General features: G+C 40.6%; 1 pseudogene; it reads right to left on the reverse strand.

Moving 5' to 3' along the window:
• Positions 1 to 131319: 131319 nt before the first annotated feature.
• On the reverse strand, positions 131320 to 132252 carry LOC101699402 (ribosome production factor 2 homolog; annotated as a pseudogene).
• Positions 132253 to 288358: the final 156106 nt, after the last annotated feature.

Consider the following 288358-nt stretch of genomic DNA (forward strand, 5'->3'; position numbering starts at 1 on the left):
TGCTTCCCAGTTTTGAGATACAGAAAATACAACTTTTAAAAATGTGTGGGAATAGCCCCTTTAGAATAATTACATTTGAGCAGCATTAGCTAAGTGCTTTAATAATTGCAATTTCATCACTTTTAGTTTATCTTGGAAAATCTGTCTTGAGTTTACTAGATCATAGTCCGTGGAACAGCATGAGAGATACCATGTTGTATGACTACTACTACTTTCTTTCGGGAACTGGTCTTAAAATAGAGAATTATAGTTGCAAAACTGTTGAAAGAGGGTTCAGTGAAGTAAATACTTACAAATTAAAGGCAGGGAAACTCATGAAGAGTGAGGGATTTGAATTCTGTTGAGGTCCCGACCAAGTAGAGCACGCTCTCATTTCGCCGTTCAGAGGAGCGCATCCCGTGTGCGCTCACCGCCGGGCTGCAGGTGCACGCACTTAGGGTGCATCTGCCCCTGGGCCATGGCCTCAGACTGCCAGCAGCACGCTTCTCTCCTCTGAATCTCGCCTCGGGGAGCTTCCCTTCAGCGCTCCTTCACAATGCGAAAGCACATTTTCTTGGGACTGAAGGTAATGCTGCCGCCTTTCAGCTCCTGGAAACACGGGTCCTGAGTGCAGCCTCTGGGTCGGGGGAGGGGTCGTTCATGGAGCCCAGTAAGGCGGGCACCCCAGTCTCGCTCCCCAGAGGAAAAGCAAAAGAGCATTTTAGGCAATTTCCCTGCCACAGAACAAGAATTCTAATCAGCTCGTTTTCTATGGAAACTTGCTTCCATTTTACTTCTGCCTGTTTTTATTGTCAGGACACTTTATGTACGTGACAGCAGCAGCATATTTTCTGAATACACTGGCCAGTTCAGGCTTCATTCGCTTGAGATTAGTTTACTTTTTTATCCACCAGACGAGAACCAGCAGCGGGGATTACTGAGAACAGCCAGGCTGGGATGGCTGCAGGCTCCTTGAGCGCTGGCCACGGCTGCTAGAATTTTTCCCAAGAAAGAGATAACCAAGAGGGGCATAGTATATGGTTATTATCTGAGGAAAAAGCCACCCTTCTTTAATGAAATACGGCAGAGGACATGTTCTATGGAGACCTCTGAAATATGGCTTAAAATTATCTACTGGGAAGCCCATGAGCAGCCAGGATGACTGAGGGTGAAGCAGTCATTCCTTTCAAAGTCCTCATTCAGATCGCACACCTATTTTGATGTGGGTGGGATGGCAGTGAAATAAAGATAAACCTTCCATGAGTTCACCCTTGGCAGGACCACATCAGGTTCTGAGGATGAGAAGCTGCAGTACAGACAGCAGTCAAGCGACAACTGTCACCAGCAAAGTCCATGACCGGTAAAACTCCATGAGTGCATGGGAATGCCAATCAAAGAAAAAGGAACCTTTGATAGCAAAGTCCTTGGATGTTTTCTTACCTTATTCTTCATATGAATCTCCTACAAAGTACCAGTGTGATTCATGATGTAAATGTAAATTTTAAATATTATAATTTCAACAGATGTGCACTTAGAAATACAAGCAAAATAAACAAATAAAGGCAAAAAGAATACTCATGCTCCATTCCTGCAGCTGGCGATTTTTCAGTACCTCTTACCAGAAAACTTTCCACATATTATGCTCCTACAGAAACCGGAAGCAAATGACTGCAGAACTTCCATTTTGTGCATACACAGATAGTTTGCAGTGCTCTCTACCTTTAGACCCCAGGGACCAGTTTCATGATGACAAGTTTTCCACAGATTCTGGGCGTGGTGGGCCTTCTCCAGCTTGAGTCAAAGGTGCGTGTAGCCTAGGTCCCTTGCATGCATGGGTCATGGGAGCCGTTACGCTCCTGAGTCTATAATGCCACAGGGTCTGACACAGTGGAGCTGAGGCGATGATTGCAGCAATGGGTAGCAGCTGACAGTACAGTGGAGCTCATTTGTCAACCCCTCTTTTACCTCTTGCTTGTGATCTGCTTCCTAATGGCCCACCAGGACCTGGTTCCATGGAAAATGGTATTGGTTGACAGCCTGGAGTGTGGGGACCCCAGATTTACAGCAGTACTATGTGTGGACAGCAGTATTCATGAGGATATTTCCTGTCCATAAGCAGAGCTAACTCAAGTTGTGGTAAAAGCATGCTGTCTGGGGTTTCTGTCAATGCTGTAGTATAGAACCAACATCAGCGAAACTTTTAACACTGGTGGAAAGGTAAGAGTTAGAAATTCCTGTGTAAGTGCTGGCTTTGTGTTATCTCACAAGGGTTGCCACAAAAAAACGGACTGGGTGTTTACACCATAGAAATGTACTTCTCAATCTTCTGAAGGCTCAGAGGTCAGGGTTGTGGGGTGTACAGGGTGGATTTCTCCTAATCCTCTCCTGATCCCTTGTAAATGCTTGTCTTCCTGCCTTCTCACCTAACCTTTGTCTGTGTAGATCCGTGGTCTCTTTTCCTCTTCTTCCACGGAAACAAGTCAGATTGGGTTAGGGGCCCACCCTTCTGACCTCCTCTAATCTCCTCTAACATTGATTACCTCTGTGAGGGCTTCCTCGCAGTACATGCAGGATGCTAGGATAAGAAAAAATTGGATCATTTTGAGCACCTTGAGCGCATACCCAGCACTGACTTTGTACTTGATGCTATCTTGAGACATTTCTTGGAAAGCTTTTATTGCCTAGTTTGTGGAAGTGTGATAGTTGCCACCATGGGGTGAGCACCCCGAGAAGGAGGGAGGCCGTCCGCAGCTCTGAGGCTCTGAAGGCATCTACTGACGTGCTGTTCAGGGAGGATGCTTACACTGAGTGAGGAGGAATAAGATGCCATGTCTGCGGCATTTTAGGGCAGGATTAAGTGGGCTCCATATGTGAAATTCCCTCATTAATGTTTTAGTTTTTATTCAATGATTAAAGTGTGTAGATACTTCAAAGGCTGTGGTTAGTAAGTGATATACAGAGATAAAAAATAGAATAAGGATAAACAACTAGTGAAGTTATTACTTTTAATGCACTTTATTTAAGAAAATGTTTACTTTTACAGAAAAATTGTGAAGAATGTAGAGAGTATTCCCATAGAAAATTTCTCCCACTAGTGTGGTACATTTGTTGCCACTGATTCGTCAACATTAATATATTATTATCAAGTAAGTCACAGGTGGCATGCGTTTGAGCTCCCTCTCGATGACCTATAATTCTCTGAATTTTGAAAGAGGAGATATCAGACAGACATCCGTATCTTATTCCCAATCTTAGCAGGAAAATATCCAATTTCTTGTTACTAATTATCAAATTGATAAAGTCCACCCTTCTTAGTTTTTTGACATTGTATCACGAATGAATATTACATTTCATTAAAGCTTTTTTCTGTGTGTGGCCATATGATCTTTCTTCCCCCTGCTGATGTTCTGGATTACATCCATTGCATTTTGTACACTGAAGCAATTTTGTATGTCTGAAGTAAGTCTTACATGTTCATCTGAAGCGAAAATGACTGGATTCTCTCCAATGAGCGCCTGACACATGGCAGGTGGCCTGAAAGCTGACCTCAGGGGTGATGCGCCACTCCGCTCCTGGGAGGCGTCCCTGGGGAGCCAGGATTCTCGGTGTCCACCAAACCCGGCCCTGCCTGGAGGGCAGTGAGCCTGGGCCCATTCTTAGTGGGCGTGCTGAGATGATTGCTCAGTCTGAGCTCTTTCTTCTCAGATCTCCATTGTTCTTCGTTATCATCATGTTTTATCCCATTGTCAAGCACTAGGACATCTTGCTCCATCTTTTCTTTCTTTGCCCCTTTCATTTCTCTCTTTAACTTCTCTTTTGATGCCTTCTTCACTCCATTGCACTCTACCCATGAGAAAACATTTGCTGTGAACGTATGTTTTTGCATAATAAGCATTTGTGTTACTTAAATACATTTTACACTTTTATTAGCACGTGCCTGCAGTTCACGATGTTTGCAACGCTTGTGTGGAGTTGATGCGCATGCACAACACACGTTATTTGCATTCCTTCCCCTTCCCATTTGAGAGAAACCTGTTACCCTACTTCTTATTATTTACCTTTTAGTTTGCTCTTTATCTATCATTTGGGTTTCTCATATGAGATAAACCAGGCAATATTTAAGCTTGTGTGTCTCATTTATTTCATTTAGTATTATGGTCTCAAGATGCATCTGTTTTCCTACAAAACACTCAAGTTTATCTTTTTATGTAAATGCAATTTTAATTCAATGAATAATATTACATCCATATACCTTGTTCTGTATCTTTTCTTTTTTTTCTCCACTAAGTACTGTGTTTTTAACACTCATCTATGTACGTGTGTGGACAGAGAGAGGATCCATGGCTCCCAGTTTGAAGAACTAAACATGCATGTGCATGTCTTAACTATCTGCTCTCTCAGAAACTAGCGGGTTCCCCAAGTCCTTACCACAGGTAGAGCTGAAATGTGACCCAGGCACATCTTTCCTGATGCTCTCAGGTCAAAATTGCCATAGGATCACCATCTAGAAGAACCACATGCACTTGGCAGAGTTTACACACATTCTGTTTGACTTGAAAGTGCAGTTCACTTTCCAGCGTCACTGCCACTGTTCACAATCCACCAGCATTTCCATTTTCCCCACCACCTGGACATCGCTACTGCATTGCTTCTATTTAGCCCAGGTGTATGCAGAACACTACACCATTTTAGCATATTTAGCACCAACCTCTTTTCTGCAGTTTTTTAAACATTTCCTCATTGTTTTTTAGTTTTTCTTTAAATTGTTATTTCACACCCTTTGTAGGAATGAGTGCACACACACAGGCCCATACATCTTTCTATATTTATAAAAATGTATATTTTACAATTGTAAGTTTCTGTCCTTTTCATGTTGAGTTATAGAAATTGCTCTCCAATATTTGAATCTAGGTATTATTTTCCATTGGCTTGATCAATAGAAATGTATTCTCTAAATTTCTTGACAGTGTTCTTCACTTTGAGAAATTAAATATATTACATTTTTGCCTTTTCACATTGTTTTGTTAGTTTGCGTTTCGCTTTTGTTTGTAAAGTAGTCTTTCCTCCTAAATCACATGGCAGTCTGCCACATTTTCTCTGTTTTTCATGGCATTATAGTTAATTTCTTATCATCTGCCCTCTAGTTCACTAGTGTCCTGAGTTTTGTTACAATGTGATGACAAATCTGTTTTCTGAGTTTTTAATTTCAATTATCGATACTTTATATCTGAAGGTACAATTTAGTCTTTTTTTGGAAAATCTACTTGATCATATTTATGTCATTTATTGTCCATCTCTGTGAATTAAACCTAGTGAAAATACTTATTCTAGCTCTTTATTTGCATATAAAATCTTTGGTAGTCAGTTTCTGCTTTTTGTTGTTGTTTTTTGGCCTCTCTCTGCTTATATGCTGAACCTCTTTCCTTCTGTGATAAGTGACCGTGCCTGTCCACGTCTTCGAGGACCCTGAGGGCCACGTTTCCCGAGGCCCGGGCCAGCCTTGACCCAGGGGCCGACCACCAGGGCGCCTGCCGCGGCCTCAGGGCAGCAGGCTACACACTGCAAGTCTCCTTGGGGAGCAGCCTACCAGATGGAGTTTCCGGGGGAAATTATGCTTCTTCCTCCATGGGAACCAAGTTTTCTTGACTTCCTAGGTTTGGGGAGAATTTATGAACCGTTGTCCTGACTTCAGCGCCAAGGTGGCCTAGGAGCCCTGCTTCTGGGAGCTGTTACCCCGTAGGCTCACAGAGCTGCAGGGCCCCAGATGGCGCCCATTCTGCCTCTGCCTCTGACTTGAAATCCTGCTCGGCCTGGGTTGGGTCTTGCTAACTTTGAATCATTTTTGGCGAATTTTAAAAGATATTTTAAAACATATTATGCAGACTTTTATTTATGTTTAACAGCAAGGTTGTTTAGGAACCTAATCTATGTTCACTTTCATAATCTACTTACCTATGGAAAAATTAAAAGTCCTTTGTTTTTAAATCTAAAAGTCAGCTGGGCATGGTGGAGCACACCTGTCATCCCAGCACTCTGGGAAGCTGGGGCAGGAGGGTCCTGAGTTGGAGATCAGCCTGGGCACTTTGTGGCTTTGGGAGACCCTGTCTCAAAAAAAGAAAAGAAAGAAATACAAGGCTATACATGTAGCTCAGTGTCAAATTTCTGAGTTCAATCCCTAGAACTGCAAATAAATAAATGCATAAATATATAAATTTAAAAAACAAAAGAGTCTTAAGGCATGGTCACACCTTCAGGCTCCAAACTTGTGTCTTCTTTCTAGCACTCCACACAAACTGTCATGTAAAACTACTTGCCTTCACATTTCCTTTTTTTAAACTTTAAATTTATCATTCTCCTTATGATTTCTTCCTTATTTGTGTATTGGTCAGCTCTCCGATACTGGGACAAAATACTTGAGACCCACAATTTAAGTGAGGAGAAGTTTATCTTTGTCCATGGTTTCGGGGGTTCAGTCCATGGTTAGCTGGCTCCAGAGGAGAAATGTGGTAAGGTGGAGGTAGGCAAAGCTGTTCCATCCATGGCAGCTGGGAAAGAGGAAGGTGTTTGGTCAGACTCATTCCCCACAGCACACCCAAAAGTGTGCTTACTAATGTAGGTGTCCTTCATACTTGTCAAGTTCACAGTCAAGCTCACCTGTCACACGCTGTCATTCAGATTGGATTTCTCCCCACTCAGTAGACATGTGTGTGCATCAGGCAGCTTACCATTTTCCCTTTCAACTTGGTACCAGTTATCTTCCTGATTCTATGAGAATCAGGTCAAGCCCTCTTTTTTCCCACAAAACCTGCTCTGCAAACTTGCAATCACACTGCACCTACAGATATGAAATCCTCTTGAGTTGATTAGTGATACCAATGACGGACATCATTAAACTGGTTACCCAGGTTTTCCAGCAAATTGTAAGCTGCCAGGGGGCAGCGCTCATCATTTGCTCTATTTGTGGAGTCTCTGCAGATAGCTGGTCTACTAGCATCCTTACTCCACAGTGGTTGGATATTTCTAAGGTTAAGTGATCCTGTCTTTCACTCGAGATATCGCCTTCTTTTGCATTTCACTTCATGACAAGATTGCATATTTCCTTAAGGGCTTTAAATGGAATCTGAGGGTCCCATTCAACTTGGATTTCAATCTCCATTTTGTAAATCACCCCCTGGGTTCTAGACTTATTACTGTGTTCAATAACTATAAAAGATCAAGTCTCTTAACTCTCAAAAGGGTTAACTAGAAAATCAGTCCTTAATATGAAGCTTCATTATATAGACAAAGTCTGTTACCCTCCTAATTAAGCACTTCAGTTAGCTGAAACTAGACTTCAATGTAATAATTTTATTAGTATTCTAAAATTATAGCAGGAAAGATTAATTGTACTAATAATTAGAGAATTGAGCATTAACTTTTTTCAACAGAGTTGCCTTCATATTATTATATTCCACTTCACTGAAGCAAAAGAGTATGTGTGCAAACAAAATAATTCATTTCCAGGCTAAATTTTGATTTAAAAAAAATGTTTTTTGTGAAAACATTGAACTTACTGTTTTTTTTTAAACCAATCTTAAAGTAATACCAGCCTTATGGGAAAATCACAGCTTTCCTATAACACCTACCAAACCTCAGATTTTCCTTGAGTCAACCTGAAACATAGCACATAAAGCCACCGAAATGGAAGACAAGCAAGTACAGGCATGGGGACTGTGTCTTTCCAGTTTTGTGTGCTGCATAGGCAACACCTGTGCCCTCTAATCCATGTCTTGTATTTCTATCTTTGGCTGGTTCTATACTTCCCTGCTTTCCACTCTCTAGCCACCCCAGCTGTTTCTTCTGAGCTGGTTTATAGCCAGGGTCCTCGGGGGACACTCTATCTTGCTCCAGCGTCTTTGAGCAGAGTATGATTCCTTCCTCATGGGAGTCTTCTGAGCTTATTTGCTCACTCTTCTTGTATTGAGTAACAAATATGAGGTCACTAAAGTGCTGGAATATGCTGAAGGTTGGATTTTATGTACACTATTGAATTTGGTCTTGCCCAATTCACATGGTCAGTGTGAGTCAATATTTAAGTACATATGCTTCAAAGCTGAAGGGAGTTTGAACTCCAGGTTGAACTGTACACATGGGTGTACTATCATTTAGGCTTTATCATGAGTGAGTTACCGGAGGAGGCAACAAAATAAAAAGAGAGAGTTTAAAGGTCCAAGGCCACTTCCAATGCCAACAAACACTGAGTAGCATAAATACAGTGGACACAGAGCTGTTGTCAGGTGCTGTCAGGAATCCTTTGTCTGTGATTGGATCAGTCCCTGCAGGAAAGAGAACCAGCATTTGGAAGGTCAGAGGGTGCAAGGAAAAACAGAGGGACAGGTGGGCAGTGCAAAGTGGTGAAGGTCCTCCCCCTTGTCTGCTGCGTGCTCTCCGCTGCTTGAAGAGATGCTCTAGACAACACAGTCCCACAGGACTCCAGTGCAGAAGCGCCTGTATCTGGCCTCCTAGAAAAACCCAAATTCAATCTGTCTTTTTGTATGTTTTATTGGAAATACAGAAACATTAAATTCACACTTAATTAGCTCATTTGGAAAATACTGATCAGAACATCCCATTTTCTAAAAAGTACTTTCCAATTAGTACTTCAATCACTGTATTATTAACATCATCTTCATGAAATTAGTTGGCCTCCTTTAGGGTGTACATTAGGAGAGATGTCAGTGTGATTACTTAAAAAAAACAATTAAAATGAGCTGCGATTTTGTATCAGACTTTGAGCCATATATGGATTGATGAATGTTCTCAAGTCATCACACTTTAAAATGCAACCAAATGGGTAATTATCATATACCATCAAATGTAATTATACATGCTAATCTCCATAAAAATCCTACAAGCTAATACCATATATTAGCTGTTAATCATATAGTTTAAATAAGTCCAGGATCCATTTTTATGAACACTCTAATCTGCATCTGTATGGAATGTATAGAGTGGGAGAGAGGGAGGGATGCAAATGAATGCTCAAGCAAAAGAGGATTTAAAAAATATTTCTTGCTTCGGAAAGACAGCATGCCTTAGTTCTGGAGCAAACAAGCTCTCTCTAGGAGGTAGGATCAGGAGAGGCCACTGCCTTCTCTCCCGTGTATTGCACTTGGGAGGCTCCCAGGAGCATCAGTTCACAGACAGTCTTGCTCCAAAGGGCTCTCCCCGCATGCCCTTCCCACCTGTGAACAACTCCACAAACAGCAAATACTCCAGAAGATTCTGCTGAGGTGGTTTCCTTTGCTGCAGCTCTGACAGTACGTTAACTCTACCAGTGCAAGCTCTACCACGAAACTCAGCTTTGACCCCAGCAGTTAGCAGCCACTCCACCTGCGAGTGGACTGGACTGAGCCCTACTCGCCCACTGTAGCTCTGATTATTTGTGTTGCCTCCATTGAGGCTGGAGATGCTTAGGAAGTCAACACGTTTCTCCTTCTATTCTTAAATCCAATCTGAATACTATGCCTGTGCTAGCATTCTTAATTGCTCGAAAGAAGTTTCTTGCTTAAAAATCAAGAAAAGGAGCAGCTTTGGAAAGTAGGGAAACCCAGGGTAAAGTCACACGTTACACACCATGAGGTTCATCATCAAAACCCCAGGGTGGGAGAGCAGTGGAAGAAACAGCTGCTCCCGAAAGGCATGGATATTAAGCTCTCGTTCCACCGCGAGAAGCTGGCCGTGAGGCATCGCCGTGAGGCATCTTCGGAGCAGCGGGCACAGTGTCCTCCACTATGCTTCTGTTTATGCCAGAAGCAGCAGGCACTCCACAAATGACTGGAAGATGTGAGCGCTGGATCTCACTGTGCACTGAGGAGCCAAGGAAAGAACGCTCTCAAGAGGAGCGGACAGCAGGGGAGGCGGGGCCACCCAGCTTTCCAGAGCTCCGAAAATCAAAAGGCTTCCAGGCTGTCTCCTGCACAGCCACGGGGGTTAAAGGAAGCATTTTGGATCCCAGACTCCTGGAGGAGGATAACAGGGCAGCAACTGCCCTTCCACAGACTGCAGCCTCAGAAAAGAAGTGGAAATCTCTTCAGCAGATGCCAAGCTGGCAGGCAAGTGGAGGCCTAGTTGGAAGACCGTGTGCGCCTGTGGCCGGCAGAGGCTTCGTCTTAGGGAGAAAGATTGCTCCGGGGTAAATGTCCCTTCTGGCAAATATTAAAATTGGTCCTGATTACTCATTTTAGTTATATGATCACATTTTTAAAGTAAAAGATTTAATTTACTATTGCTTCTGTGATGGCAGATCTTGCTCAGTTTTCCAAAGGGCTGTTGCATGGTCTCTAATTCTCAGTCTGCCATCTAGAACTAATTCAAAAAACCCTGAGCAGCTGAAGTGACCCTATGGGTAGCTTGACTGAAATGATGGACAACTGAGGCATGAAAAGAAGAAGCAAGGAAGGAGTTGTCACCCAGCGAAGAAGCAGGCAAAAAAGAGGCCAGCACACAGCTGTGCCGAGGATGTACCAAAAGCCTACTTCACCAATTTTTTAGCACAAAGGAAACAGAGCTGTCTGTGGATGGTTAGCACATGAGAGTGTTGGGCCTGAATATGCTTTCCTAAACTTAATGGGTTTTGTTGTGAGTTATTGTGCATGTAAGATTCCAAAGTCCACTCTAATTACCTAGAAAAGAGATAGCATCTGATTGCTAGGTGTGTGTGAGGGTTTCAGTTTTATGGTGCTGATTAAATGTGAGGTTTGTGTTTGAGTAGGTGGGGGCATGGTGGAATCAAGGGTGGAGTACGAAGGAGGTCCGAGTTAGAAGGCTTATGGGAGAGGAGGTGACTGACCTTCTACTTTGGCCTTGCAGAAAGAGTAGAATTTTAATAGACGGAAGCACTGCTAGTCGGGGGAAAGAGTGTGTGGGTGAGTAACTAGGCCTTTAGGCACCATCACCCTCATAGGTCCCTAAACTCACGACTGTATTTGAGAAATGAAGGTCCGCTGTCAGACGCTTGGAGCACTGCACATGCCCCCTTTGGAGCGGCCTCATTTGAGATCACACAGGAAGGTTCGGTGAGGTGCAGGAAGGAGCTCTCCCCACTGCTGCTGGCTTGCTCGGTTTGTTCCCGTGGGACGGTTATGCGCACCCTACTTCCTGTACTCTGCCAAGAACATGTCATCTTCTGGACAATAAGAAACATCTCGGGATATTCGCCAACTCATAGCCCCTTTCATGGAAAATGACTGCTCAGCTAAGGGCCGAGCTTGAGCCTTCATCTGCTCAGCTGTCCTCTCAAGGGCTTGGCCATGGTTCACTGGGCCAGGGACGATGCCATGGGCTAGACTTGTAAGACGTAAACAAGCTGGGGACTGTGAGGCAGCCAGGTCCTGGTTTATGGAGCAGCAAAATAGGATAGTGGAGGGAGAGAGAACAAGGAAAAGAGATGAGAGAGAGAAAGAAGCAGTTGAGAAAGACAACAGAGAAGAGGTGAGAGAGAGGCAATTGGGTAGAGAAATGCATGGAAGTGACAGTCGACTTGTTCAAGTTTCTTCCTCCAGTTTGTCTGCACTCAGATAGACTGGCTCCACAAGACAGCCCTACATTTTTATAACAAATGCTACCCTAAGCTAAAGGTTTGTCATCGCTGCTCCTAATAGCAATAAAGCAGTGTAAAAATCTGACGATAATTTTTAGGATAGATCAGAATGTGACAACATGAAAAGCAAAAGTGTGTGCAGTAAAGCCTTCTGAATAACCTAACTTGGATCCATGGGGATTGGACGTGGCCTGCAGCAGTGCGCTGACCCTGTCAGCTGTGCGTGCACCTGAGGGCTGCAGAGGATGCGCTGGGTCTTGGGGCTCACTTACCACTTTTTACCCTGATTGGACCCTCAGAAATCATCCCTATCTCTTTAGCCTTGCTAGCTGCTGCTTGTTGCATCATTCTTGCATGGCTTTGAGACTGGCATTCTTCTCTCATTTAGGGTTCTAATTAGTTCAGCTGACCTTGCTTTTTGCATGCCTTTCTCTGTTCTACGCCTGTAAGAAGCTGCATCTCTCTGTCCCAGATGCATTTCAGGATGCCAAAGGAACCTCGTGGGCCCGAAAAGAGGAAATGAATGAGCTAGCATCTGGCTCAAAGTAAGCAAATAAGTGAACACTGATTCACCGACCATAGAATTTCTGTGTACTTCCCTATCTTTTCCAGGCCCCTTAGTTTTAGGTGGGGACCTATGAAAACTTCTTGCCATTGGACCAGGAATGAAAAAGGCAGCTATGACTTGTGGACATGTGGACTGAAGCCAAGAGGAAGCTGTTGGATTTGCTGTGCAGTTCCTCTCCTGCTTGACCACGGCATTTTTAGGGCTACAGAACAAGACTGAGAGCCCAGCCCATGCAGGGTACTTGTGTCCCAGGCATAACTGAGCCCTCCCATGGGCTGTGTTGCACAGGTGATGTGCTTCAGGAATACACCTCTGTTCGGCTAAGTTGCAAGATTTGGGGATCACTGGGAAGCCCAGAAGCACCTCTATCATCGGGGAATAACAGCCTCACTGTCCGCCACAGGCAAGGCAAGCATGCTACTGAGAAAGGGGCCTGCACAGCACTGTCTGCAGATTGCAGCCATGTGCCAATTCTCCTAAACAGGGGTTGTCTGTGTTCCTCCCCTCTCGGTGTCCCTCAGAGCAGGAGAAACAGGACAGGGACAGAGGACTGTCCTGAATGTGTTCATGAGGAGAGCATAGAGTTTCAGCAGATCTGGGTCTCCTCCAGGCTTGCCATGAACTGTTTGACCTGGAAGACTTTAAAAGAGCAAGGCTCCAGGATCCTTACCTGTACATAGAGACAGTGAAAGTACCTGACTCACAGAGTTGTCAAATTGAGAGAAGGGACTTGGACAACACCAAGGTGTCCGAGGTGTTCAAAAGACATGAGCTACTGTGATTGACTGCCTAGAAGCAGACTGAGTGGTGGCATTTAGGCAGGGGTGATCCCTGATACAGCAGCTCAGACAGGGAGTCTCATGTGGCCCTTGCTCAGGAATAGAGCTGGGTGCATAGGTTCTCCAAACAGTGCAACATGGTCATGAGTGATGGTGGCAGAACTTCTCATGTACCGGCAGATGCACATGCTGTGAGTTCTATTAGAGGGAACTTCCATAGAAACAAGGGATAACTTATCTCCTTGAAAACTCACTAGAGACCAGCAGGCTCCTACTTGAAGAAGGCTTTAAGTTTTCTTCAGGTAACCAAAGCAGAAGTAGTTCATATATAATTTTTTTTAAATTTCAGTTGTTTCTGATTATCTTTCACCACTTGATCTGAACTTCCTCTTTCCCCTTAGTGAGGGCGAGGCAGCAGGGCAGGCAGGTCTAGCTTGCTTTGCCTGCCTCTGAATGCATACCACTCCAGACTGTGTGTGGACAGATTTTTCAACTTGCACGGATGTGCTGAGAAAGAACAGCAGGAATCTGTCTACAGGGCAGTAAGAACTCAGCAAAGTGACAAATGTCCTCCAGCGGTAGTGAAGTCGAAGGTCCTACACGGGCCCGGAAGAGTTACTAGCTCTTCGTGTTTAGACGGTGAGGTTTCCTCATTTGCAAGAAGAAAGTGAATGGACTCCTTACTAAAATCAAAGCTTTAACTGTTCAATGAAACCTTTTAGTTTTTCCCCTGAAACTAGTGATGGGCTTGGCCCAGCTAGTCACGGAGTTAGTGGCTTAATCATAGACTGAAAGGCCACACCCAGTGAGCCTCGACACGCAGGGCGGCAGACCCGGAGGCCCTCCTCGCAGGAAGTTTACATTGCAGAATGACTTGACAGTGCATTTCTCAAATTCCAAAAGAAGCACGTCAGAGGTGAAAATGGGCTTCTATTCCTGTGAGAGCGGCAGAGAACCTCGGCAAAGCAGAACCAGGCTAGGAGCTGTCTCTTCACTTCTCTTCTACCGCCCAGACACAAAACTAGATGATGCATGCTTGGTTCTGCGTGTTGAGAATGCCAATGCTCCATATCTAGATTATTCTATAGGTCTATTATTTTATTTATTTGACTTATTTATCATTATTATTGGCAAAGATATAATACGCTTTTCTTTTGTACTTTGCATATTAACTCAAAACTTGGCATTTAGAAATATGCTCTTCTCTTATCTTGCCAGGAAGTCTGAAACACCTTTCCACGGCCATGAACCTCCTGAGGTTCGTGCAGCCTCCGCCTCAGAGTAGCTTCTTTGACCACTGTTCTCCGGACAGCTGGCTCCGAGCCCTTCCTTCAGGAAGGTCCGAGGAACCATAAACCCCCGGTCGGCCTCTCCGGAAACAGCTCCACAATCGCCAGGGCTTTCTCGGGCTTTACATCGCTTAGAGTTTTTTTTCATGCGCCTCCTCAGTGAAAGCAAACTTCTTAATATTCATGCCTCATTTCCAACCCAGAAATTGCCAGGCTGGGAGTGTGGCGCAGGACGTCAAGCGCATCGCTGCGCCTGCTCTGAGCTCCGCCAGGCCTTTTCACTCGATTCTGAGCAGAGTGAGGACGGAGCTGGCGGTCACTCGGGCAGAATGAATTCAGCGGACAGCAGCAGGGTTTGCAAGGGACCTCGACAATCCAGGCCAGGGCTGGAACTCACTGTGCCGGAAGTGGCCTGTGCTCCTCTCCTTCCTGCGCTGCTGTGGGAAGCACAGGAAATCGAGAGGCCGCTTCCGATGAGCCTTCCTGGGCTAGGGGTCGAGCCCGACACTCATTTCCGGCTGTGACCTTAGAAAAGTCACAGGACTTGTATGCGCTTCGTTTTCCCACTGACTGAAGTGGGTCCGTGGCAGTCCTGGCTCTTGGGTGGCTGGAAAGGTGCAGCGACGCGGCGTGGCGTGGGGTGGAAGGAACCCACCGCGCCTCCCGGCAGCTCGCAGATGGAGCGGAAGTCGCCCGGCCTCGCTCCAGGGCCGCCGACCAGCCGGCCTGCAGGCGGCGGGAGTGGGGTCTCCTCCCCCAAATGCCCGCCTCGGCCGCCCACGGGGTCTCCCCAGGCCCGGAACCAGGCGGCCACCGCTTGGGAACACAGGGACTCCGGACTCCAGGCCCTTCTGGAACCGCACCTCCAACTCTGTCTCCTTTCTCTGCTCCCTTCCCAGAAGGACTCTGAAACCCCTGCCGCGTGCATCTCCCCAGCTCCCTCACTTCCTGGAATCCCCCGTTTAGGTAAGAACCGCGATGCGATTTGGGCCCTGCTGTGGCTCCGTTTTCAGAGCTCTCTTTGCTCACTGTTTCTCGCTTCGCCCCAGACCTCCTTCTCTCTCGGGCCTCGGGGGACACGGCAGGGCAGCACAGGCCAGGCCGGCGCCTCTCTGTGTCCCAGCCCAGAAGCCCCTGTGCTGCCGGAACCCCGAGGCCTGCGTCTTCACCCTGCACTGCGCCCTGCTCCTCCTTTCTTAGCTCTCCCTTCTTACTGAGGACCTCTCAAAGCACCACCCAAAGACAGATGGCTGGAAAAACTGTTTTAGACCCGTTAGCCTTCACCACGAACAGTTGAGCATTAGAAATCATTTTTATTTTAGGATTTGAAATGTTTTCTTGCTTTTTGATTTGCTTTTAGAAACTCCTGAGCCACTCTGGTCGTTGCTGTACAGGACTTAGGGTTAGTTTTAATTTTCTCTCTGCAAGTTTGTTGGACCTTCCCTTTGTACACAGTATGCTGAAACTGCACAAGAGAATGTCTTAGCTGTGGGTCTGGCGGTCCTTTTCCTTGACTAAAATCCATTGGTTTTAAGGATTTAGTCCTTTTCTAAATGTTACTACAGATTTTCTTGGATATTTTTTACCGTCCACTTTTTCCCTTCCTTTTTGTCCAGTATTTTGTGAGCTAGAAGTTGGAGATTCTAGACTGCTTCTTGAGCTTTCATGTCTTAGTTTTAATCATTTTTTCTCCTATTATCCCTCTTCTTTGTTTAGCTGTTTTTTCTAGTGGATTTCTTTAATTAATTTCCAGTCTTCTAGTTGTCTGTTTTATATCCTGCTTATAATTTTTAAGTACTATTTTTAACTCTGGATATTTCAAATGTTCATATGTATCACACATTCTTACTTCAAAGATACAAAATTTTCTTTAATCTCTGAGGACATTAATAGTAATTTGTTTTTGTTTATATGTTTAGGAATTTTCTTCCCTTTGCATAGTCATCTCTGTTTCTTTCAAGTGGTTTCCTTGGGAGAGTGTTTGTATTTTTGTTTTTGTTTTGGTCTCAATTATTTTCATGTTAGAAGCTCTTCTCAGCTGTTTGGTGCTTGCCAGTTTTCCAGTCTTAATTCTATAATAGTTAGCTAAGTAGTTTTCCCCCAGCCAGGCTTAGAGTTGCTTTTCCTGGGTCAAGGATGAGCCTCAGCCATTCGCTCTGAGGCCCTTGAAAATGTGAGGATGTTTGCCTGTACGCATTCTTGGCCCTTTACTTTGGGGTGTGTGCTGTGAACAGAATCCCACTGGAATCGCCCACTCTGGTTTGGGTGGGTAGACTCTGGCTTCCTTCTACCATTGTTATCTGCAAATCTCCCACTCCCAGCCCGCGTGGCACAGGGCCAGCTGCCGCCGGACTCCTCTGGAAAGGGTGTAGCTGAGTTGATCGCTCATTCTCCTACAGCCACCTCTGGGGGGCTTTGCCTTTCACCAGCTTCCTGGGTTCTGGCCACTCCCCCCTTTGAGAAGCACTTTATCCGGACAGTGCCCAGCACGACGATGGCCTGGCCTCCTCCATCCGGCCACCTCTGCCCCGCCCTGCACCCACTGAGGCTCGGTGACGCGGTGGGAACCCACAGAGGCGGCTTAGGTCAGGATAGGCTGGACGCCAGGGCCTTGTCCTCCCTCTCAGTGGTCAGCGCAGTTGACAGGTTCCGTGGCCTCGGAGTCGCTGATCCAAGTAAAGGCTGTGGTGACATTGGGGACAACAGCTGACAAGACCACGCTCCGCATTTCTGGGTCACTATCTGAAAAGAATGATGGCTTTCATTAGAAACCGCTACTGTTTTCATGAACTCCAAGAAACCGGTCCTTGTGCCTGTAAGAACCTATGGAATTTGTCCAGGATTGGCACCATGATTTCTCTCGAGAGTCAGGAAAGGCTGGTGTGCGGCGCCTTCCATCCACCGGGCTGCCTGGGACATGGGTGTGGCAGGCGCTCCTCATGGGACTCTGTGTATTTGCTTGTGTGCGGAAAGACAATCTTGGCTGCAGCGCATCCTAGCAGGTGAACTTCATCACTTCCAATGGCGAAACCATTCTCTCTGGAACACAGTACCTTTAAAAAACAAGAAAATAACCACTTTGCTTTCTGTCCGTCCCCTGTCAAATTCATGCTTTGCCCCAAATGATTTTTTCATAAACCAAATGAAAACACAAATAAAATCTATAGCTTTGTTTATTGATTGGTTGATTGATTTTAAGTCAGGCCTACAGCGTTCTGCATTTCAGACTTTCAGATAATATTCTTAGGGTTGTGCTCCTCCCTTGCTCATGTCTGCAGCTCCATTAAATTTATCAGAAAGCCTCTGCTTACATATATAGGTTTTTACAGATATAACATCTCATCCATTCTCCCTCATTTGGAGTTGAGATTTTATCTATTTTGGATGTTTGGATGTTCTTTACAGTTTCACGAGGCTATTATTCCCAGGTTTGCAGGGAAAGAGCCATTCTCACAGGAGGGTTGGCTTATTATGCCACGGGCCAACTCCTGCACAGAACTGGCAGAGCTGAGAGCCATATCGGACTGCAGAGCTGGGCTGCAAGTGCAGACTGAGGAGAAGATGCAGCCACGCTGCTGGTGCTCATGCCGGGTGTGGCCTCAGACCTCAGGGATGCGATACTGCCAGGCTTTTAAAGCATTGCTATGTCTGTCGGTACGTGTTTGGAGTGCATGACGATTGTTTCCCTTGCGGGTACATAAACATCTCAGGTTTTTCACCTTTCCCTTCCTTTCCTCCCACTTCCCTCCTCCCTTGGTCCCCTTCCCCTTTGCAAGAAATCTATCCCCCTATTTGCTATTATCTATCTTTTATTTTGCTTTTTATTTGTATTTGGGGTTTCTTAGAGACACTATGCAATATTTAAGTTTTTACGTCTGATATATTTCGCTAAACGCTGTGGAATCAAGGTGCATCCACTTTTCCTACAGGAGACTCAAGTTCATCGCTCTTTATGGCCAAGCAGTGCTGCACTGAGAATAAACGCACGCTTTCTTTGTCCACTCACCTGCTGATGGGCCTACGCCTCGACTCTGCTCAGGCCGTCTGAGAGCTGAGGGTTACTTTAGGAGGAGGACCCTGGTTACTCCCCAGAACACAGTGCAGGCTTGAGTTGTAACCTGCAGCCTCTGGAGGGAAGAACAGGACGGGGAGAGCCCCGGCCTTGCAGGGAACCCTTCTGCCTCTCCAGCCAGCCGAGCTCAGCGTCTCCTGTGGCTGGAAGTGCGACGGAAAATCAGAACCAAGTGTCCACTTGGGCCGTGCTGTTCAGCAACACTGAGATGTATGGCGCCAGAAAACCCAGGGAGCACTGAGAGCATCAGGTTGCTGGCAGTCTCTGGCCACAAAGTGCTGTTTGCATCTGCGTGATTCTGGAGCAGACCCTTCCAAGGAAAGGAACGTAAAACTGAAGTTCAGCCAAGCTGGACACTGAGCCTCGCAGTTGGAGGACAGCTGCCTGACAGTGCTGTTGTGTACACCTCATTGTCCGTCCCACTGTTTGGCAACGGCTGTAAGACCATGCCAAGGCTGGGTGTGCACAGACTCCCATTCTCAAGGGAGAGAGAACATGTACGTGTTGCCAACATTCTAGCGCACAGATCACAGATTCCCAGAACAGTTGGCAAGAGCAGAGATGCGCTGTGCCTGTTCTTTCTTTTCTTCTGAGGAACTACCAGATTAGAGTGAAAGGGAACTGAAATTTAAAAATACAACTTAAAAAGATGAATCATGAAACTTTGGTTAAATTTTTGATGAAGAAACCAACAGAGGTGGGGAAAAACATAGATAAAATTTTTCCTTTTCTAGAAGGAAATGGAAGGAAACAGCTTGCCTGTTTTTGCCTATGTGTATTTGCATGTGCATGTGCACACATGTGTTTACACTTATGCACATGTATGAGCATTGCACACTTATATACATGAATCCATGGGTCCCTTGCACATGTGTGTGGTTGTGTGTGTGCCCATGTTTACATGAACTCATTCACACGCCCGTGACGATACATGTGCACATGTATGTGCGTGCATGCCCTGTGTGTGTTCTCCAGTTGAGCTTGCTGTGAGGGTGAGAAAGCGTCCCCCATAGCCATAGCCGTGTAGCCGGTCTCCAAAGGCATCTTGAGGGGTCCGCAGCAGAGCAAGGCAGACCCACCACCCTCCTCTGAGGAAGGAGCGACCCACAGCAGAGAGATACCAAGTCAGTGCCAAGTGGTCAGAAACACATTTCAGTACTGTTAGCCAATCACAGCCAGCCCCTTTTTAAACCTTTGTCTCTCTTTTATCAGTGCATGTTTGTACTACGTAGTGATTACATCCACTGTGGTGAGTAGATGCGTGTGCATACTGTACTACGATTCCTTCTATTCTCCTCTACCCCCTTTCCCCCCTTCCCCCATAGTATCTGCATGGTGATGCGTGTCTCAGGACATGCATCATCCCCTGGTGTGGGAGAACTGCTACAGATCTGTGGGAGATTATCCTACACTTTGACATTTAAAGCCAAGTGTCACCTGGTCCACCATGAAAACAGCTGTCCTGAGACGTGAAGCAGAGCTGGGTTTGAAATAAAGAGAGTGTTTAAAAACATCACAGTCACCATGGCATTTTCCCTTGAAGGCGCGGTCTCTGAAGCCAGTCTTTTTAATATTGTCTGGTGTCATTCATCTGTTTAATGTTTTAGAGTAGATGCAATATTTTATACATGACAAGCTCTCAAGAGGAATTCTATTATCATTCTCCCCAGTAATATGGTATAGCAGGAACAAATCTAAGGGGAGGGATATTCATGCATTTCATTTGGATGGCCAAGACATCCTTTGCCAAAATTCCATGCCTGCCATTATTACTGACATGGAGAACATTTTCTTACACAATCATAAAAGCACTTTCCCTCAAAACCACTGAAATCTATAAATTGCTTTCAAATATGTAACTCCTTTTAAAACAGAAAAATGGAGAATCTCTATGCACTGCCAATTTTGAAGATAAGATTTTCCTTTGGAATATAAAACAAATAATTTGATAATTTTAACTAATATAATGGATTTTTAAGGAGATGAACACAATTTTACTGATAAGTGATTTAAGAAATTATTCTTTGTGATTTAAGTTTAGGAAGGAACATAATATTCAGAAATGTCTCATGCAATTACAAAAATGACAGAAATCTGTACAGGTATCACCAGTCCAGCATTTATAATGAAAGATGAGATGACGTGACTTGTATTATACAAATAATGTTGTATCTCATGAAAGATAAAACTATGTACGTTACTCATGTTGTGTGTTTAACATATGTAGTGTGTGCTCTGTTACAAAATTAAAGTTGAAATGGGGCCAATTGATTTAAATGCATTTAATGTATAGTGTAGATTTCAAAATAATTTAGAAAAAAAGCAAAAATATTAATTTGATTTTACAAAAGGACAATATGAAAGTTACTGTCATTGCACAACATCAGTAAGGATATGGACATTAGAAACAATTGTACTCTCTTTTTTAATTAATTTTATTGGTACATTTAAGGTATCAATATAATGACATTCATCATTGGAAATTTGCACCTTTACATAATCTCTCTTGATTCTTATTTTTTCCCCTTCCCCTCCCTTCCCTTCAACCCCTCCATCCCTCCCTATTTACAAAGACTTTGTTTCCATTTTTTCATTTTCTCGTATTAATTCCATTCCCTTCTTTCCTTTCCCCTACCTCTCCCACTTCCCCTTCCCTTTTGCCCCTTTTCTTCCTATTTCACATTATCTATTATACCTTTTAGTCCTTATTTACACTTTCAGTTCCTCACACCAGAGAAACTACTCGGTATTTACACATGTGTGTCCTATTTATTTCACTTAACAGTATGGCCTCAATGTGCATCCATTTAGCCATGTCTCAAATTTCTCATTCCTCATGGATGAGTAGTACTCCATTTTTTAAAAAAACACATTTTCTTTATCCAGTATCCAGTTCATGGGCACTTGGGCTGTTTCCAAGTTTTAGCTATCACAAATTGTGCTGCTATGAACATGGGTGCACATAAATCACTGTGGTATGATTCTTTTAATTCTTTGGGGAAGATACCCAACAGGAGAATAGCTGGGTCAAATGGGACCTCTAGCCCTAGTTCTTTGAGGTATCTCCATACTGATTTCCACAGAGGTTGCACCAGTCTACACTCCCACCAGCAGTGGAGCAGGGTTCCTCTTTCCCCACAGCCCTGCCAGCATTTGTTATTGGTTGATTTCTTGATAGCAGCCATTCTTTCTGGGGTGAGGTAGAATCTCAGTGTTGTTTTCATCTGCATCTCTCGAATGATCAGTGATGTTGAACATAGTTTCCATGTGTTTCTTTGCTATTCTACTTCTTTGTCTGAGAAATGTCTGTTCACTTCAGATGCTCATTTTTGGATTTGGTCTTGAAATTTGGGAGGTCTGATTTTTTTAAGTTCTTTATAGATGCTAGATAGTAGACCTTTGTCTGAGGGACAGCTGGTGAAAATTTTTTCCCACATTGTGGGTTTTCTCTTCACACTGTTGGTGGTTTCTTTTACTGTGCAGAAGCTTTTTCATAAGAAGATATCCCAGTTGTTGATTGTTTGTGCCAGTTCATGGGCAACTGAGGTTTTGTTCATAAAAGCTTTTCCTACACCAATGTCTTCAAGAGTTCTATCTAAGCTTTTCCAACTGGTTCAGTGTTTCTGTTTTAATATCTAGATCTTTAATCCATTTTGATTTTAGTTTAGTGCATGGTGAGAGATATAGGTCTAGTTTTAATCATTGGCAAGTTGAAACTCATTTTTTTCCAGCACCATTTATTAAAGAGGCTATCTTTCCTCCAGTGAGGGTGTTTGGATCCTTTGTGGAAGATGAAGTGGCTGAGTGTGTCTGGAGTGGTTTCTGCATCTTCTAATCTATTCCACTGATCCTTGGGTCTGTTTCTTTGCCAGTACCATGCTGTTTTTATCACAGTAGCTTTATAGTATAGTTTCAAGTTGGGGATTGTGATACCCCCTGCCATATCTCTGTTGCCTAGAATTGCTTTTACTATTCTAGGTCTCTTCTTGCTCCAAATGAATTTTTGGATTGTTTTCTTAAGGTCTGTGAAGTATGCTGCTGGGATTGCAATTGGGATTGCATTGAATCTACATAGCAGTTTTGGAAGTATGGCCATTTTCACTATGTTGATTCTTCCAGGAGCAAGGGATATTTTTCCATTTTCTGATATGCTCTCCAATCTCTTTTTTGAGAGTGTTATGGTTTCAGAACACAGGTCTTTGATTTCTTTTATTAGGTTGATTCCCAGGTTTTTCAATTTTTTGAATGCTATTGTGAAAGGAATTGATTGCCCCATTTCTCTCTCAGTGAGTCTGTTTTCTTGTACAGAAAAGCTATTGATTTTTGTGTGTTGACCATATATCCAGCTAGTTTACTGAGTTTGGTTATTAAGTCTAGAAGACTTTTGGTGGAGTTCTTAGAAACTTCTATATAGAGTATCATGTCATCTTCAAATAATGACAATTTGACTTCTTCATTTCCTTTTATTTATATCTCTTGTCTAATGGCTGTGGCTAATGTTCCCAAAACTATATTGAACAGGAATCATGATAGTCGACATCCTTGTCTTGTTCCTGATTTTAGTGTGAAGGATTTCAGTTTTTGACCATTTAGTATCATATTGGCTGTTGGTTTTTCATAGATGGGTTTATCAGATTGAGGTAGAGACTGTCTATTCCAATATTTTGGGGAGTTTTTATCATAAATGCATGTTTGATTTTGTCAAATTTCTTTTATGCATTCATTGAGATGATCATATGGTTTTTGTCCTTTGCTCTATGATATAGTGTGTTACATTTATTGATTTGTGTATGTTGAGCCATCCCTGCATCCCTGGGATGAATCCCACTTGGTCAGGGTGTATGATCTACTTGATAATCTTCTGCATTCTGTTTGCCAGTATCTTGTTGACAATTTTTGCATCTATGTTCATTAGTGATATTGGCCTATAGTTCTCTTTTTTGGTTGGGTCTTTCTCTGCTTTGGGGATCAATGTTATGCTTGCTTCTAGGAATGAATTTGGGAGTATTGCTTCCCTTTCAATTTCATTGAAGATTTTAAACAGTAGTGGCAGTAGTTCCTCTCTAAATGTCTTGTAGAATTCAGCAGTGAAGCCATCAGGGCCTGGGCTTTTCTTAGTTGATAAGTTTTTAATTACATTTTCAATTTCATTGGTTGATATGGGGTTGTTTAGAATTTTTAGGTCTTCTTCACTCAACTTTGGTAATTCACATGTATCTAGGAATCTGTCCATTTCTTCTGTATTTTCCATTTTATTGGCATATAGGTTCTGGAAGTAGGTATTGATGATCCTCTGGATTTCTGCTGGATCTGTTGTAATTTCACTGTTTTCATTCCAAATTGCATGAATTTGGGCCTTTTCTTTCCTTTTTCTGATAAGTTTGGCTAAGGGCTTGTCAATTTTGTTTATTCTTTTGAAGAACCAAATCTTTGCTTCATTGATTTTTTTGTATCATTCTTTTAGACTCCATTGCATTGATTTCTGCCCTGATCTTTATAATTTCCTCCCTTCTATGAGCTTTGGGTTTGTCCTGCTTTTCTTTTTCTAGAAGCGTGAGGATGTATAATTGAGCTCTCTCTGTTTTCCTAATGTCTATGTTCATTGCTATGAATTTCCCTCATAAGACTGCTTTTATTGTGTCCCATAGATTCCAATGTGTTGTAATGTCATTGTCATTTAGTTGTAGGAACTGTCTGATTTCTTCTTTAATTTCCTCTGTGACCCATTGGCTATTCAGAAGTGTGTTGTTCAATTTCCAAGTTTCTATGAAATTCTTGCGGTTTCTTTTGCTATGGATCTCCAATTTCATTGCACTATGGTCTGATAATAAACAAGGGATAACCTCAATTCTTTTGGACTTACTTAAATATGTTATATGAGTGAGTATGTGGTCTATTTTGGAGAATGACCCATGTGCAGCTAAAAAGAATGAGTATTCTGATTTTGTGGGGTGGAACACTCTGTAAACATCTGTTAAATTCATGTATTCAAGAGTTTCATTGAGTTCTAGTAATTCATTTATTTTTTGTCTAGTTGATCTATCTATTTGTGGCACTGGGCTGTTGAGGTCCCCCGCTACTATTGTATTAGCAGTTATTTGATTTTTCATGTGTGTTAGTATTTGTTTTATATAGTTGGGCACACTAGTGTTTGGTGTATAAGTATATATGATTGTCATCTGTTCTTCTTGGGTTGTTCCTTTTACAAGGATGTAGTGTCCTTCTTTGTCTTTCTCTTTATTTCTTCCTCTTTTTTCTTCCTTAAAAAATTATTTTTTCCTTTAAAATTTTTTTTCCTTCTTTGTCTCTCTTAATCAGTATTGGCTTGAAATCTATTTGATCTGCAAAGAGGACAGCTACTCCTGGTTTTTTTCAAGTTCCTGTCACATGGAGTATTGTTTTCCACCCTTTAAATTTCAGTCTATGAGGTTTTTTTGAATTAAGTATGTTTCTTATATGTAGAATATTGTTGGATCTTGCTTCTTGACCCATTTTGTCAGTTTATTTCTTTGAATGGTGAATTGAGACCATTAACATTGATGGTTATAGTTCATATGTATTGAGTTATCATTGTCATGACTTTTTCTTTTTGTTGGATTCTCCACCCTTTGCATTTAATTTCTTGTTGTGCCTGATGGATTCATTCTGCTGGGCTTCCTGGGGTTGTGATCCTTATTATCTTTTACTAGGATATCATTTGAAAATTTTTGGAGTGCTGGTTTGGTATTCGTGAAGTTCCTAAGTTGCTCTTTGTCATGAAAGTATCTTATTTCTCCATCAATTTTGAAAGATAGTTATGCAGGGTACATCAGTCTAGGTTGGAGGTTGTTTTCCTTTAGGGCTTGAAATATGTCACTCCATGCTCTTCTTGCCCTGTGGGTTTGTATTGAGAAGTCTGCTGTGATTCTGATGGGCTTTCCTTTGTATGTGATTTGTTTCTTTTCTCTAACTACTTGTAGAATTTTGTTCTTCTGTTGGGTTTCTAGAATCCTAACTATTATATGCCTATGTGTAAATTGTTTTTGATCAAGGCTAGTTGGAGTCTTATATGCCTCACTTATCTATATATCAAGTTCTTTTCCCCTATTTGGGAAGTTTTCTGCCATTATTTCTGTGAACAGTTTTTTTAAAATCATCTGTACTTTCTCCTGCTTCTTCCTTGACTCCAATCACTCTGATGTTATTCTTCTATGCGTCATCTAGCAGCTGCTGGGTTGATTTCTCATGGTCCCTTACTGTTTTTAAGAAATTTTTCTTTTCCTGGTCACTAATTGTGATCCTATCTTCTATATCTGAAATTGTATCCTCACATTGGTTCATTCTGCTGCGTAGACTTTTGGTGACGTTTTTAATCTCCTGGAAATCTGTTTCCATCTGTTTTATGGATTTCATTTGTTTCCTATGTTGAGATTCCATCATGTTCCTCAGTTCCTCTATTTTTTTATCTGTGTCTGCTCTAGATTTATTAATCATGTCTTGTACTATGGGCACAATCTCTGCTGTTACCTGAGAAATTATTTCTGATTTCATTTTTTCCAGATTCTCTTTTGTTGCCAGTTTAGGGAGTCCAGGTGGTTGAGTACCAGACTGTTCCATCTTCTTGCCCTTTGGGGTTCCCTTAGGTGATCTAGAAGTCTGGTTTTTAAACTTATTTATGTGTCTTCTCATTTCTATAGATGCAGCCTGCTGTGTCTTTGTTGAGGCAACTTTTTGCTCACCCAGTTGTCTTGAATTTTCAGCAAGCCACTGAGTAGCCTTTACTCTGCTACTCACCACTACACCCATTCCTGGGTTCAGAATGGTGGCCTTTTGGATCCCTGAGCTGACCTGTCATCTGGGTGGGCTTCTGGCTGGGGCCTGAGCACACTTGGGATGGTATCTAGGTGTGCCTCTTGCTGGGGCCCCTATGTAGCTATTGTCTGGGAAGGCCTTTGGTTGGGGGCTGTGCACCCCAGTTCCTGTTGTCTGCTCAGGCTTTGGCTAGGGTCTCCTCGCACTTACCAATGGTATTAGCACAAGCCTCTGGGTATTGCTTGTGCTCCTGTACAGCTCTTCTCCAGGCGGGTCCCTGCCTGTGGCTGAATGGCAAGCTTCTGACTGTAGCCTATGTGCCTGTGCAGCCCCTTTCTGGGTGGGCCTTTGGCTTGGGCAAGTGTGCCCAAGCCTCTGGGGTTGGGGAAGAGCTTCAGCTAGGATCCACTTGCAGCTGTGCTGGTCCAGGCCACACAGCTGCTCCCCGGGATCTGCAAGCATTTAGGGATGGAATGGCTGGCCTGATGCGGAGCCCGCGTGCTGTGCAGCTCCTCCCTGGACAGGTTCCTGACCTTTTTCTTTTTAGTACCAGGGATCGAACTCAGGACCTTGTGCTTGTGAGGCAGGCAGAAGAACCACTGACCTAAATCCCTAGCCTGTACTCTTTTTTGAATGGATTTGGAATGTGTTTACATTTTATTTGATAAATTTTAAGAATGTCATTAATTTAAATAAGGTAACTGAAAAGGAAGATAAAAAAACCATTGTACTGATATTGTGAACCCTTGCTGTTTACTTTTGCACCTACAAGGAACTTCTAATCCCTCAGTTAATTTCCCAAACACTATCACTGGTATGTTGTGTTTTGCCATAAAGAAATCACTGAGACCCTGTGTCAATGCAGCCCTCACAGACAACTGATGGAACACAAATAACCCAACAGTAGGCACAGAGCAAAATCAGGCAATGAATTATTTCTTCTTTTAGATTTTTATTGTCAACTACTCATCACCTATTTTTCATCTATTATCTGTACTTTAAAACCATGCCTTTTCTGGATATGTGCCCATCATTCAAATTATATTACATTCATTATTATTTCTTTCTTAACTCTTTTCTGCCATTTTTTCTTTTGAATATTTGCACCAGTATAGCTATACCCATCTTTACATCTATTCCATTTTAAATATATTTATAATAAATATATTTAAATAAATAATAATATATATAATATATATTATATATACTAATATATAATAATATAATAATATATAATAAATAAATTAAATAAAAAATATTTATTGCAGTATAATTTATATTTGAAAAATTATTTAACTGTATATTTGTTAGGGAATTTACATTGGAATAAATAGGAGTTGTATTGGTCAGTTTTCTTCTTGCTGGGCAACAATACTCAAAACAAGGTTATGAATCTTGGCTCATGGTTTTAGAAGGTTCAGTCCATGGTCAGCTGGTTCCATTGCTGTGGGCCTTAGGTTAAAGAGAACATCATAGCCAAAGGGCATGGTGGAGCAGAGCTGGTCAGGTCATGGCTGAAAGGACGTCAAGCACAAAGGAAAAGCACCAAAGAAGAAGGGAAGCATGGACCAGATAGAGTCCTCAAAGTTATTTTCCCATGACCCACCCAGAAATACCCAGAAGTATGTTTTGCTAATCTCTAAGATTAATCAAGTTAAGATTAATCAGCACAATATTGTTTAATGTAGACACTGTTTTCAAAGAAAAATAACAGAAAGTAAAGGATAATATATTATTAAGTTTAAAAATAGACAATTGAATTTTGATACAGTATAAATGGAATTTTCTTGAAAATGATTATGAATATGACTTTTATATTTACAAATAGATATAAATATAAAAGGAATATATCTAAATACTAACATTAGTTACTTTGTAGTAAAATTATATTCACTTATTTTGTATTTATACTCTTTTATTTTTCTCAAAAATTTATTCAATTGTAATTTTTGGAATCAGAAAAAAATTAAAGAATTATTTAAAATTGTAGTAAAACTCAGCATACTGGCACTGGGTAAATCTTGATTAGTTTTAATCTTGCTTTGCTTTTTTAGGATCTTAACAGATACACTTATGTTTTGAAGATGACCCACACAGAGGCCCTTGTGTCTTTATCCAACCATGTTTTCAGTATTGTGTATGAAATAATATCAAATGGACCTAAGATCCCCTCAAAGGCAGTCAGTGTCATGTTTTATTCATGGATGACTTAACTTTTTCACATGCATATATGCTCTTCAAAAATCTAGTTTAAATATTTATTTTTTAATTATAAGTCAAAATATAGTTTAGTCTTCAATTTATTGAAGGACCTGAGGTCCATTATACCACTCAAATCTGTTTATATTGCCAATTTATATATCAGAATTTAAAGGAATTCACTACTGTGTATTACTGAAGCCTAAGGTTTTTTTTTTCTATTTGTCCAATATTAGCTTACTTACTTAAATCTTGACTCTTTTCTGTTTCTATAGAAATCAATCAGAGTTCACTGGGGGCTATATGCATCAAAGTCTATGACAGAGAGAGAGAGAGAGGGAGACAGAGAGAGAGAGAGAGAGAGGCTACATATCATCTTGGGAAGCCTTACCACCATGACAATCACAGCCATTTTGAAATTGCATGTCTCTTATATAAGACATAAGTGTTAGGTTAGATTCAAAAAATCACAATCCACATTGAAGAAATTCCATCTTTTCCTTCACGCTGTATCCATAGAGTATACCATGAAACAAGATACCCAAGGTAATAAGAGCTCAGCCCTGGGAATCAAGGATCCCATGATTTCCTTGGAAGTTTCAGAAGTAATGTTGTCTCCCCTCCATTTCCCCACCAAAGCAAAATTAGGAAGCAACCACGGGATAAGTGCAGTGCAGAGCTCACCTGTCAAGGAAGACATAGCTATCAAGCCTTGAACAGAGAGACAGGCCACAGGTCAGCAGATCTGTGAACAGAGCATCATTGAGTGGTTATCAGAAGGAGGCCATCAGCAGGTAATGAAAACAGTTAAGATATCAAAATAAAAATGTTTCCAACATTGAACCCTAATGAAGAAGTGCTTCATTCCAGATTAAATACAATTTTATCAAGATACTAGTATTATGTTTCTCAACAAATATGGAATGTTCAGCCTATGAAGCCTCCCTCTCCTGATCACACCATTAGATAGATAAGTACGTAGTGCCAAGATCTCCATTAACAGCAGGAAAGCAGAATTTTCAGTAAAAGGGTGACTTCACTTTTTTGTAGTGTCTTTCCATTGGCTCCTCAGAATAGTAGCGCTGTAATGCAGCTTTCTTTTTCTGGAGTTGATTCACAAGAGTTTATTGGGAATACTGAATTACGGTGACCAGCAAGACAGTGAGGACCCCTCGACATGCCCACCAGTGACCAGCTTAGCCCGGCAGGTACCCACCCCCCACCCCCGGTTCTGGCCTCCTGGCTGTGCCGCTACCTGTTTCCACACTACAGAGGCACAAGGGAGCGTGATGGCCATTGTCCTGAGCTGCAGAAATGAAAACAGAGAGAGCGCCCCTCTCAGACTCCCTGATGATAACTGAAGCTCACTAGAAAAGTGAAGAGAATCTCTGCAATAAAGGCACACCAGACCACTGTGCTTGGTAAATTGGAGGGATCATCACTGCCCATCACGATGTAGACTATCTTCAGGAGAAAGGCAGCTGGAATCTGCAGTAGAATCTTGCAGAGTTCAGCCCTGTAGGAGGAGAGGGAGCTCAAGTTGGGACTTACAGCTAGAAATCTGCCTGAATCTCATCGGTCTGCAACTGGCTTGCTGAGACTCATTGACTTATATCTGCACACTGCTACCCACGTTGTCTATTGTGACAGCAGAGACATACCCTGATGGAAGCCCTTCATTTTTATCTTTTATTGGTTATTTTCAAAATTATTATTTTTATTATTATTTTTGCTCTTACTTTTTAATTTTTTTCTTTTTCTACTCTTCAAATTTTTATTTTGGTCTTTTTTCTTTCTGTGCTCTTTTCTTTCTCTCGTTCTCTCTCTTGTTCTCTCCCTCTCTCTCTCTCTCTCTCTCTCTCTCTCTCTCTCTCTCTCTCTCTCTCATTCACTCCTGTTCCATATTGTTCTTCTTCATCTCCCTTTGTGTTCCTGTTCTGGTCCTAATTCATATTTCTTCTTTATTTTTCTTTTCTTCTCTTTCCTTCTCTTGCCTGTGACCTCTGGCCTCACTGCTAACCTTCCCCTATCCTTCTACCTACCTATCCCTCCCTCTCCAACTCCTTCTAACTCCCCATGCCAAAGGGTAAATTTGTTATAGTGAAGAGTTTATTCACTATAAACATATTTTAGGTTGGTCCTCAATTTTGATTTAATTCACACAGTTAAAGGTGATACATTAATAACCACCACAAATTGTCATTTTCTAAGATGTGCTTGATGCTATGGTATTGCTGATTGTATCACTTGGGCTAAGGTGTTGTGATTGATCTATTCAGTTGTCCTTTCTTGTATAATGAAAAGAAATATCCTCAGAGCCATTAGAGACTCAAAACCAAAAGACCATCTGTATCTGGAAGACACCTCTGAGAAGCAATCATCCCATAAGGGTGCTAAATACAAGCAACAAAGATACTTATAATAAGCAACTTCAAAGTATCAACCCGGGAATTAAACCATAGACAGTACCAAAAACAAAAAAGAGAAGACATTTAAGCAAGGCACAAACTCAGACTTCCACCCCACAAAAGGCAAATTCTGGGGGAAACGAGGTGGAAAAGTCTGATAATCAACCACCTGGACACCCTGAACTGATAGCACAGAAAGTAACAAAACAGATGAATGAGGCTCTAGAAAAATTCAAAGCAGAAATAATCTCCCAGATAACTACAGAGATGGTGAGCAGAGTGAAAGACATGATTAGAGGCTCTAGAACAGAAACAGATAAAAAAATAGATGAGCTCAGAAACTTACTGGAAAACATGAATGCCCAGCAAAGGAAAGAAATGGAAACCATGAAACAGATTCAAACAGATATCTGGGAGATTAAAAACTCCTTTGAAAGTATGCACAGCAGATTAAGGGAATGTGAAGATAGAATATCAGATGTAGAAGACAGGATTGAGGTTAATGACCATGAAAACAGATATTTCTTTAAAATAGTAAGGGACCATGAGAAATCAATCTAGCAGCTGCTAGAAGAATAACATAAGACTTATAGGAGTCCATGAAAAAGCAGGAGAAAGTACAAATGACATAAAAAAAGTTCAAAGAAGTAATAGAAAACTCAGACAGACATAGAGAATTGGACAAACAGATAAGTGAGGTATATAGAACTCCACCTAGCCATGATCAAAAAAAAAATCTACATCTAGAAATATAATTGTCAAGATCCCAGAAACCTAACAGAAGAACAAAATCCTAAAAGCAGTTAGAGAGAAGAAACAAATCACCTACAAAGGAAAGCCCATCAGAATCATAGAAGACTTCTCAACACAAACCCTCCAGTCAAGGAAAGCCTGGAGTGAAGTATTTCAAGCCCTAAAAGAAAATAATTTCCAACCTAGACTGTTGAATCTTGCAAAATTTTCTTTCAGAATAGATGGGGAAATTAAATACTTCCATGACAAAGAACACCTGAGAACATGAACACCAAACCAGCACTCCAAACATTTCTAAGCAATATCCTAGAAAAAGGCAACAAAGGTCACAACTCCATGAGGCCCAACAGAGGGAAGCCTCCAGGCAAGGTAAGAAACTAAAGGGAAAGGGGAAAAAAATAAGAAATAAAAGAGCCAACAATAATAAAACATCATGACAAGGATGAGACATTATCTATCAAGTATAACCATCAATGTTAATGGCCTCAATTCACCAATCAAAAGAAATAGACTAGCAGAGTGGATTAAGAAGCAAAATCCAACAATATGATGTATACAAGAAACACACCTAATTCAAAAGGAAATCCATAGACTGAAAGTAAAAGGATGGAAAACAGTTCTCCATGCAACAGGAACCCAGAAAAAAACAGGGGTAGCAATCTTATTTGCAGACAAAATAGATTTTCAAGCCAAAACTAATCAAGAGAGACAAAGATGGTCAGAACATCCTTGTGAAGGGAACAATCCAAGAGGAAGAGATGACAATCCTAAATATATATGCACCAAATATGAATAATCCCAGCTATACAAAACAAATATGAATGGACTTGAAAAGCCAACTAAGCACTAATACAGTTGTAGTGGGGGACTGCAATACCCCACTATCACAAATAGACAGATCATCTAGACAAAATTTAAAAAGGAAAAACTAGAACTGAGCCAAGCTAAACAAATGGATTTAATTGATGTTTACAGTGTTCCACGCCACAAAATCAGAATACACATTCTTTTTGACTGCACACAGGTCATTCTCCAAAATAGACCACATGCTAGCTCATAGGACATGTCTAAGTAAATGTAAAAGAATTGAAGTCAACCCCTGTAAATTATCAGACCATAGTGCAATAAAATTGGAGATCAATAACATAAAAAACTGCAAAATCCCCACAAACACATGGAAATTGAATAACACCTGCCTGAGCAACCAATGGGTCATACAGGAAATTAAAGAATTAGTTTCTACAAGTAAATGATAATGGCTGCACAACATACACGAATCTATGGGACACAATGAAAGCAGTTCTACTAGGGAAATTCATAGTGAATTCCCATATTAGGAAAACAGAGAGAACTCAGGTAAATAACCTAATGCAGAACCTCAAGCTCCTAGAAAAAGAAGAGCATTACAAATCCAAAGCTCACACAGAAAGGAAATTATAAAGATCAGAGCAGAAATCAATGCAATGGAGACTAAGAGAAGGACACAAAAAAAATCAATGAAGCAAAGAGTTGATTTTTTCAAAAGAATAAATAAAATCAATAAACCTTTAGCCAACCTTATCAAAAAAGGAAAGAAAAGGCTCAAATCCATGCAATTAAGAACAAAAAAGGTGAAGTCACAACAGACCCAGCAGAAATCCAGAGGATCATCAATACCTACTTTGAGAACCTGTACTCTAATAAAATGGAAAACATAGAAGAAATGGACAGATTCCTAGATACTTATGAATTGCCAAAATTAAATGAAAAAGATATAGAAATTCTAAACACCCCAATTACAATGAGTGAAATTGAGAATGTAATAAAAAATTTACCAACAAAAAAAGCCCAGGTCCTGATGGCTTCACTGCTGAATTCTACAAGACATTTAAAGAAGAACTATCAACATTACTCTTTAAACGCATCAAGGATATTGAAAGGGAAGCAATACTTACAAATTCATTCCTGGAAGCAAGTGTTACTTTGATTCCAAAACAAGGAAAGACCCAACCCAAAAAGAGAACTACAGGCCAATCTTCCTAATGAACATAGACGCAAAAATCCTCAACAAGATACGGGCAACCAGAATACAAAGGGTCATCAAGAAGATCATACACCCTTACTAAATTGGATTTATTCCAGGGATACAAGGATGGTTCAACATACATAAATAAATAAATGTATACACTGTATTAACAGAGCCAAAGAAAAAAACCATATGATCATCTCAATAGATGCAGAAAAAGCATTTGACAAAATCCAACAGCTATTCACAATAAAAACCCCACAGAAAATTGGAATAGAAGGTCTTTATCTCAACCTGATTAAGGCTATCTATGAAAAACCAACAGCCAACATCATACTAAATGGTCAAAAACTGAAAACTTTCATGTTAAAATTCAGGAAAAAGACAAGGATGCCCAGTATCACCACTCCTATTCAATATAGTTCTGGAAACATTAGCCACAGCAATTAGAAAAGAGAAAGAAATAAAAGCAATAAAGATAGGAAAGGAAGAAGTTAAACTGTCATTATTTGCTGATGATATGATACTTTACAAAGAAGACCCAAAAAACTCTGCCAAAAGACTTCTAGACTTAATTGACAGATCAGGTAGAGTAGCTGGCTACAAAGTCAACACTCAAAAAACAATAGCCTTCTTATACAAAAATAACAGACTCATGGAGAGAGAAATTAGGGAAACAATTACTTTTACAATAGCATCCAAAAAAAATGAAATATCTAGCAATCAATCTAACAAAGGAAGCAAAAGACCTCTACACTGAAAATTATTCCACTCTGAAGAAGGAGATTGAGGAGGATTTAAGAAAATGGAAAGACATCCCTGTTCCTTGGCAGAAAGAACCAATATAGTGAAAATGGCCATACTTCCAAAACTACTATATAGATTTAAAGCAATGCTGATTGAAAGTGCAACAATATATTTCACAGAACTTGAGAAAACAATCCAAAAATTCATTTGGAAGAGGTCTAGAATAGCAAAAGCAATTCTAGGCAACAGAGACATGGCGGGGGTATCACAATCCCCAACTTGAAACTATACTATAAAGCTACTGTGATAAAAACAGCATGGTACTGGCAAAGAAACAGACCCAAGGATCAGTGGAATAGATTAGAATATCCAGAAATAACTCCAGACATACTCAGCCACCTCATCTTAGACAATGGAACCAACCATCCTCATTGGAGGAAAGATAGCCTATTTAATAAGTGGTGTTGGAAAAACTGGATTTCAACCTACCAAAGATTAAAACTAGACCCATATCTATCACCATGCACTAAACTAAGATGGAAGTGGATTAAAGATCTAAATATTATGACAGAAACACTAACCTTGTTGGAAGATAAGTTAGGAAGGACTCTTGAGGACATTGGCATAGGAAAAGGCTTTATGAACAAAACCTTAGTAGTGTGGGAATCAACACAAAGAATCAACAATTGGGATCTTATCTTATTAAAAAGCTGCAAGAGAAACCACCAACAGAGCTAAGAGACAACCTATAACGTGGGAAAGAAATTTTAGGAGCTGGATCTCAGACAAAGGACTACTATCTAGAATATATAAAGAACTGAAAACAAATCAGAACCCCCCCCCCAAATTTAAAGACCCAATTCAAAAATAGGCATCTGAAATGAACAGAGATTTCTCAGTCAAAGAAGTAAAAGCAGCAAGTAAACATAAGAAAAAATGTTCAACATCACTGGTCATTCGGGAGATGAAGATGAAAACAACATTAAAATTCTACCTCACCCCAGAAAGAATGGCTGCTATCAAGAAATTAACAAAGAACAAATGCTCGTAGTGGTATGGGAAGAAAGGAACCATTCTCCATTGTTGGTGGGAGTGCAGACTGGTGCAACCACTGTGGAAATCAGTATGGAGATACCCCAAAGAACTTGGACTAGAGGTCCCTTTTGACCCAGCTATTTTCCTGCTGGGTATCTTCACAAAAGAATTAAAAGAATCATACCACAGTGATATATGTGCACCTATGTTTATAGCAGCACAGTTTGTAATAGCAAAAGCTTGGAAACAACACAAGTGCCCATCAACTGGAAACTGGATAAAGATGTGGCTTTTTTGTAAAATGGAGTACTACTCAGCCATAAAGAACGACTAACTAGTGACATTTATAGCTAAATGAATGCATACTGAGGCCATACTCTTAAGTGAAATAAATAGGTCACACATGTGTAAAAATCGAGTAGTTTTTCTAATGTGAGAAACTGAAAATGTAAATAAGGATTAAAATGATTAAAATGAATAAATGATAAGTTGAAATAGGAAAAAGGGTCCAAAAGGGTAGGGAAGGTGGGAGGGGAAGAGGAAAGGAAAGAAGGGAAAGGAGAAATTATGAGAAAAAAATGGAAACAAAGTGTATGTATATAGGGAAGGGTGGAGGGGGTGAAGGGCACACAGGTAATGGGGAGAAAATAAAAACCAAGATACACCATGTACAGGTACAAGCACTCAATGATAAAAGTAAACATATTGTATACCTAAAATGTACCAGTAAAAGAATTTAAGCAAAAAAAAAATATTGAATTAGAAACAAATTTTTTTGTTTTATTCTGAAAACAATTCCAAATCATAAGAGTGCCTAAGAGATGATTTCTATGCTCAGCTAATATTATATGATCAAATCTTTATGCAGGCAAAAAAATCACTAACAACAATATCTTAGTTACTTTTCTCTTTGCTGGGACTAAATACCCAACACCCACAAGTTGAAGGAGGAAATGTTTATTTCAGCTCACATTTTATATAGCTTTCAGTCTGTATTTGGATATCTCCAAGGCAGGGCAACATGGCAGAGGAGAAACAGTCCATGGCAGGCAGGCAGGCAGGAAGCAGCAAGACTGCCTTCCATCTTTCTCTTTATATTGCACCCAGGCTACAAACCTATTGGGTGGTGCTACCCACATCCAAGGTGGGGCTTCCCATTACCCATACCCAGAACAATGCTAAACCAATCAGTGGACTGATCCAATTATCTTACCCTGAATCCATATTCACACATCCTTAATCAACATTCACACACCCTCGATCCAACCACCTCTGAAAAGTGCCCCCTATGTGCATATGAGTGTTTGGGGGGCATTTAGATACAAGCCACAGCATATCCAATACTTTTTTGCCATTTTTTTTTTTTTTGTCTCAAATAAGGCCACCTAAAGACATCAGTTTTTTCTACTTTTTCTGTCAACTCTTGTTTTGAATTTGTCAGACTTAAAAATTCTACAATGTTATCTTCTGGATAGGTGATTAAGTCATTTCTTGGGCACAGAAAACATTAATCAAGCTAACAACTTTTGCAAGTTACTGCTTAATGAAAGTATTGCCAAATCGTGGTAGACATTTCTATAGTATTTTCACTAAGAGAAGTGTTACAATTTGAGACATTTGTATTTTGCTTTTTAGACTGTACTTGATCATTCACATTGATCCTTCTGTTCCTATTTCACTTCAATAATATTGTAATAATTCAAGTATTTTACTATTAAATTTTTTATTAAAAACAGATCAACACACTATTGAGATATTTGGTGGTCTTCATTTACTTACATATATAGATTTATTTTTAGGAATCAGTGCATTTGTTTGCTTCCTTTTGTATTAACTCTCTGTTATTAAATAAATGAATAATGGTATGCCATGTCTGCGTGCATAAATATGTAAGGACACAATACTGTCTTACCCAACCTAACTGGAGGTTACATGAAATGACCAGTATGCAGGATGCTCCTGCCACCTCCCACAATCACGTAGGTTAGTACCAAAATCACACAGTTAGTTAGGGGATGATAGAATGAGTGTGAGTCTCATAATTATGCTGTCACAACTCCCAAATCAGACTTCACTTAAAGCTTGTGACAATACTAACTATGGCCATAGAACTAAAGAACTGAGCCTGAATTGGAAAATTCAAGTGTTCCAAATAAAAGCATTGCTAATATAATATAATATAATATATACTATAGTATTTATAGTATAGTATATAGTATTTGTACTCCAGTAAATATCTAGTGGTTCAGTGAAGTTATCTACTGTCATCACTCAATGCAGGAAGTCTTTATTTTTGTTTTTATAAAATGGACCTCTAATAGCACATGTGTTGTGTTTCATGCTTGACAATGACACTATTCTATTCCACATGAATGCTGAAGCTCCTCGTACAAAATTCATGATGATGGAGGGGCTCATCTCTCCTTTGAAGGTGACCTTGTGGCCGAGAAATTTCTAAGTACTCTGTTCTTTCCACAGTGACATTTTGCTGCTCAGGGCAACTTGAGTATGCACACTCATGCCCACTTTCCCGTGTAAATCACTGTGATCATCTCCTGGATGCAGAGTGACGCTCTTGATAACAGGAATATGACATTTTCTTTGTTTTGTTTTTCAGGCCAATTACTTCATAAACAGCCACAACCATCAATTTTGTACCTTAAGCCACATTCAACAGATGATACTCAGACTGATCTCTTGAAAAAAGAAATGAAGGAGGGTATTTGTCTCTAGCCTAGCAAAGAAAAGGAATATTTTATTAGAGTTGGTCTGCATCCTCTGGCAAAAAAATTAAATTAAGATAAATAAAAAATAACACATTTATTGCTACTTATAAAGAGGCCAAAATAGCAGTGTAGGAAAATATCACCCAGACTAAGTCTTACTAAGACTTATTTATGTATCTTAATGGTTATTTACTTTTAAATCCAATACTTCTGAAAAGTACCAATTCTACCACCAAATCCCAATCTTTCAAGCTCTCCTACTTTGCCACTGATGGAAGACGGGCCCTCTCTTGCTGCCTCATTAGTCTAAAATGCATGCAAATGTGATGATTCTGATTATAGGTGTTTTTCAGCAGACAACCCAGGAGAAAGCATGGCTTCAAGCTCAGAGCGATGGACTGCAGGATTCTTGAGAAAAAGCAGGATTGGATTTCATTTCAGTTTTTCTTGCTTAATTTCTGATAAGACTTTGAGAGAAGGAATAAAATGAAAAAGAAAATCCAGAAATTGCTTTAGCTCCCAGTATCTGAATCTCACTAAACAAAAGCACCTTTGGTTATCGCTACACAATTTCCCCTCCTGATCTCTTCCAGTTCCTGACCTCCCTGTCTAGGCTTGCTGTCAATATTTCCTTTTAAAATAGATCTTACACTTTCATTCTTTTAGAATTCTTTATTATTACTTTAATGGAGAGAATAGAATTTCCTCTTTCATAGTGACGGCACAGTACTTCTAACTCTGGAGAGCTATGAAAATAAACCTCGAAGATCTTCCTGGAGACGACATGCTGCGTCTGCCCCTCTGCCCCCTTCTCCCTGGCCCTCCAGCCCTGCATGCATCTTTTATTTTACAGGCACAGCTTGTGGCTGGAGATGAAAACGCAGTTCCTCTAAGTGGGAGGAAGCTGAAAGGATCTGGTTACAAAGGCATGTTTTCAGCTTTCGTCTTTTGGAAGATTATGATTCCATTTAGCCAAAACCCATTATAGATGTGATCTGGCCCTGCCCTCCGAGCTACTGTGCTGGTTCAAGAACCGAGTAAAACATCAAAACAGAAGAGTCTGTAAGCTATCCTCTAGGATCTGAGAAGAGAGCAAGGCGTGTGGGCCTTACATTCAGCTAGATCTTCAACCGTTTGCTATTTAGAGCACTAACATATCACCAACCAGGCGCGAATCTGTTTAAGGGAACCATTGGTGTAACTTCAAGGTTACAATAGGATTCGAATCAACTTTTCACAGCTGATACCTCCAAGATGCAAACGAGAAGGCTGATGTTTAGCCAGGAATATTTCTCAATTCAACATCTCCCGCCACATCTTCTATATTATTTCAGAGACACCAGAATTGAAAATAGTGTTTTGATTCAACAAAAGTCCAGGAAGTTAAATTTCCTTACTTCCTTTCTCCTAGTGTTCCAAAAAAGTGTTTTCTCAGGCAAAATTTTGTCTTTCTTTGCCTCTAAAATTGTGTATTAATTAATATGCCGAGTGTGCACAATCACTGCTTTCGGCTTCCTGGTGGCTTCCTTGTTGATGGATTTCTCCTGTGTTCGGTATTTATGTTGTATTCTTTCACATCCTAGTGGACTCCTTGGTGAAATAATCTTGGCTTCTAGTTCTAAGAACAGTGCAAGTGCTGAGGATAAGAGCCACCTATGCAGGAAGAGGCAAGAAATCCTCAATTTGATCGGTATTGGTTAAAGAGTCCCTTTCCCCTGGGTACGAATGAGTGATGAGGGGAATGAGGGGGGGGGGTTCCCGCAGAGAACATTCGCACTGGAGTCTTGAGAGCACCTTCGAGCCCATGTATATTGTGATGACGTTTCAGAGTTGCTGTGCGTCTTGCTGACAAAGGGTCCTGTTTTCCTTTATAACATCATGAAAGGCTGCCTCAGAATTTGCTGAGATCTCAAGGTAGTAGCTGAGCATTTTCCGTTTCAGGCTTCCTCTACTAAGGCCAATTCTTTTGGATCTAATTTGGGAACTGTTTTGAGGAATAAGTAGGTACACAATAATGCAATGGGTTACAGGAAGTGATTAAAATGGCTCAGACTTTCCTGGAAGGTCATCATTTCGCCCTAATGGATTTGAACAATTATGAATCAAGTTCACTTTGGTAAGTGAAAACTTCATGCCATGGAAAGTGCTGGGGAGAGAAGGGGAAGGAAGGCATGTGTTATGAAAGGAGTGGTTGAGTGGAAGGGTGTCAGACCTGGCTTGCAAGGAAGGGTATGGCTGGGATAGAGGTGCATGGCCAGAAGACTTCGCTTATAGGAGGGAAGCACTCTGCAGAAGCACTGAAGCACAGAGATAGGGGCCTGTTTGCAAAAAGACAACAGTGATTGCACACAATGTGCTACAGATGGGAGCAAGCGACTGGAAAAGTAATTTCAAGTCAAATTAGGGGGCTTTATATCAAGCTGAGAAATGATATTTTCACCTTCAATCCATAGAAAGCTACCTAAATTTCTCCTGATATTTTTGGAAGTTCTGAGTCTCAGGTCCTTTCCCTCACTGAGAATTCTGAAGGTCTCCAATTACTTCATTCCAGCTCCTGTCATTTTCCGTCCACCTCCGCTGGACTGATGGATCCTGCTTTGGTGCCTGCCCTTTGTTGCCTGTTTCATCATACTTACCTGACCTGGCTTCTGCAGCCCCAAAAAGTGAGAACAGAATTCTGCTGCCAGATCTTGTTGTTTACGCTTTCGAGAGTATGTTTGGTGAGCTCTAGGCCAGGTGATGCGAAGACCACAGAGATCCCTCTGTAGAGCTTACTTTCTCAAATAATAAGTAACAGGATGTAAATGATTCAGTTACTGAAGACCTGAGGCAGGTTACTTACAAAGAAAGCAGATGATTTATCTCATGGTTTGGATACTGAAAGTTCTCAAAACATGGTGCAGATGCTTCTGAGGTCCGATGGCAGACGAAGGGACACAAGCGGAAGGTATGTTCACATCCTGGAAAAGGAAACCGGAGAGCAGCTCAGAGCTCAGGGCTAGGCATTTACAGCTCACTTGTGGAGACCAGTATCCCTTTCCCAGGGCAGCACTCCAAATGACCTCTAAATCCTACTCTTGAAGGTGCCATGCCTTCCCCCGACAGCACCCCGAAACCAAGCTTCTCCCACATTAGCCTTTGGGGGACCCACGCAAATGGTATCCAAATCATAGCACGAGGCAACACCTATTCCCTCAGTCCATCCACTCGGGGTGGTGACAGAGACAGGCATTGCCTATGCTTTCTTAGTTCATGACAGGGAAGAAAGGGCCTGGGTGTTCTGAACCTTTCCTCTCTGACTTTACTGTGCAGACTGGCCACCTGGACTCTTAAAGTGCACCCTGAGACACTGACTCTTGAGCCTGCACTTCTTACTTTTCAGGGAATGCTGAGGCTGCCTGACTGAACCATGAGGAACAAGGCTGTAGAACCCTGGGATCGGTATTTAGAAGAAAGAAGCTGCTACTCTGAAGGAGAGATAAGAAAAGATTCACATTGGATTCCACAGAAAGTCCACCAGACTGGAATCCACAGCCCTCTGGATCCTGAGACACTCCGAACCTCAAAACCATACACTCAGACAGAGCCCATGTTCTTTGATTATCTTTCGTCAGCTGTTTTTCCTCCTTCTTCTTGAACTTCCTTTTCTTTTCAAACTCAACTTGGAAAAAAAAAAGAATCTCTCAAATACCTAGCACCAAGAAGCATAGCTGATGGTTAATCCAGAGAAGGCCGCTCCAGCTGTGAGAGAGGCACCTGGTGTGCAGTGGAGCACGGAGGACAGAGGAGGTCGCATCTGTGACTCTAGGCTCCTCGGATGCAGGACACAGGCTCAGGCCCCCGCCTCCCCTCACCTGGCCACAGCCCCAGTCTGTACTGGAAGCCTGCAGGATCAAATTTCCTGCACTCATTGGAGCCTGGAGATTTTATTTAATCCCCTTCTATTTTATGGGGCTCTGAACTGCACACTTAGTACTTTGCATACCTGAGATGTCACGGTGCATGTTTCTGCAACTGATTAATCAGGTACTTATTTTCATTTCCTAAAGTGTATTATAGAACCCTTTGTGAACAATAAACATCTTTTAAATCTCTTTATTTTACATGTTGAAAGCCAGTAATAGATATGGAGAAATTAATTGATTTTTCCATGTCAACATGCTCGTTCCACTTAGTAAAATTCAGAAGGTAACTTTATTTAAAAAAAATAAATAATACAGCTTAATTGCTATAATATCAGCTTTGAGATAGGTAGAGACAAAACATAATAAAATTGTTATTTAATTCCTAATATATAGCCAAATATTATGGGAATTAAATACCTGAATCTAATTTTCACTTCTTGTAGACGCCATATACTGATCTTGAGCTTGTTGCCAGATACCTTTATTACCTCGTGTCTGATTGTGTAGCACTTTTAATTTTAGCAGTGGTGACAGGTTTTACAATGGCTGCACAGTTTCCAGATTAAACATTGAAAATTCATTTGTGGGAATGAGTTCAACCAAATGAGGTTTACTTTTGAACGTGTGTGAAATGTAGAAGCAGTTATTTGTCATCATTGCTTCTCTTCCTTGCCATATTTGGACTAGTTAAAATATACTTTAAATAAATGTCAAATTTAAACATGAGCATTTCAGGATAGAGAACAACCAGCTAGATGGCTCTATGATTTTCCTGGACTTGAATCAGAAAGCTTGTTAACTGATGGACTAAATGTGCTCAGTAAAGGTGCTACTACATTGAAACAAAGTCTCTAACTATTTTCCCCAAGGTACTGCTTTTTGAGCCATATATAAATGTAATTCAATTATTTACTTAACTTCCTGCAGTATACATGGCTTTTAAATACTTCTTATCATGTTAAGTGGTTCAATTTTTAAAAATTTACTTTTTACCTGCATCTACTTACTAATGCACGATTTGAAATTTAAGGATGTTCTGTTCTCATTTCCCAGTCAGAGAAGCTAGTATTTCTTTATTCACCTAGTCTACAAACAGGTGATGAGATTATTTGCAAAATCTACTCATGATGGTACAACACATATGTGCCTAGAACTGGTTCTGTTTTGACACGTGGTGGGCTCCTCTATGCCTGCCTTCCTCTTGGCTCAACCCTGTGGTCACTGCACAGAGGAAATGTGCTGTGCCCTTCCTCAGAGGCATCCTAGGGGTGGTCATGGCTGTCCAGTGGGCTGTCCATCGGGCTGCCCTTCCAGAGGAGAACAGAAGAGCCATGGATGTCTCCAGTCTTTGCTGTCTGAGCCCAGTCCGGGTGGCAGTACAGAAAGAGCCCGCAGCAGGAGACGTCTCCTTCCCCAACCCTTAGCAGCAGGCTGGGCAGTCACCCCTCTGGGAACGGATGTGGCCCTTCGCAGCCCGGGCTGTGCTGGAGCATAGACAACTCAATCACACATCACCGAGTGTTGCTCAACACAAACCATTAATAGGCCATAGTTTAAACCCGCCTAGGCACGGAATAGTCTCACCTTCTCTCTAGTATTAGAGAGCAGAGAAATAAGACAAATCCCTCTAATGCAAATGCTGGCATGTTTTTACATTAATTTCCATTGCCAAACTGAAACATTGCTCTTCATAACTGGAAAATGCTCCAGAAACATTCTAGTTTAGGGGTTAATTTTAATGTATTAATAAAAAAGCAATCAGTGAAAACCAATAAAAAGGACCTACACTCATAAAGCTGCCAGAATCATGGCCACACAGGGCTCGTTCAAATCTTCACAGAGGATTAGAATTAATGCTCAATTAATTATCATCACATCCACATGAGGTGTGTTTCATGAAGATGCAACGCAGAGAAATTGAACATCATGCCCTCAGCTACCCGGGGACTATTACCCAGGCCTCAGCCTTTCTGAATCCTGAGCATAGGTATGCGTGTTCTTTCCGAGCATGGGAGAAAACTAAAGCTCATAAAAGGTGATTACAACATGAATACCTGCTGTTTCAGATATTTGTCATAAACTCACAAATAAAATCTATCACCCGTAAAGAGGTTTTATTGGAGTCAGCATCTGACAATGATATATTTGCCTGGGGTGATGCTATAAAGCATGATTTTGATGCTCTGGGTTTTTAACTGCGTGTCAAATACAATAACCTTCCTCAAGTGAATGGACCAGAGTGTGGTTATTTACACACCAAAGCAGGCAGACAGCCAGCTAGGCCCATTTACTGAGGCTTTGGGGCACAGATGGGTCTGCTTCACAGCAACTCGTGAAATCCTTGCTGGGCAGGTATGTTAAGGGCATTGGAGGTAGCAATGCTGAGTAATCTTAAGAAATAGATTATGAGGTAGAATAAAAGCAGCATTTATTTATCAGCATTTGTCAATTTCATAGCTCAGTGAAGGTAGCGCTATTTTATGGCAACACAAAAAAGACAACCTGCTCGGATCAATGTACCACTTTAATCGGGAAATACTTCGGTAGAATCTGTAGGGATTATTAGGGAATGGCCCTATCCATATGTCTCCCTAGCACTTCCCCTCCAAGTTTGTGATGTGAAGGTGCAAAGTGCCTATTCTGGCCCATTGCTGAAACAAAATTTTATAGGATTGGAACATGCAGGGACCACAGTATTGATTATGCCCGAAGCAGGATGTAAGCAATGCAGGCTGTGAAGAGCTAACCCCACGACCGGCTTGTTTATAGAAGTAAGTCCGGCTGAAGCCTATCTGCTGAGGTCAGAGTGACTCCCACCCAAATTCCGTTCCCACAACTAAAACCTTTAGACTAGAAGGGCAATGTTCTAATTACAGCCACATGCTTTGCCTATTCTGTTCTTAATTTGAGAGTGCTTTGTCTTGTCCATTATGAGCCTTTCTTACATTAATTTCCATAGAAACTTCATGGACCATGAATCTTTACACGTGGTGCTATATTTGCACATAGCTCACCTTTACCCCAACTGATTACCAATAAAAGTCGGTGGCTTGGACTGGCCAGGGCCTTTGTCGATTGCACTGACATTGGTCATCATCCTGGCGCCCCGCTTTCTGTCTCTCTTACCTCTGTCTTTTAGTTTTTTTTCCTCAGGCCTGTGTTGTACACCGGGCAGGAGACTGGAGCCTACCGTGGAGGTTTCTGGTAACATTTCAGGGGTCCCCAGTAGGGACATTTCTCACAGGAGTCCCTGCCATTTTACTGTATGTGTTTCTAAAAGGAATACTTATAACAAACAGTTAAGTGAGTGCTCCATTCTCTCTTATTTTATATAAAGACAGCTAGAGAAGAAAAGAGGGAACATGGGTTTTAAGCAGTCACGATTCATTTTGCCTCAGTGCCTCAATTTTCCTGCCCCAAACCCCCTCATGCTCCCCACTGGCTGAGTCCCTAGACTTCCCCAGAGACTTCCTCTCCTGGGACGTGGGGAGCAGCGAAAAGGGCGGTGATAGCGTGGTTCATTTATAACCTTCGGCACCTCCGAGAGGGCAGAAGACTGCGCAAACCCGCAGGGCTGAAGGGTAGGGAAGGAAGGGGTCTTGAGGATGTCACAGAGTAGGCACTGACAGAACCTCCAAGCGGATACCAAACAAAGCCAACAGCAATGCGTTTTAAGCGTAACAGGGACTTTAATGCCTGCATATATCTCAGCTGCCACTCAGCCAAACTTGTAACTGACACCATTTGATTCACCCCGATTAAGGTTTTGAGCAGTGGCATATATTGTTCTCGGAACAACTTGGGGACCAAATCGCTGAGCAGCCCTTGAAAGCCAGGCACTGTGCTTGATGCTGGGATAGGAAGATGATGACCACATCTTCTCGATGCTCCGAGTGCAGAAAGCAGGCACGTACGGATCAGCAATCTACTCTCTTGCAGAAAGCAGTCACGACACATGGACCCCACTCTAGAGGCCCTTGTCCTACTACTCCTAAGTGTTCATCCCCAGCTCTGACTTTTCACTTGGACCCAGCCCTTAGGCAGTCAGTTCTGCTGTGACACAACACACGTGTCCTAAGAATCACTGTGTGGTATAAAATCAGGCTGCCAAGGGGGTCAGAGGGGAATTGGGTAAGTCTGAGGCACAAGTACTCATTGGAGACAGACGAAAATGGTAGAAAAGTAACAAAGACAGCACAGTTTTCCAAGGCTAAGTGGTTGACAGTTTAAAACAACTACAAGAAATCTGGCCCTTTATTTTGAAAAAGACCTGCCAGCGGCTTTTGAAAGTGGGTGGCCTGGGGACTGTGACAGAAGATTGAATGTTCCGCCACCAGGTGTGGAGCTCACGGTACCAGGGAGAGAGTGGGCTGCACGTGTGGGTGTGTTTGTGTGTTCCCACTTGACCTGGTCCATGTGGTGAGGGATTCTGTGTTCACACGCAGAGTCACATATAAGGAAACAAAACATCAAGTTCCTACCGTATTTAAATAATTCCCTACTGTGTCAATTGCGTTGGAATAACTCTGCTTTCCAAATACACAGGATTAGATGCCTTTCTGCCAGTTCAAAACTGCTTCTGGTCTTTCACAGAACTTTTAGATGTAAAAACGATGTTAACTGCAGCCCTTGGTCCTGACCCAGTGCCCTCATGAGCCGTCCAAGTGTGCTCCCTTTCCTGCCCGCTGTCATTTCTACTTCAGGCAGAGCTACATCCTCTCATTCAGTTGCTTGGCTCCGAGTCCATGATGCTTCTCTTTCTCACCCCAGACATCCTCTTGCTTCCCAGAGCTCGCGGGCCTCTGTGGACAGCGCATTTCCATTTGTTGCCATGCCGATCGGGAGCTCAGCAGCCACACCCTTCTCCTGCTTCCTGCTCCCCTGGCCACATTCTTCACACAGCAATCATTTTTTTAAAACATGACTCAGATGATTCTGTTCTGAGTAAAGTTTTCTCGCGTCTCACATGCCCTGAGAATAAAACCCACCTTCCTTGCTGTGACTCAGCGTCCCGATGGCGCTGGTCTCACACCTGGCCTTCGGACTTTGTCTTCTCATGTTTCTCTTTGTTCACTTCTTGGTGTTTTGAGAAGATATCACATTCACCCCCACCTCTCGGCCTTATTTTCTCTCTACATTCACGGCTATTTTCCTGTGTCTGGGAATTTTGTTATTTAGAATTTCCTTGGAGGTACTTTTTGGAGAAGTACCTCCCCTCTATAGAAGTCAGTCACCGAATGCCGCGCACACGACAAAGTCACAAAGTCGTCTGGTTGTGGGAACTCGGACAGAGAGGATTTTCAAAGAGAGCCTGTGAGCGAAGGGAGTGTTGCTTCAGCATCATTTGATATTCAGGCATTCAGCACCCCAAACCCCTGCAGGGACCCCTGGAATCTCAGCATCTCTGTCTCAAACCCTATGCTTGTTTACGAAATGCATCTGTTCCTCATCCGAAAGGGCTTTGTTAAATCCTCGCTCAAGTTCTGCAGGTGGAGGGAACGGACCGATGGCACTTTTGTGGGGCTGCAGGCCTGGTCACCAAATTCCGCGGGAGACCCTGAGCTTGCTCGTGGCTCTGAGGCTGCCTTCGGCAGACCGCTTCAGAGCGCGGACCTGAGCGGCTGGACGAGGCGCCGGGGTGTGGCCAGGGAGGGGCAGCTTGGTGGGCTCCATGGAATTCGGGTCGCTGCCTGAGTCCCGGAGCGGGGCCGCTTCGGAACCCTCCGGTCCGGCTGGACGTCGCGGGCCTCACATCCAGCGAATCCGCTGCCCGTGGAATCAATGAGCACAGAGCAAACCCCACGGCGACTTCAGGGAGACGTTTTCCCTCTGGAAATTTGTCGAAGCAGCTGTGCATAATGACTGTTATGAGTCACTCTGCTGGCTTTTCCTTTGGACACATTATTATTAATCCCCTGCACTTAAAAGGTGTTTGATGAACAGGCCTTGTCTTGCTGTTTCCATTCTCCCGCCTGCTTTCGCTGCTGTCCATACCCACGGCGGATCCTCCCTGCCGGGGAACCATCCACTGCGAGAGCACCCACGGGCACCGTCCTTTCCCATCCCAGTGCAACACTGAATAAGCCCCCTGGCCCTCCGGGCTGTCATCTCTTCCGACGTAAACGAGGCAGACAAAGTAAGACATAATTATTTTAAATTTTGCTCACATTTCTACATGTTATGGGGCTTAAGTCTGCCTGACTGCCTAGCGTTTTAATGCTTATTTTCTAATTGTAATCATGATCTTATCTCTCCTCTAACATCCTATTTTTCTCTTTCATCGTAAATCAGTTAAATCAGAAAAGGAATATAGTTTTGCTCTAGTCACTCAAAAGGGTCAGCCAAGCTGAGCACGACGGTGCTTATCTGTAATCCCAGCACTAACAAGGCTGAGGCAGGAAGGCTGCAAGTGGCAGTCCTGCCTGGGGCAATTTAGAAGGACACGGTCAAGAAAAAATAACAAAGAGTTGAGTGAGAGGTTCAGTGGTAAAGCACACCTGGGTTTTGTCCCAGTAATGAAGGAAGGAAAGAAAGGAAGGAAGGAAGGAAGGAAGGAAGGAAGGAAGGAAGGAAGGAAGGAAGGGAAGAGAGGGTTCACGGACACACACTGTTGCCCTGCGCTTCTGAGGCTGCTTCCCCTCCCCTGAGAACTCTACTTGAAGACTGTGTGTCCAGCCACACTGCTGTAACAGAGCTGCCATCCCAGAATTCACCTTGGCCTATCAGGACTATTTTATATTTCAGTCTATTATCCTTTGTTGAACTAAGCGCATACTAATCAGGACACATCGTATTCTGAACCCTCCTTTCCTTGAAACACACCAGGCCAGTTCATGGTGGTCTCCATCCCCCTGGTGAAATCATTTCTTCTGTTTTCAAAATGTTAGTGTTTTGGGGCTTGGTAATGATCTGTGTTTTTAGGCACAACATATGCTGATATGGTAAGTACTGTAAAGACAGTAAAGGTGATAGAATAGTTAATTAGGGGTTTCTAATTAATTAAGAACTTTAAAATAATGCAGACTGCACACAGTTTCTATTTTACTGTTACAAAAGTTATACTTTACCTGTTAGGAATGGCATTTGGAACGTTCTTACCGGAGTATGAAAGTGTTCCTCATTCACAAGGAGCCAGAGTTTTAATCCTTAAAGGGAAGTGTTTGATACACATCACGTTAGGTGGTGTGTACCCCATCCGTCGGATCCAGGGTGTGACTGATAGACGACATGCAATAGACTAAGTGCCATGCCATTATTAACAACCAATATCCATGTTTCTGTATTTCATTAATCTCACCAGCAGCCCTCCTTTAATAAAAAACAATGACTTATTTCTTCTGTCCATCTTGAATTTCCTTGTAAAACTTTCATTTAAAATTCTGAATTCCAGCTGGAGGACACTCAAGGAAATGAATCTTCAGGATGAACACAATTGAAACATGAAGAGACTGAATTATACTGTAAATTGCAGGATATTACCAGGCTCCCTGACTATGCAAAAAATTACGGCATGAAGAAATACAGCAGATCACCGAAAAACAAAATAAGCTTTCCTTTTTTGAATTTGCATTGTTCTTACTATTCCCACTTACACCTTGAGAACTTCATATTATCTTGATTTAAAGTGATGAGGTGTTGATCCTAATTTAAGATTGGTTTATACTGCAGTGAGAAAATATGATTTGATTTAGATGTGGTATAGCCGAAACGATGTAGTCCGGCATAATTTTAGTAAGAAAGGCTCTTGTGCTGAACAGGAGGCCTCCTTCCTCCTAGAAATGTACTGATTTTACTCTTAAAGAATATTAAGGAGGTCTTTAAATTTTGGGCTTAGAACACAAAACTAGTACTTCCTCCAAGGTAGAGAGGACTTGGGAAAGATATTTCCAGAGCAAGACATATCTACATATGACTGGAAGGTACATCTGTCAGGCAAACATGGGGCAGAAGTGTAGAACTGATGGCCACTGAGGAGTCACGGCTGTGTGAAACACATGATGACTCTGGAAACTAAAAGTAACTTGATATCATCAAAGCACAAAATAAGAGGGAATTTGGCAAGGGAGTTGTAGATCTATGAAGATACTCCACCAGACCATACTCCGAAGGAACTGATGCAGAGACATGGCAGATTGTATTACCCTAGTGAGAATCTCCAGCCATTTATTTCCTTAAGGACTCACTGTGCTTTGATATTATTGTGAATGTTGACAACTCGGTCACACTTTGAGGTAAAGAGAGTATCTCTCCTGGTCTCTCTCCTCATCTACCAGAAAGGCAGAGTACTTTGCATATGCTGGCTAGATGGTTGTGCTGATCTAGACCAGGACGAGAGTTCCTGGACTATTAGCTACGAAATCATACTCAGTATCAAGAGAAAAGGTTATGATTAAGTATTTTAACTGTATTTATCAAATTCAGTTTGGCTATATTTCCCAACATTTAATTGAACCAATTGAATTTAGCATCTCTATATAAGAACTCAGGGCCCTCCGTTCTTTTGACATATGTTTTGCAACCAACCGATCCTGGAAAGTATAAGCCACTGAAATAAAATGTTTATGATGCATTCCCATGGTCTCTATTGTTGCTTTTTGTTTACTTCTTCAAACAGGGTCATTCTCATTAAACTTATCACCATGTCTTAAAAAATCAATGCCACTGAACTTAACTTTGGACTCGAACTCTGTCTCTGTGCAGGTCCACTGATCTGTAAGCAAGAAGAGCTCCCAAGCTCGCTCTTGAGGAGAATTCATGCCCTCATTGGTTTGTCCTCTTTACGTCAGCCAGGCATCCAGCCATGAACACAGCACTATCTTCCTGTCAGCTTCCTTAGCATTCATAAGCGAGTGTAAATCCAGTTAAAGCACATTAAACTAGGAGCATAGAAGAGCGGTATTCTGGATATTTTCAGGGAACCTAACCTGTAACTACCTGGTGCCCACTATTTACTAAAGGTTCATTACAAGAAAGATAGATTGAATGAAATATGTGGACAATTGCCTGAGGACTGTGTCTTCTCTCCTAAGATCTAGGCTGCTCTAGGAAGGGCTAGCAAAAAGCTGCTTTGCTGGACAGCCCTCTTAGGCCTGCCGCCCTCCTGGGCCCGCCCCCAGCGAGGTCCTTCCTCAGAAGTGCATTTGGGCATCCTGCCACTGCTCTGCCTTGACGGCCACCTCAGAGGTCCCTGCTGAGTCCCAGGGGAGTGTGCTCTTCTGAACGATGTTTACTCCACTGCCCACTGTTCTTTTTAGGAAAGCCCATAAGGAAAGTGCTCCGGTGAACTGGAAATAAACCTGACTCTCCTAAGTGAGTATTTTCTTTTCTCTCATGCAATCTCTGAGTCATTTAGCTAATCGTGTTTCTTACTTGCCTTTATTAGAAATTTTAAGTCAGATTGGTGGCTTTCTGATATCCAGGGCCGTGACGTCATGGAATTGCATTTTGTGTGCTTCCTGCAGTTCTTTCCTCCAAACCTTCCCTTCCATTCCTAAATGTCACTACGGACCACAAGAGAAAACTCCTTCTGTGATGCACATCTTAGTTAAACTCTTTAGGAAATAGAGTAGCCAATTTAATGAATAAAATGTCAGTGGTTTAAATAAGATACAATAAATAAAGCACAGTCACTATATTAATTTAAAATTATTATAAATGTTAATATTACTTATTTTGCTAATTATTATATTGTTTTACTTAATGCTTATTTTGTTAAAGAAATGGACATTAACTAAAATAAATAATATACAATGTGTTCAATGGTATAATAAGCAAAACCCTAGTGATATTTGCTATGTAAAATGATCTTACTATTGAATTAATTGTGAGCCCATTTTTCTTTAGGTGAACTCGTACATGGCTGAGTTTGAGTAGAGTGGGGAAGTCATTTTTGAGACACTGTTCTGCTTAATTACTGTGGCACAGAAACTTTAGACTCCAGATCAGGTAGAAAAGGATAACCTTCAAGGAGGTAAATTCTCAGGCTTTTCCCGGAAGACCAGACATGGGCCATGGGGCCTTCCCAAGCCGACGTATGGCCGGCGGTGGGAGACTGTGGACTCCTCTTCGTGGGCTAAATCTCTCCTCCTGGCCCACCAGCGCTGCAGTGTCTCCAGCCTCGGCATTTACTTTCCATTCTCTCCGGGCTCCCAATTCCCTCCCTTCCTTCTTTCCCCAGTTCTTCCTCTACTTTCCTCTTTCTTTACGGACTGCACTTTGTGATAATTTATGGCCAAGGACACAGGAAGAGGAGTCAGTTTGGGGGAGGAAGGCTGTGCATTTTCCCGCACCCTGTGCCCGCCGCTCCCTGCGCCCTGACTGCTGACGGGAAGGTGGCAGGGACTTGCCTTTCTGCTCCGTGACCCAGGCATGCGGAAATCCCACTTCAGGGCTGGGCCGGCTTCCACTGGCCTCGTTCTGCACTGCAGGGACAGCCAGTCAGAAGGACAGGCAGGGCAGGATGCAGGCCACAGGCAGACAGCTTTCCATACACTTACTACATTACGCGCATGTTTACCCTTCACGCCATGCGCGTGCCGAAATAAAACAAACACACTCAGTTTTACATATCATCTCATCTGTTCCCATGTTATACTGTGATCTGCCGAAAGCCAAAACAAACAGTGTGAGGCTAATCCAAAACAAAAGGAAGGCGAAGACAATAAACCTCTCAGATTTTTCTTTAGAATCCTCCAAAGCACAGTGCACAGAAATCAGTATTTATTTTTATCTTAAAAATTATCTTAAATATCACCTGACAGAAATAAGAATTAAATCCTAATTTTAGAATATATACTTCATTTTGAAAAATTAATACATTTCCATTAAAAGTCTAACACAAATTGCTTAGGAATTACTGGGTAAAAAAAAGTTAAACCATTTTTCTTATAGCAAGATTTCTCAGAGTTCTTCACCTGTTTATTTATTTACATCATAACTATTTTAATGAGAGGGAAAAGAGTCATTGTTTCCTTAAGTTATTTGACCAAGCAATTCTATTTTTCAAATGGTATGAGTAAAATTTGAGAATAATAATTTCTATACATTCTGGTAAACAGTCCCTTAAAATTATGAATACAGCTCAAAGAATCAGGTACATTTCAAGCTACAGAAAACTGCAAAGGTGAGTAATCCAAGCCACTATTTTAAAGACAGAGAAAATAAATGTCATACCCAAGTTACCTAGCTTTTCCATGTAAATATAATTTTCGATCACTATTTTAACTTCCAGCAATCCAAGTTTTCTCCCAGAGACAATCACACGTGTGTGGTGGTGTGAAAATTAAAGACATGAACACAGCACTCAGGACAGCACCAAGTGGGTACCGTCTGCCATCCTGTGCTAGAGCCCTCTCCCTCCAGGGCTTCCACAGCCACAGGGCCAAGGAGCGAGTCCACTACCGCCCTTGCGTTTTCCTTCCCAGTGGATTTTAATTTGCTTTGGATAGTTAAAAACTTGGCCTTTTGTTTTTGCATTTGGAGATATTGCATCTGCTCTCGTAGAAGATGGCTAATGAAATATATTCTTGTGTCCCTCTGTTTTGTTTTTTGGGGGTTTTGGTTTTGTTGCTGTGCTAGGGATAGAACCAAGGGCCTTGTGCCTGCCGGAGAAGTGACCATCACTGAGCTGCACCTTAACCCTCCGGTGTTTTTTGAGAGCCAGGTTTTCGCAGGCCCAGGGCAGCCTTACACAGGGGCGGGCGCGGCACGCCACGCAGGCGCAGTGCTGTGGTCAGATGTGTCTCTTTTACTAACTGCCTATGCTTTCTTGCAGCTCCAAGATCAGCCTTTCTCTGGGCAACACGCTATGAGGCTTCTCTGAGTTTAGCACATTATAGGACAGGAGAAGGCTTCAGAGGACATGAGTTATTAACACCCATTATCAATGTATAGCTGCTCAAGGCCTGGGGATGAAAGCAGATATTCAAGGAAGTTTGGCTGCTTCAGAGCAGGAAGTGGCTTCAGGGTTGGGGTGCAGAGCTCTGGAACCCAGTGTGAGGGCTCGTAGAGAGTGCAGAGCTAGCCGAGTCCAGGAAACAGTGACACAGACATGGACAGACTACGCAGTGGAACACAAGCCCGGGTGTGTTTTAGGAATCTAGCATGTGAGACAGTTTTAGAAAGCATGGAGTACATTTGCCTTGATTTGGCAGGAGAATAATCCCATGATGAATGTCATACTAGGTAAAGAGAAAGTCCTAAAAGTGCTCCCAAAAGGCACATTTATTTTAATTTTTTAAATGATTTTGGTCAGATTGTATATAGCAGTGTCTTGAAAGAGCCACAGATGGGTCTAGAACGTAGCGAAAGCCAGATGAGCTCACGGTTTTGATGAGGGATTGTGTGGCCCACAGTCTGTGGGATGGCATCCATCCTGTAATCGTAGCCTAGAATCTGCTTGTAATCGATACAAATAAATAAAAATAACAAAAGCTTGCTGAAGGCAGACAAGACGGTCAGTGCTGAGGGTGAGGCACGAGGAGTTTGCTCAGGTCTTTAGGGGACCGAAGAGCGACTGTGGGAGGAGCCCTCTAGCCTGTCCGCAGCAGGACGATTCCTGGGAGCCAGCTGTGCCAGCCCGGGAAGGACCAGAAAGGTCGTTCTCCACGGGGAGGAGGGCCCAGAGCAGCCAAGCAGAGTCAGCGGAGCTCAGCCTGCGCGCAGGACGCAGCGTGGGACCAGCAGCACCCCCCGGTGGGTGTGGGCCCTCTCACTAACGTCGCTGGGCCTGGGCGGAGGAGTCGCCCCCAGGCTGCCGGTCCTGTCACTCCTGAGGGCTGTGCCGACGCACACCGCTTCTCTTCTGATTCCTAATCCTTTCCCTGACTTGGTCTTGAATGACTCCACACAGGCTCGTACACCCCTCCGCTGAGCCATTTTCCCAGGCCTCCTGCCACCTCCTCCCTCTCCTTCTGCCTGAATTAAGACCTTTGGCTCTTAGGTCCTTTATCTGACCAGAAAGTCCTGTCAACGTAAAAGGCCGTAACCTTTACAATGTCATTTCTGCTATTTCTTGCACCTTTTCTAATTTCTCATCTGCTTTCCCTGGAAATCTGATGCTTGATTTGAACACAATTCAACACTCTCTCCTTGCAGAAGCAGCAGCTGAATGGATACTGTAAATTTAAAATCTGCCCTTAGCTTAGAGTTCTCTGACTTTTTAAAATGACTTCTTAAGAAAGTGTTTCTGGAGATCATTTACAGTATATGCTGGTGTGGATGCATCTTTTTTTATTATTATTAACTTTAATTCTTTGACTTGTAGTAGAAAACTATTTCCAAGTAAGAAATTTCCCAAATAGCTACATTTAAAATAATAGCACACCAAATAGCTACATTAAAAATAATACCATTTTATACATTTTTTTGCAGGAAAACATTGAAAAATTTAAAATCTTGTGGAGAAAACCTTATTTTGGCTTAACCCTATCAGTGACTAAAGGGACTTATCTGAGAGAATTTTTTGAAGTAAATTTTATATAATGTGATGTCCCTTGATAAATCGTATTAGAAAGAAACCTCAGTGAGCTTTCTGCTTATTTTTCATCCTCGAGGTCCATGTGCCGAGTATTTGACACAGCAGACTAAATGGGATTTTCCTAACCACCACGATGTTCCTGTTTTCCTTGTTCATCATTCCTGTCCCTGGGACAAAATACCAGATGTCCAAAACTTCAAGGGGGAGAGGATTGTTTGGCTTAGGGTTTCGGATGCTAGCTTCCTGGGAGGAGCTGCAAGGGAGAAGAGCATGGCAAAGGAGATCAAGTGCACTCCCGGCGTCCTGAAAGCAGAGAGCAGGCAAGAGCAGAGAACAGGCTAGAGACCAGATGTGGTGCCAAAGCCATGGTGCCATGACTTGCTTCCTCAACCCCGCTGCCCTTCCTGGGGGCCTGCTCAGCCCTGAGCCAGACAGTGGGTGGCCACCGATGCAGTCACCCCAGGAGGCTCAGAATCCATTCAGACATTTGAGATACAGAGGGAGAGATGGAGGCTCGAGATGCGACCCAGTGTGCTCACGGTCGCTTAGCACTGGAAAGGAGACCCATCCTCTAGGGTAGACAGAGTGCTGACAGCCATAGGATTCTGGATCTCTGGAACTAAGAGGAAAGTTTCAGAAGCACCCTGATTTGTGTCATTAAAACTTTACCCCACAGCATGGTGCAGTGGCTTCCACAGCCAGGGTGTAAGAAGAGGACCCAAAGAACAAATCTGGGGCAATACCGACTTTTCTTTAAACTTGAACTTTCTAGAAGAAGTTCAGAAAGGCTATTCAAGTCAGGTCATGCAGCCAACCAGTTGTGGAGTATGACTTTTCATCCAATGCTCTTGCTGCACAGTAGCACCGGAAACTAGTGATATATACGTATCAATAGCTCTTAAACTCATTTGAGCTTCTAGGAAAGAAACAAACTTACAGCTTAATGTGCTAAGCATTTATCTAGTAACAAAATCACCTGATGGTGACCACTGATCCTTTGAGATAAAAAACCACCATAATTCTCACATCTATGCCACAGAAAGATATGATCACACCCTGTATGTAGGACAACTGGTTGACCTTGTGCTACTGCAGGAAGTGCTGAATACTATTATTTACTAGGTAATAGCAGCTGTCAACTGAAAATAAAAATCCAAAACTCAATAAAAAATTGGAATGAAATGTGATGTAAAATTATGCCCTGGCCTATTTAAAGAACAATAAAACGACTGAAAAGAATTTCAGTAAAAAAAAAGGAAGGCTTTTGGACAGGAAGCAGGGAAACTCCAAGATAATCAAAAAGTATATCTTGCATGAGGATTTTAGAATAAAATCAACAGTTTTAACTGGTCCCAGATGTTGATAGGTAGCTGAGGGCATATTATGGAGCACAGATAAAGAGAGCTCCGTGCTCTGAAATAGAAATATTTTGCCTCAAGTATGGAACTGCTGTTTGAGCAGCTGCAGATGTGTAATGGTCACATTTTCCTTTGCCTTCTTGAGCATCTCTGCTCCAGTTCTCCGTGTTATAAAATGGTTTTATTTTTCTTGGTATAATTTAAAATCTAAAAGTGATTAAATTCAATTGTTAAGATGTTTCTTTGGGTTGACTTTCAGAGACAAGTCAAAGAGCAAGGCTGGAGAATCCGAATGAGCTAGGTTCCCTTCCCACTTTGCAATTAGAGTGAGCAGGGGGTGGTACGAAAGTAAAGCCCTGCAAGCAAGCCTGGGGCCTGGGGCTGCCCCACCAGCAACCCAGCAGCCCTCTTTTACCCCTGGCAGTCTGCCCTGTGCCTTTGCCCCATTCCAAACTGACTTCCATTTATCCTGCCAGCCCATTTGGATCGAAAGGCTCATTGAGCAATGGTGAATGAATTACTCTCCCCGCAGTAATTTTCATAAGAAATTTCATAAGTAATTCCCCATAAGTGATTTCCCCAAACCATAAATCTTTTCCGATTCACAAAGGAGTAACCTACGAGGCTGGCATTTTGCTGAGACTGTCTCTGAGCAGAGGAGAGGGAGACGGTGGGGCAGCAGCGAGCTTCCATGAGCTCCTTCTCAGGGGAAGTCCCGCGTCCCAAGCAGCCCGCGCACTGTGGAACGAGGACACCTTTCCTTTGTGTCCGTCCTCAGAGACTCCGCGGAGACGCCCTTGCTGTTTGCTGCTGGGAACCACATGCGCCTGCAGTGTGAACGCATTTATAGCTCCTCCTACTCTTGGCAACTAAGGCCGAAGGGTGACTTCGGGGTGTGCCCTGGATGGCAAAGTGGTTCCCCCCCACGCGGGAAAGAGCTATGTCCCTAAATCCTCAAGAGCAGCAGCCCCCCGGCCCTCCTGAGCAGCACTGCACTTCGCAGTGACTCAGTTTCCTGCAGCGCCCAGGGGAGGCGCAGCCCTTCACCGGCTGCCGCCCATCGTGGTCAGGGCTGAACCTTTTCTCCCCACTCCGCCCGGAAGGACTCAGAGCTGCTTCTTTTCTTGATTTTGAGTCACCTGCAAATAAGTGGGAAGGAGTCTATTTGTGTTCCCAGGGGCAGGAACTGCCACAGTGAGCTCCTCTGGGAGGAGGAGCCTTCCCATCTGAGGGTCTCCCTGCCCATAGCCCTCCGTTTCCTCTCCGCTTTTCTGCACTGAACACTTACCTCCTGTTCCAGCCCTGCGGCCCATCCGACAGCACGTGCTGTAGCCTTCTTTGAGCGCTCTCTCTCTCTCTCTCTGTGTCTTTCTCTCTGTCTCTCTCTGTCTCTCTCCTCTCTCTCTCTGTGTCTCTCTCCTCTGTCTCTCTCTGTCTCTCTCTCTGTCTCTCTCCCTGTGTCTTTCTCTCTGTCTCTCTCTCTCTCTCTCTCCCCTCTCTGTCTCTCTCTCCTCTCTCTCTCTGTCTCTCTCCTCTCTGTCTCTCTGTCTCTCTCTCTCTCTGTCTCTCTCTCTGTCTCTGTCCTCTCTGTCTCTCTCCCCCCCTCTGTCTCTCTCCCCCCCCTCTCTGTGTCTCTCCCCCCCCCTCTCTCTCTCTCTCTCTCTCTCTCTCTCTCTCTCTGTGTCTCTCCCCCCCTCTCTCTCTCTCTCTCTCTCTCTCTCTCTCTCTCTCTCTCTCTCTCTCTCTCTCTCTCTCCATGTAATTCATAAGAAACCTTTATCTGCATAACTTTCAAATCATATGCACTCTCTGGTCAATGCTGCGCATCTCTCCTGTGTCTACTGTGACACCAGCCCCGGGGGCTTTCTTGACAAGCTGACTGCAGTGTCTTCCTCCCTGGTCCCTAGAAAGGCCCTTGCTCCACAGTCTCAGCAGTGTATTCAGATAGAGTCGGCTCTCTGCCCCCAAAGCTCCCTGGATCCCACCCCTCAGAGTCTGCGGAGCGCCTGAAGGGCGCGTGAGTGGCTGAGGCTGCATCTCCACACGTCCCCTCTGGCTCCTGCCCTCCGTGCTTCCGCTTCTCTTCTCTGCTGAAATGACTCCCCATGCTGATGACTTTCCTCAAACATTACCCTCTTCTCGAATCATTCTGCCTCAGCACCCTTATTTAAAACTAGCCCTCTGCCCAGGGGCAGCTAGGATCTCTTTCTGCTCTCCTCCTTCCCGCCACACTTACGTCCTGCCTAACACACTAAGCACTGTAGTCGTGGTTCCTGACTCTACCCGCTAGAATGTGGACTCCTAATAGCAAGAGTTTTCCAGTCCCCAACTCCAGTTGATCCTCACTGTCCAGGAGAGTACACGTACTAGGCCGCCACTGGATATTCTCCAGCCGAAAGGACAGAGGCGATCCCGCATCTGCCCACTGCGCGTGTGCAAGCTCCCCCGGCCCGCAACTGACCTCGTGCTCTGCGTGGGGCGTCCCCGCGTGACCACAGCCCGATCCTTTGCCCTCCACAGAAGCTGTCTGCTGCACGCGCCAGGCCGGGAGCAACTTCACACATTCCCATGGTCCTGCCAGTGATTGAAAGCGGTCATCAGGGCCACTTCGCCTTCCGAGGAAGAAATTTTATCCATGTAAATCTCCATCACTGTCAGAGAACGGCATGAAGAGGAAGACATGCTGTTTCCTGAATGACCCAGGATTAGATTAAAAAGTTCATGTATTATTGAACCAAGGTACTATGAGAACACACTGCCAGGCTGCAGGGGCCAGGCACGGAATGCTGAATAACTCGACACGACTCCTGACCCACGCATCTTTTAAAAATTCTGAATTTAAAATGTTATGAAAACGACCACAAATGAAGGGAAAGCATGATACCATGTACCTAAACATCTAAACCTAGTTTCATAACTCTTTAATGTAAATTTCAGGTATAAAAAGCATAAATTGGGGAAATGTCAGAAAGCTTTCAAAAGTGCACTGCCAAGGTACAGCTTTCATCTCTGCCTTCAATGAACCCGCGCTGCAGTCTTGCTCAGGAGGAAGGGACAGCTGACCACGCATCCCTCTCCTCCTGCAAGTTTACAGGTTGCATCTCAGTGCCTAGGTGCATTTTATAAGCTGTAGGGCCACTGTCTTTAACAAATAAAAATAGCACTGTGTTTAATAATGCTGTCCTCTCCAAGAAATAGGCCGTGGTACCCTTGTGTGACTAGAGAAGATTGGTTATTCTAAACGGGGAGACGGAGGCTGGATTCTGCGGGTCTGTAAATAGGAATGGCCTCTGAGCTGTGGCCCTTGATCGCGCACAACAGTGGACAGAGGGACACTCACGGTGCCGCACTTACCAGAGTCACGGGATCACACAGAAAGCCAAAGCGACTGTCTCTACCAGCACGGAGGGGACACACTGCACACGTAGCCAGCGCCTCCTTGGCATGAATGCTTAGGTGCAGACAGATGTGGCCACTCTGCCCGTCCTCCCTCCAGGTCTCGCCATCTGAACCCAGACCGGCATAAACCAAACCTGTGTGGACCGAACATGCACCAGGTGTCTCGGGTTCCAGGCCCCCGTTTGTGAAAGACTACATCTCAACAATTATCTTGCAACCTAAGTCAACCTCGACAGATCCTGGGACACTCAACTTGGTAACAAATGCACGCATTGAGCCACACCTTTAACTCGAGTGGAAATCGCCGTGCCGGCCCCAAGCTGCTGGGACACGTGGGGCCGAACGTACCTGCACACAATGATGTGTGCACTGGATGGCATGGATACAAAAGAAGTTGGACTGATCCTCAAACTGCTACTCTGTGGAACAATTTTAAATGATTTCTGTCATATTATTTATGATTTAAAAATTCAGAGAAAGGAGTGAGGGTCCTTATAAGGAAAAGTCACTTATTCTGTACACTGCTCTTCCTGGAAGCTGAGAAGTCAACTAATATCAAGCTGAAAGCCGAAAGCTTGAATCCTGGATATCGCACAAGACTTGGAAAAAAGGAAAGCAAAAAGAAAACTGGGTTTAGGTCTACTAAGGCTAGTGCAATTTGGAGGAACATCTTCTACATCAGGTATTTTCTTCAAGGCATTTTCTGATTTTTGCATGGGTTAAATGCTAAGAATCTGCACAGAGAGCAGCTGTGAAGCTAAACAGACATTTGACTTTACCATGGTTCCCAGGATGCAGGCTTAGAGTGTAGGAGCCACGAAGAAAGAGTAGCTATGATCATGCCCAGGGTCTCTACAGGGACCTGGGAGGGCACAGCCCTGCGAAGGGGGTCATTGTCTCATACAAACCGAAACTGGTCCCAACCCAGAGAACTCTGTCACTGAATTTAGATGCTAGGCTCTCCTCAGAAAGAAGGGGGCTTTTCTTCCAGATGGAGATGATGCCCCCATTCAGAACATCTACACTTTTTAGTACAAAAAAACCATTATTCAATTTTTAAAATTTACCAGGCTTCTCAGTAAATAAAGAAACCAACTGTAAAGATGAAGCACAAATGATCTGACATAAATGACCGTGGGAAAGAGGGCTACGGCTTCTGCAGAGAGGCCCATTTCCCACCAAAGTGGAAGGGCTGCCACAACTTAGGGATGCGACTCTGCCCTGCGCGGGGTGGAGCGTGATGAGGTCAGTGTGGCGCAGGCTCTAACTAGTCTCTCCAGCAATCTTTCAGTATTTACCAAACATTAGAAGTGTCTTCTTCTTATATCTGAGACACCGCGGGTAACCAGTACAGTCATTGGGATAAGGAAGGGTAGGAATCAGTGAATTACGCATCTTTCATTCTTTTTACTTTCTATGAATAAAGTCTGTATGTATCAGAGGAGCCAGAGTCGCTTCCTGTCCAAACTATCTGTGGAAGTCAGGTGCTGAGGGGAAGCACAATACTTGTTCATCTTGGTACCTGAAGGAGTCCACTCAGACTTGTGCCTGACAAATTCTTAGTGAAGCTGACACAAAGTATCAGAATCACAGCCAGCACCCCTAAACTTTATGTATGATGGGCCCTTTTTATTAAGTAATGAGTAAATAAAGCATGGAACAGAATATCCACCCACCAGAGATAGGAAAAGGTTAAAGACTCTCCTATGCTGTGACCATCCGCAAAAGAACACTTACCTTTCTTGTATAAGACATATAGATCTACAGGCCTGTGTTCGGTCACGGGCCTTCTCTTTCAAGGGACATCCCTCTACCAGTCCTGGACTTTCCACTTTATAGTCTCCTTACTTGTGAAGACAGCTCAAATGCTACCTTCTCTGGAAAGTCTTTCACTTCAACTGCAAGCAAAATTATTTATCTTTTTTTCTGATGTTTTAGTAGTCTGCAAGTTCCATATTTCTGTTTCAGTACTCATAGATTAAATTTTTACCTCTAAGAGATTTACATAACACAGCATAATATTAATTTATTATATATTATATGATGTATTTATAATAAACATGTAAATATATAAATAATAATCTGTTATTTATAACAGTTAAAATTCATGAATTGACCAGTTCATACACATTTTGTGTTTCACAGTATTTACCCTTTTTATATAACTTCCTTCATATATTAAATATAAATGTAATGAATAATTTCCAATTGCCTGTGCTTTAAATTCATTTGGTTACCATTCTGTAAAGAGTCATTTTTGATGCTAGTCTCCCTACATTTCTCCAAACTCCAGAATGACAGACTTTATAACTTCAAAACATATGGAAGAGAATCAGGCTCAGTGTTTTGTGTATAATCAAAATGCCTTAGAGATAAGAATAAATATGTGTATAATCAAAAGTTAAAGACCACTTGATGTCTGATAATTCACCTTGACCTACGTAACTCAGGTACACTTTGTTTGATATTGAAATGCTCTCCTTTGTTCAAATATACAACACAGTTTTCCACATCATTTGAAATACTATTTATAGTGTCCTAAAACTATTTATAAATAAAGGTGCCCATATATTTTAAACATGTCTTTATCTGTATATATGCATGCTGTCATCCATATCAATAGTAAAAAGATAAATTATGGCTCACTCTCCAAAACATACAATTGTAACACCCTTCCCCGAAGATGAGACGTTTTGGGAAGAGCTGAATAACATGGGTGTATCTGAGGGGATTCTATATGACTTTTCATCCTAAGTGCCTATCTGAAGTTTCTAGTAACAAATGCAAACAAAGACCAAAAGGCCTATGGTACCATAATGAAAAGGTGAAATACCCTAAAAGTCATCTTGTTATCTAGCTATCTAATTAAAACCACATAAAAATGGTCCAGCTGCAATTTGTCTAAAGATGGATTTACAGAGGAAAGCTCTTTGGGACATTTAAACCGAAGTGCGCAGGAGTGAGGGTAGGTAGACACCTGCCAGAAGACTGGCGTGTGCCCTCTGCCTCCCCACCCTCTGCAGGAATGCCTCTCCCGCGTCTGTTCCGGTGGGGGTGCTGGAGGGTGAGGGAGGAATTCCTCGCTGTGCAGTACTTCCACTGCACCCGCCAAAACTTAGCTTCCGCTCACTCACAAGGAAGATGCCGTCATGTCAGTTGCATGTGACAGAGATCATCCACCAGGTAAAATCTGGGAGAGGTGAGGGAAGTGCCAAAGACCGAAGAGGAAGGTCAGAGACCAGGAGAAGAGTGGCGAGTAGGAGATGCACAGCTGAATACTGGGAAGTTACTCGAAGGTAACGGGCTGTTCCCATGAAGGAAGCTCTGCACTGTTAATGGGGACAGGGAGCCAGAGAATATGCAGGGGCTAAGTGGGGTGTCTGGGCCTCTGACGCACAGCACCGAAGGGCCCCGCGGAAGCACTCTCTGTTCTTGGTGAGTTAGAAATAAGTGTAGTCAACAGTGGAAAGCACTGGGCCAGAGCCACTGTTTTAACCCTGCAGTCGCACGGCCCTGGTGTAGTGAGGCCAGTTCCATTTTTTCTACACTGTTTGATCGCACTCCATGCAGGACGAGAGCACATTGGCTGGCTTGATGTGTGGCAGACCAGCCGCTCGTGTGCAAGAGTTTGCATTTGTATGTGGAGGAAGTGTGTGTGCGGTGCCGTCCTGCATACCAAACAGCCAGGGAAAGCTTGAGAACGTGGCTCCTGGGCAAACCAGGACCACACATCAGCACAGAACTCTGTGCGTCTTTCACTCCAAATCCCCGGCCAGTTCTGTCAGTCTGTCAGTCAAACACATGTTCAGGAGCCTGTGATGGGCCGGTTAACCTAAGTTAAGCTGCCTTAATTTGAGGAAAGACACAGAATATTTATGATTAAAACATAGCATGAGCAGAAGCCTGGCATGAGTGGCATCAGTGATCCTGGCCGCTTTTACTGAGCTGTCACCTTGCCTCTGCCACACTGCTAAGTTTTTCACGCCTATCAGTCCATGCGCTCTGCCCTAACCTTGTATTAGTTTGTTACAGCTGCTGTAACAAAAGACCATGAACTGTGTGACAAACGATGAAAGCCTGTGGTCTCTGTGCTTCATCTTCACATGGCACCCTCTGTGTGTACCCACATTTCCTTCTTAGGAGGACAACACCAGTCATTTCAGGCTTAGGACTCACTCAAACGCAGTTTAACTCGTTCACTTCCGGAAAGGCCTTATTTGCAAATATAATCACAGTCTGAGGAATGCAAAATAGGAATATTTTGGAGAACACAGATCATCTTAGCTCATCATCCTTGCAGAGTCTAGAGAAGTGATGCCACTCACTCGAGTTAGCAGAGCAGAGCCTGATGGTCAACCAGGTAGACTGAGGTGCAGGCACACACTTAAAACCATGACCTTCCAACTCTTCATGCTGGGTAGAGACTGCAGTGGTGGGAAACTGGCCCAGAGGGGAAAGATGATTCTGGCTTGATTTCTAATTATTTTGGAGAGAAAAGTTAGAAAAAATAAGACTGAAGACTTTTGAGTTTAATGAAACATTGGTCTCATTCAGTAGAGTTTTTATTTTCTCCCCCAGTACTCTTTAATAACTGCTGTCACATGTTAAACTTGGACATATACTGCTACTCTTGATTTGTAGAGCACATGGGATTTCTTATCTAATTGCATATTGTCTGAATAATCATTTGCATGGTATCTCCTCTCCCTACTTCCCTTGTTCCTTCCTGTCTTTCTTTGTACAACATTTTAAAATGGAAGGGTCAAGGCCAATCTCATATATTCTAGATATACATATTTACAAAATATTTTAAGAATTTCTCTGTATCAACTTAGCATAAATAAAGACAAATCAATAAAGCAATACAAAACTAGGGATTTTTCTAAAAAGTTATGGTAGATGAGAAGTTTTAGCTTTGTGTTTATTTGTTTGTTTTTAGATAAACTATGTTTGTGATGCTCAGCAAAATTTTGCTATGTCTTATAGTTCCAAAACAGAACAAACAGCATGCTAATTCTTTCTGTTTTGTTTAAATGTTGTTCTAAGTATCATTCAATATCCATCATTGGTCCACAGGAGTAAAAAATGAACTGTCATTTTTTGCTAGTCCTGGACATGATTTCCAGTTTCTGCCGTTTTGTGTCTTCCTATCTATGTTAAGGGCATCTGACTCTGAACTATTCAGAAATGATGCAAAGCTTTTTCAGAGGAAGCAAGCAGGCTTTGTTTTGCAAATAAACTATGAGTACTTATTGCTTGCATAGATTTTTACTTTCCCAGATATCAGGGATCTTGTTTTACAACCATGCTCTAAAATCCATCTACGCAGTCTCTATTGGATGCCAGGGAAAAATGAAAGTTGTTCGGAGTGTGCTGGACCAGTTAGTTACAGAGGAGACCTGAGGATGTCCAAGCTCTGATCATGAAGGAAAGAAAGCCCTGGTCAGATCTGAACGGCAGCAGCCACTGCGCAGCTTGTAGCTCCTTCTGGTTTTCATCTGCGGACTCTTCCTGCGATAAACAGTTTCTCTCATTTGTAACTCTCAAATGCAGAGGCAGACACTTCAGGCATGAATGCAGTGAATCTATGTTCAGGCTGTGAGCTTCATCCTCCCAGTCCCACCCAGAGGACAGGTCTCACAAACCTGATCTCGATCTAAGAGGATAAACCAGCTCTCATGCTCCTTCGGTCTGTTATCCTTTGGGCTTTTTATCCTGCCCACCCCTGTATTCACATCATACATTCATCCTGGCCATTTCCTTATTTTCCCTGCCTTCTTTTCCTTAATCATTTCTGATCTGATTACATGCAATTGAATTACTCAATTGAACTCACCATGTTCATAAATGTCTTCATTGCTTAGACAAAGTAGAGCCAGGAGCAAAGTCTATCATGTACTTCTTACAAGCGTATAGGAGGAAGTTGATTCATTCTAATGTACAATCTCTTTCTAATGAGAACAACCATCTAATTCCAATTACCAACCTAATTGCAGTGACTCACCAAAATGGGAACTTCATATACATAGAGATTTGTATTATTTTAAGGCATTATCATAATACCGTATTTGGTAATAACAATATTAAAATGTTTAATATTGGTCCACTGGATGTATACAAATCTAATTTTATGTCCTTAAGTAATGATTTAAATACGGTTATTATAATGTTACCCACTAAAGTAACAAGCCCAATCTGGTGGTTAATAATCTAATGTATTTTTTGCTCTCAAATAAGATGTAGTCAGTGTCTATCCTTCACTGGCTGCTCCTGAATAGTATGGATTAGAATATGAAACAGAGTACTAATGACCTTGTTCATTAACATGCATTCTTTAATTGGTTTCGTTTTAGATGTGCAAATACACTGCTGAGCTGACCTGCTCTAGACAGTCAAGAACCCACACTGAGGAGGAGGCGGGCATGGTGGCTCATTCCCGTCATCCCAGCATTTAGAGGCTGACACAGGAGGATCGCTGAGAGTTCGAGGCCAGCCTGAGCTGTATAGTGAGACTGTCTCAAAACAACAATAGCAACAGAAACATAGAGGGATCTTTCCAGTAGAAAAAATTCCCTACAACTAATGCACCCTGCACTTGGAATTTGAGGAAATATTCACCTTGACCATTCCTCCAGTCTAAGTACACAGGAAATAGAGAACCCCTTGTCTGCATGGCTCCGGGCTCCCGAGTGACTGACAGAGGCTTGAGGTCTGCCTGAACATGCAACTCTTTTCTGGCCTATTAACGATGGACAACAGAGGAAGGGAGGAGCAAAGGAGACAGAGCTGCCTTTACTTCCTCAACTGATTAGTCTGACCTTTAAATTCCCATTTTGCTTTCTTTTCCATCCACAAATAGATAATATACACAAAAGAAAAAAATTAATTTCCATGTGACTTTTTCTCCCTAAATGAATCTTCCTGTGGCTTTGTATTTTGGTAGAGAGAAAGAGGGAAACCAGATAGGCTAAAAATATTTTGATTCTATATTACAGGGCGCCCTAATTCCTAGTTAGAGTCATCATCTTCCAAACATAAGCAATATTAATATTTCAAAAAGGTGCAATGACTGACTGCCAAATTTTAAAAATAGGAATTTCATTAAGATACAGTTTCCTAGTGTTTTCTTCTTCTCTTGTGAGTGTGGAATGGTTGCAGTTGGCAGAGGTGGTTTCTGTTTAATATGTGGGGATGTTCATAGGGGCAGGCAATTTGGCAATATTCTGTAGCAGTAAGTTAATGATTACTTTTTCTTTACTCATGTTTGAACAACTTTACTCATGTTTGAACAACTTTACTCATGTTTAAACGTGTTTTCAAGAGATATTAATGCTTAAATGCACGGGTTTCTTTCTGATACACGGACTACGGCAAAGCTTTTCATCAGACATAATATCACATTAGCATAATTGTCTTCCTGGATAAAGCGAAGGCTGAAGTTTGTAGATGTTCCAGCATGGCATCCTATAAGCCCCTAGCCTCGTGTAGGTTAAACACCTCTCACTGACTTCCATGCACCTTGGCCAGTGAAGATTGCTCCCTCGTGACTGTTTTCCATTGTCTCTAGTTCCCCTGTCATTATTTTCTGACCCTTGACCTGTGAATTTGTGTGACTCTGATTGATAGGAATTCTGGTGCCAACATCAAGGCATGTATTTGCATCGTCCTCTGGATCAAGAGGAAAAGTGGTGTTTTCCTCCTTAACCTTTAGGTTTTTAAGTATCCAGTTTGGCTGCTGGTCTTGCAGGTTCGTGCTGTCTGCATTTGTAAACCAGAAGCAGAGTCTGAGAGTCCAAGGCTCAGCCTCCAGAGGCTGGTGCTGGCTGTTCCCTGGACCCCTTACCGGGTCCGTAGTGGTTATCAGGACCCCCACCCACGGAAGGATGTAAGAGCTCACAGGTGTTTGGTGGATTTGGCTGCGCAGGGACCTGAGATCTTCTCTGGTGGCACTCCCTGTGCAGCCCCTGGATGTCAGGTGTTGGGGCAGAAGGAGGACTGTTGGTGGCCGGGGGGCCTCCCCTTCCCAGTTCCTCCTACAGGGTCCATTTTGCTGGCTGGAACTCCGCACCCACATGCTGCGGGCGAGCCAGGAGCCACCCATGGAGTCTGAGTGGTTGGCCTCAAAGAACAGCTGGATCTTGCCACAATTTGTAGGGAAAACTGTGGCTTCTAAAAGAGAGAGCTTGTGCGCCCTTTCGCAATGAGGGGCCTGTGTAGTAATCGTATTCTATGCAAGGCATAACTTCAAGCTAAAGGCTGCTGTCAATTTGGTTGCTTCTGAAAGGAGCTTTATTGCTTTGCATTTTGTGTAGAGATTGAAACTGAATTTTATCAGATACAAATAAACCAGCTTTGTTTTCATCTTGATAACCCCCAAAGGAACCGATGCAGTGGGTTAATATTTTTAAGCCCTCAAATATACCCTTGCTATGATTTTCTGTTTCAAGTTGTTCTCAAAAACTCCTTTTCTCCCTTCCTCTCTCTCTCCGTGAGAGTATTCATTCTTATATTGATCTGCTTTTCCCTGAAACATAGTAGAGAGGCAATTGATGTTTAACTACAGGACCAATATTCATAAGAATTAATTAGTTAATATTTGAAAGCTCTTTAGGGATATATTAATTCATTTAATCCTAAGTATACCTCAATTATTACTTATGATTATCTTAAAAATGTTTTCAGTTTAAAACGTACAGGTTTGTTGGTGGGAGTGCAGACTGGTGCAACCACTGTGGAAATCAGTATGGAGATACCTCAAAGAACTAGGGCTAGAGGTCCCATTGGACCCAGATATTCCCCTGCTGGGTATCATCCCCAAAGAATCAAAAGAATCATACCACAGTGATATATGTGCACCTATGTTTATAGCGGCACAATTTGTAATAGCTAAGGATTGGAAACAGCCCAAGTGCCCATCAACTGGAGACTGGATAAAGAAGATGTGGTTTTTTATAAAACGGAGTACTACTCAGCCATAAAGAACGAGAAACTAGAGTCATTTATAGCTAAATGGATGCATATTGAGGCCATACTCTTAAGTGAAATAAATAGGACACACATATATAAATACTGAATAGTTTCTCTAGTGTGAGAAACTGAAAGTGTAAATAAGGATGAAAATGATTAAAATGAATAATTGATAATTTGAAATAGGAAAAGGTCCAAAGGTGAAAGAGTGGCAGGAGGGGAAGGGGAAAGGGAAGAAAGGAAAGGAAAAATTGTGAGAAAGAAAGAAAAAATGGAAACAAAGTCTATGTAAATAGGGAAGGGTGGAGGGGTGATGGGCACACAGGTAACGGGGAAAAAATAAGAACCAAGATGCATCATGTTCAGGTACAAGCAGCCAGTGATAAATGTAAATGTATTGTATACCTAAAATGTACCAATTAATATATAAATAAAAAATAAAATAAAACAGGTGTCTCCTGGAGCTACATAAGCCTGAATTCTTAGATAATTCTCTTACAGCTTTTTGTAATCACAGTGCAATTAATAATCTTATGTATTTGTTTGTTGGGAGCACTATAAGTCACCCTCTCTTTCCACTTCTCTTTCAGGGAGGCAACTTTCTAAGCTTGTTGAAGAAGCGGAAAGCTTCTTGGTAGAACTTCAGAGTGGCCTTCCTTAATTTCTATAGCTGGGTCTGTCCTTCCACATTCTGTCCCCGTTGCGTATCGTAAAGTGTGCTGCTGGTGAATACGTGGGTGATACAGTGCCTGCCTAGGAGCTTAAGTTTTAATGGAACAGAATCTCTTGATCTTTTATTGCTCTGAGCTTTCTAGACACCAATCAGCACTGTTGGTGATAAAATATGGATGGGAAATTTCAGAAGGGACTGCAAAGTGTTGATTTTGGAAAAGAAGACCACAGAATGACATTGTCTGTGATTACTGAAACAGTGTTCAAGGGAGAGAAGGCTAAGTGAAAAGAAAATGTTTTGAAGAGAGGGCTGACAAAGTTGAATGACTGTGCATTTTATTTATTTCTTCTCTACTCATTAATTCATTTAAGCAACAATTATTGAGTTTCTATTTTTTATCTTGTACTAGGCAAGGTATTGAAAAGAAAAAAGGAGCTACATCTCCTAAATTAAGGAGTCCGCATTCTGGCCGCTGGAAAAGATGATCACAGTGACTGGTGGGGTTGATATTGTCCAGGATCCTAGACAGACCACGGCAGATAGGATGGCTGATCCTGTGTCATCGTCCCTGGGCCATCGCTACCCCGACAAGAGTTATTTTTAGATGTATTTAAAGGTGTTTTGGGTTGACCTTAGCATCTGAGCCAAGAGATCCAGAAACTTAAATGAAGCTCCTCAGTGTCAGTAAGTAGCATCCACATCAGTTTTCATCTGTGCTTGGACTAGAATTATACCACCAACTTGCAGACAGCACACTCTGGAGCTTTTAAGATTCCAGTTCCTCATAATAAGCATGTTACATTGATTTTGTTTCTCTGAAGAACCCTAATAGAGGAGGTAAGTGGGAAGGAAGGAAGGAAGGAGAAAAGGGAAATTTCCTAGAGTAGTACTGGAATAAAATGTGTTAGGAAGGGGAAAGGGTCTGTAGCTTGGTTAAGAAAATGGGAGTGTGTGGGGTGAAAGTCGGACATTCTCATCACAGAGCCGTCAGACTGATGCTAAAATGTTGGAATTCAGGCACGGGTGGGCGATCAGTTTCAAACACCGTACTCAAATGATAATGGACCCAAGGATCATGCGTATTTTCCCAAGTGAGAAATTTGTAAAGATAAGATCTGCAGGTAAAAGGTTACAGAGCATTGAACAATGGGAAAAGTCACTTTTGAGCATGCGCAGTAGAGCACTGGGTAGTGCAGCTGTAACTCGGGGCAGACCAATGGCCCAGCACACATGAGCACTGGGTCTCTGACCCCAACACCACACACACAAGCAGAAAAGCCCATGTTGATAGACTATTAGCAGCTATGCTTTGTCTCTCTTCCCTAAGCCTGAAAGTGACCAGAGAACATTTGATTCCAAACACACTCTCAATACAAATATTGCAGATATTTTCTTAAATGGATAACTGAAAAACTCTGGCTGATTAACGGGGTTAAAGCACCCTTTTCAAAGGTCCAACATGATAATTTTTGGTAACTTTCTGGGCCAGAAATCTATGTTGTGTCTTCATCGCACACCCTTCTTGTCAGCCCCCAGAAACATTCTATAACTTGTTAGAATCACATGAGGAGAGCCAGGGACAAATGCACCATGACAGCTGAAGGAAGTAAGTGAAACCCAGGCAATGGTGGAGCCAGTGTCAGAAGAATATCATATTTAGAACCTAAATAAAAGGGATGGCTTTTCCTATCTGGTTCAAATACAGATTTTTGTCAGCTAGCAAAAAAAAAGCACATTTATGCAAATATATTGGCTAAATATGATTTATCTGTAAAATTGAAAATTCAATTGTAGGTTTAAAACATACCACAAAAAGGATTTGGTACAGTTGAGAATCTCAGGAGAGAAATTTTTTCAACTTTTCTAAGAAAAGATTTTCTTTCTTCTAGAAAATGATAAGCTTGTTTGTTCTTACAAATAAAACTTAGTAGGACAGATATTATTCTTTTATTCTAGAATATTGAGTCTGTTTGCCATTGTATACAATTAGGTCTTTTTTTTTTTCAATTTTCAAAAAGTACTAATAGCATTTTATGTATTCATGTATGGATCTAACATCAATCAATCGACCACACACTTGAAGAAAATATACTTAACTTGGGCATCAAATGAAAAATATTCACTGTATTCCAAGCCATTTTCTTCTAGTAGATATATTATTTCCTGGAAAAATAAGGTACTGAGAGAAACACCAATATGGTAACTACTTATTCCAAGTACATAATTTGCTACATTCAATCACAAAAATAAATAGATAAATAAATGCTAATAATTTACAGCAGAGAAAGAAGCTTATCTGTTGATTCATTTATGCTCCGTGCATAGAACAGTGACTGTATAAAGTTGGTGCTCAAAAATTATTTTTGGAGGAAAATAAATGGGTGAATGAACAATATCATCGTGATGTTCAAATTGATACGTGCTTTCTGTTTGCATGTGTCTGTATTCCACACTCACGCTGCTGGCCAAAGCCTTGCAGTAAATGGGTAACGCTCTCCCTGGCCACAGAGGACAAAGCTCCGACAGGCACAGTGCTGCCCCAGCACCAGCACAGAGCACCTGACGAGCGGCGCTTCACGCTCTCCCCAGGTCCACTCCGCACGCGGGTCTTTGCCATGTGGAGTCATCATTGTTAAAACCGTGCATACTGACCACACACACGTGCTCACATAGGGTCGAGAGGCACACGTAATATTCGGCATGCTTCGTGCAACTGCAGGAGAAGCTCTGGACAGCCAGGACCCGTCCGTGACCCTGGATTGTTAATGCCAAGAGAACACTCACCAGCAACGCACAGGTTAGAGCCATCTGTAAGGAAGAAAATGTGGTTAAATTGATGTTAGTTTGAACTATTCTTAATAGTGTAAAAGTTCATTACTTGTGTTTCAGTCTCTCACACTCTTGATTACTTTTAAAAAGCAGCGCATCTCAATCATGGCCTAAGTTTCAAGCAGAAACAGTCTACCTTACTCCCGCATTTATCCTCGGCCAATATTCATGCCTCCCCGTTAGGGCTTACTAGAAGTTAAGTTAGTACCAGTGAAAAGGATCTTAGATATTCAGATATTGCTTGAAATCTCAGTACACAAAGATGTTTATAAGTCAATATTTAAATTATGCAGTCTAATTCCTCATTTTATTTATTTATTTTTTAATTTATTGGTACTGGAGTTTGAACTCAGGACCTTGTGCTTGCAAGGCAGGCAGCAGAACCACTGAGCTAAATCCCCTGCCCTAATTCCTCATTTTAAAGGAAAATTAAAATAACTATGAATATTTTCATAAATGTGGCAACACTTCACGTTACAAGGATGGCACGTGTGTTAGTCATCCTTCCCATCACTGGTACAAAATATCGAACCCTGATCTCCACACGGAGAGGTCTGTTCGGTTGATTCTTTCAGAGGTTTCTGGTCCTAAGGTCCAAGCAGCATGGTGAGGAGCCTGGCAGAGGACAGCTGCTCAGCCCTGGCAGCCAGAGAGCAGAGAGAAAGGTGGAGCTGGGGACAGAGATGCACCCTTCCGAGTGACACCCAGGGACCTCACACCAGCCCCTGCACTCTGAGAGGGTCTTCTGCTGGGAACTAACTCACGATGCACTGACCCACTGTAAGTTTAGCACCCCGAGACCCAGCCACATTCAAAAGACCTACTGCAGAGCACATGAGAGACATTTTAGATAGAAAGCATAACAGCATGCATGTCACATGAAAAGCCATGCCATTTTCATACCCCAAAATATTGGATATGAAAAATATTTTCACAGAAACTATATGTCTTAATCACTTTTCTCATGCTGACACCAAATACCCATCACCTAAAGCTAAAGGCGGAAAGATTTGCTTCAGCTCACAGTTTGTAGAGGCTTCAGCTCATAGTCATCTGGCTCCAAGGTATGGGGCATGGCAGAGTCACAGAGAAGAAACAGTCCATGTCAAGCAGGCAGGAAAGAGTGAAGCAGCAGCAGCAGCAGCAAGCCTAACTTCTTTTTGCCCCTTTAATGTTCCATCCAGGCTACAAGCCATTGATCAGTGCCAGTCATACCAGGGTGGGGCTTGCATTACCTACAGCCTTAATCCCAGCATCACAGCTTAATCCACATTCACACACCCTGAATCCAGTCACCTTTGAAACTCCCAACCAAAGATCACGTGGGGCTTTGGGGAGACAGCCAGACAAAAGCCATGACACTATCCAAAAAATAAAAAATAGTGGTTATGAGATTATATATATACATAGTCCTATATATTCTTTAATCATAATGTAAAACTGTTAAAAATTTCTTAAAAGACAGAAATTCTTAGAACGGATTGAGAAAAAAACTACAATGTTAATTTAATTTTATACATCAACCAGACTGAGCCATGGCATGCCCAGGTATTTGGTCAAACAATATTCTGTTTGAATGTTTCTGTGAGAGTGCTGTTGGATGAAATTAATATTTTAATTCATAGATTAATCACATTTCCCTCCACAATGTGTGTGAGGCTCTTTAAATCGGGCAAAGGCCTGGATAGAATAAAAAGACTGAATTTCCTAGATTGGGGGGAATTCTCCAGCAATGACCTCTGTGATGGAATGTTGTCTCTTTGTGGGTCTGAAGCCCTCTGGCCAACAATGTAGACTGGACTTGTCACCAGTCACCAAGATCTCATGATTCATTTCCTCATAATAAACTGCTCTCCATCTGCAGAATCCAAATTTAAACCATCACATATACTAGTTCAATCCAAATATTTAAGTTTGAAACTACACACACACACACAAAATATCAATGAGAGAAGACATATCAATAAGTGTACATTATGGCAGAAATTATTAGACTAAATAAAATAATCTTTGATTCATAAAAACACAATTTACCAGGTAGACATCAAATTCCTAAAAATGCATCGTGTAATTTTACATTTCAAGCACACATTTAAAGTCATAATGACAAATTGAAAATTTAAAATAATAGAGGATTTTAATAAACTTTTCTCAGAAAATCATAGCTAAAACAGCTAAGGTTATTTACTATAATATTTAATTTCACTTTGAATTTAACATCAATACTTTTCTCTTTTGCTCTTTCTCACTTTAAATTTTCTCTTAATGTTTTCCAAACTGCAATACTTTATTCTGGATAATAAATCATCACTTACTGTAATTCAGAAATAGCTCCAATATTGAAATGCAAAAGTCAGTATCTTTTACAATGACTCAGACTCCTGTTGTCCAAAGGCATCTTGTAAGAGTATCTGTAATTATGTTACAGAGGTGAGCCAAACACTAACTAGATTAGACAGTGATTTTCAAGTAAGGATTATAGAGAGTTATAATGAATTAGGGTGACTTACAGGAAGATGTTTGGAAATAAAATCATTAAAGAATTAGAAGGACTGCCTTGAGACCTATGTGATAGATTTGTAGGCTGCATATTAATTTTAAATGACCTGAAGAATTAATGACAATCATATTGGGTAACTTCCACTCAAAAGCTTAACTATCATGTGATATAGATACGTTTGTTTCTATTACATCAAAAATTAAAATCTGTTTCACTGAAAGCTAAGATTATTTGGTGGTCAATATATAAGCATATCATTCTTCCTAAATTAAACAAGGTTTAATTGTGGAATTACATCTATTTTTTTTCTAGTAAATGGCTCTCAATTATACTCTGCAGATAGCTAATCGAATCTATCAAACTAGATAGAGAAGAGTATTGGGTATTCCATTCATGCATTTGTCCTCAAACCCACCCATCCATGCATGCATCTGTCCATACTTTCATTTCTCAAGTCATCTGTTATGCATTTGTTCCTCATCCATTCTATATCTCATCCTCTCACTCCGCACTTGCTCCTTTCTGTCTCTCCTTCTCTCCCTCCACTGGTTCATTCTATAAATATGTACTGAAAAGCTATTATGTGCCCAGCACTGCTCAACTTCCTGGGCTTAAGTTAGTGAATGATGCAGCAACATGCCTGCTACCTTGCATTTTGTGTGCTAACAAGGAAAAATAATCAACAAACAAATACAAAAATGAATGCACATATGTCTGCTTTGGTTACAAAGATAGTGGGGCAGTGGCTTCTGGGTAACAAACTTCTTGGACATAGACATTGATTAGTTAGGTGAGCCTCACTTTCTTCTTCAAATAATCTTTTTTCAACTAAGAATCTTGTAAAAACATAAGGAGACATCAGGGAGTGCCATATAACGCAAACAATGGGCATATTTAGAAAAAACATGCTGATTTCTTCCTTAAGTAAAGAATACTGGTACACATAGTTGAAGCCTTTAGAGAACATGTTTACAACAGAATAAACTGAAATCTAAATTATTCAATTTGATTTTTTTTTGGTACCAGGGATTGAACTTGGGACCTTGTGCTTGTGAGGCAGGTGACAGAACCACTGAGCTAAGTCCCTGGCCCTCAATTTGATTTTTATTAATTGGCATAGTATATCTAGATTATTTACTCTTGTTGGCTTACTCAGCTAAAGGATGTGGGTGGAGTCCAGTTTTACTCAGCTGGTCTGGGGGGAAATATTCAAAGTGAGGAACCAACATGGAATGTATCAGGATAAAGTTAAATTGAGGAAGGGGCTCAAAAAAATACGATAGATAGCATTTAAAATATTTATTGAACCAAGGAGATATGCACTTTTACCTAGTTTGAAACTGATGAGTGCAAGATATATTTTTCAGATGGAATTACTTCTGAAGCATGGAGTAATTCTTCCTTCTCACCCTTTTTCAAATAACATCCAGCTCATTCCTGGGACATTTGATTTCTTTATTAAGTTTTTTTCAATAATTCCTGGAGAAAATTTAATATTTTTAAATATATGGAAACTTAATGACTTTAAATAATTTTAATTGTTTTAATTTTTGCCTACTAATTCTTCATTAAAAACATAAATAGCAAGACGTGGTGATGGATACCTATAATTCCAGGTACTCTGGAGGATGGAAGGATTACAAGTTTGAGGCCAGCCTGGGTAACTTAGTGAGACTTTGTCTCAAAAGAAAAAATTAAAATAAAAGGGATGTAGCTCAGTGGCAAAGATGCCCTGGGTTTGGTCCCTAGTACCACAAAAACAAAACAAAACAAAGCAAAATAAAACATAAGTAGAGGGGCTTGGGATGTGTCCCAGTGGTAGAGTCCTTGCTTAGCATGTATGAGGCCCTGGGTTCTACCCTCTGTGCTATCAAAGAAACAAACAAACAAACATAAACATAAGCAGAACAGGGATGGTTACATGTCGCGAAATAAAGCTCAGTAGATATCTACGGGAAACAAAAGCCATTCTAAATACTACTAACATAATGTACTATAAAATTTTATATAAACACTTTTAATAATATTGGTTAGTGTATATTTAAAAGCATGCCAGTTTTGTCCTGCCATACCTAACTATGGAATTACAGTTGGAAGAACCAAGGTTAATTGTTTAAAAAGCAGAAACAAAAGCTTTTGTGCGAGCAAAGAAATCTCACCCCTTCGTCCAGACAGTAGTTAGATGAAATATTAGGTAAAGTGGAAAAGGAGCCTCCAACCCTGTTCACTAGTTTAATAAAATGTAGGTATATTCAAGAGGCCACAGCTGTTTCACATTTCACAGAAGCACATGAAAGCTTTTTCCAAATAGTGCACCCTTAGAGTGAATGAGGAATGGAATCTTACTGATATTTTTGGCAAATTAAACAAATCCATATGAAAGACAACTTGAATTTCCAATGGTGTCTTTGAACTTGATTCTGTGAGGCTTCCAGGAATACTTTCAGAGTCAGAGGTCAGCAGTCTTCATTTTCAGCCCGAGCTGAACCCCAGGAGCACTTCTCTGTGACACCCCAGGAGGGCAGCAGGCTTTTCCCAGAGAAATCCAAGGCTTGGCCATATACAAGGGCCAGGTTACGGGCACGCTTCCTCAAAGGCCGTATCTATAGAATGCCATCTGGGCCACTTAAAACACCTGCTCTATGCCCCAGACCAGAACATCCAACAAAGGTAAAGCAATGTTGTCTTTTGCAGCAACAATTTGACCTGTAGCGATCAATAAACTTCTGCACATTTGTCAATCAGAGCTCCCCCTCCATCAGCCTGGGGTGAAGGAAACGGCAAAGAACAGCGCATTTTCTCTTGAGTCTCATTCATACACAGCCATATTTCTCAGTAAATCCAAGGAAAATGATATAATTAGATATCTAAGATAAATACATCCTGAATCACCCTTCACATTCTCAGATTTGCCAAAGTTCTCAGTTGCTCAGAGGGCTTACTGACCAACTGATGTGGTTTTCTTAGAAACCAAGAGGCTGAGTTAGAACCAGTTTTCGCTTGTAGTCAAACCTGTGATCTGAGAAGTATGAGCTGCATACGTGACCTAATACTGGGACTTGATCAGTATGTGCTTCAGTGGCATTGTTTTATGAAGACTGACAATCTCGTGCATCTGGAGCGGTTACTGACATCTACTCAAAAATGTTTGCCACGATTGGTATTTGGAGGATCAACTAAGCGCCCGAGAAAGCTACTCTCTAAGATAAATTATAAAACATCCATGTAAGTTTATTCTTCTGACAAAAACAAGTCTAATAAGGTATTAAACAAATACTAGACTATTCCTATAATACAGTATTTAAAGGAATATTCAGAATTTCCATGGGCTTTGCGATTAAACCAACACTACTTAGATATGTCCACAGGTGCACACATATTACACAGACGCAATTAAAAGGAAGTTAACCTGGAATTTATCTGAAGACATTTAATTAAGTGCTGCCTTTTATCATGGTATTTTATTTTTTAAGCCTGTGACTGCAAACCTGACATGACTACAATTCCATAGTTTGTGTTTCTGTGTCCTGAAGGCATGAGTAATTTAAAAATTCACTGGAGATTTGTAATCTAGCTTAGACAGATTTTGTTAATATTCCTTACAGACGATGCCCATTTATTAATATGTCATAAGGTCTCTTTAAGCAATATTTTTTCTCATCAATTTAATCTGACAAAACCTGTCGTTCCATAGTTTCATATTATGCCTAAATCTGATTATATCATCAATGTATAATGAACAAAGACTAATTATGCAATTAGCTGCTTTTCTGTTGCATTTGCCAAACTGCCCACATTACATTACCCCGAAAAGCTTCCCGTAGGTTCACGTGGATATTCTCCATGTTTAAAAGAGGAAATTATTTTTCTGAATGAGTATTTTTCTTTTTAAAACATTGAATAATAGTTCCTTCCATTATAGATGACTTTGCTGTACATTGCTTCAGTGCACTAATATCATCTCTTCTTTCTTAATAATGATGCTAATGTTGGGGCTCCAGGAGATTCTCCAATAAGATGCAGTTGCCTTCCATGTCGCAATGCATTGATTTATTAGGGACAAGACTGTGCATGAAAACTTCTCCTCTAGTTTTAACAAGAGAGCTTTTATTCTTTGTTCTTAGAATCAAATTATGCAATTATTCTCTTTTCTAAGACCATGGTCTTTCTATCAGGGTTATGACAATCATCTATCTTACTTCACAAAATGCGAAATTTTAAAATGACGTTTTCAATACTTAATTATCATGATCAAAGAATTTTTAAAGATATTTTAAAAAGCATTTCAGTAAATATTTTATATATTAAAAATGAAACTTAAAATTTTATTAAAGAAAAAGTCATTTTTATTGAAAAGAATTATTTTTTTAACTGTATATCCTTTTATTGGTACATTTTAGGTATACAATATAATGACATTCATCATTGGAAATTTGCACCTTTACATAATCTCTCTTGGTTCTTATTTTTTCCCCCTTCCCCTGCCCTCCCATCAACCCCTCCATCCCTCCCTATTTACAAAGGCTTTGTTTCCATTTTTCCATTTTCTCATATTAATTCCATTCCCTTCTTTCCTTCCCCTACCCCTCCCACTTCCCCTTCCCCTTTGCCCTTTTCTTCCTATTTCACTTTATCTATTATACCTTTTAGTCCTTATTTACACTCTTAGTTTCTCACACTAGAGAGACTATTTGGTATTTACACATATGTGTCCTATTTATTTCACTGAAGAGTATCATCTCAATCTGCATCCATTTAGCTATTAATGTCTCTAAATTCTCATTTTTTAAGTCTGAGTAGTACTCCATTTTATTTTTAAAAACCACATTTTCTTTATCCAGTTTCCAGTTGTTGGGCACTTGGGCTGCTTCCAAGCTTTAGCTATTACAAACTGTGCTGCTATGAACATGGGCACACATATATCACTGTGATATGATTCTTTTAATTCTTTTGGGAAGCTACCCAGCAGGGGAATAGCTGGGTCAAATGGGACCTACAGTCCTAGTTCTTTAAGGAAATTCCGTACTGATTTCCACAGTGGTTGCACCAGTCTGCACCCCCACCAACAATGAAGAAGGGTTCCTTTCTCCCCACAACCCTGCCAGCATTTGTTATTGGTTGATTTCAAGATAGCAGCCATTCTTTCTGGGGTGAAGTGGAATCTCAGTGTTGTTTTCATTTTCATCTCTTGAATGATCAGTGATGTGGAACATTTTGAAAATGATTATTTTTAAACAACAATAATTAGTTTTAAACAGTGAACCCCTTCAATTTTGTTTAATTTGTTATGAGAAGTAGAGAAGAAAAAGAACTTGAAGTTCAAGAGGCTAGGAACCACTAGCATTAAAAATGTTACCAAAAGAAATAAAAAGGGAATGCAGGTCTAAATGTTTTTATATTAAAATACTATATTTCTGCCAGCATGAGTTTTATATAAAATGAAATACATACATAGTGTAGCTAGAAATGAAAACCATTTTGAGTTTGCCTTTAATATTATTCCTTACATACACACACGTAAAATGCGTGGACAGAACATTTAGCATTGTCCTTTGTACAGTAAGCAGCTGATAATTCCTTTCCCAACCCCAAGTTGTCTTTTCTTTATGAATATATGAATCTTCAAGTTAAAAACAAAACTATTTCAGTTTCATCAATAATTATGAACTCTTTTTTGAAAATTTCAGCAATGCTGGGTACGGAACCAAGGGCCTCTGTCATTCAAGGACGTAAGGGGCTGCCACTGAACAGCCCTCCTTCCACGTTTTGACATTGTGCACGGACAGACACAACTTTGGAAGCCCTTTCTCAGGGGTGGGTGCTGCACGTGGAAGGGATGACAAGCCAGGCCTTCTGCTGGTGGAAACTGAGGACCCCAGGATCCTACCCAGCAGTACTGAAGGACTCTGCAGCGTTGACAGAGGAGAATGGAAGAGCCCCACATAAGTGAGGAGATGAATGGATGTGGAGAGGTCCGACAGCTGTGGCCCCACGTCCTGGATGCTCCAAATTCCACTGCTCAAGATGGAAAATCCTGTCAGGAGCACCGCAGAGTCTGGCCTTGCCCCTGCTTCAAAGCTGCAGGCAGTGGGGTCCTTGGCTCCCCAGAGAAGGCTACTGGGCCCTGACGAAGAGCTCTGTTGCCAGCTGAGTGGAAACAGTAATATGGAAAGGCTCTGCTGGCCACTTCCAATATTTTATTAAGCTATTTTCTGGCTTAAAGTTGTTCACTGAATCTATTATTTCTATCTGAAACACTGCAGCACCAGAAAAAGATATCATAGTTTTGAAAGAGAGTGTAAAGAAAAAATAACAATAGAAAGCTTTATGTTTCTTAGCTGAAAATGAGGCATTTAAATTTTGTACAAAGAAACATTCTAGACTAAAATATAAATATTATGTGAATTATTCCAAATAGAAAACCGTTGTCTTAGTGTAGCTTATATTTATGATGAGTCATATTAGGTATTGGAATTGTATTAGCAAGTGTGAAATATCATTTTATTTCTTGAAGGAATTTTTTAAATGATTGTTTTAAGATGTAGTAATCTGCAAAATGTTACCATTATTCTTTGTGGTAGTTCTATGGCATAAAAATTCAGTGTCGTGTTAGAAACTGAGCTCTGTTTACCCACATGCTCATGTGCATGGATTCCTGCCCAGCTCCTGCAGCCTAGTGAGTCAGCAGAGTCCATGCAAAGGAGAGGATGCATACAGGGCAACAGCTGTTACAGAGCTCCATAAATTCTTTCCTCTTGATTCCAACAACTGGACACCATTGTTGCCAGATGCGCAGCAGGGCAGTGAGTCCGGCGAGGGTGCCACCTGTGGCCCCTGCTGTCTGCTCTTCAATGCTGGGTTGTTTTGCACGCCGACGCCCTCTTCACCTGCATGATGGTTTCACACCAGTCTGAGACAGCTGTGTGCTGCGTTGTAACAATCTTGTGACGTGTGCAATGTTCTACCCTAAGACACAAAACATGTGTTCAAGGGAAGTGTTTTATGTGCAGGGATTTGACAATAGTCTTTTCTTTCTTTTTTTACTCTGTAGCTGTGAAATTTATTTATTTCTTTAAAAAGTAATTTTATTGGTACATTTTAGGTGTACAACATAATGACATTCATCATTGGAAATTTGTACCTTTACATAATCTCTCTCGGTTCTTATTTTTTCCCCATTCCCCTGCCCTCCCTTCAACCCCTCCATCCCTCCCTATTTACAAAGACTTTGTTTCGATTTTTTCATTTTCTCGTATTAATTCCATTCTCTTCTTTCCTTTCCCCTACCCCTCCCATTTCCCCTTCCCCTTTGCCCCTTTTCTTCCTATTTCACATTACCTATTATACCTTTTAATCCTTATTTACACTTTCAGTTTCTCACACTAGAGAAACTATTGGGTATTTACACATGTGTGTCCTATTTTTTTATTAAATTCTTTTATTGGTACATTGTAGGTATACAACACAATTACATTTCTCATTGGGAATTGTACCTTTACATAATGCATCTTGGTTCTTATTTTTTCCCCATTCCTAGCCCTCCCTTCACCCCCTCCACCCTTCCCTATTTACAAAGACTTTATTTCCATTTTTTCCATTTCTCACCATTTTTTCCTTTCCCTTCTTTCCTTTCCCCTCCCCCTCCCACTACCCCTACCCCTTTGGACCTTTTCTTCCTATTTTACATTTTCGATTATTCATTCTAATCATTGGTACATTTTAGGTATACAATATAATGACATTCATCATTGGAAATCTGCACCTTTACATAGTCTCTCTTGGTTCTTATTTTTCACCCTTGCCCAGCCCTCCCTTCAACCCCTCCATTCCTCCCTATTTACAAAGATTTTGTTCCTATTTTTCCATTTTCTCATATTAATCCCATTCCCTTCTATCTTTTCCTCTAGCCCTCCCACTTCCTTCCTCTTTGGCCCTTTTCTTCCTATTTCACATTACCTATTATGCATTTAGTCCTCATTTACACTTTCAGTTTCTCACACCAGGGAAACTATTTGGAATTTATTCATGTGTGTCCTATTTATTTCACTTAAGAGTATTGCCTCAATATGGATCCATTTAGCTATAAATATCTCTAATTTCTCATTTTTTATGGCTGAGTAGAACTCCATTTTAGTAAAAAACCACATTTTCTTTATCCAGTCTCCAGTTGATGGGCATTTGGGCTGTTTCCAAGTTTTAGCTATTACAAACTGTGCTGCTATGAACATGGGCACACATATATCACTGTGGTATGATTCTTTTAATTCTTTGGGGAAGATCTCCAGCAGTGGAATAGCAGGGTCAAATGGGACTTCCAGTCCTAGTTCTTTGAGGTATCTCCATACTGATTTCCACAGTGCTTGCACCAGTCTACACTCCCACCAGCAGTGGAGCAGGGTTCCTCTTTCCCTACATCCCTGCCAGCATTTGTTATTGGTTGATTTCATGATAGCAGCCATTCTTTCTGGAGTGAAGTGGAATCTCCGCTTTGTTTTCATTTGCATCTCTCGAATGACAAGTGATACTGAATATTTTTTCATGTATTTATTTGCTATTTCTACTTCTTTGTCTGAGAAATGTCTGTTCATTTCAGATGCTCATTTTTGGATTGGGTCTTTAAATTTGGGAGGTCTGATCTTTTTAAGTTCTTTATAGATTTGAGATAGTAGACCTTTGTCTGGGGAAGAGCAGGTGAAGATTTTTTCCCACATTGTGGGTTGTCTCTTCACACTGCTGGTAGTTTCTCTTGCTGTGCAGAAGCCTTTTAATAAGAAGAGATCCCACTTGTTGATTGTTTGTGGTAGTTCACAGGCAACTGAGGTTTTGTTCATAAAATCTTTTCCTACATCGATGTCTTCAAGGGTTCTACCTAACCTCTGTTCCAACTGGTTCAGAGTTTCTATTTTAATATTTAGATCTTTTATCCATTTCGATTTTAGTTTAGTGCATGGTGAGAGATACAGGCCTAGTTTTAATCTTTGGCAAGTTGAAGCCCAGTTTTTCTAGCACCATTTATTAAAGAGGCTATCTTTCCTCCAGTGAGGGTGTTTGGCTCCTTTATCAAACATGAGATGGCTGAGTGTGTCTGGCATTGTTTCTGCATCTTCTAATCTGTTCCACTGGTCCTCAGGTCTGTTTCTTTGCCAGTACCATGCTGTTTTTATCACAGTAGCTTTGTAGTAGAGTTGTAGGTTAGGGATTGTGATACCCCCTGCCATATCTCTGTTACCTAGAACTGCTTTTGCTATTCTGAGTCTCTTCTTGTTCCAAATGAATGTTTGGATTATTTTCTCAAGGTCTATGAAGTTTGCTGCTGGGATCTCAATTGGAATTGCATTAAATCTATATAGCAGTTTTGGAAGTATAGCCATTTTCACTATATTAATCCTTCCTACCCAGGAGCAGGGGATGTCTGTCCATTTTCTGATATCATCTTCAATCTCTCTTTTCAGAGTGCCATAGTTTTCAGAGAAGAGGTCTTTGATTTCTTTCGTTAGGATGATTCCTAGGTATTTCAGTTTTTTGGATGCTATTGTGAAAGGAACTATTTGCCCTATTTCGCTCTCAGTGAGTCTGTCATTGGTGTACAGGAAAGCTATTGATTTTTGTGTGTTGACCTTGTAACCAGCTACTTGACTGAATTTGGTTATTAAGTCTAGAAGACTTTTGGTGGAGTTCTTGGGGTCTTCTGTATAGAGTATCATGTCATCTGCAAATAATGACAATTTGACTTCATCATTTCCTATCTTTATTCCTTTTATTTCTTTCTCTTGTCTAATTGCAGTGGCTAATGTTTCCAGAACTATATTGAACAAGAGTGGTGATAGTGGACATCCTTGTCTTGTTCCTGATTTTAGTGTGAAGGATTTCAGTTTTTGACCATTTAGTATGATATTGGCTGTTGGTTTTTCATAGATGGCTTCTATCAGTTTGAGGTAGAGACCATCTATTCCAATTTTTTGTAGAGTTTTTATCATAAATGCATGTTGGATTTTGTCAAATGCTTTTTCTGTGTCTATGGAGATAATCATATGGTTTTTGTCCTTGGCTCTATTGATATAGTGTATTACATTGGTTGATTTTCGTATATTGAACCATCCCTGCATCCCAGGGATGAATCCCACTTGATCAGGGTGTATGATCTTCTTGATGATCTGCTGCATTCTGTTTGTCAATATCTTATTAAAGATTTTTGCATCTATGTTCATTAGTGAGATTGGCCTATAGTTCTCTTTTTCGGTTGGGTCTTTCTCTGCTTTGGGGATCAAGGTGATGCTTGCTTCCAGGAATGAATTTGGGAGTATTGCTTCCCTTTCAATTTCATTGAAGAGTTTAAACAGTAGTGGCAGCAGTTCCTCTCTAAATGTCTTGTAGAATTCAGCAGTGAAGCCATTGGGAACTGGGCTTTTCTTCATCAGTAAGTTTTTAATTATGTTTTCAATTTTATTCGTTGATATTGGGTTGTTTAGAATTTTTAGGTCATCTTTGTTCAACTTTGATAATTCACATGTATCTAGGAATCTGTCCATTTCTTCTGCATTTTCCATCTTATTGGTGTGTAGTTTCTCGAAGTAGGTATTGATGATCTTCTGGATATCTTCTGCTGGGTCTATTGTATTTCACCCTTTTTATTGCTAATTGCATGGATTTGGGCCTTTTCTTTCATTTTTCTGATAAGGTTGGGTATGGGTTTGTCAATTTTGTTTATTCTTTTGAAGAACCAACTCTTGGCTTCATTGATTTTTTGTATTGTTCTCTTAGTCTCCATTGCATTGATTTCTCCTCTGATCTTTATCATTTCCTCCCTTGTATGAGCTTTGGGTTTGTCCTGCTCTTCTTTTTCTAGGAACTTGAGGTTCAGCATCAGGTTGTGTAACTGAGCTTGCTCTGTTTTCCTAATATCAGTATTCACTGCTATGAATTTCCCTCATAAGACTGCTTCCATTGTGTTCCATAGATTCTGATATGTTGTATTGTCATTGACATTTAATTCTAGGAACTGTCTGATTTCTTCTTTAATTTCCTCTGTGACCCATTGGTTATTCAAAAGTGTGTTGTGCAGTTTCTATGTGTCTATGAAATTCTTGCAGTTTCTTATGCTATTGATCTCCAATTTCATGCACTATGGTCTGATAATATACAGGGGATAACTTGAATTCTTTTGCACTTACTTAAACATGATCTATGAGTCAGTATGCCATCTATTTTGGAGAACAACCCATGTGCAGCTAAAAAGAGTGTGTATTCTGTTTTTGTGGGGTGGTACACTCTGTAAACATCTGTTAAGTCCATTTGTTCAAGAGTTTGTTTGAGTTCTAGTATTTTGTTGTTTATTTTTTGTCTAGTTGATCTATCTATTTGTGAGAGTGGGGTATTAAGGTCCCCCACTACTATTGTATTAGTGCTTATTTGGTTTTTCATGTACATTAGTATTTGTTTTATATTGTTGGGTGCACTAGTGTTTGGTGCATATATATTAATGATTGTCATCTCTTCCTCTTGGATTTTTCCCTTCACAAGGATGTAGTGTCCTTCTTTGTCCCTCTTAATTAGTGTTGATTTGAAATCCACTTGATCTGCAAATAGGATAGCCACTCTTGGTTTTTTTTTTCTTTTCAGATTCCTGTCATATGGAATATTATTTCCCACCCTTTAACTTTTAGTCTATGAGTTTCTTTTTGTATTAAGTGTGTTTCTTGTATACAGCATATTGTTGGATGCTTCTTGACCCATTCTGCCAGTCTATTTCTTTTGATTTCTAAATTGAGACCATTCACATTGATGGTTATAACTGATACATATTGATTTCTCCTTGTCATGACTTTTCCTTTTTGTTGGATTCTTCCTCTTTGCCTTTAATTTCTTGTCATGCCTGATGGATTCATTCTGCTGGGCATCCTGGGGTTGTGATCCTCATTGTCTTTTCCTAGGATATTGTCTAAAATTTTTTGGAGTGCTGTTTTGTTATTCATGAAGTTCCTTAGGTACTCTTTGTCATGAAAGTATCTTATTTCTCCATCTATTTTGGAAGATAGTTTTGCAGGGTACATCAATCTAGATTGGAAGTTTTTTTCCTTTAGGGCTTGAAATACTTCACTCCAGGCTCTTCTTGCCTTGAGGGTTTGCTTTGAGAAGTCTGCTGTGATTCTGATGGGATTTTCTTGGTATGTGATTTGTTTCTTTTCTCTAACTGCTTGTAGAATTTTGTTCTTCTGTTGGGTTTCTGGAATCTTAACTATCATATGCCTAGGTGTAGATTTTTTGTATCATGGCTAGTTGGAGTCCTATATGCCTTACTTAACTGTTTGTCAAGTTCTTTTCCCCTGGTTGGGAAGTTTTCTGCCATTACTTCTGTGAACAATTTTTTTTTTAATGTCGTTTGCACTCTCTCCTGTTTCTTCATTGACTCTGATCAGCCTTTTGTTATTTTTCTTTGCATCATCTATCAGCTGCTGAATTGATTTCTCATGGTCCTTTGCTATTTTTCTTTTCCTGGTCACTAATCCCAACCCTGTCCTTTATATCTGATATTCTGTCCTCATATTGGCTCATTCTCCTGCATAAACTATCAATGGAATTTTTAATCTCCTGGAAATCTGTTTGTATCTATTTTATGGATTCCATTTGTCTCCTATGTTGGGATTCCATCATGTTCCTCAACTCCTCTATTTTTTTTTATCTGTGTCCTCTCTAGATTTATTAATCATGTCTTGCACTATGGACACAATCTCTGCTGTTATCTGAGCAATCATTTCTGATTTCATTTTTCCCAGATCCTCTTTTGTTGCCAGTTCAGGGAGTCCAGGTGGTTGGGTGTCAGATTGTCCTATCTCGTTTCCCTTTGGGGTTGCCTTAGGTGATCTGGAAGTCTGGTTTTGAGAGTTGTTTACATGTCTTCTCATTTCAATAGATGCAGCCTGCTGTGCCTTTGTTGGGGCAACTTTTTGCTCACCCAGTGGTCTTCAATTCTTAGCAAGCCACCAAGAAGCCCTTTTCTCTGCTGCTCACCAGTTTACCAATTCCTGGGTTCAGAGTGGTTACCTTCTGGATCCCTGCACTGCCTTGTTGTCCAGGTGGGGTTCTGGCTGGGGCCTGTGTACACTTGCGATGGTATCTGGGCTTGCTTCTGGCTGGGCCCTGCCCATCTGCATAGCTATTGTCTGGGAGGGCCTTTGGCTGGGGGCCTGTGTACCTGAGTCAATGGTGACTGAGTGGGCTTCTGGCTGGGGTCTGCATGCACTGACCAATGGTATCTTTGCGGGCCTCTGGCTGTTGCTTGCCCACCTTCGCAGCACTTTTTCAGGTGGGCAGGCCTTTGACTGGGGCCTCTGGTCCAAGCTCCTGGTCTCTTTGCAGGGCCTGGCTGGGACCCGTGCACACCATACAGCTCTGGTCCACACAGGCTTTTTGCTGGGATCTGTGGGAAAAATAAAGCATTTTTTAAAAGGATTTAGCATATTACTTAAACATATTTTATTTCTTTACTACATAAAATCTCAGACTTCTTTTCTAACAATCAGTCATTTTTGGAAGTACAGAAGTCCAACATTTGTTTTTCTAATTTTATTATTTTGAGATATTCTCTATTATTTTTTTCCAAACTTTTTAAAAAAATAACTCCTGTTAAAGAGACTGAAGGTTTCAAGTGGTATATTATGTCTTACATCTAAAATGTTCCACAGGGTTTCTCTTTTGGAGGTGGGGCCTGGTCGGAAATGGCATGTCAATGAGTGTGCTTTTGAAGAGCTGCCTGGGTTAATCCACTTTCCTCTGCCAGGCCCTTCCACCTTGCTGTTCCTCCTTTGGAGCCAGCTGGCCATGGTCTGAAAATGTGAGCTAAAATAATCCTCTCCTGCCTGTATGGAGCAAAGGTTTAGTGTATAGCTGGTTTTCAATAGTTACTATTTACAATTTTAAAAAATACCTTGTATGTGATGTTAATATTCATCCCTTGTACATGTATGCACATTTGCTGTGCTTTATAATGCACTTCTGAAACAGTGGTAGAGCCACTCAGATTGCATTAAGGGCAATTGTTTAGATTGTCTGAATGCCTGTTAGGTGGCAGCAATATCATGTCAGTCAATGCAAATTGTCCCCGCGTCAGGTATACCTGGTAGGATATACTTACCAAAGGAAGACATTGAAGCTGAGTGGTATCAAAAAAATTCCTAGTGACAGACTGTAGGTGATATGCTTTTCCCACTTCTACTCTGGAGTCTTTCTCAAGGAGAAGGGTTAAATGGAATTTTAAAACACTGTGATAGTATTAAAATCAACTTTCTCATGAAATTTAATGTAGCAGCCTTCTCTGGAGAATCCAAAACTTGAATATTCAGAAACTGGTACTGAGGATTCCTTTTTGGAATTAAATACCTGTGAATTAAAATCTGGAGCTGCAAGTGAAAAGAAACTAATGTATCAGGGAAATTCACCTGGGGACTTTATATTGATAGAGAATAGGTAAAATTCCAAGAACCACTGAGCAACTTATTTTTTTTTTTTAGAATTTTAAAAATGATTTTAATGAGAGACTTTTAATAGATAGAAGTCCTAAATCCAATCTCAGATCAACTAATTGAGAACTAACATTTAATTCCTTAGTTTATTCTAATATAGAGCCAGGTTTGAGTATCATTATCATATCCTTTCAAAGTGACACATTTCAAGCTGGTAACTATGGTCTCTGATAGAAAATACATTAAACACTATTCAAACAAAACTTCCCATATATATATATATGTATATATATATGTACAAACATATATGCATATGATATAGTAGATATTATTAGAAGTTGAAGATTGCTATTGTAACCCCAATGCTAAGGTAAGGAAAAGAGATAAATGCGGTGAAGTTGTATTTAACAGAGCTGAATATATCAGTTAAGACTCGAGCATTTTGATGAAATTTAGCTATTGAGCAAATCTATGGGACCAACAATATGTGGCATTATAAAATACACAAAAGTTTCAGTTTCTCACACCAGAGAAACTATTCAGTATTTACACATGTGTGTCCTATTTATTTCACCTAAGAGTATGGCCTCAATGTGCATCCATTTAGCAATAAATGTCTCTAGTTTCTCATTCTTTATGGCTGACTAGTACTCCATTTTATAAACAACATCTTAATCCAGTCATCAGTTGATGGGCATTTGGGCTGTTTCCAAGATTTAGGTATTATAAACTGTAATGCACTGAAGTCATTACTTCAAGAGAAATGGAAAAAATGGAAATAAAGTCTTTGTATATAGGGAAGGGTGGAGGGGGTGAAGGGAGGGCTAGGAATGGGGGAAAAAAAAGAACCAAGATGCATCATGTAAAGGTACAAGTTCCCGAAGAGAAATGTAAATGTGTTGTATACCTAAAATGTACCAAAGAAAGAATTTAAGAAAAAAAAATAAGAAAAATAATGCTCCCTTTTTATCCATAAGTCTGTCAGCAATGTCTCCAGTTAACTTTGGATTACCACTTATGGAAATTATTTTTCAGCCTTATATGTAGCTGTCAGTTAGAATTTAATTTTATAATGATTTTTTCCATGTTACTGCTCTTTGTCAAAGTATGTTATAACCTTCTTGAAGTACTGAGCAACTTATTTCAAAAAGCCTAGAACAAGAGATTTTTAAATGATCTCACAATTTTACTCATTAAACCCAGAGGTACTGGCAATTTGAAATATGACCTTTCACTGATAGTTATTCCATTTGAAGTTAGGATACAATGTATGAAAAGAGCTTGCTTTTATAATCTTATTCAAGTTGTTGGAAGGATATTACCCTTGAGAGATAATTACAAAAATGTGTTCTGTGTCTAAGCATCTTGTCTTAGCATCAGTTTAATATTGTTAGAAATGTGGATTTTTGTACTCTACCTCACTAATAAAAACCAGAACCTCTCCACTGAGGGTTTTAAATGCCCCATTGATATTTTTAAACAGTATAACTTCAAAGAACCAGTATCTTTACGTCTTTAATTCTAGATTTATTAGCTTCAAATTGTAACTATGGACTGCTCTCTATGAATAAATAGGAAATATATTTCAATTACACTACATTGTTCCTTTTTAAGTTGTTCTACTTTCAAATTTCTGCTAGTCTTATTTTAATATAAATATTATCAGTTATTATTACCTTATTGAATAATATACTCTAACATCTATTTCTTGAGTCATCAGTTTAAGTTAGAACTTCTCAGTTCTCTTTGTGAGAACATCATTGCCCTCCTATGTCCTGTTTCTGTAAAATTGCTCTGATCTCTTTCAATGTATTAGAAGTTTGTCAAAACTTCTCATATACTGATTTCCACCTCGGGATTCACATAATTTTAATGCTCATATCAAAGAGACATTTTAAGGGATAGAAGGTAAACCACTGTGAAAAGTTCTGCTTTCTATAAATTTTCATCAGAATGTTGTAATGTGTCCATTTTATGCAAAAAAATTATCATAGTCTGATTTTCTAGATGTATTAAAAATATCTCCTGTTCTGTGTATAGGCCTTCTAAAGTTTATCTTGAAATACTTTTAGAAAACCTTTAACCCTAGAGTCTGCATATAATTCTTTATTATGGCTAAGTCTGAATAGAAATTATATGAATTAGTTCTCATTTGTGCTATTCAAAAGCCATGAACTTTTACTATTTGATTTATACCCATGTCAATATATTATCTACATAAAAATGGATGATCAAAAAATGTATCCAGAGAAAATATTAAATAGTGGCTTCAGAAGTTCATTGAAGGAGAAAAGGCAATCGTATATTCCTCAAGTGAATTAACCAAATCCATAGGCCTCATGAGAATGGTGTATTTTGTTTGACTCTGAATTTTAAACCATTGCATATAGTAAGATTTATGGTACTATTAAGTTAAGAACAGAATATTTGATATACCAAAATACTTTTAGTGCCAATTTATATCCTTAAACAACACAGAAACAAAATATCCAAAGAATAAGACTGGTATAGTTACAGATAGTTTTTTAACCACATTTATAGTTGTCTTACCAATTTTTTAGTAAAAGGAGATAGAAGTTGATATTGGACATTTGTCATATATCATTGCATTCATAAAGAAAGCATGGATAAATTAAATATTTAGTACAGTATTTTTCTTGGTAATATGAGGTTAGGAAATTTGAGCAAATCTTTCAATGTCACTTTAGTATTCTGAAATAAAAATTCCCCTCCATAGTGTATTGGATCAGCCAGAACTGAAGTTGAAAATGATGGGTAAAATATAAATGTTCAGAGTAATCCAAAAAGGAAAGCTTTGCCCTTAAACCATATCTATTTTTTAAACATAACACTTCCTATTTTCTCATGCTTGACAGTGGGTTAGTTTAATAATTTGATATTCTGCACTTTGGACTTACATGAAATCCAAAAGATGTACGGATGATCCAGTTTCAAAGAGTTACAAACTGTATGTAATTAAAGTAGAATGTTCTTATTGTTATATTTTCATCCCCCCAAATTTCACTAGTCTGCAGTGAGTCTTATCTCAGAGAGATTTAAGAATAATAGTGGTAAAAATTCAGGAAAACCGGAGTGAAGAGATTTCTAAGTGTGGAAAAGGGATTTTCTTTTAATTCACAACAATTCTTAGGTACTCCAAGCTTTTGCTCACCTTTTTTCTGAAAATGGGAACAAAAGGCCTGCTTTGAGAGGTACACGAAAAGAGGACTCAGAAGTGCTACAGAAAGCAGCCTTCTCCTGTCATCTGTATGTGGACCAGGCCAACTCCCAGTTGGGAAAAGGACTCTTCTCTCACCAGCTCAGGACAGGCTGGACACAAGACAGTGGAGAATCAGAAGACGGAAAGCCAGAGCTGGGGTGCAGAGTGTGTGGGCAGAGAACAAAGGTGTGAAAACATTTTTACTACAGCGCTCAGTAAGAAGCAACTTTTAACAGTGCCCTACAGTACAGTACCATTCTACTGCGTGAAGTGACACAGCGATTATGTAATTAAGGGTCAGTGCTATTCTGTGTAAATGCAGATTTCTTGTTCTATTTTATTTCATTAAGGGAAAAAAATGTTGGTTCGACAATACACTACATGTGTCTTGACTTAGCATTTGGACCTGAGCCTACAGTTCGATAAATATTACCTCAGGAGACTTCACGAACTTAAAATTTTCTTATGAAACCAGCACAAAGTTATGTACACCTCTAGATGCAAATCAAACCCAAAAGGAAATAGCTTCGCTAGGGTGTCATGGGCGACCCTGCCTCAGAGATAATCGTGCCAGATCCAATCACAACAAAGAATCAATCGAAATAAGCAGGGCATTAGTTACTTCTCACTCGATATTATAATGAAACTCTAGTTGGCCCACTGTTACCTCTGGTTATTTTAACGTTTTACTTTTACATTATCTTGTTTCCTTCCATGTGCACCATGTCCTTGTGGCAGGATGACCAGTTTTGTTGTGTGGGGCAATAGACATGTTGGGATCTCATCAGCTGGGAGAGTGAAAGAACTCCAGCGTCTACGGAGGTAAGGTTTGGCCCAGAATCTCCTTCTTCTGTGGGCGTACACATACTCATGTCTCTCCCGGAGGGCCTGTGTTGATCAACCAGGCTACTTACCGATGGTTTAAGGTCACATTTCATTCCATTCAAGTTTACAAAGATTGTAAGGTGTCTCTCAGTGCCAAACATGCTGCCACATAAGAGCACGTGCAAAGTTGGATCGATGGAGAAACTCAATCCTGAGAAACTTAACTCAGCAAAAATACAGATTAGCTTGATGATCCATAAAAAATGCATAAACAGAATATCTTACTTTTATGACCTTTAGCTTAATTGTAGTATGCTATCTAAAAGCCATCTAAGGTAATTGGTAAAATAAACTGTGGTACAGCTGGATAATGGAAGGGTATGTAACCATTACATTTGAATAAAAACTATGTACACCGGCATATGTCATGAAGTGAAAAAGATTTCAAAATAATAAGTGTTATGGTCCCATATCTGTAATACATATGAACATAAATGTATTCACACCTAACTAGATCTAAGTTGGGAAACATAAATCAGATGGTCTGCAGCCATTATTTGTAGGAAGTGGCATGTTTTTGGGGTGCTGGCAGAGTTTGTACTTGCAGCGATAGATGTTGTCTGTGTGTGTGTGTGTGTGTGTGTGTGTGTGTGTGTACACACAGGATTTTTGTTTTTAACATCAAGTATGTGTTGCTCAAGAAAAAGCAGTGAAGGCATCCAATTGTGCAGAAATCTACCACCAAACTTGTTAGCTGATATTTACATTTATGTGAAGGCAGTGGTGAGCAAGTCAACAGTCTCCTTGTCTTCCTCATCCAGACTGAGACAGAAAACTAACTCTCAGAGACTCTTCCATGACAGGGGTGTTATTTTCCCTCGGGAGTTTAATATGCCATTGTTCTGAGAATCCAGATTGATGGTTGTTTGGAGCAGGAGATTGAAAAATGACTGTTTGGATAAATGGGTTGCATCTATTTAAAAAATGTTGAACAAAGATCAACAGCTATTGCTTTTTCCTGTTGCTAGTGCTCTTGCTTTGTGTAGGCCCTTCTGATCTCCCCTTCATTATTAGGTGCACAGAAATATGCCTGTACTATTGTGACAGGAAAACTTCAGCGTGTTATATGCCTGAAGTTCCTCTAGTCCGGCACTGCTGACGGACAAACTGGGCCCCAGTCTTCCGCAGCGCCCGCTGCGCAGGGGTGGAAAGCGCGGGACAGAATTCACAACCTGAGGTACAATCCGCTTTCATTCCACTTCTGAGCACCAACTAGAGCTGCTCCCGCATTGGAAGGATTTAGAGCCCTTTGTACCTCACCGGCTTCCCCTTCTCCCTTCAGCTGCCGGGGCTGTGGCCACTCCGAGCTCCGCATCCTTCCTGTCCTGCTCACTCGTACTGCAGGGGTCCGCGTGCTCTGCCGGGCGGTTCCCCGGCCTGGGCTGGGCTGGGCCGCTGACCAGGCGCGGTACTGGCCGAGCTGTGTGCGGTGCATGGAGGATCGGAGTAGTGCAGCCTCGCAGGGCTCCAGACCTCCCTGGAGGTGATTTATTTTTTGTTTTGCTGTATTTTTGTTAACTTTATCATCCCGCTATTTAGCAGAAGTAAACATATCCTGAACATGATGTACTACTAATCTTTCGTTCATGCATCTTTCACATTGTGAGGTATGCTTTATTTCCTACTGATGCTACGCTTGAAAAAAATACCTACTCAAGCGACTTTGAGAGATTTGCTCGGAAATCAAGTGAAGGGTTGGCTGCGCTAGGTTCTGACTACATGCGTCATGACCACGGTCCTCTTTCCTTAACTCGTATGCGTGGGGGACGCAGGCTGAAAGGATGTTGATTGTTTAAAGACCGATTGGGTGATAAATAAGGCTAAAGTTCAGCCCTTTCACGCCCGTGTGTCCTTGCTGTTGTTTTGTTTACTGATAGTTCATTACCTGTGCCATTGAAGTAGCTGAATAGATTTGATATTACTCTTGGGCATGTCGCCTGACCTTTAAGTTGGTCATCCAAATCCAGTGCAATTTAAATGAGAATTAAGGTCACGTGTTTTCTCCAATATGTATATCAGGATTGAGAGAAATGGTGGTAGAGTAGTTGTTATGATGATGATTTGATATATGAAGTGGGTGTATGAGTCTGATGTAGAAAATCTCGAGTTCTGTCTGTAAATTTGTCCATTGTACACAAATCAATTTTACACTTACAGTATATTAAATGTACCACAAGTCTGTTTTTATCTTTCCGATTAACCCCTCCCATCAGTCATCTATGTTCTTATCTTTCTATAAAACCCTAGATATGCATTTTTCTCATTCTCATGCTAGCTGACTTGAAAATGAATACCCAGAGTATAAATCCACTGCTCTGCAAGTTAGTAGAAAACTGTCATTATTGCCAATGTAAATTAGGTTGTAGACTTTTTACTGGGTAGAGGTGGCAGTTTTATAACATAAATTGCAAATGAACTCTTGTAAATTATATTACAGATCAGCATTGTTATTTTATAATAGGAATAAATGTTCATCAAAAGATTGCCCTATCCCAGATATGAGGATAGTTTTAAAATGTCCAAATTCTTCATGAGAGCTAGGAAGATTAGGGAAATAATGCTTATTTAATTCTGAGATTTCTGTGGAGAAAATTTATCTTAAGAGCTGATTTTTAAAATTAGAATTATAGAATCAATTTACGAAGTGTAAGAAAATGGTGCTTTTACTGGGCTCACTTTATTGTGTACTAATCAAGCAAAACATTTCATCAGGGTCCTAAGAACCTGGGCCTTGCATTTTCATGGAAGATATGGTTTCTATCAGTGGTATTTTTAAATGCTACGGTACGAATGTTATAAAAGTACAAAATTAATTTTTTCAGAATGGATAAAAATACAGGCATAATTTAGGATTTTATACATCAAACACTTTGGTACAAATAGAATATTCATGCTTGACATAAAATTTTATTATGCATAAATAGATGATTTTGACAGTAAAGTGCTCTGATATATATGATCTTTAATTTGAAGAATGCTATTTGAAATTCATTTGGACAATGATTATCGAGTACTATAAAGGCCCATTAAAAAGTGATTTACTATATGTTAAGATTTTCTCAAAGCCAGATCATATTTCTTATTTGTCTAGCAATATATGATATAAATCTCTTCCAATTATGTAACTGCCATTTTTATATTGCAATATGAATTTTGATTTAAAACAAAAATTGTCAATTTCTTATTTTCTGGAATGTATCTTCTGGCTAGATTAAGTTTAGATCCTTAACTACAGTGTCAGAACTATCTACTATAATTCTTATCACTAAGCAATACTCGTTTGTGTTTTTTTGTTAATTAGTATTGCAGGTTACAATGAAGATATTTAATAAAAAGTTTTAAAATAAATGAGTTAATTAAAGTTATTTGGTTAAAATTTGAAACGGTTTTCTTTTTTCTTTCTTAAAATTTTAATTTTTCTTCAAAGAGTAAAATTTTGGATCTTGGAATCCACAATTTGTCAGTGTTATTATCTACAAAATTCGTCTTATTGCTCTGTCCTACTTTTTTCCTTAAAAATTACTAATTTGTTCTCCATCCTTCACATGAAGTGGTTCCAATTAATTCAATATATATGCTGAAAAGCCTTTGAGAGAGTTTCTTTTGCATCTGTTCAACAAGTAATAATCATTCCTGTCACATAGATTAACTGCCTGGGTGTCATAACAACAGCCAAATATCCCTACTGTTCAGGCTTAGCCTAGGGTTCTGTACTCGTTTTTGAGCTCTAGGGCTAGTCTAGGATTTTCCTAGAACACACTTGTTTCAAGCAGTCATCTAAAAAGGAAAAATGAAATAAGTATAGATTCAATCTGTAAAGACAGGTCAATGTGTGTAAAAAGCACCATGATTCTCATCATTGGTTCAAGACACAAGGGAATACATTCACCACCACATTTAAAACACTCATTCTTCGATAGTGAAGTGTGCAAAGATCCTTGCTTATGTCTAAGACATTTGCCTAGAGATTAAAGAGCAAACAAGATGCTCTTCCACGTGGATAATTTGAAAAATAATTCCTGCCTTAGTGTTTCAGCAGGTTGACTTTTTAATCCCATGACCAAATCATAGCTGCAGGAGAGTCAGTGGTTATGAGGGCTGGAAGGGAAAAGTGAAGTCAACCCTGGGAGCAGGATGGAGGAAAACTGGCGGTCCTGGGAGCAGCGGTACCGCCCATGCCTCAGGGACAGGAGAAAAGTCACTGTGCAGGGCCCAGCTGCCACCCTCCCCACTTCAGTGCAGTGGGCAATGCGTTCAAAGACATTGCAGGCGGCGTCCTTTTGCCTAAATTACACAGATACAAATACGTTCCAACCGCTTTTCAGAAAGTGATGCCAGAGAGTATCGTTATAGTGCTAAACTCTGGCTGGCATTAAAATGGAACTGAGCTACTAAATAAAAGTCAACGTTCTGCACGTGCACTCACTTCAAGGCATATGCATGTTTTTTGAGAACAAGTGTTTAGAGAACAACACATACTTTCAAAATTCAGGGGTCAAATCGTGCTCTTAAAATTGTGTAGTAGATATTGAAACAAACTGTGTTTCACAAGTGTCAAAGCAGGAACCACCACCTTGACATTTGAAAGAAATTTATGACAAAAACTCAGAGTGGAAAAATTCAAATTATTTTATTTGAATCATTCTTTTCTTGGAAAAAAAACAGTCACAGACTTGAAAGGGGAAATAAGCAGCAGAAACATATCCTGCTGCTAAGAGGGCGGAAGCTTGTTCTTTTTCATACCTTGAAAACCCTTTCTCCTTTTTCCCTGTCCCGGGGGTGTCCCTGTTCACGCTCCGCGCAGTCATTCGGAGGCCGTCGCTGGCCCCAGGCCTCTGCTCTGTGGCAGAGGACAGTGTATCTGGGTTTCCCTAGTGATGCCCCAAACACATCTTCCCGTTCTCCCACACGGAGCACAGGCTTCCGGTGGAATTCCTGCCTGCGGTGTGGGAGGCCGGCTAAGCTCCCTTCACGCGCTCGCTCGCCCAGATGTGGTCCCGGGGCTTCTTCCGGTCTCCCTGCTCCAACAGCCCGGCATCTGTTGTTCGAATCTGTCCTGCAATGTTTAAAGTGGGGCCGCCACAGCAGGCCTGGGCCCCATTTATTGGTTGGTGTGCTTCGTTTGGGGGTTTTCTCTGAGCGTTTTTGTTTGCTCTTTTCTTTCTCTGAGTAATAAAATTGTGAAAAACTTTGCTTTCGGAAAACAGAAAACCCAAACTGGGCACTGGTCATTTATTTTAATTGCATAAACTGGAGGCAGCAGGGGTTCGAGGAGGCAGTGGGAGAGAAAAGAATGGAAACCAGTTTGCATCCAGGACTGTCAGATATTGGGCCCCCTATTGAAAAACCATGGGACGGAAACAGAAAGTTGGCCATCAGAAAGAGGACTGCTATTATTGCTGTTTATCAGTACATTTCACCACTACAGATTGATTCTTTATGAACCTACTGGTGAAGCAAAGTGCTGAAATCTAAAAAACAAAAAATAAAATCTAAAATAAAAACAGAGCCTTTTGGAGGAAACTAGGAGATGAGACACATAATAGTATTTCTGTTTCTTATCTAAGGAGGACCACGGCAGTGTCTGTGTCCGGCATGCACCTGCAGCATTTGCTCCTGTCAGCAGCACTTGGAATACGAACACAACACGCAGTCATTTCCCCAGGATGTGCCCTTCTGGGCCTGTGGAGAACATGGGCACACCTGGAAGGTGACCATTTCAGGCAAGAATTTTCCTCCACTCTGTGACTCAGTCAGTTCAGGGTCTGGGCAGGAGGCAGAGTCCGAGTCTCAAGTTGAAACTTGACTTTTTTTACTGTGTTGGGATTAAGCAGAAGGGAGGAGAGATTCAGCGAGCTAGAACACAGCCACAAAGCCATCCAGGCAGACTAATCAGATGTAGGAGGCTTGTGGCTCCCAGTGAAGTTGTTTAAAAATCAATATTGTAAATGTCACTCAGCACACAATGTCACCGACAGGAAGTGATCACAATTCTTTGTTATCCGGTCCCTGTCACTGAGGAAATACTTGGTGAGTCAAAGAAATCAGTCCTTTTGGCCTTCAGGCCATTCCATATTTGCTGTTTTCCCAACTGTCACACTTAAAAAGTGCACAAGACATAAAAAAGTCCATGTACTTCATCTTGTTTTAATCACATCTGAGGTAAATATTGTCCATTTATATTTCTCAAGTAAAGAAACTGAGAGCTACTGCCTAACAGGAAAAGAAAATAAAGAAAAAACTAGTCCTTTTGGGAGTTCAAGTTTAAGTTTTATTGTCTTTCTCTTATATTAGAACCATTTTTTTTTTTAGCAACACACAGGATTTCAAGGTTTCACCCAGAATCATGAAAACAACATCACAGCACCATAATATAAAGTGCAGGTAGACTAACATGTACATCAGAGCACTATGTACTTCCATTTTTCAATTTTCATTTTTTCAATCAATCAGAAGAAAAAAGGCCAAATTTTGTTTGACTTTTACCAAAAAGCTTTTTCCTGGTTTTGGAAGCAGAAATGTTTTTCTGGGCTGATTAACTCCGAATCAGAGGATACGATAATACTCAGAACCAACATCCCTGTAAGAGATCCAAATGTTGATGAATTTCACATACATTTATGAGCCACTTTGTTCTTCCTTTCAAATATCACCTCAGAAATCATTGCTCATTTTCCAAAAATGGGTGGCTTTTATTTACACTAGAAAACACAGTTTTTCCAGGGGTTGTTTTGCATGCTGGGCGAGGCAATCAGAAAAGAAACAAAACAAAGCTTGTTCACAGTGAGAGCAAAGGTATAATTGACTGAACGTTAGGCTAACTGTCCACACCAGAGCTTTCCCACGCTATCTTAGGAATGAAAACATGTCCTGATTAGCACTCCTCGAGTTTGGAAGGTTAGAGGTGACTCAGTCTCCATGAATGTGGTCTGGTCTTATTTTAAGAAGGGTTTCTGAGTCATGGGGAGCTGTGTCAAAATGTGTGTTATGTTATATTATTTTGAAAAGACAGCTTAGAGAGAAGAAATTGAACCATCTTTTTCAAAAGAACTCTGCCCTTTATAGAAGTCATTTCCCACGCATCTCACTTACACTATGTAAAGTAGGCTATAGTATGTTTTACCACGCATTTATTTTTAATAACTCTAGCTTTTAAGTTTATAATGAGGTTCTGTTGCTAAATATTTATCCTTAGATGCCATTATATCCATTGGCTTATAACTGAATAACTTTCTATTGATCTCTTATTATCTTGATTGTTTAGCTCTCTGAAGGAATGGTTATACAGATATATTTATTTTTATCAATACAAAAATGCATAATTTTAAGAAAATTTCAGTTTTCTCAACTTAGGAAAATGAGCAATATAATCAATTTTGTCCATGTTCCTGAATTATAATAATTATATAAGAATCATATAAGAAAGCCCTTGAAAGGGTAAATAAACAGTGTAGCTTGGAGGCTGAGACAAAGCTTATTTCAGGTTGGTTTCATAACTTCGTGGTCAAAAATCAATTATGAAGTCGTGAAGTGAAGACGGAGCCCCACTGCAGTGATGGAGGTATCCAGGGAGGTGAGCGCTCTGCTACGGAAAATTCACTCCTGCCTTCTAACCTCCCTGAGACCTTGAATGTATTTCTCTATGTACCAGAGTGTTCTGGGTTTTGTTTCCTTTCATATAGGCCACCTCTCGGGTCAGTGACTCAGCCAACAGTTATTCTTAACCTCCAAGCTAAAAGGACTTCGTCAATAAGCTGCATAAATACCTTCATCATGATCCAGCTTTCTGTTCTTTCCATCTTAATCCCATATACCCACATACATCAGTGTTCTTATTCCCTTGATTTTTGTTGATATTAATTAGCAGGTCATGCAGTCTAGGTGTGTACCTACTCCATTACAAATGTGGGGACTTGATGACAAGTTTAGATAGAAGGAGAGAAGTGGAAGGAAATCTTAACAAGGACTGGAAGGGTTCCTAGGCAAGGACAATTCAGGTGCTCATTTGAAGAGGGGGCTCAGCTTCGCAGACAGGAATGAGGGATGTGTCTAAGGGCAGAGAATTAGAAGAAGGGCTGTCAGACTGAACGGTTCTAGCTCTCTACCTTCATCAGAATTTGCTCATGTCCACATCCCGGATGTCAGGCTCCCCCTTTTTCCATATACATACTCTAATTTTAATAGAAGAAACTCTACTAAAATTTGGAATTCAGCGTGGGTGATAATTCACCCACCCCAAATGAAACTTTGGTTTCTCTTTCAGAAATCTTGGCCCTCTGGCTACAGGAGATAGGGTTTCTTTCAGAGTCAATCCGCAAACTTCCTGTATCCTTATACAGACCCTGAACTGAGAATGTAAAGCCCTAAGCTCATTATTTTTTCTTTTCTTTTTTTTTTTTTTGTACTGGGGATCGAACTCGGGTCTTTCCGCTTGCAAGGCAGGCGGCGGAACCGCTGAGCTAAATCCCCAGCCCCCTAAGCTCATTATTTTCATTCCTAAATTTTCTAGAATAGATAAATTTAAACAACTCAATTATACCCCTGGTTTTCACTAAAAAGCCCAAACTCAGTAAATACTTGGGCATCCCAAACCTTGTCCTAAACATGCACTAAAAGAAAGTATGTAAATATAGTAATTTTTTTTGTTCTTTCTTGAACAATGGCTCATTATGTTGCTCAGGCTGGCCTAGAACACCTATGCTCACGGGATTATCCAGCCTCTGCCTCCTCAGTAGCTAAATGTAATAATTTGAGCAATAATTTTGCCATTGCTTGTGAGGGACTACCAATGCTATACTAGGTCAGAAAACCAATTCCACAAAACCCAAGGAAAAGTCAGAGATCTGAGACTTAAGATTCTGTTCCTCTAAAACAACTCTTAGTGTATAAATCAGAGAAACATAACAACGTTACAGATCTGTGTTGGTGTCTTCAGTCTCACCCGGAGTGGGTCCTGGGCAAGTGGTCTCCAGGAGCCTGTCGTCTGTGTCTGAGTACGGAGCCGCATCCCTGCAGGAGGCAGCTGGACAGAGAGGATGATGCAGCATGCCGGGGAGCAAGCGCAAACTGCAGCCAGGCCATAAACTGAGGTCCGCACAAGCCCCAGCCTAAAGATTTACAGAAACTGAAGAAAATGCTAGGTTGGTGACCATATTGCAGCAGGCAAGCAAGAATATGTGTGAGCTGTAAAACAAACAAAGCCTGGCTGGTTCTGCATTTCCCTACTTGAAATCCCTTTTGTGGCCCAGGATCACTGGAAACATGCAGAAAGAGAAAATTACAGGCAATGCCATTCACTTTCCCCCATTCCCTTTTCCTTAGAAAACCATAAAACACTACTAATGTTCTGTTTTCCTTTGCAGCTACTGCATCCTCTGTGTATTTCAGACCCTCACACTGCAGGGCAAGTACATTCTTGTTTTTCTTTATATTTATTTTTAGGATCCAGCTATATAGAATGTTGATTAAATGTCAGAACTTTCTCCAAAAGTTTTCCAATTGCCTCAGCAGTACAATTTAATGGATATTTTAAAGTCATCTTTGAAGTACTCTTTAAAAAATACTACACTTAGTAACTTTCAGATGTTCTCCCACAAGGGATTCTCCACATAGCTCACCATCACATCATCACCATTGTCAACAACATAACACTTTTCAGACAATGTTAGTATGAAATGCGGCAGGCATGGGAGATGGGCTGTACCTGTAAGTGTCTCCTCTGATCTTCTGGGACAGGACAGGCTGCACTGTGCTAGGCATAGAGTGAGTGTCCTGTCTGTGTCCTGTTCTGATTTCAGAGGTATTCGTCATGCCATGCCTGAAAGGTTGAGATGAACCATACTGATGTAATCTGATAGTTTGGTTTTGATTGTCAGGTTTTTTTCTTTGAGGTACTGGGGATTGAACTCAGGGCTTTCACACTGAGCCATATCCCCGGGCCCTGTTTCATTCTTTTATTTTGAAACAGTGTCTCACTAAGTTGTTAGTGGCTGAGGTTGGGTTTAGACTTGCAGTCTTCCTGCCTCAGACTCCAGAGTGCTGGGACTGTGGTACACAACACCATGCCAACATTGATTGTGAGTTATTTACCGGCCTGGGGCTGTAAGGGCACTGACATGATGGGATTTGAGGATGAGGAAGCTGAGGCTTCTTCTCCCTGAGGCCACAGCTCAGAAAACAAGTTAGGATGGGGGAAGCTGAGCTCTATAATCTCTGGGTTTCACCTTGAGACTGAACACACAAAAGTTATGAGATAGGAAAGATCCTGGGTCGGCTGTCCAGGTGGTGGTAGAGGAAATTACAGAACTTGCTTACCCAAGATCCACAGGTAAATCCATGGGACTTTGATCACTTTCCACTGCATCCTTTTGATGTAAATAGGTCATTTAAAAATCTGCTTCCAAGATAGGGTTATTGCACAGATTTCTGTTACTAACTTGTACTTGACAGAAACTTTGCAAACAGTAGGGATACGAAGCACGACACCTACTGGAGGAGTAGATTATACCAGAACGACTTTATGATGTTCGTTTAGAGAAACGAAAACAGAATTGATATTGAAACAGAAAAGAGCCCAGCCAGAAAATCTCACATTGATTATTTAGTAGATGATTTGGAGGGGAGAGAACAGGGACCGTTTGAACAAAATATTAAACTTTCTGATAGCATGTTCCAGCATATGGTGGAAATTTCTCTCACTTATTGATGAGTTTCCCCTTAGTTAGATCATGCTCATTAGCTAAATGTTCCATTTAACCGAGAGACCAAAGATGAGCACATCACATTCAGACATGCAAAGAATAGAAACCTATTTATTAATTTAAGTCTAATCCAAACTTTCCCCTAATACCTACCATGGAAAGTTCAGAGTGATCTTGAATTTCTCAGTTTTTTTAAGGAATATTGTCTTATTCAGGAAATCGATTTCTCTGATTTTCTGTGGGATGTTGAGCGAAGAGGAAGAGTCTTGGATAGGACTCCACAGCTTCTCTTGCCAGTGGGTAGCTCCTTGGGTGTCTGTAAAAATGATTGCCATCTTTCTTGTTGTCTGATGCTCTAGTAGCATTTGATTCTGGATTTATAACTAGTACATTTAGTGTATTCTCCTAACTTCATGGTTTGCCTGGATCCTATTCCTCCCAGGATTGGCTGGTCCTCATGCTTAGCATGTACACCTCAGAGTCTGCCTCTGACCCTCACTCACTCCTCAGCAGGCAGCCTTCCCTGTAGACCTGGGTCATTTTGGAAAGTACCTTCAAGCAAGCACCGTGGCTCTATTCTCAGCTCTCTGCTTTTCCTTTGTTCAAAGAACATCTGAATTTCTATTATATTGCTGAGGATTCAAGGTTGTCTCAGGAAAGACCAGCCCGGGTCTCTCCATCTCACTGGGCTGCATGCTACTGCTCACAGGTACAGGAGGTGACTTTAAGTCTGGAAGAAGGTGAGCAGGAACTTGTGAGTCTTCTGCTTGGTCTCAGAGACATAGCCAAGTGAAGATCCCTTTCCTTTTAGCCTGGTTTCTACTACCCAAACTCCACTGACGCATCCTGTTCTAAGATCACCAGTGATTCCCCTGCCAGAAAGTCCCATGACAGGGGGTTTTTTCACCCTACTGACCACTCAGTAGCATTTATTACAACTGATCAGTCTCCACTTTGTGAAATAGTCACTTTTCTTGGTTTCAAGTAGACTGCTCGCTCTAATTATCTTTTTATATCATTGATCTAGCCTTCTCTTACTCCTTTCTGATCTCACTTTAAAGCATAATTCTGTGTGAGAATTATTGAAGTCAAAGTCATTTTCCTTCTTATCCTAGATTCTTTTTTTATTGATTCACATAGCTCCAATTTTCAGCTGAATATCAATGACTTTTCAACGTATCAAAATGGCCCAAACAACTCTTCTGAGGTTGAGAAACCCATATTTGACTGCATACTTGCAGTCTCTCCTGATGTTTCATCTTAGCCTATTTCAATCTTTGTTACCAGCTTGCCATCATATCTTGCCAGAGATGTTACCTGCTTTCTTTGGGCCATTGTAACAGTCCTTTAAGAATTTCTCCATGCTGCACTGTGAAGGTTTTTACCAAGCTTAAAAGTGCTACCTAACTCCTCTTCCCCATTCTAAACCACAGTGAGGTATTTATGCTTATTAGGATAGTCACTCTCAAAAGAAAAATAAAGAAAAGAGTAAGAGTTGACCAGATATGTTGATGACCAGTGGATTCTAGGTTGCTTCTTCCTTTGACTACCGTAAATAATGCTACCATGAATACAGGTGCACACACCTCTTTTATGCTCTGCTGTCCACTGGTTTCCTATATAGACTCAGGCATAGAATTGTTAATCATATGGTACTTATGCTCTCTGTAAATTTTTTGAAAAATCTTTTGTTTACCACAATGGCTCCAACATCTGACATTTTTAAGAACAGTGCACAAAGGCTAAAACTTCTCCACTTTTGTTCAACTCATGAGCCAAGGAGGAGGGTAATTTGATCACCAGGCTCACATAGAGCATTTTCAAGCTAATCAACGGAGGACAGCAGCCCTGGAGTCTAAAGTTTGGTTTATGAACACCATAGAATAATTCTGCATTCATAATGACACCTCTGAGGATCTATACACGCCTCTCATGAGGACACTCTTCTCCAGCTTCCTCTGCCAGCGTCTCCTTATGCCTTGGCTGGAATACCACTTGCACTGGGAGCTTTGCCTGGTCCTCATCCTTGGTCCTGTGTGGTCCCATAGGGCACCGTCTCTTAGGGGTCCCATAGGATCCCGTCTCGGTGAGGTGACAGCTCTCCCACAACATGGTAGCTTGTGTTCACCTCCATCATCCATCCTGCTCTAAGAATCACTCGGGAGTACTTAGCTAATTCTAGAAAAACAGGTTTTCAATGAAACTGTTTTAGGGAAATGAATAAATAAGTGTGAATGGGGACTAGGTCCAAAGTGGGATGAGACAGACTGAAATCTGGCCTGTGATACATGACACCGAAAGTCTTTTCCAAAGGGGGAAATTTTTAAAATTATTAATTCGTCTATCCGCAATATGTGGTCACATGGGAATTTGTTAAATTCTTTATTCCTTTTTAGGGGTTGAAAATTTGAAATGAGTTCACAGAGGTGGAATAGTTTCAAGCAATAGAAGACCAAGATTAAACTGCTTCTTATTTCCCCTCTGAGAAGGAATCATTTATCTCTAGTGTAACTATGAAAGCCCAGGATAAAAATAAAGATGTGAATTTGTAAAGTAGGGCTCACTTTGTGAAATACTCCTCCAAAATGAATCATGCGGTTTGGCCTTTTTATCTGAGCTATTCTCATGCATTTCCCCACATAGATGCAACACATGGATTTAGGAAGCTTGGAGGTTCCTTCCGAGGCCTCACTTGGTAAAGCCCGGCCTCCGCCGCTCAGGGCTGACTGGATGAATATCAGCCCTCATTTGCTTTGCAGATGCAGGAAGGATTTCCAGAATTAAAGATCTATTGATTATGTCTTTGGGATCTGCAAGGCAGCAACCAATTAAAAAGTGAAAAAACAAAGTGAGAAATATCCGGTCTAAAATCAGGTCAGTAGCGTTAGGGCCCTCTCCAGCACAGGTCATTATGAACTGGGGGTGACGGACATCGGCAATGACTGGTGATGTTTTTATTTATTCCAACTGGAGGACTGCTACCTGGAGCTAGTGGACAAAGGCTACTAGATGTGTTTAATATTCTACAAAGCCCAGGGAAGTCCCTAGGCCAAAAAATTATTGGGCCCAAAGGTCTCACTAGGACTGAGGCTGAGGAACCTGTTTTGCAACTGATGAGTTTCCTTTGTATCCTTACCAAGCAGAAGAATCTTTGATAATCTGCCTCCTCCTAGGCGTATCCTTGTGCCTGTGGTAGAGACTCCAGAACTGGTCCCTCCCTCTGGGGAGCAGGAACATGCTGACTCAGTGTGCTGAAAGTGTCAGTGAGCCGTGATTGTCATTTTTGGGGCTGATGATCCCAAGGGCACTAATCCACCTGGCACAGCTGAAGGTCACACTTGTTTGGGGAATATACTGCGAAGGGAAGCTGCGCCTCTGCGTACCTCTTTTTGCTGGCCATTCTTGTCCTTTGTTCAATCTGCCCAGCTCTACGGGTCAGCAGCAGTGATTTCAGAGGGGAAATGCGTGTTTGAAATTGGATCTAGTCCATGGTCTGGAGTTGTGCACACCCATGGCATGGTTGGGAACTGCTGCACTCAAGTGAGCTCCTGTGTCAGCAGCTACAGAAAACCAGAGGAGACAGGAACCGGAGGCTTGGTTTCTGAGGAATGCTGATGGTGCCTCCAGCCAGGACACAACAATCTCTGATCTGTGATTTCTTCTGCTTGGCCCGAGGCCTTAGCTTGAGCCCACCACAGGAGATGGCTCTGGAACTCAGCAGTGACTGCTGCCAGCTGCTTGTCACGGTTGGAGCATATCACAGTTCAGGCACTTGGAATTTCTTTTGTGTCAGTATGTACAAGAGAAAATAACTTTTAAAAAGTCAACTTGTAGTGAGGTTTTTTTTTTTACTCGACTTACATTGCTTAAAGGTGCAGTAATTGCACAAGCTTAAATACTGCATGGTTTCTCTAATATGAGAAAAACAAATCATAAAAAAATTAAAGAGCAGAATACAAATAGATAATAAGAAAGAGGGAGATGGATTTTTCGCAAATGGGAAGGGGACCAGGAGATAGAGGAGAGGGGGACATAAATGGAGTTAAGATTGTTATGCACTGTACCAGCTCCTTACAACGGATTAGTCATTGCTTACTCCACACGCGTACTAATAAAGATTAGAAAATAAAGCCCTGTGACTGAATGCTTAACTTCTGGGACCGCGAGGCTCACGATAACATGGGAAAGGAGGAACAGCAAAGGAGCACAGATCGCGCCCGCCCACTCGCCTCCTCTCTCAGACAGCAGCGCTGTGTTGGGGCGCACAGAGCAAACGCTGATCTCTGCAAATGACAGAAATCAGCCTGGAAATTTGTGAGCGCCGCTCAAACGTGACTGCTGATCCTAAGGTGTAGGTGTCCATTTCCTTGCTTTCATTAATAGATCGCGTTTATTAGACAGGTTTTAGATTTACAGCAAGCTTGAACTCACAGTCCTTGGAATTCACAAGCCCCTTCCTCTCTGCCCCGTCTGCCATTATTGTCATCCACTGATGTGGTGTCTCCCCCACTGGCCTGGACTGTAAGGGACTGGAGAATAATTCCATTGTTGCTATCTTTTAGTCCACATTATGTACTTGGTTATCATTTTTTATTTAAAAACAACTTTATCGTCAAACACACACACATACAAAAATTAAACCATTCAAAGAAGAACAATGCAAGGGGAAAAAACTACAATAATATTCAAATACAGTAGCACTCAGCCAAAACAAGCCTGAAAAGCACTTAAACATTTTTCTATATAACTTAAAAAAGCATCTCAAGCACCAACAAGACACCAGAGGTTGTGATTTGTTTCAGAAAGATCCCCAAAACCAACACTGAACAAATAGTGGTCTGGAAAAGAACTCCAGTTAGCTAGCAGACTCCACATGAGCCAAGCTTCTCCCTAATTTAAATTTCAATACAGTCATATGACACGCAATGGAAACACAATCCAAGAAATATGTTATTAGGCCATTTCATCCGTGCGTATCCTTATTTACACTCTCAGCTTCTCACACTAGAGAAACTATTCGGTATTTACACGTGAGTGTCCTATTTATTTCACTGAAGAGTATGGCCTCAATATGCATCCATTTAGCTATAAATGTCGCTAGTTTCTTGTTCTTTATGGCTCAGTAGTGCTCCATTTTATGAAAAAACCACATCTTCTTTATCCAGTCCCCAGTTGATGGGCATTTGGGCTGTTTCCAAGCTTTTGCTATTACAAACTGTGCTGCTATGAACATGGGTGCACATATATCACTGTGGTATGATTCTTTTAATTCTTTGGGGAAGATACCCAGCAGGGGAATAGCTGGGTCAAATGGGACCTCTAGCCCTTGTTCTTTGAGGTATCTCCATACTGATTTCCACAGTGGATGCACCAGTCTGCACTCCCACCAGCAGTGGAGCAGGGTTCCTCTTTCCCCACAGCCCCACCAGCATTTGTTATTGGTTGATTTCATGATAGCAGCCATTCTCTCTGGGATGAGGTGGAATCTCAGTGTTGTTTTCATCTGCATCTCTCAAATGACCAGGGATGTTGAACATATTTTCATATATTAATTTGCTGCTTTTACTTCTTTGTCTGAGAAAAGTCTGTTCATTTCAGATGCCCACTTTTGAATTGGGTCTTTGAATTTGAGGGGTCTAAATTTTTCAGTTCTTTATATTTTCTAGATAGTGGTCCTTTGTTTAAGGTACAGCTGTTGAAAATTTTTTTCTACATTGTAGGTTTTCTCTTAACTCTGTTGATGGTCTCTCTTGCAGTGCAGAAGCTTTTTAATAAGATGAGATCCCAATTGTTGATCCTTTGAGCTAGTTCCCATGCTACTGAGGTTTTGTTCATAAAGTCTTTTCCTATGCCAGTGTCTTCAAGAGTTCTACCTAACTTATCTTCCAGCAAGTTTACTGTTTCTGTTTTAATATTTAGATCTTTAATCCACTTCTATGTTAGTTTAGTGCATGGTGATAAGTATGGGTTTACTTTTAATCTTTGGCAGCTTGAAATCATTTTTCCAACACCATTTATTAAATAGGCTATCTTTCCTCCAATGAGGATGGTTGGCTTCTTTGTCAAAGATAAGGTGGCTGAGTATGTCTGGAGTTGTTTCTGCATCTTCCAATCTATTCCACTGATCCTCGGGTCTGTTTCTTTGCCAGTACCATGCTGTTTTTATCACAGTAGCTTTGTAGTATAGTTTCAGTTGGGGATTGTAATACCCCCAGCTATATCTCTGTTCTCTAAAATTTCTTTTGCTATTCTAGGTCTCTTCTGGTTCCAAATGAATTTTTGGATTGTTTTCACTACTTCTGTGAAACATATTGTTGGAATTTCAATCAACATTGCATTAAACCTATATAATAGTTTTGGAAGTATGGCCATTTTCACTATGTTAGTTCTTCCTATCCAGGAACAAGGGAAGTCATTTCATTTTCTTATATCCTCCTCAATCTCCTTTTTCAGAGTGCTATAATTTTTAGTGTAGAGGTCTTTTGCTTCCTTTGTTAGATTGACTCCTAGATATTTCATTTTTTTGGATGCTATTGCAAAAAGTGCTGTTTCCCTAATTTCTCTCTCAGTGAGTCTATTATTTGTAAATAAAAGTGCTACTGTTTTTTGAGTGTTGACCTTATATCCAGCTACTCTACTGAATCTATCAATTAAGTCTAGAAATCTTTTGACAGAGTATTTTGGGTCTTCTATGTAAAGTATCATATCATTAGCAAATAATGACAGTTTAACTTCTTCTTTTCCTATCTCTATTGCTTTTATTTCTTTCTCTTTTCTAATTGCTGTGGCTAATGTTTCGAGAACAATATTAAATAGGAGTGGTGATAGTGGGCATCCTTCTCTTGTTCCTATTTTTAGCATGAACATTTTCAGTTTTTGACCATTTGGTATGATGTTGGCTTTTGGTTTTTCATGGATAGCCTTAATCAAGTTGAGATAAAGAACTTCTATTCCAATTTTCTGTAGGGGTTTTATCATGAATGGGTGTTGGATTTTGTTGAATGCCTTTTCTGCATCTATTGAGATGATCATATGGTTTTTGTCCTTGACTCTGTTAATATACTGTATTACATTTATCAATTTACATATGTTGAACCATCCTTGTATCCCTGGGATAAATCCAACTTGGTCAGGGTGTATGATCTTCTTGATGACCCTTTGTATTCTCTTTGCCAGTATCTTGTTGAGAATTTTTTGCATCTATGTTCATTAGGGAGATTGGCCTGTAGTTCTCTTTTTGGATTGGGTCTTTCCCTGGTTTTGGAATCAGAGTAACATTTGCTTCCAGAAATGAATTTGGAAGCTTTGCTTCCCTTTCAATTTCCTTGATGAGTTTAAAGAATAATGGTGATAGTTATTCTTTAAATGTCTTATAGAATTCAGCAGTGAAGCCATCATGAACTGGGGTTTTCTTTGGTCTTAAATTTTTTATTATGTTTTCAATTTCACTCATTGAAATTGGGGTGTTCAGAATTTCTATTTCTTCTTCATTTAACTTAGATAATTCCTATTTATCTAGGAATCTGCCCATTTCTTTTGTGTTTTCCATTTTATTAGAGTACAGGTTCCCTAAGTAGGTATTGATGATGCTTTGGATTTCTGCTGGATCTGTTGTGACTTCACCTTTTTCATTCCTGATTCCATACATTTGAGCTTTTTCTTTCCTTTTTTTGATAAGGTTGGCTAAGGGTTTATTGATTTTATTTATTCTTTCAAAAAACCAACTCTTTGATTCATTAATTTTTTGTATCTTTCTCTTAGTCTTGATTGCATTAATTTCTGCTCTGATCTTTATTAATTTTCTTTCTTGTATGAGCTTTGGGTTTGTTATTCTACTTTTTCTAGGAGCTTGAGTTTCTGCATTAGGTTATTTATTGGAGTTCTCTCTGTTTTCCTAGTATGGGCATTGACTGCTATGAATTTCCCACATAGAACTCTTTCATTGTGTCCCATAGATTCCTGTATATTGTACTGGCATAATCATTTACTTGTAGAAACTGTTTAATTTCTTCTTTAATTTCCCCTGTGACCCATTGCTTGTTCAGGAGGGTATTATTTAATTTTCATGCTTTTGTGGGAGATTTTCAGTTTCTTATGTTATTGATCTCCAATTTTATTGCACTATGGTCTGATAATATACAGGGGAAAACTTCAATTCTTTTACATTTACATAGTCATGTCCTATGAGCTACCATGTGGTCTATTTTGGAGAATGAACTGTGTGCAGCCGAAAAGAATGTGTATTTTGATTTTGTGGGGTGGAACACTGTGAACATCTATTAAGTCCATTTATTCAATAGCTTGGTTCAGTTCTAGAACTTCATTGTTAATTTTTTGTCTAGATGATCTATTTGTGATAATGGGGTATTGAGATCCCCCACTACAATTGTATTAGTGTTTATTTGGTTTTTCATGTCCACTAATATTTGTTTTGTATAGTTGGGGGCATTCATATTTGGTGCATATATATTTAGGATAGTCATCTCTTCCTCTTGGATTGTTCCCTTCACAAGGATGTAGTGACCATGTTTGTCTCTCCTAATCAGTTTTGGTTTGAAATCTATTCTGGCTGCAAATAAAATTGCTACCCCTGCTTTTCTCTGGGTTCCTGTGGCACGTAGAACCATTTTCCATCCTTTTATTTTCAATCTATGTATTTCTTTTTGAGATAGGTGTGTTTCTTGTATGCAATATATTGTTGGATTTTGCTTCTTAATCCATTCTGTCAGTCTATTTCTTTTGATTGGTGAATTGAGACAATTAATATTGATAGTTATAATTCATAGTTATTGGCTTATCATTGTCATGATGTTTTACTATTGTTGGCTCTTTTATTTCTTGGGGTTTTTTTTGGTTTTTTCCCCCCTTTTCCCTTCAGTTTCTTACCTTGCCTGGTGGCTTCCCTCTGTTGGGCCTCATGGAGTTGTGATCTTGATTGTCTCTTTCTAGAATATTGCTTAGGGTTGTTTGGAGTGCTGGTTTGGTGTTCATGAAATTTCTCAGGTGTTCTTTGTCATAGAAGAATCTAATTTCCCCATCAATTTTGAAAGATAATTTTGCAGGATACAACAGTCTAGGTTGGAAGTTATTTTCGTTTTTTTCCCCCCATTAAGTTTATTGGTACATTTTAGGTATAAAATACAGTTACATTCATCATTGGGATCTTGTACCTTTACATGAGAATCTTGGTTCTTATTTTTTCCCCTTCCCTTGCCCTCCCTTCATCCCCTCCACCCTTCCCTATTTGCAAAGACTTTATTTCCATTTCTTTCCTTTTCTCATAGTTTTTCTTTTCCATTTTTTCCTTTCCCCCACCCCTCTCACTTCCCCTGCTCCTTTAGACCTTTTCTTCCTGTTACACAATATCAATTATATATTTTTTAAATTACAATATCAAGATCTAGGAGACATTACCACAGATTTTACCAAATTTAAAAGGATATAGAAAGCATATTACAAAAATCTTTTTTGAAATAAATTTGACAACTTCTAAGAAGTACCTTGGAAGACAAATTAATGAAACTGACTCTGGAGGAAATATAAAATTTGAATAGCAGCCATTGAATAAAGTATATTCCTAGCTTGAAAACCTACCTATATGACAACAACAGGCTCATATACATTTTAACTGATGAATTATATCAAACTTTTAAAGCAGAAAAAAGAAGGAACACTTCTCCCCTCATTTTAGGAAATAAATATTGTGCTAATCCTAAAACTGGATAAAGGTAATAGAAGAAAAAAGTATGAACATAGATAGAAATTTGTGTAACAAAGCAAACTATTAGAAGTCAGATCTGGCAGCATGTAGAAAGTGGTTTTGTTATAGGGATGCCAGTGTTGGTTCAGCACTGGAAGATCCACCAACAAAAGTCATCATTTTAACAGAGAAAAGGAAAAGCTATATGATCCTGTCACTAGTTGGAGAAAAAGTATTGGATTAAATTCTACAGCGGTTCATAGGAAAAGCTGTCAGGAGACTAGAAGTAGAACAGAACCTTCTCTATAGATTAAAGACATGTACTCCATACTTCCAGCAAAAACTCTTTCTATGAATGGAGACAATACAATGCTTTCTCCCTAAAGTGGGGAACAAGGGCATATATGCCTACTCTTCATCTGTCCATTAAACTTTGAAACCTAGGCCCCACGAAAATACTCTGGCAATAAAATGACACAATTAGGATAGGATTGGCAAGGCAGAGGCAAAATCTTTATATGTAGATGAAATGATCATCTACAGAGAAAATACTAAGAAATCTCTAGGAGCCCCTAGAACTTGTATTTGAATTTAGCAGGATTAGAAAACACAAGGTATATATAAAAATTCAGGTCTTTTTATACTTGCTATAAATGAAGAATTGGATATTGAAATTTAAAAGTTATGTAGGAGTATAAAAGACCTAGAAAGTTTAAAAAAAAACACCCAAAAAACTAAAAACAGTGTTGGAAGACGTTTAGTACCTAATTTTAAGACTTCTTCTAAAGCTACAGTAATCAAGGCAGTGTTGGTATAAGGAAAGACATATAGATCATTTGATTAAAACAGAGAATCTAGAAATAGAACCACACATATATGGTCCACTGAGTTTTGAAAGATTATTTAACATTAGCATTTTATAGAATATAAACTCAATTCAAGAACCAAGGAAAAGATAGTGTTTTCAGCAAACGACACTAGAACACTTGGTGTCTGTATATAAAAAATTAACCTCAACCCTTTTTTTCCATACATGAAAATAACTTGAAGGTATCTATGAACCTAAATATGAAAACCTAAAAGTATAAAACTTTAAGAAGAAATTTAAGGGAAAATGTTTATGAATTCAGGGTAGGCAAGAACTACCTGGGATACAAAAGACATGATGTATGAAAGATAAAAATCGATAAATGAGATTCCATCAAAATTTAGAACTTTAAGTGACATCATTAAAATGAAAAGTAGCCCTTAAACAGACCATATTTACAATACATATAACCTATGAGCAGAATATATAAAACACTCTTACAGCTTATTAATAGAAAACCCAATTAAAAAGTAGACATAAGATGATAAATAGCCAGTAGAGCACAAGGAAAGGTGTGCAACTCTAGAATCAGAACAATTCTAATCAGTACAATAACAAGATTGAATTATACACTCATTAGGGAGATGAAGTTAAAAGTTTTAAAAGCCTTGTCATGGCTTTTCCTTTTTTTCGGATTCTCCCACTCTGCGTTTAATTTGTCACACCCAATGGATTAATTCTGCTGGGTTTCCTGGGGCTATGATCCTCATTGCCTTTTCCTAGGATATTGTCTAAAATTTTTTGGAGTGCCGGTTTGATATTTATGAAGTTCCTGAGGTGCTCTTTATCATGAAAGTATCTTATTTCTTCATCAATTCTGAAAGATAGTTTTGTGGGGTGCATCAATCTGGGTTGGAGGCTGTTTTCCTCTAGGGCTTGAAATACATCACTCCAAGCTCTTCTTGCCTTGAGGGTTTTCATTGAGAAGTCTGCTGTGATTCTGATGGGCTTTCCTTTGTATGTGATTTGTTTCTTTTCTCTCACTGCTTGTAGAATTTTGTTCTTCTGTTGGATTTCTGGAATCCTAACTATTATATGCCTATGTATAGATTTTTTGTTTTTTATTAAGGCTAGCTGGAGTCCTATATGCCTCACTTATCTGTATGTCAAGTTCTTTTCCCCTCCTTGGGAAGTTTTCTGTCATCACTTCTGTGAAGAGTTTTTTTATGTCATCTGCACTCTCTCCTGTTTCTTCATTCACTCCAATCAGTCTTATGTTATCGTTCTTTGCATCGTCTAGCAGCTGCTGGATTGATTTCTCATGTTCCTTTACAATTTTAAAGCAATTTTCTTTTCCTGGTCACTAATTGCAATCTTTTCTTCTATATCTGAAATTCTACCCTCACATTGGTTCATTCTGCTGTGCAGACTTTTGATGGAGTTTTTAATCTCCTGGAAATCTGTTTGCATCTGTTTTATGGATTCCATTTGTTTCCTGTGTTGGGATTCCATTATGTTCCTCAGATCCTCTATTGTTTCATCTGTGTCCTCTCTAGATTTATTAATCATGTCTTGCACCATGAGCACAATCTTTAATATTATCTGAGTAATTATTTCTGATTTCATTTTTCCCAGATCCTCTTTTGTTGCCAGTTCAGGGAGTCCAGGTGGTTGAGTATCAGATTGTTCCATCTTGTTTCCCTTTGGGGTTGCTGTAGGTGATCTGGAAGTCTGTTTTTGAGGCTTGTTTATGTGTCTTCTCATTTCTAAGGGGGCGGGGTGCTTCTGGCACCTGCGCGGCTCACCTTCTCTGCCCTACGGGTGTGCAATGGCTGTGGGGGAGCTTCCTTCCGGGTGCTGGGACGGGCTCATCTTCCGGAAGTTATTTTCTTTTAGGGCTTAAAATACTTCACTCCAGGCTCTCCTTGATTTGAGGGTTTGTGTTGAAGAATCTGTCATCATTCTGATGGGCTTTCCTTTATAGGTGATTTGTTTCTCTTCTCTAACTGCCTGTAGGATTTTGTTCTTCTGTTGGGTTTCTGGGATCTTGATTAATATACGTCTAGGCATAGATTTTTTTTGATCATGGCTAGTTGGAGTTCTATATGCCTCACTTATCTGTATGTCCATTTCTCCACCTCTCTCTGGGAAGTTTTCTACTGTTACTTCTGTGAACAGTTTTTTTATGTCAATTGTATTTTCTCCTGCTTTTTCATGGATGCCTATCAGTCTTATGTTATTCTTCCTTGCATCATCTATCAACTGCTGGATTGATTTCTCATGGTCCCTTACTATTTTTAAGAAATCTCTGTTTTCATGGTCCTTAACCACAAATTCTGTCTTCTATATCTGATATTCTATCTTCACATTCCCTTAATCTGCTCTGCATGCTTTCAGTGGAGTTTTTAATCTCCTGAATATCTGTTTAAATCTTTTTCATGGATTCCATTTCTTTCTTATGTTGGGTGATCATGGTTTCCATTTCTTTCTTATGTTGGACATTCATGGCTTCCAGTATGTGCCTGATCTCATCTATTTTTTTTTATCTGTTTCTGTTCTAGATCCTCTAATCATGTCTTTCACTCTGCTCACCATCTCTGTAGTTATCTGGGAGATTATTTCTGCTTTGAATTTTTCTAGAGCCTCATTCATCTGCTTTGTTACTTCCTGTGCTATCAGTTCAGGGTGTCCAGGTGGTTGATTATCAGACTTTTCCACCTCGTTTTCCCCAGAAATTGCCTTTTGTGGGGTGGAGGTCTGAGTTTGTGACTTGCTTAAATGTCTTGTCATTTTTGTTTTTGGTACTGTCAGTTATAAGTCAAAGAGTCTCAGTAAGCCAGACATAGATCCTGAGATTCAGGCAGATTTCTGGCTGCAAATCCCAAGTTGAGCTCCCTGTCCTCCTACAGGGTTGAACTCTGCCAGGTTCTACTGCAGGTTCCAGCTGCCCTTCCCCTGAACATACTCCAGGTTCCAATGGGAGGTGATGATCCTTCCAACTTATCAAGTATGGTGGTCTGGTGTGCCTTTATTGTAGAGATTTTGTTCACTTTTCCAGGGGGCTTCAGTTTTCCTCAGGCAGGCTGAGAGAGGCTCACTCTGGTGCTCACTTCTGCAACTCAGGACAATGGCCTTTATGTCCCCCAGTGCCTCTGTAGTGTGGAACCAGGAAGCTGCATAGCCAATAAGCCAGAGGCGGGGGCGGGGGGGGAGGGCTGGCTGTTGTTACAGGCACCTGTGCAGCCAAGCTGGCGGCTGGTGGGCCTGGGGGGGGTGTCCTCACAGCCACCTGGATGCAAGTGGGCTGGTCAAGCTGGAAGGAGCAGGGCGCAGCCACCCGCATCTGACCACAAGGTCAAACTGGTCATCATTTCAGAAACAAAGATGGTATCATGTTTCTTTCCTTCTCATGTGTCATCACACTCTCACTCTTGCTGAAATAATGAGCTGAAGTCTTTAGGATGACAAAAGAAGCGGATGACGCTACATTTCTGTGAACTGCTGCAATCTGCAATTCCACACCCCAGAGCCTGTATCCTTCATCTCCTCACTCTGCTCCGGACAGTCAACATTTCAGTCATGCAAACAAATGAAGTCTCCTGGAAACAAGGCCCTTCGTTTTCTCCACAATGAACACATCTTGCTTGTGAGGTCAGCGGCTGGCCTGTGTGTGAGTAATGCTGGATGCTACAACACAGACACCAACACTTCAGCAGCTTAATGAAGAGTTTCGCTGCCTTACAGAAAGGTGCAAGCTGTCCCCTGGCTGTGGTGGAGCTTCTTCCACGTGGTGATTCAGAGATCTCTTTTCGCTCTCTGTCTTTGCTATCATCTGGATACTGCTGATACAATCAATGACAGACATAAAGACAAGCCCAGCTCTAATCTACGGCCAGAAGCCCCAGTCTGTGAAGCTGCAGTCGGATGACCTGCATCACTTGGGTTCCTGGTGCCATGGTGCGAACTCACTCACATGGCCCCCCATTTGCATGGTGGAGGGAGGTGGGCAGTTTGGTGTGGCTGTGTGTTCTGAAGAGAGAGGCTCGACAGGTGGCTGGTAGCCTCTTTCCTCAGTGGATATGAGACACTTTAAGGGCTTAATGCTAAAGCGAGGAGAGACTCGGCCATTCTGTGTCATCAGAAGTGCAGCAAGGAGCGTGGTATTTAAAGGCTGTGGGGAAGTGAAGAGTTTGAGGTGAATCTGACCTTCCACTGGCAAGGCAGACACTGGGAAAGTGGAAGGAGGAGACTGCATTGCAGTGGGGTCCTGATCTTCCCGAGGCCCTGGATATTGGGGTGGACAGACACTGGCAGGAGCTGGCCACGACCTTTCTGACCTGGTGGTAGGTTCAGAAGAATGACCATTCTGTTGTTTACGCTCTTAGGGTACAAAGCACATCTTCAGTCTAATCCTGGAGAATTTTACTGAGTCCATTTGACTCCAATTACTGCACAAGAAACTCCTTTGATGGTGAGGGTTAGGCTTAATCATCTTTCTATCCACACTTCCCAGGAAACCTAGTCAATACCTAATAATTCTTTATTGAGTGACTGCATAAGTGAGTAAATGAAAATACATGCAACTTGTAATTGTCTAATCAACTATGGCTTAGTGATTGTCATATTTTATGGTAAAAACATATAGATTTTAAATGTACAATTTAACAGCTTCAGTAGTTGACAAAAATAAATGTAGTTCCTAGGTCTCCAGTTAAAATTTTCAGTAAATTAAGCATAGAACTAAATACTCAAAGACTTGGTTTCTAAGTAATATTTTTCTGTCATCTAATGTTTATTTGCTCCTGTTTCTTATTTATGACGTAAATAGTATAAAAGCTATCTGCCATTTTACAAATAGGAAAACCAAATTTGTGACTCAGCTTTATATCATGCAGGTTATGTGACTTCGGACAATTATATTTATATAAACTTTACCTTATTTATCAATTAAAAAGAACATAATTTAACCATAATGATACTTGTGGAACTAAAATGAGGTCACTGCTACACACTAATTCACTTAACATATTCTCAATAATTTTTACTCATGCTCTTGCAAGTCCTAAATAAAAGTTTTTAAGCTTTTTGTAAATACTCATGTGCAAAACCCATGACCATTTCTGTTTATTTTATTCTTTGTTTCTCTTCACAGAAAACATACAACCTAAACTTTAATTTATGCTATAAATCTATTACAATAGCAAGGGCTATAGTAATGTACACAGTAATACTACTTTTCAATTTTTCTTTCCTCATTTTTTTCCAATTGTTGTTACACATCCCTGGAGGTAAATCTTCATTTGTGAGGTGCTATAAATACAAGCATGACTGATGCACAGTGTTTAATAGAAGATACTTAAAAAAAAATTCTATTAACATCACTGCTATATAAAGGAAAATACAGGACAGTGAATGTATTTATTTAATGAAAGAAGCAGAAGGTGACTGAATTGAGTTTAACTACAACAGCAGAGCTGGAATGGACCTGATTTGGGCCCTCTTTTGGCTTGGGTCAAAAGTGGCCTTTCTAAATTTTATGCATTCAGAGAAGGAGCTTTGAGAAAGCTAATGGATCATAGGGGCCAATGAGTGAGTCCATTGATGAGTTCATGGCTGTTAAAGTTTATATCTCTGGGCTCTCAGGGTGCAGCGGCTGGCTCAGTGTTGGGAGGGGGCACCTGCTTGGATGAGGCAGGTCAGCAGAGGCATGGCCTGGAAGGGTAGGCCTCCCCGCCCTCCACACTTTAGTCTCTGTTTCCTGGCAGCTTTGAAATAAGCAGCTTCTCCTCTGCTATGCCCCTTTGCCATGCTACTTCTTCTTTGGAGCCCACCACCATCCACACAAACAGGAGTCAAAGTAAATCTGTCCTTGAGTTACAGGCATCAGGTATTTTGGCCCAGGATAATGACTAAGATAATAGCCGATTGGGGTATTAGGAGGTCGTGTACAAGTGGAGGACGTGAGTCACAAGGGAGCAAACATTTGGAAAGGATCTCCATCTCTGACGTCTTCCCTGCCCTCTGCTTCCTGGCTGCCACGAGGTAAACAGCTTTCTTCTATTGTGGCCTTGGAGCCAGTGGAACGTGGACTGCACCTCTGAAACCATGAGCCAAGTAAACCTCTCCTCCTTACAGTTGTATAGGTCAGGCACAGTATTTTGTACCAGCAATGGAAAAGTGACAGCTTTCTTCAGTCCTTCTAAACAGCAATTTGTGCATTTCTCCCCCACTCTGCTCTGCTGCTAAAGACCATCTTCAGAAGATAGCTCTGGAAGAGACTGGAAGTCCTTATTTTCCATTTGTTTTTCCCACAGAAATAAGCAGTTGCAGAGCACCAAAGTCCCCCTCTGTCTCCTGGACGAATAAACTCTCCTCCATAACTTCACTCCAGCTCTCCCTGAAGGATCTGGCTGCATATGGTGGGGCTTTCCCTAAGCCTCCTCATGGTGAACCCCCTTACTCCCTTATCAACTGGCTTCCCTTGTAAAAAAAATGTTCACAAATCTTTACACCCAAAACCTGTTGCAAGGTTTGAAGAATTCGGGGTGAGCTCAACCCAAAATGGGAATGTATCAATAAAGTATAAGGAAAGAAGTGTAGGATTAATGCAATCGGTAAGAAGTAACATAGAAGACTCACGAAGAGAAGGCAGACGAAGGTCTATTGTTTAATAATGAAAACTTCGGAATTGTGCCAGCTCTGTCGATGGGGTGTGGGTGTGCGGTGGATGGAGATGTGGCTCTAATGCGCTGACTACCTGAACAGTGCCGCCCAGAGACCAAGGGAAGTGTCCTTGGGAGCAATCTTCAGAATCACAAGTGGGTCTGTGCAAATAGTGGTCTTCTTAGGGGAAATCTTATGAGAAAACAGGAAGAGAATGAAGGAAATTAAATGAAGCAAACGCAGTTATTCTCAAGAGCTCCTGGGTGGCAGGTGGTTATCTGGATATCTATATTTCTATAATAGACTTTTCTAAGGTGAGAAGATGTTTTATTATATAAATATTTATGGTCCTTTTTATGCAGCACACCTTGCACATTAAAAGCTCCACGAGAAAATCCCAATACATAACAGCTCAGTAAGAGTGGTCTCAGACCCTCTCTTTATCTTATATTAATTTCTTCATATTGTGCTGAGGAAATAATGGCTTTTTTATAGGCGGTGAGAAGGGGAAAGCTCATTATATTTCTTTTTCTGTACACTGTGCTTTCAAACAAAAGTCTCCTTCTGATTTATAAATACAACTATTTGCTAGTAGATATGTGTTTAGCAAAAATAAAATTTCTCATTTATGGTGTATAAAAGTACTTTCTCTCTCCCAGTTGAGGGTAAGGTAGGCCCAGGTAGGTGGATCTGAGGACATGTTTGGTGTAGCACATTCACCACCCAGTGAATATGGCTGTGGTCATAGTTATGTACAAAAAAGAACCCTTCAGAGCAGCAATCATGTGATCTTCCCTGCAAATAGCAAGATGCTTTGAAGATTCATAAAGAAAAGATCCACCCTAGATAGAATCGAGTGTTTATCCAATATGGTAGTTATTTAATTTATTATAAAGGTTAAGTAAATATTTTGCTAGGGGACATTGCTAACAAAAAGCTCTCCCAATGACAGGAAAATGATGCTTTCCAATCCCATTCCATGTTTCCGCAGAAGGGAAGGCTGTGACCACAGAACCTACCTCAGGCACCAGCTCTGGGCAGAGGGTGGATTGGGCAATAGTAGATGTCTCTCTACCGTGTGACGGATGCTGGTAGCCAAAGATGAAATATTCTTAGTTCCAGGCCAGCTGCCACTGGAGCCAAAGGCCCTAATTAATAATGCATCCACAATGTTCTGGCGAGAACAAGGACTGAATAGGAGAAAGGTGCTTCTCTTCTTGAAGGTGACTGTCCTTGACTATGGCAGATGGCAGAAGGGCAGGACTGTCTCTGCTGTCAAGTGCCTGGATACAGTTGAAGCACGGCTACCTGGTTGTTGACAGTCACTCACCATCATTACTGTTATTGTCTCCAAGCCCAGGAGGCTAATATCTAAATTAGTAGCTTCCTTTGAAAAGACTTAAATGCAGTTAATTTTGCTGAGCAGGGTGTTCTAGAAACAAGTGAGTTTCATCTTTGCCTGTTTAGCTGATGCTGAATGAACCTTGGCTCCGGGTTTTGCTAGGTTCTCCTGGCCCTCAGCATCACAGGAGATGCTGTCTCCCATTACCTTAACTGACAGGACAAACGTGCAGCAGTAAATATTAGGGTTTCACCCAGGGCTTCAACTGTGAAGACAAATGGCGGAAAATGTAGTTCACATAACAGATACTGGGGTCAAAAACCACCAGTAAGGATATTCCACACAGAAACCATTACAATACACTTTTCATAGAGAGCTTATTTATGGGAACATATTATGAGTCATGGGAATTCATAACGTGATGGTCTATGGAAAATTCCATTCCCTGCTCTGACTAAATAGTGGACACACAGCACTCAGTTTTGATTAACAAGAGCCATAAACTTACCCCACCAGGTATAATACAGCAGTTTACCGCTTTAACCTAAATTGAAAGATACAATTTTTTCTTCGTAAAATAAGAAAAATGAGACAGAGTGGAGTCATTGCCCTTCTCAGCAAGGAGGTTAACTGGCTGCCTCATCCCAGGGACAGTATCATTACCCACCTACCAGAATCTGGGCCGCTGCATTACTTATTCATTACCTGTACTGCAGCGTTCAGTCTATCCTATAAATATCTTTCTAATTTGAATTAAAATAATGTGCTGTGCTTGTTAGATTTGGCATAACGCAGTTTCACTCACTTTAAATCTCACTAAGTCAGAAAGCATTTTTGCATTCCAGATAGAGCTAAAAATATTCACCCATTAAAATAGTAATCATCATTAAAATTAGCTCACTGATTTTGCTGATTAATTTTTCAGTAACAAGGATGCTTTCTCAAAAGCTTCAATTAAGCATTTTCTGACAAATCTAGATTTTTTCAATGTAAAGTATAAGAAGATAGAAGAAAGGAAATAAAAATAGAAATTTTAAATCATCTATAATTTTAAAAGCACTTTTTTTGTTACTTGGGGACCAAACTAATGAAAGGGATTGGAATGGCTGCTTGACCTGGGGTGCAGGACAGAATTCCTTTCTCCTTCACATTCCGGCTCTGATTCCCATACCTGGGGAAGGCTATTTTTGTCTGCATAGGGAAAGAACGATCCAGCAGGCTTAAGTAGTCAAGTGATGAAAGCCATTTTTGTGAAATTTAAATTTTATTTGCATGTGTGCTGTTTTCATATACAACAGGCACGGTTCAAGTTCAGAACAAGGTTGAAATCAACAGTATCAAGAAGCAATTTTAAATGCACAAGATAAAATAAATGACTGTGGATTATATGATGGCTACAGGTACAATTATTTTGTCTTTGGTAACTTTATTTTTGGGGGGGTTAAAGACATAAGCATGCTAAAACGTGGTTATAATCAACCTTATTGAAAACTACAAGAGAGGAAATTACCTATTTTCATTTCAATACTTTAAGAAAATCAGTCATTACTGTAATCTTTAGGAAAATAAGCCTTCAATTTTTGTTTTGTTTTAGAAAATAAGCCTTCAGTTTTAAAATACATAAATGTTTGAAATGAAAAAATTAATTATGAGACAGAAACTTATTAAAAAGCAAGTATAGAGGAATAGAAAAGAAAGAGTAGCAGAAGTGTATAAGGTTCAATTTTTGTATTTAAAGTAATATTTGTATATAATGTAGTACTAATTAAAGCAACTAAATGGTCCTTAGCTGTGAATATTTGATATGACATTTTTTTTTTGCTTTTTTAGTACTGGGGATCGAACTTGGGACCTTGCACTTCTGAGGCAGGCGGTTGCACCACTGAGCTAAATTCCCGACTCTGATATGATGTTTTTAATGGGTATTTATCACAAAATAATAGTGACACCCTGTTTGTCACAGGCGGCCATTTTATAGCAATTGTCATGGAAATGCTTTCTGATCTTTCTCAAATAATGGGCAGTGACAAATCTAGAGACAGACAGAGGTTCATTTCAAAAGGACCTGGTACCTGGTGAGCAGAAATCATTGCTGTTAACCCAAAGTTATTCATATATTCATTAAAAAAATATGTACACACATTTCTTTTTAGAGAACACAGTTAATGTATGCTTGTTTTCTTTATTGCCTGATATTAAGCTGCAATGGAATTCAGCCTGCTTTAATAATATAACTTAACTTGATTTTTACAGAGCTTTAGTGAGCTACTTTCTATAATTTTTAGAGAAAATGTCATTTGAGTCTGATTACATAATCTGTTGGACATTTGTATTGCAAGCAGTATAAAAATAAAACATTCATGAAAGGTCATTTATATATTTTGTAACAGAATCCCCAACATGTTTAGCAACTAAGAAAAGAGAATTGTCCTATTTGTTTACTGTAACTTGAAATATAAAACTAGCTAGCTATAAGGTGAAATTCTTGAGTAATTGGTGTATTAAAATAATCTATTTTTGTGTGTGTGTTTATGTGGTAAATGTTAAAATTGATGCACATAGATATACATTTAACGTATCTCCATTGTCATATATTTTCAAATTTTGTTTTTTAACTAAATTAAGAACATATATTAAAAGTGATGTATTTTATATTGTGTGTGATTTTCTTTGCCTTTTGCTTCTTGAAAACTTTCTCTTTAGTAACCAAACTGATTTAAATATAAAATATAAATATCTCAGGGCCTCCAAAGGCCTGACCTCATGGTTAGAACTTAGCTTCAAATTACTACAAGGAAATACCTGAAGCAATTGACTTAGAAAGATAAAAGATCTATTTGGCTCACAGTTCTGGAGGTTCCAGTCCAGAGCATCAAAGCAGGCAACGTCAATACAGGCGCGGCCTCTGCTGGGTTCCCGGCCTAAGTCACAGCCTGCGAGGCGGGGGCACCCGCACGAGTAACCGTAAACCACTCACATGGCAGCCAGGAGGGCAAGGACAGGTGCGCACGGCGCCCGGTGGGAGCTTCCTCTCCTGAGTGCCACCTGCTGAAGGTCCACAGCACCTTCCAGCAACCCCACCCTGACACACGGGCCTCGGGAGGACGCTTCTGCATCTAGCCGTGCGGAGCCAGAGCTGCACGCCCCTCGCGGCCTTCCAGCGAAGCCCAACCTGGACAGCACCGGCCTCCTGCACCCTGGGGCCCGGCGCCCTCTGTTTCTTCTGCATGAGATCAGCCCCGTCTGGGGCTCTGCTGACCCGCTCCCTTCACACTGCCCGTGCTCCGCTCAGACCCCCGCAGGCCTCTCCGCAGGTTCCGTGGCCCTGGCCTGGAGTGTGGGGTTTCTTCTCCTGGCCAGCACCCCAGGTTGGCTTGGGGCGTGGTTCCCAGGCCGCTGGCCCCTGAGGCTCAGGCAGCAGCAAGTGCCTGGGGTAGAGGGCAGCGATGCCTGCACCGGGGCGCTTGGAACCGCTGTGCTTTCCTTCTCATCGGGCTGAACCTGGGCGAGGCCGCCTTCAGACCACCCTAAGAAAGGGCTCACGGTCCCTGGCCCCTAGCCCAGTGCCTGCTCCTTCCCTCTTCATTTCTGCGTGGCAAACCTTCTAGGCTTCTCCTGCAGGCAAGGCTTTAGTACTCTGTGCTCGATCCCTCACTTCGGGGCCCACCTCAGGCGACCCTAATGAAGAGAACGGCAACTCCAGCATCTTCTGTTTCTTCCTCGCCACGAAGATGCACATTCAGGAGCCTGGCATTCGCCTCAGGAGTCCAGGGTTAGCCAGGGCCCCGGGGGTGGGGTCCTTGGGATTGTGCTGAGCCTCCAACCTGAGCCGTGCATCCCTACCACCTTGTTTTGTTTATTTTATGACACGTATTGCTATCTAAAATTATGCAGGGCCACCTGAGCTTTGCTGCCTATGGCGCCTCACAATGGCAGCTTCTGATCCGCTGGTAGGTAAATGACATCTCCAAGAGGGGAGGGTGCGCCTCTCCCTGCCTGTGTTCCTGCAACATTGACCTCACTGAGTCTCGGTTTTACATCCTGTCACTGTCCTGGGGTCAGAACAGAGCAAGGGGCTGGTGGGGCTCCTAACAGGGTGGATCTGCCCAGATAGGTAGGGCCCTAAAAGCCTCTCCTGGATGCCCAGAAATAGTTGCCGTGCAAGAGCCGTGTATTACTAAGTGTGTACTCTTCCGCTCAGAGAGATTCACTGCCCAGGTGGGGCTGATGAAGGCGGAAGCACCTTCCGGGAGCTTCTGGAGGGCTCACATGTTTGCCTCAGGGAGGGCATGGGTTAGGGTATTTCCATCCCTGTTTCTCCTTCTAGTCGTTAGGCCCCAGAATGGTTATTTTCTATATTTATTCTGGAGAGCAGAACGGAAGTGAATGCAACAAATTTCTCTACTTTTCACCCACTGGAAAGAGGTTTGTGATACAATACGTAGAAGAATGAATGTCACATTTGATGCTTTAAAATGCTACAGCTGGAAACACATTGATCTTTTTGATTTAATAATTCAGTAAGTATTTATTGAGCTCCTTCCATTCACTAAACATGAGTCTGAGTATTAGGGACATAGAAGTGACTAAAATAGGCACTTTCTTTTTTTCTTTTTTTTTCATTCAGTTTATGTTTGACTTGGCTTGGCTGAGAGAAGCAGAAGTAGATTCTCTGGATGTTTGCAAGTTGCTGAAAAGGACGGCGAAGAGAAACTTTGTGTGGAGGCCCTGGTGGTGGTGGTGACAGAGACTTTTGAGCAGGGATACAAGCAGAGCGAAGGGAGAAATCACTGCAACCATCTTCCAAAATTGCCTTTCATACCCACGGAAGCAAATGCAAAGCTCCCAAGGCTACAGTGAAGGTGAAAAAAGAGTCAGAAACACTCCAGTGGTGTCAATCCAAGGTTAATTAGAACATTACAAGTATTTTCCCTTAGTCCCTACAAAATAAGAGCGCATCTCTCATCCTCTCCCCCCTCCCACCCTGCCCCGATCGCTTTTTAGGAGAGGAACTGTAAGATCTGCATTGAGGTCATATTCCACAGTAGAACTGATAATGGCAACCGAATAATCTAAGTCTTGCTAATCTCATAGGAGCTGTCAGTACATCACAGATTTATCTGGGGGATTCTACAGCGTTGTGTTTTAGAGAACAACATAAAGTAGAATCGAGGCATGATCCTATCCTTCTTCACAAAACCTAGTAGGGCAATAGAGACAAATTTATTCCCACCATATAGGAAAATTGGAACATAATTATTTATGTTCAAAAAGTATTTATCATATAACAATAAGATTCTATGCAAGAGTTCTATGGAAAATTATTCTCCTTGGAGCAGTTAAAATATGGCTTGCTCTTTTAAGGGGGAAGCTGGAATGTGTGCATGTGCCTTCTCTGTCATCCATCATGAATACCTTTAGATTTTAATTTATAAAGAATATGTAATATATTAGCATACAATAACCTACCTTTCTCCACTCAGAACTGAGGGTATTCCAGGTACCTGCAAATGATTTATTTAGTAATTATATTATGTGCTTGTTTTACTCATCTTTATATTGTCATATCAAAAATTTGGGATCATAAATGTATAGGGAGAAAAGTATTAGTTCAGCTCACACTTTGGAAGATTCCAGTCCATGTCCAGTTGACCCCATTGCTTCTGGGTCCAAAGCAGGGGAGCTCATCATGGCGGAGAGTGGCAGGGGCAGAGGATCGCGTTTCATCATGGCCAGGAAACAATGCAGAGAAAGAGGAAGAGGCTGGCGTTCCATAGTTCCCTTTGGAAACACACCCACAGTGACCCCAAAACGCCTGGGAGATTTCGTCTCTGAAACTTCAGGAGCTTTAGAGCTCGCTTTACCGAGGTGGAGACCAAATCTTAACACGTGGGCCTTTGGGAATGTTTCAGATCCAAGCCACACTTGCATGTGTGCATCAGGGTTGTAGGTGTAGGTGAGTTCATGTGTATAGTTATGCACACACTTGTGTGCCTGTGTGCATATGTGTTGCATCTGTGTGTGTCCATTCATACTGTTCCATCCCAACATCCTGTTCTGTACATCTCTATTCAAAGCTTAGGTCCTACAGGGATGGATCAGCTTTCTTTACCGTGTGTGGCTCGGGATCCTGCAGATGTGGCCACTCACTAATTGTGTGCTGAGAATGACAATTAGGCTGATGACAAATTTGTGTAGTGAGTAGAAAGAGATCACTGAATAGTTTCTGGAATTCTTGCCTAGTTTTAGACAAAGGGAGCTTTGCTTTTTCTTCCTTTTTTTGATTAGTGGGTTGTGTCGTGAAGGCTGCATTAAGATGAACACCCCGTCCTGTGGGGGCCCCTGCTGGACTTGAACCCTTGAGCTCCTGCTACATCTTCCACTGAGCCCTGGCTGCAGCTGGGCACAGAGCACCTAGGAGAGCTGGATGAGTGTGAACTGCAGCACCTGCTCACTTCCCTGCTAGTCTCTGTGCAGGAGTCTGGAAGCATCTCCAAGACTCCTGTCTGCACCATAGGCGCTGTGTTCATGACAGCAGCCCCGAGGTGATGAGGTATAGTTTTCACTCTGCTAAAGGAGGTAGTGGTTCCCTTCAGCTGCTTAAGGCAATTGATGGGAAAAAATGAGGCCGGAAGATCTTCACAGGTCTTCCTGCAAAGAGTAAGGTTAAAAATATTTTTAATACTGTGTAAAAACAGATTACAGGTCTTTGCTGAAATTTACCTATTCAGGAAACAAATTTGAATGTTCCATTAAACTTTCACTTTTGGAGAAAGTTGCTGTATCCACCAGCTTAGGCTTCATATGATTAAAAGTATTACGAGAAAATTGAAAAGAAAAGGAGAGAAAGTGAGTTAGAACAATATAGGTGGTAATGTGAGAGGTTGGGAAAATACAATGAAGAATAAACATGCAGGATCCACTGTTGTACTAGGTCTTCTTGTGGGAAAGCTTTTATTAGAATATATGAAAATTCTGTTTCTACCTATTGAAGTGATCAAGTTGTACGGACACTATGTAAAGATGATAAGTAAACTTTAAAGATTTCTGTTTATATCACTATTTTTTGGAGTTATGGGGCTCACACATGCTAGGAAGACACTGTACCACTGAGCTAGCCTCCAGCCGGGCTTAAAGATATGGACATTAGGTTTGTAAACTGCGGGAGGATCCAGTACTGCTTAGTGCATTAGGAATTGTAGAGCAATTCCAAATGGAGGGGAACCAAGCTTTAGATTTGTAATTTTGCACATATTCTGCATATGTTCCAACACAGGCTTGGGCAGAAGGGACGATAAGCACCCATCCTAGAGCTCAGTTTAAATTGCAAACTGATTTTCAATCTGACAGTAGCACCTGGCAACTCAACCTAATGGCATCTGCCGCTCCACCCACCCATGCCAGGAGCCTCCACTTTGATTCTACATTTCCACATTCATCATAGCCCTCACAGAGGGCATAGGAATTGAAAAAATGTTAAGGGGACAGGAAAATCAGAGCAGTGCAGGGCCAGCCACCCTCCCAAGGAAGAGAAGTGAGAATGCTCTCTGGGAGTCCACACACGCTGTATGAGGGAGGTCATTAACAGGAAATCGAGGAGCTGCATAATGAATATTTCTTCCATGCATAGAACAAAGTAGTAAATTCCAGGGGTATTTTTTTTTGGTACCAGGGATTGAACTCAGGACCTTGCCCTTGTGAAACAGACGTGGTGCCAGTGAGCTAAATCCCTGGCCCAGCAAATTCCACTTCTTAAGTTGAGTAAGAGTTTAATTTATGCTCAAACAAATAGACATGCAAGCTTTTATGAAACATAAATTATTGTGTATGGTTTGGCCTTAAAATAACTCATATCATTTGATACCATTAAAGTCCTACATCCAGAGGTAATGATCCCACGTCATTAGCTTTAAGCTCTCTCACAGGGAAGAGAGTGAGGAAGAAGATAATTCAAAGATAAGACCAAAGATGACCCACAATTTAGAGGTGGGATGATCAGATTGCATATGTGCTTACATCAAGAATATCAAACATGAGCCATACACCCGCCTCTCAGACTGCCAACGCCAGCACACTATTGTGGATATGATACTAACAGCTCAAAAACGTAACATGAACACATGCAACTATTTTTACATTAACTAGTTTAGACACACAGGACAGTGAATGCCTGTAATCTCAGCATTTTAGGAGATAGGAAGGGATCACAAATACAAGTCTGGGCCGGGCACTTTGGTGAGACCCTGTCTCAGAACAAGCTGAGGGCTGAGAATGTAGCTCAGTGCAAAGGTCTTGGGTTCAATCCCTACCACTGTCAAAAGAAGAATAATCAACTAGTTCAATATTTCCCTTCAAGTCAATAAAATATCTGAAAATTCACAAACAAATTTGACTCTGGAATCACTAAATGTAATGAAGCCTTAAGAATTGAATTGTACTGAAGCTTGATGATTCCCATAATAAATAGATTACAATGAAACTCTAGTTGTTGGCTAAGTCCCATTAATTGTTTTTAATTCTCTTTGACTTTTTCCCCTGGTCTTGTTATCCTCTCTGCAGGTCTCTTCTTCAATCCCCTCATTTTCCTGGTCTGCACTTTGCTTAGGTCTTGCTTCCACATATGAACCCTTCCCTAAGTTGTACCAAGAGTACCAAGGGACATATTTTTCTTCTTCTTCTTCAGCTTGAGAGCTTTGGGCATTTTTGTGGATAACTTATGAAGGTCACCGAGGCCAGGTGTGTCCTCCTCAGAGCCAGATCCAATGAAGGTCCTGTGTCTTCCAACTCAATCCGTGGTGTTCTGCAACCAGATTCCTTCAACAGCAGCTTATAGCTTGCGAGTAAACCTTCCCTTCCAGAGCAGTGAAGTGCAGAACATACTCTAGCCCAGCCAGGTGGAGAGTTGCCACCATGGGGCCTCTGAGGAAATCAATAAGAAGACTCTGTAGTCTGCTGTCGTCTTCTGTTACATCAGAATCATCACCAGCAAATACTTACATGGGCTTTGTTCCCTCGGGACACTTCCTGTTCTTAATATCTTTTAGAGACACAAATTTCCCAATGCCTAATTCAATCATATCCAGCGCATGGCAGTCATACGTGCCACCTATTACTAGATTATTGGGCCGGTTCTCATTATGGAATCCAAACATGAGTAGAGAATAATCTGAATCCTTTGAAAAGAACTGCAGTGACGTCTGATCCTCAATGGCCTTGTAATATTTTTCTTTTTATACAGAACTCCATATGGTTTCTCAGTGCATACTCGCCTTTCAGTACTGTGTCACTGTGTCAACTGTGTCACTGTTGCTCTTGCCTTCCCCCTTAGATCAGCATGGCATTTTTAATATTTTTACTAAGCTTCTGTTCTCTCTTGTCAAGGAATCTCTTGGCCCGTTTGGTTTGGGGCTTTATAACTCGGTCCAAGGCATCCATCCCTATGGTAACCTCAGTTTAGCCAATACACAGGCACTGCGTGGATGCATGAGATTCTTAGAAATATTTAAGAGAGAAATGGACAGAAAGAGGATAGAGACTACCTAATGTTTTCTGTTTATTTGCTTGCTTTTGTTTTATTTTTCCTCTGAGTGCTTTCTTGCATGTTTGCAGAATTCCTGTGAGTTTGACCTTAGTGATTTTGGGCCAGGGCAATTGCTCAGGAGGAACCTGCCCCTGCCCCACCGAGGACTGTCCCAGAAGGGGAACACCAGCAGCCACAAGATGTTGGCGAGGGGCTGCGTGTGGCTGTGTTCTTTCTGAGCAGGAACATTATTTGCAGAAGGGCAAGAAACACCCTGCAGAAGGTTTTATAAGGGAAATTTCCAGTTAGCAAGAGCCCATATATACATATCTAGGAGGAATGGCTTGTCAGTTTGGTACTAGGTGATGAAGTGAGTTTTGAGAACTAATGTTAATTTTAGTTTTCCGTTTTGCTGAAGTCAGGATCTCCATTCAATTAAAGCAACATTGATTGACTGTGTCTTGTGCCGATGGGTGAGGGAGGCAGTTAGCTCACCGTAGACACTCAGGACCTGGCCAGGGCAGCATCAAGGCCACTTCACATTATGTGAGAACCTTCAGTATTTATGTTGAACAATAAAAGTGCTTTGGAAAATAATATAATGAAATGCTTTCTCAAATCTCCACATTTCAACATACTTGTTTCATACTTTTTAAAGATGTTAAAGAAAGTTTGGTATCTCCTCTAGAGCCTCGAAATGCCATGTGCCTCCCTTAAGAGAGAACCGAGTCTTGAGTTGCTGGTGTAACCCCGTGTGTAGTTCATGCCACCTTTCTTCATGCGTAATTATAAATTTTTCATAGAGTCATTTTGCCTGTTTGAGCATTTAAGTGTATGGCACTGTACATTCCATTCTTCAAATAATTCTTCATAAACTTGTAGGAAATAGATTCTATGACACAAAAACCGTTTACACTTTTTGTGTGACTCGGGCAGTTGTTTCTCTATTCTTCTGCTGTGCTCAGTTGACCAGTTCTGATAACAGTGAATATAGTAGTGGATCCCTTCCGTGTCGGATGGATTTAAGACCCAGCTCACCCACTGGTCTTGGCAGTCATCTGTCCGGTTTGCACACCGAGACCAAGCTGCCAGCATCTACAGAGAGCCCACGCGTTTATCAGTCCTGGGGTGTCCAGTCCCCGTCCTGCCAGAACATGACAAACGGGGAGCCAAGCGAAGCTGCAGGCACTAGCACCCTTGCACATGGAGTCTGCCCAGAAATATGTACATGCGCTTTAGGACAAGAAAAGTAGCACAATGTTTCTTCAACAGATGGTGAGACCCTCGTCTAGGGTTCCTGGAGGACATTAAACATCGTGGGAAACCCACCACACTGCCACCCTTAGAGAAGAAACCAAACATGCAGTGTAGCAGTCTCAGTGACCCAGGCCACCCATGCAGCAGCTCTCTGTACTGATGAATGTCTGGAAGCCAGTGGCCACCACGTTGAGCACCTCTTGTAACCGTAGAGGCCAAGGTAATTTGCATTAATCTCCTAATTCTTAATACATTTTGTATTAAATATTTATACAACTTTTTCTTTTCCTGACACGTGTATACATTTTTTGGTGAACTCTGTAGGTAGCAGGGGTGAGCACATGTAACTCTCCTGCAGACTGCATTGTCTTCTGCAGGCTAGGAAGTCACCTACTTGCAAAATTCAGATCCTCTTAGTCCCAGCACTCTAGGAGACCTGGAAAAGAGGATCCCAAATTCAAGCCCAACCTGGGCAATCTAGCGGTTTAGCAACACCCTTTCTCAAAAAAAGAAAATTGAAAAAAACCTGGGGATGTAGGTAAGTATGAAGGCTGCAGGTTCAATCTCCAGTACCACAAAAACAAACAAACAAACACAACTCCCCTACTGCTCTTAGCTTAAAACTCCACTTCCTCTCTTCAGCTCTCTGAGTTGCGGGTTATTTCCTTCTAGCCAGTGCCTAACCCTTCAAGACTAAAAAGCCAGACAAAAAAATCCTACTTTCATATTTCACCTCAAGAATGTCTTTGTTGGCTCTCTGACTTTTCTTGTTTCCTTTCTTGTATTATTCTATCTCAAGAAGGCACCGTTTTATTATACATATTTTACAGGTATGAGAGATTTTTAAAACAAACATGATATCAGGGCCTGGGGATGTAGCTCAGTGGTTCCCCGCCTGCCTTGCAAACTCGAGGACCAGAGTTTCATCCCCGCTACCAAAAGAAACAAAAAAAATACGATGCCATCTGTCTTTTTTTCCTGTTTGCTTTCCTTTTTCTCTTTCACAGTTTGTGTACTTATTCTCATTCCCAGGTTAAATCTGGGGATTTCTCAAGTCTGCAAATGAGGTATCTACAAGTGAGGTTACTCGGTGCGACTGCACTCCCCACGTGGGTTTTACTGGACACTGCCAAACTGCTCTCTGAAGAATTCACTGTCACAAGCAGAAACCGAGTGTTGCTGTGACCATCATCGCCACACTTTTCTAATAGGCACTGACCAGGACACCAGCCATTGCTGCTCTCCATGTGCCCCAACTTCCTGAGGCCTCAAAGACAAGCCTTGGAAATTTAATGTCCTTTTTAATTATTTTGTGCTTCCTGGGGCTCTCGACTGATGTGTTTCAGCATTAAAAGTCTCTCAGCGGCTTCAACGTTAGGCCTTTAGGATTTGCATTAGATCTTTCTTGGATGGTTGCACAATCTATTTTATTGGTTTTTTGCATCAAAGTCATTTTTTAAAAGTCATTAAATATTTTTTAACCTAACAAGTTTGAGCAAGGAAGGTGTTGGGTGAATGTAGTTTCTTTTGCTTTTGTTCGTAGAATTCTTCATTTGTAGAATTTTTTGAAATGAAATCTTTGAGTGTGAGTCAGCAAAACATTTAGTATTCTTCTCTTGTTATACACTGGTGGATCTATGTATCGATTAGCATGAGTGGAAAATCACTCCACTACAATGGACTTATGTTGACCTACGGGCACTCATGGCTTTTTGTGCTTGTAAACTATGAGAACTACATTAAGGTATACTCTGATGGGGAAGTAGAAATATGTTTATTCGCTCTTACAAAGGGTAGCATTACATTTTTTGGGGGGTGTTTTTGGTACTGGGGATTGAACTCAGGACCTTGCGCTTGCAAGGCAGGAGGCAGAGCCACTGAACTAAATCCCCAGGCCAAGGGTAGCATTATGAATGAGTAACCTTTCAGGAAGAGCACATTCATGTGAGTGGTTACAATTAATAAATAAAATGAAAAAAATTTAAATTCCTTGAGAAAAGTCTTTATTGGCAATTTTGAAAGCGGGTGCTGAAGAATTTCTATTATTTTAAAGAAAGTGTGACTCATTTTTAATCTGGATTTTTCAGTTATGCCAGATCAGAAACTTTATCATATTCCCTTGCTCTGAGTTATAAGTACACACAGAGACCAGCTATATTCCAGCAACTGCTAACACTTAACTGCTCAACTGGAGTAGCATTGTCATCAAACAAGATTGATACTAAAAATTGCTTTCATTTCTGTTATCTATATTAATATCTACTAAACTTTAATTTAGAAGTAGAAATTATATTTGGTAATAATTATCATGGAAAATTACAGGAGGGAAAATGGCATTCTCTCAGTTGTGCTTTGTATTCGGAGCTTATTGGCAATGTGTTTTAACTAGATAAATACTGACATGTTGGTCTGGACTGGATCCTGCACCACAGTTCTCTGAGGTGCAGACCTTCAGCCTCGGAGTGGGATTTGCATCGCTGTCTCCCCTAGGTCTCCAGCCTGCAGACAGCAGACTGCAGTTCTTTGGCCTCCTTCGCCACGTATGCGATTTAGACAGACGCTTAAATAGACACAGAAAAAATCAACTACATGTTCTCACTCAATTGTTACAAGAAATAAGCTTAATAAGATGAGATTACTGAAAACAAATGGCTTTATATTCTATAAGTATGCTTTTAATAGATTCTTTTTTCATTAATGAGAACCACTGAAAGATTGTATGAAAAAACTAAAGAATGGAAAAGACCAGAAAAACAAAAATGCAAGACAGGAAATTTGCAATAAATTGCATTTTAATGAGACAATTCTGCAAATACTCTAATAATAACAATAATAGCAATAATAATAATTGAATTTTCAGTGTGCAGTGTCTTTTTTTCAAAGGAAGAAAACATTTCACCTTAATGGGATAATATTCATGGCAAGAGAATGGTCATAGCCATAAATGTCCGTGGCACTTAAGCGCAAATGAGCAGCTCTGACACTCCACGACTTGCAAAAGCATTTCCTCCGTACTTCTCCGAGGCAGGAGCATCATTAGGCACCTCAGGGGGATGAGGGTGCCAGGAAAGCTGAAATATATTATGAAAATAGGGTAGAATGTTTATTTGTTGGTGATCAGCAACTACACTACCTGTGATGCTGGAATGTCTTATAAGCAACTCGTTAGTGCAATAAATGCACACATTTACAGGCCACCAGTTCTGCGAGACAGGTCCAAGCTCTGTAATACCTGCCATGTCTCATGACTCCTGAGTATCGCGGCATCTGAAGAGGCTGACTGCCTTCCTTTGTCCCCAGCCACTCTGGGGCTGCCCTGAGGAGTTCAGACCTTCATCTTTGCTCTGAAAGAGGCAGTAACTAACTGACTCCCCAGTTTGAACACCTTCCAAAGTCTAATTTGTTTAAAGCAGCAGAGCGGATCTTCCAAGACTTAAAAGCACTGGCCACTCTCCTTTGTTTTCAAGGTGAAGCTCAATGTCGATCATGGTTCATTCCTTATCTAGATTTCTAGAGAGCGATATCAAGGATCCTGGCTGAAGCCAGTCAGGTTATAGTTCTGATGCAACAGTAAGTTGTGCTGGGAGCTTGAGAAGCACCGACATCCTTATGTGTCAGCTGTTACCACACATAAGATGGAGATGAAAGTAAATTCTGCTTTGTTAATTTGCTCTGAGAATTAAGAGAAATGATAGGCTGGAGAGGCTGACAGATTAATTCAGAATCTGTAATGTTACTTGGCCTCCAGCAGTGTTTCATGAGAAGCCTTTATAACTGGTGCTTAAGGCAGTCCATCAACACCAGTACTGCACTGAGGGATGAGACTGGAGGTTACTCATTTACTGGTCATACAGCTGAAAACGCAAGACTTGGCCCCTGGCCTCTGATCATACCAGGCAAGAACCTGTTAGGTGCCACAGGAGGCAGGCATCATTAAGGGTAAACTCCTACATGAACACTCCTCAGGGCAGTATTCTTTGTTTCTGCCTTCCTCAGGACCTGAACTGAGTGCTCACAAATGAGCCCTTTCCTAAAGTGTTTCCTATATAAATATGTGTAGGCTTTCCAAAAAATTCCCATTCTTACTTTGTCCCAGAAGGGCATTTTCCATCTGCATAAGATGCTGGTGTTCTCAGCAGTGGCGGCTGATAATGAAGCTTTCTCCATCTGTCACTTCCTGGTCACGTGCCTTGGCTTTCTGCTCACTAGAAAGGGAGCCTGGTGCCTTGGGTTACAAAGCCAGGCCCCCAGCTGAGGCACACTGAAGAACTGGGCAGGAGATGGTGGCTCCACCATGATGCACTGCTGTGGCTGCTCTTTGTGAGGATTTCGGGGGTTCAGCTGGACTTGCTCATCATTCAGCTTGAGTCCCCAGAACCGTAGACCTAGAGGTAATGTCCTATATTACAACACTTGATGTTGTGGTCTCTAAGAGCTGCCAAAGTCCCAAGAGTTTCGGCGTTGCTGAAAAGTCTAAGTCCCAAGTCTCCTCTGAGATGGAAGGCAAACTCTCAGCTGCAAGCCCCTGTGCAAGTCAAAAGAAAGTCAAACACTTCCAACATTCGGTGGCACAAGACAGACATTTCCATTCCCAAAGTTACAAACCAGGGAATGACAAGGAATGGGTACAAAGCAGCACCAAAATCCAGCAGGGCAAATGTTAAATCCCAGAGCTCCACTTCCAGCCTCCCTGGCAATCTATGGCAAGTTGTGAACTCCAAGGGGCTTTGGTGGCTGCACCCCTATGACACAGCTCCTGTGAATTTTTTCTGGAGCAAGTTCTGCTCCCTCCTTGCAGTTTTCCTTGGACGATCCATGTTTCTGGCTTCTCCACACTTCTGGGGTCTCCACTGCACCTCGGCTTCACACTCACAGCTGCACACACGGCCCTCTCAGGAGCACACTGCCCGGCCTCCCAGGAGTTCTTCTGAGATCTGGGTGAAGCCTTCCTGACCCCACACTTCTTGCATTCTGCATGGACCTAAAACCAGCGCCACGTGGATGACGCCAAGGTCTGCTGCCAGCTGGAGCTGTAGCCGGACTTCCTTCTCTCTTGGCTGTAGGGTCCAGTGACTATGAACCAAATGCCAAGGAACAACTTCCCTGGGCTGCCTCCATTCTGGAACGTGGTGCTCTGGGGCTCTCTCCTCAAAGTGAACTCTTTCACTTTTGCAACTGTGTGTCTGCAAAGGCTGGAGTCCTGCTCCTTCTTGTGATGCCCTCAGGCCATCTTTTCTAGTTTCCTGTTCCTTCTCAGCAACCAAGATCTGCTCTGCTCTATCTTTACAGTCCACAGCTTTCCTGGAGCTTCCTTTCTGGCCAAACTCAAAATGTTGTAAATCATTCTGCTGGGCTCTTTGCTTTTGCTTCTCAACATAGATCTGGCTAAAAGCCTCCAACAGCATCCATGCCACTGGCCCAACATTAGACTGCCTTGAAATTTCTTCTACAAGATTAATTAGTCCATTGCCCTTAATCTCAGTCTCAAGCAAAGTCTCTGGACACGAGCAAAATGCAGACACTCTTTCTGCCAGGCCATAAGACACATCCTCTGGAGTCCAGCAGTCCATGCAGTCCTTCTTCCCAGCAGAGAGCTCCCTAGCCTGGTCTTCACTGCCCTTCTGGTCTTCAGAGCTCTGACCAGAGTCTCCCATACAGAACAGCCTAAGGTGTTCCAGCTCGACTTCTTCAGCCGGCACCTCGAATCTTTCCTAAGTCTTCCCCTTCCCACAAGACAGGCTTTTTTGTGTGAGCTCCTTCATGTCAGGGTCAGCCTGGATCTCTTCAGGGGCTCCCGAACTCCTCAGTACATGGGGAATGTTCAGGAAAAGAATGCTCTTGGCAAGACTCACTGTCCTTTTGGCTTTGTTTGAGTCCTCTCCTGAGCTTTCTCCTACCCTCTGGCTTTGCCTCCTTTGTTGCCTTTGAAGTTGTCTCTTCTCTCCTCCCTGTAGTTTCAGATTTCCCTCAGGGCTCCTGCCCTCACTCACTCTCTTCTCTTTAAATCCTGCCAAGTGACCCCTTCCGCCCCACGATGTTAGCCCCACCAGGAGTCCATGTCTTCCTTGAACGTCACCCAGAGCTGCCCCTGGGTGAGTGGAGGCCACTCCCTCACCCACACCTGCGGCTGCGTCTTCTCTGCATTCCTCCTCTCTCAGCAAGGAAACCGCACAAGCCCTCGGCCCTCGCTGGTTAGCCTCAACCCCACACTCCCCTCTTTCCACTAATGTTTGTCTCTCTCTCAATTCAGACTCCGTAGGTTTCCTGTTGGTCTGTTCTCCTGCTTGCTGCTTTTAGTTCAGCTCTCATCAGAGATTTCCTAAATTTCCCGCAAAGGCTCAAGATGTTTCTTTTTTTCTAAAAGGTTGCCTTCTTTAGATCTATTGCTTCTAAATTTATTATTTCTGAAGCAGCGTGTTCTGTTTAAATTTAAACTTTATGCAGTCACTGCGTCCTTAGAGCCATGGGTGTTCCCCACAGTGCCGAGGAGGAGCCTCTGCTTGGTGTCCTGGCCTGCGGGTGTCTGATCTGATCCAGACAGCGTCGGCGGATGAGCCTTTGCTTGTCTTCCTGGAACTGTGCAACGGGTTAGAGGTGCTGAATGCATCTTCCTCACTTCCCTCCCTGAAAACGCAGTTTCATCTTTCAGGAATGGACGTCTTCGTCTGTCCTCACCCATTCTCGTATGAAATGTTGTTTCCAGGCACCATGGACTCTTCCAGCGCAGGTGTTACCTCTTCAGGAAGAGCTCAGGGTGTCAGCGTCAGGCCAGGGCTCCTGGACCCGGTGGCCCTCGGGAGGAGAGACCAGCTGAACTAACGGCCTGAGGGGAAACAGGCAGTGCTCCCATCTCAGAGGCTAGGAGAAGGCAGCCTTTAGGGGGCGCATCTTGCTTGAAGGCTCTGTTTCTAAGTCCGAACCACGGAGGGGCCAGATAGCCATTTCCCAGGATGAAGATCCGCTGGGCAGGGAGGGGCAGGCACAGATCTCGAAGGTATCATTAGCAAGACTCTCCAGATAGAAACTGCAGTGCCTTGAACCCCAAAGGCAGGATCCTTCTAATCACGAGGCCCTAAAGGCCCTCTAAACAGCGTTCATATGTTTGCAATAATAAAAGATGATATTTCGCCATATATCTCAATGATTTAACTTCAATGTCTTTTAGTTTTATCCTACAAATCTACAATCTGTTTGTATTTTTATTAGTTTCTAGAGAGGCAAGTGATTATTAAGTAGTATTTTACCATTATTAAACTCATTAAAACTCATCGATGGACCAAATATTTCAAGTTAGATATAGAATTTAGTATAATGAATAAGATTTCTCTTAAGTGCTATTCAAAAGTGTTTAATTAAATTTCAAAATATAAAACTTAAAAATGATTATCATCAGAAGTGCCAATGAAAATTCAAGTGGGGTTAGGGTATGTGTCCAGTGCGAATTTTGAAGAGCAGATAGTTTTAGTGATAGATTATACGGCACTGCTAATTGAACTAAATCTATCACTATATTAAAGGTATGCTTTGGATTTGACTATAGAATGGATTTTTACTGTACTGTGTTTTGGCTTAAATATTATTAATTCAGTATGCAGAATTAGAAGCAGAAAAAAATCTGTAAGGTCAAATGAAAAGACATGTAGATAGAAAGAACTCTTTCTTTAAAAGTCCAGATTAGGCAAAATTTCTTCCTGTGAAATTTAGGTTTTCACATTTTCAGTTTGGCTAATCATATGAGCTGCACAGGAATTGTAAATATTAATTAGAGTCAAGGTTTTTTTAACTTTAATGAAAGCCTTGTGTACTGAGATTTTCCAAAAATGTGAGTCTCCCTCCCATGCTCTCAGCCCCTCTCAACTCCTTTGGAGTATGTGTGAAACATTTCTAAGTACAGAATGTACTTTTCTTCCATGGAGTCAGTTTTTCCTAAGGACCATTTGTATAAACCTTGGTGATGTTGAGAACAGAGAATTCCTGCAGTAACAGAAATAGCTTGCAAGAGCTCTGCCCTCGACCGTATTGCACTGAGGGAATACATGTTTCTAATTATTATATTCCGCTAGGGACCCATAACCAACACACCCTAGCATGGGAATTCATGTTTCCTTCAGCTGCTCATCAACTGCAGTACCAAGCCACTGTCAGCATCTAGCCTTCATGTGACATTATGTGTGAATGAATTCTAGGGCTGCTTGCATTACATAGCAGGAAAACTGATGGTCACCAAAAAGCATATTAACAGGAGTAAGATTATCCACAAATAAAGCAGAACTTATCAGAAACCCAGATAAAGAAACTAGGAAGAACCTCTGTAAGGCTGTCTAAAGCTGCATTCCCACAAGTCCTGGTGTATCCTCATGGTGCCATCCGTTTCTTAACTCACTGGTATTGGACAAGGATGCAGAAATGTACCCAGGGGTAACAAAATATGTTCAACTTTTTAAATAACAGGGTCAAAGTGGACATAAATTTCCTGAAAATCTAGATAACACTTTCTGTTCTATTTTTTTTCTCTTTCCAATTAGAATTACATCCACTGCAAAAAAAAAAAAAAAAAAAGAAAAAGAAAAAGAAAAAGTCAGCCTTTACCACTCACATTGGATTTTCTACTTTTTCTTTTCCCCAGACCTTCTTGATAAAGGCATGTAACAACTTTTAGCAAATATTTGACATCTAAACAATTCCTACTGCTTTGATGTAAATAGCTAAACATAAAATAATCATCTTTCTATTAACATAATAAAGATGAAGTTACTTGAGATCCTTTAATAATTTTGCCAGAGGACTTTAGTCTTTTTTTCATGATGAACCTGTTACTGTGGTTCTATTGTATACAGTCGGTCATATTCAAAAGTCTCCTAGTTAAAATATCTGTTAATGCAAACTTAGTTCTATATGATATCATTGCCACTAATGTATTACGACACTTTCGCTTTGAATACCTGTTAAAAACATCACTCTCTCTTAGGTGCTGCGTTTATGACTACAAAAGAAGGATGGGCTTTGAGATGCTAATGTCACCCATTCATTACATGTTTTCTTTTGTAAACATGGAACTAGGGAAGATGTTCAATGTTGAGCATAACTGAGTCCGTCAGCTCTAGCTGGGCCACCTTTGTCCACTAAAGCACAGTGACAATAATCGTTAATCCATGATGTGATTACTTATAGGACCTCAACTTACTTATAGGACAGGACAAGAATCTGCAAATGACTGTGATGTTTTCTCTTGGTAGAAAAGAAAACTTGTAGAACACAAAATCACTTTTTCTTCTCAGCTGCCAGAAATCTTGGAACCAAATTGGAGACGTAATCGTAGTTTCTGATATTCACACAGTAAAGGAAGAATAACCCTCATGGGTTCTTGGTTGGGAAACAAACCCTGTATCCATGGACACATGAGTGAGGGAGACCAGCAGAAGCTTGTTACCATGTAGCTTCATGTACACAGGAGAGGCCCAGAGAAGGGGTACTTCCAGCGAGCTGATTTTCAATTCCCGTTCATTTGTCTATATAGATAATCTACATCTGTATCCCCTCTTCAAGGAAGGGTGGAAGGGCAGGGTTAGAGAAGTTGTCCAGATTACAGAGCAGGAAGGGCTTTTGAGTCTTCGGGGCAGTACTCGAAGGAGGCAAATGGTTTGTCACTATAGACTCCCTTCAAGGTTTAGACCCTAATTAAATGTCCCCGAAGCCAGCTGTGCTCAGAGGTGGGGCCTCAAAGAAGTGATGGGTTGATGGGGGCTGCTGCTCTATCAGGGGATCATCTGTGATGAGCTCATGGCTGCACAGGAGGCGGGCCTGGGAGGAGGTGAGCCTTGGGGACCCGGGAGGGCGCGGCTCCTGGTCCTCTTCCTGCTGTCTCCCACCATGGCCTGAGCAGCTTCCCTCTGCCCGGCCCCTTCCACCATGGCATTTCTGCCCTGGAGCCAGCTGGCCATGGGCAAAGACCTCCAAAAGCACAATCCAAACAGACCTCTCCTCCTGTAGGTCGGGTGTGTCAGGTATTCTGTCACAGCAATGCCAAAACCACCAGAATGACTCCCCTGGTTCCATTTGCAAGCTCACAGAGCACAAAGTTATGGTCACTGGTTAATCTTTGCTCTTCCTGGTAGAGAGAGGATGAGGCACCATAATGTTTGCCCTGTGATCCCGTGTCCTTCTGCAGGTCAAATAGGGGCAGAGAGCGTTCCTGCACCTGCTTCTCACTTGTCTTCCACCCAGCAGCTTCTCCTATGTGGGGCTGTAGGTTCTGTTCCCTCACGCTCACCACATGTAGGAATTCTTCAGTTGCTTGTGGATAGTTCTTAAGCCCTGAAAAGTTCTCCCCTGAGATACTTTGTTATTTTTCATCATATTTTAACTTGCCAACTAAATCCCTCTTAAAATTGGATGGAGCCAAAACCTTTCAGTAACAGATGAGACGATAGTTTATTTAGTTGTGACTAGACGCGGAGTCCCGTGAACGTAAGCACAGGGCAGTGCAGTGGTTAGACACCTCCCCGGTTGGGTGATGGTGGGCAAAGCCTGGGATGAGGCAACAGCTTCAGAGCAGTCAGAATCCTACAGCACGGCAGCACGGCACGTGTCAACAGACCTGTTAGGCGAGCCGGTAAAACCTCAGGATCAGAATGTTTGTATAAAATGAGAAAACAATACCAGGAGAGAATTCCAAGAAGCCCTCTCCTCGCTCTCTCTCAGTCTCCTTGAAATCACTGATTCGGAGGTCACCGGGCCTGCACCGCCCTGCAGCTTCCTCCTCGCTCTGCTATCGGCGGCCCCTCTGACCAGAGTGTTATGAGTCCAGCAGGAAATTATGTTATGTTCCACAGGGAACCCTGGAAACACTGCTTTTTCTTTGGGGTCTTAGCTGTCCATGGTGACTTAAATCAGGTCTTGGCGTCTTGTCTGCCCATCAATTGTGATCCCTTAGCTTGGCTGGATTAAGAAATGCCTAGCAGAGTGGTCATGCGCACTTCCAGGAGGATCTGTGGGTGTTTCCGGAGATGACTGGCACAGAGGTCAGCAAACCAAGGGGGAAACCCACCCATGACCCGTGGTTCTCAGATTCCAAGTTCTTCAGCCCTTCAGCCCTTCAGGCTTAGGCTGGCTCCTGATCTCTTTTTCCATGGCTTCCAGCTGCTTGGCTCAGCAACTACTGGCTCTTTAGCACTCAGAGGTCACGGTGACCTCTCCAGCCTCTAAGCCCATGAGCTTACCTAACCAATTCTCTTGGATAATTATATTTTTTTCTATTGATCCTGTTTCTCTAGTTAACCCTACCCAATGCAGGACCCTTCGCTCTATTAACCCTTGAGTCAGACCCTGCTCAGCCCTGCATGCAGGTGTGCTGACCAGTTAGGAGCTATTTTGCCTAAGACTGTGACCCAGGAGAAGGTGGGGCCATCACCCCTCAGAGCTGGTATATTTCTTCTGCCACAGCCTTGTGCTTTCTCAGCAGCTCCAGCACTGAAGGCCATTTAGCTCTATCACAAGGCCGGGACATTGATGGGAGACGGTAACGCTGCTATAAGAGTCACTCAGCAGGTCCTGAGCAAAGCTGACCATCAAGTACAAGGCCAAGATGTTTTGTGCAGGGTAATGGCTCCAGATTCAGGAAACTCAACAGCTTCTAGGCCCAGTTGACCATGACCACCCAATAGTCCAAGTTCGCCTGTGAACAAGTGAAGATCTCTTGGAACCATGCCCCTGGCCAGTGGAAGTTACTGCTTTGTCCCACTCCAAGAAATCAATAATATGTGCTGCTCTCTGCACTCAGTGAGTAGCAGCTTTGCCACGCTCCTGACCCAGGACTCACTCTCTTTAACCAAAGCCACGGTTTGGCTAAAGCTGCCATCCCCAGTAAAGTTGCTCCTGTGTAGAGTGTGTGCTTGCGGTCTTCGCCTGGGTCTCATTTCTGGGGTCTCGGTGTCAAAAGACCACTTGTCTGGTGTCAGACAGGATTTCCTCCAGCCCAGCCCAGTGGTCAATTTCACACCCACAGAAACTCTTACACACTAAAACACTGACCATTTGCAAAGGGCCAGGAGGAGAAGTCACTGGTGGTAAAGACATACTCACCACGGGAAGCGCAGAAAAAGAGAGGAAAAGAGGAATCTAGCACCCTGATATGGGCTTCCCTCAGGCACCTGCCTGTCCAGTGAGCCTGAGAACAGCCCGTTTCGCACTTGATTGAGAGCCTACGCCTGCTCTCTGGTGTTCAGTGAGTTTGGCTCCAGGACAGCTCTTTGGCCTCAAATGCCGGGATTCCATGGAAAGGTCCCTTTTAGTCACTTGCTCTATTTCAGGGATTTGTGAGGCGGAGGGGGGATGAATCTGAAGGAAAGGATCTCCAGAGCGCTCATGGGAAGGTGCCCACTCACCTTCTCCCTGCACAGCCCACGGTGTGACCCCTCGCTGGTCTTCAGCAGTCCCTGCTTCAAACTTTGCCCAAAGTTAAGTAGGAAAAACCTCTCCCCATCTTCCTCTCTGGCAGGAGGGAATCTGAGAGACTACCACATTCTCTTTGTTTCAGCCACGACAAAGAGGGAGAAAATGATCATGCTTTTCGCGGCTCGTACTAACATTTCCTTGTACAGTATTCTGGCTTCATAGAATTCTTTTTCCAATGACAGTACAGCTACTCCGTTATAATTAGGCCACGTGTAAATCTAATAATAAAGTATAATTATTTTCTTTCCATGTATACAAATGCTCTCTCTTTGCACATTTCCCTCCTAAATTTATTGAAACAATTGTTTTTCCTTATTGTAGTCCAGAGAGCACGAAACGCCATGCTGAGGTGACTGGGGGCAGCACACGTAGCAGGCGAAATACGCTTTTGAAGCTCTTCCTTCCATAGGTCTCCCATCCTCGCTGTCACACCTAGATGACAGCACCTCGCATTTCCAGGGAATTTAGCTTATACTCTGCACGAACACAGTGAATAGGAATCTATATTCTTCCCCAGACATTTAGGTATTGAGTGAATCTTTTAAGATAGTCTTCAAAAAACAAACAGAAGCTTGAATTCTCCTGTCCTGGATGTGTCAATCCAGGTACCTGCTCAGCACTCGTGTTTGCTGTATGCAGCCAGGTGATCTGGGCTTGGCACAGGCATCTGACCCACAGCCAGCAAACCCTGGGGTAACCTCTAATCTTCAACTTTTAAATCCAGGGGGAGGCCATTGGATTTTTTTGTTTCAGAAATTGGATGTGAGGCCATAGAGAAGAGAGGTGGTTAGCAATGGAAACTGAAATGCTAACAAACATGATTCAGTTAACTTTTGAAAGTACCACTAATTATCCTTGTTTTAAGAGGTATTAATTTCCTCAATGATCCCTTTTTGCTGATAGGAAATTACTAAATTACAATATTAACTCAATTCTAAAATATGAGTTTCTCTTTGAAGTGTTTGGAACAGTTATCTTTGCAAAAATTGACAAGGGAAACATAGGGTCTGAAAGGAACTGAAGGCTGCTTTCCCTGGAGATGCATCTAAAGAACAATTGGCGAACGAAATAATTTTCCTGTGGCATTTAATGACTACCTTGAACAAAGCATTTCCAAGCTGTTCCACAGCTGGATTCTGAATGAGCTCGGCAATTAGTTTATCTGAGGAAAAGAGCTTCCAGTTTAGTGTGTCCTCCCTGAACAAAGAAATTGATTCTTCAGTATCATTGTTTTCACATTTTAAGTGGTATCACAAATAATTCATTCACAATTCCTTGGGCATAGACATTTATATTATGGCAGGTTATTGAAATACCTCAGGCTATTTATCATGTTCTTATCAGGATTACCCAAACAAAGAACTAGTCTTATAAATTCTGAAGGTGGAATTAAGTATAAACCAAACAAGGTGACTTTGGTTTGTTAACTTGCTGCACAAAGCTTTGTCTTTGAATGAGTGAAAATCATTCAGTATGGCTCAAGTGCTTGATAGAGTATCTTCCATGCTGTTTACCACCTCCACTGTCATGGCCGACCAGTGGCTACTTCTGATCTTGGCTGGTTTGCCTGCTGTGCTCTACTCTTAGTTAACCTATCTCTGTTTCAGTGGATGCTTGTATCCAATAATGCACACTTTCAAATCTTATGTGACGTGAAGTCATTGTAGTGATGTACTGGGTTGAATTGTGTCCCTGAAAAGATATATTGACACCCTAATTCCCAGGACATTTGGAAGTGTGTCACTGTAGATACAATCAAGTTAAAATGAGGTCATTCTGGAGTAGCATGGGTCCCTAATCCAATAGGACTGCTATCCTTACAAGAAAATCAAAAGAAACAGAAATAGAGAGCAGAGTATATAAATACTGATGCGAAGTTGGAACGATGCATCCATAAGCCAAGTGATGGTAAGGGTTGCCACAAAGCACCAAACCCTAGGACAGAGACCCAATAGATTTTCTTTTAGAGTCCACTGCCAGAAACCAACCCTTTTGGCACTTGGATTGCCGACTTCTGGCATATAGAACAATGAGAGAATATGCTTCTATTATTCTAAGCCATTCATTTGTGACCATTTTTGGTGGCAATCTTAGGAAATAAACACACATGGGAATGATTTTTCTATATGAAGTCAATATATGAAGCAATCAGCATTTCAAGAGAAACCATTCTTGGAGTCCAAGTAAGGTCATTGTGTGTCTTGGTCTGTATTTAAGTGGCATACTTATTATTTTGAGGGTGTGCAAACTCCTTATAGAAGTCCACAGTTAGATTTTGATACCTCCAAACTGGTAAAATAGAACAGGATCTAACATAAGGCAGACAAAACAAAGAAAAAACAATCTAAAGGTAGACTAAAAGATGCTTTTATGTCTTCTTTGCCTCCTTCTCTCTTTCTCTTTCTTTCTATCTGTCTTTCTTTCCTTCCTTCTTTCTTCTTTTTGTCATTTTTCTTTCAAAGAACCATGGAATAAGCTGTTCCAATTTTGAGTCATTTTACACAATGAGTTAAAAATCAGGTGTAAAAATATGTTTTATTTTTATAGTAAACTCTTATGTCTATGGCTGCCAACAAAACTTTTATTTGCATTTTAAAAATCCAGATAGCAATTTGCATTTTTTGTATGTGTATACATATGAATATGCTGGGATTCTATTTGAAGGTTGAACTGATCAATATGGGTATCAGGCTATCAAAACAGCATGTACCAATCCCCACAAGGAATGTAATCATTATGTACACAATGTGAACTAATAAAAGACAAAAACTGATAAAAAGCCACTAACATAGCACTACATGGGAACCATTTTGTACATCAGGAGCACTGTGTGTATGTTAGCCTTCCATGCATGTATGTATATATACATAAAGTAGGCATTCTTCAAAGTCAACTATAAGTAAAGTGTAGAATAATGAAATGCTCAAGTAATGGTTTATTTTTTTAAAAGGATTTCCTTGCTGTCCTGAAAGATCCTTGTAGAGAACTGGGCTTTGAGAGCGCACACTGTCCAGACTGAATGCTGTATGTGTCCTGTAATAGGTGAATAAGCACTGATTCTATGAAAAAATAAATCATTACAGATGATCATTAATGATATCCTTACAAAATCATCCTGCTCAGGCTGCAAGGCAGTTTAATGTTGGTAGAAGTCTGAAGGTAAGCACAGGCCACGTTCAGTGTTTAGCATGTTTCAAGGTGAGTTGGAATTGAGCCTCTGTGTGTTGTTGCAAATGTGGGATGTGTGGCAGCAGGAGCAGCCGTGCAGTTGCCAGGACCGGAGAATTACAGTGCTTGCTCACACTATAGTGCGAGTTTATGTTCTCTTTTTTTGATTCAGACTCTAAAAATGTAAAAGAAGAAACCTATAAAGTTGATACAGTGAAACCTGGGAAGATTGTCTGGCAAGAAGATCCTCGGTTCCGAGACAGCAGCTCAGAAGAGGAAGATGTTACTGAAGAAGCAGATCCCAAAAAGCCCAGCCCTGAAGGAGCATCATTTTCTGAAAAAGAGACCCCTAGATTTTTCTTTTTCTCTAAGAATGATGAAAGACTTCATGGTTCTGACTTATTCTGGAGAGGTGTGGGAAATAATATTAGCAAGAATTCTTGGGAGGCATGAACAAACAGTTTGCTTATGGATTGTTGGAAGAAACATAAAGAAGCAAGAAGGAAAGTTAAACCAAAATAATAAATAGCAGCATTGTTTTTGAAACTGAATGTGAACAAGGCTTACCAGGAAATTGATCTAAAAATAATTTTAGCCGACAAAGAGGACATTTCAGAACAGAGAATATTCAAAATCTGGCTGGTGGAATACCATTCTGGTCATCTTTTTCTGTGGAATTCCTTTGTATTTTATCCTAGGTAATTAATTCAAAACATTAAGCTGAGCCTGGCACAGTGACACACATCTGTAATCTTAGCATTCAAGAGGCTCATATGGACAGATCATTGGATCCCAGGAGTCTGAGGCCAGTCTGGGCAATATACTAAGACCCTAGCTCAGGAAAGAAAAAAAAGCACAACATAGCTCCCAAAGCGTTTCTTGTACATAATCTGTTTGCCCCCATCTTTAATAACTCATGGGCGTTTTCTGATGCAAGTTTTACACAAAGCCGTTTTCAATGAATAGTTCAGTGCCCTTGTGTTGTTCAAATTCGGCTTTGTGTGAGTTAGACTATTTGGAATATTTATTTCTGGTTGTACCAAATATGCCTTACCTCCATGTTATCCTTTTTTAAATTTTTAAAATTTTATTTTTTTAAAATATATTTAATTTTTCTTTTGGTACCAGGGATCGAACTCAGGACCTTGCACTTGCGAGGCAGGCGGTGGCACCACTGAGCCGAATCCCTGGCCCTTATCCTTTTTTTTAAAGGGATGAATTATAAAGCAGCTTTGAGTTCCGTACTTGTGTCTTGATGAAGAGCTGACTGAAATGCAGGGTATTTCAGACCAGCAACGTGTAAGAGTTCTCCAAGGACAAGAAAAAGAAGCCAAATATAGGGTTTTCCTGTTGGTGGCCTCAGGGATTTAGGAAGCAGCATAGCCTGGTCATCAATCCTAAAGTTCTAGTTAGACGAGAAAGCTTATGAAAAATATCAGGTTTCTGAAAAATATGTGGTCAATAGTTAGGAATCAGGCCCCATTTCCAGATAGGGAAGCAGATCGAACATTTCCCTAAATACACACATCTGATATTCAGGACAAGTATGCCTCCTATCAAAATCAGCTCTGTATGAAATGCATGTGACACCGGTTGTCCCAAGGAATTACCATCAACCCAGAAAGTATGTATCTGAAATTGTCTTAGTACATATTGATTTACATCTTGCTTGACTACAACTGTATAAGGGCTCATGTCTCTTCTGGCTTGTTAACCATTACATCTCCACTGCCTAGATCTGTGTCTGGTACATAGTAGATGCTCAATATATAGGTATATATTTTTAATAAATAGGGTAGAAGGAGAACAAAAAAGCCTGGGCAGAGGACAGCTGCTGTGCCAGGAAGCAGAAAATGGGGTACAAACTTATAATGAGATGGCCATGGTAATTAGTGGGGTGATACAGCTTTGAGCTCACACCCCTCTGTGGGGATGGTCAACTCCACTTTATCACTGTGCCATTCGGCAAGTCTTACTTTGCTCAGGCTTGTTTGATAAAATGCCAAGGGTTGGGTGATTTAGACTGTGAACATTCATTCCCCGTGGTTCTCGGGGCTAAGGGGACCTGGATCAGGCGCAGTCAGACGTGCTTCCTGCGGGGGACTTGTTTGGATTTGCAGATGGCTACTTGCTTACTGCATTCTCACACAAAGAATATTTATTTTAGGCCTCTGTTGTATTCACTGTGTTTATTGGGACATTTTAGGTATAGAATAAGATGACATTCATCATTGGGAACTTGCACCTTTACGTGATGTACCTTGGTTCTTATTTTTTTCCCCATTCCCCTGCCCTCCCTTCACCCCCTACACCCCTCCCTAAACTGAAAGTGTAAATAAGGATCCAAACGTATAACAGATAATGTGAAATAGGAAGAAAAGGGGCAAAGGGGAGGGGAACTGGGAGGGGTGGGGGAAAGGAAAGAAGGGAATGGGATAAATAGGAGAAAAGGAAAAACAGAAACAAAACCTTTGTCTCTTTTTTAAAATGGCTTCCTTTTCATCATATTTTTATTAGCACGTGTTTGCAAAACATAGTGTGGCAGGGGCCAGGATGTAGCTCGGTGGTTCCGCCCCCTGCCTCGCAAGCGCAAGGTCCCGAGTTCGATCCCGGTACCCAAAAACCCAAAAGCCATAATGGGAGATTTGCAGGTGCACACAACGCACCTTCACTCCTCTGTTTCCTTCCCCGCCCTTCCCTTCAAGCTCCCTTTCACACTTGCTGAAGCTCAGTTTCCTTTCAGTTTCGTCTTTAAGACATTCCTCCCCATCCCCCATCCCCTATTCCCTTCCGTCGGAGAGAGTTCTTCCTACTTCCTCACATCTGTGTCCAGGAGAAACACCGTCCTACTTAAACTCACGTGGCTGAGGCTGTCAGGTACCATGGGGCACCACTCCACCCCAAGGGAGGATAAACTCGAGGCATTTTAGGGCCAAAGCAGCCACCTCCAGAGCGTAACCCTAAGTGGAACGGATCAGACACGCTAGCTGGGGCCTGGGCCTCGCGGGTGAGGGCTCACTCTCAGGCCTCTGCACCTCCCAAATCCCCTTCTCCTCGGGCCATCAGATCAGTTTAGGGACTGGAGGTGACGTAAACATCCAGTCCACAGCATACTGAGGGCCAAACATGCATTTCATTTGCATTTATTAGAAAGGCCAGGTCAGAATCTGATTTCAGGGTCTTGTAATACAACACTTCACACTCTCAACTCTTCCTCTTGTCCAAATTTGGAGCAAGAAAATAATTCTTAGTAAAATTTTATTTTATCATTTAAGTTTTCCCCGCCTTAGGAAGACTTTGCACTAGTATGAAGAAATTACAGGGTAGTAATTAATTTAACACAAGAAAAGTATCCTCTAAATTTCAGTTCTGTTTCAAAGTGAGGCTTGATTTTCCAAATTAGTTTGCTATTTGCCTGTTTACATTGTGTGACTTCTGGTAGAAGATATTGCAGAGGGGACTGACAATTAGATAGCAAATTGAACTGGGAAGTATAAAATTCCCCTTCAAATCTAGGACTAAAATTACAGTTTTTACTTCACAATTGGATTTGCTTCTGCAGTGAACCACTCACCACTATCAATTGTTCTTTAATTAAATTAATCAGATGCTGAGGGCTTAGCTCTGTTTCTCACACTGGAAAGGTGAGCTTGTATACTGGCTGCAGTTTTTGTTTGTGACACATAGCACACATTCGAATGTGCGCAACCCAGATACTGTAAAATCTCAATGCAACTACTGTGTAACCAGCTGAAGACAGAGAGCTTGGTCTGAGCTCCACCGCACCCCCCCGTGCCCCCATCCTGGCTACCTTGTGATCATCTAGCCTCAGCTTCACCACGGTTTTCCTGCCTATGGGAGCATTCCTTACTTTTGCTTTTTGGCCTTATTGGGTTTTGTTGCATATACCCTTTCATGTCTCCATTTTCTCACTCAGCAGCATGATTGCTGGACTCAGGCCCACTGCTGCCTGGCCAACCATCACCATTATGCGGTGATCAACTGCTTGCTTATTCCACAATTTATGTATCTTTCTCACAATTTTTATATGATTGACTGTGATTTTTCTTTTTGCTAGTGTTTACCTTGCTGATGTACACAAGTGTCTGGGTGTATTCAGGTACACAAAATCTCTGTGGAATATGCCAAACAGGAGTAGTTTTGACAACAGTATCTGAATTTTTGACAGTTCTAGATAATATCTGTTTTCTAAAGTGATTTTGCCACCATACATTCTCCTCTTAGTGTCTGAGAATTTCTGTTGTTCCTTATCTTTTCTTGTTATTATTAGTTTTCAAAATGAATCTCATCTACTGGAATCCTATTCATAAACAATTTTTACTAAGTCAAAAAACTCTTAAGTTAGAAACAATGGTAATAGAATACCAAGTTTATTATAAGGATAAGTAATTAAAACAACAACAACGTAACATGTATATAAGGCCTCACATGTACCTTGTGCCTGATAAATATTAGTATTAGCTACTGGCTTCTGTAATAAATTAACCTGATAGAATTAAGTTTTAAAATGAAAAAGTACACATAATAAATGGCAGGAGTAAATGCTCATAGATAGCAGTGCATAGAACAACCACAAGATAGGCTTTTTAAGAGTGGAATTTCGTTCAATCTTGCCTGTAGTTTCACTACTGGGGCAGGAAGGTAACTCCAAGTAGGAGTGAAAATATGTGTAACTTCCTGCTGTTTATCATTCTCAGCAAGAACGCTACTTGTAAGATTCATGTGTCGTTCAATAAGTCAGACAATCATACTCAGCTCTCAGGTTTGTCAATTGTTTTTGGTTGTGGGGCAGAATCTAACCAACCACTGCCAATGAATTTTTTTAACAAAACACAGTATTTGGGAAGTCAGTTGTTTAAGACAGTTAAACTAGACTTAAGTCCTTATTTGTCACAAATTAACAAAGTATGGAAGAAACTTCCTTCAAATGGATTGTTATATCAAAGTCCAGGCTGTGTGTGTAGTCTTTCAACAATTTCAGTTTCCATCAATTATCTTCACAGATTTTAGAATGAATTACATATTGACCATATGTTTTAAACCCATGAGGTAAAAAATTAAGTCATTCATCTTAATGAAGCCCTGGGTTTACCATGTGAAATGAATACTGAGATATAAATAAAAATGGGCATTTTAAACATTGGTTTCTTTGTATAATGACTTTTTAATTATATTAGGATACAGATCGTTCAGTGCACATTTTCTTGGCTTTTGAGACAAGGTGTCCTTATGTAGTTCAGCATGGCCTTGAACTCACTATGTGGTCTGGGCTGGCCTTGAACTTGTGGCTGTTCTCCCGCCTCAGCCTCTGCAATACTGAGATTATAGTTTTTTGTCTGCAGTTCCCTTCCTCTCCACTCAATCTCTCTCTCTCTCTCTCCCCCCCCCCCCAGGGTCTTCACACTAAGTTGCCCAGGCTGGGCTCAAACCTGTGATCCTCCTCCCTCAGCCTCCCAGAGTGCTGGGATTCCGGGCATCACAGCCTCCATGCCTGGCTCTATCTACAGCATTTTACCCCACAAGCCTCTCTCTCTCTCTCTCTCTCTCTCTCTCTCTCTCTCTCTCTCTCTCTCTCTCACACACACACACACACACACACACACACACACACACACACAGATACAACCCCACTCCTCAGTATTAGTTGATCTACTACTCACCAACTGTGGACCGCTCTTTAAATCTCTGTTTTTATGGGTCCGTTCCTGCTCACTGTCTTTAAGACTATTCTGGTGCTAATTAGTATTGATTTCCACACACAGAAAAATTATTTTAAAAGCATCCTGACTTCGATTTTGAAAAACTTCTCAAAGATCTCAAGCCTCAGTCCACTCTAACAATTCACTTCCAAGTTTGCATCCCAGACTGGCCCTTCCTGGGACTCGCAGCCCCTCCCCGAGCTGCAGTTGAAGCATCCCACCCCCTCAGCAGATCCCCCTCTAGTGTCTCAGGGTAAAAATAATCCTCCTGCCCTGTCAGGCACTTCACTCGTGTTAGGTTAGGTTTCTGCTTTAGTGATCTTCTTTCCCTTCCTGCTCATGACTTTATTTCCTTCTTACCCTACTGAATTTCCACAGCCCACAAATCAAGCCTGTCTCCCTCACAGTTCTTTTGTTTCAAAATACTTTCTCAGTGCGAGCTGCTTGAATTCTGCACTGGGCTCACTTCGCATCTGCACCGTGATCCCGAAACTGCATCTCGCTGATGTCTCCCCTGACGCTCAGGAGCTTAAACTGCAGGTGCACTGCACTTTGCACAATCCCAGCCTATATTTCCCGAGTCTGCTCATGGCAAACTCTGCTACGAGACCATTTCATAACTTTTTTTTCTCTACCTAAACAATAGTCACCTCCTCTGTCACTGTAAATTAATGCTTAGTTTCCTATTTCAAGAAAATTAAAATATGCTATAAAATAAACACACCAAAGTGGAACATTCAGAAATTCAGCCCAGCAATATACCCAAATACTAGGATATTTTCCATATATTAACTAAAGAATATCTTGCTAAAGAATACTGAAGGATTACTTCTGTCAAGCTTTACATTCCACCTCTCTCATGTATGGAAGAATAGTGCCCCTGTAATTTTCTTCTCTTATCTAATTTTTCCATTTTTTGAAGTTTATACACTGTTATTTCTTCAGTTTCAAAAGTAATACCAAGCCACAAAAACCACTACTAGATGACACTTTCTCCAGCAGCAGTTGTGTTGCTCTGCAGAAGCATGCTTGTGTTCTCTTTACCAGATTTTCCAATACTGCTCCCTCTTTAAGGGTGTCTGGAAACTACTAGGAAAAGCAGGCTCTTCCTGCTACTCCACACAAATTTCTCTGGGGGAGAAAGTCACCAGCAGGCTCCTTGCTGCTACCTGAATGTTCTCAGTCATCATCATATTTGTCCTTTCAGTACCTTTGACAGATGCAATCGCTTTTTGCTTGAATGTTACAGTTTACTTGGCTTCTAGGATGCCATCATTTCTTAGCTTTTGCTTTTCGTGAACTGGTTTCATGGCTTTGATTTCTAAATGCTGCAATGATGCAGGTTTCAGCTCTTGGGCTTCCTTGTTTGATGCTCCACCTCTGTAGTATGATTTCCTGTCACACCCATAAAGGGATCTGAAGGATCCTGTGTCTATGTTGCCACTACGGTACTTGAGATGGAGTTTATCCGAGCAACTGTGTTCTCCAGATGTGATGCCTGTCTAGTACCAAACTCCCGACACTCACTGTTAAATACGCTACTCCACAGGGTCCTAGGCAGGGGAGCTCCCAGCGCAGGTGCGGGGACCAGGTCTCAGCTTCCCTGCAGCCCTCCCTCACACGTCAGGCCCCAGTTACGGGCAAATGGTGTGGGGCGTTTTCCGCATACTTCATATTCGCCTGCTGCACGCGTCTGGCACCTCTGGCGTCCTGGTCCTCTCTCCCCATCACATCATGCCTGAGCGCCTCAGCTGTCCCAACCCTCGTGAGCACTTGCGTGGCCTGTCGTTTTACCGCGACCCTCCAATGAACATTAGCATCTCATTCTGGCTTACATTTTCATCCCTGAGATGACTCCGAATGACGATGCCTTTTCAGAGCTTCGCTGCCATCTCCACAGTGTAAGTTCTTCACTTTGTTGAAATTTAACTTAATACTTTTTATTTTTTGTGAAATATACTTTCAGTCTCTTAGCTAAGAAATCTTTGTTTAAAATAAGGAAACAAATTTCATTCTATGTTATAGTCTAGAAATTTTAGTTTTAGGTTTACATTTAGACTAGCGATACATTTTGTATTAATCTGACTATCTTTATTTCTTTTTTCCTTATATGGAGATCCAGTTGACCCAATGCCATTTGTTGAAGACAGTTCCTACCCTTTCCTCACTGCATTGCCTTTGTATCTTATCAGACTTCAATTGATCATACATGTACACATCTATTTTTGATTCTGGGTACTGATTCATCGATCTGCAATCCTGTTTTGGTGCCAAGACCAAACTCTCTTGGTTAATGTATCTGTGTGATAATCTCCAAAGTCAGGCGACACGGGTCCCTTTCTTCTTCGTCAAAGTTGTTTTGACAATTCTGAGTCCCTTGCACTTTCGTGAGTTTTTAAATCAGCTTGTCATTTTCATCAAAATAAAAATAAATATTAATTTTAAGAAGCCTGTAGAGATATTTGTTGAGATTGTGTTGAATCTCTAAATGAATTTGGAGAGAACTGATATCTTAACAATACCGAGTCTTGATCTACAAATACCTAATGTAGTTTTATTTAGTTAGTTCCTGATTTCTTTCAGCAGCGTTTTGAGGTTTTCAGGGTCTGGGACTCACAGACCTATTGTAAAGTTTATCTTTCAGTGTTTCATATTTTTTTACTCTACTGCAATGGAATTTTTAAAAAATTTCAACTCCTGAATATTTATTCCTGGTATATAGAAGTCTGACTGATCTTTTCCAAATTTATTTTATTGTGGTCAGTGCATGTGACAGAATTTACTGTATTAAACATGTGTGTAGTTCTGAGAGTATGAAGTAGGGACAGTGATATTACTCTGCTATGATCCCCATCAGGCACTCCCAGGATTATTTTCATTTTGCAAAGCTAAAACTCTGCATTCGTTGCATAATAACTCCCCACGGTCCCTCCTCCCATCTCCTGATAGCTACCACTCTACTTTGTCTCTATGATTAGTACTACTCTAGGTATCTCATGAAATCATAAAATGTTTGTGTTTTGTGGTGGCATTATCTCATTTAGCATAATGTCCTCAAGATTCACCCATGCTCATGTGCCAATGTTTCTTTCCTATGTAAGGCTAAATAATATTCCATTTGATTGATATACCATATTGTGTGAAATAATTCATCTATCCTTAGGTACTTGGGTTTCTTCTGAGGTTTGGGAGCTGTGAATGGTATTGGTATGAGCCCTAGGTGCACAAACATGTCTTATTCTTTCTGGTATATACCTAGAAGTAAAATTACTGGATTATATAATAAATCTATTTTTTAAATATTTTAATAAATCTCTGTACTATTTTCCATAGCTAGTGGACCATTTTTCATGCCCAGCAATAGTGCACAGGGTTCCAGTTTCTCCATATCTACATCAGGTTTTGTTATTTTCTGTTGTTTCGTTTCAGTTGTCTGACTGTGTGGTCCTATTGAGTGTGAAATGTGTATCTCATTTTGTTTCTTGTTTGCATTTTATAAGTAGTAATGTTGAATGGCTTTTTGTGTGTTTATTGGCTCATCCATATGTCTTTTTTTTTTAGAAATATCTATTCATTTCCTTTCCCTATTTTTCTAATTCTTTACCCTTTTTAGGCACCCATAGGATTTACCTGATTTGTTTTTCTCTCAGGGATTATTTTCGTATATTTTATTGATGTCCATTACTATTATGTTTTTAAGTTGTTTTCGACAACTAGGGAAAGATTGCTTCATCTTTGCCAAAAGTGGAATTGATCATATTAAATTTTTCTAAGACATTTAAGTTTTTGCATGCAACCAAAGCCTATCATTTTGATGACATTGTCCCCATTTATAAGTTTTTAAAGCATATGTTTGTCTTGCCACCTTGGTATCTAATATGGAAACACAAGTGACTTAGAACTAGACTGTGTTTCCATATAAGGACATTTTCTCAGCAACTTTGTGCTGATTTGCTTCCCTAGAATTGATCTCAGAACAGCCTCACTTGCAAAACGTTGTCATTAAATGTTTTTTTCCTGAGGTCAGTAGAGCCAATTTCAGCATTATCGCTAGCATAATTTGTCCTATTAATCATGGTTGATGCTCTAGAAGAGGATATCAGCTCTCAGCACCGATAGTTTTTCAGTGGTTTCATATTAACACAATTGGTGTAGTTTTAATTATCTCCCTCTGTTTCCTCCTTTTAAACTATAACTTAAAAATAGCCATTAGGATAAAAAGTAATTACAAATATTGAACTTTGATTTTTACTTCCCTGGGATTTTGTCTTGCATCAATTCAGATGATAATGCAAAATCTTTTCTTTAAAACTGTCATAGGCTCAGGGGGAATGTTTATAAGCTTGTTATATGTCAGTTTTTATTCTTAAGAGTTTGTTTAATATTTAGTAATCATCTGAGACTTTACACTTATATTGACAATGAATAATTTTACAAAAAATAATTCAAAAAAAGACTCACTGTATTCTTTCCTCTTGTGCGGGAATGTGATCTTATTTTGGAGTGAGTTAGTGTCATGGTGTACTTCCACATTGGGATCTGCTGTGGGGCTCACCCTTCCTGAGCCTAGCAGCCTCTGTGATACTGCTGTCAAGGAGGAAGATTGTCAGGCGTCTACTGTGAAGGCTTCACAGCTTCAGTAAAATGTGATGTCAGCTACTTCATTTCTAAGGGATTTTTTTTTTTGCTTACTATAATTTTCTCAGAAAGAATAAAGTTGTAAAAGAGCCTACACTCATGCAAATTAATTGCACATTTTGGCTCAGGTTGCTCTGCTAAATTTTATACTTAATAAATAATAAATGAAGCTACTGGAACGGAGAAGCAATAAGGAGGCAGCACTGACTCCCAGAAAGCGATTTCTGCTAGGAAAACTGGGTTCAGTGTTATGGGAGTGGCTCAGAATCTAAAACACAATAACTACTGTTATTTGATTTAGGAAATGATTTATCTAATACATATGCCCAGTGATATTTTACTTTTTAGCAAAAGCTTTGTTTGCATTTTTTGAGCAAAAGCTATGTTTGCTTTCTTTTAAGTGGAATGATTTAATACCTAATGTTGCACACACTGCCTGATGAATCTGGAGACAGACACAGTAGCCTCATGATATTTTTCATTTTTTATGTATGTATTCATCTTCAATTTCTGAGAAACCATTGGCTATTTAAACATCTCTTTATATTTAATTAATAGTTATAAATGTGAGAATTTTAAGAAGGAAAAGGACTTCATTTTTCCAAAGGTCAGTTTGGGAAGATTTTTTGAAAATGAAGAACATTTAAATAAAGAATAAAAAACTGTCCTATAAAATGACGTGTTGTTATTTTAATACTGGTTAAAGCTCGCAGTGACGTTTGGATGTCTCACCACCCTGGCGGAACTCCCGTGCTGGAACGCCCTCCGGTACATGGGAGTACAGGAGATGCCTCATCTTCGGTCCCCCCTAAGCGGAGGCTTCCTTGCACCTTACTTCCGCAGGGCTCCAGCTGAGACTGTTGAAAGCATGTGGAAAATATTTCCCTCTTCTGAGGATTTCCATGACTTACAAGGAGGGAAAAATTCAGTGTGTTCAATTTTCCTCTACAGGGTTTTAGAAAGGTCATTTCAATAATTTTCAACCCAGCTTGATTACAAAACTTGAAGAATTGAGATCTTCACTTTCTACATTTTTCATGATTTCTTATTTGTTTGGGACTTCACTGAACTGTGACCTTTTTTTCTTTTCTTTCCTGACTGCTTTTGAGTACTCTGAAGTAGCTTAAGAATGCAGAATCTATTGTAACATGAATAGGGATTTTCTTCACTTCCTATTAGAGTCAGAGCAAGTTACCATGAACTGAGGTGCTTAAAACAACAAAAATCTAGTGTCTTACAATTCTGCAAGCTAGAAATCCAAAATCAAGGTGTAGTAGTGTCTTAGGGTCCTACTTCCTCTGCAACCCTGGGTGGAATCCTTCCACGCATCTTAGCTTCCGCTAGAGCCATTATCACTCCAATCCCTGGCTCCATTGTCACATGGTATTCTCTCTGTGTGTTTCTGTCTTGGTCTTTTTGTAAGAACTCTAGTCATACTAGACCAAAGCCCACTCTAATGATCTCATCTTAACCCAATTATATTTGTAAAAACCCTGTTTCTAAACTAGATCACACTCACAGTTAGATAGGACTTCAATGGTTGTTTTTGAGGGACACAATTCAACCTGGTGTTCGACTCCATCAGTGAAGTGCTCCACAGATGAATAAAGGGGCACATTCTTCTCATTTATTATAAATGAAAATGTTTGTATTGACAGTGCTGCTAAAAACCAACTAATTTGACTATGCAGAATAATTTAATGAAGGGATTAAAAACTCCTACTGGGCTTTCCTCTAGGTTTAGTCATATGTTTCACTGGCAAGCCAGGCATAGGCTTCATTGATATGAATTTTCAGATCAATAAAGTATACTCTATTTGGTTGAAGTTCAAACGTGATTGTACTTTGTTCTTGAAAACAGTATTGCATATTCTGCTTCCACTGTCTGAGACTGATACTTTTCCTGGTGCATTTCCATAAGCATATCAGACTTACTTCTCCAAGGCTGATTGGCCTTTCCTCTACTTCTCTCGACAGACTCCTCTCAAGTTTTCTGTAGCAAATACCATGAGTATCTGCCACGTACGTTCACAGCCAAGCACTGTATCTGCGAGTCACTCTGGAGAAGTCCCTTCTTACCCCTAGGTGTTTGCTCAACAAGCCCAGCCAACTTTACCTGTCTAATTAAATTCCATCTATCATCTTTCAAGCCATCTCTTTCATGTCTGCCAGTGCTCTCCAACTCATATCCCTACATCTACTCTCACCTCCACTGACTCCTCCAGTTGACTCTTTAAAAAAACTAAGTCGTGTTCCTCTCTAGCTGAGAAAACTCTCTATGTACTGTACATTTTGCACTAAAGACAAAAACCCATACATGAGGTTCTGGACCAGGTTTACCTGATTGTATCTATTGCTCCTTCCCTATTTCTGACTTTGTCTTAATCTATTTGAGTTCCTATAAGAAACATACTCAAAACTGGGTGACTTAAACAGCTGTTTCTCTCAGTTCTGTGATTGGTAGGTCCAACATCAGGGCTCCTAAAGAGGTGCTATCTGTGAAGGCTTGTCTCTAAGTTTATGGAATCGGCATCTTCTGGTGTCTTCACACAGGAGTGAGCAGAGAGGAAGCAAGTCCTCTCCTGTCTTCCTATAAAGGCACGGATCTCATTCACAAAGCATGTGCACCTCGCAGTGCCATGACAGAGGGTGGGGTGTCAGCACTTACCTCGAGAAGACAGGTCTTCCGTCTGGATGGACCTCCAACCCCTTCTGGCCCCTTCTCTAGAGCCAGGTGTGCCTCTGCCCTCTCCATTTTCCCTCCTCCTTCCTTGGCCAGGTAAACGCTCATTCTCATTCCAGGTGGTGCAGCCATTGTCACATGTGGAACACACTGTTCTGACTTCACAGGCCCTGTCCTCTTTGTTGTATGTTTGCAGAGCACACTTTGTGTTCTGACAACACTTTTAGCAATTTTAAGCAAATACGTGTGTAACACTCTGTTCGATGCATGACTTCACTAGTGCAGATCCGGGGGGACAAGGAGCTAATCTTCCTTCTGACTCCCTTCCCAGGGCTGAGTCCTTACCAGCATCTGCTGAGTGGATGAGTGTGCACAAATGAAGACTTAGATCACTGAAATGTATTTCTAGTCTCACAGAATCCCCACTGAACCACACTCCCCAGTGCTGACTGCATGAGTTGCAGACACGGGGCTATGAGGTTTAAGCGCTTCACTGTCTTTGATGATGTACACATTGCTCAGTGCAAGCAAGAGAAGACTTCTATGCTGATGGCCAGGATGGGGCAGACCGATTCTTCGTGGTGCACAGACACTTAACACGCTCTTTCTTGTCTGTTAGAGGATGCATGAGTCTGAGAATATTCTTAGTGTCGATGAAAGGTTGTAGCAAAATGTCAATGTCTTATGCTCTGAAAATTGAAGTGCAAACAATGTATAAGGCATATGAAGCCAAACATATAATATCCTTCTCTAACCTGCTTAGAATTAAGGGCACTTAACCAGCTTGAGGTATGGTACAAAAATTTTACCCAAAAAACTGAATGCTGCTCTGATAGGCTTGGGGAATCTGTTGTCATCTCAACACCACACCCCATTCTCCATGAATTTCTTCCTCAGGCGTTCGGAGCTGATCCTGAAGTTCTGAGAGAAATTAACCTCAACCCTTCATTTCCACACATAAGGATAACTTCAAAGGATCTAGGAATGTAAATATGAAAGACTAAAACTATGAAACTTTAAGAAGAAATAATAAGGGAAAATATTCATGAATTTAGGGTAGGCAAGAATTTCCTAGGATACAAAAAACATGATGCATAAAAGAAAAAAATTGATAAATGAGATTCTATCAACAATTTAGAACTTTAAAAGACATCATTAAGAAAATGAAAAGTAGTCCTTAGCTGGATACCAGTTGTTCTAGTACCATTTGTTGAAAACACTATCTTTTCCTCTGCTCTTGAGTTGAGTTTATGTTCTATAAAATGTTAATGTTAAATAATCTTTCAAAAATCAGTGGACCCTGTATGTGTGGTTCTATTTCTAGATTTTCTGTTTTATTCAAATGATCTATATGTCTTTCCTTACACCAACACTGCCTTGATTATTGTAGCTTTAGAAGAAGTCTTAAAATTAGGTAATAAATGTCTTCCAACACTTATTTTTTTTCTTTTTACTTTTCCAGGTCCTTTGTACTCCTACATAACTTTCTTTTTTTGCTTAAATTCTTTTATTGGTACATTTTAGGTATACAATTAGTTTACATTTATCATTGGGTGCTTGTACCTGCACATGATGTATCTTGGTTCTTATTTTTTCCCCATTACCTATGTGCCCTTCACCCCTCCACCCTTCCCTATTTACATAGACTTTGTTTCCATTTTTTTATTATAATTTTTCCTTTCCCTTTTTTCCTTTCCACTCTCCTTCCTACTTCCCTTACCCCTTTGGACCTTTTCTTCCTATTTCAAATTATCAATTATTTGTTTTAATATTTTTAATCCTTATTTGCACTTTCAGTTTCTCACACCAGATAACCTATTCGGTATTTACACGTGTGTCCTATTTATTTCACTTAAGAGTATGGCCTCAATATGCATCCATTTAGCTATAAATAACTTTTAAATTTCAATATCCAATTCTTCATCTATAGCAAGTATACACTGACCTGAATTTTTATATATACCTTGTGTTTTCTAATCCTGCTAAACTCAAATACAAGTTCTAGTGGCTCCTAGAGATTTCTTAGTATTTTCTCTGTAGATGATCATTTCATCTACATATAAAGATTTTACTTCTACCTTGCCAGTCCTATCCTAATTGTGTCATTTTATTGCCAGACTATTTTGGTTTAGGCCTATGTTTCAAAGTTTAATGGGCAGATGAAGAGTAGGCATATCTGCCCTTGTTCCCCACTTTAGGGAGAAAGCATTGTATCTTCTCCATTCATATAAGGCATTTTTGCTGGAAGTATGGAGTACATGTCTTTAATCTGTTGAGAAGGTTCTGTTCTACTTCTAGTCTCCTGATAGCTTTTCCCATGAACAGCTGTAGAATTGAGTCCAATACTTTTTCTCCAACTAGTGACAGGATTATATGGCTTTTTCCTTTCCTCTGTTAAAATGGTGACTTTTGGGGATGGATCTTCCAATGCTGAACCAACACTGCCATCCCTATAACAAAACCACTTTCTACATGCTGCCAGATCTGACTTCTAATAGTTTGTTTTGTTAAACAAATTTTTATTTATGTTCATACTTTTCTCTTCTATTATCTTTATCCAGTTTTAGGATTAGCACAATATTCATTTCCTAAAATGAGGGGAGGAGTGTTCCTTCTTTTTTCTGCTTTAAATGTTTGATATAATTTATCAGTTAAAATGTTTATGAGCCTGCTGTTGTCATATAGGTAGGTTTTTAAGCTAGGAATATACTTTCTTTAACAGGTGCTATTCAAATTTTATATTTCCTCCAGAGTCATTTTCATTAATTTATCTTCCAAGGCACTTCTTAGAAGTTGTCAAATTTATTTCAAAAAAGATTTTTGTGGCCCAGGGTTTAGCTCAGTGGTTCCTCTGCTTGCCTTGCAAGTGGAAGGACCTGAGTTCGATCCCTGGTACCAAAAAAAAATAAAAAATAAAAAATAAAAGATTTTTGTAATATGCTTTCTATATCTTTTTAAATTCTGTAAAATCTGTAGTAATGTCCTCTAAATCTTGATATTGTAATTTTTAAAAAAATGTATAATTAATATTGTGAAATAGGAAGAAAAGGTCTAAAGGAGCAGGAGAAGTGGGAGGGGTAGGGGAAAGGAAAGAAGGGAAAAGAAAAAATATGAGAAAAGGAAAAAAATGGAAACAAAGTCTTTGCAAATAGGGAAGGGTGGAGGGGGTGAGGGGAGGGCAGGAAAGGGGAAAAAATAAGAACCAAGATACATCATGTAATGGTACAAGATCCCAATGATGAATGTAACTGTATTTTATACCTAAAATGTACCAATAAACTTAATGGAAAAAAAAGAAAAAAGTTTCTGTGAGTAACATTGTCTCTATTCCTTCTGCAGAGGAGGTTAGTGCACCAGATGTGGAGATACAGACTAACCTATATCACGTATTTTACAACTTGCCATTCTTAATCAATAAAATAGATTTCTTATTCTTCGCTTTCTTTCTGAAAATCTCAGTGTATTTGTCTTTTACTTAATTGTGCTTTGTTTTGCTTGGTTTGGATTGGTTTAGTGGTATGGAGATTTCACCCTGGGCTTCATGAATGCTCTGCAACTGAGTTACATCACACGACTATTTTTATGTTGAGACAGAGTCTCGCTAAAGTTGCCTAGGGTGTCCTTGAACGTGTAATCCTCCTACCTCAGCCTACAAAGTAGCTGAAATTAAAAGCATGAGCCACCACTTATTTGTAGTATTTAATGCTTACTTTTTATGTTATGGTAAGTCCAATTAGTTATTCAATCTTAATTTGTTTGATTTTTCTCAGTTGTAAATTAGGTGCAATGAATATTTCACGTCACAAGATTATTGTTAGGAATGCTTACTCTGAGCCTGTAGTGGTTATTAAATTTAGCTCTTGGCCTTCCCTCCCCTCCAAGGGCAGGCGTCATTTGTTCTGCATTGACAAAGGTTAGTTGTGCAAATCTATAAGACAGTCCTTACAGTCTACTCTGTCCTGGCCTTAAAAACCTTACTGATCTATACAGTTGCTTTGCTCCTTAGCAAGCTCATGTATATTAAGAGGTGAGTTCTTCATTTGTGATAGGGTGCAGTCAAATGCACATATCTGTAGAGTCAGGATGAGAAAGAGGGTTCAAGACGTGATGATTGAGCATACTGCTTACAGTGAGAGACAGAAGCTGGCCACTGGGCCACTGCTATGGAAAAGAAAGGGGGTCCAATCAGCTCATTCAGGAGTTGCAAAGTTCTTGTTTGATCCTGGAGGTGTCAAAAGAGTAACTCAGGAGCATGGCTTTGCATTGCATGAAGCATTTGATAATAGTAACCAACTTGAAAACTATGAGTTCAGTCCATTGCTTAAGTCTGAGAATGAGTAAATGTGTTGAATATATCTTGAAGCAATTCTACCTCCTCTTTAGAGAGAGGCAGAGAGAGAGAGACAGAGATGGAAAGGGAAAGAGAGAGAGAGACAGAGAGAGAAACAGAGATGAAGCGGGGGCAGAGAGAGAGAGAGAGAGAGAGGCAGAGAGATATTTCTGAGAATGTTCCTGAAAGGCCATAGAGTGGCGCAGAGGGAACGTGACTCTAAGAGCCAGTCCCATGCACCCTGCCTGACTTGGCTGGCTGTGCCCTTCAGCGAGTCCACACCACTTCCTGGGCAGTCTCTTCTTCCGGGAAGTGGAGCCAAGAGCACCCACCACAGCCAGTTCCTGAGAGCGAGGCTCACATCAGAGCCTGGGAAGAGCCAGGACAGCCCAGAGAGTCACTGCACGGTGCTCCCCCACCTCCAGTGACATCCTCCCTGTGACACAAAGAGGAAAGAAAGGAATCGATAAGGCATGAACACGATGAAGTGCAAAAGGACTGTGTTCAAGACCAATAAATGACTCAGACTTTTGGAAAATAGTTATTTTATTTTAACCACATTATTGAGAATTATAGTGCAAACTGTACAATGTGAAGATTTAATGAATGAGAAGGCAGAGAAAATTTAATATTGATGTGAACACCCAGCTCTTCAGTTTTACATTCTTTATGGAGAGTCATAGTCCTATTAATAGCAGAGAGCATCAGAAAGACCCCACTCCATGGAAGGAGCAAATACTGGACTGGTGTGCAATCATTCACACTTCGGATGCAAGAGCCTGAGAAATCAGCATAGTAAGTAGTATTGAAATGGTCACTACAGAAACCTAACTGGACTGAAACTTTGGGTATTAAAGACTCCACACTTAAGCGTTGTGAAAACTATTGTGACCTTAATTCTGTTTGTGTCGTGATTTCTGTTGTGCAATAAATTCTCAAAAGCACTGCAGCCTGCAGCCACACCCTTTTGGTGGCACACAGTGGTCCAGACCAGATTTGAGGCGGGCCCTGCTGAGTGTCCTGAGCCAACAGCAAGGTGTCAGCCAGATGGGCTCTTTCCTGCAAGCTCTGGGGTGATGCCACCTCCTGCCCCTCAGTGATGGGCAGAACTCAGTTCCACGAGGGTTTGCACTCAGCTCCTGTTTCTTTCTTGGCTTCCAGCCGCAGGCTGTGCTCTGCTCCGGCCTGACTCACCCCAGCTTCTGGCACACTGCCCTGTCCACTTTCAGAGGGGGCCTGGAGTAGGCCAACCTGGCATCCTGGACTGGGATCTGGGGTCACCTCGATCTTCCCAAAGCCCTCTGTGGTCCTGGGTGTGTGTTTGAGTGACTATGAGGTAGAGTCCTTAGCAGTTCTGCTCGCTGCATCATTTAACTTCTACAAGGAGACATTTTGTCAGAGAGTGGAGGGCACCCTAAGATTGGGTGGAGTCTCCACAGCCAGGCTGTGGAAATGCCAAGCAGCCCAGAAGGGCTGTCGACCACCGGGGATACCCAGGTTTATCTCTCCAGCAGTGGGGACTTCCTGTAAATCTGTCACAGGTCAGATTGGAGATTCAGTGTTTGTCTTATGGGCTAACTGAGGTCCCAGACTTTTTTTATTTACCAAATAGAAACAATCCACTGTACGTGTATTAAGAGAGATGGGTCAGCCAAAAACCATTTCCCACAGTGCCAGGCAAATAACTGTCTAAATAATATCTTTTTTATAAATAATATTGATGCATCCCACTGGATAAATGCAAGTGAAGCCATTTAACTTTATGTCATAATATGTATGTTACATTCTTGAGATCTCAATATTATTCCATTGTCATTTTGCACAAGTATTTATCACAAACAGTAGAAATATGTTCTCGGGAACCACAGATGTGTTCCTCAGACTCAGAGAGCCGAGGGCAGCTCCAACTTTGTCATTGACCCCTTGTCAGGCCAAGCAAGTTCCCACTCTTCGTATCAGCGCTCCTCCTTTGGAGCCTTTTGGAATTCATGCAAAAATCAAAATGTTTATAAGATAATAATTTTAAAGCACTTTTTTTGCAGTAGTGGGGATTGAGTCCAGTGCATTGGACTACATCCTCAGCCCTGTTTTAATTTTTTAATTTTCGAACAAAGTATCACTAAGTCACAAATTGCTGAGGCATGGTTCAAACTTGAGAGCCTCCTGCCTCAGCCTCACAGAGTTCTAGGATTACAGGTGTCCACAGATTGAAATTATTTATTCTAACCCTAGATGCCTATCAAATAATAAATGTTACATATTTCAAGTATTATAATCATAAGATGCCCTACCTCTGTGACGTGAACAGCAATATTGAGGGATGACTAAAGTGGAAATGCAGTAGGACAATCAGGAGTCCTACCGCGAGACTATTTTTAATTACAGCATTTTGAAAATAGCTGTTACAGTTACTCTGGTGTTGACCGTGCTCCTAACACAAGCTGTGAAGGGTTGTGGTAATCAGGCGATGTCTCAATCCAATGAGATAGGGCATTTGGTTGACAACAAGCATGAATGAGGGTTCCACAGTACGAAGCCTCACATCGGGAAATCACCATTGCTGTGACTTTCAGGAGTTTAGAAGAGGGACACGATGCTTTCCTCACTGGAGAATAAGAGGCGGTGTTTGCTGAGAAGGCGCAGAACTTGCCGAGCACTTCCTTCAGAGACAGCCTGTCCTGTGCCGGTAACTCCCTTCCCGTGTCTTCTGCCTTCCTACTGAGAAGGAAACCATGATAGCAATGTCGAAGTGTGCACGAGCACCCCAAACGCCACCCTGAAGGCACTGTTATTATGACATCACAAAAGCTATACAGTAGTATTTCTTCTTCTAGTGATCCACAATAATTGTTTTTCTGCCTAACTTAAAGTACTTTCATTTTTTTGTTAACTTAGTCCTTCATCTTCTCACATATGGGTTTCATTTTATTTAGCTGCCTCGTGTCAGATGCATCTGATTTGTCAGCTACCTTGCCACTGAGTCTCCCGAAGCAGCAGCTCAATCACTTTGTCATTCGCTCCTTCATGACTGCTCCACTTCAAATGTCAGACAAAGTCTGCCTGTGTTGTCTCAGTTTAAGGCTCCATGTGACCAATGACTGGCACTAACTGGGCGTGCCCACCCCTAAAAACAGTATCTTCCTGTGCTCTGCATCAAGACTGGGCGACCCTTCACTTTCCCTGGCACCATTTCTTAAACGTCAGCGCGGGTGCCTCGTCTTTTTGAGGCTGTTTTCTTAAACCCTTAATTTGAGCTTTGGTTTTTATCATCACCTGTGTTTAATATTACAGAATTTTTACATTTAATAAATGCCTCCAGAATGACTTACAACTTGACACTGCTATTGGAAGGGGTAGGAGCCAGGAACGATTTCCAGGTTCTTATCTGTCCCAGTCAATGACCTGGACAGGACAATTGGTTCATGTGAAAGATCACCATTTATTTTAGGGCAGAAATAAGAAAAAGAAAAGAAAAGCTACAGCAGTTTGTTTTTATCTATTGATCAGATAAATTAGAGACATGCTTTAATTGTGGAGTAAATCATATGTATATGGGAGAGAGACAGAGAAAGACAGAGGTAAGCATAAACTCCAATCTATAACACAGTAGTACTGTAGTCAACTCATTCTCTGTACTTTTTACTAAAGCAACCAGACAATCGTGTCTCTTCTTCCATGCTGCTGTTCAGTAATGCGTTTATTCATTTCTTCGCACTATGATAGCTTTACGCCACAGTATAGATGGGAAATCGCCACTCTTCTGTGTTTTCACTGGAAGGAAATATAGAAAAGATGCCAAAGCTCCACTGGAGGCTACAGATGTTTTGAGAACATAAACAGATTTTCACAGCTTCTAAGTACTGTATGATCCTTACTAAACATCTCTTAATGTGAAATGATTGAAATTTTTCATAAGAATAATTTTCCAGCTGAAACAATAAAAACAAAAACAATTATAATGAGAAACAATGAAAATCCCTTATGTCTGAAAATTTCGTCTGCCATTATGCCATCATTTTAGTGTTTTAGCAAGGGATTCCCTGGGGAAATCGTTCATCCCTGCAGGCCACATCCTCTCCTTGGACCTCACTGAGAGACAGTAACATTTAGGTGTCCAGGTCATCACTATTCTTATATTCATTGAAACTGTAAAATGTTTTTCATTTAAAGTTATCACACTTAAAATTTGTAGGTTCTGCTGTTTCCTGTGGTCTCTGCTAGATATCAAGTCTCAGAAAACTCTTTCTTAACCTAAGGAGAGTTTTGAAAAATCCAAATCTTTCAGCCTCCCAAGCCACCCAGCACACGAACACAGGCTGGAACCCGCAGCTTTCTGTGTGCCAGGCAATCAAAGAAACAGTAGTTGGGGCAGATCTGAAAGAAGGCAGTAACTGTAGGGCCGCACTGTGTGCACCTAAAAAACTGTCTTTCCCTCCAAGGATTAAAACATTAGCCAGCCAGCCAGTATGTGGCCCGTCGGCAAGTGTGGGTGGGCCCAGGAGGGAAAAGGCATTTTACAATACGGGTTTGTGCAATATTTATGGAAAATGGACCAAACAAAACCTCGGCTGAGGTGTTGTGCATGAAGCTCCTGGCAGCGCCATCCCTGGGACGTGTGTCTGTCAGATTACGCCCGCGGGTGGAAGTGGTCCACAGCCAGTCACCAGTCACAGCGCTGCCACAGATCAGCCCGGCTCCTGCTGTGCCGAGGCGCTTCCCAGTCCCTGACTGGGCCTAGGCAGGCCTGGGGCAGGAAGGTGCTGCGGGAGCAGCCTAAAGACTGGCTCCATTTTTACAGAGAGCCTCAAAACTGGGCGTTTAGGGGTTTTGAAGCCTTTAAAAGAGCAACATTCAAACAATAAGCAGGAGGCCGGTGGCACTTTTGGAACACACCGTTTTAAAATGGATAATGACAAGAAGGTTTCCCTTCTGTGTGTGTGATGTTTTGTTTGTTTGTTTGGCTCTGAACATCAGCATGGATAGTTAAGTAAAAACCTGGAGGAGACACTGCCTTTTGTCAATATGGAAATGCAAAACAGGTGAACTGTGGGAGAAGGGCTCCCCGAGAGAAGGGCATCTCCTATTTTGGGAGCTGGCCCACTGCCCCTTGAACAGTCTCTCGGCCAGGTAGCTAGTGGAGTTTCAGGACGACAGCTATGCTTGTCTCCCGTCCAGCTTTCTTCTCAGGACCATGCAAAGCTCTCCTGATTTGTATGCTCAGCCTTCATGGCTTCACAATCATGCTGTGTGGTGTAAATTTGGTTAATACATACTCCCTTCCTCCCATTGTTCTCAATTTAAAAATTTCACTGAGATCGTAGCATGCTTTCTAAAAGGCAGCATACCATGGGATAACCATGAGGATACACGTGTATGAAATATACACACAGACAACTGGAACCCGCATTACCCCGTGGAAAACATTAACCCCACTCTGGAAGCCCTTTGCCCCCCACTTCGAGTCATTACTCAAAGGCTGTCTCCTAATCTTCTCCCTGTGGACTAGTTCTGCTTGCTTTTGAACTTCACATGAATGGCTTCTCTTCTATGCATTCCTTGGAGCCTGCCTTCATTTCCTCAATAGAGTGTTGATAGGTTTGTTCGTGTTGTAGTCTAGATTTATTTATTCTTATTATAAAAGAATATTTTAATCTATAAATACAACATAGTCTACTTCTTGATTTTGGTTATTGCAAATAGTGCTGTTAAGTGTGATCTAGTACATGTCTTCTGATGAACAGACACATTTTCTTAGGTATATACCCAGGAGTAGAATGTTATATTCAATTACAGTAGATGGTTCTACGTCGTTGTCCACAGTTCTACCATCCCTAATGGACAATTCAAGTAAATCCACATCTTTGCCAACACTTGGTACTACCTAACTTTAAAATTTTTGCCATTCTTGTTCTTAAATTAATAAATAATTTACCTTCTAACATCTTTCCTAAATTAGAACAATCCTTAATGGTAAAATATTTAGTCCAGTATTGTCTTTCCTAGGTATTTTGTATAAAAATGTTTTAATCAAATCATTTTAAAATGCCATAAAACAATGTGAATAGGGAGATTCATACACAATTATTTTATTTTAAAGAAATTAATATTACAGCAAGTAGTTCACTAAATTCTGGCTCAATACACTGCATGAGATGATTCTCTATGATCTAAACATGAGAGAAATGTTTTTCTTTCTCAGAGGAGCCCCAAAGGGAAGCCCTTGGGTGACCTCCATCAAGCCTCTCCACCTTAACATCCCCATTATGATGCAGCCTGAGAACCAGGCAGAGTGTTGGACCCAGTTGTACTTTATATTTTTATTTTCATATTTAAGTAATAGAAGGCATACAAATGAATTGTAAGAATAGTTGACCCTCAAGAAGCAAATTGTTAGATACTTATATATAAATCCAATAATTTATATTAAGAGCTAAATTTCAAACTTATTAGCAAGACCATGGTTAAGTATAGTTAGTATTTTATTCTATGACACAAAATAAACAAGAGCAGTGAGCGAATAAAACCATATGAAAATATAAAATGGGAAGGTGGAAGAATGAATATTTGTCTCCTTATATTTCTTAGAGAATTCATCAGAGGAAAGAAAGAAAAAGATGTAAAATGTTTATTTCTTGTCCCTTGCATCCCAAATCTCTTTTCACTAAGAAAGTCAAACTAAAGGGCTTAGAATATCAGACTCTTTTAGAATACATTTGCTCACAAAAGATATTTTTCTATCTTTATTATCAACAAAATCCAACTGTTGCTCAGGACTTTATACATTTCCCCAATATGTTATAATTTCTCTCCATGAATATGAAAGCTTTTAAAATTCTTGAACCTTATTCCAAACAAAGACTTCCTCTGCTTTAAGCTAACCCCAAAATTGACTAAAGTATAACTGTGTTTTTAGGAGATTTGGGAGTCCTAGGTACAACTTGAGAATTCAGCTTGCTCTTAAATTAAGATAATAATGGATTTATGGCCTTAGAAAGAACAAATGATTAGCAAAACTAAAAGAGATGAGTCCGAATCCCACATTCAGCTCTAAATTGTTTCCAGATATAAAACATAGCTTTTTCCTGGAGCCTTTCTGGGTGGAGATGGTGACAGAAACAATGTTATAAACATGTTCTTGGCAAATGTCACAGAAGTGTCCTTTTAACTTACAATTTGCTAACATTTATGCTTAGAATAGTAAATAACTCTTTCTAACAAGTTGAACTTGGCAGAAGACCTATGAAAAGGTTTAGGTCAGAGAGCCTTGCTCAGGAACAGAAGCAAAATGGGCAGAAAGAGTTTTTCTTGAGAGAACACAAACCACCCCATAAGCCGTCTGCAGGAGCAGCCGGTGGAGCAATGGCGTCTGGACCAGAGCATTAGCAATACCCTCACTGTTCCCGTCGTCCAACAGGATAACACAGGTACAGTGGGGAATATGCACCTTCCTCCACTAAAAATGCTGACTAAATTGACAAGCTATCACTTAAACCTCGAAAGCTAATAATGAAATTTAAAAAGCTGCTGTGCAGAGAAAATGAAACAAAACAAACCAAACATTGCTGAGAGGTCATTTCATCACATGAGAATAGTTCTGAACTACATGTTGAAAGTGATTTAATTGACCAACAATAGCCATGTCTATTTACAGAGTGGGACGGGATTCTCGCCTCTGTATACGTCGGATAAAGATAAATCACACTAACTACCATCTCCATCACCTCCCCGGTCTATCATACATTTGAGGAAAAATGCTGACAAATCTACACGATCAGCACCGTTGAAATGTACAGTGCATCAGGCCTAACCTAAATGGCCTCCGGGGCCAGAGATGGTGGAAGCTCACCGACCGGTCAAAGTGAAACAGTGCCCTTTGATCAGTATCTCCCTTCTCTACCACTTCCTGTTCCCTCTCAGCTCCGCACAACCACCTTTCTCCTCTGTTTCTGTGAGTTTGAGTCTTGTAGATTCAACATATACGTGAGATCATACCACATTTGTCTTTCTGTGCCTTGCTTATTAAGCTTAGTGTTCTTCAGTTCCATCCATGTTGTTCCAATGACAGAATTTCCTTCTATTTACAAGTGTATAGTATTCTGCTGTTCATTTTACATAACATTTTCTTTATTCATCCATCTGCTGAGGGCACTTGGCTTACTTCTCATATTTTGGCTAATGCAAATAATGCTGGAATGAATATAGGCATGCAGATATCTATCAATATATCAATTCTAATTCTTTAGACATATACTGTGAAGTAGGATGGCTATATCATATGATAATTCTACTTGTGGTTTTTTGAGGACCCTCCATACTATTTTCCAAAATGCTGTACTAACTTATACATATAAACCCACTAAGATTGTGCCAGGGTGACAGTTTCTGCACAGATTTGCCAATACATGGTCATTCATCTTTTTGATAATAGCTACATTAACAGATAGGAGGTGATATATCATTGTGGTTTTAATTCTAATTTTTCTTATGAATAGAGATGTTGAGCATTTGTTTCACATATCTATTGCCATTAATATGTCTGCTTTTGAGAAATATTTGTTCAAGTCCTTTTTAAAAATTATGTTGTGTTACAGCTATTGAGTTGCTTGAGTCCCTTATTTTGGATACTAGTCCCTTAACATGTGCACTTTTTGAAAACATTTCCTCTCCATCCATGGGTTGTCTCTTCAATCTGATAGTTATTTCTGTTGCTTATAGAAGCTTCCTAGTCCTCCCCAGAAAGGGCAATATATAAACAGAGCAAAAAGCAAGTGGCCTACAAGAAGGAAAACTATGGAAAAGGAAATGACAGAGTGAGGGGTGGAGCAAAGGCAGTGTTTCCCTCTCTAGCCCAGACTTTACAGTTCCCCCCTGACATATGCCACTGTGTTTTCATTTAGGGGACTTCTGAGCATAATAAGGCTTGAAGACAGATTAAAGGAGTGAACCAGCCATACCCTGTATGTGTTGAAAACAAAACAAACATCCTACACAAACTAAATCTCAATGTGCATTGAAGGACTAAAGAGTGCAGTATAAGAAATCAGAAGGATTTTCTTTGATGGACCAGGGCTTTCTGGGAGCACAGCATAGCTTGTAAGTCAAGGTGTGATTACACTTCCACTGCTTTTGTCTCTTTTTGGACCCTTTAAGATAACCTATTGCTATGGCTTATTTTGCAGTCTCAGCTCATGGAGGGTATAGCCATAATTTTTCCAGTAATAGTTTGCCACTGTATTTTGCTAAATCTTTTCTAATCCAGCGTGACGGCTTTCCTGTCATCTTTAAATGGACGCATTGCGAGATCCCATCTCAGATGAGTTTTCATCTCACTCTCCTTCTCCCCTGCTGCAGGGAAGGGGGTTTGCTGTGCTGCTCTTCCTCCTTCCAGTTTTACTGAAACTGAAGAGTATAGGGAAGGAGAGGCGGGCAGTCTGTACTAGTCCACTTTCCGTCACTGCGACAAAATACTTGATAAACAATTGTGAGGAGGGAAGGTTTTATTCTGGCTTGCAGTTTCACTTGTGCTTTGAGCTTCTGCAAGCACAGTGCATGGGGAAGTGTGTGGCAGGGGATGATTCTCACCTCACGGCAGTCAGGAGGCAAAGAGGGTGACAGGAAGGAGCCGCCCTTGCTTCCTCCTAGAAGGCCCCACCTCTTGAGCTCCGCCATCTCCCAGTAAGGTGAGGAGCAAAGGACAGCGCCCTCAACACTCGGGCTTCGGGGAATGCTCCAGATCCCACTGTAGAGCTGCCAAGCAGTGTATCATAGATTGAGTGACTTAAACAACAGAAATTGATTTCTTTCATAGTGGTACATTTTAGACAAACATTGGGCCGGGGATTTAGCTCAGTGGTTTCGTTGCCTGCTGCGCAAGCACAAGGACCCAAGTTCGATCCCTGGTACCAAAAAAAACCAAAAAACAAAAACATTTTAGACGTACATGATGAGAACATCCATCACAGAGAATTTGTACCTGAACGGATATATCTTGCTTCTTTTTGTTCCCATTCTCCTTCCCTCCCTTTGACCCCTTTTCCCCCATTACTTACAAAAGCTTAAAGAATAGAAGGAAAAAATGAAAAAAATGGAAATAGAAATTTATTGTAGCAGTTCTGGAGGCTGAAGACTGAGGTCCAGTGCAGTGGTTGGTTTCTCTGGAGATCTCTCTCCTCAGCTGCAGATAGCTGTCCTCTCCTCCTGTTATCCCCCTCTGTCCCCCAGTGTCTCCGTCGCCTCTGCTCACTGGGGCCTTGTCAGCCAGGGTCCCGCTCACTCTGCTGGCCTCACGTTAGTGTGACTGTCTCTGCAAATGGCCTCTCTCCCAAGGCAGCTGCATTCTAGGACCTCGGAGCAAGACTCAACATGAATTTTGAGACCCAAATCAGCCTACAGATTGTGATATCTTCTCCCAGCTTCTTTTCAGTGGCCTCACACTTTTGTGTTGAGACTTGGGAGGAGTTAAAGGAAAGTAAAAACTCACAGGCCTCTCTACTTACAGAGCTTCTCAACCTCCTTCACGAAGTGGTCTGGAAATATCGGAGAAGTGCTCCTCAGATGCGTGCTAGGGCCCTTTAAACAGACTGAAAGGTTTAAGTTTCCATGTCATCAACAAAGCCATTCTCTTATCCAAATGGAAGTTTTATGAAGGAGGAAACTGGAAAGAAACACACATGAGGCATCTCAACTCCTCTTTTAAATTAGCCTTTGCTGTGGGGGTCCACGTGTCGGCAGTATTGGGCTGGCAACCAGAAGACTGTGTGGGATGAGGCAGCGTAGAAAGGTCCAGACAGACGGGTCGGGAATCTTCTCTGAAGACATCCAGACAGCAGATTGGGGCACTTGAGCACTTTCTCCACGCTATGGAAATGTTACTCCTCTACCATAGCCCTGTGTTTCCTGCTACAAGGTGATATTTGAGGCAATTAACTGACAATGCAAGAGGTTTATACAGCTCACAGCTTTAGAGGCTCCAGCTCAAAATTGGGCAGTCGCTGTGATTCGGGCTTCTGGTGAGGGCGGAAGCGAACTGCTCACATCCCAATGCGGGAATTGGAGACGGGGAGGAGGGCCTGCAGTCCTTCCAGGGCGAACCTGTGACCGGAGCAGCCCTCCCTCGGCCACCAGTCAAGGGCCTGCAGCGCCTTCAGGACTGGCAGCCCGGTGATCAAGCCCTGACAGGCGAGGCTTTGCAGGACGCTGTCCGTCTTCACAACAGACAGTGGCCCGGAAACGCGGATGTGAGTGTTACTATGGTAAGGAATACCAACTATTGGGGATTCAACCTAAAGTATTACTCACTTGCTGATAAGGTTTTTAAATGCTATTCTAAAATTACATTTAGTAATACTTTAGATTTTTCTAATAGTAAATGTAATAATTTAGGCTCATAAAAGATGTAACCTCCCATTTTCCATTCTGCAGGGTGAGCAATTTCCAGAAACAATTTGCTTCTCAGGATGTTTTGACTCGAGAGAGACACTGAGTCACTGCAAGTTTAGAAGCACAAATGTATTTGACTACAGGACTTCTTCTCTTTGGGATGTAATTTTCGAGGTGCGGAGAATCAAATCTAAGGCCCCCTGCCTGCTGTTCGAGTGCTCTGCCATGGAGCCCACCCCTACCCGAGGGAAGGCCGCTTGCTCAGCATGTGGGAGGCCTTGTGTCCAATCCCCAGTACCACAAAAAATACCTGAAACTACTTTTAACATTTTACTTACACGCAACACAATTTCAGAAACATTTCTATCCACTGCATTCTCTTATACTGTAGAGATGTCTTATTTGGAAATATAGAAAAATTAATATTTGCTGAACACACTGGAATAGTTTTCAAGAATAATGGTCATCTGAGGCTTTATGATATTCTTTGTCTTGATGTAAATATACAAATGTTTCTATAAATACATAGTTTTACATATTATGTCTTCTCTTTTTGCAGGCTAAAATTGTAGTTCAAAACACCCCGTAGTGTTAGAGGACGCATAATTTTCTCAAAAGGCCAGTTTGTTCTCACAGAGTAGGGGTAGTGCCAGGGACAACCTTTTCTGCAGTGCAGCATGTACCTTCATGGGGACTGATGCCACTGTGTTGGGAGTATTGAAATGATCCTGATGATCTTCTATACAGACCTACATTACTTCATTAAAAGAGTTACTCACCCATGATTTAACGTGAAAAACTTTTGCTAATGCTTCAAAAGATGTTCCCCATAATGATAATACCAAAATATCTACATTTATACATATATATGTAAACTAGATCATCACAAATGTTTATGATAATTTAGGAATATACCATAGCACATTGAAAATTGTCCACATTCTGTTATTCATTAAGGATTTAAAAATAAAATTATGGGGCTGGGGATTTAGCTCAGTGGTTCTGCCACCTGCCTTGCAAGAGCAAGGACCCGAGTTTGATCCCCGGTACCAAAAAAAAAAAAAAAAAAAAGGAAAGAAAATTACGACAGGCCTTGGTTTAGGAATGAATTGATATATATAAGCATATGCTATCTGCTCATCAAGTTGTTCTGTGATTCTGTTTTACAATGGGGTGTGTTTTTGCTGCCATCATATCAAACTGCATCAGAAAATGCTAGTAGCCCTGCTTCACCCTCACTGATATAGGAAAGTCTTTTCCTGTTTGATTTGAAAAAGCTAAATTAAGTGGAAGTGTTCTCCCTATTCCAATAGCCTTTTCAAATAAATCACTCCTTGTTTAAGTTTAGATTTGTTTTTATTTTATAATGTCACACACAGATGTAAATGTTAATTGCAAGTATGAATTTATTTAACATATGTTTATTAAGTGATTTGTATGTATCCCATGGTGTGTTAGATGAAGTATGATAAAATGTTGTCATCGAGTAATTTACAAAATATACTCTTGCGATTTATTTAAATAATTTATATTTTGTAATGCAAATAATACTGATTATGTGAGAAAAAATATTGGATTGAAGTAAAGCATTGAGTTAAAGCTTTGAAGAAGGCAGTTGTTGGAGTAACCAGAGTGGTTAGTAATGTCTTTCTGAAAGAGTCTGAACTTACAGTTAGACTGTAGGGAATGGGCACGATTTGGCTACTTAGGTGAAGAGATGAGTTATCATTAAAACATGGAGAGTAGTCTCAAACAGATCTGAAAACAAAAAGCAAAAGTCTTTCTGCAAAAAAAGATATGCAGTCCCCATATTTAGTAGTGCATCAGTGCCTATGCACATTTGTCGGGAGGTATATTTAGCATTTGTTACATGCTGAGCATTGTATGGGCATAAAAGATCAAATAATACTTATTTTGAATATGGCCTAAAACATTTTCTCTTCTTATGCTATTTTACTGAAGTAGATAAGATTCTAGCTACAAATTGGAAAGCTTTTATTTGTAGGTTTTTGTTTTTCTTTTTGCTTTTTTTGGTACCGGGGATCGAACTCGGGTCTTTGCGCTTGTGCAGCAGGCAGTGAAACCACTGAGCTAAATCCCCAGCCCCAGAAAGCTTTTATTTGTGATCCTGATTTTAATAAGCACCTCAAAATATCCAAAGAAATGAGATGATTTTAGCATCAAAGTGGAAAAGAAGAAAGGAAATCAGAACAACAGTGGGGCTGCAGAGTAAACCCCTCTGTTCTGAAGACACCCTGTATTGTACGGTCTCTCCTATGGGCGTTCACCCAGACAGGCTGTGAGGGACAGAAGGTCAGACTGCGGCTATGTTGCTTCCCTGCATGGCCTCATTTCTTGTAGAGCCTGGCTTGTCTCTCTGACAGTGGTGTCCTTTATTTGAGGTGGGGGCAGGCAGGGCCCTGTAGCCCTGACTGTGATGGGATCAGGAGTGGAGGAGACAGTTCAGTGCACAGAGAGGCCCCCCTGGAGGGAGCGAGGTACCAGTCTGTTATTGTAGCTCCTCTGCCTCCATAGGTTTAGAGTTGCTTTTGTTATAATTTTTTTCTCATTCTCTTAATCATACCTTGAAGTGGCTCCTCTTCTTTGAAATCAAAAGTCCTCACCACACACTTAGATAACTTATCCCAACCTATTGTATCATTTCGGCCTGAGAAACACTAGTTGCCCTTTGCCATTTGTCAATGTCAATTTTCTGAGTTATTTAAGAATCAAGAAAAATATAAGGAGGAAGGACCCTCTTTTCTAAGTAAATGCAAGCAGTTTGAGAGGCCATGACCACCTGATTCCTAAAGTGACTGCTACATTCTTTCTAAGGCTCGAGGCCATGACCTGTTTGTCTTCCACCCTACTTCTCAAAGGATGCAACTTCCCATGACCAGGTGGGATGTGCATGAATCAGGCTCTACTGGGTCTCTTGTGGATGTCTCTGGACTTACCTCTTATCCAGTTTTGCTGAAGGGTTGCGATTTACAATGGCAAAAGAATTAAAGTTGACAGAGAGAATGCACTGGTCAGGTTTCTGTTCCTGGAACAAAATACTTGACAATAATAACATAAAGGAAGAAAGAGTTATTTTCACTCATGGTTTCAGAGTGTTCAGTCCATAATCAGCTGGCTCTGTTGAAGGAGCTTTTAGGCTGCAGAGAGGCAGAAACCTCAGGGTGGAGGAAAGCTGCTTGCCTCCCAGCAGGTGGGAAAGAGGGGCCCCAAAGAGAGTGAGAGGAAGTGTCAGAAGGGACAGTTTATACCAAGGTCAGGTCCCCGTGACCTGCACTCCACACCTGACAGCCATGCGTGGATGGGTCCACCCAGGGGGTCAGTGCCCTTATGATTCCAGCACTTCCCACAAGCTCATCGCTGGAACCGGGGGAACATTTTAGGACATAATAGAGCATAAACGGGACTATTTTAGCTTTTGTTCTTGGTAGCTCTCTTGTGATGCCCACTGATGCTAGATTCCAAAAATAGTTTTGCTTGTCTAATTTTTTAAAAATTGAAACTAAAGAAGTTAATTGAAATCTCCCCCCGCACCCGCCAGTCATTTGGGTAATAATGAACATCCGCCTGCAGAATGGAATTAGAGAACGACTGAGTAATCGAGTGGAGTGTGGTAGGTCAGCTTCGTACGTAGCAATGCTATGACGTCAGAGCACACTGACATGGGTATTGTTCTGCACTTTTGAAAAAGTTACCCCGTTGTATACATGTGTAATTATGTAGCAAATGGTGAGGTTTTGTTTCTGAGTTTCCAGGGATGTGTGCTTATGTGTAATTTCTCTAACCATTCTTTTGGCAATGCCAATCCAGTATTTGTTTCTGAGCAATCACATCAGGAATGAGTAATAAAATGTATGTGGGCTCATAAATTATTTCATATATTATTATGAAATAGAGTCCAGTCGTTAAGCCAAGATACAACTGCACTGTGACACAGGCTTCCTAAAATCAAATCACTTGTGCAGACAAATAATTATATATGTAAAAGGCACAATATCTGGTTTTATTGTTTCCTTCCAGCTATTCTTTCAAGGGTTATTAATATTTCTCTACACCGAATTATGCTCATTCCCCTGTTCACTCCTCAAAGCTCGAAATAGACGGTCTTCACTTTGACAGCACAGGCCCTGACAGGGCTTCTGTTCCTCACTCTCTCAAGCTCTCTCATGTAGATGTTCTGTTATTGTTGCTGTTGCAGTGTGTGTGTGTGTGTGTGTGTGTGTGTGTGTGCGTGTGCGCGCTTTGGAGTCACATTGTGGGCTGTACTGAATTCTTCTCTTCATTTTCTCTCAAAATGCAAAGGTTGCATGTCCTTCTCTTAATAATGCTTTTTATTCCAAATGGAAAGTTCAAGCCCTGTGATCCCAAACCTTAGCTCCTCATAAGCATAATTTGAAGGCCTTCTAAAATCGTCCCATGCTAGACCAATAGAATCAGAACTCACAGCCCAGAATGTGTAACACACCCAGGGGACTGTAAAGTGCAGCCAGCGTGAGAGCCACTCAGGAGCAGGGCTGACTCCATCCCTAAGACAGAGGCACCCGCTCTGATTCACTTCCCCCCTTACTACTACAGGGCAGCATCAGAGGCCTTAGGAGCCCGGGCTGGGACCCCAGAGGCTTCCAGCTCTGAGGACCCGCAGGGCTTTGAAGTGCGCTGTGGATTCCTCGGCTGGGAGAGGTGGTCCATTAGGGGACTCAAGGCCAGATTCTGCAGAAAGAATTGCTCTCTGTCTCCCTTCACAGGGACTTTGAGGTGAAAGATAACCATCACCCCACTTAAACTTTGCTCCTGGCTCTATTAAGTTTTGTTTTTTTAGATGATAAATGAGTACTTAGTGTCTCCATAAAAGCTAAGAATGATTGCTGATTTTCAGTCATTTTTTAATATGTCATTAAAAGTTTCTGTGAAGTAGCATGAAAATTTTGAAGCGTTAGATAAAGTAGAAAATAAGGAGAGTTGAACTTGCTGTCCATCAAATTGGACCTAGCCCCCTCCTGGAGATCTGGTCTCTTTAGAGCAGACTTTAATTCAAATATCTGTTAACAGAAAAAAGAAGCAAATTCTGAATTCTGCTTTCTAATCTCCCACTGTGTCACAAAGTAGCTACGTGTGTGCAACTGAGAGAGGAACGCTCCAGGGTGAGGTGGGGATCCCACACGTGCTCTGATGTTCCTTTCCTGGAGCACAGGATTGAGAAATGGGCTTTACCACATTTTCATGGCATGATCTGGTGGACTCTGAACATTAGTAAGTCAGAACTGTTAGAAGAGAGAGGAGCAGATAATACTGCATTCCTACAATGACAGAAAAAATAAGCAAATTTGCTGACTGGGCTAATGCTTGTATTTGTATGTTGGCCCTGTGCATTGAGATCACCAAGCCATTTCACAGTAACAGTGCACTGTCTTTATAATAATATACCCACAGCTAGAAATAAATCATTAGGATGTAGGGGTATTGCGTTGGGATATTTTGGATTAGAAATAAAGTTATAGTACAGTTTAGAAAGTAAAGAATATGTAAAAAAGACAAGCCACACTGCCAATTTTGATAGTTAAGATTTATTCTGTGAATTTACATTGTAGATAAATTGTATTATATTGAAATGCATCTTTTTAAAAATTAAGGTTACTTAATACTTAAATTACCTTAATTATTTTAAATATGCAAGTTACTTCTAGACATTTAAGCCTTCATCTGTGCCCAAAAGCTGTTTATTCAAAAAATATTCTAAAGCATATACTTTCTCAAGTCAAGAATGGAACTCGTAATTGGGTAAAGCAAATAAATATGAAACTAGTGACGTTGATAAGGAATAATTAAATAAACAACAATTTATATCATTCATACCTTCTATACTGAGGTAAATAACTTTTTTTGAGACAGGGTCTTGCTATGTAGTCCAGGCTGGCCTTGAACTCACGCTCATCCTCCTGCCTCAGCCTCCTGAGTGCTGGGATCACAGGTGTGTACCACCATGCCTGGCTGCGTTTTTAATTTCTTTTCTTTGTATTATAATAAGTTGAAACGACTAATATTACCCTCCATATAACAAAAGCTTTGGTGCTGATCAACATATATTTTCATGAATATTATTAAAAATTATTCAAAGATGCTTTATAAAGTGCACTCAACAAAGATTTTATTCAAGGTGATCAAGATAAGAACAGTCACCACTGCCAGGGCTCTTGCAGTGGGGGAGAAAGTTGGGCTGAACCAGAAATGCCTGTGCACAAGGCATGGGCAAACTGGGGTTTACAGCCAGGGCATAGGGCCTGAGAGTCAAAGGAAGAATAGTTACTAAGAAAACTTTAGGGGTAGTGGATTCTGATTAAAATGATCTACAGGATTCTTTCACGTCAGACCAGAGAATCAGACATAACCTGGGATGAGGAGCTCCCCTCAGATACCACAGATATTCCAAGACTGAAGACAGCGAGTTTTAGTTGACTTGACTTGGCAGAGTACTGTGCTTAATATACATGTTACAAGGCAGCACTCAACGAGTCTCGGAGGGGCTGCAGCCTGACCACTGTTCAGTCAAACAAAGCTCCCTTGTTACTGTCCAGCTGCTAGGACAATGTTTGAGGTAGATTTGGCTTTCGGCCAGACTCGGAACTTAGTTTTGACCCTGGATCTGTATATTGACTAAATACTTATGTTCTAGATGTTGGAGCAGAGAAGCTCAATGCCTTTAACTGAAAGGCTGTAGAGACCTGCCCATTTTTGGCACTGATCCCAGTCCCCTGCATGATCTAGAAGACTGGACACGTGCCTCTTGACTATTCCAGAGAACATCCGATGAGGAGTAGTCTACACAGACGTGTGGCAGGGGCCAGACTACGTCTACCATCAAAGTGTATGCATCATCTGGCACCTGGTAGGAGGAGCATTTTAACAAACTCCCAAAGTGATGGTAACGCTACTTGCCAGAGACCACAATTTGAGTAGTTCTTTTTAAGAGCTAACAGCCTCTCCACTGGGTGTAAGTTAGGACACCCAGGTTAAGGCTGACTAGGGAAGATAGCTAGAGGAGGAATCACTGAGTCAAATGGAATCTCTAGTTTTAGTCTTTTGAGGAGCTTCCATACTGATTTCCATAGCAGCTGTACCAGTTTACATTCCCCCCAACACAGGAGCACAGCTCATATAGCTATCAATCTTGGAAGTGGCCTATGCATCCATCAACAGATAAATGTGGTATTTATACACAGCACTCTGGATAAAGAAGGATAAATGTGAGTCATTTGTAGGAAAATGGATGCACCTTGAGGCCATATTGTTAAGTGAAATAGATCAGACACACAAGCTTAAATACCACATGGTTGCTCTTATAGGAGAAAGCCAAAATATAAATAAGGAGCAAACTAAAAGATAGGTAAGAGGAAGTAGGGAGATGGACCTTTTTCACATGGGAAGTGGATAAATAGATGGAGGGAGGGAAAGGGAAAGGGCCGCAAAAGAAAAGAATCGAGAGGTGTTAAGATGTGTTATGTACATTACCAGATCCTCACAAGGAACATAGTCATTACATTTTGCACACATGTACTAGCAAGAAATAGAAACTGAAATAGAAAAGATGGACCCATAGGTCCATGGATGTGGGCTGTGGAATCCTACAAGCAAATGAGAGCAGCGTTGCTCACAGCTGTATTAAGGGTACTGTAAATCAGTGAGCTACTACGTGAAACCCAAAATACAGAGGATGAAAGCTAGGAGGCTGCTCACAGTTTTTGCTTTACAAACAATTGATTTGCTATCAAGAAAGGATGACAGAAATAATACCATATTGTTTACATATATGTGTTTACTTTTTCCCATCATATTATGCAGGAAGCGCATTACATTTTCCAAGTGCCAGCCAAATTCTGTGTGAGCGTGTTAACATACTAACATACATCATGGACAGGCACGGGTCACTGTTAGTTGTCATCTGTCTCGGTAGAAATGGACACTTCATTTCCAAGAAAGCTATTTTCAGTAGATATGGTATTTTCCCCAAGAACTCGTATGCTGTTTGATGACTTTCTACATGCCTAATTAAAAAACACTGCTTTTAACTTTTGAATGTGTTTTCTCATCATAAAATGTCTCTCTAAAACTGAAGGCAAATTTTAGTCTAATGCGGAAATATGTTCCAGCTTGAGAATGAATCACTGCCATGTTTGTTCCCATGGATGAAACCAAATGTCAGCGAGCCTCTGTGTCTTCACAGATGTTAGTCTCCTCTTGTGTGCATGCAAACAACCCCAACCATATCTCGCAGCTCTGTGTAGGTACAGGTTGAGACTAGACATTAGGGGGAATATCATGGCTACTGAAATTTTCAGCTGCTCACATTTTTATTCTAACTTGTTTTGGCCATCCATAAAGCAAATATTCAGAGCATGTCTGTGTTGAATGGCCTCACTGACTTTCTGGAGGCACTTTTAGGACAAAATAAAAATACTGCTTCTACTCTCAGTACCCTGCAGGTGGGGACCAGGCAGTGGTCTCTCTAAATAGTCACAGAGTTTATCACTAAATGTGGGGTCTTTTCTAAAGACTGAGATCCCTAACAAGGGATCCCTGACAAGTCAACTTCAATAACATAACCTTTTAAGTATCTATAAATACATAATATTTACTAATTAGAATTGCTCACCATGAAAATATATACTACCTAGCCCTGACTGATTCAGCCTCCGGCCTTCGGATACCTTTGTTAATCTGCGAATTATAGTGGTCCATAAGAACAAGGAGTTACACGTTTTAACATAGCTTTATCTCAAAGCACTTTCTATCATGGGCCGGTTTATGTGGCCCAAAGTAGGGGCAAATCTTAATGGAAAGAACCTGAGGCCAGGTGTGGTGATGTCAGCTACAGTACAAAGCCAAAGAGACACCCGGAGGCTGGCGTAGGGAGACTGACGCTCCCGTCTCCCTGGGACTGGAGGATTCCCAGAGCTCAGCCTCAGCACCAAGGCCAGGGGAGGAGCTTGTTCCGCTGTCAGCCACACTTGGGTTCAAATACCAGTTCCGTCAGAGTCAGCTTTGCTTGCCTTCCTCAGGGGTCTCATCTGGGAAGAGGACACCAGTCACTGCTGTTGGGTCGCAATGACGGAAGGTCGTGCTCACCGAGAACGGCACGGGCTTCGGCATCAGCGAGGGAAACAGTCAGCATATTGACTCCTTGTGGCTCCAGCATCTTCCATTGTGTTCAAATGTGCTCTTTGTCAACCTTCGAGCCCAAGTGTGGGTCTGGCTGCCACCTCTTCTCCATAGGTAGTGCGGTTTCACAGCAAAAGCTCCCCCTGAGAAGTTGTCCCCGTGCTCACTGAGGGCTCTGTCTCTAACCTAGGCACTCTCCTGTGTCCTTCTCGGCAACTGTGGTCGGTCAGTAAGAGCTTGTTCTTACCATGTTCAGATGAGCATGAAATGAGGCGTCGCATCCTCCTCTCTCATGCTCTCCTCCTGCACCAGCCGCTTCAGGGGTCATAGTCAGAGCCACGCATACACCAGGAGTTTTCTGCAACCAGAGTGGAAGTTGAGGGTGACAGGTTCCAAATGAGCAGGGAAACATCCTCATTTTGACGTCCCTTGACTGCCTGCCTCCTTTACTTACCTGTATGCTTTTTACTGGGCTATGCCTTTTATGCCTTCAGAATCCCTGGCAGTGTGCAAAACAGGGCCACTTTGAGGTGTTTATCTTGGGATTGCAAGAAACCAGACCATCACTGCTTCCACTACTCAAAATCCCTTTACGATACTGCATGCTTTCAAAACAAGGCTGTAATGCAGCGAGCTTGGAGCTGAGGCCGGGAGCATCTTCAACCTGTGACTGCCCGTGGTACTTGCTCTCTTTTCTGTGAATCTCTCATCTGGATTCTTACCAATGTTAGTCACATCCTTAATTTATTTTGTGGCCTGAACACTAACTGCAGAGGATGGCCTGTAGCCATTGTCTACTGCACTGTGTGCAACAATCTCTTAAATGGAGCTCAGTTATTTTAAAAAGTCAAAGCTGTCATTCCCTTGGTATTTTTTGCACACAGTCAATGTTACCAAGACTCTGGGCATTGTTGCTGTAACCCGCCACAGTGGCCCATGCCAAACTCTACTTGCCTTTTCCACCAGGGGCCAAGTTTGAATCTGCTGTCTTATGCTGATGTAGATGTTCTCTTTGTTTTCCTTCCTGTCACAAGGGAGAAGCTTCAGAGCCCAGAAATAAGACAGAAAATGACTTATATTGCTTATTTTAATTGAGTTAATGTATGAATGTTGATATACGGTATTATGAATCACTTAAATTTAGTGAGGCTATTTCTTTAACTTCCCAAACTGTCTAAATAAATAAAAATTGAAGAAATTCATATGATCATCCAATAAGGAAAAATATATGCCCATTTTTGGTCTTTGATACCATGCTTGCTGTTCCTTGCATCAGTTTTTGCAGATGCATTGTATCTGTGGGTCATTGTTACAGATGCATTCATTTTTAAAATATAATTCAACTGTTAGAGATAAGCTAGAACTCAAAATATCTGCCAGTTGTCTTCCATTGATTTTGCAGCTTCTCCTAGGTCTGTACAAAATCAATTAGATTGGTTTTGCCTTTCAGATGACATACTGTTGTGCCAACCACTGCTGTCTACCGGAGCCCATGGCAAGGACATTGGTGGCTCATGTTGAATTTATATTTTAGGGAAACAATAATTTTTCTCCCCCCTCATATAATCAAAAATTTAAAATAAATAAAGCTGAGGCAAAACAAAACAAAGAAGCTAATAAGAAAGCCCCTGCATTAGTCAGCTTCCCAGCACCGTAACAAACACCCGAGATTATCTGCTTGTGCAGGGAAGAGCTCCATCCTGGCTCACGGTCTCAGAGGGCCCAGTGCCAGATCCACTGACCCCACGCCGGGGGCCTTGGCAGCACTGTGGAGCACGTGGGAGGCCGATGCCGTTTGCCTCGTGGCTACAAGGCGAAGGAAGAAGGGCTGGCACCCAGCTCTCCCTCCGGCCTTGAGGCTCAGCCCCAGGGCCAGCCTCTTCCAGCTTCTGCCACCTCCTATCAGCGGCGACCCTGCCACAGAAGGGCCCGGAGGGCGTCCAGACCTCAGTTCCAGGAGCCCGGTGTGGTTTCCAAAGGCCTTACAGCGTGTGATAGGAGCCGCTGGACTCCGTGTCATTTCATTGTCTTATTTGGAAAACAGGAAAACCCGCGGAAGTAGCAGCGAGGCTGAGCAGCCACGCAGGGCGTTGAGTTATAGGCAGGAAAGCGCATACACTTACTTCTGGGCAGTCCTGTCGCCGACTCAATCCCCGGAAGTCCTGCCACAAGCACGCTTTTCCCGGAACACGTGTCAGAACACTTCCTAATGTGAAAAGCACCAAGAGGGGCATAGGGTCGCTCGGTACCACCACCCAGGTGGCACAAGTAACGTTCATGACCTGCTTCACTCTGTGTCTGTCTTATTCATTCCCCCACCCAGAACTCAATCTTCCATAGCTGCCGCCTTAACTCACCGAGTTATCCAGTTTTGTTACCCACAGAAGCTTGGAAGCAGTGGATTTGGACAAGGAAACAGTGCCCACGGGGCCTGCCAGGCCCTAGAACACGGACAGCCCGCCCCTCTCACCCGATGGGCCCTTGGCAGACGAACGGGTGCCAAGCAGCGTGCTGAAGACTTACAGCAGCCGGAACTCGGATATGAAGGAAGAGTATGGAGCCCATACGGAATGAGCGCAAATTCCCGTCCGCCACCCAGGACAGACGCTGCTGAGCACCTGCAGTCCCGGGAACCCTGGGTGTCCCCACGGCACGGCACGCTTCTCCGCCTCGGACTCCAGCCGGGCACGGCCAGTCGGGGAGAGCATCTCCCACCCCGACAGACGGCGTGAAACCTGTCCCTGCCCGCCCAAGAGCTCCCAGGGTGGCCTGACTGACGTAGTCGGTAAAAGTGGATCGAATACGGCACGAAATCGGGGCATGCGGAGTCTGCGGCATCGACCCAAGCGCCCCCTCCAATCTCTGCAGACGTAGGGTCTTCTCCACGCCCTTTGTTCTTAAAAAGGGAGACGGGGAGAAGACTGAAGTCTTGCTTTACAATTTTTGCATCCCGAGCGGTTGGGCAGCCTGGGCTCGACACAGGCCGCGGTGCGGACCCTCTCTGTGGCTTTGGGCTCGCGCGGAGCCTCACGGTTCCGGTTCAAGTGCGGTGCAAGGAGCAGGCCCGTGTCAGGCCGAGCGCTCTGCTGTCAAAGGAGGCCGGGGCCGAGGTGCATAGGGCCCTGTGTTCAAGAGCAGGACAGGGGTGTGTTTCCCATGAGACTCTGGGGTCCAGGTGGGATAAATTAGTAAAGGAGAGTGTAATTCTTTATATGGTTATCCATTTTCTGAACATTGGACTTGCTGGCATAAATATAATTTGGCTCTTATCATTTTCTATGAACTTCAAAGTTCTTAGCAAAGTAATGCTCTTCACCAGCTTCATTTTGAATTTGCATGATTCCTAAGTCTACCGACTTCTCATTGTTCATGGTCGGGCAGTGAGTACAGCATGCTCTGTGCAATAAATGATGTGAGTAAGAGAGGAGAAAGACCCAGGGGCTTAATGTAATTTTTAAAAGGATACTAGAAAAAGGAAAGTTAAATTTTTTAAAAGTTTTAACATATTAATGAGGAGAGGAACTTCAGTGATCTAGAAGATTCCTGGAAGTGAACTTCACAGCTCCTTCTCCAACTAACCATACGCTGGATACACCCCACACTCGGTGACCTGCTGACTCTTTGAAGAAAGTGAAAATATTGCTTTCAGTTCTTCTTGATTGTAACTAACTGAATGGATTTGCCTTTGGAGACCTGCTGACTGCACAGCAGGACGGTGAGGCTGGGGAGGTGAGCAGCCGGGCTGCAGGTGTGCACATGACCTGCCTCTTTGCAGTGCTCGGGTAGCAGGCCTGGAAGTAGAGCTCGTCCGTCTCTTCCTAGTCCAGGAACATCGTATTGCCAGGCATAGGCTAGGAGAAGTTCACCACGTCGGGTCCAGAAGCAGCCTGCGTTCCTGACCACATCCACAGATACGTCAGGTGTTTCCATTCCGTTGGTGGCAAGACTAAAACACATGATCCAGGCCAGGCCCTGTAGGTAGGTGACATTGGACATGGCAGCACCGTGAGGCTTTCTCCACTTCTCAGCTTGGTCTGCTGCCCATGTGGGGAAGTGGGATCGCGATGCAGGACCCATCACGCTGGTGCAGGGGTGATGCCGGTGCACATCCGGAAAGCTACCTGTGTCAGGTGCCAGTCAAACAGGCTCGGGGAGATGGAGAATAAACGTAGGTGCTGATGGAGCCAAGAGCGCTTAAAACGCAGAGGACAGGAAGACCTGTAAATACTTAAAATTTTGTCATGGTCTAAAATAAAAATACACAACATTTTAAAAAATTCTCTTGAGATTCTGCCACCCTTGTGGCAATATTTTAATGAAAATTTTGTGGGCTGGCTTTTGGAGAAACAGTTGAAAATGCCACGCTCGTCAAACTACATTCCAGTCTAAGGGATGTGGCTGGGCCCTTGGCAGTGTGGCAGGCTAAGTGCGCGAGGGTGCTCACTGTGTAATCCAGGCGCTCGGCTCACGAGGGACAAACACTGGCCCACGTGTGCGACGTGTGTGCCTGAGCTGGTTTACATGGGCTGTGATACACATTCTCCTTTGAGGTTCCAACATCTAACAGGTATTCCGCAGATGCAGTTGTTACGGGTCTGATCCTGAGTCAGTTTATTTAAGTAATAAGCAGTCCGCCCTTTCTGACTAGCGGCTTTAAGGTTGCAGAATAAATTATAAATGATTTTAAGTTAATGGTACTCTGCTCCAATTTAAAGTAAGGAAGCACAAGGATAATGCTTACAGTATCTTCTGTCTTCTGGGCATCTTGACCAAGTGGACTGTGATGTCCACAGTTCATTACGGGATCAATGATTCATGGTGTTCAACGTGCTGATGATAGTGCTCAGAAAGCCTCCCTTTCAGAAAATTGGCCAAACGTGACAGCTTTGTGGGTTAGGATGCTGCACAGCAACTCACGAGGTAGCAATTAAGTCTTTAGAACCACATCAGACACGAGTGTGTGTGTGCTTTGTCCCAATGGTCAGCTGCAGTATTTGCTCATATTTTACATGTATATAAACAAATCTCTCTCTCTCTCTCTCATCTCCATGTGGAGACTGTACTCCCTCCCCCAAAAGAACACTTATGAAAAATTCATATCCTTGCATTTTCTTGAGGGACGCTTTAGGTCCATCACCAAAGAAATGGCTGTAGGGCTTGGGGCGGAGGTAACCCAAGCGCCCAGCACACGCCTATGAGTGGCGCTCACCACAGGGTCCTGCCCTTTTCCCTGTGTGCACCTGCATGCCCTGCAGTGCTTCTCAAGCTCTCCGCCTGGCTCCGACAGGAAGTGAAGAGAGTTTTGGGTTGTGCTGTAGAGCGGTGTTGATTTTACGGGCTTGCCAGGAGTGTTCCACAAGCACTAGCTTATCTAGAGCTCCGGTATTTCTGGGATTCCCAGCTGTCCCTTGGAGCGGTGACTTTCTGAGACCAAACTCCGAGTTTCGACACTCACTGTTGTCCATGCATGTCCCTGAGCCACTCTGTCTATTTTTCCCCTTCACTCCCTTCTCCCACCTCTTGTCCTCCGTTTACCAGTTGAACACTACCTTATGCTTAGTTTCCAACTTATAAATTTGTTTTAGTTACTAAATACTTACAGAACATCCAAAGCACATAGGGGTCTTACACCACAATATACCATATTGTAGTCAAGCCTGCAGGGCATAATTGTTTACTATTGGGCTGCCCAATGATTATGGCTTCATAATCTTTTAAACTTTGTATTTATTTGTTCTTTTTCATGTAACTGTTTTTATTTATTTTTGCTGGGAATTGAACCTTGGGCCCCACACATGCTAAGAAATTCTCTACCACTGAGCTACATTGCCAACTCCTGTGTTCAAGTTTACTCTTTCTTTGAAGTTTATTTCTCTATACTCTTGTGTTATACATTATGAAGGTGATGAATCGGTCCTGTTTGCCGGCAGTGTGTGTCAGCCCCAAGGCTGTGTTCCCCCGTGACCCCTCAGAGGCTGCTTTGTAAATGAATGCCTGATGAGTTTAGGACCAGCTCCTCTGGCCTCAGCTGAGGGCCAAGGGGCAGCCACCAGCATCTAAGGAAGCTGTGCATCTCCTGAGGGAGAAGCTGTCGCTCGACACAGAGAAAGCCAGGTTGAGAGTAAGGGAGTGTTTTCATGACAGACCTTGGAAAGTGCCCTGGTCTTCAAACTGGAACAGTAATGCGAGGATAACTCTGCCCACTCTAAACTAATACTTATTTTTCCACTTTTGTATTCATAGATTCTTTTTTATTGAGTATTAGAAGAACTTACAAGTCTTAGGGTGCACAAAACCTGACTCAGCTCCAGGTGAGATTCGGTTGAACTTCTGAAGGCCGACTTTGTCTTTCTGGTTTCCCACTTCTTACTGTTCCTGACTTCGACCCATACTCCTTTTTCCTATTCCTCTTTCTGGCCACCTGCCACTCTAACAACGTTGTCCAGCAGCCAGTTGCTTAGACTTTCAATGTAGTCCTCAACAACGTAAGTCAGAAAGCCCCTTAGGACAACATCATACTCTTTTTTTTTTTTGGTACCAGGGATCAAACTCGGGTCTTTATGCTTGCAAGGCAGGCGGCAGAACCACTGAGCTAAATCCCTGGCCCCAATATCATACTCTTAATAACGTGCATATCTATATTTTCCCCCAACTTTATGAAAATGAATAATTTGAAGGTCTTCTCACTGACAAATACTCATTGGCATGAAGGCTGTCCATCCCACTACTTAGAAGACAAAAGGGCAAATACTCACTCTTCCATCCTCTTTTCAATGTAACATAACGTTACAACCTATACATGGCCTTCGATGCTTGAGACTCAGATGTTTTGCCTGAATTTTGAAGAAGTGACACATGACCTAGAGACAACTGAGAATTATTTCTGAAGCTATGAAGACAGGCAGGGCTGAAAGGTGCTTCTAAAACAAAGTTTGCACAATTCTGGAACTTACTGGATTTGGAGGGAGGGAACCAACGAGTCCAGGATGACACTAGGTTCTCAATATGGAGAAGTAAATGGGTTATTAACCACACACATACATGCACACTCAGATACGCACACTTCCACATGTCCTCACACAGGCACATGACCAAGAGCAAACAAAGGAGGTGTACAAGATTATCTAAGGATAGGTTAATAGCGGGGCACCAACCACCCCTGCATGTAGAGGTGCAGAAGGGCGCCCTGGTCCCAGCCATATCAGCATATGTGGCTGAGGTAGACGCGGGTGTCTGAAGGAAAATACCTACTGAGGGCGAGGAGCATGGCAGGGCTAGAAGAGGATGAGTCCCGAGAAGCGGGCGGCAAAGCCCCATGGAAAGCCAAGGAGTGGGACTCAAAACAAGAGAGCAGACTCGGACACCAAGGCAGCACAGGACCTTAGCAGCGAACTTTCTTTCATTGAAGAAAACAGAAAATTGGAGTTAATTGAGAAACAGGTGTGTCAGTCAGGGCTCAGGAGAAGCAGTTGATGAAAGACACATAAATACATTAGGATGTACAAGGTGGCATACAGTGGCCACCTTCAGAGTCAGGCGTGGAAGGGCAGACAGGACCTAGAGGCCTGGCTGCAGGAGATCCAAGGATCCAGCTGGAGGCGGAAGGCCTGGAGCTCACGGTGTGGAGTGAGTCTGTACGAAGACACAGGGTCTGATGTGGAAGTTGGGAGACGACCTCCAAGCTGAAGTTGAAGACGGGAGCTCCCCTGAAGAAACAGAAGCAGCCTCCCTTGTGTTCCCTTCTGTTCCACGCAGGTGCCAAGCCTGCTGGTCGGTGCTGCTCACACCCAGGGCGGGTAAATCCCTCAGCTGCAGCCAGAGCAGTGCTGAGCCAGTTTAGCTGGGCGTTTCTTACTCAAGTTGACAGGATCGGTTACCTATCACCACACGGACAACTGAGACCTGAAGGGTAAATGTATGCAACTACTCTTTCCAGGAGCCTGCCGCTGAAAAGGTGTCGAGGATGGTGTACTTACCCAACACGCATGGTTTAGGAATTCCACACGTAATAGCACTCACCTGCGCACCGGCAGCTTTTGTTAAAGTAGGCCTAAGGGTTCTTAGGTACAAAGGAAGGGAAGAATGGCCGTGGCAGGCCTGGCCACCTATTTGTTTTGTCACTAGCACGGTGATGGCGGAACTATTTCAAATCGCATCTTAATAGCATGTCACCACTGTATGAAACCATCAACATCTACTAGAATGGCAATGACAGTTTTAAAAACTCAAATGTAATGAGTAATGGTGAAATTGTGGAGAAGTTGAAGCTCACACATTGCCAGGGGGAATGCAAAATGGTGGGTTTGCTACGGAAAATGAATTAGAAGCTCCTCAAAGAGCTAAACATAGAATTGCTCTATGGCCCCGAAATTCCACTCCTGGATGTCCCCTGGGAATGCAGAAGTTCAAGCAGAAAGTTGTACGGAAGTAATCATAGTAGAATTATTCAAAGTAGTCCAGAGGTAAAATTGACCCAAATGCCCACGAACAGATGGATGAATCAGTCAGCTTTCCCGTCACTCGGACAAAATACCTGGAATTCATTCGTAATCCAAGGGAGAAGCTCCCTTCATCTCAATGCCGAGGTGTCAGTGCAGAGCTGACTGGCTCCAAGGCAGGAACATCACAGTGAAAGGGCAGGGTGGGGCAGAGAAGCTCACTTCAGAGCAGCCTGGGACTAGAGCCCGGGAAGGGGGAGATACACCCTCCCCTCACTGCCCCAGAGACTCGTGCCCACCTTGAGCCCACCTGCTCCCAGCACGGGTATCTGTATCAGTGGATCAATACACGGATCAATACACGGACGAGTAGAACACCCTAGATCTAATCCCCTCTTCCGAAGTCTCTGGATACAATCAAGGTGACAATGAACACGAACTGTCACAATGAATAAACAAAATATCTTCTATATATTTGGCCATGAAATGGAGCAAAGCACTGATACTTGCTACAACATGGATAAACATAGAGAACACTATGCTAAGTTAAAGAAGCCAAGAGTAATTGTATCACATGCTATGTGACTGTATTTACACAAAACAGGCACAGCAGGCAAACACAGAGATACAAAGTTGCCAGGGTCTGTGGGTTGTGGGGGTTGCTGCTGGCCACCATGCTACAAATGTGCTTAACTGTTATGCAAGTATATTAAAACAGGGAATTGTTATGTGGATTTTATTGAAATTAAAAATCGGTTGGTTTTTAAAATCATTTTGACCATTATTGTTTTCAGATTACCTAAAATGAACAGATTTTTTAAATTGGTTAAAAAACTACAGATTGTTAAACTTCCTCAATGAGAAGAAGAAACTCTAATTTGATATTGAGTCTCTCGCTCTTATTTGGAAACAAGAAAATACTGGATTTTTAAAATCAGAAAAACAAGATTGTGGAGCTTATATTCGGTCTGAGCTTTTCTGATAGAGAATCGTGAGGCCATGTCCCTCACGTATTTTCAAATAAAAAGTGACCGGACCGGCTCAGTGTTCAAGCTGCTGATCCGATCCGGGCCAGCTCACTTCCCTGTTTCCTTCCACATAATTTGCACCTTCTGTATTTGAGTAAGAAGCTCAGGCGGCTCCAGAACCTCGGGAGTGCGGAAAAGGCCTGCTCACCCAGGACACACACCCGCGTGCCTGCCTGCAGTCCCAGGTATAGAATTTTTTTGACTTCTCGTATGTGGAGATGGCAGAGCCTCTGAGCTTCACTAAGTAAATCCAGGTGACATCAGAGCTCGGCAGCAGAGCCCAAGGCTGACTCGCCTAGCTCGGGATTTGAATGTATGACCGATGAGCAGCAAATTCAGCATCCTGAGCATTCATTTATCCAGCAGCAGCTTCATCGGGTGGCTGGATACCGGTTTTCTTCTCTCATGTCTTGCTCTGCTTCCCTTGCAGTGCTAGTCTGAGAGAGGGACAGCTTTAAAAGCAGTTTCCTTGTTCGAAAGCCCACTGCCACAGGATTTACTTCTGGCTTTGTGCTTCCTTCCTCTTCCCCATGTAGGAGAAAGTGCCTCTCAAGGGACCTGCCCACAAGGTGTCCTGAAGAACCCCTCTTGGCATGGGTGCGTTTTGATTCAGAAACTGGTGTGGGAGGCATACTTGAAACTGGTACAGAGGTTTGTGTTCCGACAAAGCATTCGAGCTATTCCAGTTCAGTGCCAAGGAGCGTGGAGAGTGCAGCATAGCATGCAGCTGACGAGAGCCACTCGCAGGATGCAGAAGACAGAGCGGCACCCGGCCTGAGCCTTCCCCCTCCTGTGGAAAACATTTTCCAGAGCTCTTTGGAAGAGGGTGACTCAAGTCAGCGGGTATTTTTAGGGATCCGTTAACTCATTTTTAGCTTAGAGATGCCAGATCCAGTTTGAGGGGCGCTCCGAGGCCAAGCCGTTGCACAAGATGCTTTGAATGCCGTAACTGCACCACGGTATCTTGGTCTGTGGACTGAGTCATCTTCTAGCTAAGCAGCAGAGGAAAACAGAAAAAGCTGTTGCTACAACAGAGTGTTTGACAAAATGTTTAGGAACTCAAAGCCAGTGACAATGTGGATTCATCTTCACAGGGACATACCAGTCTGTTCCAAGCTCTCCTGCAGTACTTGACTAAATTTTGCAAGGTCCACTCTGGACATGTTTAGGGTTCTATTAAAGCATCAGTGCTGGAGTTAGAGGTGGCTACAGTCAAGTGTAGTAAAATGTCCCTTAAGGCCCTGCAGAACCTGCTCATGTGTTTGCCTCTTGGATTTCAGACCTGTGCGGAGGGCAAATTAGAATAGCAGGTGCTGCCTGCCCAGGGCGGGAAAGCAGCAGGGGCACTTCTGTCCTGGGAGGGCGGAGCAGCCAAAATGTGCCTGGGTGTATGTATTTGAGAGGGTGTGTGTGCTTGCACGCATGCGTCTATACGAGTGTGCGTGCTTTATGTATGTGCTCATGTGTTTCTTTGTGTTTGTGCATCTCTTGTACGTATGTGAGTGCATGCATATGTGTGCATTTGTGCATGGGAGGCTTGCTGGCTAAACAGCAATCCTAGTGGAGCATAAATCATTCCACCCACGAGCCAGAAAGTGGTGCACAGAATTTTCATGCTGAGCAATGAAATCTTGTTTTGATTGCAGGGGGAAAAAAAAAAAACTACCATTAAATGCTCTGAGAGTAATAGTTCAGTGTGGTTTGGGCCTGATGACAAGAATTGCTCGTCTTCCAATAATAATCAAAAGCCAAACAAAACAAGTCAATGTCAAAAGAGACAGAGAGAAAGAAAGAAAACATTTCAGTGGACGTGAATATCCTGCTTCTTTTACTGTGGCTGCTTTTCTCCTGCATGCCTGCGGTTTCCCCACTGCCTGAGATTTAGATTATTCTTTGGTGTTGTTTCCCCTGAATGTACCAGTTCTCTAATGACTCCACTCAGCACACATGGGTCTGCTCACTGATACTGTACCTGGTTTGCCAGGATTTAACCCACACTCATGAACTTACGAGGTGATTCTTCTTCGAACAGGGCTGTGACTGCCCAGAGCTCTCTGCATGCCTTGCACCTTTCTCCCTCCCATTGCTGTGATGAAAACCAGTGCTGCTTTTCCGGTCCAGTGGGGAGCTGCAGCAGGCAAATTTAGAGAGTAAACTGGAGAGTTGATGTTTCCTTTTAATTAAGCAATGGATAATGGGTCCAGCTCAGCCAAGAAAGAAAAATAGATCTCAAATCTCACCCTAAATTCAAAGCACTAAAGTAGTCACTTGCAGAAAGAAAGAAAGAGAGAGAGAGAGAAAGAAAGAAAGAAAGAAAGAAAGAAAGAGAGAGAGAGAGAAAAGAAGGAAGAAAGAAAGAAACTGCAGAGGATTCTTACATTGAAACTCTGACCTGGCTCTTCAGCTCTTCATGTTTTCCTGCCTGTATAAAGCAGAAACAAGAGTTCTATGGACCATATCTTTGACCTGACCAAACATAAGAATATATTAGATAATTTTTGTAAAATCTCGTCACACCTCCTGATCTGTCTTTCCACAGAGATTCACTCTCACTTTTTACCCAGTGGACAGCGAGTCCTCCAGCAGCCAGGCAAGACATCTGTTTCCAAAGAAACGCCTCTTGTTCCTGGAAATATCCCAACAGAATTCCCCAAAAATAGCATCATTGTGGGCCATTGAACACCAAAGCATTCACTGGCTCTGAATTCATTAGAAGAATTATCAATCCTTAGCGAATATAAAATAGGGAACCAAGTAAATACCAAGAAACATTTCTATAAGAGCACAAGTCCTTTAGATATGAGTTGTGTTTACCATATTCCCTAATACTTAAACAAGTCTCAATAAATATCTTTGAGTAAATAAACAAATACCACTAAATCATGGTGAATCTAATAGGATGTTAGCTATAAAGTTCAATTAAGCTAACTAAATGATTTAACCTGGTGAATACAGTTTAATGTCCTTTGTTTCCATACGAAAAAGTGTCTGCCAAGAAAATGGCAATGTTGCTTTAAAATAATTGGTATTGGACACTTCCTGCTGACAATAAGCAGTCATTAATTTCATTTAATACTTGAAGTCACTGGTTGTACAGAATCAAAAGACCATATTACAGTATCTGCAAAAAGGAAAGTACTTAGCTCCTCACATATTTATAAATGTTATTGCTATGTTTGGTCGAGTACAGGAAATGTGAGTCTGCTGAGAATATGATTTTCTGCACTCAGTAGTAGTCTTCATCCAAATGTATGTATGATTAAAACTGTTAACTAGCTCACTTATTTCCTGTAATTTATTAATAGACAAAATTCTTACGTTTTTATCATTTATCCCACTAGTGATCCTTAAATTTTAATTTTAATAATTGCAAGAAAGAGAATGTGATAAAAATCAAATACTAGTTTATGAGTTGTGGTTGAAAGAATATTAAACTAAATTAAAATATTGAAAATGGTTTTGGATTTTATCACCAAGTTGTATTGTCTTCAAAGACTAATTTTATTTTCTCAGACTTGTTCTCTTGCAAAGGAAAATTTGGAATAAATAAATTCTGATGATTACATTTGTTGTAAACACCCATGTTCTGGGCCTGCTCAAGGTTGCAGCCCACTGTGGATGCAGTGCTGGCGAGTGCTCCGGGCAGGATGACACAGCACCCTTCCTGGGCTGGATGGCAAGTGTCTCCCTCTGGTACCAGGCTCCAGGTGGTTGGCCATGGACTGCCTTTCTTCCTGGAAAAAGGGTCAGGGCTCTGCTTCCCAGGCTCCTTCCCAGTTACCAGTGGTCACGTGACATATCCTTTACCAATAGCGTGTGACTTGGAGTAACACAGATCGCTTTCAGGTATAACTCTTTCATATGAAATCCCCAACATCCTCTCCTTTGCCACTTTCATGCACAAAGCTGTGGTGGTCTTGGGAGCACTGAGGCTGACAGAGCCATAAATACAGGACCTGGGTCTCTGAGGACAGCCGTCCACTGACTAGGGACACATATCTATCTCTGCACCGCTCCTGTGTAAGAAACAGACCTTTATGGCCTTGGAGCAAAACATAGGCCCCATTGCTTTCTTTCTTACAGCTGTGTTCTTGCTACAGCAGCTAGCATCACCATTGCCATTCCATGGCTTTCCCAAAGAAATGTATGGTTTAGGCTTGATGTATTTAAAAATGATTTCAGGGGTAGGGTATAGCTCAATGCTAGCGTGTTTGCTTAGCATGGGAGACGCCCTGGGTTTGACCCTCAACATAACAAAAATTAATATGTAAATAAATTTTTAAAATAAATAAAAATTACTTCAAACTAGCCAGAAAGTAAGAAGCATAGAAGTCAGTATAAGAGAATCAGATAATGCTAATTTGTTCAGCAGTTTTCGCTTTGTTGGAGTTAATCCTTGCAGTTGAAAGTGTTTAGTTTACTCACTACTTACTCTTGTTTACTTCATCACTTTAATCTTGTGAAATATGGTGGAGCTGTCATACAGACACAATATAAATTATCTCTGAACATACATTTGTGTGTCAGTTTGTTCTACTAAATTTAAATTCACATATTCCCTCGGTTCATTTTTCACAAAGCTGTCTTCTGGCCCATGTCTTAGAGACAGCCAGAAGCTCTGATTTATAACTCCTATTTCAATGCCTGTGCATAGGGAGAGAGAAAGAAAATCAACTCAAAAAGTGGGAGGTGCTTTCTTTGCTAGAAGACTGAGATTGAGAATCACTTAAGCCATACCTGGGCCAAGATGCCTGTTTAATTCTCAGAGCCTGATCAGGTTTCTTGCTTGAAGAATATGTGTATAGAATTTCAAAGCAACAAGGGCATGAGGGAGATGGACAATTTAATACTGGTGTTTTGACAGCTAAGTGTGTTTTCAGATTCTCCACCACATGGTTTTATCACAGATCAAGATGAAGAAAAAAGGTTATTACGAAAGTAAAAAGATTTTTCTTCTGTTTTACTAGATGGACTCTGATCTACATTACTCTATTTCTACATATTTCTCACTAAATCATTACTTTTTCGTTTAGCCAATGAACTTAATACAAATGAGATTTTCATGAGCCCTTGAATGTTTAAAGACCAATTTTCTTTAAGTGTTTTCAGTGAAAATGAGTGCACATTAGAGCAGAGAATTCTGGGTGTATACAAGGGAAGAGCTTTTGCCTTATCCCTGGGAGAGAGACTTCTACAGTATCTGTGTCCTGGGTTAAAGAAGAAATTGTGTAGCTGCCCATAGCAGTCGAGTGGGTTGAGTACGTGACTGCAGGACTAAAAGGTGCCATGCGGAAGAGGGAACAGCAATCTGCTGGTTCCTTGACTTTCGTGATCTGGGATTAACTGCGAGGTTGCCAATTCTGCCATCTCATACGAGTGCCACAGTTCTAACTTTCCAGAGTGATCTTTTGCATCTGAAATAATCTTTTTTAGAACAGATATTTACCAAACTGTCTGAAACTTTATTTGGTTGCATTGTGTTATCTAATCCCCAAAAATTGGCTGAATAATTCAATTACAAAAGTGTTTTATTGATTCAGATGCACTCTTGGTTGCTCTGCTTTTTGGCCTAAAGGAAACATAGAGTAGAAAGACACTGAAGTGAGGATCTGAGGACACTAGTTTATTTAATTATAAAAGATTTTGAACTGTCAGATTTTGTGTTAGAATCGAACAAGTGTGTCTGGAGTTGCTTTTGTATCTTCTAATCTGTTCCCCTGGTCCTCAGGTCTCTTTGCCAGTACCATGCTGTTTTTATCACAGTAGCTTTATAGTATAGTTTCAAGTTGGGGGTTGTGATGCCCCCTACCATGTCGCTGTTGCCTAGGATTGCTTTTGCTATTCTAGGTTTCTTCTGTTTCCAAATGAATTTTTGGATTGTTTTCTCTAGATTTGTAAAATATACTGTTGGGATTTCAATTGAGATTGCATTGAATCTGTATAGCAGCTTTGGAAGTATGGCCGTTTTCACCATCCTCACTGGAGGAAAGATAGCCTCTTTAATAAATGGTGTTGGAAAAACTGGATTTCAACTTGCCAAAGATTAAAACTAGACCCCTGTCTTTCACCATGCACTAAACTAAAATTGAAGTGGTTTAAAGATCTAAATATTAAAACAGAAACACTAAACTTGGTGGAAGATAAGTTAGATGGAACCCTTGAAGACATGGGCATAGGAAAAGACTTTATGAACAAAACCTCAGTAGCACGGGAACTAGCACAAAGAATCAACAACTGGAATCTCATCTTATTAAAAAGCTTCTGCACTGCAAGAGAAACCACCAACAGAGCTCACAGACAACCTACAATGTGGGAAAAAACGTTTACCAGCTGTTCCTCAGACAAAGATCTACTATCTAGAATCTATAAAGAACTTAAAAAAATCAGACCCCCCAAATATAAAGACCTAATTCAAAAATGGGCATCTGAAATGAACAGACATTTCTCAGACAAAGAAGTAAAAGCAGCAAACAAATATTTGAAAAACTGTTCAACATCACGGGTCATTGGAGAGATGCAGATGAAAACAACACTGAGATTCCACCTCACCCCAGAAAGAATGGCTGCTATCAAGAAATCAACCAATAACAAATGCTGGAGGGGGTGTGGGGAGAAAGGAACCCTTCTCCACTGCTGGTGGGAGTGCAGACTGGTGCAACCACTGTGGAAATCAGTATGGAGATACCTCAAACAACTAGGATGAGAAGTCCCATTTGACCTAGCTATTCCTCTGCTGGGTATCTTCCCAAAAGAATTAAAAGAATCATACCACAGTGATATATGTGCACCCATGTTTATAGTGGCACGATTTGTAAAAGCTAAAGCTTGGAAGCAGCCCAAGTGCCCATCAACTGGAGATTGGATAAGGAGGATGTGGTTTTTCTATAAAATGGAGTACTACTCACCATAAAGAATGAGAAACTAGAGACATTTATAACTAAGTGGATGCACATTGAGGCCAAACTCTTAAGTGAAATAAACAGGACACACATGTGTAAATACCGAATAGTATCTCTGCTATGAAAAATTGAAAGTGTAAATAAGGACCAAAATGTATAATTGATATTATGAATTTGGAAGAAAAGGTTTAAAGGAGTAGGGGAAGTGGAAGGGGTAGGGGAAAGAGTAGAAGGGAAAAAAATACAAGCAAATGAAAAAAAGGAAACAAAGTCTTTGTAAATAGGGAAGAGTGGAGGGCGTGAAGGGCACAAAGGTAATGAGGGAAAAATAAGAACCAAGATACATCATGTAAAGGTACAAGATGCCAATGAGGAATGTAACTGTATTGTATAGCTAAAATGTACCAATAAACTTAATGAAAAAAAAATCGAACAAGTTCCTCTTATGGTAAGTTTTTTATAAGTTACTTATTGAACAGTATAAATTAATTACCAGTAGAAAAGAACAATGTCTTAGGTAGAACAAAAGGAATAATTATAAGGGAAATGGCAGTTTGGTTTAACTATACAATTTCTTAAGAGTTGGGTGTGCGACATAAAGGTATTACCTGCAGTTTTTCCCTGCAACTGAAGAAAATCTCCATAAACATAGTGGGTTTAAGCATCACAAATTTATTCTACAGTCCTGAAGATAAAATAATTCAACATGGATTTCATTAGCTAAAATCAAGGCCCAGCAGTGCTGCATTCCTTTTGGAGGCTTAAGGGAGAGTCTGTTTTCAACAACAATCTCTCTCTTGGCCAAAACATATGTCAGGCTCCTCTGGTCCACTAGATTTGAACTTGGGCTTCCCCTCTGTCCTTCCTGAAGCCAACTTGAACAAAATTTCTACTAAGTCTGCTCAGTGATAAAGGCCCACCTTGGTATCTGACACTCTGTGATCTTAGCAGGCTGGTCTGTCCTGGGCCATCATTTTCCAGCTAGCCACTACGTGAGGCAGGTGCTTTCAGGGGCAAGGTCCTGTGCTTACCGCAGAGGGAACTGCCACCCCCTGGAAGACTGCCAACACGCCTTCAGAGCTCTTCCTTTGCGCTTCAGCTTACGCTCTCTGGAGAAGCTTACAAGGAAAGTATCTGCCATCTTCCCCTGTGAACATGTGATTTATTCCTCTCAACTGAGCCTACTCGAAAATGCACGTCTCAAACGGAGCTCCCTCGGCAACGGCCCCGCCTATGTGTGCTTTCCTGTGTGAACACGTGTCGGTCACCTCATTCAATTCTCTGGATGTGTTTGTTTGCCGAGATCATTGCTTTGCACTTAACTGCAGTGTTTGCCTTACTGGGTGCAAGTAATAAGCCTCTTCCCTGTTTTGTAATCTGGTTGCAGGTGCTGGCTTTGCTCTCGCCAAGAGGAGAACACACTGAACTCCTGCAATCTATCCCAGCAGGTTCGCCGGCCTCCCCGATGTTGCCCCTCGGGAATCGCCCAGCCCCGACCCGCACCCTGTCCCGCGGCTCTCAGCTCACGCTCGTTCTCGCAGTCAGGGCCACTTCAGTCTTCTCGGCTTTGCTGCAAGTCTCCTCACAGTGGCCCTGCACTGAGGGGCGGTCACAGCCTTCGCAGCAGACTCTGCTTTGTCCTTCTTCTCCGGTGTTTCCTTCACTGTTTCGTTAGCAGTTTCCTCGTCTTTGATGGGGCTCAGGATGTGCGCCTCTGAATACGACTGTGAGAGCCCAGAGCACATCACCTTAAACTGCGACAGCGGGAGACTAGAACATGCCGCCCCAAAATACGCACTGTTGGCCTGGAGATTTTGAGATGGGTATCCTGAAAAAGTGCGGACACAAGAGCAGCAACCCTGAAAAGTTCCCTTTTTTTTAGCAGAAATTTACATCTGTAGAAGAAATATCAATTGGAGGGATGACCTGTTTGCATGAGGAACAGGAAGATGATTAAATCACTAGAGAGCCTATCAGCAGAGAAGATACCCGCTTAGATTTGTGGAGCAAATTGCACCACTTTTGCAGGTGCTTTTCCGGTCATCTTACCCTAACCATGCTTCCCTTACGCTCTTCTTTCTTTGTTTCAGAGAACAGTGAAGTCAGAGAACTGAAGTCTAGGTAAAAATCATGAGATTTACTTAACTTTCTGAGTTATTTCCATGCTATAAGAAGTATACAGGTTAAACAACTTCCATCACCAACTTAGCACATTGCACCATTTAATCTAACTACACACAGATACTGGTTAGATTAAGGTGTGAGCATTGAAGGGGAGCAAAAGATACCACGCAAATACCCTGCTGAGGGATGAGGGTTGTTTGGGACTGAAGACAACTGAGAAGAAGCAGATGCAAGACAAGGTCTCTGCCCACCTCTGTGCCCCTACGGCGGGTCGTAAACTCATAAACGGCCTTTCATCCTGCCCTGAGGACCCGTGTTAGTCGCCCTGTCCACTCTGGACGCTTGGCACCAGCAGAATCTCTGTGACTCACCTTACTAACCTCTGTCTGCCGTCACTTCTCTGCTATATTCATTCCCCCACAGTTTCCCTCCCTTGGCCGTTCGAGGTCCCTTTCCCTCACATTGTGTCTCCTCTAAAATTCCTTCTTTCCTTAAGATGCGATATAAGCCTAAATTCTAACCTCCTGCTAGAGTTACTCACCTCCGGGTTTTCCTGTGTATACACACAGTACACAGGTTTACAAACTTCTGTTTACTCCTGTCTTGCAAGTTTTTCCAGCCAGTGAATCTGGATTTGTAAAAGATAAAGAACTGCTTTCTTCCCTACAGCTCTTTGAGAGGGGCTCATTACTGTGCCTTCCACAGATGCCTACCACTTAAGATTGAATGTGGACCATCTCTGATTCATGTAGTCAGGGATTTAGCCACTTGGTGAGTGTTCAGCATGCACATGCTGTGCCGGCCCACATGGAGAGAGGTGAAGATGTCATAGGGTGTCCCCGCCCTCAGGAAGCTGCTAGGGGACAAGAGAAAGAGCCAGGAAGTGTTCCAGAGGCACCTCAGAGACTGCTTCAGCATTTCCAGGAGCACCTGGAGAGGACTTGCACTTGTCTGCCATAAACTGGGCAGAGCTTGGACCTTCATTCACTGGGTTCAGGCCAACAGCATGGGATCCGAGTTTATAGCAGAGACTGCTCCGCCCCAGGTCTGAGTATCTCTGGGAACAGTCTCCAGAGCTTCTCCCACAGCTAATAGCTGTACTGAACATCCGGAAATCTACATAGAGAGGAAATGAAACTATATCTGAGGCATCCTTCAGAAATCTTGCCATCCCCTCTGTATGAAAACCTGCTTTGCAGAGGAGAGATGTTGGGCTTGTAGATGCTGGATAAATATCCCACAGACAGACAATTGCAAAACGAACGAGTTTACAACATGCTTCCTCCCCGCTGCACACCATGGGATCCGTTAAAGCACGGCCGGCGGAGTTGGCACCTGCCTGGCTGCCCCCGAGCCCTGTGGTCACTGCGGTTCATCTGCCTTCAGAAGGAGATGAAATACTCTTCGTGCCAATCAGGAAACAGTGCTCAGAAGGAGAAAGGCCATTAGAAGTGGGGATAAAGAGAATGGGAAGATGCAGAGGGAAGGGTAGAATCCTTCTTCAAGTATCCTTATTTTCTTCATGTTCTTCATACCTGCCTCCTCACCACACACACATGTGCACATACACACATGTGCACATGCACACACACACACACACACACACACACGCCCTCTCAGATCCCTGCTGCCCTTTTCCTTCTTCTCACTTTTGCCCCACCAGCTATTTGGAGAAAAATATCTGGGAGAAAGATAACACTCTGTTAAAGAAAATGATCAAATTTCTCCCAATTAGGGGTGACACGGCAGGTTCTGAGTTTCATATCTGAGATCACAAAAGCTCAATGGGCAAATTAATGTCCCCGAGCTACCTCGGTGAGACCACAAAGCAAAGGTGTCTCACTTCTTATTTGTGCAGCACCGTCACCTCTGAGAGTACCAGACACAGGAAGAGACTTCAGGCTGGCTGTTAGGTGGAGGTGGGAGAACGGCAGAAGATGTGGATTCTTCCTAAATGAAAACCAGCTGATGGGGAATGGGAGACACGCTAGTGTCTGGTAAGTTAGGGCATCATCAGCTTGGAATTGTATTTGTTAGATATTCTACCAACCATCATGGTGTTTTTTTGGCCTTATGTATGCCCCTTCAGGAAAATATTTAATATATGACCCAGTTTAGAAGCTACTGCTGGGAACAGTAACAGCTAGTCTGTTAAATAATGCTCATAGATCCCTTTGAAGATATTCATAGGAAGCACTCTGCTTTAACACCTATTTCCACAAACAGAGCTCATTTCCTCTGTCACTGAAAAACAAAGCAAAGTCTTTATAATCCCCTTCCCGTTTTTAAAAACATCAGTGCTCACGTTACAAAACACCTCATTTCTTTACTACCTTTGTAATGATTCTTAGCCACCAAATCCTGTCAGAGATTTTGAAGAAAATGAGGGTGAAATAATTCTAGCAATGTTCTGACACATCCCTGATATCCTAGCAATTTATTAAAAGTTAGCTCAGTGGTTTCGCTGCCTGCTGCGCAAGCACAAGGACCCGAGCTCGATCCCCGGTACCAAAAAAAAAAAGTAAAACCAACTCCAAAATGTTCCACTGAGTCCCCCTAGCTCCTTCCATCTTCTCTTGTTAGGGTTACATCTTTGTTCTTAGTCAAAGTTAAACAAAATTCACTGAAAAAATTCTCGAACTTATTTTCTTTCTTACCACCGCCTGAGAACACTTTTACACAGAGAACACCACAATACCCACGCTGTGTCTCGTCCTCCTATAAGTTCCAATGAAGAGGATAAAAAACAACATGAACACCATAAGCAGTAACGGCAGGATTCTCAGATTCTGTGGAAAGCATAAATCTATGTCATGCACTTATTTCACCTAAAAAATCCCCACCCTTCAGTGAAAGCATTGTTAATAGGAGTTTCCAAATTACTTAGAGAGGACTACACTCTAAACAAAGGAACTCGGGATTACCCTAGATACCAAGCTGTCCAGGAAAGTGAAAGTTCTTGAAATTGAACTAAATTTCAAATACAAAACTGCTTGTTGATTTAGAGCTGAAAATATATATATTTTGGAATAGAATGGACCTTTTAAAGTCTAAATCTAGCTCATGTAGAAAGACAGCCTGTCAGGTGATGGTGACGGGTTAGCTTTGCAAGGAGGATGAAACATTTAATGGGAAATAAAACTGACCACGACTGCTCTTTTTGCTAGTGCTGGGCACACAACCCTTGGCCTCATTCTTGCTAGATAAATGCTCTGCCACTGAGCTGGACCTTCACCTCAGCTTTTCTTTCTTTCTCTAGAAACACAAGTGGGAATGCATGAAGGCTCTGTACCATGCAGAAGATCAGCACAGGCCGTTCTCCACCTCATTGGTGCCTGGCGCTGTGTGAGGGACTGGCAATACAGAGGCCAGAAAGACCAACAGGGCTCTGTCCTCCCCGAGCCTAGTGCTCGGAAGTAGGAAGGACCCGCAGCCATCACTGGCAAGAGCTGCAAAAGGGAACTAGATGGGATTGTTGCTAAATATGCAGAATGTGATCTCAGATAACTCGCCTCCTAAATCCCATTCCAACATTGACAAGAAATGACCTTGAGGAGAACGAACAAGTCTGTGAATCTGTTCTCCCATATCTAAGATACAAGAAGTCCTATTAGCTTCCTCATAGTGCTGAATGAAGGCTAGATGTGCTAACTCAGTCAGTGCTCAAACCATATGCCCAGCTCATGGTGGGATTCAGGTGGGTTAATAGTGATTATTCTTACAGGATTTATGTTAAGATTTCTGTTTTAGGAATTGTACAGTATCCAGGAAAATTACTTTCTTAAAATTCTTAATAACACACATACTTTCTCTAATAAATCGATTTATAGATACTAGCTGTGATTTTCCTTAGCATTACATTCCTATTTCAGCCTTAATATAAGATAGAATGAAAGATTATAAAAAATTAAATGGTTTATTACCTTCAATTTCCAAGAAATAAGTGAACTGAATAAATGAAGATACACTCAAATCTTTCAGGCTCTGCTTCTTGGGAAACTCAAACTAAGATAAGGAATATTTTTTCTCTTCTTTTGTTATCTTATCCATTATGCATTATTTAAAGCAGCATGAATCTAAGGAATACCAGATGTCACATTTAAAGGAGGACGCCTCTATAACTCACATTCCTGTGCCAGTCAGAAATGATTGTCAGGCTGACTGGGACAAGAGCCTGCTGGAGAGGCAGCCACGTTGTGACAACCCCAACCTAATGGATGGTCCTCTAGCCCAATGAGCCGTTGGGAGGGGAGACCCAGTGAGGAGGTGGGTGGAGGTGTGACCTGGAGATCCAGGCTGGTGCCTGGCCAGCAGCTTCCTCTGTCAGGCCCATCACCCATGAAGTGTCTGCCTGGAGCCAGCTATCAGGACGTGAAGTCTCTTAATCTCTGTGTGTCATGCATTTTTGTCCAGCAATGGAAAAGTGATAAACACAGTTACTTAATGTCAGAAATAATTCTTAAGAACCTTAAGTTATTGCTCTTATGATGAAGGCTACAAATAATGAAATTAAATGTGTGTCCCCTGGCCTCCTACTGTGTCAGTCAGCTCTCAGTACATTTACCAAGGGAGACTTTCCTAACCACCAGCGAGGACACTTCTATTTTGTCATCATGCTATACAACAAACTTGCAATGAAGGAGATCAATGTCATGTAACTGGTAGAGGAAACATCCAACCAACATTTCACTGTGTATGCCCTCTTAAAGTATGAAGCATCAACTCTATGAACACAAATTATTTAGACTCAAACCCATTTTATTAACTTCAACTGTATTTCACTTATAATAAGTGATCATGGTTACTTACATGACTTTGTATGTACACACACCAAAAACTAGAACTATTATCCACTCACAGGAAGGGCAAAGGAATTTGCCTATATTTTTCTAACTCATAAATTTTATAAGCTAATCACTTAGTAAAAAATAAGTTCATAGTCTTTATGTCAATGTAATTCCTCAAGTATGGTTTATCTACATATTTGAGGATATGCGATTTTCTTTTTCATTGGATTAGGCTGTCAATTCCAGTAAGCTTTGCTCTGTGGAAAGAGGAGAAGCTAAAATTCATGCAAGGCAAATTAGATGGGACAGAGGAAACCTTTTAACTTGAAAACAGAAAACCTCACTACTATGGGGAAAAATGGAACCAGAGCTGAAAATGCATGCACGGAGGGATTATAAGTAAATCAAATACATCTGGGTCAGGCAAGGAGAAAGATGGTCAGTTTTTCACCATTCACTCAACTAATCATTTGTGGGAATTGTGTTATTTTAATTTATTTTCAGGATTGGGTAAATATGATGATGGTTTTTATTTCAGGCTATGTCTGAAATCATGAATTGCTTCAATTCTGTGTCCAAGAATCTAATGATTGTTCTTTGCTATTGCTCTTTTGGCCCAAAGTTGCTCTGGACAAAGGCTCAGTGTGGTATTTCCTTTCCTCAGCAGCTCGCCACTCTGCGGACAGCCCCTCATCTCTCGATCTTATTTTGTTGGCTCCACGTCCATAATCACATAGGCCATATTCAGTCTCTGACCCATTAGACATGGATGTCATTTTCATAGCATTTATCGTTCCTCAGAGTACTTAGATTAATATCCACCTTGGCACATGCTTTTTCTGCTCATCTTGGTGATCTCTCATGCACAGGTTCCCATGATTAGTGGTTGAGAAAAAGAATTCTGAAATATTCGATGATAAATGTGGCATTAAGAAAAGTTGGAGAAAGGATGGATAATCTTTGAAGCTCATGCAATCAACTTTTAGAACCAAATAATCCCTTATTTTTATGCTGGGATAAAAATCTCTAAGAAGTTGGCACACTTAGAGGTCTTGGCACTGGCATCATGGGAAAGCAGTGGTGGATTTGGGATCCCAAGCAGACAGCACGAGCAAGCAGGGTGGTGGGCGGTTGGAGAAGTACAGAAAGACCTGAATGAGGAAAAGGTTCAGGAAGGGGAGGATTTACAGAAAGTGCTCTCTATGGCACTGCAACCCCTGGGCATCTTCTGCCTGTTCCCTTCTGGATATTGACACAGACAAAGTAGCGACCCCGAGACCTAACAGCCTTCCCAGCCTCCCTGCCCCAAGAACAGCAAGGTCTGACAGAAGGAGGAGCTAAGCCAGAAACTGTCAGCGGCAGCACAGGGGAGTCCTGGGGGCAGCTTCCCACCCGGAGCTCTGCAGGGCCCTGTGGCTTCAGTACGTGCCAGCCTCTCACGTGCTTCCTCGTTCTCCTCATCATCAGATTCCAACCTAAAACTTAATCCTCCACACAAGCTGAGCTCCCAACAGCTCTGAGACAAATTTCCTGCTAGAGATTTGATGCTTAGAATGACTGGAAAGAAAAATTAGAAGAGCCAGCTCAGCCAAAGGCAAGAAAGAACATCTTAGGGTAATGAAAAGGAATATTTACTTAGAAAGTTATACATTTCTTCATAAGACTCCATCACTTGCCAAAATACATGTGCTTCAGGATGAAGCAGAAATACACATTAACTATTTTATGTATTTTCAGATATGAGAACTACTGCATAATTTTATTTATTGCTATGTGGTAATGAAGTTGGGAAAATAGAGCTTATAAGATAAGGAAATTTGGCCTTTCTAGCATGTAATGATATTTTTGTTTGTTTGTTTGGTTTTTTTTTTTGGTACCAGGGATTGAAATGTAATGATTTTTTACCCTGACTTTCATGTGCTGTGTATATAATAATTAAAACATGTGGCAACACATTAATACTGTTGTAGCATATACTAATAAAAGTTTTGTGCATCCTAATATTGCATGAGTGACTGAATATAAAATTGCCCTTTATAATCTACTGAGTAGTTAACTATTTCATTAATTCTTATTGCTTCTGACATACTTAGATAATTGCAAAAATTGAGGTACTCCAAACATTCCAATATTGTTCAGGTAATAAAGAGATTTTGCTAACCAATTTTGCTAGCGTAAATGCAATAAGAGCAGAACAGCAAAGCTTTTTAGAATTCTATTGCTTATTATGGACATAGTAGAGATAAGGAAATCATTAATATTTTAGCAAGCCTAATAGTTTTAAGAATTTTAGCTACTAATGTGATCAGAAATGCACATACAGACTTCTAGATCTAGTAGTTAGGTACAGTGATAACTGTGAAAGCAATGTGAAAAACATGAAATTATGGACCAATGTGTCAGAGCACAAAATTAAGATAATATGAAGGGCTTTGGATATAGCTCAGTGGTAGATTGTTTGCCCTGTAGGCACAAGACCCTAGGTTCATATTAGTTTTGCCCCAAGTTACTTATGATTTCATTGTTGTTACAATCAATATCCTAACTTTTATAGTGGGCCCATACTAACATACACATGAAATGTGTATTAATATGTGTGTGGAAAAACATGGCAAACTATTTTAAAGGCTTTAATATTTGCACTACTAACTGCCAGGTGCTTTGCTAAGGCCTGTAGTAATAACTATCATTTTGATCCCATGAAAACTTTAAGAGATACTGATGTCTTCTATATTTGGAAAAGCTAGTTAAATAACTTGGCCAAAGTCGCAGAGCTAGAGTCTGGGTAAGGCTCCGAATCCTCGAGGAGAGTGCTTCCCTAATCAACACAAGGACAGGGGAAATAATGCCTTCAAGAAGAACCATGGAAGTCTCCATTCATAATTTATCAATAGTGAAATGTTAGTGAAAAGAAACAGAAACAGTGGAATAGATGTGAAGACCATGGAGGTCTGCGTTTCTACATGGTGACTTCACTCACAGAAAGGATGTTGTAGGTGGGAGAGGTAAAGGGCTGCTCCCAACTTGTCCGTGAAAACTGGTTTTCACTGTAGGATCTCCACCTTGCAATCCACAGAAAATAAAATCCAAACATTAGGTATGAATATAAATATAAAACTGATAATGTTTTGAAATAAAAGAGGGAAACATCTTTGTGACATTTAGAGATGGAGAATTTCTTTTAGTTAAACTTTAGGGAAAAAATTACTAGTTAAACAATGAAAACTTTCTTGAGGAAAAAGAAATATTAGCCAACTGAAAAAAATAAGCCACAAAGGAGAAAGTTAACTATATGACATATAAGGAAGAAAAGAATTATATAAAATATATTGAATACCTCAAATACATAAGGAAAACATCATAGAGAACTGGACAAATAGTTGAAAAAGAGATTCATGGAACAAAAATGGAATTTTTAGTATTTTCCTAAAAAGGTATCAAATTCATTAAGAGAAAAATACAAATAATCCAATAATAAAATATAACTTAATACCCAAATACAGGCACAGTTAAATAAGTTTGATATTTTGACACATGTAAAACAGTAAGGTTGTACATTGTTTGAGAGAGTAAATTGGTGTAATAATTTTTGATAACAATTTTGTAATAGGAGAAGCTAAATTTCACATACCTTTAAGTTAACTTTAGACGTTAGAGAAAAATTTCACATGTTCACTGGTTTACATTTACAAGACATTTTGTAACAATGTTTGAAATAGTGGAAATGTGAAAACAGCTGTCATTTAGAAGATGACTAATAACTTGGTTTATTCATACAGTGGCATATTGTACAGCAGCTAAAAAATCAATGAAGTGAGTCCATATTTACATAGATAAATATGAAGTATAATAGGAAAAATAAAGTTGAAAAATTATATAAGCAAATAATAAAGTGCGTATGTGCATTTTAAACATATTACATTATATATTACTTGTGGAAATGTATCAATTTACTAGAAGTAAACTAATACAGGAAAAGTGAAAATGGAATTCAGGACAGCGGTTAATTCTAGGGTTCAATAGAGAGAGAAAATAAAGCAAGGCTTTCACTGCACCTTTTGCTTAAAAGTGAAACAGAACAGAATGGAACAAAGGCCCAGATGGACCCAGACTGCTCACACACAGGAGAGAGAATTGAAGCACACTGTTGAGGAGGGCTCAGTCCCCGTGAAGGGCACACAAACATGTCTGCATTATTTGCTGCATTTCTGACATTTTTGAAATGCTTCACTACTTGTAAAAATATGTGAGATGTTTACACCAGTATACTCCAGAGTAACGCAAAATAAGTAAGGAGAAATGTAAACTTATATGTGCATGTGTGTATAGAAAAAGTGAGTAGTAGTTCAATCCCTGGTACCAAAAAAAAAAAAAAAAAAAGGCCGGGGATTTAGCTCAGTGGTTTCACCGCCTGCTGCGCAAGCACAAGGACGGGAGTTCAATCCCTGGTACCAAAAAAAAAGTGAGAGTGAGTAGTCCACATTCTATGGTGCTGATTATGTAATGTGTAGCTTAAAATAAAAATGATTTCTAGATTCTTTTGATATAAATGTAATACAAGGAGGCCGGGGATTTAGCTCAGTGATTCTGCTGCCTGCCTTGCAAGTGCAAGGTCCCGAGTTCAATCCCCAGAACCAAATAAATAAATAAATAAATAAATAAATAAATATTTTTTAAAAAAATCTAATACAAAGTGATAATATGACCTCACAGTGACTGTAAAGTATAATAGTTTTAATACATGTAATTCTGCGGTCATTTCTATGATAAGCCTGGGCAAGAGTCTTTTGAACATTGGAAAAGAAAAATAAAATCCAGATGTACATAATGAGCACACTACTAAAAAAAAAGTAGAGGCTGCACAGATTATATTTAAGGTAAATTAATAAAAAAGGTACTGGGTTTTATTGAAATTTACTGAATTTTTCATAATTCAAGATTTACTGAAACAGTAAAAGAAAATATCTATCCAAATATTGAGAAAAGAGTAGCGTAATACATAAATCTATAGGTGAATGAGAGAGAGAGGGAGGGGGAGGAAATGGTAGAGAGATGAGGGGTGAATTTACTTGGGGGTGAATTCCTGGGTGATGTTCCAGTGCGTCCTACAGTAGCCAGCAGTAGACGGGGTGCTTAGTGGTCTCCCCACAGTGAAGAGCTGTGGATTCCAAGAGGCGGGAACCCTGAGAACTGAAAGTGCTGCTGCAGGTTGCACCTCCCTCCTGCTGAGGGCAGCTAAGAGGCCCGCCTTGCCCCGGGCTGCACCCCGAGCGTGGGACCTGTGCCTCCCATTCCAGAGCAGTTAAATCTGCTTCAGTGAGATGCCTTCAGTGAGAACACAAAACAAGAACTGAAACTGTGGGCTTCAGGGGAACTTGCTTCTCTAGGTCCTGGCTGTGGGTTTCTCAGAAAAAAAAAAATTCTATGACCTTAAACAGTGAGAGAAGGTAGAGGTCGTACCACGTGGGAGTCCAAATGGGAAATGTAATTTCAGTGCAAAATGGTCCTGGGTTAGAACCGTACACCACACTGACGCCTGGAAGAAGGGCCCACAGACTGCAGCCATGAAGTTCTTCAAAGCCAGGAAGCTACCTGAGTGTCCATCTGCCTGGAATAAAAACATTTTAAGTTTCTGTTAAAAGCAGTCAAAGATACAAGTTTAGATCTTATGAAAATACGGATGCTAAAAATGTGGCAAGCTGTAAGAAGCTATTACAAAGATCAAACAGAATTGAAAAAGATCTTAGGGTTATTTTACAAATAAAACCTATCACAGCGATTAAAAACTGAACATATTAATTGACTTTAAAACCAAGGGTGTGTCTGAATGTAACTGAAGTTAGTAAATTGTTAAAGACACCGGAAGAGAAAAGTCTTTGAATGCAGCTAATACAAATGAAATGATGCGGTGACATGGATGACAGACTGAGAATGTCTAACACATATCAAACCGGACTTCTAAAAGAGAGAAGCAAGAACAGGAGAGAGAGGAAATATTCGAAGAGACCGCTGCTGAACAAATTTTTGAAATGCAAATCCAGGGGCCTAACGAACTTCCTATCTGTAACCTTCAGAAGAGAACCTAGCTCCAAAGGCTTTGGAGGCCCTCTGCAGCTCAGTGTACCCTGAAAGAAAAACTGACCGCAGGGAAACTGCCCTGGGTTGGATAGAAGATCTCTCACCATCCATCGACAGTGAAGACCAGGAAGAGGAAGCAGTCTCTCCCAATTGCAGAGAGCCATGCACAACTGCAAACCTACAACTTCTTACCCATCAAACTCAGGAACATGAACAGAATGCACTGTCCTTCAAACCACAGCAGAGTTCCCCACCAGCAAACCCTCACGGAGAAACTTTCAGAGGAAAAACTTCCAGAAAGAGCAAAAGGACTCCAGACGGAGGATGTGAATGTGGAGGAGTAAGTAGGAGCAAAGAAATCAAGAACATGTGTAAATCACTTAAAAACTCGCAGCGAGTGTGAGGCAGTAAACGATGTCTAATTTGTGGCATGAACATTAGAAGAGCAGACCATTTGAAAACAGAATGTAAGTTGCCATAGGTGGTCAGTTACAGTAGCTTAAATTCCCTCTGCTGTTTAAGAGATGAGAATAGTAGTGCTTAAGTTTTGACTTCATTAGGCCAAATGCACATGTAAAAATTTTTGTGGAAACTTTTCACAAATAGAAAAAGAATTGAGAACTTCTAATATAGTAGAGAAAAACTGGAATCAAGAGAAAAGCAAAGTTCTCAACAAAGTCATATAATGACTCAATAAAGAAAAGTAAAATATAGACAAAGCAGAAATGAGATCTTAGAAATAAATCAAAATACAGCAATAATGACAATAAAGGGAAAGAACTGAACCATCCAGTTAAAAACAAAGAGTGTCAGACTGGATTTAAAATATCTAGCCATGTGCTCTTTACAAAAGATTCCTAAAATAGACTAAAAATATTGCATTCTACAGAACACAAGCAAAAATCCAGTTAGGAAACAACACAAATATATACAAATCAACAATGGGACCTTTGAAATCATTTTGGCAAGATGCTATCTTAAGAAAAAAATATGGATAATCCTGTATTATTAAACAAATCTCAGTAATTCATATTTCTGCAGAGTATTGCAAAGTCCCCCAGACATACAGAAAACATGATTTCTCTTGTAAAAATATTTCTCAAAGACATAAAAGAGAAAATATTCTTAAAATATTTGTGAAATAATTGACTTTTTGTTATTTCAAGCAGAATAACACAACATAAGAAAGGAAAATTTATATCTCATGTCACAAATACGTCAACAAAAATGCCAAAACACCACAGGAAGATTTTCAGCCTAAAAAAATTGGTTAATGTAATTCACCACATTAATAAACTGACTGAAATAACTGAAATGACTATCTTATTGATGCAGAAAATGTGTATGGCAAAAATAAACAATCATGATAAAAATGTTAAAAAGGGCCGGGGATTTAGCTGTGCTTCCAGCGCCTGCCTCAAAAGCACAAGGTCCTGAGTTTAATCCTGGGCACAAAAAAAAAAAAAAAAAAAAAAAAGAGTTAAATAGTTGAGAATGAAAGATAGGCTCTCTAATTCAGTAAACTTTTCCTACAAATTAACGTGTCCCAGTCTTCATGCTTGATGGTGAAGATGTAAACGTTCTTTTCACCATTGTCTTGGATGACAGCAAGATTAGGAAAATCAGAATTAAGGGGAATGTAAAGGAAGATAAAGCATACTTTTATTTGTGGTGATGTGATGGTTTTAGCCAAAATGCAAGTGGATAATTATATTTAATGAGATATGTGAGCGGTGTTTTAATCATGAAAAAAAGCATCTGCAACAAACTATATACAATGAAACATCTGAGGATTTTTAAAGAAAATCTAAATATATCAGATTCATGAAAGTCTATTATTTTAAGATATGTGAGACAGTTATCAAAAATCATGCAAAACTATTTTAATACAAAAAGTACATGGAGGGTTTTGTCCTGACTTTATGTAAACTCAATTCTGTAAAAATTTCAATTATTCCTAAAGTATCTTAAAAAATTAATGTAATTTCTACTAAAATTCCAGCCATTTTTCATGACTCTTAGAATCTGTTTTTCATTCTTACAGAAAAAAAGTCCCCAAATAGTCAGTATATTCTTGAAAGGGAACCAGGCTGAGATGTAGCAGGAAAAGAGACAGTCTTACCTGAAACAGAATAGATCAGGAATAGGCTCCCAGAATAACAAAAGCAATTTTAGGCCACAAAAGCAGAGCAACAGGCCTGTAACACCTAACTTCAAGCTACCCTGCAAAGCATTAGTGACAGAAACGGCACAGTACTGGAGCAGAAACAGATGCGTGGGTCAGTGGAACAAAACTGAGGGTGCAGAAACTTAGCCAGCCACGTTCAGCTGTTCGATCTTTGACGAAGGGTCCAAAAGCATATATGAGAGGAAAGACAGCCTATTCAGCAAGTATTGCTTGGAAAACAGAATATCTGTAGAAGACATTTGTAGAAGAGTGAGGTGGGACTCCATCTCTCACCACATACCAAATTAAAATCAAAGATCTAAACATTAAGACAGAAACACTGAACCCACTGGAAGATAAAATAGGTGAAACACGTGAAGACGTGGGTGTATTGAAGAATTTTCAAAATAAACCCTCAATGGCACAAAGAATAACAGCAGGAATCAACAAATGGGATTATATGAGACTAAAAAGCATCTGTACAGCAAAAGAATCAATTAATGGGGTAAAGAAACAGCCTACAAAATGGGGAAAAATTTTTGCCAGATACTCCTCAGACAGAGGACTAATATCGAGAATAGATAAGTAACTCAACAGTTTAAACCACCTGCAATTAAAGACCCAGTCAAGAAATGGGCAAGAGAAATGAACGGACACTTCACAGCAGAAGAAATACAAATGGCCAACAAATACATGAAAAAATGCTCAATGTCTCTGAACATTACAGAAATGCAAACTAAAAATTCTAAGATTTCATCTTATTCAGGAAAGAATGGCATGAAGAAGTCAAACAATAACAAATACTAGCGTGACAATGGTGAAAAGGAACTCACTTTCCTTGTTGGTGGGAATGTAAACTAGTACAACCATTATGGAAATCAATGTGCAGATTTCTCAAAGAACTGAAATTCCATGTGAGCCAACTATCCCACTTCTAGATATCTTCCCCAAAGAGCTCAGGACATCATGCTACAGTGATACATGCACACCAATGTTTATAGCACCACGATTTGTAATAGCTGAATCCTGAAAGCAGTCTGTATACCTCTCAGCAGATAACTGCATAAAGAAAATGTGATATCAATATATAATGGAATTGTACTCAACTATAAAGAATGGCAAATTTCAGACATTTGTAGGAAAAAATAATGTTGAGTGAAATAAACCAGACACACAAGCTTACATGCTGTATGGTAACTCTTGTTTGAGTGAGGCAAAGTACAAAGAGAATGATGAAGGATGGACAGAAGGAGACAGGAGGATAGAGAACAAGGGTCAGGGATGAGGAGGAGGAAGAGGAAATAAGTAGAATAAAGATGTGCCACGTACACGCACCTGACGACCTCAACGAATGTAGACATTATATGTTGCAACATGAGCTAAGTTAATAATATCCACAAGAATAGAAATTGAGATGTGGAATCAGAGAAGCTGGGGGAAGAATGGGGAAGGGGATTGAAAAATGGAACAGGCTGTGGTATGTGCATGTACCCAATTCCCAAGATGACTGTAAACTGTGAGCACCGCAAACATGTGCTACTAAAATTTATGAAAAAAGAAATAGGCTCCTCCACGGAAGGAACCGTAAGTCAGGTGACACCCCAGATCAGCAGGACAAACACGAGCTAGTGACCAATCACTCGATTCTAACTGCTTTTTAACTGTGGAAAACATTAAATACGTATTTATGCTATAATCCACAATGAAGTTTTAGATATGTAAAAGATTTCATTATAGAGAATACATTTTTAAACTTTTAGAAAAATATGAACAGAAAAGAAAATAACTTAAATAAAAAATATGCAAAAATACCAGAAGAAAAATTTGACAGTTAAAAATAATCCTAAACACAAAAACTAACAGATGTCTTGCAAAGATGCTCAGGATCATTATTAGTCAATGGAATACAAATACAATATAAATATAATAGATTATTACAACCAGCTTTTATAAAAAAATCTGACAATACCAAGAATTTCTCACTAGTGGGTATATGAATTGACACAACTACTTTAGGAAGCTACTTTGGATTTCTTGTTGACTGAGACCTGTCCTTAGAGAAATCAGACTTATGGTTCTTTACATACAATAAAGATAACTTGTTCATGTATGCTAAAAGGCATTTGAAGTTTCCCTCTTCCAAACTGTACAAACACCTGTACCTCCACTAATTGGAAAAATGGGCAAATAAATTGCAGTGTAATCATACATTAGACTTTAATGGTTTAGATGTAAGATGTCTCTCAGGAGTCACGCTTGCAGAGCTGGGGCCTGATTGAAATGAGAGCTCACTGAGTCAGAACTTGGAATGGTGTGTCCTCACCCCAGGCTCCTCTCTCCTCTCTCTGCTTTCTGCCCTCCATGTGATGAACAGCTTTTCATGGCCATGCGCTTCTGCCATGCCATTCTGCCTTGGAGCCTCACAACCACGGACTGAACCCACTGAAATGGTAAGTGAAAATAAGCTTTCCTCTTTAGGTTGCAGGTGTGAGGCATTTTGCCTTAGCGACAGAAGAGCTAACCCACAGACCATCATACTGCAATGAAAACAAAGGAAGTAGACACAGACTTCAATAAGGTTGACTTCCCCAAATACAATATGGAACTGATTTTTGAAAGAGCAACCAAAATAAAGGGAAAACAATTCATACTTGAATTTTTAAAATTTCAAGGCAGGAAAAATAAAGCAAAATACTGGGATAGGTAGAAGGTAAGTATTTAATTATAAGTAAAATGATAATGCACAAAAATTTCAGGACATAATTGTTACCTCTGAAGTGCTTGTAAAAGTGTATCATCAGGACTTCAAAGATAACAATAAGATTCTATTTCTGAAATGTAGTGGTGAATCCATAGTTATTTGTTCTAATGTTTTTTTTGAAATCATATCTATTATGCGTACTCTTTTTATGATATATATATATAATATATAAAATTTTTCTGAATTAATGAATTATAATAAATATGTTTGGGAATTTTTTCTAATAATATGTTGCAAATCACCATTTAAGAATTCAGTATTTAGGTTTTTATAACTATGTATTAAACATCCATGAGTTTAAGTTGTTTTATGAAAAGTACCATTTGGATGTGACTAGATAATGTAGGAATCATAAAAATATGAATGGGTACATTGAATAATATAATACAGAGCTATCTGAATTGGACATCTCTGTCTGCTATAAATCAAAATCACAGCCCACCCCTCCTAACTTTTGATGGTCTGGTAAGGAATCAAGCTGAAGTTGGCAACTACATGCACCTTCCAGGTGAGTAGATGGGAGGCGTTCTGTGGAGGTTATCTGCCATGACACTGAACACACTCAGATCGGGATGTAAAAGACGTCTTCCACTGATGACACCAGTCTTCAGAGGGATGGGGCTAGAACTGATTATTGGCTGGCCTTTGAGCACCTGGTCGGGTGCTGGCAGGTGCTTGTGAAACAGTGATCCAGGACAGAAATGGGACAGTACGAAGAAACTAAGACTCAGTGTCTTGATGGGAGGAGTCAGTGAACGACAGGGCTCCACGTGAGCCGTGAATCACCGCTGGACACTGGAGATCAGCACAGCCTTGAGCTGGATTGGGGTTGAAAGTGGCAGCTGCCTGGCCCTCCTCGGTCTTTCTGTTGTTCAGCCCCAATGCTGAAGCCATCTAGAGACCCTCACCCAGCAGTCATATTCCGTTCTGACAGTGAGAACTTAGGTCAATTTTAAGAGATGAAGATCAACTAGAAAGCCAAGGCAGCATTTATGATGGCACCGCTCAGCAGGCACATAAGATGGCAAGTGCGTGAGCTCCGAAATGTACCTCATGGCATACGACAAATACCCTCTCCCAACTCAAATATCTCAGGAACCAGATGGGTGTGTGTATTATTATACACTGAGTAAGTGCTGTGCAATCAGGACTTCTTTAAGAAGAGCCCATGAGAAAATCTTCAGCTTCTGTTCTGGAAATGCTTCCAAAGCGGAACGCAGACTCACAGTTACTCACAGCTGGCCAATCTATGCCTGTTCCCCATGGCTTTCCAAATGCAGGAGCACTTCCTGTATCATTCTAGTCCTCAGGATTACAGATGACATTAGAAATAAGCATTATATTAGGACATGAAGAGAAAATTATTTTATGCAATTTAACGATCTGTGTGTGTGCTTAACCTTCAACAGCACCCGAGGCCCCCTTATTGCTGATGAAAGTGACATTTTGATGGCACACGAGAACAGATTTTGGGATCCGGTCTCCTGAGAACGGCAGGAATCATTTGAAACAAAAATAAATGGAAAGTTTTATTAAATATGCCATATAAAATAGAGAAAACCTTTAACAGTTTGGGAACACAATTGTTATAGTCACTTTCTTGTCGCAGAGACACAAGAACCGACACAACTCAAAAGGAGAGAGTTGTGCTTTGGGTCCCACTTTGCTTTAATCTACAGGGGCTGCCCTGAGACGAGAAGAAACCTGCTCGTGTGTTACACCCAGGAGGCAGAGCCCGAAGGAGAAGGTCGAGGCGGGAGACCGGCCACGCAAGTCCAGGGCCCCAGGACCCACCTCTGCCCCCAGGGCCACCCCTAGCATCACATTTAGCTACAGTCCCCGCATAATTGCCCCTAAACACCACCTGGGAGTGCATGAAGCTTTGGGGTTACATCAGACAAAAGGCACAACAATAATTCTTTTAGAAAATACTTTAAACTCTAACCGATGTAACCAGTTCAATTTTTAAGTGGCTTTTTAGATACAAAAACAATATACAGTCTCAACAAAAAGAACAGCATTTCCTGTACTGTTATTTTTTTAACAGCAAAGATTTTTCAGATACACTTTGGTCCCCTATATGCGTAATCTTCTCCACTATCAAAATTCTGAACCAGAATGGTACATTTTTTTCTGTCTGCATAGTTTAGTCCTTTCCAGATGCCATGTAGTATGTAATCTTTTCCAATTGGTTTCTTTCACTTAGTAATAGGTATTAAAATTTCCATCACGTCTTTTTTTTGCCTTGATAAGTCATTTCTTTTTAGCACTAATACCCCATTGCCTAGAGATAACACATTTTATTTTTCAATTTCAATTCCCAAGAAGAAATATCTTGCTTTTTTTCCAAGTTATAGAAATTGGTGAAAAATACTGCCATAAATATTCATGTGGAGGTGTATTGGTAAGAGTTCTCTAGAGGAGCAAAATCAAATATATATGATATATACATATATGTAAAAATCAGTTACGTATGTACACTTAATTTAGGGAGATGCACTAGGCTTACAAGATGGAAAATGGGTAGTCCGCAATGACTGACTGCACGTTGGAGGGCAGCGGATCCAGGAGCTGCCCAACCCGAGAAGACAGAGGCTTCAGCCCAGCGCGATCAAGGGCTCAGTGTCGATTCATGACTGGAGTCTCAGGCTGCTGGAGAGTGACTGGCATGAGTCCACGTTGGCTGCAGAAGCAGGTCTGAAGGTGACAGCAGAAGATGCCTCTGCTCAGGTCAATTTCCTCTCTCTCCCCTTTCATTCCCTCCAGGCTGGAGTCCTAGAGGTGGTCCCTCCAGTTCCGTGGCCTGCATGCTGATGATCTCTGGAAACACCCTACACGCACACACAAGTGCATTTTGCTGATCTTCTAGCTGTCCCTTCATCCAGTCAAGCTAAAAAGTCAAGATGAAACATCTCGGCAGTGTTTTGTGTGAATACAAGTCCGAACCTGTTTGCCTAAATACCTGGTCAATACCCAGGAGTGCAGTTGCGGGATCCTCTGAGAGGAGTCTGCTTTCTGTGTAGGGAACTGCCCTGCTGTTTGGTACAGTGACTGCACCATTTTCCATTCCCAGTGGCGATGAAAGACACCCCACCTCTTTACGTCCTCACCAGCCTTTCCTCTTGGCAGTGTTCTAACAGTTAATGTGCTGAGATATGCATGCTCCATTTCTACCAGAAATAATTCTTACTACTTCATTGGAAGCCATGCATACAAATTTATATTTACAACAACCAGACTTGGTTTAGTACTGTGTGAACTAAAATCATAAAATTAGTTACAACTTTTAAAATATTTATTAAAATCTCTAACTGCCCTGTCAAAGAGCTGCAAAGGGAAACATATTCATACTATGACATCTTCTTTATTTGATCTTTTAATACTCAGGAACAATTTCGAGAACAAGTTGAATTAAGTTATTCAAGAAAGGTATTCATTATTATATTAGAACTAAATTAAATTGAATGATTAAATTCAGTTTTAAAAGTTGGATTGAACTAGAGCCAATCATTATACTATATTACTGTGCTCAAATGCGAATGGCATTTTAAAATAATTTAACTTAGAATCTGTGGAAACAAATGCTTCATAAAAAAAGAATCAGAGCTGTAAGAATATTTTTTAAAAATCACTAACTCTTTGGTTTTACACCAAATGCTACATATACCATAAATCAACTGAGATACAGTGAAAGAGAAATGATTCTTTGTGTAGTGTTGATGTAGAAACACATTGCCATTGTCGGAAGGGCCGGCTATGGAGAAAAGCTGCTCCCCGCATGACAGTCAGGAGCCCGGAGAAGGGGGCTGGGGAATGGTACCCCCCCGGGCCCACCTCAATGACCACCTCCAGCCAGCTGCTCCTGAACACACCGGGGAGCTGATGACCCCACCGGTAAGCGCAGCGCCCCGTGATCTGACCACCCTTCTAAGCCCTGCCCCTGAGGGCATGAGATTCTTGACCCAAACCGTAGCAATCACCTGATCTTTGCAGAGGGCACTGAGTAGAATTTTCTGCAATAAAAGATGGAGTTGGTGTCCCACAGACACTTCTCTTGATTGGATTAGTTCCAGTATTATAAGAACCTTATTACTTTGGTATTACAAGAAATGGTTTAATTTACATACAGAGCCATGCAAACTCTCCAGAAAATGATGCTGTTTACTCTGAAGGAAATCCCAGATGGAGACCCAGATATTTTCAAACCAGAGTACAGAGAAAGAAACTGCTCTGTGCTGTGAATGTCTCCAGACAGTACATATGCAGCTGGGGAGGACTCTTCACGAAGGAAGGTCTGGGACACAGCAAGCAAGCAGCCTCTCTTACAGTTCTGTTCAGCTCAGTGTTGCTAAGATGAGTCCCACAATTGTATAACTACACGTTCTTGTTTTGCTAATAGAAGTCCACACTTTTGATATCTCCCAAAATTTGTCCTGGGTTCAAGGCAATTAGTCTTTTAATAAAGTTATATTTTCTACTTGTTCCATTATCACAAAGTTGGCCATGCTCAAAGGCAGAGAGAGATAAGAATTAATAGGAAAAAATGAGCAAAGGTCCTGTTTCTATGACAAAATTCACCTTTTCTGTCTCTCTTGGTGGGAGAATCATTGAGATATCAAATCAAGTATTTACAATATAGAAATATAGCGGCATAGATCACCAATATGGATTAAAATATTCCAAGCAGAAAAGTAATGGCTGTTCAGCAACGAAAGTATCAGTAGCGTTTGAAGAGTGATGTATGAGAATGAAGTGTGATGGGTGGATGGGTGTGTGTGTGTGGGGGGGATACAATAGGGTGGAAGCAATTCAGTTACCGCCGGCTAAGGCAGTGACAAACTGAGTCAGGCTGTGATGGTGAGGAGACAGAGCCTCCTCCAGAGCCGCTGGCAGGTGAACCACACGCAGGGACTTCGGGGTCACCCCCTTTGCAGAAAGGAGGAGGAACACTCCTGCGTGACCGGGCTTCTGACTCCGGCAGTGGCCAGGGGACGAGCTGCTCCCCAGGTCTGCCTCCATCTGCCCACAGCAGGGCAGCGTGGCCCGACAGAAACAAGGCCATCAGTTCCTGAGCTGTCCGAGGGGTGAGGGAAAAGAATCCACTTGCCTCCAACAGCTGGCTCCGTTCCCCAAGCTACTGCCACTGTAACCCTGAGATATTTCTTTTCCTTCCAGTTAAAGGTAATGGAGGAAGTGACGGTACAATCTACGCGGAGCAAGCTTTAGTTTTCAACAGTTAGAAAACAGACGACTCACAACGCTCTTGCCCTCGAAAGCCCGGGACCCGGTCAATTACCAGCCTCCTTCTGTTTCTAAAATGCAAGCGTTTCCTTTCTCTGCTGTTCTTTCTCGTTTCTACTCCCTTTGTTTGGATTAAATGTAATTCCACACTCCCCCCAGTCTTACTGCAAATGTGTAGGTGCGGTTGCAGTCTCGTGCCCAAGCAGGGAGGACCGATGTGTACTTAACACACAGGTAAATTAGTTTACCTGTTTCGAATGCAGCTGCTCTGCTCTTTAGCCTCTATCCGTGATCTGAATGGTAAATGTCTTCTGGTTCGTTCTAGGTACTCACTCCCAGTGCTGTGTTCCCTCTGACGCTGTGTAGCCTGCGCGGTGAACGTCCGTCCTGGAAACCGTCGTGCCTCCGGCTCCGTGAGAGCAGGGCCCTGTGGACCGCCCGTCCATGCTCTTTGGGAAGCAAGCGCCCCACGAAGCGCTGCTGTTGTGCTGCAGGGAGGCGCTCCAGGAAGGCGGCTCTAACACGTGAGCCTGCTCTCTGGGCTCCAGTTAAAAGGCAGCTCGTCCAGGACACACTGACTTTCCGCACACTCTGCGGACAGGGTTTTCCTTGTGGAATGACAGACTTCCGTAAGGTAGAACCTGCTCCCCTGTCCGCAAGTGAGCGGAGTCCTGAGACACTGCAGTGCCTTTGTCCGAAATGGAAGAATCCAGGGAAAAGTAAGTGGAGGATGACATGGCTCGCCCAGTGTGGGCTTTTTAAGTTTGAGACATTACTAATATCTCAACGCCTATGGAAATACATACCCGGCCCCAAGGCCTGGAGATCTCTTTGCACTGTAGCACCCTGTGCCCAAGAAAAGCGAATCTCATTCTGTTTATTTTTCTTTATCTCTCTCAACTCTCCTAGAGGCTGTATCTGTAGGAACACAGAAAATATGTTTTGCATGCCTTAAAATGTTATTTTAAATTTTGCTTCATGTATCCTCTAGGCAAAGTAGCTAGATGACTGACTGAAACTTTTCATTGTATCCTGACGAAAATGTGTTTAATTGATATAATAAATATTAAGAAATGATGCTTTAAAAATTGTTTATATAATCCACAGGGTGCAAAAGTATGGGTGGCAGTTTTTCTCAGCTTTCTCAGCTTTTATAATCAACATTTTGTTTTCTTTGTTCCTCCAGTCTATCTACAGTAACCCAGAAGAGAAGTGGCTAATGGATTAGGTTAAAATAATTCAAACGTGTTTTCATGAGCTTCATAGATAGTGAGCAATTTGACTAGATAAAGCAGATTACAAACATCAGACATATTCTGTAATAAGTATAGTAGTGGCTTGTTGCAATAGCTTCAGATAAGTGAGAAAGTAGATTTGGCCTCACCTCTAAGTCAAATGAAAACCATAAGGAAGACTGGCATCTGTAACGGATTCTGTATGCCCCGTGCTGGGAACAGAATCCGGGATCAAGTTCATTCCCTCAAAACCATAGAGCGGGTGAGAAATGAAATACAACTCTAAAGTAACCAGGTCCCAGGCCACTGCAGGCTTTAAACATAATTACTAGCACCTTTTATGATGAGCAGAACCCCAGCATAAGCTAGTAAACTTCAGAATTTACTGCTCAATATTACTCTCCACTTAGATTATACAATTGAATCAGACAGTTTGAAATTTGCAAGTTAATAAAAATGTGTGTTTATACCTACACCTCTCCCCAAAAGAAAGATCTGAAGAAATATATCCATGCACACTTATAGCCAATGTTTGTATTCCTCCTTTGTAACTCTTTAAAATGTAAGAAATATTTAGCAGCACGGAAAACTTGTTACATGTGTTCAAGAATAAAATCACACACATGCGCACACACACACACACACAGAAAGAAAAATAATGGGAAATTCCTTATCTAGAGAAAAATAAAAATAGAATGAAGAAAGTTAAAACAAAAGCAATAACATGTTGCATACAAAATGATATCAATAGAATTTTTATGGTATGCTGACCAAAGTTTGGTTTCTGGCAAGTTTAACGTGAAGAAAGATTTAAATTTACATGGTAGAATACAAATTCTAATCTCAATCATCAATATCGCACAAAGCTAAAATTAAGAGCAAAACAAAACTAGCCAATAATGATTTATAATGTTTTTTAGAGCTGGCTTATGCTATATTTGTATAGCCTTATATGGCTTCTTGCATGAGTCATTTCATTTCAGTGCAAAGGATAAACTTTTATTATCTTGAAAATTGTTCAGTAAGTTAATAGCTCTCAAATCATGATAATTGCTTTGTTAAAATCTACTTCCTTCAAAATATGCAGGTGATTTTAGATTCATAAACACATACACAAACATTAGGGGATTCAACAATGTATCTTTAAATTTCCAGGACATTCATTGCTTTAGACAATTTTTATGAACTTTTATAGAAGATATTTTTGTTTTTGTAGCCAATCAAGCTGGATGTATAGTTTAGAGTAGCCACAGGTCAAAACTAGGGTTTTTATGATGATAAAGGATAACCCAGTTGAAGGGCCAGTATGTAACATTAACTATAAAGCACAATGTACAAAATTCTCAACTCAATATGTTCTTATTTTGGCTTAAAATTATGTTCCTGCCAAACTGACTAAAATTAAGAGGACACACAATGATCAGAAAGCAAGCACGAGAAGCAATGGGCATTTTCAAGAATTGTCAGCATCAACTAAAACTCCTCATATGGACATCTTCTCGTTCCCTTCAATTTCACATCTAGATGTGTGGTCAGTAGGTGTGAGTGTGTATGTCTGCCTGAAGACATGAAACTTAAAGTAGAACCTTTCATAAAGTCTCACATTGGAAGCAAGTAAATACCAAGTAGTAGGAAGGATCTATAAGTGTTGTTTGTTAGCAAAAGAGAAGATAGGACAGTAGGAGAAAAGAACACACTGGTGTTACTTGTGGCTGAAGAAGCCTCACTAAGTTAGTGGGAATAATGTAACAATGAGGTACAGAGCACACATTCTCCATAGGTGAAATTCCAAAATTGACACAACCATTCTATGGTCTGTAGGTCAGAACCGAAGCCACCACGCTGAGCTTGAGGTACCTATCGAATGGGAGGTGGGGTGAGTCAGCCTGGAAGTGCCTCGTGTGACGATGTGAGTCATGGATGCAAAGCCTAGAAAGTGAGATGAAGTCCAACTTTAAGATTTGAGCCCTTGCTCATCTATAATTCTGTGAAAGGCATACACATAAAATAAAATAAATGGTGCAGGAACCTAAAACAGAATCATAATGGCTAGTTTTGCATGGTGAATCTGAGATTGGGTTTTACTTATTTCTCTGCATGTTTTTTTACTTCTCTAAATTTCTAAATTGGAAGCATGCCACTTTTATAATCAGGAACAATTCACCCACACTTTTATAACACAGAAGTTGCCATAATGACAGAACAAGGAACAAAATGAAATTTGCATCTATCGATTCAGGTCAAAATTCACTGCAGCATGAGCATCCTTTTGCTTATTTTGTGCTTGCTTTTAGGTTTCCTTTTATGGAAAGTATACTTAGAATTAGTGGCTTACTATTTAATTTACATAATAGAACATTTTTTAAAGGAAACTTCGTTAGCTTCTTTGTTGGAGGTATCTTGTGTTTTGGGAAACATTCTTAAAACTGATCCCAAGATTGAACCCTTAGGGTTCAGGGAGCACTGTAATCACTGAAGTTGGGAAGAGCTGCTTTGTTGCTCTGTATGTCGCTGTGGTCTGTTAAGACTGAAAACAGCTGTGCAGGGGAAGTGGCCCTCCAATGGGAACACTGTGTGCGGCTTACCAAGCCACGGTGGAGCAGCGCTTGCTTGGACAAAGCTGGTGGCCTTTCAGGTTCAGTTCTGTGTTTACAGCTGATGTCGGGTACACATCTGTTTCCACCTACTGTGTATTTCTTGGGTTCAGAACAATTGATTTCCCACTTCAGACACACCTTCTGAAAATAATTTTGGCTTAGTCTGACATATTGTTTGTATTTTTAATTGCAAGATTTGATGAAATAATTGTAGGATCACATGAAACTGTTAGAAATGTTTCCTCCATTGTTTCTGCATTTTGCAAAACAGTGGTACAGTATGAAAACCAGGATATTAACATTGATACAATGCATCCATTTTATTCAGAGCATCCAAATTTTACTTGTATTCAATTTGCATGTGTGTATTTAGTTCCATAAAATTTTACTACATATGTTTTTATATCCACAACAGTTCAGATACTAAATAGTTCAATCAACACAAAGAACCTTTGCCAAACCCACTAGTGTTATCCCCACTGCTTTCCTGGCCTTCCCCACCGACCCTCAGCCTTAGCAATGACTATTTCATTCATTCCTAAAATCATTTCCTAGGTGTTATATAAATGAAGTAATGTGGTATGTAACATTTTAGAATTCACTTTTTCCATTTACTCAATTTAGTTCCCTAGAGAATTGTCCAAGTAGGAACTTTGTTATATGCTATTTCATTTCTACTTTTTGGCTATTAAAAATAAAGTTGTTATGTATGTCTACATATTACATTTAAAATGTTTTCATCTCCCTGGGTTACATATCCAAGTACATTGGCTGAGTGTATGACAATTTTTTGTTGTATAAGCAATTGTTACACAATTTCAAAATGATCAGGCTACTTTATAGTGCTAGCAACAATGTCTGAACAATTTAGTTTTGTTACTTTCTCACCAGCATTTTGAATTTTTATTATTTATTTATTTTTCACTTTAGCTGTTCTGATCAACAAGTAGTGATATTTCATGTGGTCTTAATTGATGTTTTCCTAATGATGCTGAAAATATTTCCATGTGTTTGTTACTCACTTATCTTTGTCAGTGAAATGTCCCTGCATGTCTTTTGTCCATTTTTGAATTTGATGGTTTCTTTGTTTTTGAATTTTCAGTGTTTTTATATAATCTAATTTCTAGTCATTTGGCTATTGTCAGACATGTATTTTGCAAGTATGCTCTTCCAGGCTGTAAGTTGTCTTTTTATTCTCTTCTCACAGGCTTTTCCAGAGAATGAGGTTTTAATTTTGATGAAGCCCAATTTATATCTTGTTTTCTGAGTCATGCTTTTGGGGTCAGTAATAGGGAATATTTGCCTTATCTTTAATCCTGAAATTTTCCTACAATTTTTTTTCTAAATTTTTTTTAGTAAATGTGCTCATGCAGTGTCAGCACACACACACGTGCGCGCACATGCCACATTTCATGCATTACCTGTGAGCATGCAGTTTTAATTTAAGTGTACAATAAGGTTTGAATTAATTCTTCAAGTGTGAGGTTTATACTGAAGTTCATTTTTGTTTGGCTTTTGGCTCTCCAACTGTTCCAACACCATCTGCTAATCGTTCTATCACCCTGCTATTGAATTGCTTTTGTATCTGTACCAAAAATCAGTTCAACACTAGTGTGGAAGGACATTGCTGCATTTGCTGCTCCAGTCCCTTGATGGATCAGTCTATGACTCTTCCAAAAGCACACTGTCTCAGTTAGCATTCCACCTGTGTAATAAGGTTGGACATTGGATAGAGTTATTCATTCTAAAATATTCTTTGGGAATTGTTTTAATTATTCCAGAACCTGCACTTTTCCATACATATTTTAAGATCAGCTTACTTATGTCTGCCAGATATCTTGCTGGGATTTGATAGGAATTGCCTTGAACCTATAGATCAAGCTGGAGGAGCTTGGCATTCATGCTACAGTGATTCTTCTGTTCCATGAGCATGATGCGGCTCATGTTTATCACAGGTTTTGATTTTATTCATCAGCCTCTAAGGTTCACCATGCAGACCTTGCACAGCACATATATGTTTTTCTACAGCGATCATAAATGCCATTCTGTTCTTAACTGTAGTGTCTGTATGTTCGCAGGTAATGTATAAAATGGAATTTGTGTGTGTGTGTGTACACTGTATGATCGCGTTTACTAGACTGAATTGTAGGAGTTTTGTGTGTTTCTTTGTTTCTGTAGATTACTTGAGGTATTCTACAATTACACCATCTGAAAATCGAGGACAGTTTTACACATTCCTTTCCAATCCAGATTTCTTTGTGGTTTTGCCTATTTCAGTGGGATACACTTCCAGTACTTTGGATAGGAGTTAAGAGTGCAGATATTCCAGCTGTGTGCTGAATTTTACGGGAAATAATCCAGTCTTTCACTGCTAGTAATGTGAGTTGTAAGAAGTTTTTTGTTTTTTGCTTTGTTTTCTAAATGCTGTTAATCAAATTGAAGTGATGCTCTTGTAGTCCTACTGTCCCAAGCATTTTACTGTGAATGGGGTGTAAAATTTTGTTAATTTATTTTTGTATCAATGATTATGGTCATACCATTTTTTAACTTGTTGATATGATGGATTCATTGTAGAGTGTTGAACAAGTTTTGTATACCTGGAATAAGTCCCACGTAATCATGCTATATAACTCTTTTCTACTTCCCAATATTTTGTGAAAGCTTTTGAGGTCTAAGCTCATGATATATGTTGTTCCATAATTATCTTTATGTCCTGTCTTGTTTTGGTATGAATAACTTACTAGATTTGTAAAGTTAATGAGACATCTCTCCTCTTCAATTTTATGAAAAATGTGTAAAATTTCTTTTAATTCTTGAAATAGGGAGAATTCTGTGTGAAACCACACATACCTGAAGGCTTCTGTTTCAGGAATTATATGTTATAAATTCTACTTCTCTCATGGTTATTGGGCAATTCAATTCATGTACTCATCTTGGTTGAATTTTTGTAGTTTAGGTTTTGCAGAATTTACACATTTCCTTTAAATTCTTGAATTTATGAGCATAAATTTATTTGTTTTATTCATTCACTATTCTTTTAATGGCTATGGCATCCACCATCATCCTGGCAGTAATGATCAATGTTTTTTCCCTTTTTATTTTTTAATCTTGACAAGTGTTTAATAATGTTATTGTCTGAAGAATAGTTTATGGCATCTTTATTTTCTCTACTTTTTCCTTTTTAAAATTATGATGATTTCTATATTTGTCTGTAATATATAATTCCTTTTGATTTCTTTATAATTATTTGTTTTCTTGTTCTATTTTCTTGAGATGGGAAATTAGATTATTATTTGCTATTTTTCCTTTTTTAATAAAGGATTTAATACTTTTAATTTGTCTCTCCATACTGATTTAGCCATATCTTCTTGATTTTGTCATATTGTGTTTTCATATTTATCCAATTCTATCTGTTTTTGTTTCCTGTGTGAGTTTTTTCTTTCAGTCATTACTATTTTGAAGTCTGTTAATTTTCATGTGTTTAGAATTTTTTCTGTTGAATTCCCTTTAATGATTTCAAGTTTCATTTTGTTGCCTGAGAATACATTCTGTACCACTTTAGTTCACTGAAATATTTTGAGGATTAAAAAAACACATCTTTTTTATCCATTCACCAGTCGATGGGCACTTGGGCTGTTTCCAGGCTTTCGCTATTACAAACGGTGTCTCTATAAACGTGGGTGCGCATATATCGCTGTGGTATGATGCTTTTAATTCTATGTAGTTTTTTTTATATAATGGAGTATTATTCAGCCAAAAAGAAGGATAAACTTGAGACATTTCTAGGTAAATGGATGCACCTTGAGAACATACTCTTGAGTGAAATAAATCTAACACACATGTGTGAATATCTCCTTATCTCTCTGTTGTTAGAAACCAGAAGTAAAAATGAGGACCAAAAAGAATAATAACTATTGTGAAATATGAAAAAAATTATTCAAAATTAGATAGAATATGAGATACTTTGTCAATACTCAAAATGTTTATGCAAAAAAGGTACAGTATTATTAGGAAATGGGTTGAGAGATAGATTAGCAAATGAAAATACATTATTTTGAGATCATGATACACAGTGTATTTACCATGGTTATTCTCTAATAATTTTGTTATGAAAAATTATTTTTTCATAAAGTGGATTTCATATTTTCTTTATTAATATCTATTTGTAATACATTACAATAAAACATTAAAAATAAATAAATATTTTGAGGACTGTTGGATAGTCCAGCATATGGTCTATTTTGCTCAAGTTTCCATGAGCTCTAGATAAAAGGGTTTAATCTGCTATTGTCTGGAGTGTTTAATGTACTTCAATTAAATCTTTTTAACTGGTGGTGGTGGTGAGTCCTGCATGCACTGTGATTTCCTCTACAAATTCTACAAGATGCTAAAGGAGAAGTTTCAAAGTCTCCCTTGGAACTGTGGACCCTAACTGTTCACTTACCTCACCTCTATCAGTTTGGAGTTTGCCTTCTCGGAGGTCCTGTTATTGGGTGTGCACCTTCAGGGATTGCTTCGCCTTCCTTGTGGACCCTTTATCCTGAAGTGTCCCTCTTACCGTGGGTAATTTTCTATGCTTTGAACTATGTTTTCAATGTATCAACACCAACTTTTGCCAGTTACTCCTCACATGATATATCTTTTTCCATTTTTTTCCTTTCAGCCTTTAACCATGTAACCACTGAATTCCAGGTCAGAGCTTTGTAAACAGTCTATTGTTGAGTTATGTTCTGCCAGCATCCATCTTTTGATTAGTGCATGAAACAGCTGCTATAACCAAATACCTTGGATTAGGAAATTTATAAGTAATGTGAATCAATTTCTCATAGTTCTTGTGGTTGGGAACTCTGACATCAAGGCACTGGAAATTGTGCTGTCCGTTAAGAGTTCTCTGTAGTACATAGACAACACTACTGTTGCATCTTCATGCGATGCGAATGCCAGCTAGTTGCCTTCGGCCTTCCTCACAGGGAGCTGGTCCTGTTTGTGACAGCATAAAGGGATTACTGCTCTTACAAAAGAGACTCAAGAAAGGCTCCCATCCCTTCCTCCCTGTGGCTGTGGGGCAAGAAAATGGCCCTCAGTAGGGAATCAAGCTTCCCAGTCCTCTGATGCCTTGATCTCAGACTTCCCAGCCTCCAGAATTACAAGAACTTGATTTCTGTTATTGAGAACCCTCCCAATTTATGACATTTTGTTATAGCAACTGGAATAGCCTAGGACAGTAGGTTGGTGAATTACAAATTATTTTGCTTTTCCTTCGCCTTAATTCTGTTATTTCTCTATCGTTCTGGAATGATAGTTTCATCTCATGCAACTTCACATTGATAGATCTTTTATTTCAGCATTTGAAAAATGTAGCAATTCTTTCTTATGCCCAATGAGAAACATAAAATCATTCAACTGTGTTTTTCCCTATTCCTAAAGGTTCTGTTTCTCTCTGGCAGCTTTCAAGCATATGTATTTTTATCTTTACCTTTCAGAAGATTAATTATAATTTGTGTTGTCATAGGTCTGCTTGAGTTTACCTTGCTTAGAGCTTCCTCAGCTTCATGAATCTGTGAGTTCATGTCTCTCACCAAATTCTGGAAGTCCATTGTGTTTCTGTTGTGCAAATTTGGTAAACTTGATGGATTGCTGCTCGAGTTCCTGATTCTACTCTCTCTCATCACTATTTTAGCATGGAACCAGCCAGCAAATTATTTATTTTTCCTGTTACATTTTCCACTTGTATATCTTCTATCTAATTATTTTTATAGGTTCTAGTCCTTGGCTGATTTTCTAATTTTCATCTATTTGCGATTACTGTAATTGGCTGTCCAAATTGTTTTATAATGATAGGATGAAAATAATTCTTAGGTATCACTAACATCTGATTTATATTGGCATTGGAGTCAAGTTGATCTTTCTCACTCAGATTGTGAATTCTTGGTGTGCCGAGTTATTTTTCACTGAATCATGGGCATTTTGTCTGTTACTTTAGGAAGCTCAGTGTGCTATTTAAATTTTGTGTATTACCAGCTGGTCTACTTGAGTTTGGGATTCTGGCCCTGGCCTACTTTTGTGGGTTGCAGTTGAAATGACCATTTAATTGCCAGTATTTTGTGGTGTGTTGGGGACAACTTGCTCCCCTGATATTGCAGGGGCTACCTTTGCCCCCCCTTGTACCGGCGCCCGGGAAAAGTAGAGCCCATTGTGGCAGGAGGAGTGGCTCTCAGCGGGACACTGGCTTGTGGGGTACGGAGAAGCGGGGCCTTCCACACTCAGGCGCTTTGCAGCAGGACCCCGTATTTGCCCCTCTCCCGTTTCTTCCCAGATGTCCGAGCTTCTGTGCCTTCCGTAGGAAGGAGGGAAACCTCAGCTCAAGGGGCACAGAGGACCTTCGTGGACAGGGATATTCATTTTCCGGGGTCTCTCTGTCCAGGGACCCTCCCACCTTTGCTAAAAGAAGGGACTGAAAGTCCTGCCCTGATGGGGTATGTGGGGTTCTTCCCAGGCGGTTCCTTTCCTGTCCTAGTCTCTTGGTGCTGCCTGGGGCACAGAAGCCTCTGGGCAGAAAGATGATCGCCATCCTGCCAGGCCTGGTCAAAGCTGCTGGCTGTGGCTGGTGCCCTGGCCGGTCGGTTACAGCTCCAAGGAAGAGGAGCCCTCAGAGCCAATGGGGAATGGGCCTCTTCCCCAGCTCTCTTACCTGCTCATAGTGCAGGTCCCTCAGGGAACCGGTCACATGGTTCACCTGCTGTCGCAAGGTGAGCCCCCTGGAGATCCTGCGCAGGAATGAGCCTGCTGGGGCCACTCCACCTATGGCCAGGTGGAGTCGGAAACCCAGGCTTCTGTGTTGGTCCTGCTGGGTGCAGGGAAGCTGGAGGTGGATGGGATACCTCGGCGTTGTTTCCTTCCTTTAGGCCAAGGCTCTTACATCAGCTCATTTTCCTCTCATCTCCCTTCCAACTTCCCTCTTGGTTGCCTTTGCATAATTTTCAGGCACTACTGCCCTACTTAGTAGGGAAAATGGACCTGGGGTGGAGTCTAGGGTACCTGGTCCAGATTGGAAACACTAGATGTTTATTTGTAAGCGACAAGTGATTGCATAGTTTAAGTTCACCTATCTAGTATGATAGTTTGTGTAGTTCATATAGTTTGACAAAAATTTTCAACTGACTTGTTGTTCAGTAGAAAATTCTGATTGATTGATCTTGGAACTTGACGTGTTTAATAAACAAGCAATGATGCTGCTTTCCAAAGTTAAAAAATCCCTACTTTGGAAAGTTGTTAGGGTTTAGATCTGAAATGGCCCCAAAGTCTCATGCATTTGGAAGGTCATGGGGGTCTTGGGGGTTCTGGAGGCCGAGGGGTCCTGGGGATCATGAGGGGATCATGCCCACTCTGCTGTTAGGAGGTGTGGTCTCTTGGGAAGAGGTGGGTCATGTGGGCATTGCAGGAAGTGCTTATCTTCTTTCCTGGCTTCTCCTTCACTCTCTGCTTCCCAGCTGCCTGGAGATGACCAGCTTTCCCTCTGCCAAACCCTCTGACATGCTGTCCTGCCTCAGAGCCAACTGTCCAGGCCCGTAGAGAGAGCCAAAATAAACTCCCCCACCTTGAAGTTGTGGGTGTCAGATGTTTTGTACCAGTCACAGAGAAAGCAACTAAGACAGAAGTAGTCAGTGCAAGTTTTGCTTTATTTAGTTCTGTTTTGTATTCCCTACAGCAGAGATATGTACTTATTTTTTCACATATCTGAATGTTGGGTATGATACCAAAGCAAATGAAAGTATTTGGAAATGAGCTTGTGTCGTGGATGCTTCTTCTTTCAAGTCCTTCTTCACATGTTACACCTGATGCTGGGCCCTGTGTCAGTGACAGTGACCCAGAACAGCGGCTCTCGAGTCCTCCTGGTGCTCGGGCAGGACTACGACCTGGATGTTTGTGAAAATTTTCCCATTTCAGACCCTATTCCAGCTGCATTGAACCGGAAACTCTGCGACTGGCCACTGTCCCGCTGCTTTGAATAGTACTGAGATACTAGGTGAAAAAGCACCTCCTGTTCTCTTTGTCTGCCTTTATAAGAAAAAAGAAATCCTTAAAAAAAAAAAAATGAGTGGAGCTTACAGTATCCAAGGTGAGTAGAAAAAGAGGAAAAAGACTTAGAATAAACAAGCCTTTCAAGGCGTTTGACTTTGAAGAGTGAAGAGGTCTCTGCTACCTGGAAATGCTGTGGGTGTAGGAGAATTTCACTTCAAGGAAAAAAAGGATCTATTCTTTGAGTATGCTTATTAGCCAAAAGTGGATAATTTGAGAGTTCAGGAGATGGAAGCAGTGCAAGAGGAACTGTGGTGGAAAGAAGACTCGGGTGGGGCTGCGAGTGTGACCCGCGCCCTTCTCATGGGGGAGCCGGGTGCGGAACCCACGCAGGGCGCGGCAGACGGCGACGCAAGCTTTCTGTAGAATCCACAGGAAACAGTGACATAGCTTTCCTTTCTGTAAACATGGAGATGGGTTCTGCGTTGATTTTGTGTTTTTGTTGGGAGACTGCAAGAAAAGAACCATGTAGATGATGTGAACTTGTAAGTTTGGAATTTGGGACGCAATTTGCTGCGAGTAATAAAGCATAATTGCTTGGTAAACCCATAGTTCGAGTTGAATTTTTTTAAAAAAGGATATACTACCAATCCGTAAGTGTAATAATGTGTGAGCAGGCACTGAATATTATGGGCTTTCTTTGTAAAGCTGCACAGAACAATGTGCAGAGTGTTCACGTACAGCGGTCAGTGAGGTCATGTGTTCGCGTGGCTCATGTGTAGTCCACCAGTCACCTTCTGTGAGGCTCAGCAGCGTGCTCATCTGTGTGATACAATTTCACATGGTTTTCACTCAACCTTAGCCAAAGGCAGGTGAACGGTCAAGGGGTTTCATTTTATTTTTGTACTTTTATGCATCTCTGCAGATTATGAATGAGCATGTGGTGCCTTTTTACTAAGGCAAAGACAAGGGAAAATATTCTAATGAGTAATTAATTTCTGCAGGTTAAATGGACCGTGTTATCTATAACTGGATGGAATACAAAGCTTAACTCTATTTTCACCTGCACTACCAATTCAACTCTAAATAATTCAGAAGGCAGTGCGTCACTGGCTCCAAACTCATTAAGGAACTGCAATAAGAACTTTAGTGATGTTGCTTGTATTTCACAAAAGCCTACTTTGCTGCTATTTCGTTATAAACATAGCTGACACCAGGTAATGTCTAACCAATCAGATCTCCTTTTTAGGTTGACTGGTGGGCAGCAGACAGCCAATTAATTTTTAATTCCCACAAGATTCCCACCTTCAAATATTACAGGAAGTTAGAAAACTAATTCTAGGCATAACATTAGGTATAATCAAGAACAATTTTTCTGTTGAGTAATTAGCTGAGAAATTGTGGATTAAATGGAGCTGAATATTCTTCAGTTTTTATTATTATGATGAGTGTTTTTAGAATCATTTAGGGTTTCTAAGAGGTGGGGTTTGTAATTTTTCTCAGGCTTACCTGTCTCAGAACTTGTAGGTGTGTAAAATGTACCTGTGGAATATGTTCTGCAGCTGGGATGTGCTTTGGATAATGTTATGGTTTAGGTTTTTCCCTAAATTTTAAATCTTCTCTATTCCCAATATTTAAATTTACTTATCTAGTGTAGTTTTGTGTAAAACTTATATTTTAAGGAAAAGAAGATAAACGACTTATTGAGACATCACAAAATAACAAAATTTTTTCTTTTTTCTTTTTTTTTAATCAATTGTCAGGATTTTCATATACAATGGTTTTGACAATGACAATTCAAGTTATTTTCAATTTTCATACTAAGATTAACATATAATGTCATAATTACAACATAGGTCAAAAACAAAATTCTCAAATTAACAAGAAAATAAAAGGAAAGTTTCTTTTTTATAGTGCTGTGTATTGAACCCAGGGTCTCACTCATGCTAGACATTATCTGTTCTACCACTTAGCTGTGACTCCAGCTCAATTCAGAGATTTGAGTGACAGACTTTTTAATTGTGACTTTAGATATTTAAAGAAAGATAAAACTATTAAAAGAGTGTAAGTTGCAGTCCGTTGGGTTATTTCTTTAAATTAATGTAAACATGTAATATTGAGTAATAAAATGATTTGTATTGAATAAGAAGAGGGAACCAATGCATTATAATAAATAGAAAGGACTGGATCCATTGTTGTAACAATGTTTGGGAAGTAATAACATGAATATTATATATATAAGACATCATTTTATAAGATATATAATGTTATATATTAGATGTTATATACATATATATAGTCATAATACACAGACATGTAGACATAGCATACATATAATGATTTTATATATATATAATCTAGATGATGTTTGACATCTAAGTCCAATACATAAAATAAGTATTAGCCAACATTTTCCCTTGAATTATAGACCCATCGTATTTGGAGGAAAACTTAGTCCCTGTGTGTCTGATTTCCTAACATTCAATTCATTGAGGTTTTTGTTTTGGAAATAATAATGAGGATGCAAACGTTCTGAGTCTTTCTGAAGAGTCCCTTATCAAGAAATTGACATCAGTTTTGTTCTCAGAAGATAACTAAGAGAAAATAGTTCAGAATAAAGTATATTTTTCAAAGTGGTAGCATCAGAATCACTTTTACAATTTGTCTCCAATATTTAAAATACAATTATATGCCATAGTAAGAAAACAAATATGCGCATTTTTCTTGTTACCTGAAGATATTCTTCCTAATTTGTTCACTGAATCTAAAAATACCTTTAAAATACCTTTAAAATTGGATCACCCAATACTTGAAATAATGTACGACTTATGGTTTGAATGTATAACTTGCACACCTAAGAGAAAACAATAGGCGTATATACAAAATATGCATATGTATATTTAATATGTATTATGTAGTAAGTGTTAGTGATTGATTGATACATAAACATTGGTATCAGTTCTTCTTTAAGCGTTTGTTAGAACACAATGGGGCAGTTGGCTGCTTTCTGGTCTGTACAGGTTTTCTACTTCAGGATTCGATCTTGGTAAGAGACCTTTGTCCAGGAGTTTCACTCAGCAGATAGAACTGGAGAGTGGAATGTGGGCTATGCCGACAGATGGAAAATGGCTGGGGGATTATAAGACAGCAGACAGCAACGGAAGTTCAGTTCAAATTCTAGTTTTAACTCTGCTTGATTCCCTCAGTAATTTATGAATTACACATGAAATCCAAAGCAGGAAAGCAAAGGTTAAAAATATTAAAGAGATATTTCAGCTGTTGCCTATCTCAGAGGAGACAATCTTTAATTTGATTTCAGGAAGTTAATTGTCTACTAAAAGAAAAAAAATTATTTAGAGGCATATAACAGAATTGTGGCATCTACTACTTATTATTTACAATATCCAAGATAGAAAATTACCAGGTTTACATAGAAACAGGAAAATGTGACCCATACTAACAAAAGAAAGAATCAGTAGAAATGACCTAGATATAGAAATGTGTGGAACAAAATTCTAAAGCAGTTGCCACACTGATGTTAAGGGATATAAAGGAGAATAGGCCTCCAATGAATATAAAATATAAAACCTTAGCAAGTAATAAAAGCTATAGAAAGAAACAAATGTTTCCCTAGGCAATATATATTATAACATACAACATATAAATGTACATTCACAATATCTGAAGTCCCTGGGTGAGTTTGAAAATTATACAATATCAGTTCAGCTATTATAATTGGCTGCTACAGGGTACAGATCACTATTTGGACATTCAAGGTGAGAACTACCAAATACTAAACCCTAACATGCATTCAAACTCTTAATTCATCATTTTGTTTTAGGACAAAAGAAAATCAGAGGAAAGGCTTTTGCCGATAAACCTCAATATCTTTCTCCCTTGAGCAATGATTGTAAGATTAAATTTCAGAGAAATACAACAGTACATGCGTTAAGCAATTCAAAATACGTCAGTCCTTATTAATTTGGTCAAAGCCAGGAACTCAAAGAGGAAAGATCAGTTTCTGTTGAATTTCATTTAAATGTTTAGCCTTATGCTAAACATTTGTAAAACTGTCCTTGCCAGCACTCAGATAGTGAAATAACAATGAATTCGACTCCGGGCAAGCTGCTTTTCAGGCAGCCCTGTCAGGAGAGGGAGAGGCAGCCCAGGGTAATTCATTCGAGCCACTGGGTCTCAAGAGACTTGTGAAGGAATCTGGCATTTCTGAAATATAAATAGCATTAACTTGCAGCAAAAATAGAAAGTGTTCTTCATGTATATTGAGAGGCAAAACATGAGCGGCAAGCAAGGGAAAGACGTGATGACACTAACGACAAGATAAAGAAGGAGGGATTTTATTAAGAAGGGACCTCACCAAGCACACAGATTCCCAAAGGTAATTGACAACCAGAGTTTTACAAGTCTACTGTTTTTCAAAATTATCCAAGTGTGCATATATACATAGGTATGCAAATGAATTTTGGATCCAGATACAAATATAAATCAATGAAAATAGAGAACTACAGACACCCGACACAGACTCAAGCCCTTTCCAATCTTCTTGCTCATTAACTCAGCACGCTACTAGCATTCCGATAGCACCAGCCGAGGTTGAAGCCACAGTCAAACTGTCACTGGACTCTAAACCAAAATTGAAGTCTGGGCTTCTTTCATTAGGATCCTGCTGGCAGGAATGGCTTGCTGCGGAAGTACAGCAATTCTCTTTACTCTCAAAGTTCCAGTATGGAAGAAAACTCAGAACTTTATGGTGGTAAATGTTATTATTTCAAGAATTCATCCTATGGAATTCATAAATCACTGTTATATTGAAGTACTCAGAAAAGATATGAGAAGATATAAGCGAAAGCCAGTGTTCAGAAAGATTTCCTTCTGGTTTTCCCCCTTCTCTGCTTTGTTTGGCCATTCATCCATGTGTACTGTTTGTCTCTAGTATATCGTAGAATTATTTCCCATTTGGACTTTATTTGACAGGGCCTATTGAGGGACATTAAAACATCCTGCAACTGCATCTTTGTCTACAGGAAGATGAAAGGGACAGAAAAGGAATGCCAATTTAGCACTTACTTGTTCCAGATGTGGGAGTTATCTGGGTGTTGTCTTTGTCATATGTTGATCATTTCCATCTATTTTCCCTGTTGATGTTACATGAAGAATTTCTGTGTCACCACATTTCCAAGGTCATTAGAGATGAAGGCGTGGGTTGTTTGGCCACTATAATATACCAAATACATACCTCAAGCCAATCTTTTTAGAGGGTAGCTGGCCAGACAAGGAGATTCATAAAGACTTTTCTCCCCTACAGATTAGAAGCACTGCTGGCTTGAGCATGAGAGCTTGAATATAAACTTGATTACTTAAAGTCTGTTCCTTATTAACTTTTGGAGACCTCCCACTTCCAATGAAGAACATGTATTTGTTATCAGATAATATATCCTATCTGGCCAACACGTTCTATTGCATCTCCCTGATCTCAAGTTAGAGTTTTGGACCATACTTACAGCCAGTGATCACATTGGAGCAGGGAAACTCTGATCTTGTCACAGGATGCTCAGGTATAACATGTCACACACTGACATTTTCACTCTTGTTTGCAGTCACTACTGACAGGTCCCCTGGTGGACAAAAGTCCTGCTATGCTCAGAGCCTGGTACAGGGTGCTTCCATCCTGCATTCGTGGCTGCCTCTTTAGTGTGTGTGACGTAGTCAGGGCTCCCAGGGCAGCTTCTCCACCAGCGCATTTGTTGCTGTACCTACCAGTTATGAATCCTGAAACTCTCAGACTTGAATCTTAACTGAGGACTTCTTTCCTAACAGAGTAAACTTATTATATTGATCTCAATATTCTTGACTTTTTTTTTATCATCCAGGGCTGTATCCCAAGCATATGTATTCTAGGAAGTCTTCCTTGATACTCTCTGTCCTTATTGAAATATGCAAAGACATGTTCTGCAGGGTCAGAGTTAGCCTGTACTGCGTGGTCTCTTGAGAGTGCCATTCTACTCCTACATATGAAGTGACTAAATGAATCGGTCCATTTCATATAAGTTATCAAGTTTAGGGACATAGATTTGTTCATATTATCCCTTTATTATCATATTACTGCCTGTGCAATAAATATTTTCTATCTTATTCCTAGTATTATTAAATTTTGTGTTGTTTCTGTTAGCCTGGTTAGAGGTTTACTAATTTCATTGTATTTTCTTTTTTTCCCAAGAGCCAGCTTTAGGATTTTGTATTATTGCTATTATTTATATGTTTTCAATTTCATTGACTTATTCTCTAATTTATATTATTTATTTTCTTGATTTTCTTAGGTTTTTACTGCTCTTCTTCAGTTTTTGGGGTGGTAGTTTATGTTATTAATTTTAGATTATTCTTTTCTAATGTATAAATTCAGTGTGATAAATTTAAGAACTGCTTTCATTACATCTTATAAGATTTAATAAAATGTGTTTTCAGTTTTTATTTAGCTCAAAATGTTTTTTAATTCTCTTGATTTTCCTCTGTGATTTTTGAGTAGTGTATTATTTACAGCTTCAAAATAAAAACATTCTTCTTATTGACATGTGGAACACGTTCCAGAAAAGACCATATGTAGGGCCATAGAACAAGTAATTTAATGATTCAACACAGTTAAAATCATATCATGTATTTTCTCTGACCACAATCCAAACTAGAAATCACTAACAAGAAGGCTTTAGAAGTTGTATGAACACATGGAAATCCAATAATATTCTCTTTAGTGACCAATGAGTAAAAGAAGGAATCTAAGCAAATGGAGCAAAAGCAGTACAAATAGCAATATATATGTATCTACATGCATATTTAATTGTTGTATTTACTATATTACTAGTAACAAGAAGGATCTAAATCAGAAAGAAAGAAAGAAAGGAAGAAAGAAAGAAAGAAAACAATCATTTCAAATAATCTAACAATGCCACTCAGAGATTTAGAGGTCAAATTAGTCAGAGGAAAGAAATAAAAAAGATTAAAGCAGAAATAAATGAAATAAGGACTAAAAAGACAAATACTAAAGAGCGACAAAAAGGTAGTTTAAAAAAATAAATAAGTAAAGATTGACAAACTAACCAAGGGAGAAACTAGTAAATTAAATTAAAATCAGATATGAAGGAAACATTACTCATCACCCTACAGGAAAATGAAGGATGCTTAAGAATTGTTATAAATAGCCATGTGCCAATAAATTGAAAAAAATCTAGAGGACACAGATAAATTTCTAGACCCATATAATCTACCGAGATTGAAGCCTACAGATGCAGAAGCCCTAAGAGGACTGATATTGAGTAGCAGCACTGAATTAATAATGACTGCACCCCCCACCCAAAGGGGTGGCCTGGACTAGAACAGACTTCATTGCTGAATTCTACAAAACTTTTAAAGAAGAAATCACATCAAAAGAGCTATAAATAAAGAACCATTTCAAACTTATTCTACAAAGCCATATTTACCCTAATCCCCAAACCAATCACACACTACACACACACACACACACGCACACACGTGCATACACTGACAGAAGAGGAGAACTACAAACCAATATCCCTCATGAACAGGGATGCAAAAATTCTCAACTAAACTCTAGTGAACCAAGATTAACAACACATAAAAGATTGTGTATCATGATCAGTTGGGATTTGTCCCAGGTATGAGAAAGTATAGTTCAACAGATACAAATCAAGATACATAATACATCACATCAATGGACTAAAGGGCAAATACCATAGCTTCATCTTAATAGATGCAGACAAAAGTACTCAATAACATTCGTGACTGTTCTTGATGAAGGCCTTCAAAAACAGGAGTAGAAGGACAGTACTTCATGCAGAAAAGGCTATATATGACAAACACAGATAATATCATAGTGAATGGAGGAAAATGAAATTGTTCTCTAAGATCAGAAATAATACAAAGATGTTTACATTTATTGCTTTTACTATAGTATTAGAAGTCTCAGATAGCACAATAAGGCAAATAAATAAAGAGCTTCCAGATAAGAAAGTAGAAAGTTAATTTATTTATTCTTACAAATAACATGATTTCATATATAGATAAAACTAGAGATTCCACTAAAACCTGTTATAATTAATAAATGAATGCAGGGAAATTTCAAGATACAAAATCAACATACAAAATTCAGTAGTACTCTTAAACACTAATAACAATATTATTGGAAAAGAATACTGTTTATAAAGTAGTAATGCTTTTAGTAACTATAAAAAAAAACCCCACACAACTAGGAATAAATTTCATCAAAGAAGTGAATGGCCTCCACAATAAAAATTCAAACTACTAAGAAAGAAATTGAAGAAGACAAAAACCACAGAAGAAAAAATATTCCACGCTCATGAATGGATAAATCAATATTCTTAAAATGTCCATACTACCCAAAATGGTCAGTGTAACTCATGTCAAAATATCAATGACATTCTTCATAGAATTTCTTTTAAAACTCTTTAAATTTGTATAGAACTATAAAAGACCTCAAGTAGTCAAAAAGTATCATGAACAAAGAGAACAAAACTGGAGATATTGCAATGTTTGGCTTCAGAACATACTCCAAAGCTATAATAAACAAAACATCTTGGTACTGGCATAAAAACAGACACATATATCAACGGAAGAGAAAAGTGACTTTGGAACAGAAATGAATCCACATATTTACAGCCTATTAATTCTTACAGAGATGGTGAGAAACTACATTGGAGAAAGTAAAGTTTCTTTAATTAATGGTTCTAGGGAGACTAGATTTCCATATGCATAAGAATAAAGTCAGACCCCAACCTATGAACATTTACAGAAAGCAACTCAAAGTGGGCCAAAGACGTACATGAAGGAACTGAAACTATGGAACTAGTATAAGAAAAACAGGACAAAAATTTCATGACACTGGCTTTGGAAAAAATTTTTTAATATGATCCCCCAAAATATGGAAAATAAAAGCAAAAACAGACAGAATTGCATCCAACTAAACTGATTCTGTACAGCAGAGAAGCAACAGAGTAATGACACAACCTATAGAATGGGAGCTACTTGCACAATACTCAGTCAATATCTAGAATACATAAGAAACTCTATTGAATAAAAACAAACACAAATAATCCAATTTAAAAATTGGCAAATGACCTGAATATACATTTCTGAGAAGAAAATTTATAAGTTGCCTGTGATTATATGAAAAAATGCTTAGCATTACTACATATTAAAAATGCAAATCAAAACCACCAACTTGTCCCAGTTAGAATGTCAATTGCCAAAAAGATATAAAAAATCAAACACCAGTGATGAAACAGAAAAAGAAGAATTCATACATTGTTCATAGACATAAAAATTACTACAGTCATTTTGCAAAATTACATGGAAGTCCATCAACAAAAGTAGAAGCAGAAGTGACATGATTTCAGCTGTCCCACTATTGAGTATGTATGCAAAGGAAATGCACTGACAGTCTTGTTGCAGCAAGATTCACTATGCCCAAGATAGAGGATCAGCTAAGTTGCCTATTGATGAATGGATGGTTAAAGAAAGTGTGGTGTACATATACAGTGGAATAGTTTTTAGCCATAAAAAGAATGAAATTCTATCATTTGTATCAGTATCGATGGTATAAGAAGATACTATGTCTGTGATAATGTGTGGGAGTAAACAAGACATAAGTAAATATCACATGTGCCCACTTACATATGGAATCTAAAACATTGATATCATAGAAGAAAAGAGAACAGTGGCTACTAGATTCTAATAAAGGTATTGGTGAAGGAAATGGGATGGAGAGAGGATGGTTAATGAATATTGTGGTGCAGTAGAATAGGAAGCATAATTTCTAATATTCTGCAACAGTAGGATAATTATGCTTGACAGTGATTAATTATGTATCTTAAAATAGCTCATAGAGAGAATCTTCAATGCTCTTGATGCAAAGAAATAATAAATGTTTGAGGTGATAAATATGCTGATTATGCTTATCTGATCTTACACATTGCATATATGTGGTAAAATGATGACTGTCACCTGTAATATGCATAATTACCATGTGCCAATTAAAAATAAACATATTGGAACTGTGGTAATTTTTATACATTTGGGGTAATTTCCACCTGTCTTTCTGCTATCGACTTCTTGTATATTCTGAGAATATTCCTTGTTCCATTTAATTGCTTCAAATTTTATAAGATGTGATCTGTAGACCAGAAAGTGACCTCTATGACAAATATTCTACGTGACCTTGGCATGGGTGGATCATCCACTGCTGTTAGACAAAGTATTATGGATGTCAGCTTGATCAATGTTGGTTGCTGGTGCTGTGCAGTTCAACTATATCCTTATTGATTTTGTCTGCATAATATAATAATAAAAATAGAGTTTTAAAGTTGCCAACTATGATACTGTATTTAGTTCTATCAGTTTTTGCGTAATGTATTTTCACAAGTTTTGTTAGTTGCATGCATGGTGAGGACTGTTGTGGCAGCTGGGAAGAGGAGCCTTTTATGATACGTAATGTTTTTCTTTATCTTTGAATATCTTCCTTTTTATAACCTTTGCTTTGCCAGACATTCATATGGCTATTCAGTATTTTATTTTACTTCATTTCATGGTACTGGGGATTGAGCCAGGAGTATTCTACCACTGAGCTAGCTCCCCAGTCCTTTTTATTTTTATTTTGAAGCAGGGTCTTGCTAGTTGCTCAGCATAGCTTTGCATTCAGAATTCTCCTGACATAGTTTCTAGGCATCTGGGTGGCGGGTTTGTGCCACCGTGCCCAGCACTCTGTGATTACTGTTTGAACAGTGTATGCAGGACTTCGCTCTCCCTTTACCTTTAGTTTGTGTGAATATTAACATTTAAGTGGCATTGTAGGCAAACATTGTTGGATACTTATTTCTATCAACCCTGACACTATTTGTCTTTTAATTAGTATGTTTACATATCACGATGATGTATACACACCCATGTTTATAGCGACATAGTTTTGTAATAGCTAAATCTTGGAAACAACCTAAATGCCCCTCGATGGATGAATGGATAAGAAAGACATGGGGGTTTTTATACAATGGAGTACTTCTCTGCCATAAAGAAAGATAAACTTGGGCCGGGGATTTAGCTCAGTGGTTTCGCCACCTGCTGCGCAAGCTCAAGGACCCGAGTTCGATCCCTGGTACCAAAAGAAAAGAAAGATAAACTTGAGATGTTTCTAGGTAAATTGGTGCACTTTGAGACTCTACTCTGAAGTGAAATAAATCAGACACACATATGTAAATATCACATTGCCTTTCTGGTGTAAGAAACTGAAAGAGTAAATAAGGACCAAAATGTACAATAGATAATAGGAAGAAATAGGAAGAAATTGTTCAAAAGGAAGGGAAACTGTGTGAAGGGGGAAGGGGGGAAAAGGAAAAGAAGAGGAAAAAAAAGAAAAGAAGGAAAAAAGTGACTTTTGTGAATAAGGGGTTGAAGGGAAGGAGTTGGGAGAAAAAGAGGAATCAGGATATGCTATGTACAGGTACAAATTCCTTTTGAGGAATGTGATGTATATTATGTATACATATACAATGTGATGAATATTTACTATGTATATTTAAATTGTACCAATAAAATTAATAAAAAACAAAAAAGTCAATAATGAGTTGATATTTTCTCATTGCATTTTTTGTTTTATTTTCCAATTTTATGCCTTTTCTGGCTCAATTCAAAATTTTTATGATTTCATTTTACTTTGTCTTTATACAATATTAATTGCAGTTGCTTTTACTGTATTATAGGAATTGCTGAGAATTTACAATTCATGTTTTCAACTGATCTGCCTTTAAATAGCACTATAGCTCTCCAGTGCAATACAGGTCATTCAGAAGAGGAAATCCTCCTAATTCCTACATTTTGTTCCTTGTGAATGCTGGTGTCTGCCATTTTTTAACTTTTATTTTCATATGTTTAATTAGATAGTAAAAAAGAAAAAGAAAGGAAAATCAGGACAAACTGTGGCTCTCATTGCCAGTCTTTTCTGCAGGAAGGAATCAGTAACAAATGAACAGGAAATCACTCCAAGGCCACCCCAGAGCAGATCAGCATGGGTTAAGGTCCAAATCCCGAAGTTAAGCACCATCCCACTTAATGCACAAGTGAAAAAAGAGGGCAAAGCTTGTCCTACATGTACAAGAATTTTCACGTGGAACATATAGCAATTGCTTTTTCAAAAAGGGATACTGGCAACTCTTGGAAGAATTTTCCATTCTGCAATGACTAGAAAATCTCAACCATGAGCAGCCATGGTATAGCTCAGTAGGCTGTTCTGGGCTAGTACATTTCAGTTTAATACGCAACTACGTTCTGGGCTGTAGAGAGGCAGCAATAATTATATTTTGGCTTTTATTCTAGATGCTAATGTAGTTAAGGCATGTTGTCAGTTATTTTTAAAGCATTATTTTTATTTAAACAATTATCTTTTTGCTAAATTACAAATAGGAAAAATAAATTGTCTACTTTTCTTTTTTCCTTCCCTTATGCTCATCTTTATGTTGACCCATGTTTCTAACCTACTTACCATTTTCCTTACATTTGAAGAACTTACACTTTTTCCAGGTTAGATCTTTTGGTGATGAATTGTGCCAGTTACCTTAATATCTTTCACTTTTATAGACAATTTTACTGATATACAACTTAGGTTAGTGGTTTTCTCTTCCATTACTTTAATATTGTGCTTAACTCTTCCTGCTTGCTTAGTTTCTGTCAAGAAACGTTCTGTAATTGTTATTCTTACTCCTTTATAAACACAACGGTTCCTCGGTTCACGAACTTAATTCATTCTATGACTCTTGGAAAGATGCCCGCGGTCCCGTTCATCACCTGATGCGGAGTTCACAAACAAAAACAAACACTTCTGTTTGTGAACCAAATTGTTGGCAAACAAAAGTGTACGTGAACAGAGGCACCAAACTCTTCCCACCTCTGGGTTCATGAGTGGCGCGTGCGCGTGTATTTGAGCACGTGTGTGTGTAAAGGGTCGCTATTTATTTTGTTTTGCATTCTCTTAACATACTGGATCTTTGTCTTGGTACCTAATAAAACTTTGGAATGTTTTTTGCCTTCTGTACTCTGAATTTCTTTCCTTTCCTCTCTTTTTTCCTTCCTCTTTCTTCTGTGAATCTTCTGTCTTTGAGTTCTTGAATTTCTATTTGTACGTGTCTGTGTGTGTGATTCCTTTTTCTTCTTAGCATTTCAGTTTGATGTCTATCGACCAATCTCCAAACTTCCTCCTATCCTGATCATTAAAGGCATTTTTATTTTTGTTGCAGTATTTTTGACTTTTAACATTTTCTTCTGTGATTTTTAAAAAACTTTGCATCATTTTGAGTACCTTATCCATCTGCTTTTACCTGTTATCTATTTTTTGATAAACAGCACTTAACATAGAATCCTAGTTATTCCTGGCTAGATAGCTCCAATGTCTGTATCATACCCTAGTCTGGCTCTGATACTTTTCTTAGCGCAGGGAATTGCTGTAATCTCATTAGAGGTTGGACTGTGGCTTAATGTTTGCTGTAGCTATCGGTGCCAGGAACACCAAACCCTCCAATGTCCTTGTATTTTTTTGCTCCCCTCATGAATTAAGACTTCCCCACATGCTCTTCAAAGAGATTCTGTGTCTTAGAAAGCTTTGGCTGTAATCTACAACCACTATGTCGTTGTTATAGCAGTACAGTGTGGAGAAGCTGGTGTTACTTCACTTTCAAACCAAATATCAGTGTTTATGGAGAACTATTCACTGGGGATGGAATACTCATAAGTGTATCTCCAATTTAGCAAGTTTTATTTTTCTCCCTTCTCCTTTTCCAGGGCTCCAATATTCCAAGCACCACTGCTCCGATTTTTTTGAGAAATGCCCTTCCCTCACTGGGACATGGCTCTGACATGTTCTTTCCCCTAGTGTCTAGGTCTTTGTTATACAAAATTTTTCATATTTGATACTAGTCATTATGTTTTCTCTCTCCCTAGCAGAGCCAAGAGAGGTTATTTTGTTGTAAGAATCTATTAGGTTTCTGAAGGTAAAGCCACACAAGTTTGTGAATCCTCACCCCAACACAGACACACACACACACACACACACACACACACACACACCCCAAGACTTCAGGGTCCCCCTCCCAAGCTGGTCCCTCCAGCAGTTCACTGAAATGGTCACCCCACTGAAATGGTCACCCGACTGAAGTGAACATCCCACTGAAATGAACATCCCACTGAAGTGAACGCCGACCAGCTCAGGCTCAGCAGCTTCTGCTCCAGATAAGTGCAGTGTGCTGTTGCTCTCAGATGAGCCTCTGGGTGTATGCTGCCTGGTGGGCTGTACCTTTTAGAATCACCTTTATTCCTAGGGTCATCCCTGCTCAGTGGCAATGGAGAAATATGAGAAAACAGAAATGCTTCATTTTGGCTGCATATGGTCAATTATTGTTGTAGATTTAAAGTTGAAGAAATAGAATATTTCTTCTTTCCTTGAAGAACTGATAATTAATATTTCAGTCAGTCTTCTGATCTTTTTAGTATAATTTGTCACTGGGAAGGGTCGACCTAGTAAAGGAATAAAAATTAGGACACCTGTCTTTGCTCACAGACTCCGTAGCCTGGGTCCCCCCACGCATCTCTTGGGAGACTCAGGGTTCTTATCTGTCACGTGAGGAGGGACCTAAGTCATTGTGATATTAGACACAAATTCTCTTTTTCTGAGAAAGACTCTGTATGCATGACCAGTTTTCCTACCCTATTCTGTTACTGTTTGGGCTACTTCTAAAACAAAAAATAAAATAGTTTCTAGTATGGACACCTTATTCTAGCTGGGCTATTCGTGTTCCTCCCCCAAATTTGAAATTCAGCACTGAAAATTAATTGGCAGATATTTTCTTGGCAGCAGAATTCTGTCAATGGCAACACCCAGAGGGCAAAGTATAAGGCTGCTCCTACATCCACCGCCTGGCTCTTTGAATTCCCCAAATCCTACAAAAATCCTTCCCCACATTTAAAAATAAATTAATTATAGTTTAGAGTCTATTAAATGTAATAACAAACTTTGTACTCCAACCTTTATATTTTTGAATATTGTTTTGAACTACATGGAGCCTCTAGTATTTATAAACATGTGGGCCGAAGGGATTTCTAAAAATAAACAATGAATACTGAAGTCTTGCCTAATGAACCTCATCTACCCACGGGAATAACCCAAATAGTTCTCATAAATATGGGAAGGAGTTTGATTTCCCACCAGATAGAGACCTGAGCAGTCTTCTAACAATATTCAGGGACAGAGAGTCTGGGCAGGACAAAAGTTTGTTGATCATTTAGTGGTGTAGTATCTTGACGATGTAATAAACTAGAAGAACCTCCAAAATGTCTGCATTTAAAAAATATGTTTCCTGGAGTGATTGCTGTTCTAATCCCAGTAGGTTGCAATCCCCTTTTGTTGTTATTCCTCAGGATGTTGGCTATTTTATCCTAGAAGAGCTCAGCCTAGACATTCTTACTGTGTTTCCTTATTGTTTTAGCATAACTCCTCTCTAGAAACAAGAATATGCCTCTAATATTCTAAAAGAATGGCTTCAGGAAAATTGCTACCAAGGTATCCTTTTAAATAATCAGCGAGAGACCCCAACATATACATCTGATATATTAACAACTTTTTTGGGAAACTTGAAATCATATTATAATAGAGGGAAAAATGTTTTTTAAAAATGAAACATTGAAGCAGTAACAGGTAAAGCAAAGCCCAGATTACCCTAACCCAAAATGACTAATCTCATCAAATAGATTATCTTATCACTTTGTGTCCTATCAAACATACACACCTTATTTCAAATCTAATAGTACCTCTTCCAGGTTAAAAAACAATTGAGGAAGGTATATAGAAAACTTTTAAGCAGAGAAATAAGCTCTTGTTTTATAGAAAATTTCAAAAGGAAACGTGTGAGTCTTTGTGTCCCAAGAGTTCACAAGCCATTGACAAGTATTAGGGGACTCAGAAAAGAAAGTGAAGGACTCCAGAGAGATAATTTAAGTATTCAAGAAAAATTGCACTATTTAAGGCAGGCATTTTACAGCTGAAAAGGGATTCTGAAATGTGGACTACTGTGGAGTATTCCAAGCAGATGAAAAATATAAATGACTATATGAAGACAGCGGTGTTTCACAGAATAAGTGGAATAAGGACTAGGATGAGCTTTGTATGTGGCAGTAGCATGCATGCATCAAGAACTTAACTTGGAAAGAATTATTAAGGGTCTAGCAGCTAGACTAAGAAGGGAGGCTTTTATCTGTACACATATCTAGTCTTTAAAATATAGCTTTGAGTTATGGGACATTCATCTTGGACAATCATTTCTTTTCTTGAACAATTCCAAATTACTGTGTTTAAGTGTTTCCAATGATACAGGGTAACACTGATCTGCTATTAATACCGGGCAACATTCTTACATAAAAAAGAAACAAAAAAAATGACACAATCTAAAACTTTTCAAATGTACCTCAGTTACAAAGGCCATGAAGATTTTGGAGAAAATCTTTCTCTACAGTAGTGATTCTTAGCAGTGTCTACTTAATGACTATGAGTCATTGCCTAAGTGCCCAACTATCAAAACCCTGAGTTTGCAGCCTGGCTCAGCTTTACATTTCTGGCATTATTCTGGAAATGTCTTTGTGCTCCTCTTTACAATGGTTTCATCTCTAAAATTGTGTTCATAAAAGTCATCACCAACCTGCCTTCCAGGAACACTGGGAAGATAAACTTATGTCCATAGAAAAGTACACAGCTAATAGAATTGTAAATAGTAACTATACTAATAACATAGCGACTTGAGGCATCCTTATTCTGGGACGATTATTTACTGGCTCAGGCACTCAGTGTTAGCACTAAGACTGTAGACATTTGTGAGGAGATGAAACTAGCACACTCACTGAAGACTTTTAGCTTTTCCACAGAGATTAGAAATGTTTGTCTGTGTTTGAGAAGTTTGGAACAGAGCTGATTTTCCCTTAGTGCTTTAAATTTAAAAATCAATTATGGTAACGTCCTGCTTTCATCCACACACACCATGACCCTAAGTATATCATAGATCCGCAACGTTCTTTTGGTCCTGGGGATTTAACTCAGAGCCTTCAAGCTGAGCTACAGCCCCAGCCCTATTTAATTTTTTATTTCGTTTTGTTTAATTTGTTTTGAGACAGTGTCTCACTAAGTCTCTAAATTTCTCAGGCTGGGCTCAAACTTTTGGTCCTCCTGCCTCACTCAGCCTCCTAGGGTGCTGGTTACAACTTACTTACTACTTACTTACTTACTTTATTTAGTTAATTAGTTAGTACCAGGGATCGAACTTGGGTCCTTGCGCTTGCACAGCAGGCGGCGAAACCACTGAGCTAAATCCCCAGCCCACAACTTACTTTATTTTTGTTGTTTGTGTTTTAAACTTTTGAAAGAAAGGAGCATGAAGCATAAGTGGGCCTGAGCCACCCAGTACATCTGCATGGGGCTCCCGAATGCTTCAACCTGTGGGTTCCCGTTCATGCCATTCCTTCTCAGGTGAGAGCTTCAGGACCCCTCTTTACAGGTGGAGCCACCGTCACCTGTGAGAGCGGCCACACTGGCAGGATTTAATTAACCTGATCAGACTTGCTTGTCAGGAAGGGCCAGTGGGACGGGGCAGCAGGTAGGGAAGGTGGCGACCAGCCGCGTGTTGTGTTGTGTCTGTCGGAGCTGACTGCCGCCGCCGAGCACCTGCAAAGCAGGGTGGCCTCCCTGGAGTCCAGCCCTCTTCAGGCCAAGCTCCCGGGAAACATTTGAAGGACCCGGGATCCCGCTGCTGTGTGGCTTTATTGTATGACTCCAAGTGCTTTATTTAGCCTTTAAATAGGGAAAGAGAGAGATTTGTGAAAAGGGTTTTACTGGCCAGACCACGACACGGTAACATGTCCCCAGGCTGCGAGTGACTTGCAGGACCATTTCTAACTGTGCAGGGTCCGGGTCACGTCAGCGTCCGCCACCGTGCCCGGTACACACGAGAGTGAGCACACAGCCCCGGGGCAGGCTGCTGGCCGTCAACCTCAGACAGGGCAGCTCCCAGGGCACACGCCAGAGCACTTTCTCCTCTCTTCTCTCTGCCCTCTTTCTGCTTCCTTCTCCCCTACTTTCATTTCTTAACAACATTTTCTCAAACATTTCTTTCTCACTTGAAATTATCCAAACTGGGCAGTGATGAGACTCATGTTAAGAAAGACATATCAAAGTCACCGCTGAGGCTGGGACCCAATATGAGCTCAAAATTCATTAGTTCACCTGATTTTTAAATATGCCAGAAACAGGATGCTGACAACCATCAAGTCACAGACACGTGAGATTCTCTCACTTTGTCACCCAGCCAGTCAGGAGCTAAAGGAATTTTCATTCTTTAAGAGATCAAATATGGGAGTGTTTACCAGCTGCTCTGATCCTGTAGTCATGAGTTCAAGAAAGAATTCAGAAAAAAATGGGGCTTCAAAATTCAGCTATAGTTACAGCATACCACTGATATATAATTTCATATAATTTCCTTTTCAAATGTTTTGAAAAAATTCTATCAGTGAAAAGAAATAACCTTTTTTGTAAAACAAAAATGACAAGCTGCAGGAGGTCCTGGTATCTTTGGGATTTGAGTCCTCATGCTCTCAGTGGATCTATCCAGACTAATTGAATCTGCTTAATTGAGCTATAAATCTGTGGATGAGTTCTTAGGGGATTTGCAAACCTGTTGCTTATAGATAAATCAAAATGATTACAAAATAGTCCTCACTGTGCTTGGCTTCAGGAGTCTATGAAATAAAAAATAAAAGGAGGGCAATGAGCACATTCCAAAATATGAAGAGGAGTTGGTTGAGGTTCAGGATTAGTTATGGGCAGATGCTACTGCTGGCTCCTGCTTAAAGAAAGTTTTCTCACTTCAAAACTAAATTATGGTGATCATATGTCACCTGGAAATGGGAAAAGGTTGAAATATTTTTCTATCAATTGGTTTTGCTTTTAATGTTCAAAATGATCTGAATAAAGAATAATTCAGGAAGTGATTGCTTGTGGAAAGTAAGAAAGTCCAACAACTTGAAACCCCATTGTTTCTCAGTGCACTGATAGCACTGGTCCCCTGGGATCCACCGCAAAGGAAGTTCACAGAACGCACCTCATGGATTTCAAACAGCTCATCCCACTGAGGGGAAACAGTGTGGTGAGACACCAGGTGTACCATTCCTCGGCCTTCTACACAGTAGGAATAGTATAAATTTTCTTTTATGAAAATGCATTCAAAAAAGAATCTGTGCTCTGATCTTATCTTTACTAGCTTCAAACTTCTTCACTTCTGGCATCATTCACAGATGTAAAGAGCGGAAGTCCATATTTATCACTATAATTTTGTCAAGCTGAAACTAATTAGTCCATCCATTGTTAGGTTGATTTCTATTTCCACACCCAAGCAAATGATTTCCTTATCTTTAATATTCTGGGTTGTAGATTTTTTTATATTTCAACATACAATATAATGATGAAAAGGTGTATTAGTATTTTTCTGCAAAATACTAATGCTGGTATATTTGAATATTTATTTTCTTAACAGTAGATATTTGATTTTTTAAAAATTATACTTCAGAATCAAAATAGGCAACATATACAATGGATTTATGAAAACAGGATCAACCCATTTTCCCAAACACACATTACAAATAAGAAAATACACAGAATTTGTAAACCAAGCTTCTTATAAAATTATTGCTTTATGACTTATTTTTCAAATTGTATCTTAAACTAGATTTGTAAACTTATAACTAGCACAAAGGTAACCCCCACAAAATCTAAAATGTTCCAGTGAAAAAAATAAGCCCCTACTATGGTCAGATTAAATCTTATAAAATTCATCTACTGGTTGCTTAGTTTTTACTTCCAAATCCATTTCATCATCTACATCATAAATTGGAAATAAATAAGAAAAGTTATGCTAAGCAGCTGTCTAGCTATTACACAAATTTTGAAAATAAAATTAACTATGGTGTATGATTCCATTTTGACACTACTGATGAAGAAGTTACACTGCAAAGATTTCCTTTGCCTTTCACAAATTTTCATGAGACCAGATGCATTTGTGTTGTAAAACATGTTCTCTAAATGTGTATGTGCAGGCACAATAAGGCAACAGATCCTAAAGACATAGAGGGATAATAAAAGTCCAGTGATAGTATTATAGATAGATGAGCTAGGTAGAAATACTATAGGCAGTCAGATAGGGCTAAGTCCTTGAGAACGCCAGGACAAAGGTGAAACACACCACAGCTGCACATCGGCTGAAAACCAGGCCTCACGATGGAGGCAAGACGGCTGTGCAAGCACAAGGACCCGAGTTTGATCCCCGGTACCAAAAACAAGATGGAGACAGGATGACCAGACCCACAGACTTCTTCACAGCACTGGGCTTAGTGAAGCCTAGAAAGGCATCGACCACCCTGGGGTGACCAGAGAGCTCTGGACCCACTGCCTGCTAGGAGAATCCTTGTTCTCTCCATCCGTGCTTGCTACGTGAGTGACTCGCTTCCCAACTGGACACCATCACCTGAGTGACTGCACCTGTGACCTTATTGGATGATCACGGCCGGGGCCCACCTGTACCCATGTGGGTTTCACCCTCTAAACTCCTCTGTAAAGTGGGGTCCCAGGCTGCCCACTCGGGACCCCTCCTGCCCCTCACAAGCTTTCTGATCAATAAGAATCTTCCTACTCTTAACCTCCAACCTTCCTAGGACTCATTCTTCAATTTCTAGAGAACAAGAACTCAGCATCTCATACAGTTAAAGGGTTTGGAGACATAATATTTCATATTTCATATTTCCTGTGCCATTATCAAACAGCAAAAAAAACTTCTCTCAAAAATTCACATTTCTTCAAATTGTTCCTACTTTCATATCTTTGACTCATATCATTTTAGTTCCTAAAAATCTAGCCCATGTTTGTACGGTGAGCAGCATATAATGAAGCCATTTCATACATCTAATCTGTGTATCACTTACATAAATGATCCTTATACACTAGTTTATAGGAGAAAACTAAGTATATGACTGAACTTACTGATCTTAATCCCGAACACTTTTTCTTTAGATGATGATATATTTATTTATTCTCTCATTTGATGTATTAATTTATCTTACTAAGAATACCATAGAAAGTTCTTTTTGATGGAGAACAAAAAGAAACTATTAGAAACATTGGTTTGTGTCTGGAAGGGCAATACAGTTTGCATTAGAAGTTCTGAAAAAACCAGAGAAGAATGTGTTTTTAAAAAATCAGTGAACAGATTTCAGATAGCTCAAATAAAAGCTACTGTGCTGAAACCAATGAAAATTCTGAAAGGTAATTTACACAAACTTGGACACAGTTTGCATTAATTAGTTGTCAAGAAAGCCTGGCATTCTGCAACACTGGAGTCAAATGTAAAAGTGGGAATCCAGGGGAAAGCAGAGCACTACATCTGGGTTTTGCTCTTACACACTGGACTTGTTAAAGCCTGGTGAACATGGGTTTTGATTTAAAAATTGAGGAGAGAGAGGGGTGTGATCCAAGCATGGCATTCAATAGTCTTCAGATGACCACCGGCAGTGTAACCGTATGTTGGGACAACATCTTCAGTAGAATGAAAGAGCAAAAGACTTCGGCTTGGGTTTGGAGGAGACATAAACTCTGCTCCTGTAATTCCACCCATATATGAAATGAAAGCCTGAATTTACATGATCTATTTGGAAAATAAAACACCTCAAAAAGAGAAATTAATTTATGATGATCCTGATTTTCATGTACACATAAATGCAAATCCAAACCGACCTGGAAGAGGGATAGTTCAGACCACTCTGCAGAGTAGTTTCACATATTCCCACATAGGAAATGTAAGTCTAGGGTTAAAAAGAAAATCGAAGAAACACAAGAAAGCAATCTACCTATATAGATGCAAAAGGACAGAGAGATACTTTTTATGACTTTACATATTGCAATTTTAGGAACAGATTATAAAATAAAGAGATATAGTTAAAGATATAAAGAAGTTGTGAAGGCAGCAGGAGGATCTAAGAAGTGATAATTTACACTGAAAATAAATGGAAACCTAGACATGAAGACAAAACAAAAAATCAATATATGTGACAGAAGTTTGGGCTAATGAATAGGGAGGTAAAGAAATAGAATATATATCTGAAAAGGTTTTGTTTTCAAGCAGACAGGAGAGAAGAGAGGAAGCAGGAAGACCTGCTGCTAGAAGCAGGCAGTAGGAAGGAGCTCCGGAAAGTCCAGTGAGTGTGAGTACGAAGCTGGGGTTTCAGGGAGTTATAAGCAACACAAATATATCGAAGTAAAAATTAGTAAAACTGCATGTGAAAATTAAACCCCGAATACAGAAAATATTAAGATTAGTCAGAAAAAGAAGGAATAAATGAAACAAAAGCTACCTACGAAACAGACAACAAGGAGATTTGTGATGTCCCCTAATTAGAAAATGAGCATTTTCAACTTAAATTGTATTTTCAACAAAGCTCTCATAAGACAAAAAGAAAGTAAATTTTCAAAAAATAAACAACAAAATATATGTTAGTAATCTAGAATATAGCTCAGGTGAATTGTCTTACATGTTAACATCGAATGATGAACAATAAAGCTTGTAAATTAATATGTAAATTAAAATATAATAAATTTAACCCTAATAATTATAATAAAATTTAAAGTTCAAAGTAAAAAACACTACATATGATTAAAATATAAGGCAATATTTAAAGTAATATTGTGATGAATAGTCAAACTAAGGAATTTAAATTATTTGTAAGGAGATTTTATTTTGTATTGTACATATATGAAATTTCAAGAATAAGAATAAACACTAAAAGGATATAAGTAGAAGCATAAGTTCCACAGTAGAAAATAAATGTAATACAAAAATATCGATGCAACAGGTAGCCCACTGCTGGTTCCCCTTCTGCCTCTCTTAGACAGAAGCTATCTTTCAATAAACTTTTCCTACTCTTAAAAAAATATCAATGCAAAAGGAAGCAAAATTAAGAAAGGCAACAGAAAGAATAGGAAAAATGTCAAATACAAGTAATATGGCAACAGTGAGAAAGAATATATTCAAAATCACAATGCGCATCAATGAGCCTAGGTCTCCAATTAGAAGAGGAGGATTTTCTCAATGAATAAATGAGGAAATAAACATACCTGTATGCCATTTTTGTACTTGTTCGTTGTTTGTTTTTTAAATTAATATTTGCCTTTTTGTCTTCTTGGGTTTTGATTAAGTATTTTTGTAATTTCATAATCACTTCTGACTGAATATACCAACTATACTCATTTAGATTGTGTTTCCTGATAATGCTAGAATTGATAATATGTGTGAGACCTTGGCTGCGTCCCCAGGGATGTTAATAGCAGCAGTCTAGACCAGTTCCTCTGCGTCCCTCTGATTTTCCTGAATTGTCCTACCTGTCCCTGGCTGTAGTGCCTTCTATGCCTGCTCAGCTTGACTCTCTTGATTTGCCTCTTTCTGAGCTTTTCATGGCATTGGTTTTCATTGTGAATTCAATATCTGTTGAATCTAGGAAAAGTTAGTTTGTGTTCCTTTTCATTTTGAAGACAAACATGACAGACTTACACAACCTTTACAGGTTGGAATGTACACATATTCGCTTTAAAGATGGCTTGGTGCTCCTATGTAAGTGTAATACGAACATTTATATGAACATTCAGACACTCTCTTTATTGAGAAGCTTTTCCTTGTGTAAACCAAGAGGTATGCACTACAGTGTTCAGAATATTTTTTGTGTAATGCCTCAAATTGAAAATCAACCAGATGCCCATTCATAGTAGAAAAAAATACAAGCATTTCTTGCTCTCAAGTAGAGAAAGGCATGAACTAAAATCATGTACATCAAAATAGAACTATCTCATGAACATAACATGTTTTTTTTTTAAAATTCTTTTATTCGTACATTGTAGGTATACAACACCATTACATTTCTCATTGGGAATTGTACCTTTACATAATGCATATTGGTTCTTATTTTTTCCCCATTCCTAGCCCTCCCTTCATGCCCTCCACCCTTCCCTATTTACAAAGACTTTATTTCCATTTTTTTCCATTTCTCAACATTTTTTCCTTTCTCTTCTTTCCTTTCCCCTGCCCCTCCCACTACCCCTACCCCTTTGGACCTTTTCTTCCTATTTTACATTATCGATTATTCATTCTAATCATTGGTACATTTTAGATATACAATATAATGACATTCATCATTGGAAATTCGCACCTTTACATATTCTCTCTTAGTTCCTATTTTTACCCCATTCCCCTGCCCTCCCTTCAACCCCTCCATCCTTCCCTATTTACAAAGACTTTGTTTCCATTTTTTCATTTTCTCATATTACTTCCATTCCCTTCTTTCCTTTCCCCTACCTCTCCCACTTCCTTCTCCTTTGCCCCTTTTCTTCCTATTTCACATTACCTATTATACATTTTAGTCCTTATTTACACTTTCAGTTTCTCACACCAGAGAAACTATTCAGTATTTACACATGTGTGTCCTATTTATTTCACTTAAGAGATTGCCTCAAAGTGCTTTCATTTAGCTATAAATGTCTCTAATTTCTCATTTTTGATGGCTGAGTAGTACTCCATTTTACTAAAAAACCACATTTTATTTATCCAGTCTCCAATTGATGGGCATTTGGGCTGTTTCCAAGTTTTAGCTATCACAAACTGTGCCGCTATGAACATGGATGCACATATATCACTGTGGTATGATTCTTTTAATTCTTTGGGGAAGATCCCCAGCAGGGAAATAGCTGGGTCAAATGGGACTTCCAGTCCTAGTTCTTTGAGGTATCTCCATACTGATTTCCAGAGTGGTTGCACCAGTCTACACTCCCACCAGCAGTGGAGCAGGGTTCCTCTTTCCCCACAGCCCCACCAGCATTTGTTATTGGTTGATTTCATGATAGCAGTCATTCTTTCTGGGGTGAGGGGGAATCTCAGCGTTATTTTCATTTGCATCTCTTGAATGACCAGTGATGTTGAACATTTTTTTGTACTTTTATTTGCCATTTCTACTTCTTTGAGAAATGTCTGTTCATTTCAGATGCCCATTTTTGGATTGGGTCTTTAAATTTGGGAGATCTGATCTTTGTAAGTACTTTATAGATTTGATATAGTAGACCTTTGTCTGAGGAAAAGCAGGTGAGGATTTTTTCCCACATTGTGGGTTGTCTCTTCACACTGCTGGTGGTTTCTCTTGATGTGCAGAAGATTTTTAATAAGAAGAGATCCCACTTGTTGATTATTTGTGTTAGTTCATGGGCAACTGAGGTTTTGTTCATAAAATCATTTCCTACACGGATGTCTTCAAGAGTTATACCTAACTTCTGTTCCAACTGGTTCAGAGTTTCTATTTTAATATTTAGATCTTTTATCCATTTTGATTTTAGTTTAGTGCAAGGTGAGAGATATAGGTCTAGTTTTAATCTTTGGCAAGTTGAAACCCAATTTTTCCAGCACCATTTATTAAAGAGGCTTTCTTTCCTCCAGTGAGGGTGTTTGGCTCCTTTGTCAAAGATGAGATGGCTGAGTGTGTCTGGCGTTGTTTCTACATCTTCTAATCTGTTCCACTGGTCTTCAGGCCTGTTTTTTTTGCCAGTACCATGCTGTTTTTACCACAGTAGCTTTGTAGTATAGTTGCGGGTTGGGGATTGCAATACCCTCTGCCATGTCTCTGTTACCTAGAATTGCTTTTGCTATTCTGGGTCTTTTCTTGTTCCAAATGAATTTTTGGATTGTTTTCTCAAGGTCCATGAAGTATGTGGCTGGGATCTCAATTGGAATTGCATTGAATCCATATAACAGTTTTGGCAGTATGGTCATTTTCACTATATTAATCCTTCCTACCCAGGAGCAGGGGATGTCTGTCCATTTTCTGATATCATCTTCAATCTCCCTTTTCAGAGTGCTATAGTTTTCAGAGAAGAGGTCTTTGATTTCTTTCATTAGGTTGATTCCTAGGTATTTCAGTTTTTTGGATGCTATTGTGAAAGGAACTATTTGCCCTATTTCTCTCTCAGTGAGTCTGTCATTGGTGTAGAGGAAAGCTGTTGATTTTTGTGTGTTGACCTTGTAACCAGCTACTTGACTGAATTTGGTTATTAAGTCTAGAAGACTTTTGGTGGAGTTCTTGGGGTCTTCTATATAGAGTATCATGTCATCTGCAAATAATGACAATTTGACTTCTTCATTTCCTGTCTTTATTCCTTTTATTTCTTTCTCTTGTCTAATTACAGTGGCTAATGCTTCCAAAACTATATTCAACAAGAGTGATGATAGTGGACATCCTTGTCTTGTCCCTGATTTTAGTGTGAAGGATTTCAGTTTTTGACCATTTAGTATGATATTGGCTGTTGGTTTTTCATAGATGGCTTCTATCAGTTTGAGGTAGAGACCATCTATTCCAATTATTTGGAGGGTTTTTATCATAAATGCATGTTGGATTTTGTCAAATGCTTTTTCTGCATCTATGGAGATAATCATATGGTTTTTGTCCTTGACTCTATTGATATAGTGTATTACATTGATTGATTTTCGTATATTGAACCATCCCTGCATCCCTGGGATGAATCCCACTTGATCAGGGTGTATGATCTTCTTGATGATCTTCTGAATTCTGTTTGTCAATATCTTATTAAAGATTTTTGCATCTATGTTCATTAGTGAGATTGGCCTATAGTTCTCTTTTTCGGTTGGGTCTTTCTCTGCTTTGGGGATCAAGGTGATGCTTGCTTCCAGGAATGAATTTGGGAGTATTGCTTCCCTTTCAATTTCATTGAAGAGTTTAAACAGTAGTGGCAGCAGTTCCTCTCTAAATGACTTGTAGAATTCAGCAGTGAAGCCATCAGGGCCCGGACTTTTCTTGGTTGATAAGTTTTTAATTACATTTTCAATTTCATTGGTTGACATAGGGTTGTTTAGAATTTTTAGGTCTTCTTCGTTCAACTTTGGTAATTCATATGTATCTAGGAATCTGTCCATTTCTTCTGTGTTTTTCATCATATTGGCATATAGGTTCTCCAAGTAGGTATTGATCCTCTGGATTTCTGCTGGGTCCATTGTAATTTCATCCTTTTCATTCCTAATTGCCTGGATTTGGGTCTTTTCTTTCCTTTTTCTGATAAGGTTGACTAAGGGTTTGTCAATTTTGTTGATTCTTTCAAAGCACCAACTCTTGGCTTCATTGATTTTTTTGTATCATTCTCTTAGTCTCCATTGCAATGATTTCTCCTCTGATCTTTATAATTTCCTCCCTTGTATGAGCTTTGGGTTTTTCCTGCTCTTCTTTTTCTAGAAACTTGAGGTTCAGCATCAGGTTGTTTAATTGGGCTCATTCTGTTTTCCTAATATGCGTATTCACTGCAATGAATTTCCCTCGTAAGACTTTCATTGTTTCCCATAGATTCCAATATATTGCATTGTCATTGTCATTTAACTGAAAGAACTGTCTGATTTCTTCTTTAATTTCCTCTGTGACCCATTGGTTATTCAGAAGTGTGTTGTTCAATTTCCACGTGTTTATGAAATTGTTCCAGTTTCTTTTGCTATGAATCTCCAGTTTCATTGCACTATGGTCTGATAATATACAGGGGATAACTTCAATTCCTCTGCACTTACTTAAACATGTTCTATGTGTGAGTATGTGGTCTATTTTGGAAAATGACCCATGTGCAGCTGAGAAGAATGTGTATTCTGATTTTATGGGATGGAAGACTCTGTAAACATCTGTTAAGTTCATTTGTTCAAGAGTTTGATTGAGTTCTAGTATTTCATTACTTATTTTTAGTCTAATTGATCTATCTATTTGTGGCAGTGGGGTGTTGAGGTCCCCCACTACACTTGTATTAGTGCATATATGACTTTTCATGTCCATTAGTATTTGTTTTATATAGTTGGGTGCACTAGTGTTTGGTGTAGATATTTATGACTGTCATCTTTTCCTCTTGGATTCTTCCCTTTACCAGGATGTAGTGTTCTTCTTCCTCTCTCTTAATCAGTGTTGGTTTGAAATCTACTTCATCTGTAAAGAGGATAGCTACTCTTGCTTTTTTTCAGGTTCCCATCACATGGAGTATTGTTTTCCATCCTTTAACTTTCAGCCTATGAGTTTCATTTTGAATTAAGTGTGTTTCTTGTATGCAGCATATTGTTGGATTTTGCTTCTTGACTCATTCTGCCAGTCTATTTCTTTTGATTGGTGAATTGAGACCATTAATAAAACATATTGACTTGTCATTGCCATGACTTTTTCTTTTTGTTGGGTTCTCCTCCTTTACATTTCATTTCTTGTTGTGCTAGATGGGTTCATTCTGCTTTGTTTCCTGGGGTTGTGATCCTCAATGTCTGTTCCTAGGATATTGTGTAAAATTCTTTGGAGTGCTGGTTTGGTATTCACAAAGTTCCTGAAGTGCTCTTTGTCATGAAAGTATCTTACTTTCCAACAATTTTGAAAGATAGTTTTGCAGGGTACATCAATCTGGGTTGGAGGCTGTTTTCTTTTAGGGCTTGGAATATGTCACTCCAAGTTCTTCTTGCCTTGATGGTTTGTGTTGAGAAGTCTGATGTGATTCTGATGGGCTTTCCTTTGTATGTAATTTGTTTCTTTTCTCTGACTGCTTGTAGAACTTTGTTCTTCTGTTGAGTTTCTGGAATCTTAACAATTATATGCCTATGTGTAGATTTTTTTTGATCAAGGCTATTTGGAGTCCTATATGCCTCACTTATCTGTATGTCAAGCTCTTTTCCCCTGCTTGGGAAGTTTTCTGCTGTCACTTCTGTGAAGAGGTTTTTTTATGTCTTCTCCTCTCTCTCCTGTTTCTTCATTGAGCCCAATCAGTCTTATGTTATTCTTCTTTGCATCATCTAGCAGCTGCTGGATTGATTTTTCATGTTCCCTTATAATTTTGAAGCACTTTTTCTTTTCCTGGTCACTAATTGCAATCTTATCTTCTATATCTGAAATTCTGTCCTCACATTGGCTCATTCTGCTGTGTAGAATTTCAATGGAATTTTTAATCTCCTGGAAATCTGTTTGCATCTGTTTTATGGATTCCATTTGTTTCCTATTTGAGGTTTCCATCATGTTGCTCAGCTCCTCTCTAGATTTATTAATCATGGCTTGCACTATGGGAAAATCTCTGCTGTTATCTGAGAAATTATTTCTGATTTCATTTTTTCCAGATCCTCTTTTGTTGCCAGTTCAGGGAGTCCAGGTGGTTGAGTATCAGAGTGTTCCATCTCATTTCCCTTTGGGGTTGCTGTAGGTGATCTGGAAATCTGGTTTTGAGAGTTATTTATGTGTTTTCTCATTTTGACTGGGCGTGGGCGGGGTGGGTGGTGGCGGTGCTGTTGGTGCCCGCGTGGCTCACCTCCTCTGAGCTGGGAGAGGTGGGACAGGCCTGGGAGTGGTGGTAGGGATGGTGGCCAGGAAACCCTTTCCTCTGGGCCAGGAATCATAAACATAACATGTTGAACAAAGGCAACTGAATAAATCATATAGTATGCATTCATTTACATAAATTCTAAAAGTTGAAAGACAAACACATTTATAAAGATATGAAAATGTGGCTAAAAATAGCCAGAAGTATTGCAGATTCAATAGCTTAGAGTTTTGCTTAGAGCTTGTCTGCAAGTAGGGTAAGTCCAAAGCCTTGTTCATTGATACTGTTATACAGCGCTAAATGTTACAAAGGCTACACTTTCCCATCAATCATTTACATTGTGTTCAATATTTACATATTTAATAGTAACATTTTAAAAAGTAATAAAAGAACTTTTCTTAGACACAAGTTCAGTAAGTTTGGGAAACATATGTACTTCTTTTAATCCACTCCTTCACATGAAGCAGCATCCAGATTCAAGCTAGCACCTGTCGTTTATTTGTAACAACTCTGTTTCAATTAACATGCTATAATAAATTTCCTGAATGCTTCATGTGTGTGTGATGGAATTCTTCCTCACACAGCATAAATGAAAAACACAATTTGTAGATCATGTAATGGAGTCATCAACAGAAACACTGAGATGAAGCTCTATCTATTGGACTGTACAATCTGAGTGTTTCTAGTAGGAATGTTCATCTTTCCAATCCACCTTCCTTACAACAGACTGGAAATTAAATTATTTAAAATATACAAATTTATTGCTTATTTGAAATGGTAATTTCTTATTCATGCATATTGCATTAAAATAAATCCACATCATGAATTTTTCTCAGATTTCTCTCCTGATAGAAATTTATCTTTCAGGGTATTCTTCAGTTTTATTTGATAAATTACATTCTAAGTACAAATAATATTGTAATTCTGTGTAGGAAACAAACCATACACATTTGTAAAAGGTTTTGTTTTCTTATCAATCCACAGACCATTTAAACAACACATTTATGTGTGTTTTCTGCTTTTTGATATTAGAAAATAAGGAAAATGGCCAGGTAATTTATTTCTCCTTTTTATCCAGGTGTTAAAAACAGTAGAAAATAAGCACTCATTGATGTCTTTGTTTTGTTCTGTGTATATAAGTGGTTATTCTTTCCTTCTCATACCTTTTAATACCCAGTGATATCCCATATGTATTAGATTAGTCACTGTTCTCTAGAGAAAGAAAACCAATACGAATACACATTATATATAATCAAATACCTATAAATACACACACACATATACAATTGTCTCTGTATGGAATCAGCTTGACTCTCGTAATTATGGAGAATGATTAGTTTCCAGATCTGGTCCAGAAGCTGGAGCCAATCATGTCAATTCCAATACAAGTCTGAAAGTCTGAGAACCAGGACAGCTGACGTTGGAACTCCCATCCAAAGCCCACTGGCCAGAGCTCCGAGAAAGCCGACGTTTCCGTCTGAGCCTGAACAGTGAACCTCAGTGTCCCAGCTCAAAGACTGTCAGAAAAGAAGAGCTCTCCCTGTTCCAGGATGGTCAGCTTTTCTGTTCTCGTCCAGCCAGCAACTGACTGGATAAAGCCCACCACATCTGACAGGATGACCTGCTCTTCTCAGTCTACTACTCAAGTGCTAATCTTCCCCCAAACCTTCAGAGAAACACTCGGGGTAATGTTTGACAAAACAGCTGGATGCTGTGCTGTCCAGTCAAGGGGAGACATACAATTAATCATCAGATCATCTTCTTCCTTCACTAAATGAGGAAAAGGAACACAGGTATGGAGAAAAAAGAACTTGTCTACGAAGCTACTGGGTTTCTGGTGAATAGCATCTTGATTTATTTCTTGTGTATGTCTTGGGTTATTTAACTATATGTAACCATATGTATTTTTTTATTTTTCTCCTACTTATTACTCGCTGATGAATGAAAATGTGCAGCTGTCAACAAATATTAATGTTAAATAGGAGAATTATTGACATAATGCTATGAATTATTTTTTCTATACAGGACTGTTAAGGTAATAATAAACAGATGTAAGACACATGCAAACTACTCAGTTAAACTTAGAAAAATACCATCGAAGTCTAAGATCCAAGGTATTTAACTTGGTTATTCTGACAACAAGTAAAAATCCTCCCAACAGTGCAATTAGCATCACCGACCACACCCAGAACAGTGTGACATCTGGGGATGGGACAAGCAGCCCTGGAAATCTACCTTTAGGAAATGTAAACTTAAACATGAGTGGATTAAAAATGTGTGCACCAAGGACTTAACTTAGTAGCTGATAAGGGACAAACTATCTTACAGAGCTAAGCTTTATAATCAAAATATGATAAATATTTAGTTTAACATTTCCTCATGAGACCATATCTTGATCACTTTTTAATTCCTACCATCATTCTCTGTTAAATATTTAATATTAATTCTATTTCTCAGCTATTAAACTATACACTTTTCTACTCATCTTTTGTTGTACAAAGGTGTCTAAGGAGGTAATGAGAAAGATAATAGAAGCTATATGACATTTTAAAAAATAAGTGTATTAGTCTTATAGATGATATAATTTTAATAATTTATTATATAAAATGGAAAGGGTCTAGATCTGTCTACTAAATTCATATTCAGAGCTTCATTCATAAAGGAAAGTAACTAAAGATTATCCTGTTTTAATTCATAAAAGGGAAACTATTTCAAGCATACTTAATGTATAAAGTACATATACCATATAGTAAAGGCTTCTAATGACATGCTTGGCTTCAGAAATTTAAATTGAGTTCTTTGAGAATAGTTAAATTGATCAGACTTTCTTTGTTGATTTCTTTTTAACAGCTGAATATAGTTATGGGTAATTTAAATTAGAGACTGATTAGAACCCACTGATTCTTGATTTTCATATCTAATGTGAAGATACTGTATTAGCTTTATCTGTAAACAAAATTTTAAAATGATAGGGTTATCTCCAACATTATTTAGAATTTTGTTCTATTTAGTCACTGCACTTGATTTTAATTAGATAAAAGAATTTTAAATGCTTTTCAAATTGTTTTCATTGTTAAAAGTCTTATAAATAATGAAACACACAAGCAAATCAATTATGATTAATTTCAGTCTCACGTGAGAAAGTTAAAACACTGATGTTTTTAGAAGAAAACCTCAATTGTTTGGATTAGGAAACAGGGCACAATAAGCACTGACCGTCAAGTACGTAGTCGATACGTTCACCTGTACTGAAATTATGAAATTGTATTTGGCAAATGACACAAGAACAGACAGGAATGTGAGGTACCATAGGACAGAATGTTCGCTTTGAAGTCTGGAAAACTAAGTTCCTATCCGATCTCATTGCAGAAAGCAGCCGTAGGTGTTGGAAGGAACAGGAAAAGCAAAGCCTGAGATGCTGGGGGTAGACGGATGAGAAAGTCTCTGGTGGGTATTTGCATTTTCTTAAAATGCAGTCAGGGTAGCGTGCACCACGACGGCGGGGCAGACAGGGAGAGGATCCACAGTCTTTCCGGCCTGGAACGCCTGAAAACTGAGGTGGAGAAGCAACAAAGGCCCCAGAGAATGGGATCTGTCCAGCACGGCGGAAGGTCAGCCACGCCTGCCGCCCTGTGACAGCTCTGACTGAGTTCTGAATGCGCATGCTTAGACAAACTAACAAAACTCAGCTTACGATTTTTTTAGCCTTCGCATCGATGGGACAAAATACGCAACAACCACAGCTTAGAGGACAGCTTTCTTTTGTTTCATATCTTCAGTAGGTTCAGTCAGTGGTTGGGTGGCTTCAGGGTAGAAAGGCCTGGAAAAAGGGCCTGGTGGAGGAAGGGGCTCATACTGTGGCAACCAGGAAACAGAAAGTGAAGAGGAGCCAGAGTCAAGGACACACGCCACAGGCCATTCCTCCAGGGACGCCTCCCAAAGCTCATCCAGCTGTGAATTCCCCAGCGGATTAACCTAAGCAACTCACAGACTTCTGTGGGATATTTATAGCTAAACCACAACAGACATAATCTGAACTAAGACCAGAGCTACCTCTAAGGAAACATCTATTGGATCTACTTTTAAAATACAGGCAAATCATGTTCCCAAGGAGTGGGGAAGGGCAAGTACCAGCAGAAATAGAAACAGTAAAGTAGGGCTAAAGTTAAAGATCACTTGCCATGCATGAGGCATTGCGCTCCACCCCAGTACCACATACACACACACACACACACACACACACACACACACGAAGAATAAAGGAAATGCTTATTAAAGGTTTGGAAGTTTTTCATAAAGTTAGACATATGTTTAGCCTGTGGCTCAACAATTGCATCACTTCATATTTCCCAAAGAAAAAGAAAACTTACATCAATAAAGATTAATACTTAGAAACTTTAAAATCACTAGCATTATAATTAATAGATGATTATTTAAAAGATTTTATCCAAAACTCAAATCAACCTAGATATCCACTACAGAAGAATGTATTGATAAGTTCCAGACTTGTTATTTGATACTGCAGCACTCAGAAGTAAAAGTGAGTATCTTATTTTTACTAGTGACACGCACCTCAAAAAGTTTTTCTCAGTGAAGAAAGACAAATTCAAGCAGGATGTATCCTAATTCCATTCTTATAGAATTCTAAATCTTGAGTCTGGGAATGTGCTCAGTGATAGCGCTCTTGCCTAGGAGCCACAAGGCCCAGTGTTCAGTCTTCATCTAAAACTAGAAAGCACCTTGCATATTTACAGAAAGAAAGAGTTTTCAAGTTTGAAATAGCAGGGTGAAACTGTGACACCAGGCAAAGGATGTTTGTAGCATGAAGAAAATAGTCTACACTTTTATCGTGGTTGAGAAAAAGCACTTCAGTAGGTTATCAAATAAGATTAGAGTTTGTAGGGCCAGGATGTAGCTCATCAGCACAGTGTCTGCCTAGCAACCACAAGGCCCTGAGTTTGATCCCCTGTACCAAAAAAAAAAAGAGAGAGAGTGATTAGGCTTTGCATTAAAACCTACTCAATATTCAACCACAGAATATTAATTTTAAAAATTTGTTTAAATTTTTCTTAGCCTACTGTTGTGTACTTATGTGAATAAAGACTCTTTAGTCCTCTTAAAACTTGTTAACATCAGGAACACACTTTGCAAAATGTAGGTGATGCAGAAAAACAATGAAACAAGGGATCAAAGGTCCTAACTCTAAGCCCCTTACATTCTTGCATAGGAAATGATGAGAACATAAATATCTCTAGCACAAGGCAGTTAATGCTAAGTGTTATGAAAACCTTTTTTTAAATGTGCTAGAAATTTTCACAATATATCTTACATGTCACTTCTTAAATGAAGTTTGAAATCATACCATAGGGATCTTTTTCAGCTAAAAATTTCCCCAAGAGCCTCTGTTATTAATATAAACTACAGATGCTGGATGATTAATACTTTCATAATAAATTTAGTTTTTGAGAGAACACTCTTAAGACACAAATGGAAGTGTTTTGATATGTATAATTGTAGGAATTTCAGAGGAACATAAAAATGTTGCTAAGTACAAATCTTTAAGGGCATTTGGAGGTAAAAACATATGTACCCAATATGTATAATTTTGTATAACCTCTGGGGAAATTTTAAATTCTGCTTCAGTAATAAAATAGAAACTAAAAGGGGAGATATTTTTACTTTTAGCAATGCAAAAAAGAAAAATCCAAAAGGAAAGACAGATCTGTACTTTATTTTTTCCCAGCTTTTGTCAAGGTGTCCAGCAGAATGGATTCACCTGGGGACGTAGTCTTCAAACATGAACAGGTACCATCACCTTCAGCTGCTTGCCTTTTCAAAGGCATGGTGACTCTGGACCAACAGCCCATGCAACTGTGTGTCATTCTTTGAACCCCACACGCTGAGGCCCAATTTGTTGAGTAGGTATGTCTCCCATGCTCATAATTTTAAAAGATTTGGAAACTGTGTCATCTAGTTTTAGATGAAGACTGAACACCGGGCCTTGTGGCTCCTAGGCAAGAGCGCTATCACTGAGCACATTCCCAGACTCAAGATTTAGAATTCTATAAGAATGGAATTAGAATACATCCTGCTCGAATTTGTCTTTCTTCACTGAGAAAAACTTTTTGAGGTGCGTGTCACTAGTAAAAATAAGATACTCACTTTTACTTCTGCTACCCTGGTGATGGTAAAATAATGCAGCTTCCCCCAAACAGCTGTGTTCCTTTCAGGACCTAGTTTATGCACCATTGATCCAAGTCCTCTTTCCCATTCAGTTTACCTTTCCCAGGACCCATGATTCCTGAGCTGAGCTCTTCACTGACCCATCCTTAGCTAGAAGCCCCGGGACTCAAGGTCATGGGCTGACTACATGGAGCCTCTGATCCATTCCTCATGAGAACGACAGAACTGGAAGCTCATGGGGCCACCCTAGATCCCAACAAAGACTAAAGAAAGGGGTCTTCTCGAAGCACACCACGATGTCTCACAAGTCGAATGCACTCCTAAACTTTTGACTTGTTAGAGAGTAATAAAAAATTGAAATTGAATTGTTAGAGAACAGTAAAAAAGAGAAAGTGTGCAAAAAAGGCTAGTATTTGGAGAGACAGAAGTCAGGCCTGTCCTGTTTCTGACCAAAGGTGCTGGAGAGAGAGCTAATTTTCCATGGAAAAGCCTTCAGCTCATCCCCTCTTCTCCTGCTCTTGCTCTGGGGTCGAATATGGCTTCGGTTAAGGAGTCGCAGAGACTGCACAGATGCAAACAGGCACTTGGAGCAGAATGGCCAAGTTCAGGGCCTGCCCCCTCCTAACACTGAATTTGTTCTGCTCTTTCATAACACTCTGGAAGCAAGTAGGAAGAGCATTCGTTTCCTATTTTCTGCATAGCAAAGTATGATGAACGGACTAGGTGTTTAAGTTCATGCAACTGTAATAGCCATCAAAGCTATATAGTATGCTTCCTACTTAATTCAGCACTATGCCAAATGTTGGATATTCCTTCAAATGAATTATGGATGGTCTTTTAAATCATTCAAACTCAGGACAATATATCTTTCTATATGAAGATTCAAGCCTGGCATGCTGGTGCATGCCTATAATCCCAGCACTCAGGAGGCTGAGGCAGGAGGATTGCCTCAAGTTGGAGGCCAGCCTGGACTGCATAGTGAGACCCTATCTCAAAAGAGAAAGAGTGTGTGGGGTAACTTGGCTGGGTAGTGGAATTTAAATGGGTATTTTAGCCCTATATGAACATAATTCAGTAAAAATATCATTTCTGTCACCAGATCATAAACCTGTTATGATTAGGTTTCCTGAGCTAATTTTTTCCATTTATTTTCTTTTGTATTTTAAAGTGAATATTAATATGAATATTGGAAAATAAGGGTCTTAGTAATTGGATTACCGGAATAGCTGAGTATCAAAAAAGATGTGAAAAAATTACTTCTATTAGGATCAAAAGGATTTATTGAGATCCTAAAATATCACACTTGCCAAAGGGGAGAATTATTTCCCAAACTCATCTTTCTTTTCTAAATCTGGTTGTCCCAAACCACTGTACTTACTGCCATCAATAACAGTCTCTGGAAATGCATCAGCGTGTTCTTTCTTCAACTGCAAGAACTCTCCCCTGAAGACTTGGAGTGGCACTAAATTAATATGAGGGAATAAAAGAATAATTAATTAGTATTTTATAGGGAGGATTAGGTGTTGATTTATTAGTCAGCACCAACATTGGCTAAGTTTCCTTTATAAACAGACCATATCCTTTCCAGGTTCCTCTTGTCACCACCATAAATTGTCTACGTGCTAACTGATGGTGATTTTTCAGAAACAAACACAAGGAGCTCTTAGTCAGATGGCAACACAAGTGTGGGTGTGTGTCGGTCCTCTTATTAAAACAAGTGAGGAATAACCCACTGCAGGGAAAATTGTTCCAACATAGACCAGTAAAAAAAGGTGCTGCTCACAAGCAACTAAAATAGAAACAAATTTGAGGCCATAAAGTACTGCTAGACAACATAGTGTTTATATCCATAAACTTTTAAAAATAATGAGGACTGCTTTCTTGATGAATGTTAAAATTCACATAGAAGTTTGTGTGTATGTGCTGTGTGTGCAATTAGGTTTATTTATGTTGCCAGATTCCTAATTCTGAATAAAGCTGACCTGAATGCATTTATTTCACATTTATTTCACATCTATTTCATACTGCTTTGGTGCCCATTTATCTTGAGGATAGATAACTTACTTTGTAATGCTGAAGAGAACCAAAGTAGTGAGACCAGACACGTTGAGGTAAAGGATCTGTGTCCATTCCTATAATTCACTGCTCTTTGTAAGATATTTTGAAAATCTGTTTATAGGTATGAAACAATGACCCTATTTAAATTACATCTTATAACATGTGCATAGGTTTATTTCACTATTAGAAGAATTTTACTGTGACAACATAATTATTAGAATGGAAAAACATAAAGGGTTGTGGTGAAGAGTATGTAAAATATAGATCAGAATATTTAGAAATGAAAGGAAAATGTGAGAAAAATTGAGCATGAAAATAATTAATGATTGTAATAAATTACAATTTATAGAACAGCAAATGTTTATGAGCTTCTACTGATAGGAATAATGAAATAAACAAATACATAGGAGTAAAGGGAAACCATTTTCTTTCAGTGTAATTCCAACTCATAAACAGAGAAGGAATAGTCAAAATAGGAAACCATAATTTGCTAACACCAAGATCAAATTTATTAAAGGCAAGAATGGTCATAAATGCTAAAAATGGGCAAAAAAGTAGGATGAGAAAATGAACAGTTGTATTTTCACTAAATATCACCCCACAAGAAACTTATTGATGACAAAGGTAAGAAATCTTTAATGATTAAAGTTAATATCATTGGTAAAGTGACATGTCAATATTATACACTTCCTGATAATAAATGGGCTGAGAATGCCAAGGTTTCACGGTATTCGCCTAAGAAATCTATGACCTACACTTAATCAGGAACAGGCATCGGACAAATTCAAACTAAGGGGCAATCTACAAAATAAATGGCCAGCGTGCTTCAGAGGCCATCGAAAGACAAATAAAGATGGATAAGCCTTCCCCGCGGAGCGGATTCAAGACAGAAGCTAACTGCAGCGGGCCTTGGGGCCGCAGCCTGCGAGGGAGGAAGAGCAACCGTTAGACAATCAGCAAAATTCAAGTAACATCTGCAGGTTCGTTGATGGTGTTTTATTCACATTATTTGTTTAGAAAATAAGGTATATTAATCCTATTAAAAAGTATTCCTGCTTTTCATAGGAACTTAAATGGTGGCACATGAGGGTGTTTCTGTGTTTGATTTCTTTCTTCTTAGCTGAAATCATGAAGGATAGTAATTTAAGAAAAAGAAATACAAGCAATAGTAATAAAAAGTAGGATGGCGTCAGCACTTTCTCTTCAGGTCCAGCAGACACACGCGTTTCTTGAGCGCAGGACAGAGAACACTCAGATGACGTGACCTGTGAGTGTGACATGCTCCAGGCTTGGTGCTCAGTACCCAGCCTGGGCTCCTGGGGCATGGGCCACCAGCTGCCAGCAGCAGCCTCTCCTGCTCAGCTCACACGGTGGCCTGACCATGAGCTCTGCTCCAGGCCCAGCTCCATGGGCAGCCCAAATCCAAGGGCTGAAGGAACAGGAAGCATGCTTTGCAGAGCCACCAGGTGCACAAGGCTGCCCATGGGACGTCCCTGGGTGGCATGCCTCGTCAGAAGCACAGGGCAGGGCCAGCAGCCCAGAAAGAAGCTGAGGCTCAGGGAAGCCTCTCTGTATTACATCCTCATGCTTTTAGACCCACCCAGCCCTTTATCAGTATCACACTGGGGTAGAAATGCCTTTGGTTACGAAGAAAGCTTGAGTCGGTTACTTACTGCCCATATCGAAGCATTGTACTATATGATCACTCACATTCACATAACAGAATCACATGGTAATCTGATAGTAACATTAAAAATAATTCTATTCCCCTGCCTAAGTCCATGCTGCCTGAACTGTGACTCCCCCATTTCCATCTGTGCTCGTGGTATTTACGAGCCCTAAGTCTCCACCTCAACAGACAGTCAGTAACACAAACGTCTTTCAGTTTCAAAGGCACTACACAAGTGCCGTGAGTGTTCAGCTTGATACAAGGCCCCTCGCCCCATCGTGGGGTAAATCCTCCAAACACTTCAGTTCTAACCACCAGCTCTTCCTGAGACCCAGCGATTACTGAGAGGTTGAACATGCGAGCAGAGCCATCATCACATGTGACAATAGGACTGTAACCCACAATCTTTGCAGCTTCTGTCCCAAAGTGAGAGGACACGGTCAGCAGCTGCAGTCGACCCAGTTTCTGCCTCCAACTCAAGATCAGCCAGAGAGCTCTGGCTGATGCACTTCTTCCCTGCCAGAGCTTGGAGCTCCAGTGCCCTGCTCTACCAGCTGAGCTCATGAAGGGACTGCGAGATGCTTCCCCAGTAGTCACCTTTCTCTGCCTTTCCTGCTTGAGTTTCAACTATTTTTCATAATTTAAAAACTGGCTAACAGTCACGTTCATAGCATCAAACAATGCACCCAATTTGTAATTGTTTCCATATAAACAAATTTCAGTCTTTCATTTGCTTATGGTTGTTTTTTTCCCTCAGGTTCTGCAGACAGATTTGTTGCAAAAAACACCTCTGAGAAATTCGGGCCTGCTGGCGCGCTGTTCTGGACTCTTGCTGTGGGATTACTGCTAGCAGTATCTTTTCATTAACAAATGTAGAGCCTCCCTTGCAGCAAGTTGGATAGCAGGATGATAAAATGGCAGAATACTTTTGAACATGTTTCAGGAGACACCCGGAATGGCACTCGGCTCAGACACCCAGGAAGTCCCTGGGACACCGGAACATGGCGCAGGCTGCTGCGCCCCAGAGCTGCACTTGGATCAGCACTGTCTCGGGCTGTGTGCAGCGCAGCAGCTGTGGGGCCTCGGGGCTCCGTGGTGCTCAGCAGCGTCCTCCGCAGGGCAGGGCCCTGGCAAAGCCGCGCAGCCGCAGACTGGAGTGCAGCAGCGCGGTGTCTTTCTCCGGTGGAGGTGGAGGGAGGAGCCTTCTCCTCTGCCCACATGGTCTCTTTCTCGTGATGTGACAAACGCTTTTTGGTTTTGTGTGTTGGTCGGGTTAATCCTACTGTAAGGTTGCACTTCTGTTCCTCTGAGGTTGTACTTGTGAACCTCAGAATAAGTGCAGCAAGGTTCTTGGCAGATGAATAGGCTTAGTTGGATTCTCAGCAGATTCCAAACTGACATGCTGACTCCCCTCGACACATAGTTTTCCTCCCCGTCCCTGACTCCCTGATCTGGTGAAAAGAATCGTGTGGAATACAATCGATTCTTTGAATTTGCTCTTTCTCTTTTCTCACTTTCCACAACTATGTACAACACACATATTTCTTTCTACTCTCTACTTCAATCGTAATCAAAATACTTGTGTCTTTTGGTGCCTAAAATTTGCCAAGCAGGGTCCGACGTGCGGTAGGTAAGAATTCCTGTTATCAGAAGGTCGCTGTTTATTCAGGAAGGCACGCAGAGAAACCAGCACCTAGAGAAGAGCGAGCAGGTTTAGGTCCCGATGTACAGAGGAATGGGGAACTTGGAGGACAGACATTCACTCAGACTGGCGAGGACCAAGGGCTCAGACCCGAGTTCTAGAAGGGAGGATGTGTGAGTGAGTGTGAAAGGAAGCGAGTGAGAGAAGATTCCCTTCCGGGATGGGTGGACTGTGCCTGCACAGGGTCTGCGCTTCAGAACGTCCTCTGCTTGGGTGAATGTATTGATGTCACTGTCTGAAATTCGTATTATTGTTTGAACAAGGGGGCCCTTATTTTCATTTTGCACTGGGCTTTAAAAATTCTGTGTCCAGTACGAGATAGCCAGTGCGAAAGACATTGTAGAAATCATGGAGGTGTGAAAGAACACAGTGAAGTGAGACAGGCCAGTGCGTCGAGTGTGCCTGCAGTGAGTGCAGGGAGGAGAGAACCCAATGCAAGGTTCAGCTACTGTCCTCGCTGCCGGCACAGCACACGACTCCTACAAGTTAAAGGAGCGGTGGACTGGGGCTCACGGTTTCCGAGACTTCAGTTTTTCCAAGCTTGGCCAGCTCCAAGGCAGAAATGCCATGATGGAGGAACATAGCAGAGGAAAGCCCAGAAGGGACACAGAGCCTTCCAGGTCTTGGCCCCACGACCTGCTTCTTTCAACCTGACCCCACTTTCTAATAGCACATTCAGCCATGGATGCAACAGGGGATTAATCTGCGGATGCGATAGTGTCCTCACGGCCCAATCACCTTCTGCAATCTCCACCTCTGACCCACGAGGCTTTTTGGGGCCACTGTAGATCTGTAACAGCTACATCGATAGACTGAGATACATACTTGTACCAATCTATAAGTAAAATGAATATTTAAAGACCTAGTAGATCTGAAGTACACAAAAGAGATGAAGAAAGTGTCACTGCACAGAAGAAAAGAAAGCAGAAACAAGAGATAGCATCAGGGCTTTGAGAGTTATATAGCAGGATGCATGGTTTGGTTCTAGAATGTTCCCAACCTTTGCATACTCACAGGTGGGGCTTTTGGAAGGTGATTGGATCTTGGGGGTCCTGTACTTAGTAGTGGAGTGCTCCACTGATGAGTTCATAGCTAAATGTGAGTGAGTAGATGCGCCCTTGTTGGAAGAAGTATGTCATTGGGGGTGTCTTCTTTTATGGCTCTGCCCTCTGCTTTCAGGCCATCACGGGAGGAACAGCTTTGCCCTTCTACAGTGATATTTTTGCCTTGGGGAGTCAACCAGCCATGGACTGACTCCTCTGAAAACCATAAGCTAAAACGTATCTCTTCAGCTTTAAGTTGTAGGTGTTGTGTATTTTGTCCCAGTGACAAGAAAGTTGACCAGTACAGTTAATAACAGGAAGTGCCCACTGAGTTTTGTGATATGAAAAATATTGAACAAAACTAAAAATTGTTTATTGTAGTTTGTAGGAAACAAGCACGGTTTCAGTAAGTTGAAAATAAAGATAGATTTAGGGCGTAGAAATGGGTATTATAAGTTTTCAAGAAGCTGATCCATTAAAAGACTGAAAAAAAAAAAAAGACAGAAAGAGGCCAGCATGACAATGAGGGAGGACATTTTATTTCTTTTGATTGCAAAATGATGGCAAGACAGTTGATCATGTCCAGACTCAGAGGAAAAATAAGCAACTAGACAAAGTGAAGGTAAAGATGTAGAAGAGAAAAGGAAGCTATTGGGCAAAGTTCACTGAGACAACTGGAGCATCTTGTCCAGCCCTGTCTGTCTCCTGGGTTTCAGTGATCTCCACACCATATCTGCCCAAAGCTGTTCATTGGTATGTGCACAACCTCAGTGCAATATCTATATCCTCCACAGTGACACATTAAATTATTATTCCCAGTAGTCAGGTCACTACCTCGTCTCCCTTGAGCTTTTTAAATATCTACTGTCATAAATATCCACTTTCTTCATCTCAATATAAGAGATTTTTCATAATTTCTGACTGATTCTCCCATAGAATCTTTCTCACATTTGCTTTCCTCACAAACCTTTCTTATAATCTTCGCCCATTCTTGACAATTAGCACTAGAGAATTACAGCTAAGTTTTCTGTTTCTGTGATGCCTTTTGAATTAGTTGGCTTTTTTGTTGCTGTGACAGATATCTTAGATGCACAACCCAAAGGAGAAAAGTTTTGTTTTGGCTGTAGATTCAGAGATTTCCGTCTGTGGTCAGCGTGGTCTGCAGCTTTTTAGGCCTGCGGTGAGGCAGAAACGCCAGGCTAAGCCGCTGGAGGAGGAATGCTGCTCCCTCTACGGCACAGTGCTGGCCCCATCCGAGGCAGGTTCTCCATCTGCGCACTGTCCACGTGGCCAGTCCTCTCCGAAAACGCCTCACAGACATACCCGGAGTCTGAGTTCCTAGGGATTTCCCAATCGGATGGAGTTGGAAATCTAGATTAACTGTCACCTTCATGTACTCAGAGAGAGAAAACATCTGCCATTTGCTCATACGCAGCATATGATTTATATCATGTAATCTGTCATTCTATCCTAGTAACAGGGTTCTGAAATTGTGTTAATGTGTCTCTGGAAACAACAGCAAACTCACAGGGACCCTGCAGCATATTTTAAAAATTTGAGGAAAATACAAGTTTCCGGACCTATGTCAAATACCGTTAAAATACCAGCTTCAAGTACTGGATGGTTTCGAGACTTGACCACACAATATTCCTTTCATTAGTGTTATATCTTTGCCAAGAAGAAGCGGTTTTGGTTGTGATAAAACCACGTTCTCTGAAAACCAGTGTGGATCAAGAGATGAGGAATACAAAGGGGAGGTGCCTACTAAACAGCCACACGTTTCCCATTACTGAGTAATTTAGTTACTTCATCATAAAATAAAACGGTATTTTCTTTCAATCTATGTGTACTGTCTTTTTCAACTACCCACTAAGTAGTTAAGACATAAACACTTGCTGTGCTTTTTGGACTTAACTACTTACAAGCGTAAGTTATCAAGAGTGCTGGAGCCTGGGGAGTACGGCCTGGGGTGCTCTTCAGGTCAGAGCGGGGACCCGGCTGACACCGCTGACCGCTTCCCGCCCCCAGTGTAAAGTGTTCGGCAGGGACCAAGCTGGCGACAGCGCCCCTTCCTCTCTGGGCAGAGTCGCTGTGAAACACACAGAGGAGCTGGCAGAGCAATGGCCCTGGCTCAGAGTCTGGATGAGCAGCCCTGGCCAGCGGGCTGGGCCTCGAGAGGAGAGCGACAGGGTGAACAGAGCGGGGTCCCGGGACAGCGGTTCCTGCGTCTGCAGAGCTGCTTTTACAGAGAATAAACAGAGCCATGATTGAGGCAAAAATTTTTTATTGCAGAACACGAATATCGTACCACCTTGTAAGGGTGATGATGTCTGCTGCGTTGCCTTTGCAGAACATAGCCCATCAAGCAAGTTAAGGTCGTATTTACTCAGTGTGTTACGGCACATGTTGTGAAACTAGTATTGCAATTGAAATACAGAGTACGCTATTCACTTTTAAAGGCATTTTCCAGCATGGCTTCCAAAGGACTCTCTCTTTTTTTCCTTCAGTTCTTTTATTGGTACATTTTAGGTATACAATACATTTACATTTATCATTTAGGGCTTGTAAGCACACTCTCTTTAATAAATTATCACATTGCTTATGATTTTCTGTCACTTAAAAATATCTATGTGTTTTCATGTTCTGCAGAGGTCACTGTTCTTGTCATCCGGCTCTGTCTGCCAGCCGAATAATCAACTGCTCCACTCTCCTCCTGTAGACTCTGTTATTAAGTGAAGTTACTTTTCATTAGAAAATTTGCTGTCACCGGTGAAATGCATTATCTTTTTATTATTGTTCTCATCGGCCCCAAATCACTAGTGATTAATGGCCATCATCTGAAGGATGTTGAGTTTACTTATTCAAATCTAATGCTATTTGTGTAATTTCAGATAGTGTATCCCATGCAAAGGTAAGGCCAAGTCTATTTGAACACTTATGAAGACAATACATATATACATTGCTGTAAAACTGTTTCCATTTACATAGATGTGTAGATGTATTTGAGATCCATCCAGCAGCTCATCTAATGATGGGAATATTCTGTGATGCATTTTTCTTACATTGCATCTACCCATGTCTATTTTCATACTGTGAATGTATTTCCTAATCCTTTAAAATGTTTCAGGTTTGCATTGTCAGAATACTCTAAGACTCATGTGATTTATGTCACATGTAGGGAATACGTTTTCAGAAATGTGTCAAGATGGATTTATAATTCAGCATATGACAGCATAGACATTTATGATTTTTCTTCCTTTTTGCTCTCTGGATGAAAATTTTCTCTCAGGATTTTTAAATAAAAAATTCCCGAAGGCTCTGCTAAAAAAGGTCAGATTAGTTTTGCCTGGAGCAAGTGACCACTATTTATATTACACTCTCATGGATTGTTCGCATTTTCTACTCTATTGATTTATTGATTTAATTTTTTTCGTTTATAAACAGACTGGCCCGAAATTGAATCCTGCTGATAATTTAAGTATAGCTGCGTGGTCACTTAAAAAGACAGTAGCTTCTCCACCAAAACACTTATTTTAATTTATAGTTTCAATGACACATAATTTATTTGTTTGACAAGTATTTGGGGAGTGCCTGCTTTGTGCAAAACACCATAAAATTGTGGCCTCTGAAAATTAACAAAACCTAAATCTTGTTCTCAAAATATATTAAACTTTCATTGGGAAAAGTGACAGATATATAAAAATTTGCACAAGACTCAATAATGGCATGGAGAAGAGGGCACAAAAGAAAAATGGATGTGAATAAAAGAGATTTCTTGTTTACAAAGCTTCAGATAATAATATCACCTTAGAAGGTGGAGGATCTTTGTGTATGTGTGAGACATACACATTTTAGATAAAACAAAATTTAAAAATTACCATAATTCTAGCTTAGTAATAAATTGTGGACTAAAATATGTTTCTATTTTATTCTAGCCTTTCCCCCATAAATTTAATTTTAAATAATTCTAATTAAAGGGAAATAGAGCTATTTTTAAAGACTATCATTATTACAGCTGAAGTGCTTATAGAATGCTGCACTTCACAGTCATCATTTTACATAAGAGTGGAACATTTCCCACCAGGACCTACTACTCTCATTTTCTCCTGCTTTTATTCATTCTGATTGCATTACTGCACTCTTTTGCATAGCTTGTTTTGAAAAGCATAGGTGTATAATTTCCTTCACCCACAGTTTGAATACTTCCGTGGAAGCGGTTTCAGAAAGTGGGACATATATTTGCGTATTATTAATGGCTTGCTACTTTTAAGCTTGAGACTAATGCTGTAGCATCCTCCTTTGTCTTGGAACACAACAGAAGAGACATTCGACTGTGTACCAGTACCCTGAGGTGGAAACTACCGTGAAGAGGATCCTGCCAGTCAGTGAGCATTTCTCCTGCACACACACATGGAGCAAACACTGACAACAGTGAGGATGGGCTGAGAATTCAAATCACGACTGAAAGCCAAATGCAAAAAAAGCACTCAAAATAAACTTATTTGGAAAAAAATACATGTCTGGGTGAAAAAAATCATATACTTACATTGATCAAGTTTTAATTACTTTGTTTCTGCCCATTATTTAAGTCTAACATATGTTAAGATCTCAGTTCTTATGTTGTCCTATTTTTATGTAAATAGTCTTACCTGACAGTATTTTATTCACAAATTTCGGAGATCAGCTATCTAAGTCTTTTTATGCTTTTGAAAACTAGACAGTTTCAAAGATAGAGATGTGTATTATATCACAAGAGATTTTCATTCACATTAATATTAATCTACCATCATCTCAAATGCCCCGATTCTTACTCAATCCACAGTATTTCCATCATATCAACAAAGTTGTGACAAGAGATTGTATTAAATCATTCACAGACATCTACATGTGCTATTTCTGAGTGATGTGCCTAAATCTTTCATTCTTTTCCTGTCACCAAGGCATTTTTATCATATGCAAATGGAATCACAGCACTATGGAACTGAAAACAAAATAGCAAAGCGGACACATCTGGAAATGCAGAAATGACAAAGGAGCGGCTACAGGCACATGGTCCGGTGGCTTTTCCCACAGTGCACTGACTGCAGCATTGCCCTGACATCAGTAACCACAGCGCCTGAGACCCGGCCTGCAGCAAGAACCAGGTCATGGCAGCTTTTTCTCCTTCCACGGAAGTCTTCTGCTTAGCACTTGTTGGAAGGATCTCATTGTGCACATGCTGTGTCGAGAAAACCTGGGAACTACCATGCAGAGAAGAACTTAGAAGGAAGCTGGGCATCAACATGGCGTAAGAAGAACAGAACAGCTCTGACCCCATGCTTTTCCGTCCACTGCTGTGCAGTTTATCTTTTTGAACCTCATTTTCTTCCACTTTATGATATCCGTCCAGCAGTCCAGTCACCTGCAACTGTTTGCAAATTTCTTTGTTCAGACCACTCAGGTCATTCCAATCAGAATGTTCCTGTTCACACTTCTGGAGAACACACCACAGTTCTGCTACTGGACACCAGTACTCGTCTGATCTAGAAGGACTTCAAATATGTTTGACTTGAAGCCAGCCAACTGGCTTCCCTGACTTCTGTTTCTCAGAGTACCTCCCTCCCTCCCTCCACATGGTTCTTACTGTCAGAAATTCAGGTTTCGTCTTTGACTTTTACTTTGCCACTGTCTCTTTCATCCAATCTTCAAGGCCCGAGTGTTCTTTTATTTTCTGGCTTCCTCAACTTCTTTTAGACTAAGATTATTTGTCTCTCAGATCATCCCAGGCCTAAATCTATAACTTATACATCTAAACGCATCAGTGACACTCAAATCCCTTTAAATGTGTAAGGGAGGTTTAGAGAAATAAGTCCACATGCCCTAAGTCACTGCATATGTGAGAGAATTTAACCTGGTTTGTTATTTTCCAGCATTACCTTTCTTATCCAATCAATAGAGAAGTCATTCTTTGTGTATCAGTTTGTCCTAAATGCAGAAGTTTAATTACTTTCAGGAGAACAAAAAGTCCATGAGGGAAGTGCATATCCACTCATCCATCTTTGCGATGGTCAAGTGGATGAACAGAAGTCTCACCAGGCTGGCCATGCATGAATGCTCTGCTTGCTTCCTTAGGTCTTGTTGCCAGTCTGTTTCAGCACCAAACCTGGGAAGTCAAAATGATTTGTACTGGAAGCCATCACCCTCCTGAAACCCTTGCCAACCCTTATCGGCTGAGATGTGAATATTTTATACCTTTAATGCCTGTAAATAGGTAATTGCTTAACCATGCTTTCAGTTCTTGTCAAAATACTCCAATTTTAATAAGTAATTTGTAAAGATTGGAAATCTATAGAAAAAAAGAATTGCTTCTGTATAGTCTCAATAATTTATGGAAGAGATGTTGTAGTAACCAGGGTTTATGAGGACCAGGCTGACAGTATAGCGATAATTTTTGAAGATGAGGGTGCAGTCTCATTGTTCTAGCTTTTATGTTTTCACATATTTTGGAAAATGCTCATAATATAATAATTTTTCCATGTTCTTACTGAAGACATTATATACATTTTTTTTCTGGTCGAATTTCACAAGAATGGTCCGGCACAGAGGAACTTTCACAAAGACATTAATTTGTTCCCCAGAGGCCATTGTGTGTGAGTGCTTCAACTCTGTGAATAGATTCATCCCATCATGCAACTTTTATATACTTTTAATATGTATAATGTTTTTTCCCTTTGAATGTCAGCCTTTAAAGTTTCGTGCTTTGAATTTTTAGAGTGAACATTTTAGTTCATGTATTAATCTTTTTTTAAATAAAGAAATTCATCCTAGCTTTTTTAGAGCTGAAAATAATTAAATCTTCATAAAAATGTAGTGCACAAATTCCCTAGTAACACAATGATTCTGCAGATGACAATGTGTAGAATCTTGTCTTCTTAAATCCGGGTATTCCTGGGAGGACTCATATTTTAATCAGGTCAGATCCTGGATAATTAAGATCAAATTTGTAATAGTAAAGTGAGTAGTCACTGCTTAAAAACGAAGCACACGAGGAACCCCTATTTTGATTTTATATGCAGCATTTGGTTATTAGACAACCTTTGGAGTAATATATAAACAGTGGACAATTGTATTATATTTATCTATTCGGATTTGATAAATACAAGCTATATAATATGACATTCTTGTGACCAACAGGTTTCTTGTACAGAGTTGAGTGATGTACGCTCCTAATATACTTCACTGAATGAGTAAAATGGAAAGTTTTTCTTCATAGTATCAGGATGATGCAAGAATATGATTTATTTCTGACATAAAATGAATTATTTTATGAAAATTACATTTAAATATTTAGCATTTACTAAATCAAATCAATGTTGATTTCATTTTAATCATTACATATGAACAAACAATTTTAATCTTAAAGGTCATCTATTTAAATTTTCAATAATCTATCAGTTACATTCAGGTTCAAAAATTAACCCTTAGTATTAATTAATTGAAGATGATTAGTATATTTTTTAGAAATATACTGCTTACATGACCAATGTAGATGAATTTCACTTATATAAAATATTTATCCAGATAATTAGTTGTTTATTAGTAATTATTCAGATGTCTACACATTTTTACAGATAGTATACCAATGGCAAATATAATTATTTCCACTAGAAAAACAAAATCAATC

The sequence above is a fragment of the Heterocephalus glaber genome, unplaced genomic scaffold (genome assembly GCF_053883595.1).
Source record: "Heterocephalus glaber isolate CG9 unplaced genomic scaffold, H.glaber_assembly_v1.0 deba00000768, whole genome shotgun sequence".
Classification (NCBI taxonomy): Eukaryota; Metazoa; Chordata; class Mammalia; order Rodentia; family Bathyergidae; genus Heterocephalus; species Heterocephalus glaber.